The sequence below is a fragment of the Tetrao urogallus genome (assembly GCF_951394365.1).
Source record: "Tetrao urogallus genome assembly, chromosome: 4".
Taxonomy (NCBI): Eukaryota; Metazoa; Chordata; class Aves; order Galliformes; family Phasianidae; genus Tetrao; species Tetrao urogallus.
Window position 1 is genome coordinate 60,640,815 of NC_136817.1, and position 288,358 is coordinate 60,929,172.

At 38.4% G+C, this 288,358-nt stretch overlaps 3 protein-coding genes across 3 annotated transcripts; 2 read left to right on the plus strand and 1 right to left on the minus strand.

Annotated features, from left to right (window-relative positions):
• Window positions 1-52,144: 52,144 nt before the first annotated feature.
• On the minus strand, window positions 52,145-190,320 carry ABLIM2 (actin binding LIM protein family member 2; the record flags this gene model as incomplete). Its single annotated transcript, XM_079534967.1, has 22 exons — window positions 52,145-52,258; window positions 68,092-68,172; window positions 68,352-68,416; window positions 69,713-69,767; window positions 72,284-72,342; window positions 77,521-77,668; window positions 78,224-78,276; window positions 82,574-82,627; window positions 83,853-83,954; window positions 89,598-89,696; window positions 91,408-91,528; window positions 94,165-94,197; window positions 96,925-97,071; window positions 100,953-101,030; window positions 105,828-105,886; window positions 109,225-109,312; window positions 122,710-122,803; window positions 124,144-124,270; window positions 128,415-128,530; window positions 138,391-138,574; window positions 152,906-153,049; window positions 190,278-190,320. The coding sequence occupies 22 exons, from the start codon at window positions 190,318-190,320 to the stop codon at window positions 52,145-52,147; spliced, it is 2,064 nt and encodes a 687-aa protein (XP_079391093.1).
• A 16,154-nt stretch (window positions 190,321-206,474) lies between these two features.
• SH3TC1 (SH3 domain and tetratricopeptide repeats 1) lies at window positions 206,475-228,339 on the plus strand (the record flags this gene model as incomplete). Its single annotated transcript, XM_079534732.1, has 17 exons — window positions 206,475-206,700; window positions 207,589-207,663; window positions 209,035-209,162; window positions 211,847-211,952; window positions 212,920-213,063; window positions 213,760-213,937; window positions 214,450-214,523; window positions 215,415-215,610; window positions 216,013-216,137; window positions 218,177-218,218; window positions 219,656-221,347; window positions 222,013-222,193; window positions 224,005-224,155; window positions 226,246-226,368; window positions 226,646-226,796; window positions 227,695-227,891; window positions 228,109-228,339. The coding sequence occupies 17 exons, from the start codon at window positions 206,475-206,477 to the stop codon at window positions 228,337-228,339; spliced, it is 4,020 nt and encodes a 1,339-aa protein (XP_079390858.1).
• A 32,253-nt stretch (window positions 228,340-260,592) lies between these two features.
• HTRA3 (HtrA serine peptidase 3) lies at window positions 260,593-281,950 on the plus strand (the record flags this gene model as incomplete). The annotated part of the gene is made up of 9 exons (XM_079534343.1): window positions 260,593-261,010; window positions 269,473-269,572; window positions 271,043-271,265; window positions 272,222-272,416; window positions 275,083-275,115; window positions 275,766-275,880; window positions 279,561-279,609; window positions 281,234-281,329; window positions 281,785-281,950. 9 exons carry the CDS (start codon window positions 260,593-260,595, stop codon window positions 281,948-281,950), a joined length of 1,395 nt encoding a protein of 464 aa, XP_079390469.1.
• Between the last annotated feature and the right edge of the window lie 6,408 nt (window positions 281,951-288,358).

Below are 288,358 nucleotides of genomic sequence, written 5' to 3' on the forward strand. Positions count from 1 at the left end.
TGCAGGAGTAGATTGCAGTCCATAAATCTGCTCCTAGAGGCTGCCAGTTTGCAGCTAACTCAAAGCCAGAAATGAGATAATACTGTATTTTATAAGAACAGATCCAGAAATCCCCACTTTTGTATGTGGGTAAGATAAAAAAAACGAATACATCCTTTACTCTGACAGAGAATGGAATGGTGTGAGCTCAGATAACACTTCATGTGGGAAACCCGCCACGCTTCACCAGTGCCATAAGAAAATTCTGTCTCCTTCACTTCTGAATCTTATTCTTATTTTAGATAATTTCATTGCATGAGAGATAGATCGCTGTCAACAGAAAAAATATATGTATTAGAGCTTGAGGTAGCTTTGAAATTTAAGACTCAAAGATGAAGAATCATGGAAAAAAAAAGGAAATCTTCATTAAAAAAAAAATAATAATAACATAGAAATGGGTAGAAGATTGCTGGGTACTGCAGGTTTCCTAAGACAATGTGTTGCACTGAGATGAAAGCACTTGCATACAGAATGAGAAGTCAATTAAATGACGGGAAAAAGCACAAGTGAAAAGCTGGTATTCCAAAAATCCGTACATCTTTTCTATTTCTAGTTTTCTCACTCCTCCCAACCTCCAAGTTCAAGCTCAAGCCAAGCTCATCCAACCAGAGCTGAATTATTTCTCTCAGTTCCTTCACTCATTGCATGCCATACTTCATGCCCAGTGAGACCAGTCCAGCATTCCCTATTGTGCTGCCCAATTGTGCTGGCTGCCACAGTGAGTACTGGGAGCCTGGATTTGGTACTGGGAGCCTGGATTTGGTTTGGATGTGTTGGGTTTGAGCACAGACTGTGCTCCAAATGAGCAGATAAGCAGATCTGCAAATAAAGGCAGGTAAGTTTAGCAAGTACATGTAAAAACAAACAAATAAACAAACCTATGAGAATGTAGTTCCAAGAATCTAAATTATGATACACCTCATTAGAGAGAAGAAAATTAGAAGTTAGAAAAGTGCATTTTTAAATAATGACTAAAAAAGAGGTTCTAAAGGATGCCCCTGAGACAAGCTGCCTCAATAAGTAGCAGAAATTTTGCCATTTGACCTAAGGATTGTGCTAGAATTCGAAATGCTATTTTCTCACAAACACGTACAGCCAGATTTGAAAATGTAAAGGAACACTTTCTCTATTAAATAGTCTAAGACAATGCCTGAAGGTGATTATGATAGTTTTAAAGAAAAGCAGCTGTATGCGTGCAAGGTTCACTTCCTAGACAAAAACTGACAAACCTTGACAAACAATATTATTGTGACAGTGCCTGAGGCACTTGAGAGCATGCTGCATGGAAAGGATCACAAATGCACTGAAATAATTTTTATGAATGAGAGCCTACAGCTCTGACATGAGCACTACTGTGCCACAAGGAACCACAGGAAATAAATTAATTGTAAAGTTATATACTTTCAATAATCTGAATACTGATATATGGTGTATTTTGTCTGTAGCACTGATCAGGCAAAGCAAAAAACAAAGTTTCAGACCATAAGATTTCAAAGGACTTTTGCAAGGTCATGACATAGGATTAAAGCCACAAACTCCTTTAAAAATCCCAGAGTGGTATTTTGTTTTAATTGCTGACTGCACAGCATGGATCCCTGTAAGATGGGACAAATGACTGAAATTAGTGAAGTTATTTTTTCATGGAAGATTTTAATACCCACAATCAGATCCCTGGAACATTAAACCTTGAATACCGCACAAACCTATAAAGAGAACTCCATCTTTCCCACACTCGCATCAGTTATTCTGAAAACTTGTGATGAGCTGTGTGAGCAGATGGATGAGGTGCTAGGTCAGACACTGAAGTGGTCTACAGCACTCTTAGTTCTGTTGGTTGGGATGTTTCTCATAGTACAACAGTCTATGAGGAATCTTTGTCTGAAAAAAAATGCAGATTTTTACAAATTTGTTTAGGTTCTCTTGGTTTCATATGTGATTTGTCTGTATACAAAACTTGGACTTAAAACTGAACTTCACTCACCAAACTGAATAAACATTAATCAATATTTATAAAATTTACATCCTATGTTTGCCAAATGAAATCACTAAGTGAGCTAATTCCCTTTACAAATTAAGGAGAAAAAAAAGAAAAAAAAGAAGAATACTTGATTGAAAACTTTGGATCCTTATGTGGTGTGGTTCTCTTGGTTTCAGTGATGCTCAACTGATTCACTGCAATTGCAAACATCTAATACTTGTGTGTTCTGGAGATCTCATTTTAATTACAGATGTGCTTTGAATTTATCGTGAAAACAGTGAATGTATGTTCAACAGACATTACACAATCATTGCCAGTACCTTTCTCAGGCTGCTCTTGGCACACCTCCTGGAGAGGTGTGATCACACTCCCCATGCTCCTTGTCCCCTTTATATCGGGTTTGGTAGACGAACTTACATATAGGTCTTAGGCAAAATTTACCTCTGTGGTTTTCCCTCCCCTTGGTTGCTTCCTGCTCCTTATCCATTTCTTCTGCATCTGGTTATGTTGCCCCATATGTCTGGATCAGCTTAGCTTTCCTTCTCCCTGCCAAGCAGCCTCCTCGCTCCCATGAAATCCCTCTTTCTTTCAGCAGTACCCTGCAACAATAATCCTCACATTCTCCCTCGCCAAGCGGTTGGGCCATGTCTCGTCACGCATCTGGTTTCTTTATCTACCTTTAGGCCAGACCTTGCACACTCTTTCCCATGGTAAAAAAAAAAAAGTCCCTATTCTTCTGACTGGTTCCCACTAACTTCAACAACAGGATGAGTGCAGAGAAGAAAATCTGTGTTTTAGTTATTAACAGCTGAAAAGCAGTCATTTCACTTCTGTGCAACAGAAGCTAAGTACACAAACAGTTGGATGCGTTCACCTTGCCAAAAGCAGCAGGATGTAGGAATAAGTGCATAGAAACAGGTCCATGGTGATGCACAGCTCCAGCCCAGCCGCTGTGTACATGCCACGCACAGCTGGACCCTTCCAGCATAGAGGGGACATCAGAAAATGGATTATTCTCCTGGGGAAAAAGGCACTGCAAAGCTCTAAGGGTGTTTGTCCAAAATGCTAGCATCACCAGAGGCAAAACAGAGCTAATGAAGCCAAGGCAAGACCAGGACAAAATATCATCCTAGGACAACTGCAACTCATGTGTCAGCTCATCACTGGGCACATTTTTTAAAGTTAAAGGGACAACCTGCCATTCGTAAATTGGCTTGCCAGAGAACCAAGCAACACCAGCTGCTCACTATTACAGCGCCTAAAAACTTCATATTTAGCCACAAGAGAGAAAAAAAACGCTCTTTATACATATTCTTCAGCATATTTTTCTCATGACTGTCTTCTTCTGCTATCAGATGAGTTGATGGAAACCAAGCAGATAAAAACTGGTCATTGAACCCAGAGCAAATTCCTCTATTAAAACAATGCAGCTACTTCTGGCGAGACTTCATCAGCATCACTCAGGCAGGGGATACACATTTTGCGGGCAAGAAGCTCACGTCTCCACTTCTCAGTGCACTTCTGTCACAGCTGAGGGTACATCCTGACCAATGTGAGCTTCATCAAGAGCTGGGTGAGCCATCTAACTCTTGCCATGTATTCCTGGCTGTGCTCCAGAACAGCTCATTTACCAATATTTATGAAGGTACTTCCCTGTTCTTTCTGTATTTATAAGTAACAAAGAAGACACACTGCCAAATATCCTCCCACTGAGATCTCAAAGGCAAAAACCATCACCCTCCCCCAAGAAAAAAAAAAAACAGCGAGGATTTCAGTTTATAGCAAGTTTGCATATTTTCTTAGTTTTATGTGCATTGTTTTTCCCAAACATAAAACCTAACTATGAAACCACAGAGTGCTGCATCTGTTGGATCAGTGCTATCAAAAATGTGCTGATGCTATCTAAAAGTTCTCCCATTGCATCAGAGCACAAGCAGCACACGTCGCACTGGCCAACGGGCTGGGCAAGGAGCGGCTGGTGCAGCCGAGGCAGTGATCGAACGGCATCAGCCACCTCCATGAGGCAAAGGTAAAAAAAAAAAAAAAAAAAAAAAAGCCACTGATGGCCAACATTTGAATGCTTCCCTCATCTCACCATCTGCTTTTGCTGCTGCTCACTTGAAAATTAATACAGCTGAGGCTTGAATCAGGAGCTAATGCTGCATCTGTCTTCCTTAGCACTACAGATAATTATTAACCTATGCATACAGCTCTTTTTGCAACTCAAATCAGGAGACAATGGCATCTAATTTGACGGGTTCCTTCTTTCACAGAGACCAAAATGCTTCATCTGTATCCAGGCACACACTCTAAACAAACTGGACTGAATCTTCTGCCTCATACCCTTTGCTCCCTTTTTCCCTCTTCTTCCCCTACGTACATTGATCAGAGTTAAACAGTAAACAAATAAAATGCAAGTTTCTTTGAAATGCAGAAAGGTCCTTCACAAGCAAACATGGAAAACTTGGGGATGGTCTTGCTCTTGCAAATAACACCTCCCAGCCTGATTTCTAAATGCTATTTACCAGTCTTAGACAGTGAGGAAACAACTGAAATTGCATTTTATAATCTTGTTCTTTTATTCCTAGTAGTTTCCTATTTGCTTCTGATTTGCACTTCACGGAAGAAAAGGGAACATGTAAGAATTTAGTATATATTGTCATAAAAATCCTTGAGCTTAGCACACTCATACAAATCCCAGTTAATCTGAAGAAAGTCTCAGAGATGTATTCCATAAATGTAAATTACAACATCCTGGTTTATTGAAGAAATAATTTCAGAAGCTTCAGGAGAAAAACTCAGAAATCTGTTACCTTCTTCCCCATGTAAGAAACATTAGAAACTGCTTGTAGAAACACTAGCAAAATAAGTATTTTTAAACCCTCTCGTTAAATTGTTTTTGCATGTACAGTATGTACTTGTCATTCACAGCCTCTTCTTATGACTTAGAAATTGTATACAATAAGAAATAAAGCAGTCAAATCCACTTCCTTGGTTACTAGTGGAACTTCAGAAATGTAAATCTAAGCAAAATGACACCTCCTCCTGTTTAAAGTAGTTTGAAGATGTAGCAAAGGTTATTCTAAAAAGAAAGTTGGCAATCATTTTTTTCATAAGATATACTTTGATCACCATAGTTATAATAAATAAGATAAACTCAACAAAATGGTAAGAAACAATGAACTGATCCATTGTGTCCTAGCTCCTTCCACTTCTGTTTCTCTATTTGCTGAAGGACATGACATGCATACACATTAGCAGTAGAATAATGAAAGATGTAGAATAATGAAAGATGATCTCCATCACTCCCCTGACAGGGCAACAACAGCAGGCAACAGGCAAAAGGCAGAGAAGGCCAGTGTAAAACGGATGCTATTTAAATAATTTTGGAACTCATGAGAAAGGCAGATAGATGCTTCAAAAAGGCCAGGTTGTCCTACAGTAAGACAAGAAATAGAGAGAGGGATCATCCAGCACACCTTAACGGTATTTCTTCAAGAAAAACATTTCCTTCAAAAGAAGATTTATCTCAGCATTATGGTTTGCTTATAGGAAAGATGCAAATATGTATATGTGGTAGGTCTTCTACTCTGTCTTATACACTGATTTAATCTCTTTTCTCATTATTAGGCCATTTCTTCCCTCTCCACACCTTCCCACAGTTTTTCTCAAAATACATACAAAGACAAAATTAGCTTCTGCTTTCAGTCCAGATGGCAAACTGATGAAAGCTGACTGATAGCCAAATCAAGAAACAAATCAGCATAGATTCTAAAAAAAGCTTTTGAATTTTTTCAAGTAAGAGAAGGAGGAGAAACACTTATCGCATAACGTTTTGAAAGTACTTGATGCTTTCAAGGTAGCACAGACCCACTGAGTACCTTGTTTCTCTAGCACCCATTTGGGATGCAGAGCAGCAGTCTCTGGCTTACAGCTGGGACATGAGGCAACAGCACTTATGGACTACATCTACTAGTGCTCTGTGGAACAACATGTGGCTGCAGTCACAAATTCAGGAGTGTGTCCAGAGAAGGCCATGAAGATGATCAGAGGGCTGGAGCACCTCTTGAGGGAGGCTTGCTCAGTCTCTGGACAAGATAACGCTCTGGGGAGAAGTCACTCAGTCTTCCAGTACTTAAAAAGGAGCTTATAAGCAGGAGAGAAAACAACTTCATAGCCTGAAGTTAAAGCCTGTTAGTGATAGGACAAGGGGGAATGACTTTAAACTAGAAGAGGGGAGATTTAGAGTAGATGTTAGAGAGGAATTCTTCATTACGAGGGTGGTGGGGCACTGGCACGGGTTGCTCACAGAAGCTGTGGATGTCCCATCCCTGGAGCCATTCAAGGCCAGGTTGGATGGGGCAGCCCTAAGCAGTACGTTGCAATCCTGCCTAGAGCAGGGGGGCTGAAATTTAAGGTTCTTGCTAACCTAAGCCATTCTTTGATTCTATATCAGGCAACAGTGGAGAATCTGTGTCTGAAAGAATCAGGTGGTCGTTTTTCAGCGTACCATTTCACAGACATGAACAAGACACACAACACAGCTGGTGCCCCATTTGCGGTGCATGAAGGGGCATTCTGTGCACATCCTAAAGCAGAGGCAGCTGACATTCCCTCTAGGGAGTACCAGCAACGGAAGGCGAAAACAGAATGTTCTGCAGCTATCCAAATCAACAAACTCAGTGATAACATCATTTCTGTGCTATGGCATCCTATTAGCCTTACCATATGTATCCATGTAGAGTGTGTAATATTGGTTGGTCAAATAAAAATTTAAGAACCAGAGTTTATCTAACAGTTCCCATTAAAGGCAAAGTTCTCTCAGCATTGATGGCTGCTGAAATAATCTCCAACCATTAGCACATCCACAAATTCAAATCACACTGTGGCCCTCTCACATAATCTGACAAACTTTATCAATTTTTAACGTTGGCTAATTTTGTCTCTCTGGCTTTTGTAACTGAAATGTGGTTCTAAGTCATGCTATCAGGATGCAATGGGAAGACCTTAAGGATTTTCTTAAAAAGTGATACATTTTCACTATATAAAAACACAACAACAAAAAATAATACATACATTAGATAATAAATATTAGATATTTGTACTAGAAAAATAGATAAAAATACTTCCTAGTATGCTGTTAATACTTATGGTCCTTAATGACCTCCTTGGCAGATTCCCTATAATGCCCCCTTAGGCTGCAACCCTGTGGGTCAGGGCAGGCCTGGCCTGCAGGACCTGCCTCTGTGCACACTGCAGCATGGCTCACCCAGATGTGCAGCCACTAATAAATAACAGTAATGACGATGCTGATGGCAGAACCATGTAAGCATTCACAATTTTCTCGTTTCCAGCCTCTCCCCGCTCTCCAACGCCAAACCGCCTCACAGCACTGGCGAGAAGTCAGATGCTGACAGGCGTCTTGGCAGCACACAGCCCCCAGGCTCCTCACTGGATTAGGCTGACATGGAGCAGGAGGCTGCTGCGCCGCTGCCAGGCAGGAGGAGCGGGCTCAGAGTGATGCTCTGTTTCCTGATACTGTGCTGACTCCACGAAGCCCAGCCTGGGACAACCATCACAGCCCCCAGAACTACGTACTTGGCTTGCACTATCCTGCAGACAAATTGCTCACCTACATCCAGAGTAGTGAGGAAGTGGATAGGATTTCAAGCCAAGCCAGTCATCATTTGCAGTGTGGATTAATTAAAACTACTTAGATTTCACTTTTTACCCTCCCATGCTGAGAAAAAAATAAATGTTTCAGAATAAAAATGATCAGCCACGCCAGTACACTTCCCTACCACTGCACATGCCAGCATGCTGTCTGATCACATGTGGCTAGCATAGTTCTCTCACAAATGATGGTACTTAAATTATTTCACAGATTACAGTGAAGCTGTGTCCCACTGCAATTGGTTCAGCCTACAGGTCTGAAACCTTGGAGACCTTATTGTTCTGTACAACAACTTGAAAGGTGATTGTGGTGAGGTCGAGGTTAGCCTATTTTCCCAAGTAATAGGACAAGACATGACGGCCTCAAGTTGTGTCAGGGAAGGTTCAGGTTAGATATTAGGAAAAATTTCTTCTCAGGAAGAGTGGTGATTGGAACACTCACAGGCTGCCCAGGAAGGTGGTAGAGACACCATTCCTTTAGATGTGGAACTGAGTTTAGTGAGCATGGCAGCGATGGGTTCGTGGTTGGACTAGATGATATTAGTAGTCTTTTCCAACCTTAATTATTCTAGGATTCTGTGAAACAGGAATGTGGAGAAGTCAAACAAGAGGTGAAAATCATATACAACCAAATCACATGCACAACTTCAACATGTTCATGATGAAATTTCAAGCAACGCCCTCAGTTCTGTAGCAACAGACAGAACTGTTTTGGGAATATTGAAGGAGGAAGGGTGGAAGGGGTTCTAAATAAAAGCCAGAAGTTGTGATTATTATTTGGAAAATTCTTAAGCGCTTATTCTTCAGAGTACAGCGTATTTATTAAGCCACCCAGATGCACAAGTTTCAGATTGGAGTATTAATATCTCCACTTTCCAAAACAGTGAGGCACAGATGTGCAGCTTCAGACAGCTAAGTGGAACCTGAAGGCTGCAGTTACTCCAAGGCCTCATCACTTCTTTCACCTTTACTTTTCTTTCAGGAAAAAAAAAAAAAAGAGCTAGGTGATTGCGGTGAAAAGCAATTGCCTGAGACCACTACAAAAATAAATGGCAAAGACAGAAATGAATTCAGATCTCTGAAAACTCAGCCCAGTACTCTGGTCCTTTGGGAGCACTGCTTAAGTGTAGCAAATCGTGAGCTAATGTCACTGTGTTGAGCTCTGGTGGCAGTTTCCCAAAGTGTGCTCCACGAGGCCACGGTTCAATGATCCATGCAGCTGATCAATGGAGCAGTGCTGTCAACAGAGCTTCAAATTAAAAGTGAAGAGAACAAGGTTCACTAAGATCCTGTCATGAGTTTTAGGTACCATAACAGCGCCTTAAAAACACAAGTCTTTGGCAATTAGCACAATCATATGACATTTTTCAGAAAACATCTCAAGTTTGGAAAACAACATTTTGTCAAGAGATTATGTTGCAAGCTATATATATTCTGATTCATAGTTGAGGACAACCCAAGTGTAACTGCTTTCTTTAAGCAGAGATTAGACAGTCCACTTTTTCACACAAGCACTGGGGCAATCAGTTTAGCTTCAATAAATTCTCAAAATTCTACGTAGAGAAGAAACAGAAGGGAGAAATCAGTGAACCCATCTACTATACATACCACACGCAAAAACAGTGGGGGATGTAAATAATGGATCAGAAAAAATAATCATTTTTACAACACTACATGCTGCTCACAGAAGATTACTGAAATGCTAAAAAGCCAGGTAGAACTGATTCAGAGAAAAAAACAAAAACACAGGCTATTTCTTTTAGGAAAGGCAAAAGTGTAATGATAATAACGAAACAAAGGACAGTGGTGTGCTCTAAGGAGAAAGGAGATTAAAAAACTGAAAAACAGTAGGTAAAAGGAATGTTTGTTTAGGACTATATAAAACTGTCATGTGAGATTTATGAGTACTGAAAATCAGCAAGGATGCAGAGAATATATTTTTAGCAATATATATTTGGCAATATCTATTTTGGCAATTTTTGTGGATGTCAGTGTGCAGGCACTGGCAGACAGTTAAATGATTAAACTGGGCATAAAACAAACAAACAAACACATCTGCCATTATAGTTGCAAAAATGTAGATTTAAACATCATTTGATGTTTAGCACAATTAATGGGGTGTGATCTCTCACAGACACAAATGGTAGTGAGAAAAATTGATGTACAAATTAGATGTGTCCCTTCCTTAATTTACAGAGACATTTTTAGCCTGAGGACAGTCTTTGGTGTTGGATGGAAGGACTGGACCATGTGAAAGACTCTTGTAGCAGTTTTCAGCCATAAGGACTAAGAAGAAATGGGGATGAGCCTTTAGCTCCAAGCACTACCTCCTCCGTTGGCTGAGCAATGTTAGAGCAGCAGAGAAAGGTCTCATCTTTTTCCTGAAGCATGGCTGATGGACTGTCCATGCAGCCCCATGCCATTAATCCTACATTTGACTGGTAAAAGGGGAGCTTTGTCCTACTCCAGCTTGATCACCAGTATCTGATGGCCTCAGGAGATCCAGCTTGTACCAGGATCAGGCCAGTATTTTCCAGCAAGCAGAAGTCTAATATAAAACTGTTAGCAGGAAATATTTAATAAAAACTCAGGAATCTGTTCCATGAAGACAGCTCATAATTTTCTCTATCTTTGTTTTACCAAAACATTCTCTTAAAATAACAATGGCCAGCTGAAATGCTTCTGGCAGAGAATTTAGAGCTCTCATCTTTCTTAAGTTATCAAATGAAATTCAGGGTGGTACTATTGAATAAATATTGGAAGAATGCAGTTTTTTAAATATACATGTGTTCTGTGATTAAACCTGACTACGAAGAGATTGCATTCTTGACTTCAGTGTAAGGCATGAGCAAGCAGAACAAAAAGATAGTGGAAATTCACTGTAAAATTAAAGTCAGCAGTCTGGAAGATTGCAGCACTTGACTGGACTGCTTTCCCAGCAACTTTGCTGGATTTGTGATGGATGCACCAGAACTAATAATTGTGCAGCTGCAGGATGAGTTAGCTCTTATTTAAGGAAGATGAATCCTTTTTACTTCATTTAATTGAAGTACTCTGTAACTGCTCAGCTTAAGTCCTCACACAGGAGAAAGGTCAGAAATCCAGAACAGACAGAGGGGTCAGAGCAGCTCCACACCTTCCCAGCAGCCCACAGTTACACTGCAGGAGGACCAGCAAGCGATTGCCTTTGTAGATAAAGTGTCATAGGAAGATGATTCAGGTTAACTTTGTAGTTTGCTATAGCTTCTTCAGACCTGTTCAAAGGAACATTTTCCCCACAACTGAAAGCACGAGAATCTTTTCTAGGATCATATCTTCTATTATAATTGTCTCTCCAGTAATGGGAAGTTTTTTAAACCATATAAAATTATTACACTATGGTATTGGCACTAATACAGCATCCAAATTAATACTTTTATTTAGAAAATATTCCAAGTCAAAGGCAAAATGCCCCAAATCAGCTTACAAGAAATACAACCCAAAGAAAAAACTGTCCACTGGATGCAGCCCAGCTCTGGGAACAGAGGGAATGAGATTATCTTCCTAACTGGCACCAACCCCTACACAGCATTTGGCAGACTACTTGGGTCAGACTTCAGACACGGTGTTTATGATTAAGTGGATAAGCTCTGGTTTCCAAACACAGTAATATATAATGATATTTTAACTTCTATTAAGGGTCAATTCTCAGCTGTGCTCAGAACTTTGACCTTTTGTGGAACTTCAAAATGAAACAATGTGATTAATTTTTAAAAAAGATAAACAGTGACGTAAAGATGCAGGCTTCGGTATCAATCCATTTCCAAAATTACACAAAGATGTTTAAATACTAAAAATTAACAGACATTCGAAAAGAACGAATTGCATTGCTGTTAGCATGGCACAAAGCAACCAAAAGTAATACCAAAAATGTTTTTTTTTTTGCCCTCCGAAAGTAAAAAAAACTTCAATTCAATATAAACACTACAATTGGGAAGGTAGCGCAAGTTGCAAAAACCTGTAAGTACTTCATTTTGAAAGACAATTAATTTCTGCTTCAGAACAAAAGTTTAGAGGCAAAATAGAGTTTATCTTACGACAGATTATTTTAATTTGAACTTAATGAATCTGACTCTCGAAATACTCATTCTTCCAGTCTTACTGGAGGCTGCTTGAGCAGAAAGTTCATTCTTCCTGAAGTCACGCTTCCTTCTGGATGTGAGTAATAATGTGTGAATGTTTATTTAGTGAAAAAACACTTTTAGTTTTGAAAACTAAATAAAAGATGTCTTCAAATAAAAGAAGCTGCCAAGAAGCAGATATTTGCTAGTAACATACATGGTATGTTTCCAAAGCATCTTTTTCTAATATTTAATATTAATCATTTTGAGGTAAAGTGTTCTTGTACCTTAAGGGCACAGAGAAATAACTCTGGAGCGCCAATTACGAATGAGGAAACCTGACTGTCTCAATAGCTGAGCTTGGTGGGATTTCATGTTCTTACACTGTGGGCAGCCCCATGTGTCTGGTGTTGTACCGGTGACCTCTTGCCAATCTTTGTGACCCTGCTTTTTACGTCTAGCTTGTGGTAATCTTGGTGTGGGAGCTTTCCATGCTCTCAAGGAGAGAAGGAAAGAGCAAATGCTGAAGCATAAAAAAAAGTATACCTCAGAAAGCATCAAACCACTTACTAAAATCACAGCACATGAAAATAAAGGGCAACATGAGGAACGGTTGAAGTCCCTTGGTTTGTTCAGCCCAGAGCAGAGCAGAGGAACTGAGGGGAGGCCTCACGGCGGCTACAGCTCCTCACAGGGAGTGGAGGGGCAACGCTGAGCTCTGCTCTGTGTGACAGCAATAGGGCCAAGGGAACGGCATGGAGCTGCGTCAGGGGAGGGGCTAGGGAAAGGGTCTAAGGGTCTGCAGCAGGGGGAGGTGAGCACAGAACAGGCTGCCCAGGGCCTCAAGCTCCCAGAGTTTGAGGAGCATTGGGACACTGCTCTCACACATAGGGTTTGGATTTTGGATGGTGCTGTGTGGAGCCAGAGGTTGAACTGAAAGATCCCTGCGGTCTTTTCCAACTCAGGATATCCTATGATACAATGATTCTATGAAAGATGGGCTGGGAAGTGGAGAAGATAACTTATTCCTCCTCTTTGCAGTGAAGTCCTGCTGAGGAAATGCTCTTCTAACCCTTAACATCCCCTAGCAGAGCCGGCTATGAGACTGAAATTATTCTGAAGCCCTGAAGGACCCTTTGCTGTGAACTATGTGTTTATATACAATTGTCTTACGCTGGAGGGTCCAACAACTCCTCGACTACTCATTTAACAGGAATGTGATGTTACAAACTGGGAAACCTTGTACTGCTGGGAGCAGCTCCATGCTGCCATTCCACTTGCTGCCATGGTGAAGTTGATGGCTCTTATATGCGATTCAGTGTCCCTTTCTGCCAAAAAGGGTAGCTGAATGTGTGCACCCACACCAGGCTACTACTTAAAAGTTACTTAAAATTACCTGCTTTTATGTGCCTCAATCCTACTGTAGAGGAGACTTCTGTTTTCAGGAGCAAAGCATATTCTTTCCCAATGCCAAAATAAATAAAGGAGTAGGAAACAGGGATGAAACAGAGCTAACAAAGATTTTTCTGCTGAGTGGATGTTTAGATAGTAGACTCCACAGGGATCTGGATGGTGTCCACACTTGTTTATAAGGAGGCTAATCTCACCATCAGCACCCAACAATAAATAAGGTTTTGCAAAGAGAATAAAATTTTGCAAAGGGAGATAAGGTTGCACCCTGTCCAAAGCCAAAAGGCAGCAACAAGTCTCATTAATTGGTGCAGAATTCTTAAGGAAATGCAAAAACACAACGCTCTTGGAAAACATCGTCAGATTAGAAAACAATTTCTTAGAACTCAGTGAAAGACAAAACAATAAACAAATGAACTATGACCCAGACAAGAATTTGCAATCAGCTTTTCCGTCTTCTCTGCTGATTCACTGGCACTGACATTCTCCCAGTGGAGGAGCCCAAGAAAACGGGCTGAAATGAAGTCATGTTATAGTATTACTATACTGCTAGTTTCAAGACTGGATGTTCAGGTTGGTTCCTCCTTACCTAATTTCATTTGTCTTCCATACTTAGGGTTAGGTGTATCAGTTTGTATATCCTTTTCATTCTAAACCAAGGCTATATTCATCTCAAGGTCATATTCAGGTATGGAAACAGTAATTACAGTGAGGGTTATTGTACTGTGCCTGAAATTTATCTCAGTCCTAAAAAACTGAAGCCTTCTTTTTAAAAGCCCAGAAGGATTAGCGCAATAAGATAATGGAAAACTCCTGAGGACGCTCCACTCTCAGACCTAAAATGTGATTTGGAGAAAAAAATCTAGGTAAAAAAAACTTCTGACATTCTAGGAAGATGCATTATTGTTTTATCTATGTATTTAATGACATCCACTGGAAATTCATTTTCTACACCAGATGCAGGAAAACTGTTTTACTATAGATGCCTATTAATATCTGGATGAGACTTCCAGCTCATTTAACAATAGCTACAAACAGCCTCAGTCATGCTAATGGCTTTGAGGTTGCCCGGATTTCAAATAACCTAAAGATGAACAATGCAACGTATCCAATTACTGAGCCCCTACAAATGGGCATTAAATGGGTACTCATATTTGCAGGAACAAATTTAGCTGAGCTGGCAGAAATCATTTATCTGGCAACTGCCTGAGCTCAGTAATAGTTTTATTGATTTAAAGAATATTCTAAAAGTTCAGAAGAATTGCCATGAAGTTAAACACACATGAAATTCTTATTTTATTCCAAATTTGGACTATAATCTTTCTAATGACATGTCTGACTCAAATTTCAAGTCTTAAGAGTTCATGAAAGTTTTGAAGGTCATTCAAAAAGATATTCAGTAAGAGTAAGTTATAATGTAGAATAATAATTAGCACAGTTCCAGAGGGCAGTTGTGTGATCCAACTTCCCCTTCTCATTCCTGAGCAACTACTGAAAAAGTACACAAAACTTTGCATTCTGTTTTGAGACATGTAAATAATTTATGGGTAAACCAAAACTGTTTTAACAAAAGAACCAGTATTTGGTAAATACGATTTGCAAGAACAGAAAACCTGTAGAGGTTGTTTATGATGTGAGTGCTAGTTAAAATGACTTTAGATTATACAGCACCAAAAAGAGAGTAATCAAAACTAAAAATATAAGAAAAACAAAGAGGGAACTGTATGATGATCTATTATTATGTATTTTAAATGACAGGCTTTGAGGTAAATACAGCTTTCTTTAAACACTAAAAGGTTAGTCTAAGTCAGCTTTTTGTTCTGCTTTGTTTCTAATTTGTGAAAGTCAGTTGCTATTATTGGAGCTATTCCCTTCTTAATGCTCTAGTGATAATGTGCTTCGTATCCTGCAAATAAACATGCTCACAGAAATGATCCACTGCTGAAGAAACAGAAGAGGGTGAAAAAGTGATAAATTAATCACCTAGCATCACAACTGGAATCAAGGACTTAATGTTTTCTAGCAAAATACAAACATGCTGAACAAACATTTGTTTTCCCTAAAGAACTGTCCATTCCAAGCAGCACAAAAGAGAACTAGCTACTTATCTTTGAACAGTCACATTTATGCACATTGGCTGCTTATGAACTGCCCTTCCTAGGCAGATCTGCACACCAAAACACCACAAGTGTTTTTCAATTCTGGTAGTCAGGAAGGTATATGAAACCTAGAAGAGATGTGGCCCATGTCCTGGTGACATACTTATCAAGGAGACACCAGAAAACAAGGAGATAAAACCTGAAGGCAGCACACAGGTGATAGTTGAATTTCAAAGTCTAACAGAACCAAAAATAGATAGTTTCTGCACAACTAGCTCAGAAGAAGCCATTGGTGTCAGTACAAGAAAAAAGTTCAGGTCAGTTCCAGCTCTGCTTAAGCTGATGGAAAAGTGGAATAACACTGCTGTGCGGTTGTTTTCCAAAATTTACTCCTCTGTAAGTCAGACCAGTTTCAGTGATCATGTAGGGGTAGGCTGGATATTTAGATGGCAGCATTTTAGTCTCAGGTTCTTCACGGCCTTCCTACACTTAAATTATTTACCATCTCTGAAAACATTAAGACTTATTTTCACAAGTGTTAAAACAAGTGGCAGTCCTCCAAAGTGACAGAAGTGCTCAGACTGCCAACTTGCCAGTTGACATTTCACTTCACTTTTTCAAGCCCCAACTTACTGATAATATAAGTACTACAGATACGACATTACAGAACAGCTCCTACACAAATAGATCCTAATATACATAATCAGCTGACATCATGGAATAAATAAGCTAACACTTTTAACATACCAACTTCAAACACAGCTAATTTTCTTAACACTGATGGAATTACTCCTTGCTCTACTCCCCTCTATGAGTATCTACGGGTAGATACAGCTGTATTCCTAAAGGCCTAGGCACTACACAGTGGCAGCAAGAGATCAGTTGTCTTCTTGCATTTCTGTTTTTCCATTTTTCATGTCAGCACTTCTGGAAAAGCACACAACCAGTGACTGATTCTGCTCGTCAGGAATCATTAATACTTAAAGCCAAAAACCACACACACTTGAAGAAAGGTAGGGAGAAAATTTAATAGAAAAAACATCCTGTTATTTATACCAAGATCACGTAGGCCACATTAAATGTTTGGACGTGGCTGTTCACATCTACATTTCATATATTTAAGGAAGTGAGATATTTTTTGATGTTATGGTATTTCCATAATTTCCAAGGAGGTCAGTAAAAGCACTGTGTACCTCCCTCATCCTTATGTTAAACCTACAAACTCTATTCCCGAAAACTTTGGAATTAGAAAATCATTATACACTTACAATTATTATTATTTTTTACAAGAAGACACAAATTTTTGTGATTATTTCTAGAAAAGCTTCGCTGAATAAAGACACAAACAAAAGAGTTCAGGCGTTCTGCACAAAATCAAAACATCCGTCTCCATTCAAATACCAGAAAAAGTAAGAAATCTTCCCTCAAAAGTCAAGGAAAAAAAATGCAGAAATCTCCTAGAGTAGGAATAGCCTCTAAATATTAAAATAAAAACTGAAAAGAACTGTATTTTTTCAACACAATTTATTACTGTTACCTCATTATTACTAAGACATTAGCAGAGCTTTTACAAAGCATTCCAGTGGCCTTCCAACCTGCAAAACATGCCAAATTCTTTGACTCAGTTGCCATAAAACTTTTCCAAATTGCTGGAACCAGATCCAAATTTCGTTTTATGAAAGTATAAAAAGGATATGAGTAAAACCGTGGGTTGATTCACTGTGAATGCAACATATGTTAAAGGTTTCCGGGTCCTGTTACTCATTATGAGAGAATAGCAATCCAGATACGCAGATACATTATAGTGGCTCCACAGATTTAGATTCATCCTATTGTTTTTGGTAGTTCTCCCTTTCATCTAATCATCTGCATCTGGATTTTCCGTAAGTAAATCCATGTCTTCCAAAACCAAGTAAACTAAAGCAGCGCCATCAATAAAAGTGTGTACTTTCTCTAGTAATAACAACCACACACTTTCCTCTTCATGAACAGAGTAAATTAGATCACAGCGAAAACAATCCTCTGGAATACTCCAATATTTAACTGTATTACCAAGAAATCTGGAATATTTTTATCCTTTAAGAAAATAATAACATAACCTACAAATGAATTGATACTCAGGTTGCACAAACAGCTTGGAAAGACCCTGAAGTATTCTTTAATTCTTATTCAAAACATTTTTATGAGAGTCTCTGTAAGTTTTACAGTTTAAACAGAAGCTGTTCAGTAAATACCTTCCTTATAATCAGCCAACTAAGGCACTAGTATCACAAGACTCCTAGCTAGACATGCTACAGAGCTAGACTCTGCTACAACACGTCTTTTTCTGCAAGAAGATCTGATTTACTGCCAGATAGGCTAATTTTGTTCAGGTGTGGGATATACCTGCACACCAGGTATAAGATACTCCATGCCTTTCCAAGTGGGTTTTGGAGAAGCTTCTGGGAGTGTATCTCTAGAGGTATGCCATGTCCTTTCAGACAAATAAAGGAAAGTATGGAAATGCAGAAAAACATGCAACTACTCTTCCATAGCTTAGCCTCCAGCTTTCTCGGATATGGCAGGAAAAGCTGTGCAAATCAACACTTCACTCAGCTGTAAGCTTATCTGCTTGTACAGACTTGCTTGCCTGTACTGAAAGCAGCACTAAATTCAGCTCAGAGGTTTTAATGTGTGTTTGGGAAGCGCACAAGACAAGTTCACATCTGGGTAAGTGCCTGCAGTTGAAGCAGCAACTCAAACATGTCCATCAGTACTATTGGAGCCTGAGCAGCCCCAGAACTTCAGCTAAATGGGAGGTAACACAATACTTAATATTACCATTTGGCACAGCTACTTTCTTTTGTCTAAGCTAAAAGCTGAAATTACAAAGACAGATACAAAGCAAGTTACAGCTTGTGGTGCTCATGTAATGTGCAACGGGGTTTTCTGAATTTAAGAAAGCATTTCTTTTCATAAGTTCAAGTTTGGGCAGTGCTGAGGGAGCAATGGAGCTGTTTTGACCTCATTTGTAAAGAAAAACATTTCCATGCTTTCAGTGTCAGTTTTTAAAGAGCATAGCTGGATTTTCTTGTGAGCATGGTTTTTGTTGTTTTATTTTTCTTTCTTTTGGGTAATTTTTTAACTTTCAAACAAAGACTGAAATGACCCATTAGTTCACAGAACTGTGTGGAAGGGAAGCATTCTTAGGAAACATCCGAAGCTCCTTTTTAAAAATCAATGGGGCAGCCTCTTCTGCCCCATCACTTACACTTGTGTGGGCTTTTTTTTTTTTTGTCAGCACACTGATTTATACTTTATTTATTTTTTTGTTAGTTTTTGTTTTTCTTATTTTGGCCATACCACAGAACAAAAGTTTACTGTCAAACACCAATATAAAGCAAATGAACTCTCTGAATGGTATTGCTAACTGTATCCCTTCCACACCACTTCTAGTTTTTAATGCTCGCCACTCATCAAGCTGCTTCTAGACAGCAGCACAAGGAATGCTAGGATTTCACTCAGCATTCAGGATTCCTATCCCTAAGGAGTGGCAGTGTCACATTTCAGGGCTTGCTTTATATTTCCTGTTGTCATGTGCCCGTATGTTTAAGACACAATTTATGCAGAATCTATTTCTGTGACTTTTAGAGAAGGAAAAACACCCTTCATGCGCTTCTAGCAAAGACAAGGATGACAATAGGGAAAAATGCAAGACTTTGAGAGCAGGGTGTGACTGCTACTCCAAACCACTGTTTTTTGGCCCTAAAAGTTTGTGAGAAGTGGAATCCTAATCGTAGTCATTTTATCTGTTTTGTGTTTTTGCAGTTAAGTGATTATATTTAACGCAACTTGAAGCCTGTTCTGTTTATACAAGTGTGTGGGCCTAACATGGAGAACTGAAGTCTGCCAAAAGTAATTGAACCTTAAAAGTCGCTGAAAGTTTTGAAGTTACATCAGAGGGGAGAAAACACAGATATTGATGCTGTATTCTAATAAGATAGCTGGAAGAGCAAAAGGAAGAGAAAGCTGGACGTTCACTGACCATGCTTTCTTAGAATTGGTATTTCCAGAATAGTTCAAATAAAACCTTTTTTCTACTAAAGCTGCTTCCAAAGCAGCAGCAGTCACAGAAAGTAAAATGAGACAACAGACTCAAGAGGGAGCAAGGGCACCCCAAAGCAACAGAATGAGATGTCCCCTCAGCTGCAGCCTCTTCAACATTAATTCCTCCGAATGCTCAGTTGCGTATCTTCCTCCTAAAATGTCAGGCTTTAATAATCACAGACTTCCACCTTACACTGTCTCCTGCAACAACATCCTTCAGAGGATCTGTCTCACAGGGATGAGCATGGCAGATTGATACCAATGAGGAGATCTTATCAGGGAATGAGAAGTGCCATCCACTAACAGCCAAAAGAAGTGAACAGTAAAGCATCTCCCTAGGACACTGGCTTTGTCTTTAACCTGACACCAGCTCCAGCTTCTGCCCACTACTGTATTACCATCTTACTCCACTTAAGAAGGAGAAACAGAAGCTGTCAGGTCACTGTCAGAGGAGGGCAGCCAGGAAAATCAAGCAATCCCCATGAAAAATGTTCTTTACGGTGTTTACTTTTCAAAATATCACTAAGTGTTAGCCTGAGGAAAGCCATTACTACAAGACAGAAGAAGAATCAGGGTGGGAGAGGGTTAGAAAAATATGGGAATACACACAACATAAATAGTTCTTGCTCAAAGGATATAGCTAAATGAAACATTGAAAGAGTGATCTCGTTCATCATTCTCATCCAAGGTGAGCTCAGCTATATTCATCTCATTGCTGATGGATGCCTGTCCAACCTTTGGCCTCCATTGTAAATCTAGTCCAAACATTCATTGTTACTGTGTTTCTAACATATGATATCAATCTCCTTTGCTGTGGTTTAAACTAAATTTTTCTGGTCCTATCCATAACACAGAGGGGGAACACGTTCCCTATCCTACTGTAGCAGCCTTAATGTATTTGAAGATTTTGTCATGTCTCTCCTCATTTTTCTCTAAGCTAAACATCTGAAATCCCATTGCTGGTCTCTCACAGGTTGCATTTTCCAGGTCTCTGACTATGTCTGTTGCTAAAATCCCTCCACATTACTCCCCACATATGGCACCCTCTGTATTACATGTTGCCCTGCCTCCTCTAGGTTGTTTGGAGCAGGGGCACCATTTCACGACTCCTCCAGATGATACTCTTAGTAAAATGTTTCTGTGACTTTTTTGGCAATAGCACGACACCAGTCCCTCACATTCGGCCAGGATGTGGCTGTCACATCTTACAGAGCATACAGCTGTTTGATTTTTGCTATGGGAAACAAAACAAAATGAAAACACTGACTTAAATTGTTGAAAAATCCTTCCATTCTGCCTTTGCTCCAGGTTGACAGACTAATTCCCACAAGTCTAGATTTTGGAGATCTGCTAACTTCTCTATGTTATAAAAGTCACTTTTATGAGAGGCACAATGATGGAATGATACAGGGTTGTGCAGTAAAATAGATGATACAAACGGAATTTGGACTTTTGTTGTGGATCCTTGCTATGCTTCTACTTATGAAATGTTTGAGGAATAATGGGGTCAGTGCGGGGGGCTGGGAAGAACACGGCAATAATCTATTATCTCCTGATACTGTTTCATCGTTTTAATCAGAGGAGCAGCCTGCATCTGTGAGAAGTATTAACAGTGGCAATATATACACAGCCCATTTGACCTTATCTGCTCATAATAAATAAGGTTACGAAGAGGAAACATTTATTTACTAATAAAATAAATTAGTAGGTTGCAAATAACTGGACACAGCACGAGGTCCAATTGTGGCATGGAGATAATAAGTACAGGCTCCTTTCAGTCTGTCCTGAATTGTTCAGAGGTTCTTGCAGTTGAAAAATGAGGCAGAATATTTACGGGATGGGATACTCTACATGCCATTCAAAATCGGCTCCTTTCGAAAGAATGACATGGATCTCTCAGGGCTTGAACATACCTTGGCACAGCTGTCAAGAATACCATTCCCTCTCTTCCCCACATTTGGAAGCTGCACCAGGTCTTATTTCAGCAGATGAGCCACTGTGGCTGAAATAGTCACATTAATGCAAATGGTTACCAATTCTGGTCAGAAATTATATGCTGCAGCACTTCAGCAGTGCATCACAAGTAGTTTAGCCATGCACGGGTAGTATTAATGGTAGTTGCCATAGTTCTTTATCTAGTAGGAGTTGAAAGGTTTACCCATAAAGAATCCTGCAGAAAACGTCAAATAACAGATCTTTTCCTAAGACCCTCTTCTTCTTAGCTATCATTTTCACAGAAAATTAATGTTTCTCATTAATGCTTTATACCTGATTATGCAGAGTACTGTTTAAGTCGGAAGAAATCAATTTCTGGAGGAACCTGTCTGATGCTTGTCAAGGAGAGAGCAGTTATTTAGAACTTAAGTGTAACATTATCCAAATAATAGTCAGAAAAGTGATAAAAGGGGTAATTACGACATTACTAAGTGTTTAAATTCAAAATATATACATACTTCCAAGATACTTGCAGGTGCCTTCAGCTTAACTATTTCCTGATTGCAGTTCTTAGCTCAGGCCAGATCTTAAGCATAAAACCAGGTGCCAATGCCTCTTCTATTTCACTGAGAAAGCAGAGTAACTTTGAGATATTGAGATGTGTCTTTCAGCACAGCCTGTACATGCAAATATGTTTGTATTTCAAATAAGATGATTATTTTTGCTCTCTGTCTTCCCAGCAAGCTGTGTTTTATAACAGCTTTAAGTTAACCTATGTCTGGACTGCTGCAGAGAGGGACTGATCTCTCTGGTCCCTCATTTCCAGGACACAGACCCAGCTTGCCATGTGCCTGTGGGAAGGAGAACTGAGTTCTCTCTTTTAGCGATAGCCTACATTTAGAGTTAAAACTATTGCGAAACCACAGACTTGAGTATAGATATCACACAATGGTTAATGCTGGAAGGGACCTCTACAGATGTTTGATCCTAAATATATGTGCATATGTTTGTACATACGTGACTATCTTCATGTTACTGTGGCTAAATACACAGCTACCAGGATGTGAATGGTGGGAGAAAACATCCCCATTTCACTGGCCAGGCACTCTGGGATATGGCAGGAAGGCTGCAGTTCACCCCGAAGTCCTCAGAGAACCACTTCTCAGCACTGTTCTTATTCCTGTGGGGTATTATTTGTTTATATGTTGGACTCAGTAGCTGTGTGAAAGCATGGATAAGGATGGTTTTATTACACAGCAGAGGACTACAGAATCAAGCATACACAAATTCTTGGAGCACACAAGACTTGGAGATAGAAATTTGGGGTTGTATAGAGTCTGCAATAGCAAAACACTAGGTCAAAACTGGTTATTTATTAAAAATGCATGCAAAATATTTGTGTATGCACCCTTATATGTGAAATGCACTCAGGCACTATAAACTGCTGAAATTACTGGAGTCAATGACATCAATTGCCTGGATATTATTTTCAAATGAAAGCAATAGCAGCAAGAAGGCTCACATTTAGCTTTCCTCCTCCCTGGGGCTGTGTATACCAAACACAAGTGTTATCCTGCATCTCTGTGGAATGCATTAACTGCTCTGATAACAGCGCAGCCATGGGCTTTTAAAGGCTACAAAGCAACCATGCAAAGAGCAGTTGCATGTAAAGTTAATTCTGAACATCTCTATGAGAATTAAACAGTCTAGCATTTCTTGTTTCACATTAGATAGATTGTTTTCCTTTCTGAAACTTATCTTCAGGTCAATAGATTATACATCTTTAGAGATTTTCTTTAATATGTAAAAATAATTAAGCAGTAGGATACCTTGCATACCACCTTCCTTTTTTTCTGTTTTTATTTTGTGCTTCTCAATTACTAAACTGAAGAGACTGATATTAAATAAACAAGTGTTATAACAGGGAAATGTTTTCACATCTCTCATTTCAAGGAGACTTATGTAATTTCTGATATATTTTAATCTCGGAGTGTTGTCCTCCAGATTAAATTAAATGCAATACAGGTCCTTCTACATTCTTTTTTCCTAGAAGTAGGGTTCAACCATATTGTTCAAATCCTACAGAAATAGTAATAATAATGGCCAATAAATATGCATTCCTACACTGTAAATTGAATTTAATAAAGCTATTTATTGGAGAAAAAACTGACACACATTTTGAATTGAGTTCACATTAACAAGGAAAAGTCAGCAATTCCTAAAGTAGCCCCTGAAAAGGTTTTGGAGTCCACAAGACCATGGAAAATGAATGCAGTACATTAAAAAAAAAAAAAAAGAACCAAAGATTAACAAACAAAAAGAACCCACTGATTGTACCTGATAGGAAGCTTTGGTGCTTCCGATCAATGAGAAAATGGAAATGTTTCTGAAATGACAGGAAGACATCTCTCACCAGAATTCCACTGCAACGAGTTAGGATGGTACTGTGTTTCTAGTAGCTCATCTAAGGATGCCAGTAAAAATGCACACTGAAGTGCTAGTGCAAGAGACCACACACTTGAATTTGTATACAAAACAATATGAGATTACAATGCAATAAAAGTAACCAGCATTTCCCGTGCCACAGCTCAAGCTGCAACAAATCACGAGATGGAAGCATTTCCTTTCTCCAGCAAATCTCACATCTCCATTATGGACTCATGAAAAGTGGGAAAGCCTGTCCAAATTAAAAAGAATCTCAATGCAAAAGATGAGTGAATTAAATAGTGCAGAAAAAGAGTATTATAGTTTAAATAACATAGCTGACTAGTAGGCTAGATATGCTTCACCAAGCCAACAGTGACATCCAAGGAGAAAACTCATGTCTCCCTCATCTGGGCTCAGAGAAGCGGTACTATCATTATCTATTATGTATGAATGTATTCATACAAGCTTATATATTACCTATGCATACATTCTCTAGGATATTGATAGTAAAAGAGCAGCGCGGTGGCAAAGAGTGATGGGCACTATTTAATAACAAGCTGAGGTCAATTCTCCTCAAGAATTTCTACAGGGGACAAATGAGACAGCTTGAAGAAAGATAATTTAGATGCTTCCACCTGAGAAAAACTGAGATCTTGTGCTTTCTGTGCTACGATTGACTTAGGATTGTTGAATAACACACAGCTTTATTTCAGAACCACATTTTACCAGATTTACTATGTCAAGCTTCACTACTTTCTCAGGGAAGAAGACTAGTTGTAACTTAAAATTAAGTCAACAAAGCCTAATTGTAGCAGTATTCATTAATATCTTTATGAGTTGAAATGGTATAAACATCTATTTACTGCATGGTTGCAGTTACAAACCAGTTTCTTCCAAATCAAGGTCAACAGTAAAAGGAGGACGTCTCCACAAGATGTTCCTTGCACTTGAACTCTTAATCCCTGTCCAGCCCTTTACATTTTGCTGCATCTAGGATCTTGATTTCCAAGAAATATTAGCAGTTCTCCAAACAGCCAAGCAAGGAGCATGTGAATATATTCAACAGATTTCTGACCAACATAGGTAGCAACTTGCTACGGTTCCAAAACCGAATACAGTTTCAGGGAAAGAACAGAAATAACTACTAAGGCTTGACCCCCTCATTTAGCTCTGTCTTGTCTTTGTGCTTAATAGATCATGTTAAAAAATCTGCTCAGCCACTGCAAAAAAAAAAAAAAATGTAAATGCACACTAGTCTAAACTAAATAGCAGCTATATGGTGGTCCACACTTGAGTGAATATGATGTGTTTATGAATAGCACTTTAACAAACACTCAACTTTTCCAGCTCCTAACAATATTCAACTTATCTTTTATTTACAACAGTACAGCAATCATCAGGTTTTTAACAACAATGAACAAGATATCACGTGGGGATGCCAGCCTCAAAAGGTAACATAAGCAAGACGTAGCCAGATAGCAATTACTTAGCCTGAAATAGTGATGAACTACCCTGTTTAGAAAAATGTTTAACTATATTGAGGCTTTGAACTATTTTTAAGACTTCAGCAACAACAGAAAGTCAGACAAGGGCTAATCCTAGTAAACAAACGTCAACAGGAAAAGAAACAGAGCGCAGGGTTACGTGCACTGTCTGCCTTATGAGTGAAGGTCACCCCAGTATGAAGGAGCTCCACAGGGCACACTCCATCCTTCTGGTTTGCAGCATTATCTGACTTTTTGGCACATTATTAGACAAATTCAAGCCTCCGAATTTTACTATTAGTTAAATTAGTTAAACTATTGGTTAAACGAAACCACTCATGTAAAGGACGTTGCTGGACTAGATCTCACAGTTTATAGGTGCTCATTCCCTACCAGAGTCATTTAAGTGCTGCTGCATGTTATAGATTGGATATATATACTGGTGCTCCACGAAAAACTCCTTGCTAAATTATATGGAAATCATTACATTACTAAACTGCCTGAGAACAAATTTATATAAAAATATATATAAAATGTGAAATATGTAGTGCATTTATTACTAAAGCAAATAAAAACTTGCCTATCAAACAGCCTTTGCAGAGACAAGCTTGCAGTAATACTTCTCACGGACTTCTGTTAGACAAAGCCTTATTTATCAATTATCTATATCTATACTTATACTTTCTATCCACATATGTAGTGTGCTAATAAAAAACCCACACATTTTAGTAATAAATTCGAGTCTCTAGTTCTCCTTAGACTTCTTTGAAAAATTGAGAATCCTTGATATCATGGGATCTAGGATGCCAGTTTAAACTGATTAGTTTGTTACTGATTAAATCCATACACACGCTAGAATCCATGGCCTCTGATGTACACTTTTTCAAAGGACGCAAGCAAATTCAGCTATAGTTTCACAGAATCATAGAATGGTCTGGATTGAAAAGGCCACAATGACCACCTAGTTTCAATCCCCCTGCTATGTGCAGCGTCATCAACCACCAGACCAGGCTGCCCAAAGTCACATCCAGTCTGACCTTGAATGCCTCCAGGGATGGGGCATCCACAACCTCCTTGGGCAACCTGTTCCAGTGTGTCACCACCCTCTGTGTGAAAAACTTCCTCCTCATATAATTTCCCTATAGTTATCTTCAAGAGATTACTCCCAAGGTATTACCTACACAATGAACTTCTTTGTTTACCTTTTCTGTCTTCAGAATATTTTTCTGTGTTCTGACAGAACAATTTTTCCCTTTCTTTTTTAAATAAACTCTAAACAGTAGTAATAAAGCTCATTATTTTCGATCCATTTAATCCTGAAAACCTTGGTCACACAAGCACAATACATTTTAATTAGTGAGGCAATGAGCACAGTAGTCTAAATAAAAATCTTCAAAATGCATGAACCAGCATTTGGCATACAAACAATCTTATATGAGACCATTACGGAAGATCTCCTGTAAAACTGAGAACTAAACTTATACCGTATTTCTCAAAACTACACTGCTAAGAACTTTCTCTCATGAAAGTCATTTTCTGGGAATCTGTCACCATTTTTGCATTTCAAGCCTCTTTCCAGAGATGTTTTCATTTACTCCTATGAGCCATCGAAGCATTTAAATAGCAAGCTTTTAAGTTAACAAGCTTTTTGTTGTAAGTGCCAAACAAACCTAAATTAAGGCTATTTTTAAAAATCCACTTACCTGTGCAAATCCAAAAACCCATCATCTTGTTTTAAACCTCCTGAATACACTCTTTGACTTTAGAAGAATTACTCACTTTATATGGCTGAAAGTAGAGGGGAAGGCCCTTTGAGCTTCAGAGATGACATTCCTCTGACTCAATGCCAATGCTTACAATGCAGTCATCTGCGTCTGAGCTAGATGCCCTAGGCTCACTGCACAGTCAATGGAGAAATTCAGCCTTCCTAAAATAGACATCTAGAACAGAACAGATTGATTGCATCCTAGAGAAGCAAATCTCTATCCATTGATTGTACAGGAAGTCTACAGGGAACAAACTCAGCTATAGACATGAATATGTCTCGAGACCGGCAGAATGGATCTCACTGTTAAGTGCCCATCGACTCTCACAGGCATTTAATTTGAAAATCTGACACAATGTTTGCTAATGAGAAAGTGAAAAATAGCTCCATTGTAAAGAGAAAGATCTTTAGATATAATTAGAAAGTTGTTTAAATGCAGTCATATATGATTTTCACACACACATATTTAAGAGTGCTAATATTACTTATGTCTTAACACTACCTATTACCTGTGCTCAATCAGTTTAACAGGGAATATAAATGAGAGAAATATCTAGACTTAAGTTTTCTGAAATACAGAATGTCTGGCTCCATTGGGAGTTCATTTTGTCAAGATGAGAATCACAGTAGATCTCACTGCATGGTCTCCAATTCGATCAGCATGCATGTCAGGCTGCAGCTACGAGCACTGGGCTGAGGCAGGACTGATGAATGTATGATGACACTTAACTTCATACTTCTGTTTTTCAATACAGATGGTCTTAGTGACTGCTTTATCAGTGCCCTGCACGTACCAACAGTTGAATCCTAACTAAGAAGTTTACCCTCAGTTATAACGTAAATTTCCAAATCGTAATCTTCAAGGTTTGTAAACACATTAATTCATGAAAATACACTTTCATTTCCCTTCAAATTCCACATTATCCCCCTGTCACTGTCTCATCAAGGGTCTTTTTACCTGCCTTTCAGAAGTTAAAAACATAATAGATTTAATGCAAAAATCAAGGATTTCATCCCACTGTCCCAAGAGGAGGAAGGAAGATGGAAAGAAGCACTTGTGGTCCATTACTGCCTCCTTACTATCAGGAACAACCAATTCAACAGCCACTGCAAACTTAAGGACCTGGGCGTCATGGTGAACAACAGGTTGGCCATGAGCCAGCAGTGTGCCCTGGTGGCCAAGAAGGCCAGTGGTATCCTGGGGTGCATGAAAAAGAACATGGCCAACAGGGCGAGGGAGGTTACCTTCCCCCATATTCTGCCATGGTGAGGCCATATCTGGAGTGCTGTGTCCAGTTCTGGGCACCCCAGTTCAAGAAGGACAGGAAACTACTGGAGAGAGTCCAGCAGAAATGATGTGGGGCCTGAAGCACCTAGCTTACGAGGAACCATTGCAAGACCTGGGACAGTTCAGCTTAGAAGAAGAGAAGACTGAGGAGAGATCTTATTAATGTTTATAAAAATCTAAAGGGTAAGCAGGATCAAGCAAATGGCGTAAGGCTCTTCTCGGAGATCTCCAGAACAAGGGGCAATGGGCACAAACTGGAACACAGGAAGATCCATACAAACACGACAAAGAAATTGTTCACTATGAGGGTACCAGAGCACAGAAACAGGTTGACAGAGGTTGTGGAGCCTCCTTCTTTGAAGATAGTCAAGTCCCATATGAACATCTTCCCATGCAACCTGCTGTAGAGAACCTGCTTTAGCAGGAAGTCTGACTAAAGATCTGCAGAGGTCCCCTACAATTGTGATTCTGTCATACTTTTTGAGAAAATGTAGGTGCCGTTCATTAAGTCTCGTGGATAAGCAGACTTACACTGTACTCAGCTTCTTTGCTCTAACTTAGCACAAATTCAGCTGCATCAGTACAGCTTCATATCACACAATACAGTGAATAACAAAGTTAAACATCCCATTGCTGTTCTTCTGCATGCCACTACTACTGTTCTACATGTGATGTAAAAATGCACTGATACATTTATTTCACAAATAACCTTCTTTGGCACTATTTGAAAATTTGAAATCATTCTTTGATCAACATCCACACTGCTTCACTTTGGTTGCAGACACATGTGCTTTTGTTTGCAGCATATGTCAAGTCACATGCTGTCCTTGAAGGACAACGGTTCAATGTAATGTGAAATGAAATCCCCTACATAATTTCTGCCATTGGCCTTTTGGAAAAAAAAATAAATAAAAGAAAAATCAGACCCAAGCAAGTATCCACTGGCCAGACTGTACTGTGGGACTGAAAATCACCATGCTGTATCAACACAGTCTCATTTCTTACAATGGTGAACTTTCTCATCATTTATCTTCCAAAGCAATTTGTCAGGATCCTGACTCCATAATTTCCTCTCACAACAGATGCAGGTATTCCATCAAACAGAGAGGAAGGCAAGGCAAAAAAACCAACACAAAACAAAACAAAAAAAACCCCAACAGGATGACAGAAAATTATGTAGAGAACTAGGCAAAGAGGTGTAGAGTACCATTCATTTCCAAAATTCATCTTCGACAATGGTGTTAGATCAAGCTCAACTTACATTGTAGAGTATCCTAAGTGAGTAGATGCTGATAGATTATCATTTGAAAAGTTGAAATTTGAAAGTCAGCTATGAGTAAAAGTCAATAAATCATTTTAAATTTTCCCTTTATAAATTCCAATTTTCAATCTGAAAACTGACTGTAATCTGACCTAGCAAGTATCTTTGTAAAAATCCTACAATAATAATAATACAGCAAAAAGAATGGTGACTCCTTATTTGTTTCTTATCTTACACAATACATAGTTCTTTCCTTGAAGGAATCTGAAAATTGATGAATATTTGAGGAGAGTAGGAAATGAAAAACAACTCTAGGAAGATAAAGCAGCTCAGATAACACAAAATTAGTTCCCTTTGCAAATGCTCATATAGATTTTACAGTTGTTTATCTAACTTAATAATGCCAATTCTTATCCTTCACATTCAGAACACATGGGATGCAGCCTTCTGATCTTTAAATTAAAGAACACAAAACTTTATGCTGATGAAGCTTTTAATCATTGAGGACACACTGTTTACCAGTGCCAAAATTTTAATTTAGTGACAGAATTCTATGATGCGATCAGATTAAAAAAGGAAAATAATGGTATCCTCAAAAGCACAGACTCCAGTAATCTTTGCTATTAGTAGCAAGCAGACAGGCTGAATGATGGCAAAAGATGGTAATGGTAGCAGACAACAAAAAAAAAAAAATCATACTCAGATGGATTCTCTGCCGGAGTTCAGTGATTTTCCAGCAGTCCTATTACAGGGCCATAAGTCACTGATGCTCTGCTCATTAGTCAATGACAAAAATTCACTTTCTTGATTCAGAAGGGAGCTCATTTTAGACATGGATGCTATTCTTAAGCAAGAGAAAGAATTATCCCAGTGATTATAACACCAAATTAAAAATTGAATAAATTACCAAACGCTGTGTTAGGTTTACTACAGTAGAAATAATTGCTTAAATTTCCATAAGAAAATGCACTTTAAATGAGAAAACAGTAACCACCAATCATTTATTTATGCAGATGTCTTTTATCATTTTGCTCTTAGCAGCTTGAAATAGCATTTTCCTCTTCTGCTTTGGACAGCTTCCATTGGGGAATGCAGAGTATCCATTTCCTCATTATTTTCTAGTTTGACAAAAATCTCACTGCGAGGAAATTCTCACTTTAATAAAGAAACAATGAATTTAGGGATTTAAAGGAATGTAACATTTTCTTAGGCTGACCTGAGAAAATACCCAATATTTACAATTTTGGAAAATTATGCCAGCAAAAACGATTTCTCCAGTCCAAGGAAAAACCTTCTTGTAACACCCTTTGCCTGATTTCACATAGTTATACTCTGTCAGTCCCTGTTATCAAACACACATGGTTACCCACAATTACTTTGTACCTTTCTGAAACACACAATCTATTACTGACTCCATGGTGAGCTGCTGAGATACACCCAGAGCCACACTTTGTCCCACCACTCCTGTAGCTGGTAAGAGCCTCCATGAATTGTATGCATACTTCTCTGGCTTTGCCGTACTGGGTGCAGCAGAACTGAACAGGGGAACAATTACTTCGGCAGACTGTTACAGAGAAAGGAACAGATTTGGGATGGTACAGGGGAGCTGCAGTTGACCCTAGTGAATGCAGTCAAAGGAAAAACATGTATGTATGTGCAGAGAGGCCCAGCACATCTCACATCTGTGAGATGACTCACATGGCTCTTCATGACTGGCTTGATAGAAGAGAGCAGTCTGCAATCCTAATAGCCAATAACACAGCATTATTTGACACCGCTCACATAAGAAGTACAAGGCTGTAAAAGAGCAGGTGAGATGTTTGCTCCTCCTTGACAGAAGGGCAAGGTGAGCTAACCTCTATCAACTGCAGCTCAAAAGTGATGTGATGGTGTTGTGGGTATAACATCTAGATTAAAAAAGTACATAAATGCTTCCTTAATCCAGTTTTTAGAAGTATTCCTACACTTATTCAAAAGAGAGGTGACTACAGCAGAAGAAACGCTGTAGGATACCTACATGCTTCTTATATTCCTATGCACTCCATTGAAATGCATTTGGATCAGGGTTTAGCATCAAAATTTCAGGACTGTTGAGTCACTAGTGGGGCCGACGAGAGATGAGCAGCATACCAAAGCCCTCACAAGTATTTGTTTCTAGTCTTCAGGGAGACTAACTCCCATCTCTCCTTCCCTCTGCACCCTGACAGTTCCCGTTTCTCGTCCCATCTCATGAAGTCACCATCTACAGCATAGGAAGTTCCGCACAAACATGTGCAAGAACTTCTTTACAGTGAGGGTGACGGAGCACTGGAACAGGCTGCCCAGGGAGGTGGTGGAGTCTCCTTCTCTGGAGATGTTCAAGACCTGCCTGGATGCCTACCTGTGCGACCTGCTGTAGGGAACCTGCTTTGGCAGGGGGGTTGGACTCGATGATCTCTGGAGGTCCCTTCCAACCCCTACAATTCTGTGATTCTGTAATGTTTTATGATCTGCTAACAATAGGTACAAAGTGCTCTGTAAGTCACTAATGACAACTTACAAGAAAGGCACATAATTCTTTGGCTATATATATGGCTCAAACTGTACCTCAAGTAAGTGCCCATTCCTGCTCTGCTGTCTGTGGGCAGCTTTGGTCCTGTCCCAGCCTGGCTACCAAACCACCCAGGTGAGGTCTCCTGGTCAAGAACAACTTCACAGTCACACCTAGTGCAGCTGTGTGCCTTCATTTCATCTATCTGTACTTTCAGATGTTTACAATTAGATCTGGCTCTGGGTTGTCCAGAAATTGACTCATAGAGAGGAGTGCTTAGACCACAGGAGGAAGTGGCCCTTCCCTACAATGATGTAGGGGGAGAGGGCCAAACTTTGTCATAAATACTGCTTTCCTGAAGGGAAAGAAGAACTTAACTAGTGTGAATGCGAAGACTGAGACTACTTAAAGCACACTCAAACCACACTAAGGTCTGATCCCTATTTGGCAGGGTATTTTTCCTTTGTTTGGCTGTTTTCCCTTCAAGCTGGCAAAATGACAGCCTCAGAACAGCTGTTTTTTTGTAAGGGCTGGTATGTCAGGAAACCTATTCCAAATGACACCAAGTCTCAAAGACCAATTTTACCCTTTACTCTCATAAAATACAATAAACTTTGGGGCAATCTGAGTTTCCACTTAGATCCTGAAGCCCACAGATATGCTTACCAAGAACTAGAAAGTGCAAGTACAGCAGAGCTAGTCCCATAGTACTTAGAATGACACAAAAAAAAGAAGAGCTGAAGATCCCTCAAATCTCTAAAAATCCCTAAGCACGATACCTCTACAAGACAGCTTTTGCTTTCCTTGCAGTATAACCAATATTTAAGCTGTTTCCTTGGGGAAGATAGTGCACGGGTCTTGTAAACCTACCTGCATTCATCCTCAAGTTATAGACTGACTGTTTAGAGGGAAATCTTCAGCATAGCTAATCTTTATATTCAAATTACTTTCAAAAATTACACAGTTGGAGTATAAGCAAGAGGAAAGAAAAATGAGAGAACTGGATGAGATGAGGTCAAAGGGGTGACATCTCTCAGCAAGCCCTTCCACAAATGCAAAATCTAGCCTCAGCGCTTTGTAAACAATAATAAAGGAGAACGTCCAAAGGGACATGAAGGAAATTGCCGCACTGAGTGGCTGTGAGGCTCAGTCACAGCAGATGGACGGCAACAGTAGTTACCAAAAGACAAATGGGAACCTGAGTCTGGTTAAAATTCACTGTTCTGCCTCCTTGGCTTGTTGAATAAGGCTTGATCCAGATCAGCTCAAGGAGAGGGCCAGAGGTCAGTGGGACAGCCCACTCTGGGGAAGAAAGGTTGATGCATGTACCCACCCAGCTGGTTTTTGTTGGCTGGAGCTCCCTTTCTGCAGAGCAATGTAAACACAAACACAGCCCAACATACTCATCTCACCAACATCAAAGATAATTCACTGACTTAAAGCTAAGCATTTGCATAAATGCTTCTCCAGCAAAAGACACAGGACACCAAGAAGCTGAAAAAAGTGAACCAAAGACAGCAGAAAGTCCCAGAGAAGATGAAAAGTTCAGAAGCCACAAGAACAGACAAACTTTCCCAGAGAAGGAACAGCTCTTTCTTTCCCCAGAGGACATTTGTTTTGCTTATCTGAGGGTTCTGCTGTGTGATTTCAGTTGTTTGCATATCTGGGGGCCTGTTTTCATTAATTTCTGAAGTGGGAGACTTAGTTTTTTGTTTTGCTTAAAGGTCTCCAATTGGGATTTTTCTTTCAAATGAGACCTTTCTTGTTTAATAATTCTTCTTTTTCCAACAGAACTAACTAACCTTGGAAATACAATTGTTTTTGTAACCAGGTGGGGTCCCACCCAACTGCACTCAGCATTATTCACACTGGCCGCCATCCAGAATTTTCCCCAAGACACTTTAGGGGTGGATTTCATTCCTGTATAGCTCAAAACAAAACGTCATGGCCTGACCTAGCCTCTACCTCCTTCCAGCTCTCTTGGTTCTTCCTGAAGGACCCATCATGCACCTATCAGCCCTTGTCCATGGGGACTAGCAGCTTTTCACTGTCCTAATTGCAAGCACATGGTGCAGGTAGACAGACAGGGTGAGGAGAAGAGATCCGCTCCAGATATTCACAGAAGCTCCTCAGCCCCAATGTTTTTTTCCACAAAAGCAGCAGATCTTTTCATTTTTCAAAGGTTGTTCTTTGACAGTACATTTCAATAAGAGCTGAAAAATGGCTCATTCTAAACATTTAAAGGTGAGGTTATTTGTTTCATATTTAAAGGTATTTTTTCTTTTCCTTTTTTCTCCTACAGACAGCAACAATGTCCAGTAAGTATTTATTCGCTAGCACATATTTGGCTTATAAAAATAAATTCTACTCTCCACCAGTGTAATTTTGTTGGTCTAATCTACACTATGTGCTCTACCCAGTGGCAGAGCAACATCACAATGGCCACTCTGCAGCTCAGTCTCCCTTGGCACCTAGATCTGATTCACATCTTCTGAGAGCTTTTTTTGCACCTGCTGTTACAGATTTCTTATGGCAACTCAAGCTTCCTTGCTCAAACCTGGTAAACAGGCAGCTTCTGCTAAGAACCAGCTGGTTAAAAAGCAAAATAAATAATACATTGTATCCCACATTACAGTTTGAAGTTCAGAACCTCAACCTTTCAGCTGGTAGTGAAACAACACTAAATGTATATAGCTATTTCCCTCAGATATTTATGATAATGTCAGCTAAAATACATATCACCTGTACCCATACACACATAAATCCATCTGTATATACACAAACACAGGCCCACAAAGGAAGATAGGGCTGCACACCAGCACTGCTGCCTGTCCCATTGCTCCTGACCTCTCATTTAACTGGCAGCAAAGCATGAAGTAACAAACTACCACTGTGCTGAGAGAGCCCTCAGAGAAGAAAAAAAAAAAAAAAAAAAAAAAAGACAAGAAAGTTGCACTTCCAGATCTGGTATGAGAAGACAGCAGAGGAATTTGAAAAAGGTGCGCATTTGTTGTAGAGGTGAAGAAAATCTAAGAATATAAATTGTTTTGAACTCCAGTAGAATTCTAAAAGCAGATCAATGCTGGTAGGGAAAAAAAAAAAAAAAGAAAGAAAAAAAAAACAACAAATGAACTCAAAGCAAACATACAAAGCACTTAACACGGTGAGAATAATGCTTTGCATGCTTAAAAGTGGGATGCGATCATCAGCTGAGCTCATCGGCTGGGCTTGCTCACTGTGAACTTTCCTCCAAATGCAAGCCTAGAAAAGCCTGTGAAGGCACACGTGTTCCCACAAAACCCCAGAACTGCTCTATCTGACAAAGCTGCCTTATTTTCCTCGAATATTCAGACAAGTCTGAAAATCCTTTCCTTAATAGAATTGCTAAGGAAAAACCACTAACATCCTCAAGTCCAACCACCAAGCCATGCCTATGACCACCTAGCCCAGCCCATGTCCCTACGTGCTACATCCACCCATTCCTTGAAAACCTCCCGGACAGTGACTCCACAATGTGCATGAACAGCCTGTACCAAACACCTCAACACTCTTTCTGAGAAGAAATTTTTCCTAATATCCAACCTTTCCTAACACACGTGTGCAACAAACTACCTAAAATAATTTAACTGTATTAACTCCTTAGTAAAATTATCACCTAGGATTAACCAGAGAGCACTGACTGCCGGTGAGGATGCATTAGTTTGTGAATGGTTTGCTAGGGACGCTGAGGCAAAGGGCAACTGCTGATCCCATTTTATTAATCAGACCAATGGCTCATAGTAAAAATTGAAATCCGTCTCCAATGCTGGCATACATGGGAAAAGCTCACTCACGTTTGTTTTATTTCAAGCAAAACCAACAGTAGTTCCCTTTGTTTGTTTGTTCCCACCCCCTCCCCAAACCAGACAGCATGTGGCTTACGAGCACCCCTGACAGACGCAATAAAACCCCTGCCAGACCTGATTGATGGCTGCACTAGAGCTGCAGCGAAGGTCACACTGTGTTCTCTATTTGCAGCTGCTCCTGGGAAGAAATGCTGAAGCAAAATAAAATCTGGACCTGCTCAATGCTAATAATGGGGGAATTCCTTCCTTAGCTTCCCTTATCTTCTGCTCCATGTTTGGACAGCAGCAATGCCATAAGCATGTGCATCCAAGGAGGGAGCAGCTAAGTTTGAAAAAGATACTTAAACACTTGAAAGAAGAAAAAAAATCCACCCACAGCAACCAAATATTGAGTCTTCATACACTGGAGGGCAGTTTATAACAGTAGTTGAGCATGAAAGAAGCATATTAAAGAGCTTTTGCTATTTGCTTCTCTGCAGAACTGAGATAACAGTACATGTTCTCTGTGTAAGAGTGCTGTCCCTGACAATGTGAATCCAAGAATTAAGCCACTTTCCCAAAATCTCTTTATTTTAGATGAACTAAGCAAACATGCTCACTGAAAGTGGCTACCAGCACAGACTGAATTCAGTGAGACAGAACATCAACCAGTGATGTAGAAGGACCCAAGATCTTGTTTTCCATAAGTGTTTGGAAGTGGTTAGGAAAGTGATAAGAGACTTTGGGGATTTCACGAACATGATATGATGACAGTCCCCTAATGAATAATATATATTCTGTCCAACTCATGGCAATTATCTCGCATACACAAAGTGCTGTGCTTCATGGGGGTAAAAACCTGTTATCTTTGACACATCAGCTAGATTGCATTTGATTGAATCTGAAATCACATGAGCACATTTTTCCTTGCACTTATTAATGGAAGGCTACATACTTAGTCAGCATTTTGTCAAGATTTTGGCTCAATAGAGACACAACCAACAACTGTCCTCCAAAGAGACAGCTATTAGCACTCAGCTCAAAAATACATGAGGGCAGAGAGATGCTGGCATCAGAAAACCCCAGATACTAAAAAAGAAAACCCATCCACTACCATCATCACAAGAAGAATAACGCAGTGATTTTTTTAAAATATTTCTCTTACAGTTTAGGAAAAAGGCTATATAAGAACTATCCTATGCAGTTCTTGTTACTTTATTGACAAGCACACAACACTGACTTTTAAGATACCACTACATCTATACAAAAATAAACCTATAAAACATCCTCTTAGGAATTTCATTCCCAGATTTGTTGATAGTGTTAAAAAACAGATGTTGATTCACCCTTCGTTCATTGTACTCTCCTAGGGATGCTCTATGAGGGATATGATCACTGTTAGCTCATAATGTCAGTGTTCTGTTAGAGGTACTCAGGAGCTCCAACAGCCAAATCTCACTACTCAGTACTGCTCATTTGTATGCCATGAGCAAATGTAAAGATAGCTCAACAGTGTAACAGGAAGGGATGAATGATTTTTCAAGAGTTGATACAGAGAGCTTCAGTCTGAGTAAAGCCACAATAATACAGAGTTAACTGTATATGAGTTCAGACACTAAGTCCTTGCACGCTACCTGCATGACAGAGATCTCTTGCAAATGAATACAGAGCACATCCATTCTTCCTCCTCATCCCACCCACGCCACACAAAGAGCCCAGCCTTGAACAAAGCACTTAACCAAGCGGGCCCCCATTAACAGGGCTCATTGACAGAGGTATCAGATATGAAACTTTTGAAAATGGACGGAAATTAAATTGGCTGACTCAACTGCTGCACAAAGCAGCATGGAAACACCGGCTCTTTGTCCCGAGGCAATGTCTCGGGGAAGTCTGCAGAGAGCAGCTGGGCAAGACAAACCCTGCTTTGACCTTACCGCAGGTTGCTTTTGCACCATTGAAAGGAACACCACAATTAGTCACATGTGTGTGAAATTACGACCCCAGAGACCTTTCCAATCCTTGTATCTACAGATCCACCTGCAAGCCACGAACAGAATGCAACACTTGGAATTTTGCTGGCATATTTCCTGGGAAACACCAAGCAATTCTGCACTTCACTGAAGGCAGGGGATGTCTGCTCATTGTTCTGTGAGCAGCCTTGTCACTGTGATCACAGCGTGTTCAGACACACAAAGAAAACTGAGGATCCTCTTTTTTCCAGAATCCATATCAAATTCTTCTGAGCCCCATCTGGTGCCCTACAGCCCCAGAAAGGCAGCACTGCTCTCCCTCCAGCTCTTATGCAGAATTCGGTCTTGCTCCACCCAGTACCAAAAGGAAAAAGGAACTGTTCGAAAGTAATGGAGCAGCTCTTCCCGTAGAGACCACCAGGAGGCATGAGGGTGACTGAAGGGCCCTGAGTGCCCATAAAAGAGCGTGTTGATGGATGGGTCCATCTGGTTGCCAAGCTGCTCCTTGTACCCCCACCTCAGCCCTTCCTGGGCAATCAGAAAAGGAGCCCTCCATAAAAGTGCCATTTCCCTGCAGGAAATGGATGGTCCTGTAACACTCAGAGCAAATGGTGAGAGCACCTGTAAGGGTGACACCACACTTGGGGTAAACACCTCTGAGAACCAAACTGAGCTGTGCCATGACAGTTCAACCTCCGGGACAAAACAAAGAACTGCACAAAGAACAAAAGAACTGCAAGGCAAGGAAGCTCCGGATTGCTGTACAACATCTAATCAGATCTTGCTTGCTTTGAGACCTATTACAAACAGACCTCAGCTGAAAAGATCAATCCTTACACAAGTCTGACACATAAACAGGCACAAACACAGCAAGCATTAGGTGCATCAAAGTACTGGTATAGCATTCATAGGGGAGATCAGCTAAACACCCTTCAGTTCCTGACATTTGGCCTGCCTGGCCTTTGGGACACGGGCACTCATTCATCCGCTCCGTGATTCTGGGCACATGGATACCACGCTTTTGGAAGATGCCCCTCTGAATCCACTCAATTCCTCTGACTCCAGAGCTCCTCATATGTAAAGCAACATCTGTTCAGCTGTGTATTCAGCTCTCTATGGCCACTGATTGTTTTCCTATGGTCTCTATCTTTGCTAAGTTTCCTATATTGCCCCCGCACACATCCACACCAAGAACCGATCAAGTTAAAATCGAGTTTCCAAAAAAAACCTCTCAGTGGAAGAAATCAAAATACGTCGCTGTGAACTGAGCAGCCTTCTACCAATCACACGCTGCTTTTTAGTTTTAACCTTTCTGTTAAACAGGAAATAAAAAGGAGGGGGTCAGATGGAGAAGCCAATGGGATAGATCTGGAAGGATGGTTCTTTTTGCCTTTGCCCTTAGTGAATCCAAGACTGTAACATGATGCAATCTCTCTGTTATGATGAAACAAGTTCAAATGGCAAAGTCTGGAGAGAGACCACCTTTTCCTACCCTAAAAGGCAGAAAACGACGAAACTCTAGCTCTGCAAAGCGGCAGCTCTCCCGGCAGTCAGGCTGCTGCCTCTCCCCAGGAAGGGATGCCGCTTTCGGTACCGCAGACGCCGGGATTCCCCAGGGAATCTCCGCCGGGTTTTCGGTCTCCCGGAGCCCGGCGAGGACGGCTCAGGGCGGCGACGCGGGGCCCGGCGAGCAGCCGCCGCCGGATGCTAGGGCTCGCTCACAGCATTTTCCACGTGCACCTCCCGGCCAAGAAACGGAACGAGACTTCGTGCCGTTTGTCCGCCCCTGGGCTGGAATGCTTTCCAGCAAGCAGAACCTCGACAGAAAAATCCCTTGTCTCCCCCTAACCCTTTCCCTCCCTCACCGCCCGCCGAGCTCTGCGGTGAGATGCTAATCCGGAGCGAGAAGGGACGGAGCGGGCGGAGCCCTCCTACCTGCGGGCCGTCCTGCCGCGACCGCGGGCACAAAGCAAACCCCGCGCTGCGCACAGCCGCGCAGCTCAGCCAGCAGCGCGCAGACAGCGCCGCGCCAGGAGCAGGGGGCGGGCAGGGGCGGGGCGGCGGGGCGGGGCCGGGGCGGAGCCTGAGGGACAAAGCGGCCCCGGGCACGGGGTGGGGTGGCAGCCCGTGGGCAGGTGTGTCAGGGCAGTGCCTGTGCATCTGTTATGGATAATTGTTTTTTTTTTCCTTTCTCCCTCTCTCTATTTTTTTTTTTTTTTTTTTACAAGATCGTAATTGAAGCTTCCACACCCGGCTTTCTCTCATTTAGGTTCAGGAGATGTTGTCAGTCCAACATTCAGCTCCGCACAAATATGCAGTGTGTCACTGTTTGTCCAAAATCAAGATGTAAGTCCTCTTGTTAAAATAGTATAAAATCATGCTCATTTATGAAATGGATTGAACTGGATTCTGCCATCTAAGCCCTGGTGAGGTGGCACCTCAAGTACTGTGTTCATTTTTGGGCCCCCACTAATAGACATTGATGTCCTGGAGTGTGTCCAGAGAAGGGCAACAAAGCTGTGGAGAGTCTGGAGCCACAAGTCTTACGGGAAGAGTCTGAGGGAAATGGGATTATTTAGTCTGAATCAGAGGATGCTCGGGGAAGACCTTATCACTCCCTACGACTCCCTGAGAAGAGATTGTGGCGAGATGGGAGTTGGCCTTTTCTCCCAAGTAAGACTGATGGGAGATAATGGTCTCAAGTTGCACCAGGGAGATTCAGGTTGGATATTAGGAAAAACTTCTTGGGAAGAGTGTTTGGGCACTGGAATGGGCTGCCCAGGAAGGTGATGGGGACAGTGTCCCTGGAGCTTTTCATGAAGTGTGTAGATGTGGTACTTTGGAACATGGTTTTGTGGGCAGTATTGGTGATAGGCACATGGTTGAAGTAGATGATCTTAGAGGCCTTTTCCAACCTTAATGATTCTATCTCTACCATCCTAAGTTTAGCTTGACATAAGCCAGATGTTAATCAAAGGCATTATATTGATTAAAGTTTATATTTCAAGTTTCCTTGGGAAGCTGAAAGCAGGCGTCAGCATTTAGTAGTGTTGCAGGTGGATCCCGTGCAAAACTTGCACAAGGTGGATAATTGCATTCCAATTTTGACAAGCTCATATTTTTATCGTCTTCTCTTTCCATAAAGAAACTGGAAACCTAAGGTCACAGAGGAATGCTACTAAAGAAAAAGCTTTGATTTTTTCATCTTTAATCCCACTAGGTTTAAGAACATGTTTTACTTTGCCTCACTTTAACAGTTGGATATACAAATGTTCTCTTGTAATGAGCGTTGTGGAACATGCTACATGCAACTTCATCCTTCTGTTCATAAGCTTGTAGCTTATGTTGTTGTGCATCTCAGAGTGTACAGCTCATTAAGAGTTTTTAAATTTGGTGAATAAAAGTCTGTGTGATCCTGCCAAATTTTCTGTGGTCTTCTGTCCCATCATCCTCATTCACTACAATGGGGTGATACCCAGATTAACAGTCTAAATCAGGGAAAATTCTAGTTATTTTGTATTTGCATTGCAGTACCAGCACCAGCTCTGTAGCCTAAAACTGGAGTGCTAAATTCACAACCCAGTCTTGTCTGGACGACCAAATCTCACCTCTGTCTGTTCTCTTTCTTGCCTTTGGGTATGGACAGGGAACGACTGGATGAGCCTTTCCAGCAGCAGCATGCTGCTATCTGCCTGTTTTCATTATGCTTTTTTCATTACACTAGGAGCTGGCAGGAAGAGCTTTGGAGCACTCAGAAGCAGTGATTTTTCTGGCAATGTTAAAGGGCTTAGTCAGCCTTGAAAAATTAAACCATAACACCTCTTCTCCACAGTTCAATTGCTTTCAGCTATTGTTGAGCTACTTGATCAGTATCAGGACCTGTAAAACATGATAGTGAGTAGAAGCAGCCCAAAAGATTTCTCTGGAAAATTCAGAATAGCTCTTGGCTGCTCTGGCACACACAGTGTAATCCATGCACAGTGCCACTGATTCATATACTTGCAGCAAGCACTTCTAGGATGTGTTTTAGTGCTTACATTACATTAAGTAATATTTCCATTCATAGCCTCTGCCTAAGTCGTGTGACCCCTCTGCAGACTTAAGAGCTCCACTGCAATACAGCTGAGAAGGAATATCAAACAAGATAGGAAAAGAAGTGTGTCATGCTGATGAGATAGCCCCATGCTGATGAGATAGCAAGCTGTTGGTCCTCAGGCTGTTGGTGAAACTGGTGAGTACTTCTAGCCTTCTGGGAAGTTACTCCATAAGCACAAAAGAAGGGAATGCGTGTCATGGCAATGAGCACCAGACAGCAAAATGATTCCTTCCAGAGGAAAACTCCCCTTAAAGCTGAACCGCTCCAACTAACTTTGTCTTATTTGCATTCTTGCTTTCTACAATAAAGTATTTTGAAGTGACATTTTTTCCCCAAATCTGTCTATGTTATTCTGTGAACTCCTAAGTAGACCTTAGAAATTCACTGAATTTCTTACCTATGAGTCGTTAATGACACAAAATCTATTTTATACAATTAAAAGGAACAGTGAATAACTCACATTGAGCACAACATGATTGAAATAAATCGATTACTGAGGAGTTTCTTGCATGGAAACAGTGTCACTCCATTAATCGGAAACCTGTGGTTCACAGTAACTGTATGTCATACACTGCACCCAATAAACTTCTTAAACTAATCATCTTCTAACACAAAGTTATTCAGGGTAAACATGTGCAAATCTTGCAGTTTGAAACAGACATCCCTGATGTTTGAAAAAGTGCCTTCTTGTTTTATATTACAAAACCAACAAGTTACAGGTTATAACAGACATCCAGGTAATGCTCCAAATGCTGTCTTTGTTCTCAGTAATTCATCCTAATTTTCTGCTCTATCAAGGGTAACTTTGTTACTGTAGAAACAGACTTTATCTTGTACACGACTTGATGAAGCCTGGTCACAGGGATGTCCTAATCTTGTAATCTTAACGTGGGTTATCACAAAGAAAAGAATATAATCACAGCAAATAAAAAGAAACAATACCAGCAAGAAAGAAAGAAAGAAAGAAGGAAATAATTAGAATACTCCAGTCAGTAAAATATCTAAGTATAGCTGTTTACAAGATCAGAAGTTCAACCGTCCCCAGATTGCTGAAGGAAGAAAGTTATTGTAATGACAGACCATATTTATTATCTTTAGGAGAGTTAATTATTATGTATGTTTGAAGATTTGTTTCCCCTCGGATAATCAACATTGGATGAAATTGGAGAAGAACGGGCGCGATAAAAAAAAAATCCCCTACCATTTGTTGAGATTTATGTCTTCTAAGAAACTCCAAGCAATTTGGATTTGGCTCACTTAAATAATGTAAAAAGGCAGGAAAACAGTACTTTAAGCATTCAAAAGCGTGTGTCAGTTTTCAAAGATATACAGTTCCCCTTCAAATATGCCTTGGATTGAGTCCATATCAGACAACTTAGTGGTATAAGAGGCCCCAAAACCTCGGCAATGTCCTGGTGAAATAAACCATTCCATAAAAGCTATTGGATGATGTAAGCAATGAGTGGCACTCCCCAAAAGTCTGCTCAATACTTCTCAATAAGTTCTTTTAACAGCCTCAAAAAAAAAGCATGGTTTTGTCAGTATCTTAAAGTGAAATCGGAGCTGTAACAAACATCCTGTATGTTGGGTACCAGAAAGGCTGTCAACACAGTCAACCTGCTTCATTTCTTTTTCTTCTCCAAGTAGACATACGAAAACTACAACTACAATGGCACTTCACCCAATGGCCACACTGCCCCATGCAGCATGCTGGCAAGTTATGGCTCTTTAGAACAGAATTCATCTTCTGTCACCTTGAAAGAGTGATTTTTTCCTTATAGCTGTTTCAGAGGCTTAAAACTTCCATAAATTAGGAAGGGAAAATTCTTGATAAAGTGTGATTTTTTCTCTTCTCTTCCTCTTCGTGTTCCATGATCCTGTTACAGCAGGCTCCATCCTTGTTAATATCAAAATATACAGCATCTTTCTAAAATTTCTAGATGTATTTTTTTGAAGGAGATCTTCAAGGAGTTGGGTTTTTTGGGGTAATGCATATAAAAAAAAAAAAAACTTTTACATATATTCTCAATATTTGTTTCAGGAATCTTGCTTAGCACTGAGTATATATGTGTCCCACAAGGATTATTGTATAGGTAAAATTTCCTATTACAGAAATGCCATTTACCTTTCTGTAGACAGTAAAATTTAAAAAGTGTGTATCACAGAAACTTCAAGAAAAGAGCAAACACAGCTGTCAAACAACACAGGTACTTCTCCCTAGGCTGTACACATGTAGGTCCTCTCCGGCGTAGAGAAATTATTTGCAACTGCTCACTCTTTACAGAGATGTAAAACCAATTATTGTCTTAATTTCACTGTTAACTGATTTTGAATCAAAGCGAATAGGGAGCACCTTAAAAAGGGATGTACACTTTCTAGAATCTGAATGTGAACCTAAAAGCGGTTACTTCCCTTTAAAAACAATCCCCCCTGCTGATTCCAGCTTTTTGAAAAGCTCTGTATAACCTGACCTTTGCAGTTCTGTGCACATCAGACTTCCACTGATTTCAGTGGGCTTAGCATTTAACACCTGACATTTTTAAAATGCTATGCTAAATCCTTTTACTCTTTGCCCATTGAACTCCTAGTGTCACCGAAAAGGAGCTTCAAATCTCCACATACAAACATAGGTTATCAGCATTTTCTTTGTTTCTTTAACCCTAGTCTCATTATTTTTATATTTCACATTAGAGTTGAACACATCAGGGCAAGTTTTCTTGTAAACTTTGCCTTCTTGTTCCTGCTTTCTTTGAACTCAAGCAAAATGGTGTCAAAAATGGAACCTCAGCCCTTCCTTTTCTCTTCTCCTGCCCCCTGCACTGTTGAACAACACATTCCCCTCTTCACCTTTATCATCAAGATCAGGGAACAGTCAGTTCTTACACTTACAATCTGTCAAAATCATGCCTGGACAATTCTGTTGAAGTTCTCAACAGCTCAGCTAAACCCACTGTGCTTTACAACACCAACTCCTCACACTCTTATGTAAGCAGTGCAAAAGCTATTACTCCTGCAACGCAATCAGTCTTTTATCAGTCTTTGTTTGTTTGTTTGTTTGTTTACATGACTAGTTTTCTTATTCCTTCAATAAATCTTGGCCAGGTTTGCTTTTACTGATCCTTGCAAAAGTAGCAAAGCCATATGTTATACAGCTTTTCTGCTATAAAAACTTGCTCCATTTCTTCAATTTAAGGTAATGAATTAGAAAGTTTTTGAAAGAAAAAAGACCTTCTTTCTGGCTGCAAATATGCTATTCTAATGTTAGCCTTCTGTACAGTGCTTGAAATTCAAAATGGGATGTTGTGGAGTTGGCATCTTTGTAAGGTTTGTGTTACTCACAGGCATCTTCATTTCACAGACTCGTAGAATCATTGAAGTTGGAAAGAACACTAACATCATCTAGTTTAACCTATCATCTCTATGCCTACAAAACCATTCCAAATTTCTATTTCTTATGCATTTTCTTAGAGTAGATACTTTGCCTTTAATTTTTTAAGCAAACAAGATGGGATCTGAGAAAATTATCATAAATACTTCTAATTCCAGAGTAGGTATTGCCAGACAGATGATTATTAGAGTAGGACTACTAATTCAAATTGTCCTGTGAGCACAGGAGGCCTGAATTGTGCTAATTTATATGGAAGCCCATTTCAGAGGTTCAAACACAAAGTAAATGTGAGAGTACATAGTCATTTACCTATATTTATATAGAATATATTCAGAAGCACTTATGAGTCCTGAAGGATGGTATCTGGCTTGAAATTCAGTTCCTCACAGTCCTGCTAATGATCACAGGTTCTTCTGCAGAACCCTTTCATTCTAGATCCTACTCAGAAAAAAATACATGTTTTAGCTTCTACTGCATATTTGTATTTTCTTTTGTGCCATTGATGATGAAATAAAATATTTTCAGTAGCCTTTGATTGTTGTTATTTTTTACTGTGCTACACAAGTTACTAGTTATTACATGAAGAAATAATTGTGGAAGAATTAAATCTGAACCATTTGATGTCATTTATGTCTCATGCAGCACCTCACACAGTGCTGCAGGCACTGCCATCTATTAAAACCTAGCTGGGAGGTGAAAAATGCTTAGTATTATGCAGGCAAAACAGGGCTACCCAAATTGTCCGTGCCCTTGAGAGATTTTCTTTTAAGCCACAACTAGCAAAATTATCAACTGCCAAGAAGAGTATTAACCCAATACCCCAACCAAATTATCAGGCCAGACTGTGAAAAAACTCAGATCATTAGTTTGGTTGACTTACTATCTATCCTGTTATCTATCTAATTATCAGTTAATAAAAAAACATGAAGATAGCTGGGAAAAAATTAACTCTTGGAGTTCAGAAGCATATCCACTTAGGTAAATATGTTTGCAGTAATGTGATTAGTTCAAACAGAGTTTCAGCATAATGCAAATTTGTAGTAAAGAGCCAACGCCACTCTTATCATTCTTTTTCCCCTGTTAAAAATAAATAAATAGATATTAGAATATTTATCATACCACATTGAATGTAAAACACTGTCATCCCTTTATTCTGAGTCAGCCCACCTCCTGCATCAAGTTAGAATGAGAGGAGCTTGCAGAATAATTATCAATGACACAGGATGGTTTTCATCTCAAAAAGATTGAAGAGATTACAATTGTTAGCAGAGGGATGAGTTAGAGGATGCAATCAAGGCATTCATCAGAGCAAGTGGGGAAAACAGATCAACCACAAATCATTCTGGACAAAAATTTGACAAGATTCAGGAAAACAAATCAAGGATATCCAGATTTCTTATAACAAATGTTAAATACATCATAGATGAGACAGAAAAATCTCACTGTTAAAGCTTTGATTCACTATATATTTAGATGACACCTATGTGGGACAGGTCCTCCTGTCTATTGTTAGTTTCTCTGAGCCTTTATCAGAGACACGATGGATGTGAGGAGAAAACAATAACCAGGTGCAGTAACCTGACAAACAAACTTCAGCTTGCTGTATGTGCTTACAACTTTGCAATCAGAGAAGCAAATTATTGAAACCTACCATTTCTCACGCATGCGTTGTTCCTGAGCAGCAGCTTTTCCAACACAGCTTTCTTAGAGCAGAAAGAGTGAGAAGGGTTTGGCTGTATCTCAGAGGCATACTGAATATGAAAAAAATGCAAGCCTCCAGTATGATTTGACATGTACAAGAGGTTTGCAGTCTCTCACTATGATAACAGAAAGTCTTCCTCTTTTTTTTCTTTTTTTTGGTAGATACGCAAGATGTCTGAAAAAATGTATGTGTTTCAACCTAGATATTGAGAAGCTTAGAAGAATATGAATCTGTTTCTCACATACAAGGAGAGTGACACTCTGGAGCCCATGTGCCATGCAGTTGGCAGTGCCTGAGATCTCCTCCAGCTCATCTGCAAATAGTAGAACAGCATTTTCCTGCAGACCTGTGAAAGGCTAATAAAACTAATGGTCTGACTTAATCACACTTGGGGAAATTTGAATAGATGGTTCCTCACCAAAATGAGGAATAGAATATAAGGTACTTCTTTTGATCTGAACTGCATCCTTTAGTTTCTGTAAAACTAACCTTGTCTTAGGGGATTATTTGATTCCAGGTAGCTTCTCAAAGTGTATTTCCCTGTTTCTGCTATTCCAGCTTTCGGAGTTCTCCACTGAACCACAATGAAAAGAAATAGCAGGTCAGACAAAAATGTCCAGCTTTCTCAGACAGCTGTAATAGTAATCTGGCATGCATGGTTTCCTATCTGGAATTGTTGGTCAGATATGCCTTAGCATTAGAAAGTCAACCACAAAAATACATATGTTCCTTTGTCTCAGAGTATGATGATGAAATAAAGTGGCTTTTTCATTCCTGTGTTTCAGACATGGCTTTAAAATACATGAGGTGAGAATTAGGTCATACATCAGAATTGTCATGAACAGCTGAGGCATACAAATGAATCCAGGTATGAAAATGAAATGTTTGACAGAATTCTCTTGCTTTTTTAAATACATATCAAGACAGGTTCCATCAAGACTTACATTGATCCTTTTGAGCTGTATAGGCACATCCATACTTACCAAAGTGCTGAAAGATTTAATTTCCTTGAAAACAAAGAACAATATCTAATGATAAAGAGCATAATCTTAAAAAAATAACCAATGATTTTTTGAGACTATGAATTTGTTCTGCCAGTGCTGGACCACACTATTAGAAGGAGAATTCTGGCAAAGATTTAACTAACTATTCTGAAATGTATTTTCCATTTCATAATGCTATTTAAGATTAGCATACGGAAATCTAGAAATAAATCAGAACATTGATTATGCACATGTTAATCTGTGAGATACTCCAAGTTACTGAAAGTAGACTACATGACCAAAATTCTAATTTACAGTTTTTAAATGAGGAAGATATGATAAATTTATAAACACTAATGTTGTATGCTCTGGTTTGCCATGTTCTGGCTTATGGAGTTAAGATAATGTACAGAGGATCTAGCAGTACAGTGAATTGCTGCTCATTTAAGGCTCTATCACACTAGTATAGTTGTCCGGTGGCAAATATAACATACAGGATCATACTGTAAATGAGAATTTAGATATGCTACAAAGCACTACCGACTAGGTCTCTACACCACATGACAGCAGACACTTGAAATATAGAGTGATACACTGACATATACCACCTGAAAAAGAGAGCATTATTGAGTTATACCACCTCTGCATTGAACAGACATCTACAGACCATTTCAAACTTTGGGGGAAATGAAATAAGAAGGATACATAAAATACATAAAAGTATTCGTTCATCTAACATCAGCAAAGATTTTGAGTGTGGAAGGCAAAATTCCTTTATGGTTTGGCTGGCAGTAGGAACAAAAGTTGATAAACTGACTGTCTTCTAGAACATTTTTGTGTGTTTGGCATTGAATACATGCCTATTTGGTGAGCAGTATAAAGAATAACACAATTAAGGCCTTCTATGAAATCTGTGCAAGTCAAAGTGCCATTCTGTTGCCCTGAAAGTGATTTGGTCTAACATGGTCTATGACTGCCAGTAATTGTGAGTGATAATCTACCAACTTACTGAGATTGTTGGCTTACTACTTTCACCTGTACAAAATTATTTTCATCTAAGAGAAAATAGTTGTGATTTACACATCTGCAGATGGATTGTTGTTTTTTTTTTACATTCAGCAGACAGAAATGTGACAACTGAGATTCATATAACTGGTTTTCAACACTAGGATGTCATCAAAGTTGTATTATCCCTTGACTGACCATAAGAGAGAAAACAGAATGATGCATAGGTAGATAATGTAGTATCAATTCTAGGTATAGTTGTTTACTATCATTAGAACTGGTATTCATGAACTAAAACATCAACATGAGGGTATGCAAAATGAGAATTTTATCTGATTCAGCTCAGGTAGGATGAGGACCTTCAGAAGATAACTTTAAAGCTGTTGGCATTATAACAGATTAACTGGCTCAAAACAGCATGAATGCGTAAAACAGAGCTCACAAGCTTTGATTGTCCTCACTTGTCATCTGCCAAAGATCTGGGTAACAACATTCGTCAGTGTGGAGTTCTTGATCAAATGTTGACTGATATCTGCATTAACTGTCGCTAAGCAATTTCACATTATTTATGAAGATCCATGTTGAACCTGTATGTGATCTGCACCTATATATGGATTTCCTCTATCAACCTGCAATATTTTCATGGAAAAGATGTCTGTAATTAATCTGATGTCCAAGGAACAGATAGATGAGAATGGTAGTTTTCTCCAAGGACAACTATATTAACCACCCTTTTTCAGCTGCTTACTCTCCTGGATTTAGATATCAGGTCCAAAGTGCCCAATGAGCCTTGCTGATCACATTTCAGATTGGCTGGATTTGACTGCAATATGAAGACATAATGAGCTATTCTGAGGTTACAGAGTATTGTGGATGTTGCCTATGGGTGATTAGGAGCTCTCAATTAAGACTGGCTACTGGTTGTGCACATGGGACATCATAGAATCATTTGAGTTAGAAAGGGGCTCTTAAAGGTCATATATTCCAACTCCCCTGCAGTGAACTGGGACACCTACAGCTCTATCAGGTGCTCAGAGCTCCAACCAAACTGTCCTTGAATATCTCCAGGGATGGGGAGCCCACACCTCTCTGGGCAACCTGTTTCAGTGTCTCACCATTGTTATTGTAAAAAAACTGTGTCCTTGTATCTAATTTAAATCTCCGCTCTTCAGATTTGAAACCATTTCCCCTTATCCCATCACAACAGACACTGCTAAAGAGCCTGTCCCCTTTTTTTTTCCTTATACTGCCCTACACAGTCTGAAAGTGAATCAGATTTTGCTTGATGTGTCAGTTGCTCCATGGATTGTTTAAGTTACAAACAACTTTGCAGTAAATTTACAGTCAGAGGTACACTCCACAACAAAAGATATTGTCTCCTTGTTGAGCAAACCTAATGCAAATAACATAATAGTTACATTAATATAATTGAAAGAACCTATCCAGAACAGCAATACAATGAATAAATTATACACAATTAGCACAGTTATTCAGTTATGTCTTTGTTTTAATGATTCTTTTAAACATTTGTATCATCAGACAAAACATTTAGGTCATGAGAAAATATTTCCAACAATATGGATTTTGAAAATTAGTTGGAAGAAGGCATGTTCAATGCTATGATTTTTCCAATGCTGGGGCAGTTGAAACAGTGTGTTGTAGTGCATATATTAACCAGTTACTTATGCAAAAAGACATAGTGAAGTAGGAAGTGAATACAAACATTCAAGGCAGTAAAAATGCAGAATACTGACACGTGGCTGAAAAATGTACTTTTTTATAATGCTCTTTTAGTTTCACACAAAACTAGCAACTCACTTTTAATCATTCTTTGTCAGCAACCATACTTCTGACCATATGAAATTATTAAATTTAATACAGTCTTCCAGTTGGAAGAGATATTAAGAGCTCGTATCAAATGCTCAGATTTCGTTAGCTTTGCTTGTTATTTAAGATAGTTCCAAGGTATTGCACCAGTATCATATAGGGATTTTTTTTAATTGATTTGTATAGAAACATGCAAATAGTAATGCATGAGGGCTCCATATATTTGATTATAATTTGATATACTATTGATAGAGCACACAAAGCTTTTTTTTGTTACATTTTATGCTGAACTGTTCAATTTCCACACCTACCAATTGCCATTACCATTCTCATGGCTTGTGATATAAAGCCAGAAAGTGGAGAACGTGTAAATGTCTTTACTAAAAACACATAAATGAAAAAAAATCCTTATAGATAGACATATCTATCTACATATAATTAAGATTGTATGGCATTTATATCAGCATGAAATGTAAAAAAAAAAAAAGTTCCCCAAACACCCCAAGATAGTAGGAAAACACTATTAACTGTCACAATACACTCTTACACCAGCTGTATAAGGCTTCTGTTTTCCTGATGAATGGGAGTAAATTTTTAAGAAGGTCTCTGTATACATTTTAGTCATAATAAGTGCTTTCTGTCACAATATATTCTTAATAAAATAAAAACTCTTGTGCTGTAATTAAAGATAGCTAGTTACTGTTTAGACAAAAATGACCTTTTAGAGAATAGGCTGTGTCTAAAGTATAAGAAGAATTAAGGTGCTTCTGTATTTTTCCTTTCATTCTTAAAAAGTACCACACATAAAGAGCTGCAATCATTGCTTGTGGACATGCTTTTCTTTGGCTTTTACCACATTTTTAATCGCATGTGATCCTCCATTACATAATTTTATATTCATTACTTGATTTTGTAAAAATTTATTTTAAAACTTAATGAAACAAAATGTCAGATTTCCTTTGTCACAGCTACACTTTTTCTCTTCTTTTCAGAATTTCCATTTGCATCAAGCAATAACTGCAAGCAACAATAAATTTAAAGCTAGATTTTTGCATGTTGTAAACTGGGTAGGACCAGAGTTACTGACTGAACCAGCTGGTAATGCAAGATTAGCAAATTCCTTGTATTCCAACATGTTGCAATCTAATCTGTCCTGTTTCCTCCGACACATACTAACACAATGAAGCTGGACAATGGTTCAACAGCAAGTGCATGTGATAGTTCTGGCAAGACTATTTCTGTTTTGAATAAGCACATATTTTATCCATGAAGGACTAGAAGAGCAGGGCCTTCTTCTTCAGGTCATTCCGCTTCCAAAGTGCCAGGCGATCAAACTCCTCAATGCTCATTTTGAAGACTTCCTGGAACTCCTCAGGGGACAAATGTCTCTTCAAAATGAAAACACAAAGGTATCATTAAAATCTTCCGTGCACAGGAATATTTTTACCCTTCTTAAGTTTTAAAATTCATCACAAAGTACTGCATTTGGGATTATGCTTGAATTCTCAAATTCTGAACAAAAAAAAAAAAGCATCAAAACCACATTAGCTTACAGCAACTGGGAAATGAAATTGTTAACATTAGTGAATTTTGGAAAAAAATAAGAATAACAATCTTTCCAACAGAGTGCCAACTGAGTGGAAGTTACAATCTTTAGGAAAAGGATGTGTTTATACATGGTGCGTGATGACAGAGCACACTGAGACAAATTTAAGGTACTCCAGGATTTGAAAGAGACTGATACCAACATAAAATCAGAGTTGGATTTATCTTCCTTGATCTTTAATGAGAGTGGTGGACACTGCACTGGTCTGCTAATAGCAGTGTTATGCAAAGGAGAGAGCACACTGCTAAATTCTTAAATCCAGAATGCTATCATTCATGGGGGTAGAGTTGTATCAGAAAGCCAAGTCTGACAGAGCTTTTTTGAAATGCCAAGAAGTATGTTCTTATTTAATGTTTCATATGTTTATACATACAAAGTTAAAAAGGGAGAACAACAGCATTAGGAATTTGAAAGAGATGGAATTATGAAAGTGCATAACGTTTGCCTAACAACGAGTAGTATATGCACACATATTATTGTGTGAATTGCAAAACAATATTGTATAAAATTCTTCTGATAACTGCAGGCTAACACTTTTTCAAACATTTTAGCTTTATCAGTGAATGTTTCCATCGTATTAGGTGCACATCATCTAAAAGGGACAGATTCAACATAGTGAAAATTACAACTTTTATGTTTTTTTTTTTTAAGGATGGTTTCTCCTTTTCCATAAAGCTTTCCTTGAAGTTATTCTGTTATCAGCCAAAATTAGGGCAGGGAGCATGCTAACACATCTTGATAGTTTCACAGTGGATTAACTGACAACAGACACAACTGCACTGGCACTACTCTACAAAGCTACTTTTCGACAAATTTAAACAAAATTCTATTTTCCACTTATTATTGATGAATTTGCAATGCAAATTGCACGAGGAAAGTTAATGAAATTGTTTTCAAGATGTAACTACATTGAATTACCTTGAATGGTCTTGTGGGCCCTCCTGGTTTCTTAAAAAAGGACAGACTTTTTTCCCCTTGAGATTCCACATATTCAGAGCAACAGTGACTAAGAGTTTGGAACAGAGCCTTCATTTTTCTTTTGACCAATGAGAACAACGCAACATAAGCACTACACTTAGCATGGAACAAATGCACCATGCATATTTGGCAGAGCAGATTCTGTTTTGCATGGAAATGAGCAACATCTGACAATGTATTTTAGCAACAATTTCTGACAGAATTTAATTCTATAGGGTCTGGAAAGAAAAAAGTAACTCTTCCTTGCACTATTTCTTTTTCATATTTTTCTGGTTATCTAGTAGAAAATTCTAGCAAGCTTAATTTCTCTAAGCAAGAATAATGTCTATGGCTTGTTGAAAATGGGGTTGAAAAAAAATCTGGATAAGCAATATGGATCGTATCTTGTTTTATCTTTCTTTTAGATTATAGGTAACACTTGAAATGTCACCTCAAGAGAAATTAGTGAGAAACTGTTGTTCATATCCTAGAAGAAAGTCAGAAAGTTTATAACCTGCAGGTAAAACTGCTTTGACCATGATTCAGAAACATAGGAAAAGTAAAATTTTGAAAGAAATCTTTTCGTCTTTTTTTTTTTTCTTGAGAGACATTACAAAATTTCTTCCTGGGAGTTGCTATAATCTCATCAGATCTCCTTCAACAGTGAAGTAAATTCAAAGTAAATTCAACTCAGAGACAGCCAGCAGGTGCTATATCAGAGCACAGGTCCTTCCTGTGATATGCTGGACATTTGCTACATCTCACCTCCCCAGTCTCAGCACAAACTCTGCTCTTCTATCATTTTGCTTTGCCCTTTCAATCAATGAGCTTTCAATCCACATGATTCTATACAAGCCAATATTAATTAGATGTGCTCTTTATTCCTCAGCATATGCCCAGATGACATCAATCCTTGACTACATTAGTTTTCTAATTCTTCTTAAGTTGCTTTTATATCAGCACCTTTTTTTTTTTCCAATTTTTTTCCCCCCTCTCTCACAGTTCTCAGCTGGTGCAGCCTGATCCAAAAGCAGCTTAGAGTTTCCAATGCAAGGATACCAGCTAGCAGCAGAGATTAAGATGAGAAAAGGATGAGCTCCCTTATTTTCACCTTCCATTCCACTCAGCAGTTATTCTGCTTCTAATTCTCCTCGTCTCAAGGACTATGCTACAAGACTGCAACATTAGCAAAGTTTCTTACTCCACCAATGCATTACTCACACTCAAAATTAATTCCAGAAGGCAAAATTAATTTAAAATTGGTTTGAATTCTATCTGAGGATACTCATCTGTGCCCAGTGTAGCATAATTCCCACTGTTTTCCCTGCACCTCGGAAGCACTCACTGTCCTTTTTCTAAACATCTTGGGCCCCAGCTCGGGGACTAACCATAGAAGCAGCAATGATTACAGTTCTCTTTGCAGATTTTAGAATAACCCTTGATCCCAGAGAGATGTCATCAAACTGGCAATACTTCAGATGAAAGTAACAAAAGGAATCATGGGTTGCTGAGTTTGATTTATGAGGAAAGACTAAAAGGCCTAAGTATGTAAAAGCATAGCCAAATCACGACTAAGGGAAAATATGGTAAATGTCTACAAGTACTGAAAGGGTCTAAACACCATGGGAATAGGCCAGTGTGGGAAGGTTATGTTCATGGTTTTCTTTATGTGACGTTAAATTTTGTCCACACTGTTCTTGGACTTTCTTAAACCTTATAGCTTTCAGACAGTTCTTACCAAAAGCAGAGAATATAATAGGGCTAAGAAATTTTAGATTGTTTTTTCTTCTTAGGTATTTGAATATTAATTGATCTTAGCTGAAATATTTTCATGCAGAAGCATTGCCTTGTCTCATTACTCGAACAAAAGAAAGGAAATTGAAAATTATGTGCAGAAATTAGAGCAAGATATTAATCTTGAGGTATGAGAGAAGGCATGTACAAGGCCAAGAACTTAAGTTTTGATTTCTTTTCTCTTGTTTTCAAGTTTTGGGTCAGCTTAAAATATCCATATCCAGCTAAATTAACGCTGCATCATTGGGCCATTAAATGAATGGCTCAAGTTTTAATAAAATTAAAATTCTTTTATTATTATTATTACTAGTGCTGGCCTTGTTTCTAAGGTAGTCTGGGTGTTTTACGATATGCCAGGAACAAGTTCCTGATTCCCTTTGGGAAAATTTGACCATATTCAGACAGCTGAATTCAATCTACTTCTCTGTTCTTCATCAGTGGCAAAGTTGGGCACATTGTGAGAATCATAGAATTGCTCAGGTTGGAAAAGATGTGTAAGATCAAGTCCAATCACAACCATACTACCCTAACTCTAACAACCCATTGCTAAATCATATCCCTAAGCACAACATCCAAGTGGATTTTAAATGCAGTCAGGGATCAGGACTCAAAGACCTCCCTGGGGAGCCCATTTCAGTGCTTAACCACCTTTTCTGTAAAGAAGTTTTTCCTGATATCCAACCTAAACCTCCCCTGGCACAATTTGAGGCCATTTCCCCTTGTCCTGTCACCTGTCTCTACTGAGACCAACCACATTCTCACTGCAATCACTTTCCAGGTATTTGAAGACAGCAATAAGGTCTCTCAGTCTCCTCTTTCCCAGACTAAACAGCCCAGTTCCTTTAGTCACTCCTCGTAGGGCATACTCTCCAAGTCCTTCACAAGCCTTATTGCCCTTCTTTGGACCTGCTCCAGCATCTCAATGTCCCTGCTGTATTGAGGTGCCCCAAAACGAACACAGTACTCGAGGCAAGGCCTCACCAATGCTGAGCACAGGGGCAGGATTACTTCCCTAGTCCTGCTCACCACACTATTCCTGATACAAGCCAGGATGCCATTGGCCTTCTTGGCCACCTGGGCACACTGCTGGCTCATATTCAGCTGACCATCCGTCAGTACACCAAGGTCCCTTTCCATCAGACAGCTTTCCAGCCACTCCTCCCCGAGCCTGTAGGGTTGCCTGGTGTTGTTGTGACCAAAATGCAGGACCCAAAACTTGACCCTATTGAAACTCATATAGTTAACCTTGGCCCATCAATCCAGTCCATCCAGGTCCCTCTGTAGTGCCTTTCTCCCCTCAGGCAGATCAACACTCCCTCCCACCTTAGTGTCATCTGCAAACTTACTGAGGGTAAATTCAATCCCCTCACCAAGATCATTGATAAAGATGTTGAATATGAGTGGCTCCAGTACCAAGCCTTGCGGGACACCACTCAAGACTGGCTGCCAACTGGTTTTAACTCCACTGACCACAACTCTTTCGTCCTGGCCATCCAGCCAGTGTTTCACCCAGCAGAGCCCATCCAAACCGTGGGCAGCCAGCTTCTCCACAAGAATGCAGGTCCAAAACCATCTCAGCATGGATTATGCAGGGCCTACTCTGTTCCCAATACCTATCTTCTAGCACAAGGGGCTGTGTGCTCAGGGAGCAACTAGTCTTACTATTAAAGACTGAGGCATTAAGTACCTGAGCTTGGTCCTGATTCTTGGTCACCGTGTTCCCTCTGCGTCCAAGAAAAGATGAAAACTTTCCCTAGCCTTCTTGTTACAGTTGATGTATTTATAGAAATATTTATTGTTGTCTTTCCCCTTAGCTGGGCTTCGGTCTTTCTAATATTCTCCTTGCACAGCTTCACTATGTACTTGTAATTGCCATAAGTTTCTTGACCCCTCTTCCAAAGACAATAAACTTTCCTTTTGTTCCTGAGTTACAGCCAAAGGTTCAGCCAGACTGGTCTCCTTTCCCTGTGACTTGGGGATGGTCAGCTCCTACACCTTTCAAATAACTTCCTTAAAGTATTGCCAGCCTTTCTGGACTCCAATGCCCTCCAGAACTACCTCAACCACGGTCCAAAAGAGACCAAAGTCTGCCCTCTGGAAGTCCAAGGTAGCAGTTCTGCTGACTTCCTTCTGCGGTTCAACAAGGATAAAAAATCTATCATTTTGTGATCACTTTGACCCAGGTGGCCTCCAACCTTTACATCCCCCAGAAGTACCATGGAACCAGACCGAGGTCCCTTTCTACCCTTACACTCTGAACTGTCTGTGTTTAGATTATCTCAAATTAGAAGTTGCATAGTGGTGTTAACAAGATGCTGCCTGAAAGCCTTGCTAAAAGATTTTGTAAATAACTTAAAGACAGTTACTCACTGAAATGGCTGCTAAACTGGAGCTTGCGACATCAAACATTTTCAGTATATTTAAGAGTCAGTTTAACACAATAGAACAAACTACTGCATCATATTGTTTTAAAACAATTGTATTAATCTTGTAAAGGCTTGTAAAATCAGTAGCATTCAGTCTTGTCCTGGATAGCACTTTGTGCAAGGTTGCATGGGAAATTAGAAAAAGATGACCAGACTCAAGTTCAGTCATACATAACGCCTCACTTGCATGTTACCTAAAATACAGCACAGTGCTACACGAGAAGCACAGCCATACCTCTGTCATAATTACGTGGCTAGCTCTCCTACAGCATACATACACAATGGAAGAAACAAATTTCTTAATGGTATGATACAGAACTATGTAATCAATGGACTGAGCTAAGCATCTCAGATGTACTGCAACCCTATAATGGAAAATCCTCATGTTCATTGATTATTAAAATGAGTGGTACAGATATGTGCTCATTTTTGCATTTCCCAAAGAAAAGTAATTGACTGCACATTCAAATAGTTTCTATATAGTGCTAACTCAGACAGAAGTGATGCTTTCTGCTGAAAATTAACGAGGCTTGTGTCTGTTTTTCTGTGCCATGTTAAAAAGCCACTAATCATTCTAAATAGAGTTACAATGTTTATTTAATTCAATGAGATTTCTTTTATACAACAATAACTGTATTTTTAATGACATTCAAAGATCTTCAAAACTAATACTGGCATTAGCATGACTAAGTCACAGTAAGGGAAAACTGCAATTAACCTATGGTTACAGTGCACTAAGCTGTGACCAGGTCATGCTGCACAAGCATGTTTATTCTGTGACAGTAATTGGATGGAAGTCCACAAGAGAAAACCTGCTGATGTAGGAAATTCAGATATCAGACTTCCTCAGGAGTCACACCAAACCAATGAGCCAACACACTGGATGGCAGGAGGTGATGAGCTGAAGGAGAAAAAAAAAAAAAGAAAAATCGAAATTCTAATTCCTAGGGGTTGTTTAAAGCTTCCAGTTTGATTTTGTTTTCATTTTTGTTACCTTATATACACAGGAAGTGACTGCTGAACATAACATTGCCTTTGAATGAATCCATAGTGACTCTTTCTGAAGTACTCCATTGTACAGAGTGTAATTTTAATAGTTTCCTACTTCAATTATTTTTTGTTTTGACTCGTTGTAACACTTCAAAACCTCTAACCCACAAAATATAAAAGCAAAAGCTATAGGATCTCTTCTACAGTCTCCAAAATACAAAATACCCAAACTGTGGTGGGATTTTGGGGGAAAAAATTATTCACAGGTAAGCAGGCATTAATGTAAATAACCAGATTTTAGCTCTGTAGGGTAGTGCAGAATCTGTACAAGTGAGGTGTAATATTTATTCTTGCATTACAATTTAGGATGTTAGAAGGATCTCAACTGAATAAATGTGAAATAAAAATGGCCTACTCCTTCCTTCATTTTTCCCCCTTTGCTTCCCTAGTCCCATTTCCTTCTCCTACACCTCTAGAATTTTGATCAAATATAACTTTCAGATGCCTAAAAATAAGTTTTTGGAAAAAAATCTCATTGACCTACTGAATTTCAAATCCTTATTTTGCATCCAGAACATTTGCGCTCCTTTCTGTTGCATTGCTGGGGCTCAGCAGACTCTTCAGAGGCTTCTTCTAAGCCTACCACATTTGTAATTAGCTATGTGCCATGTTCCCAAGGGAGTACTGAAATATTATTCTAATCTACCAAGCAGTTAAACTTCATGCTCAATAAATATTTCAAACTATTACATACTAACTATATGATGGGGGGGGTGAGAGGAGTTAAGAAAAAGAGTTGCTACCTAATGAACTTTAAGAAGTATGTTAAAATAACGTGGGCTACTCCACTTACACCCAGTGATATCAATACTTTACCTATATTATCTTACTACATAGTTGAATACATTAGAACCACTCTGAGGATAACCTGTGCCATTATTCCATCATTCAACCAAATGAACCTTTTCATACTGCCCATTACATAAGTCATTGCCCTCAACTTCCTGTTGATAAAAATGTTCTGTCGTTAAAAAATGATCATTAATAAAACTAAAATTGTGAATTCATAGTGAATAAGGGAAATATATAGATGATTTTAGACATTTTAGACATATCAGTGGAGTTTTCTTTAAAAAAAAAAAGTAGAGGTTATTGTCTACTAAACTGGAGAATCCAATTACATAATTTATTGTGTATTCATGGATGCTGGTGCTAGCACTTGCTTGGATATTTGTCCCAGATGCACAGCTGGGGCTCAGAGGTTTGGTTTCAAGTGATTATGGTCTTTGGGGCTGATCCAAAAAAAGTACATTGAAGTCAACATGAAACTTTCCACATGTACTCACTTAAGGTTAAAAAATACCTTGTTCATAAAGCAGATTTTCCAGTTTCCTTTAGTTACGTGTTCTTCATATCTAATCGCTCTTCAGCTTCACACTGTTCCCACTCTGGTAGGAATTAGCTTTTTTACATATTAAGTCATTTCTAATGTGTAATTTCATTTTACAATGGCTCCCTTTCATAAGGACTTTGAAAACTGATATAGACATTCATCATCGATCCCAATACAAACATATGCTTAGAATAAAAACAAAAACACAAACACAAATGTTTTGCAAATTAAATGGTGTGAAGTTCCACTAACATCCACAAAGTGCACTTTTTCACACCAGGATACGAACTTCATTCTGAAAGAGCTCATATGGGCAGCCTGGTCTAATGGTTGGCTCAGAGGGCTGGAGCATCTCTCCTATGAAGACAAGCTGAGGGAGCTGGGTTTGTTCAGCCTAGAGAAGAGAAGGCTGTGGGGTTACCTCATTGCAGCCTTCCAGTACCTTAAGGGAGCCTGTAAACAGGAGAGGAGCCAACTCTTTGAAAGGGTAGATAACAGCAGGACAAGGGGAAATGATTTTAAGTTGAGGGAGGGAAGATTTACATTGGATATCAGAGGGAAATTCTTTACTATGAGAGTGCTGAGGTGCTGGAACAGCTGCTCAGAGAGTCTTTCCTAAAATGATTACAGCCCAAATGGGTAGAACCCAGGGCAATTATTGAAGAAAAGCTAGTGGAAAAAAGTCTCATCCTTAAAACAGATCCAGACAAGTAGCTTCAGGAGGAAAAATGTATTTGAATTAAAGTGAGCATACTGTTCAAACAAGACCACACCCATGCTTAAATCTCTGATTTCTATTTACAAGAGAACAAGGTGGCAAGAAAAGCTTTCTACTTGACATTCCAGAGTATTTTCTTCCTTAGCAATTGTTTCAGTTAAAAAATGAGCAGGCTCAAACAAAAGTGGAATAATTTACTTTCTACTGTATTTCATAGGCACGAATGAGTAATTCTTTTAACTCTCTGATGTTCAAAAAGAAATGCTAAAGAAGCTAAGATATATCTAGATAAGAAAATCAAATGAAAAATCTCAATTATGCGTTCCAAATGGAAGACTAACTATGATGGTTTTTAAAACTACCAGTCTGTGACCATGAAAGAAATCTTATCCTCTATGATAAAAGTAATTTCCAGAGAAAAATAAATAAATCAAATCTATGCAGCTGTTCATGAATGTCAAGTTGGATGTGCAGGCACTGAATTAACTCACACTTCTGTGACTCAACAACAGGCAAAGCAATATCTAAACTAAGATAAAAATAACAAGCACATTATATCAGGAATCCAAGGTATTTAAGTGCTTAAAAGTGTCGATAAGATTTTCAAAAGTGCCCACAATCCTAAGTTCTGTTGGGGAAAAAAAGGACCATGTCGAAAAACACTGGGAAAACAGCAGATAAAGAATGTACTAATTTGTACCATGGAAAGGTGATGTCACTCCCAGAACCCTTTGCATATTTAACCCTTTGCATAATAAAATGATTATTTTGATACAATATTCCAATGTTAATCAAATTACTTTGTTTTTCAAATGCTACTGCAGCAAATACAACTTCTATTTTGTAAATTCCTCACACTGAAACTGTGTCTTCACAGAATATGTCATGCTAACCAAATAAAGGAGCTATGGAAGTCCTTCAGAGCAGGGTTGACTTTAATCATAACATGGAGAGCCTTGCCTAGTTGAATTCATAGAATCATACACTCTCAGAATCATGCATGCTGAAAAGGACCCTTAAAGGTGATCCAGTCCAACTCCACTGTAATGAACAGGAACACTTGTAGCTCCATCAAGTTGTTCAGAACCCCGACCAGCCTGATCTCGAATATCTTCAGAAACAGGACACCCACCGTCTCTCTGGGCAACATGTTTTAATGTCACACCACCATTATTGTAAAAAACTTCTTCCATATATCCAGTCTAAATCTACTCTCTTTTAGTTTGAAACCTGTCACAACAGACTCTGCTAAAATGTCTGCCACCTTCTTTCTTACAGCTTCCCTACAGACACTGAAAGGCTGCTATCAGGTCTTCCTAGATCCTTCTCTTCTGCAGGCTGAACAGCCCCATCTTTTTCAGGGGAGGTGTTCCATCCATTGGATCACTGCTATGGCCTTCCTCTGGCCTTTGTGATGAGGAGCTTTCCCCTTATATTTAACTGTGATTTGTTTTCTGCAATTTTTGACTTGCATTTTGGCCATTCAGGGCCTACATCTGAGAAGGATGCCAAAGTGTGCTGCTGACTTACATTCATCTCATTTTCCAGCAAAACCTCAGGGTGACTCCTGCAGAGCTGCCCCCACATCTTCTGCTGCTGAACAGTATTATTCCATCACAAGTGCAGGCAGATTTTTTGTTCATGTGGCCACAGAATAGAATTACAGAATCACCAAGGATGGAAAAGATCCCCAAGATCATCTAGTCCAAAAGTCACAGAATCACAGAATGGCCCAGGTTGGAAGGGACCTCAAGGATCATGAATCTCCAACCCCCCTGCCACATGCAGGGCCACCAACCTCCACATTTAATACGAGACCAGGCTGCCCAGGGCCCCATCCAACCTGGCCTTGAACACCTCCAGAGACGGGGCATCCACAACCTCTCTGCGCAGCCTGTTCCAGCACCTCACCACTCTCTCTGTAAAGAATTTCCCCAACATCCAACGTAAATCTCCCCTCCCTCAACTTAAAACCATTTCCCCTTGTCCTGCAGTTATCAACCCTTTCAAAGAGTTGATTCCCCTCCTGTTTGTAGGCTCCCTAGTCCACCTACCACCAATACTTCTCCAATAAACCACGTCCCTCAGTACCACATCTACACACTTCAACACTTCCAAGGATGGTGACTCTACCATCTCCCGGGGCAGCCCATTCCAGCACCTGACCACTCTTTCAGAGAAGAAATTTTTCCTAATATCTAACCTGAACCTCCCTTGGTGCCATTTGAGGCTGTTCCCTCTAGTCCTATTGCTTGTTACACTGAGGCAGAGGCTGATCCCCACATCACCACAATCTCCTTTCATGTAGCTGTAGAGAGCTATAAGGTCTCACCGGAAAAGAATACAGGGATGCTGCCTGGACATGCAGAGATGGGATTAGAAAAGCCAAGGCACAGATGGAACCGAACTTGGTGATGGACATAAAAAAAAAACAAAACAAGAAGATATTCTGCAGGTACTTAGGTCATAAGAAACAGGGCAAAGAGAGCATATCTCCTCTGTCAAGTGGGAAAGGAGAACTGAACTGGCTACAACAGATACAGAGAAGACTGAGGTACTCAATGAGTTCTTTGCCTCAGTCTTTACTGGCAGCCAGGATTCCCACATCCCTGAACCTCATAGTGGGAACTAAAGATGGGTAGCCAGTAGGGCAAGGGAGGTGATTGTCCCCCTCTGTTCTACACTCATGAAGCCCCAGCTGGAGTACTGCATCTAAATCTGAGGCCCTCAACACAGGAAAGATGTAGAGCTTTTGGGAGGGCTACAAAGATGATCCAAGGGCTAGAGCATCTCTCCTGTGAAGACAGGCTGAAGAAAGTGGGATTGTTCAGCCTGGAAAAGAGAAGGCTGCAGGGAGACCTCCTTGAAGCCTTCCAATATTTAAAGAGAGAATATAAACATAAGGGAAATCTACCTTTTAAACATGTAGATAATGACTGAATAAGGGGGAATTGTTTTAAACTAAAGACGTCAGGGGAAAGATTTTCACTGAGTGAGATGCTGGAACAGGCTGCCCAGAGAGGTTGTAGATGTTTCACCTGTGGAGATGTTTATGGTCAGGTTGGATTGGGCCCTGAGCAATCTGATCAAGTACTTGATCTAGCAGCTGGCAGCTCCGCCTGTGGCAGGGGGGTTGGAACTTGATGATCCTTGAGGTCCCTTCCAACCCAAGCCATTTTGTAATTCTGATTCTCCCCTTAGCCACTTGTCCTTCAGACTAAACAATTCCAGCTCTCTAAGTTGCTCTTCACAAGACTTGTCCTCCAGATTCCTCACCAGCTTTGTTGCCCTTCTCTGGACATGCTCCAGGACTTCAGTATCTTTCCTATAGTGAGAGGCTCAAAACTGAACACAGTACTCAAGGTGTAGCTGAAGAGCACAGAAGGATGATCATCTTCCTGTCTCCTGCTAGCAACACTTTCTTATTCAAGCCAAGATGCCACTGGCCACCTGGGCACACTGCTAGTACATATTTAGCAGCAGCTCCCTCCAGTTTTGTTATCTACAAGAAAGATGAGGATACAATTCCTTCTCTTCCCCCATACTGTATACTTCAGTCCTATGTTGTTGCCTAAATTAAGTTGTTCTCAATCATTTCTCATTACAACTGTCTGAGGAATGCTGCTCTATTCATCTAACAACGGAATAAATAGCAGTCTGGTGAAGAGAAACTTTTCGAAAAATTCCTATGCCAAATCCTTATCTTTAATAAATTCCTTGCATTTCTAATCAGCTTATACTGAACAAAGATCCAGGATAATCATTCGAAAGTCAGAGTGCTGGTAATGTACTTAAAAATCAGCAGGTCATTTATTATAACTACACTCAGTGTTGTATGTATTAGCTCAATGTTGGCATAAACATCTCCTCAAGGAGCACAAAGAGCTGAGCTACTTCTGCCTCACTGCTGAGTTAGAACAAGCAAACAAAAACATGCCGAGTGTTTCTACGGTTAGATATATGCGGTTATGAAGAAAGAATTTTTATTATTTTAAAGTATTTATTACCAGTTGAGCCCTACTAATCTTCGTGTGCCTCTTGGGCCTAGAAAAATATGCATTCTTACAAAAAAATACTAGCTCTAAGTCACGAAATAGATTTCTTACACAATAAGTAATTTAAAAAATACTCAAAATGGGAGCAAAGTTAGGCAAACACTACCAACCATTAAAACCCCACCCTCCTTTAATCCTTGACCATTAGCTGAAGCTTTCACTGCTGCCGCCTCCCTTAATTTGACCCAAGGAGTTAATACCTTTTACGTGAATTCACTTTTCATGATAAGAACATACACTTCAGGAGACCTCTCTTGGAATAAGACATCAGAGAATAATAACAGTGCCTTCTCCATCTACGCTGGATCATTCAAAGTTCAAAAACCTGTCTCACAAAGAGGAGTTTTCTTCAAGCCAATTTGCAAGAAATGCTGAAGAAATATATCTTATACAGATTTACTTATCTCATTACTGCTAAGTAAACCGGGAAATTAGAGAATCACATAGAATCACAAGGTTGGAAAGGACCTACAAGATCATCTAGTCCAAACATCCTCTTATCACCATTACTACCTACTAAGCTACTAAACCACATCTCGTAGCTCCTCATCCAGACGTCTCTTGAACACTGCTTGGGACAGTGACTCCGCCACCTCCCTGAGCAGCCATTCCAGCATCCGACCACTCTTTGAGTGAAAACTTTTTGCCTTATATCTAACCTAAAGTTCCCAGGGTGCAATTTGTGGCCACTTCCTCAGGTCCTATTTGTTGCCTGGGAAAAGAGGCTGACCCCCCCTCGTCACAACCTCCCTTTAGGAAACTGTAGAGTGCGATGAGGTCTCCCCTGAGCCTCCTCTACTCCAGACAAAACATATAGACATCACATATAAGATTTTAAACATTTAGTACAAGTGAAATCATTCTTAGATCTGACAGTCAATTGAAACACAAATGTTCTGTATGTCCTTCCACCAACACCACTACTACCTTGTCCATATCCATCACAACCAGGATGTTGAGATTTGCAGCAGTGAGAACATAATACTTCCACAAAACTGATCATAATGAAACCATAAGAAACTAGAAGAAACTATTAGAACATTGTCTGAAAAGATTTTCCAAGATAAACCACTTAGGACAATGCAAAGGCTTAGCAGTGCAATCATCATTCCTGTAGGCAAAATACAACTCTTTTAAAAGTGAAATTGGATGTGCAGGATCCAAGCAGAAGCTGGCCACCCATTCTGCTCAAATACAGCATTTGCTTCCCAGGGATCTGTCAGCACTGAATCACACTTTGTAGCATATGTGAAATACAGCTTAAGAAAAAGTGAAATCTAACCTTAATGCCTGACTCCAGAATTTAGTGTCATCCCCAAAAGCTTAAAGATACCAAAAAATACTAAATGGGACTTCAACTAGTGGACAAGATACGTGCATGTATGTGTGTGTTTCTTTAGTACTGGTACATTCCTGGGAAAATCTTTAAAATCAGACAGTCTTAGGCTCCCAAGTCCTGGGTCTTGTCCCGAAATCTGGTGAATGCACAAGACAGCAGCTAAGTTACAATCTGTTTTTGCTATGAGACAAAATGATGTTATACTCCCTTTCTATGCAAAGTTACTTACTGTCAACAATTCTGTAATGCAAAAGAAAGGGAACAGGGAGGAGAAGATGCCAGCAGAGAATGCAACAGTTTGTTCCTGTCTTTCAACTCCACATATGGTTTGAATGCTCGGATGAGGTCGAATGCTGCCTCTGTTTTTCCAGTAGTTATAATCCTTTTAAAATGCTGCTAATTTCATTGTTAAAAAAACTACCCATCCCTAATAAATGTAAGATGGTCTACAAATCCACAAAGGAGTCCTTTCTGCAGAGCAAAATGTTTAACACAGGGCAACAATCAGCAGACCAGTCTGATCCCCTTATCGCTTTTCTGGTGCAGGTTGGAAGCAGACCTTATTTATTGTTCTTTTGCAAAGCTCTGTGAGATCTTTGAAGTGGTCAGGCTTCTTAAGTCACGAGGCCCAGAGCTGCACCTGGTGCGAAGCAGACTGAGCAACTCCAGTGTTAAACAAACAGCAGTCCCAGCTGAGGACAGTGCAATAGTTATTCATAACGGACATGCATGATCCATCCAAAGCAAACTATATGTCTTCTTAAAGCAAGCTAGAGACGCATTTGCCATATAGACCAGGCTGAAGTCTTTAAACAAAGCCTCTATTATTTAATAAACATGCAAATATGCATGTACATAAAAGAGTCCTTTGTGTGTCCAGATGAGTGCCCCACCAGCCTCCTGTTCCTTCTTCTGGATTCATTAAGCTTTTATTATGGATCTGATGCCTTACTATACCCCAGGCTTAAAACAGCACACATTTGAGGCTCTTTTCCTTACGACCAAATCCATACCACTTGCTGGGTATTCAAACAGCAAACACACTGAAGCATTTAAGGAATGTACAGCATGTCCAAAACATACTATTAAACTTCAGTAATTTTTCTTCTTTTCTTTTTAAGTGATCAAGTTAAAATACTCTAAATTTATTTAAATATAAAGTTTACCAAAAGTAACATTGTTAAGTACACGGGTTTTTTTTAACTCTCTTCTTCTTAATGGTAATTCACACAAAGGTACAAAAGTTTAATAATTCCGATGAGTCTTTACTAAGTCCTGTCATTACTTAGGAAAACAAAACAAAACAAAACAAACAAACAAACAAAACAAAAACAAAAACAGAAACCACCTCTGAATTTTGCCTGAATATCAACTTCAGGATATGGCCTTTGGAAACTAAGCATCATGATAAGTTATGTCTGCATTTCTCTGAATTTCACTACTACTCTTGGAGAGCGGTAGATGCTACTGCAAATGGATAACATATTCTCAAGCAATTGTATACCACACAGGCAAAGGGGAGACTGAATGAGAGAATGAAACAGAAATGGATCCATTTACTTGCAGGATAAATTGAGGTGGTTTTTTGTTGTTGTTGTTGTTTTGTTTTGTTTTTTAATTCTCAGGTTATTCAAGGAGATTCTTTTATAATAGGAACTTAAAAAAAACTGGTTTCCACCCATCTAGTTTGGACTTTCAACATCCCATAAAATCATCCAAAACAAATGGGTACTATTGGTAGTTTTGTGAAACCCTGCTCTATCATACATCTGCCTGGTTTTGGCTACTCTATTCCTTTTCAAATTACCTACGTACCAGTGTTTTGAAACAAAATATAATATATAGTGCTATTTCTCTATTCTTTGATTGGGTATGGGAATAGCTAAGGTAGTACACAAACAGGATAAAGAGTTGCAAAGCCATCAAGAAAATATCATTCCTACCTCCAGTCTGGTCCTGTCCACATCCTTGGGCAATTTCACACGAACACGATTTGTTACAATAAGTGTCTCATAAGGATAAATCTGTTAAAAAGACAAGAGCATATGAACTCCAGCCAAATTTGATTCTGGTATGTGGAAACAACAGCACGGGGGACTTACTAATTTCAACGGTACAAACTTGCATCCTCATTTGACAAATATTTCACTGGGTCAAAATTGACAAAATAAAGTTTTTTAAAAAAAAAAGGAACACATGTAACCTTGCTAGGAAGTGCCGAATCTGATTGTTCTTCCAGTGTTGGAAAAGCCCTTCTTACCTTGTATTCTGCAAGAGAACAAGAATAGGTTCACAGTTTAGAATTCATAGGCTTCTTTCAGAGTGACCATAATGAACATTTAGTTACATTAGCAATTTGGTATCCTGCTATATTTCTCTTATGGTTTTCAATTGTTATTGAATAACTACATGTGTTAGAAGAATTTGACTCCAATGGTCTGAATGAATATAGAATTTTTTAAGCCCCTGAAACCAAAGCAAAATCCATCTCTTGCTGCCATGCAGTGACTATGTCTGGTAAAATTGGGAATTTTGTGTATAGTTCAGTCAGACTGTCATCTGAAAATCCCGCCATATTTTTCTTTACTGAAAACAGTTACAGTATATGGATAATTATAGCCATGTCTTTTTGGGAACATACATGAAAATCATCACGTTAATACAGTATTCCAAGATGCCAACATCCTGCACTTGGACTGACTGCAGTGGAAATAATGATAGCAAAGAGAACATCGTAATTTTTTTTTTTTTTTTTCCTGAGGGAATTGCTCATGGATCTGAACTAATACAAGAGGATTCTATAGTTAGGCCAGTGTTACCAAATATGACTACCAGTATGATTTCATAGACATTTTTATGATCTGAAATGAAAATCAGAGATAAGTCTTTTCAAAATCTACACTGCCAGCTACTCAGACAAAGGTTTCTATCAATACAGAGCCATCAAATGAAGCATTGGAGTAAGATTTTAAAAAAAATTAAGTGACTTGGAAATAAAATCCTTCTCTTCTCCACCAGAAGTTGCATGCTCCTGAATTTCTCAGTTCTTTTGAAAATTCCAACCAACTTCCATATTAAGCTCACAGTCCTCTGAAACTGTTATCTAATAAATCAATAAAAAGAAATTCTGCTTTTTAAATTCTGTAGATTTCAGCACCATTGTAGGACAAACAAGAAGCACAATGAATGTTTGTGGGTTTTTTTTTTTTTTCTTTCCCAATCAGAAAAACTAATCAATCCTTGAAGACATAAGATTCTTCCTCTGTTTGATATGAGAACACCACCTGCTCAGCAAAGAGAACCACTGTGGCTGTTTACACATATTCAGGACATTGGCATAGACTCGACATTGTTACACCACCATATAATTCAGGATGTCAGTCAGATCTTTATATTCAATCAGATAAAAAGAAGACTCTCTGTAATGAATGCGTTACTGAGCTGGTTCTGTACCATCATTACACGAACCATGTGAAGATAACAGAGCAGTAGCCCTTTGGGCAAGAGGTAAACAAGCATCCTCACAGGAAAAATGCATGGAGTGGAAATGCTACTGCAATGTACCTTTCATCCCCCAGCTCGCCTCCTGGTCTGTTTCATATTGGCCCATATGTTCAGGCTGGAAGAGAGGAAAAGAAGCAATGTAACTTCAAAATACACACAGACACAGAGTATCCCTGTGCACACTGTTGAGAGAAAAAAGAGAAGACAAGTGGTACCAGAAAATCAAGATAAAGATCCTTCCATGACAGAAAGCAAACGAAGTTTCATTAGATCTTGACCTGATGTTCAAAGAAGGTATCCAGAGTGCACACAGCACCCATCAATCTAGAGGCACTGAAAGGAGCTCTGCCTGAAGCAGAGGATGGATTGTCAACAAGCGTGTGTCAAACTGGGACTCACTGCATGTGCAGTGTACAGTCTAGACAATACATTTCCATAACCAGAGAATGCTGGCATGTGATTGTCACTCGGAGAGGCAGCTACACAGTCTTATCAATCTTATCTTGTCCCACTGTCTTTTTTCTTTGCTGGCAAATGCTGTCATGATGATAAGTATTATGGGATACCTGAAAGGCACCATAACTTTTTTGTTGTTGTTGCTTCCCTTAGAGTTTTTTTCACCTGTTAGGTACACATTGTACCCACAACTAGGCTCGTAAGAAACTGCAAGGCTCCTTATTGTTAGCTTTTATTATATGATGCATTTCCAGGATGGTCGATTAAAAATAACAAGCCGCAAATACTAATATAAGCCTACAATACAGAGTGCAGCCACTCTAAGAAGAAATTTGGTCTAAAGGATTTGATCATTTTCAGCTTTATTGCAGCTCACAGATACTAGGTTGTACTTCATAGATGGGACAAATGCTGCCACCTGCTGCTTTCACATCACATTACATGGCTTAAGCTTGCAAAAAGTACACCAAGAACTGCATCTGCGTTTTCTGATGGCTTTGGCTCCTAAATGGAGAGAAGTTTACCTAGATCTTTCCAAATTCATAAATCTAATTTGGTTAAGTTGCGTTGCTACTGGTTTCTTCAGAAGGGAATTCAAGCAATCAGGTACTTGGAGCATCAATCAGTTTAGGTGCTCTCTGACAGTTACTTTCTTGTAGTTTCTTCTAATAACCTTCAGTTTAATTCATTATTGGTGGAGTTTAATCCCACCCATATGTCTGAACAGTCCCACGTGTCTCAATATTTCCTTAAAAGGGAGATGCATCAGGCCCCCCATAATCTCTGTAGCCCTCCACTGGATTCTCTCTAGAAGCTCCCTGTCTTTCTTGAACTGAGGAGCCCGGAACTGATAACAGTAGTCCAGATGTGGCCTCACCAAGGCAGAGCAGAGGCAGAAGATCACCATCCTCACCTTGCTGCCCACACTGTTTTTAATGCACACAGGATGCCATTGGCCACAAGAGCACACTGCTGGCTCATGGCCACTAGGACACCCAGGTTCTTCCCCACAGAGCTCCTTCTCAGCATATCAATCTCTAACCTATACTGAGGCATGTAGTTATTCCTCCCCAAGTGTATGACTCCGCATTTGCCCTTATTGAACCTCATCAGGTTCCTCTCTGCCCAACTCTCATGCCTGTCCAGATCTCGCTGAATGGCAGCACAGCCTTCTAGGGTCAGCAAATCCTCCCAGCTTTGTATCATCAGCAAACTTGCTGAGGGTGCATTCTATCCTTTCATCTAGGTCACTAATGAAGATGTTGAACAAGATCAGGTATTCCCTGGGGAATACCACTAGTTACAAGCCTCCAACCAAACACTGCACCACAGATCATAACCCTCTGAGCTCAGCCAGTTCGCCGGCTCTCAATTCACCTCAATGCCCACTCATCTTCCTAAGCTTCCTCACATGGATGCTGCAGGAGACAACATCAGATGCCTTGCTGAAGTCAAAGTAGACAACACTGCTGTCTCCTCATCTATCCCACCAGTCACGACATTACAGTAGGCTGCCAGGTTGCTCAACCATGATTTCCTCTTGAATCCATGTGGACTACTCCTGGTAACCTTCTTCTCTTCCACTTTCTTGGAGATGGCATCCAGAACAAGCTGCTCCATCATTTTCCCAGGGATGGAGGTGAGGCTGACTGGCCTGTAGTTTCCCACCTCCTCTTTCTTACCCTTTTTGAAGACTGGAGTGATGTTGGCTTTCTTCCAGCATTCAGGCAACTCTCATTGCTCCCCCCCTGCTTTGTATGATGTCTGTCTGTGTATATATATGTATTTCTATATATATATTTAAGAAATGCTATGGATATGAGCTGCTCCACCTTTGCTCTAAGATCATTACTTGCCTAATTTAAGGCTTAACCCTCTTTATCATTAATTCAAGATATACTGTGGTCTCTTAATAGGAACAGACCTTATATTTTGGACCTTAGTTGGTTTTGGGAGGAGAATCCAGATTGCTAATGCTCATGCCAGACACAGCTTTTTTTAAAACAAAAAGCTTCTGACTCCTGCAGACAATGTACGTATCTCACAGGTTAAAAAATTGTCAGGCAGGGTTGGTAGCCAAAACACCTGTGAAGTATTATCACTGTGTAAAGTTTTATCTAGTTTTCTATTTATGATATGCAATTACCTGGAAAATACATTTAATTTTATACCTACCTGATGCAAGCCATTCCTTCCATAGCCAGGTAGAGAAGTAGATTTAGAATATGGAAATCCTGTAAAAGACATGATAGACAGCTACATCATTTGTGATACACAGTAATATTTTTTGTGTAGTCCTTTATATTCCACGAAAACCCAGAAATCAGGAAAACAGACAGAAATAGCAATTGCAAGACAGCTATGTATATCCTAATCATGGGATGAAGTACAGCTGAGTAGTGCTCATCTTTTCTCTCTGTATCATGTACACGGGTACACATAACAACATCTGTAAATCACAGTGCATAGGATGCAATCACTGTAGTGGGCACAACAACAGAAGATTTTTGAGACTCACTTTATGGAAGCATCATGAAGCTGCATAATGCAAAACAGATACCTTGTAAAATCTCAGCTCTCCAATTCAGTGCTAAACCATAACTTGTAAAAAAGAAGTACCATTATTTTAGAGTTATTCCACTTCTCACCATGATGTTTGTGGTCTATTTTGGGGTTTGTTTTTAAGAGATAAGGGTTGGTATCTCACCAATCAGAAAAAAAGAAACCAATAAGAAATGAACTTACATATTTTGCATTTCTACTACTTCATTAAAATGTAAATGAGAGTACTACAGTGGAAATAAGTAAAAGGACAAATGCTGAAGGGGAAGTTTTAAGATAGATAAAATTCAGAAAGTGATGTTGCTATGAACAAACTGGATCTAGTACAGTGATGAAACTACAATGTCAGTGGGAAATAACTGAAACAGTCAGAAGGGAACAGCTGAATTGCCTTACTTTTACTAGCCGAGTTTAATAAGAAAGTTTGGATGATCACTTTGTCAGTAAAGGTACAAACAATGTTTCAGACCAGATTTTGGTTTATAAAAAATAACAATGTGTAGAAGTGATAATATGAATGAGTTTATATTAAACAGAAAATAAACAAAGGTTCTGTAATAAGCATTCTTGACTCCAGTACAGGAAAGTTTGATAACTTAAGGCAAGGAGTTAGAAGAAGTAAGTTAGCTCACAGAACTGCATGTGCAAGGCTACTTTCTGCCAAAAATGTTGGCAATTTGTGTCCAAAGGGGAATGCAGGAAGGGAATCCAGACATTACTGGATTAATAAGTACCCTAAGGAGATTATTAGGAATAAGTGTACAGAAAGGAAAAACAAAAGATGGATCAGCACAGAGCTCACGGTATGCTGAGATAAAGTGAGAACTGCCAGGAGTCAAGCTGAGTTAAACATTGAAAATGATATTAAAACAAATAGCAAAAGGTTCCCCAGCTATATAAACAAAAAGAGAACAAGGAAAGAAGAAATGGGATCACTGTGTCACTACACAGGAGAGGGGAAGGGGAACCTAGGTGGGGCTCCAACACTGGAAGAGTATTTCACTTCAGCTTTCAGGAACAAATGCAGAGAGACAAAGTTCACGCAGTTAGGGTAGGCAAATGAATCTCACTGTGATAGAGACATAATTCAAAGCACTCTGCACAGGAAGCTGATAACCTTAAATAAAATTGGAAGATTAATTTAAATCACTGGAGAATATCAAGTACAATTTTATGCTTAAGAACAGAAAAAGATGCTCAGCATCTATCAGTTAGTTTCCAAGAGAAAACTTTAATAAAGACCAAATAAAAACATGGAAGTAAACAGAAAATCAGTTATATTCACGTTGAGTTTGATTCATTTAATACAAGCTAAAGACACAGTGTGAGAGTCCCTTGCTAGCTCTCTTCACTAAAAGAAATGACTTCTGTGCAAAATAAATTTTACTGGAATTCATCTAATGAGATACCATTAAAATCAGATATTGCTGCAAAGGAAATTAAAGTAAAACCAGAGGACATGAAGTTTTTATCAGAGGAATTATAGGGCATGTAAGGAAAAAATGAAATATGAACAACAGGTAGTGAGAACTGAGGAGTGCTGAGAGAGAAATGTCAGCATAAACTAGTGTTGAGTTGAAATTGCCTAGTATTTTCACCAACAATCTGAACACCAAATAGTAATGGGCTAATAAACTTGACTGTCTACACAAAGTTATAAAGTATTGCTAATACAGAGGAGGACTGGGGTATCATAAGGACCTGGGACAATCTTAAAACTTAGAGAAATTGAAATGGGATGCAGTTTAATAATTCATGGGAAAAGTCATACCATTAGGGACTAATAAATATCCCACACTTCTACTATGTAAGCTGAGATCTCATTATTTGGAGACAACAGGAAAGCAGACAGGCTTAGTTATACAGCTCAGTGATGAGGTGACCAAGGGCTATTAAAGTGAGCTTAAAAATGAAGGAAGTTGGAAATGTCTGTCTTGATACATTCCAAATATGGAAATAATTGCAATATCTCCAGGCAGTGACAGGACATCATGAAAGGATGTTCTGTTCAAGTGGGTTAAATTAAATCACCAGACCTTTGGGCCTACAGGATGACTGGGACAACAAAAGTTCATCATAAGAAAAACAGCAATGGGCTCAACATTTAATCTAGCAAAATGAGGATAAAAATAAAAGATGCTTTAGAGACATAATCAACTATCATCTGAGCAGTGGTATCAACTATGAACGGAACTTCTTTTGTTGATACCACTGGGGGCTCCCATGTATAATACACAGACAAAGTGGTGAATTAGATGAATCATTTGTTTCTTCTTGTAAACTAGAAATCTATCATTGCTTATTATCTGAATGGCAGTGACTGTAGAGGACAAAGAGTGTAACTGCCATCCATACTCCGGCTTGCAAAAAGATGCCAGTGTTGAACATCAGCATGGAGTTCAATTTCTTGGCATCTTGGCAATAGAGAGGTTGAATGGGATTTGTTCCATCACCAAATAGTTTTTCAAAGTTATCATGGAAAGATGCTCTAAAGCAAAGAGCATAATTTGAAAACAAACAGTTCACTTCAGCACACAGCAGCTCAAGTGTTGCCTCCCAGTCTGCCAGGACCGAACCACATCCACAGGCACAAGTGACATCATGTGGTTGGCTGGAAAAAACCTTAGAGGTGAATTAAGCTGAAAGAGCTCAGATTAATCAAGAAAAAAACCAGTGACTCCAGTGTGAAAAGCATCTCTTTCACTTAGCATCTCTTTCTCTAGAACTTATTATTTATGTTATTATTTATGTAAACTTTTTATTTTGCTGTTTCTTTATTTTTATTATAATGGTAAAATACAGCACCAACATCCACCAATCACATACTGTAGCTCAATATCATAACAAACTACAGTTGTATATTTATAATTTTTTTTTTTTTTAGTAACTGGCCAAATCAAAGCACTCCTTTCCTCTAACTAGGTGTTATCTGAACTTCAGCAGTTCCTTGATATAGCTACTGCTTCTTCCAATATGACAGTCACTCTAGCCTGGATACTGTGAGGTTGTTTTTCAGTACTTCAGGTACTTTCAGTACTATCAACAGTGAGAGTTAGATTAGAACCTGATTAGATGTCTGCCTTCCTAACTATGTGAAACAATGACTAATGGTAAAATATAAACTAGTAAAAATGTATGCATACAGAAATAAGACACATTTATGCACATGGATATAAGGAGATGTTGCTGCTGTATCTTAGTCTTCAACCAGGCTGAACACAAGCAAGTTCTGGTCTACATACCTGCCAATCATACAAGCCCAAATATATTATTTTGTAATTAGTCTGATGCCTGCTAACTCCTCCATTCTCTATGTAATAATTTTGCACCAAACCAATATTTGAAAAATGTATTTTCTCTGATTCTAACTATGCCACAGAGATGGGGTTAAATGTCAAAGCTAGAGATCTGGGCACTCTCAACCACACATGCAATAGGTAGAGAAGCTACTGTTTACATCCTAATGACTATGCAAATGATAGGTGTTAGCTGCATAGGTGATCAGACCTAAGGCTTTCCTTGCACAGGATATGTAACAAAACATCATGCAATGTTTGACGATGACTAAGGAATCAAATCCCATCAGGTTAGACCAGTGTGACCGATTACCCAAAATGACTTCTCTTTTTTATCTTGTTACACCCTTGTGACAGACTTTGCATCATCTGTTTTTCCTCTTCCTTGCATAGCTAAGCCATAATTTCCTTAATAGAAGTTGATGGAGCCAGCTATCACATTACCAAAATGCCCACAAGTCTGACATCCTGGCCTTGCTGCCAGACATGCCTCACATTGGATACATTCTTTTGGAAAACTGCTTCCCCAACTTGTTCACCCCAGATGACCTGCTACTGCTGTATGGCACAAAATGGAGGATGCAGGGAAAGAAATATCCCAACTATCCCAACTATATCGAGGAGAGTGGTTAGGCCCTGGAACGGGCTGCCCAGGGAGGTTGTGGATGCCCCGTCCTTGGACGTGTTCAAGGCCAGGTTGGACGGGGTCCTGGGCAACCTGATCTAAATGTGTATGTTTGGTGGCCCTGCTAGGCAGGGGGGTTGGAACTACATGATCCTTGAGGTCCCTTCCAACCCGGGTGATTCTGTGATTCTGTGATTCTGTAACTATCTGTCAAAAATCACTTAAGCTATTTTTCATCATTTTTACAATGTAGAAGTATAATTCAGACCTGGTTCTCATGACCATTTTCTACATCTCATTCCCTGCTGAAATGCAGAGGAAAGAAACATGTAGAATGTTTTGTGGTTTTTTTGTTTGTTTGTTTGTTTTTTATTTTTTTGTGGTCTTCAGACCAGTTTTCAGAAAAAAAATCTTCCCATTATTCTACCTGGTTATTCAATATCTGGAAGGTTTCTGTCAGCTTACAGCTGTGACTACAAAAGATATAAAAACTCCTATTCTAAATTAGTCTGGAGCAAGTGCTCCTTATGCTTTATCGTGATATTGAAAAAATGGCTCTACTAATATACAAAATGCAAATTAATCCTTGATAGAATCTTCCTGATACTTCTGCCCTGTTTGTTGAAAAGAATTAGCATATACATAGGTGCCTTTATGTATTCATGAGGGGCAGGATTTTGCTGTAAGGAAATTTTCCTCTCCAGGAGTATATGATATCTTTATATAAGCAATGGTTCTTCTTTCATTAAGAGAACTCTACAAATATTTTCAACATTGAAATTTGAAGATGCTGATCACTTACAAGCCATAGCTAAACAAATATATTCCATTATGATAGAGAAATAAGGAACAAAGCAAACCAGGAACAGCCACCTCCCTCTGCCCCACCCCTGTTGGCCATATACAGCTGCCCAGCATGCAGTACTCACGGGAGTACATGGTGGTGGTGCCTTCCTGTGCTCTCTGGAAGTTTTCTCTGTCAGTTCCAGGAGTAAGAGACAGGGATCGGGTATCTGAATCTGGGGAATTAGTTCTGGTGTCCATATCCCCTTTCAGAATAAGCCAACTGGTCTTCAGCTGAAGAGAATAAAAACCTGTTATAGGAGCCAGATTGAACTCATGCCCTACATCACTTGCTAGCTTCTATGTTGATGCTCAGCACAGCCTGCACCAATTGTCACAGCCTCACAGTTACTGAAAACTTTTAACACAGTTACTGAAAACTTTTAACTTTCATCTGGGCTGAGGATAGTTTCTCTGTTCATTAAGTTGCCCACTCTGCCTCACTTCAGATCTGTTATGTCTTCTTCATATCATCAATCCATTATAACACTTTTCTTGTGTGCTAATGCACACCCTTACGTGTTAACACATTCACCAATATATGCACTGAGATTCAATTAAAATTCTTGAATTTATTTCTACTGCCTTCTTTACCATGAAATGCAGATTTTGAACACTCTGGAAGAGAGATTATGTTTAATAGAACTGAAATAATCTTTTGGAAAGACCTAAAATCAGTAAGATTCATTTCAGATATATTAAGTAATACCTTGAAACATAACCATGTTTTATAAAAGAATTTCCTGAAGAAAAACAAACAAACTACCTTTTGTTCTTTCTGGTTATTACCTTCTTGTTGTCCTGATCCAAACTTCCATCCTCCCCTTCTGATCTTCTTAGTGCTGAAAGATTAATTTTTTTAAAAATTAAAACTGATAGATCATTTTTGTTTTCTGTTTTGACTGTCTTCACATTCTACATATTTTCAAAAAGAGAGAAAAAGCAATAAAAAAACTTGAAGTTGGGCAGAAATTGAATCCGTAGAGCTATCATGTCACAGAATTACTTAATGTTTGGATAAGATTATGGGAATACTAATGCTATAGGCATGTAGTAAATGCAGAAAATCCACTTTTGCTGAATTTTTAGGCTATCATTTTAGGAAGAAGCTACTTTTGGGGAATGGCAGGTGGTAAAAAGTCAAGATTGTAAGTTAGGGACAGATTCAGGAGTAAATCATGGCTCCATTCTTCTTTATTACCATGATTAAGAAAGTACATGTGGTTATTTGGCTATTTGGTGGTCTGCACATCTGAGCCTTCCACTTTCTTCAGTAAGACAAGCAATGACAGTGAAAACGATAGGTACAAATTTGGCATTACCTCTTCATGACACTGCAAGAAAGGTTGTCTCAGTATACTGAGAGTGAAGGACAGCAGGTAAGGATGAGCTGCTGCTGAGTCCCACAGAGCTGCATCAAGTCTCAGATAAAGCAAAGGAGGTCTCTAAAATTCACAATTCTGTTTCTCACCTATATTCTCTCTTCAAAAGCCTCCGTAAAAGAAAATATTTACTTGCTGTTTCGTTGTGACCTTCCAACTTCCTGAGGAGAAAATCTCAACACTGAAAACCTAAAAGTTACAAGATAGCTCCCAACCACTAAATGCATTTTTCCTAAGCTTTTCTTTACCAAAGTATCACACCAGAGACTGATTTACATCTCAGAAAGAATTTTACAGAAAGTTTTTGTGACAAATTTCACACTATTTCAGATAAGTTCCCAAAATCTAAATGCCTCTTGCCTTTATATCACTCGAAGCTCTGTTGAATGCAGTAAAACAACCGGAGTAATGCAATGACGTAGCATAATTTTAAATCCATGTGAGGTTGTAACAAGGGTATTGTCTGCAATATCTGAGTTCAAAGGTAACACAAGAGCCCCGTGAACCACAACATAGCCAGAAAAATATATTTATTAATAATTAAAATAGTATGATAATATTAAAGATTAGACTGCTCAAAGACAGTGCTACAACAATCCCAGCTAGCTGGGAACAACTCTCCATTTTCCCAGCTAGCAAGTTAGCTGAGGATCTTCCCTGCATCCAAACAACGCAGGAGAAAGGCCACCACCATCAGCAATTCAATATTCTTCTCTTTCACACTATGCAGCTCACATCCAAACCCTTCACTGGTAGTGTCAAGAAGGTGATACTTTAAGAAAGGAAAATTTTCATTTTTCACTTTGTAAAAATCTATTGGCTAGAGGTGAAAAATCTTTAAATGCAGAGGTTTTTTTTGTTTTGTTTTGTTTTTTTCCACAGTGTAATGTGGCAAAACAAAGCTGAGTAATAAAATAAAGTATTATGAAAAAATTCAGAGTTTTCATCGTTAGCTGATGGCATCCTGACCAGGGCAACTTGTTTTTTGTTTTTTTTTTTTTTTTTTTTTTTTTTTTTTTTTTTTTTTATTATTTGTTTTGGGGTTTTTTTGTTTTTGTTTTTTGAGATGGCAAGTTGCTTTTTTGAGAAAGAAATAGCAGAAATTCGAACCTGTGACATTTGTGAGAAACAAAAAAGCATGAAAAATTAAAGTGTCTATATTGCAAGGTCTTAGATCTGGTATTCTGACACTCTGGGTGCACCCAGGTTATTTATGTGGATCTCAGAGACCCATGTACAGAATTGGATGCCTTTTTGCAAATTGTTTTTATAAAAGACATTGATATTTTAAAGAAAAAAAAAAACATAAATTGAGAGCAAAGTGTTTTTCAGAGATTCTGTATGTTCTATGGGTTCATGAGATCAAATGACTTCAAAACAGCAGGACACCAAGGTTTTACGTAGAGATCTAGAGGATTCCAACAAAAATCAACAAGACCTACAAGGCCTGCTCCTTTCAGCTTCCTGAATGCTTCATGCAACACTTCACGGCAAATAAATCCACATGGCCTGAATTTCATCAGTGCCAAGTTCTAGCTTCACAGGTACAAGGGACACTGGGTTCTGCTGTGAGTCCCAATGCAATCTTTCACATGATTCAGTGCTAATATTGCTGCAGAACAAACCTCTTATTGTTATTATTAACTCTGAACTCTGTTCAGGTGATTCTGAAATATCAATGCACACAGACGGGTGTCCATGCTGGCTGTGGCACACTTCACTTTCTGACTCCAGCTCTCACCTGACCTCTCCTCTGAGCCACTTTTCCATCACATTTTTTTCATTCTAGTAGAAGTCTAGTGTTTAAAATAGACACACAGAAGCTCTAGCAAATCTGTTGGGCACTGCTGTAACTGAAACTGTTCAAAGCCAAATGTCTTGGAAAAGCTCTGTGCACTTTTTGTTTTAAAGAACATTTTTGTACTTGTTTGTTCAAACTTGGTCTCTTCAACAAAGGAATGTTCCCTGGCTCCCTTTCATCATGCACTGGCTCAGTGTCCCTTTAGCTTGAGGAGCTGACTCATCAGTTGCTCATGTGTTCATGCTTTAGCAGAAAGATTTACACAACATCTGCTGGCAGTTCTTAACTGCATATCTCACTAAGAACTTACATAAAATACCTGGCTTGGAAAAAAAAAAAAAAATGCTGCTGTTTAGAAACTTCACAAACCAAACATATCAGTAAAATTAAACGATGTAGGAGATCACAGCAATATAATTAGCTTGAAAAGTTGCTGAAACTATGCTGATTTACACCACATCAAGTTCTGACACTTATTTTGTAACTTTGCCTTCACTCTTTGCAAACATCACTGTAATATTCAATGCTTTCCTTTGTCAGATTTTTTTTTTTTTTTTTGCTCAGCTTGAGAACTTACCACGAATGATTTATGTATCTAAAGAGATGGAATTAGAATTTGGGCAGACTGTTTTGTGGATAGCATGACATCAAGCATTAAAACAGATGATAGATTTTTCCTTTAGAGGTAACATTAGTATTACCAAGATCAGGATACTGTGAGCAGAAAAAAATCTATCTAAAGTGCACTGAAATATAATCAAGTCTGACTTTGCTCAAAACCATACCCAGAACAACCACAGAGGTTATCTAAATATTGATGACTTGAATGTGCAATTACTTGAGCATGAAAAGTTTTGGTTACAATAAATGTCTGCAGGCTGACTCCCCCATATCATTGGTCCATATTCTTTCTACTCCTACTCTACTGGAACCAAACTAGAACTTCAATCAAAACAGAAGTGCCATTTTCCATGAAAAGTAATATTAAAAAATTAACAATATAAAAAAAGCTTATTTTTGACTATGGCAATCAAGTACTTTAAAATCAGCCCTCTCTTAACCACAACAGGAAAATGTTTAAATATATTTTCCTTGTTCTGACGAGGCCAGTGATGTATGCGCAGTTTCCTAACCTTTCACTCACAGAAAGCTATCAACTATCTGTTAGAGTATGTGAGAACAGATATGTGAGGCTTTCTTACTCTTGCATGCAATGTGGGAAGCTTTTTTTTCCTCAGAAGGTGCTGGTGGAGATGACAGGATTGCTCCAATAGAGACTTGCTACTGTCATGAAGAATTGCACAACTTCTATCTTGCTTTCATCAACAAAGTGCCTTTTTGCTGGGTCTACCAAAGGTTTTCTAATCGTATTTTGCCACCATTATCACCTACTAGATTCATTTCTAACTGTCACAATGTGATTATATTAGATCTTAATACTATATCCTAGTAATATGAAGCTTGAAGTTAAGTAAATATTTCATTTAGAAGTTGGACTCAATGCTTCTTGTGGATCCCTTTCAATTCAGGATATTCCATGACTTTATGGTATACATCAGTTATCAATAAACACTTTTTCTCCAGTGAAAGAGAAGTCAGAATTACTTGCAAAAAACTGGACATTCCAAGGCATGGTGTGAATATAGAAGAGCAACTTCCTATATGTACATATTTTATTTCTTTCCATGTATGAGAAAACTGCTTTTAAGTAAATATCTCCTCTAAATTACAAAGACAAGTCAAAATATCTTAATTCTAGTTTTAGAGAATTCACAGAATCTTTGGATATCATGTTATACAAAATACTATGTCATTTTTATCTTACCTTTTTTCTATTTTAGATTATGAGGATTTCGAGATAATGAAATGAAAAGACTACAGCAAACAATCACAAGCAACCTGCATTTCTTTACAAATATAGGTAGAGAAACTGCGACAGAGAAAAGCAGACTGTACCATGCTGTTTGTAGATAGGAGGTTTCCTATAGATGTTATCTTTTACGCCAGTGTCTGAGGAAGAGGAAAGAGAAAGGAAAGAATAAAAGAGTAAGCAAGCAGTTCAGACTACGCTGGTCTCATCTTCTGTCAACAGCACTAAAATGCAAACACTTGAGAAAAGACAACAGAAGATTACATCACTAATTTGTCTTTCAGTGGTTATTATGCAAGAGTGAAGACTTGCCCATCATATTTATATATTTAAAATATTTAAGAAGTCTATGCCAATCTAAATTATATGAACCACTCTTATGTCCCTCAAAATGTTTTCAGATGCCTTGAATGCTGCAAAACCAATATATACTTCTTAGAAAACAAAGATAAACTGCTTATACTTGTTACTATTCAAAAGAAAATTAATGTAATTGTAGAACAAACTACTGTAACAGTCACAATTGAAAAGGAACTGTTCCTCTATTAACTATAATGGAAGTACACAGTCAAATATAGATATTTATACCACAAATGTCTAATATTCTTGCATGAATTTCATATCATGACCATATGTTGAGTTGTATAGCTGACCTGGCCTTCCAGAAACTTTTGGAAAGCCCCTAGGGCAACAGTCCAGTGTTCCTGTATCATTCCCATGTTAGAAATTCTTAGTACTACACACCTGAGCGGATACAATTCCCAATTACAGTGTGTTCATAGAAACACTAATCCCAGAAGTCAAACATAATTTAAAAAAAGCTAGGCAGTGTGGATGTAAATTTGGAATGCTTGTAACTGAATGTGAACTTGAAAACAGTATGTGTACAAATACAGTCTTCATGGGTCCAAAATGAGCCCCAGAGCTTCATGGGGCACAAAATCTTTCAGTTTTCAATGTCTATATTAATACGATTCTCTAATTCTGAAAGTGGATGAATAAAGAAAAGAATAATTTAAAACAAAACAAAACAAAACCTATGCAGCGTTGGCAGTATAAATAATTATATCTTGGAGGCTTAATAACATGTGCTATCTAATGTAATTTTATATATATATATATATATATATATATATCATGCAGCACTCTAACTCCTTTATTTCTGAGAGCAAACTTAACAGACAACAGATTTCAGTCATGAATAGTTTTCTTGTCTTGCAGATCTAAGTTCACAAATCAATGCAAAAAAAAAAACAAAAAAAAACCCCACAAACAAACAACAACCAAACAAAGAACAAATCCATTTAGAACAGAACAAACATGTGCCAGCAATTGAAGATCAAACGCTAGGCAGTGAATGCCTACCTGGAATATGGAAATGCCTAGGAGCCTGCTGATAGACAGAAGGTGAAGATTTGCTGTCTGAGTACATGGATAAGCTTGGAGTGCTCCGACCACTTTCACTGCCTCCAAGGGGAAGAGCAAAGAAAGCAGATACAAGAAAAAAAATGGAAAGCAAAGTAGAGTATTTCAAGCATAAAGGCTTGTTCAGAATGACTTGTTAATCCAACAATTTCAAATAAGTATGAAATTCATTATTTTTCAGTACAACATTCTGGCTCAATTGCCAAACATCTAAACAATGAATATCTGATAGATAATATCAGATTAAACTGCAGCCTTGCATCCTGTCTTTGATACTAAAGCTCTTCTTTCAAAAACACTGTCATGAACAAAACAAACAGATAAGCACATCTACAGTCTTGTAATATGTTCTGCACAGCTTTTGAAAACAAGTTTTTGTTTTTGAAAACTTTAATGCTATGGTTCATAGCCTGTCCTTAAAACTAAAAATAAAATAATTCAGTAGTATTTAAAATATCTCAAAGCAGGACTAGACCAAAAAAACCCAGAAGTTATGGTTACATAAAATGTTCCTGAACGTATCAGTAACAAAAATAACAGAAAGATGAAATTTGGTCCTTAATCACAAACTTTCCCCACAGGTAACATGCCACAGCATTTTATATTTATGCAAACAAAGTTGGATTATCAAGTCATGGATCTATAATGCCACAGTCATTTGACAAAATTTGAAGATATGTACAATATTGATCTGCATACATTTTTTCACTTGTTTTGTCAAATGTTCCCTAGGTGCCATTCATTTCCTCTTAGTTTATTTCCCCAAAGTACACTCTATGGCATTATAGTGCTGCTCAGCAAACAAAAAAGTAAAGCTCTACTTTTTTGGGACTTGTAAAATCCAGTTAATTTACAGCACTGTTAAGCGACTGGAAGCCAAACATGACATTTATTTTAACATGAAACAATTGTTAATTTGCTGTTATTGTTTTAGTGTAGATGGAGCACAAATTTAATGGACACTAATGGTAAAATTATAGCAAGTTTTCTTGGGGGAAAGGAAGCGCAGCAGCTCAGAGAGCTAGATTTGTAACAGAGTTCTGCCTTCAGGAAGGGGAAGTTTCACACCATAGAACTACTGGATTACCATAGCAATCTAGGTTATGCTTATGCCCATGAAGTGGGTGTTTGCTGAACCCTTGCTAGGTCTCTATTGACAAGCAGTGGATGTGTGGTCAATGATCTGTCACCAAGAACAGCCTGGACATATTCCACTGAAATCAATAGTGAAGAGCCACTGAGTTCAGTGGGAGAAGCAGGCCAGGTGAGATCATGACAGTACACTAACGGATCAGCTCTAAATTTTGTGTCAGGTGTTTTTACAGTCGGTAAGAAAATTAAAATCAAAAGCCACTCAGCCATTAGCACTGCATACACAGGAACAGCAATATGTGATTGGAAAAAAATATATCAGAGCAGCCGAGAAATTGAAATTGCAAATGTGAAAGATGATGGCCTATGGTCCTTCCAAAAAGTAAGGGAAGAATTATGGAATTACTAAAAGTCTGGTAAGCACCACCATTCTGCAGTCAGGTTGTCCTCACACAAGGAACCAGATGGTTATTCAGTTTCTTGACTCCTGATTTACTCTTGGAAGGAAAGCAGTGTTGACAGATTTTCACTCCACATTTATTAATTCCTTCTTTGCCGCTTGCTGCTCATATGCTTGGCCATCCCTACTAAGCAGAAATAGTCTCCACTTCACTCCAAGTTTGAATACAAAGAATAGTAGTTTTTATTTAAGTAAAGTTCCTGACAACTCCAATAACCTTAAAAATCTTATAATGTCATTCATCCCACAGTTATGTTACTATTTTTTTTTAATTTAAAAAGAAAAAGAAAGTTTTCAAGTGACTTTCACAGTGTATTTATTCCTCATTTACTTAAAAATTAGCATAATTTTAAAAACATATTCACATATGATCTGCATGTACAACCACCTCCTTGAGCAACAATCACAAGGTGCTAGTATTGCACTCCCATACAATTGTTCTTCAGGGATAGAATATCAGTAGCACATTCAGGGTCTCAGGAGGAAACATTAATTAGGATGAATAAACTTGCAAGAAAACAGGAAGCAAATGCAAACCAGATGACAAGTCTGCAAACTTGCAAACATCACCTGTCTGGAATAGTTTGCAGAGCTATCACTTGCTCAAAATGGAAGAATTATGGCTGAAATGAGGGAAAAGGTTGTTCTAACAATCCACTTCTACAAGCTGATGCACATTTAAATTATAGTTAGATTTTTGTCACTGACTTGGAGAAACACAGAGAGTAGCTGTGGTTCACTTTTTGCATTCAAAAGTAAGTAGAATTTGCACATGTAGAAACTCCAGATAGCCACATAATCATCTAGCCTATAGTAAGTCTCTAAAATAAGGCTCCACCAAGAATCTGTTTCTTTCAAGGGTCTCCTGGTATACACTGAAGAACCTCAAATAAGGTCTCTGATAAAATGAAACGACTGAAGAGAGCAATGTTTCAGACTGTTGGTTTTGTCTTCTGCCACAAACAGCTGCAGGATGTGATCCGATCTCCTGGTCAGTGCAGGGCAAAAACCCAGAACCACAAACTCTTCCCTGAATTTTGTTTAATTTGGAAAGAATCTGGAAAAGTTTACTTTGAACTTCAGCATCAACCACAAAGTCCTTCTTGTGTATTTTGGCTACTGACAGGATAGCCTGCTCTTTGAACCTTGTGTGTGTACAGCCAACTGACCAGAGCTTAAACCATGCTCCCTTTCCATACTTCTCAAGGGACTGGGAGGAAAAGTGTAACACTGTTTATATCTCCTTCCCTGTTGGCTTTTCTTTATCTGAAAGGATAGGAAATTTGATAAGAAATTGCAGTAAGAGCTGTCTACATTCCCTGTCTTGGATTTGAACAGTAAGGAGCACTGGCCTAATAAAGATGTCAGAGATTACTCCTGAAACTGGATCCTTCACTATCTGTTTGCAAATGGAACATTAAGTGAGACAAAGTTTTTTGAAGTCCAGTGACTAACTCTCCTGAGGACTTCAAAGCCAAATAAATGGAAGCTGTGTTTCTACACTAGAAAGGCACGACGGTTACAATGGTTTCCACCATGGCTTAAGCAAACATTTTTTCACTTAGCACAGACTTTACAGTCTCTGGTTCCAACACCTCAAGAGGAAGAATTACACCACATGCAGGTATTTTGGAGATCATATATCATGATTCTCTTGATAGAAAGCTGTTAAAGACATTCTGAAGACAAAAGACCCTAAAAGGGCACAACTAAGTATTTTATCTGCATGATAAAGAATAGCTAGTAATATCCTATTATGTTGTTTCATGGGAAACGCACGGAACTAAAAACAGAAACATAGTTATAGTTATATTACTTATGCTGAAAAATGATGAACTGTGCCCTTTCTCAGGAAGAATATGATACAAACTCAGTGAAATCAAAAGAAGGATTCCAGGATTTTTTTCGTTAGAGTAGCAAAATTTCTACCCGACGTTTAAATAAATATTTTATCATTATTGTGGAAAGCTAGTTTTACAAAGATTTGTTATAGCATTATAAACCAGTGCAGTATTTTTGGATTTAATAAGAGTTGTTTTTTGGTTTTTTTTGAGTGCGATTTCATTTTTTAAAAACAGGAGTGGCGACATTCACCTTAGTCTAAAAGCAAAGAAACGGTTCCTATGACTCTGCTCTTCTCACATCAACCGCTTTGAAAAGAAAAAAAAATTACATCAATCTTTGAAAAACTTACCAAGATAAGGAAAAAAGACTCTTTAGCTTAGTGAAAAGAATTCAGAGAACTTGAAGAGGAATTGAACTTGAAGAGAATCTTATGACACTGGTCTACTGGTTGGCAACCCTGCACATAGCAGGGCATTGAAACTACATGATCATTATGGTCCTTTTCAACTCAGGCCATTCTATGATTCTATGATATGATTCTATGACACTTTTTGGGATGAGACATTAACTCAGTGTAAAGCAGTGGTTAATGCATACATCTGCAGGGCTCTGAATTACCAATTACCTATAAATAAGGATTATAAACATATCTGCCTATGTGATAAGAGTTCTGTGAAGCATTACAGGTTACTGCTTGCAAAATATTTTAGCTCCTTGATAAAAAAAAGTGTTGCAGAATGAGAAAATATCAAAATTTTGATCACTGTTAATAAGTGCATGGGGAGAAGCAGCTGGCACTTGAGGATTTCTTCCTCCAAACAGCAACAATAAATAATTGCTGCTGCTCCGAGCAACAGCAGGTAGCACTGAAAAGAAACTCATTTTAGCAAGAATGCTGCTAAGCAACTGCAAGTGGGCTTCTGAATAACAGCTCTCAGTTCAGTGAAATCAGGCAACACAGCACACAGAAGAGGTTTTCTTACTCAGTACATCAGGTTGGATAATACTGCCCAAATTTAAGGAACACAGCAAAAAAAAAAAAAAAAAAAAAAAAAAAAAAATTGTTCAGGCTGTGACTCGGAATAACAGGGTATGTGAGTCAGCCTTCCAAAAAATGTGGGTGTGAGCGAGGGTTTGGGGGGTGCGGGAAGACATTTCACAGGTAGACTTTGAAATGTTAACAACAGGATTAATCTCATCAGCTTTTCTCTTCAGAATTTTCTCCTGGAGATCTCAGTTGGAGCAACCTAACCCTGATTCTGTTGCTATTCGCAGTGGTGAAATTCAGCTGACTTTGAACAGAACTGTTTCTGGATACATTCGAGCCTAATCATTTTCTCCAAAGGCAATGAGCATCTGCAATTCATTTGAGTTTATATTTTAGATCTGGTTCCTGAAGAGGGTCACTTCCTTTTCTATAATGATTACCACGACAAAAAGAATAGTTTTGTTCTATTAAATCAAATGGTACAAAGGAATCAGGCATTTTCAGGCACTGAAAATGTCTGCCATTCATGTCTCCTCCCCAGTTGTATTGTTCCTGGAGAGATGATACTTAATGACTTTTATTTCCTCTACTTACATAGCTAACTAAAAAAAATTAAAAAAATTAAAAAAATTAGTAGCCTTTGCCTGAAAGCTTCTTGGTAATCCTCAGAACTGCCTCTTGTTTGCAACATGGAAGCCATTAACAGTTAATCTGTCTACTATCTACTGGGAAAAAAAAAAAAAAAGACTAGGAGACTAGGCTCAGTTACTCTGCTTCACAGTATGTGGCACAGACTATTTGCTCATCAGTGCAGCTATATTGATTTAACAAACTTTATATGGCAAGATTTCTGGTAATGCTGAAAATGATAAAGATAATCCCTAAATGAAAATTATAAGGTTAGATAACTGATGATCCAACACTGGATCCAATTTATTTGGCGTCTCTAAAATCAGGTAAAGGTAAACACTATAGAGTAAACAAGATTTAAAATAAACTTTTTAGAGTAAACAAGATTTAAAATTATTTCCCTCCCTCATTTTCATTACAAAATCTAATTCCTTCCCTCTACCCCTTCAAAATACACTTAACACTCACTGAAAACAAAGCCAAAAAAACCCGTAATAATAAATTCAGACTCACTCAATTCTTGAAACTTACACAGTACATCAAAAAGCACTTGCACAAAATTAAGACAAATTTTATCCAAGTGGAAGCCATGCTTGCACAGACAGAAAAGTGAAACACATCTGAATAAGTCTACAGTATCACAGCACGGTTTTGCATTCCTGGACCTTACCTTTGAAGAAAGGGATGTAATGATGTCTGAATGTAGATGTAGGGCTTGGGTGTTGGGGCAGGGAGATGCAGCTACTGGTACCAAGACTCTGAGTACCAGCTGGGGGCAACAGAGAGTAAGTGAAAATAAACTATTTAGTTCACTTACTGAAAGCCACAAATTACAATGCCATTCTTCTTTTTCAGGAACATTTTCTTCCTGATGCTTAGAAAACGTTTAGTTTTTGTTTAATATACAATGTTTTTCTTGTTGTGTCAAAAGACATCACAGTGGCCATACTGTGTGTTGGCCAATGGACACAGGATTTCAGCAGTTATTGCACAAAATGCTAATATAAGGTAATGCATCAGAAAATATTCCAGAAAAGGCACCACAAAGAGCATTGCTGTTCTGAGGCAAATTCTGCATATTTCAAAGCTGCAAGAGGGAATGATATATGCTCATAATGGATCTAATGAAATGAAATGGGGAGAGCCTTTTCCTTAGATGAGAACCCTTTTACAAGTGAGTCCAGTTCTCAATGCCATTGGTGTACACTGGTAGGATTTAGTCCACAATGTACCAGAACACTCAAGCACATGGCTAATTTAAGCACTTGAAGAAACATCCTGAAGTTATCTCCGCTCTGAAAGTTAGACATGTGGTTAAGTACTTTGACAAACATTCTCAGAAGTCAATTTTCTGTGTTCGCTTTGTTGTAATAATGTTCTGATAACATTTGGAGGTATAATGGCAACTATTAAAAATAGCAGTTACTGTGAATTTCCTCTAAATCGTATCATTTCAGCTAAATGATATGGCTTTACACTTTATTTGGAATTTCTTTCATCTTTGCTCCTTCCTATAATAGTTTGCAGCTAAGCTTAGGCATGACACAGCTGCCAGTCCTTCAGCAGAGGCTAATCATCCCTGTCTCTAATAAATCATTGATACTCTTATTTCTATTTACCGAAGACAGCACAGTGCAACACAGTGCAACCAATTTCTGTAAAAACTGCTTCTGATACCCATACAAATTTACATTTCTACTGGAAAGTTAATGATTCAAAATTTTCCAAACTAGTTTATAATTATAATATAGCCCCAACAAAATTGAAGGAGAAAATAACAGAAAATTTCTGAATATTCTGTGTCAGCCCAGACGATGGAGTGGTAAAAAAATTAGACTGAATTTTGAGCAAATCAGTTGATTATCCTAAGGAGAAAATTCCTCAAAATGCCCAGATAGGAATGGACTCTGTACAGGGGACTCATGCAAAGATCAAAAGGGTTGTTATCCTTCCTCTCTGTGCAACAAAAACATCCAAGCTACACTAAACACTGCTATAAGCTTCACAACTGAAGCAACCTGGAAGTGAAAAAACAGTCATTAGAGCCCCTGCTTAGCTCTTCAGCTCCTCACTGAGGTGAGGAGAGCCATGATGGACCATAATCCTGGAGTACAAGAGGGGGCACAAAATTCCCTGAGTGCTCTCCTGGCTTTGTGTGCTTTTGCTGCTATCACACTGCACCATGAAAGAGCTGTGGATTGCATATGTTCTTCCAGGCACAAGGATTAAATCTCTTCCATCTTCTGTTTACAAATACATAAAAATCAAGCTTTCCAGGTGCTTATTTTCTTTTTCTAGATGCTAATACGTGAATAATTTTTTCCTTCCTACCCATCAGACTATCTGCTCACAATAAACAGTACATTGTAACGAACTTCTGCTCTACCTAAACCTCTGCTTCTGGAGTTTCTGTCCTACCTAAAAAGTAAGACAAAGTAGAAGAAAAATCTATAGAATAAATAATGCTGGTTCTCAGTTACCTGGCCTACTATAATGCTGAGGAGAATGGGATGTTGGAGTGTAGCGACCATAACCCAGTGAGCCAGCAGAGCTAGGGCTTGATGTCCTGTACTGTTTGAAGGATCTGTCATCTTGGTCACCCTGAGAGGAAGAGAAGAAATACGTCATTAGGGGAAAGAAAACACTTTCAAATCAGCTAGAACTTCAGATATTTCTGTGCAGTAAAGATGGAACTTGATGCTGTTGTGATGCTCCATGCAATCCCAATGAAGCAAAGCGGCTTTGCACCTCAACTGCAGTATGACTGAAGGAGTTCTGGAACTGCCAGGTTTCACAGAATGGCTACGCTCGCAGGAAAGTCAATGCATACATGAACTGAAAATGACAGCATTATTTGTAAAGAATACTGTAGAATTACTGTTTCAGGACAGTATAATTTGCCACTCAATTTGATCTTCTATAATGATTAACATCCTTGTTAGGTGAAAGACGAGATCAGGTTAGTATGACAGTATTATGGTTACTTTGTCCTTATACAAACAGCTGCATAGTACAGTGTAAGGGTTATAGACATCACAAAAATCAGTATTCACTAGCTTGACTACATAACAAAAGCTAACCTGACTGCTGTATAAATTGCCCAGCAGACAATACTGAGAGCAAAACATTGTAATTATTAGCTAGTTAACCTCTCATAACGACTCATATAAATTGCATTAAGAATTAATTCAGCAGCACTGTGCAATGCAAGTCATACAACTTATTTTCCATTAAAGCCTTGACTTCGAAAAATGTACGTCCATTCTAAACCTCTCACTCCTTATAGTTAGATTAAAACTGCAATTTGCACATAGTGTCATCTTAACAGTAAAAACATTACTGAATAAATTAGATAAGGAAATAATTTTCTGTAAACTAGCTACAAAAGCAAATTCAATTTTCTTTCCAATTACAGGCAAGAAATGGCTGGAGTGAAGTGAAATCAATGTAACATATAGATGCTCCCTTATGGAAAGTCTTGTTCTGAAAAATATTACCCCCTCCTGTTCCAGTAGGATTAAGCGAAGAACATGCTATCCCATAGCAGGTGGCTTGGGAAATCTTCAGGCATCTTTAACTCCCACTGGATCATTCATCATTTAAACACACAGCAGGTCCTAGCTCGCCCCATCATTATCTCCCAGATTCCTATCAGGGCAACTTAATTATATCTATCCATTCATTGTTAGATTCTTCCTGCCTGTAGCTTCCAATTTGACTGCTTTGGGATTATTTTTTACTCCAAAGATGTATAACGTTCCCCCATCTCACTCATCACATTTTCTGCTCTAGCTGAAGTGCACTTTTTCCCTTCCACATCACTCCAGACTGACTGCATTTTCAAAAATGGAAAATCAGTTTTGCATACTGGTAAATAGCATTACTGCTTAAATATCCATATCAGAAAACAAATTAAAAAAACAAAAACAAAAACAAAAACAAAGCAAGTGGTGCATTCCCAAGCATGCAGAATTCTATAGGCATTGTGACACCAACTCCTCCATGCTGAGTTTAAGATGTTCCTCTCTATATAAAGCAACTTCATTTAATATCCATTCTAATCTCTCAAAAAAGAACTGGCAGCACACTCTCTTAAAGTCTTGGAATTACATATAAATACCGTGAGTGTTATGTAATGGCCTATGAAGTGCTCAGTTGAATGATATAGTGAATTTTTGCCAATAAACCCTTTCAACAAACTAGTGACAAGTTTGTAGATGATGATGCCTGAGGACCCTTTCACAGAGTGTTCAGAGAAGACAGAAAACATGGCAAAGCTGGATAACATGGGATGGTCAATATGACATGAATAATGGCAGCACCAGTCTCCATACCAGTGCCACTTCTGGATTCTAAATGCCTTATAGTGAGCTAACTGATAGCTAATTTAAACAAATTATTGTAATCTTGCTAAACACAAAGATTTCACATTATTTCAGACCTTACCTTTTATGTACTTTTGGTCTCTGTAAAGAATACTCAGTCAAGCTCATGAAATCCAATATTAAATAAAGCATGTATTTATTTGCAAATTTTCAAATAAACTACATTTGACTAGTTAAATTCTCTTTTTAACCAGTGTTCATAGAGACAGCTTGTGATTTATAATCTTCAATAGCAACTCTTCACTACCACCAAAATTTTGCAATAAATAAAATTGGAGTTATGGAGATATGCACCAGTCCTGTGATGTTTAATTGACCTGACACACAGGGAGTTACGTGAAATGCTTTCACAGCTTCTAAAAAGGTGATACTTCCTGAAACAATTACTGGCATTCATCATTAACATACACCAAAATATTCCTCGAAGTTCAGGTACGTGCGTACAAATAGCATAAATACTTTAACTAGTTGTGGAATAGTAACAAAAAATAAATAAAAAAGGAAGAGTAAGCATACCAAGCATTAATTCAAGTCAACTCATGCTGGCAGCTTTAAATGTAAAAATAAATCATGTTTCTTAATGTAATTTATTCAGTAGAGCTTGAAGAAGTGACCAAAACACAACCTTTATTTTGGAAAGATGAAACATGGGTGACAGTGGAGATAGATGCATACAGATGACAATGCAGAAGCAGAGAACATATTCAACACAAGCAACACTGGCAAAAACAAATTCTAAAATCCCATGCACTGCAGATGACACACATTTCAGACGCTGCTGGTTATCAGTGTGACCAGGTTTATGCATCACAAAATGGGTCAGAACAGGCGAAGAAACGCATTGGGGATTACCTCAGTAGGTGTTGGAGAGAGCAACTGAGGTGACTGCAAACAGCAACACACAACAAATTAGTGATACAAATTCATGCATGATGTTACTTGTGAGAAGAACTACTCCTGAAATATCAATATCCATGTATAACACATGATATAGATAGGAAAAAACACCTGTCAAATAAGTTAGGGTAATTTTCTTTCCTTTTAAACAAGGTAAGAAAGAACAATACATAAATTCTTTTCATCATTACTACAAAATCCTGTGGCCTGTACCTGTACCACTGAGTGCTGATGGTAAAAATCTCACATTTAAATAAGGCACAAGCCCTACTTAAATCTACACTGAAGCACCTCCAAAATCTGGATTAGTATGTTGTTGCTCAGAGCTAATGGTTTCAAGGGAAACAAAAATACCTGTATATTTAATTTACAATTAAACATCTTGCAATTTGATAATTTTCCTTTCAAAATTAAACACTAAGCTTGATTACTTGAGCATAAATCTCCAAAACTACCATAGCTGCAGGTATAGCCAGGATAATGAAAGTTGAAAAACAGTAGATATATGTATTTTTTACCATGCCAATATCAAGGATGTAAAATATTTGGAGTATCAGGAAAGTGTGCACACTGGCACTGGATGCAAAGCAGGGCAGCCCCAAACATCCTTTACTAGATGATGCATTTAAAAGGAGGCGACTATTTTTTTTTTTTTTTTTAAGATATCTGAGGTCTTCATGACATAAATACCTCCATCAGACAAATATACATAAGCATACTTTGTCCCAGTGCTGCAAACACTGAGGGAAGAGCAAATACGTCATGAAATACAGTTTATGCTTTAAATCATGTCCATACTTTGATCATGAATAGTTAGTCCAGGTTAAGTCTCGTATCCTAATCATAACTGGTAAATAATAAGCGAACTTAAAGCAAGGTATGAGTCTATCTATATGCCAGCAACCAGTGCTGAAGAGAACATACAGTCCTAAGCCTCATTTGGGTCTCAGGGTGGCAGCAAGCAGATGATTTGTGGGCAGTCTTTTGTGGGTGATCATTCCCAACTGAACCAAGCTATTTCTCTCCTGTCCTGAGAGAAAAAAAAACAATTTTATAGCCTGTTAAGAAATTCATATTCTGAAGAGGGCAATGAGCTCAACTGTCCCAATGAACTCTTTGTGTAGCAGGCTAATTACTAACACTATAAGCAGGCAACATCAGCAATGCTCTCTTTCTGCATTTCTTTTTTTTTTTTTTTTTTTTTTTTTTAAAAAGAAATATTGGTTGTTTTTTTTAAGAACTGTAGCTGAAACTACCTTCTATCTCACTCCTAAAATTCTGATGCTGAGGTTCCCAAGTTTCCTAGCCACAGGATTCCAACAAGAGGCTCTAATTGATGGCATGGGGTCAGATCACACCAGGGCTCCAGACTAAACCTCAGCCCCAACTCAGCCACATGGGCACTTATTCTGGAAAAGGAGAGGAATGGTAGCAAGTGGCCAAGGAGATGCTGGAGGCAGATGGGGGAAACTCTCTCCAGCAGGAGCACAGATTTTTGGTGGGTGAGATGGTTTTATAACAATTGCCTTACAGCATGTATAATGACTGAGCTTTGAGAGGAGCTGGGCAGAAGGTTGCTGTGCACAAGCACCTCTGTCAAGTCTAGATGCAACTCTGCCAAGGTCAGATGCAGACATAGAAAGGAAGTGTTTACATTACATAGATTCAGAGAGAGACAACAGCTTTCACTTTACTGAACTCAGTAACCATTTAATAGTATTTAAATCTGTTACTAGATATAGCCTTAATTCTTTTCATACTCATTATATTGGAGCTATTGTGGTTCAGCACTGTACAAGGAAGATTTGGAAGCAAGTCTGCAAGATCTGACATGCTGCACTTTACCTGAGAATAGTGTGGGAGACTTCAGCGGTAAACATAAAAGGCATTGGTGATAGCAGGACTGGAGCAACTACAAATATGTAGCATGGCTATTATTTCTAGTATTCATTTCTAGAAATCCATTTACATACACAGAAAAAAGCTTCCATACTAGATAGTATATATCCTACAAATATATGCAGTGTTTCTGAAAGGTTAAATTTGTAGTAAAGTATCTCAAATTATAGAAGAAATTAGAAATTAAAAAAAAAAGTAGATATAATGAGAGAAGAAAGGCTAACTTGTATGACAGGAGTTATATACGAATGTTTCACACACACACACACACACACACACACACACAAAAACCCAACCAGAATTAGGATTAATAAGATTACCGTAAATTAGATTTCATTAACACAAATTGCTTAACATTAGCTCTGCATATGAATAGATCAAAATACATGCATGACATGAGGACATGTGAGTTGAACATTGTTTTGTTACCAAAACAGCAACAGTACACTTCAAAAAAAATAAATAAATCATGAGAGTTGTTTGGCTTTGCTGCTGATTCCTGCATTTTGATTAGCAATGGATCTTGTTTCCTACCATGTGATGTAGAACTACTCCCTTCAAAGAAAAGCATATTTTAATTACACATCATCTGTTTAAAAAATGATCACAGAATGTAATTCTTTAATTTCCATGAACTAAAAAGTGAGATGAAAATTTTCTGGAAGGCTGAAATACTTTGTAAATGAATGGATGACATGAGTCAATTAATTAAAACCATAAAACATTTTTAATTCTGCACATTTTAGTGTTCAACAATGTTTAATGGTGCACATTAAATCTCAAATTCATATTAAAAAAATACCCATGTTTCAGTACCTCCCCGTAACTATGCCTGTCATCTGAAGAGTAACTGATATATGGAGAATAGGAGATCATATCTGGGCGGTCAATGTTATAGATGGCTTTATTTTTAGGAAGAGCAGCCAAATCCCTGTAGTCAAGAATTTCATCTCCAAGCTTTGCCTATGAAAAGGAGGAAAGAAAGCAGTAAGAATAAGAATGAATATGATCAGGAGGCAATCAGAAAAGGACAGATATATGTAGGTAGAAGAGTTGTCATCATAGTAATAAACTACTTTCCTACTTGGACAAATTTAGGTATATTTAGTACACAATGCTAACTTTTACTGTTGCTTTCTTCTTAATGTATCAGTGCTTTTTTTTTTTTTTTTTTTATTTGTCACTTACATTAATACTACTATTAGGAGGAGCATGGCATGGTCTCAGTTCCCTTGGTTATATTCTGACTGTTAGCTGCACAAAGAGACGTAGGCTTTCTACAAGTCATTGGAGAAAACATTCTACAAGACACTGCAGATTTCCACAGGCAAAACCACCTTCATTTTAAAGTTGTTTTGGTGTGCAGGGCTCCCCTATCATAAGCAGAAGTGAATAATCAAACGTGTATTTCCAACATATACTCTCCAGATGCTGACAAACATCAGTCACATCTTTAATTTCTTTCCAGTCAGTTACGTCCCCCAACTTCACCTCCTTTCCTGACTATTTCTAAGCAGTCCTTAATTATGGGTCAAAAGCCAGTAGAGGGCTCTCTGCCAGACATTTTACTCCCCATTCTCTTTGTAGTATCATTATTCCAAAAGTAAGATTATCAAATGCCATATTTTCACAGATTATCTCTAGGATAACAGTTACTTGCATCAAAGCTGTATCCAGCATGCACTCAATTTGTAGATAGAACAACAAATCAGCCACATGGAGGGGAAAAATGGGAGTGTAATTCTCTAGTTCCTACCTCAGGCTTTGCAAATGATCAATTCTTTGGTTTTTTTTAGCATTACAATGATGACTGAATGTCACAGTTCTCTGAGCATCTCAGTATGATCAGCTGTCAAACTGTAATCACGCTTTCCAAGTGCAAAAAATATGAAAGTGTCAAGGATTGGTGTGGAGTATATATTTTTTTTGTATGAGATAAGAAGTTGAATAGATTTTCTAGGGAAATTTTCCATTAGGTTAATCATGCAGAAGAAAAGTAGCATGTCAACTTTCATTTCTCTCTTTTCCTGAAACAGTGCATGAATTTGTGCAAACACAAGCAACACAGAAAGGAGGAAGATTCTTCTCAACTAAGGAAGCCACTATAACCACCATATATTTTTAAAACTTTGACAAAATTTGTTTTAATCAAATATCTTGAAGATGACACAGTGATCTCATTTTTCTTCCAGCTACTTCAGTCACTAAAGAGCAACAAAGCAGCCCCTTAATGAAAATAAGCCAGTGGAAACCTTTTCTGCAGGGACATGTCATTCAAAGACCAGGAGTGTGCCTGTCTGGTCTGTCCCAGGAAAACTTTGGGAAGTGTTGTAGCCTATAAAGAAAACCAAGGAGGCTGTGTAAGTTTATTTTTAAAAGGTATCCAAGGTTGTGGAGATTATTCCAGTGAATTCAGAGAAGTTCAGAATTGGAAACGTGAATTACGATAGTTTTATCCCGCCTCTCCATGTAGCAAAGTGCAACGTGAGATCCTGCCATAAGGCTTAGAATTATCAGGAATAAAACTTGTAAAATTTCTTCCCCTCTAAACATCCTAATATAGCCAAATCTAAATGAAAAAACACCTTAGAGATAGTTGCTTTCTAAACACTCCAGCGCGCATTTTTTATTTTACTTGTTTTACCTACTTTCAAACTCTTGGGCGGAATTTAAATACTCTAGAGAAGACTCAAATTACAGCTAAGAGGCTTTAATAATCTGATATTCTGGATTCTGTTAAAAACACGCTCTAAATTTAGAGTATCTTTTTCATTTGGAATATTTACTTTTACAGTCTTATAATAGCAAATATGATTGTGTATAAAAATGTAACAATTTCTGTGCCTAATAGAAGCATGTACAGCACAGCTTTGCAACCTAAACTAAATCTTCCAGTTAGGTACATCACTGAAGGAACTTCCTAATTTTCCTTAGAATTTAGATGAGTATAAATAAGGGCTTTTATTTAGGCCCTATTTAATGACTCAAGCTAGACATTAACTGGAAAAAAAAAATTAAGTGGTATGCAGTGAATCAGGGAATGTCTGCAGTAGAGGAAATTTCAGTCTGGATATAATCTAGCCATCACTATAGCTAATTAAAAGATTCCCATTAACTTCAAAGGGCATTAGCCAATGCCCTCTCAGAACAAAAAGCCAACACAGACTGGTATCAACAGAAGAAAAAAAAAAAAAAAGATACACAGTTCTAGTAGATGGCCTGCATGAGCCATACTCAGGTTAAAACAAAACCTACTTTCTAAATCATTGCATAGCAGGACAGTATGCCATGACCTAAAAACATGTCACCCACAAAATGCTGTATTTAGAACCATCACACTTGATGCCTTTGAAAGAATCGTACCACAAATTCATGGTTTAACTGAGCTTTAACCGTTCTCTTTAAATGTTCTTTTATTGAACATAATATTTCTAAGAGCTCACCAGCTGCTGAGGTACAGCTGTCATTTGCTGTCATGACAGAAATCCATGTACAAAAGTTACTGTCTTGTGTGTGCTTTCCAACCTGCTCTGCCTGCCTTGATCTTTGTTAGCAATAGAAACTTTAGACAGTTGAGTCTTTTTCCTGAGTTATTCTCTAACAATTAAAACAAAAAAACATTTTATAGATTATTTTCTATCTGAAGATAGTCTCAAATCTGACTGAACATATATCTGTGTACCCATTAGCACCAAAGAGGAGAAAGAAAAACGTGGCTGGAGAAGGGCAGGATCAAGTGTGAGAGAGGCCTTTCTTTCAGTGGCAGCATAAATTCATATTTGGTTAAAGCAATCATGAAAGCGCTCAAAGCAATTGTATGCAAGTATATTTAAAGCTGTAATCACAAACACTAAGACAAACACTACCACCTATTACTAAAAGTACATAAACCTTAGAAGAATGCTATTGCTTCTAAAAACAGTGATGTGGCACATGTCTGGAGAGAGAGACCAAAAGAAAATGCTGAAAGAAAACATTTACATAACACTAGTCCCCAGCACAATGAACTGCTTTCACAGAAGTTGTGGCAATGACTGTTTTTTTGTTTTGTTTTGTTTTTTTTTTTAAACTGGGAATAATCCCCAGCATGCATCTACACAGAGCTCAACTGGAAGGAAAAGTTAGAAGTACTGATGGCCATTTAGATAAGGTGCAATTCCTACACTTCCAGCAAAGTCTCACTCATATAAATGGTTATTTTATTCAAAATAATATCTATTGAAAGAATGAGGAAAAGCTTGGCTCCAAGGCCAAGTTTTGCTCATCTCAGTGTAATAAATACAAACTCTTAATCTTAGTATAATAAAGCCAATCACATCTCCAGCAATTCCCTTAGGTACCATTCAGTGAGAATGACCTACCTACCCCAGGGATACTGGGACAAAGAATAGTCCTGGGAATGCTACATGTTTCTATATACTAGTTATCAAACCATAGTGCTCATGCATGTCATCTACTGTAGCAATTACTACAACTGGGATACATTCAGCATAAGCTTTTACTGTATTTGTTCAGTTTTTAAACCCCCTCTGAACTTTCCAGAGTTGGTATTTATTAGACCATTTGGTGTTTATACACACCAAAGATCCCCTCAGTTTAAGAAATGGAATTTGTTGAGGCCTGAGTCCTGCAATCACACACACACACATGTTCTCACATGCAATCAGATGCAGGCTCAGGGGCTTGACTTGGGCAAGTAGTATTCAAATTTAAACCTGTAATCTACCTGTGGGCTGTAGCATTTACTCAGAATATATTTTTGGAAAGTACTGTGGTAGTTTAGTTCCTGTGGTATGAACCATACTCTACTGGTAGTGTAAATGCTGTAAAGACAAAATACTCACATAGATCACACGGCTTGGGGAACCCGATGTACTTGAAGCAGGTACAGAAATTATACTCTCAGAGGAAGTCCTTGTTTCCTATGGCAGGAGAAGAGATATGAAACAGAAGAAAAAGAGAGAAAAGAAGGAGCCATTTCTTTGTGTATAACCTTCACCAGTCAAAATAGTGAGTTATAGTGAGCTCAAAATGGACAGGTACGTCCAAAACTTGAAAAAACATCTCTACTTACAGACAGTTTGAAAACACAAAATGATTTCATATACAACTTGCTCCTCCCCCTACCCTTCAGAAGGGGATGGGCTTCCACAGAGACCTTAGGATGCTATTGGAGATAAAATTTAAGTTGCAGCAGCTTTTTGGATCATGAGATGATTTGTTTGTAACATTTTCACTCCACCATTGTAACCTCAAACTGATGTAGCTGCTTCTGGAACACATCACTGTACTGCGTCACTCACAGCAGTCTGACATCCAGCAGAACATACTGAGTCAGACACCCAATAGCTTTGCTTTCCTTCCCCTAACAGTAAGAGATTAACTTTAAAGCAGGTAGTTTTGCTCTGTTTTCAATCATTACAGCATCCAGTGACAGCAAATACTGCTTTTAGTTGATTCTTTCGTGATGAAAAATATAATTACTTGAAAATAAAAAAAGAGCTTTGAGGCACAACGGTATCAACAATGACTCAACAGACTTGATGCTCATAATTGAAGTTCAAACAAATCTTAGTAAGAAGACCATGTTTTCATGCCCTCGTTTTATCTGTAGATGCTCATTCATCATAAAATACTTCTCACCTCTGAAGAAACCTATTCCTGATTGCAAAAAGTATGTATTTTGCCATTTGCTCACAATAATTTTTATTTAGTGCTCCACCAAATGCTTCTTACATAAAGTCATAACTGCTCAAACCCTTAAAAGGGATTTAGCATTATTAAGCTTCCAGGTCAAGGTAGCATCCTACTACTTCACCTTCTCTTGGAATATTCGCTAACTTTTAGAAGACATGTGTGAAGGTGTCTTATCTCAGAAGTATATGACAGGCATTAACATAGGATATATCATGAAGTTTGATGACATAGAACTTTAAAACAAGTATCTAGTACTAGAACTCCTTACCAAGCAGAGAGTGAATGGCTGCTTCATACAGTCATAGCTACAGAGAAAGGTGAACTGTTCATTGTAAAGTTAAAATTGTTTAATTGCAATCGCTAAATGTTTTCACAGGAAACATGAATTTTTAAGTATGATATAGCAAGAAGGAATGACTAAAAGAAAAAAATATTCATGAATCATACAAAAGAAGTAATTTTCATTGCTACAGTGTACTGTATTAGCAGAATGAACAAACTCAGCAATCGTAACTACCCTTCCACAGACCTTTAGCATAAATTAGTCTGAGACTATATGTGTGGACATACTCAGCCATATTATAAATATTTCTATTTTATTGAAATGCGTGACTGGGATTTTGGCATTTTCTTCCTCTTATTTTCAGAAGGTTCTGGACAAGCTCAGGAATTCCAGAAGCCAGAATCAGGCATAGATATCAGTACAATATAGCTATATAGTTATTACACCAAAGCAGAAAAGATAGGATGCTTGTCTGTATCCTAGGCTCACTTACAAAACTCCAGCAGAGTGGATCTCCAGAAGAGATCCTTCTCTGCTGATAGTCAGCTCTTAAATGGGTCTAGGAGAGGTAGAGCCAGGCTCCATCCCTTACGGCACCTCAGGTGAATTGCCTTCACCTGTGCTCCCAGGGCTGACCCATTGCTCGCCCCAGGTGATCAGAGGTTCAGGCTGTGATTCAGCAGTTCCCATACAAATGCACTGATGTCACATGCAACCTATAATTCTTTTTCATGATATCATTACAGGAGGTCCATTGTTGTAGAGAAAAAAGCTGAAGAAAATTCCTATTGCAAAATACCATCCCGAAGTTTTAAAGCCAAAGGACAAGTAACAGTCTTTGTTTAAACTCAGGCCTTCCTTGACAAAGCCTCAGGGCTTCCTTCTGTCTTGCATATCACCAGAATGTGTTTTAATATGTAGCAGGTAACAATAGTTAGGTAGAAGTGACAGCATACATGTCTGAATATACTGAATAATGCATAATAAATTCCCAGAGCAATTTCAGGCTTTCCTCATCTTAGAGGTGCCATTTTCTTTTCAAGAAAAACTGTAATTCATTATAGCTTCTACTTTTGCAATCAAAGTGCAGAGTCTCATCTTTCAGAGGTATTCTTATTCTATTCAGCTACTCCCATAAAGTGTCCCATTTTTATTCCTGGTGATTTAAACCTGCTCATTCTACATCTCACACATTCTGTATTCTCTTCATGATCCATTACCCCTTTTACCACCATTAATCCATACCCACTGCACATAACATTCCATCTTTTGCCACAAAAACTTGCATCTCACTGGACTCTTTTGCTTCTGCTCACTTTTTTTCTCTATATTACTTATTTCTTCTCTTTCTATTCTGATTTCTTCTGTTGTTTCCAGCTTTGTCTCTTCTGCTTGCAATCTCATTCCCTTAATGTTTTTCTTCTCACTGTCACTTTCACAACTTCCTTCTCCCTTCCACTCCATCTCCAAAGTTTAGGGGTGTGATGCCACTTACTCCTTCTCTCTTTGTCACCTATTTCAGTTGCATGCTGTGTGAATGTCTATGTAAAAACATACAGAGAATACTTTTAAAAACAACACTCTGCAAAGATCGACCAGTGTCATGGTTTTGTGATTTTTGGCTTTCGGTATTCCACATCATAACATCATGTGGGGCACTGGGACTTTAACTGTTAATGCTCAAGTCCCGGGTACCTGCCCTGACGAGAAGAAGAACTACATTCCCCAGGGGACCTTGCGGTCAGGGAGAAGAGGTTTAACTCCTGGCAAGGTCGCCTGATTGCTCTTTCTCGCCTGCCCTTCGTCGTGGGCACTGCTCCCATCTCCCTGCTGCTCAACTGGACTGCGCATCTCACCTCAGAATTGTGGTGAGGCCTATCCATCTTTCGGACATTCTCTCTCTCATTATATTTGATTTATTAGCTTCAATTCTGATTACATTGTATTATAGTGTGTTATCTTGCATTCCGATAATATACTTAGTAAATTAGTTTGTTTCTCCTCAGATCGGTGCCGCTGTTTTAATTATTTTGGGGTCCCCTGTTTCCTTTTTTTCCGGAGGCGCGGATCTGCAGATCCCTCCGCCCCGCTCGTCACGGAACTGGGCCGAACCAGCCCGTAAACCGTTGACAACCAGAAAACTGATCAACTGGTGTATCCCATTCCCAACTTCACCACTTAAGTATGCTGGAAATTCTATCACTATCCTCTTTGAAACAGCATCCTTTCTTGTTTTTTGTTTGTTTTGGGTTTTTTTGGCTGTTTCATTAATGAGTCTAAGTATCAGAAAAAGAAATAAGAGAAGGAAACACCAAAGTAAAGGAAAAAAGGGGAAAAAAATCGTGTTCAGAAAATTCTTTGAGCTTTTTTTTTTTTTTTTTTTTTTTTTGTACTCAGGCTAAAGTCCCTCTGACTTTCAGGTACAGACAACTTCCCCTGCTGAGGAAAGGGCATACTCCCAGTGCTCAGCAAAGATGTGTTACACATGAGAACTCAGGACAACAGAGTCCACTGTCTATCATTAAAGGAGGAAAAAAAATCCTACTACATTTCCCATAAAGTACATGGGGTTTTTTAGTCCTGCAATTTCAGGTACTCAGCCAGAATAAAATCCTCAGGGAGCCTGAAATACTGCATAGTAATATTAGACTAAATCAGCAGTACTTATTACAATGAAGTCCTTTTACAATAAAGTTTTTTTTATTATTATTCTGAAATGCCACTTATTTGATATTCAAAGATTGCCAAGGAATACCCAAGCAATCATTTCCCAGCACATGGCTACAAAAACTACAGCCACGATCTTTCAGGGTAAAGCCCAAAACAATATTTTTTCAAAAATGTAATTTAGAGCAAGTGGCACTTGCTAACACACTAGATTTGTAAACCCTCTTTTTATAGCTGCTGCCTGCTGCTCTGACTTGTCCCATGTGACTTGTGTTCAAGACTCGAATCAAAGCAAAGGTTTTTTGAGCAGGATACCAAGGATACCACTTAGAGCATCAGAGAAAAGCAGAGCTGGAAAGCCCCGTAGTTGGCCCCTGCATTAAATGAGATAGCTGCATCTCAGTGCCACCACTTCAGAGAGATCATTTCCCCAGCTACAGATTAATTCATTTCCTACAGGCAGCTTATTCATCTGCTAGCCCTGTAATTAACGTTAAAGTTGCCAGAACACTCCCCCTTTCCCCCTGAATAAAGACAGATGCACAAATCATCCAACTTAAGGAGGTATCCAAAGCCAGAGATTAAATTAAGTTGGGGCTGGCTTGCCAATTTTTTACATGCAAATAATAAAAATGAAATTCCAAAGAGAGGGTGGGTTTTTTATTTTTGTTTTTGGCATTCATTTTTTTTTTTCTTGTAAAAACAAATGAAGTGAAAGTCCTCTGATCTTTTAAGTGCAGAGCCACATAAAAAAAAGGTCATGCACTGATCATGTCATAATCAGAAATTAATTTTTTTTTCCTTTATTCATATTTCCACATTTTTCCTTGTTCACCTTCTATGTACTACTCTTAGCTCATGGCTCTCCTTAAGCTGTAGCTTTAATCATAAGTAAAACCAGAATATAAAGTGCTTCTCTAATCTGCTACATTTTTGTCATTAAAGTTTTAAATTCCAGTATTGCAAAAGTTTGAAACCCTTCCTTTGCTCCTGCTGAAAAAAGTTAAAAAAGAAGAGATTGAAACTAATATGACAACAAAGTAGTACCGAGTAAAAAAATAAGGTAACTTACCTTGTTTTTTTCTTCAGTCTTGGCAGCCTGTCTACAAGCTGGATGCCAGATGGATGTACCTGGAGAGTAAGTTTAAAGTTGTGCTTAATTTGGTTCCCTAATAAGTGTTTTTTATAGGATACAACATGCTGACTGATTCCACTCCAGTCACAATTCCGTGCATACTTCCAAAGTTAAAACTGACAACTTCTCCATGCTGGTAAGCCTGGACATAAAAAATTTTAAAACTAGATGTGCTTCAGAAAGATACATGTTTTTCAGTATGCAAAATAAGAATCATTATATGGGACCACTGTAGCTCTTCTGGCCCAATCTGCTGCTTGCAGAGGGCCACATTCCAGCTGCAGCTTAGAGCTGTGCTAAGTTGGGTTCTGAGTACCTCCAAGGATGGAGACCCACAGCACTTCTGTGCAAACAGTTCCACCTTTCATGGTAATTTTATATTTCCTTATATGAAGTTGGAACTTCCAGTTCTCTTGTTATGCATATTCACACCCAGGAATAGCACTGTGGCATTTAAATAGCTGAAAATTCAGTCCTTTTTTTTCCAAAATTCCGCGTTGTACTGACATGCAATACATGCTTGTGTCATATAAATTAAATACTAAAGAACTGCTTAATTCATGGGAATACCCATCCTAGACAAAAAAGAAAATACATGAACCAATTCTATACTTCGTGTATCTATTGATGAGAAGGGTATGAACTCCAGAGATATCTGTCTACATAAGTGTGAAAAAGAAACTGAGTAACTTAGGAGTTTTGAATCTGTCAGAAAGAAGTAAAAAAAAGTCAACAGCTGAACTATTCAATACGTTCAACACTAAAACGTGTCACATTGGAACAGGTTGCCCAAGGAGGTTGTGGATGCCCCATCCCTGGAGGCATTCAAGGCCAGGCTGGATGTGGCTCTGGGCAGCCTGGGCTGGTGGTTGATGACCCTGCACATAGCAGGGGGACTCAAACATTGTGGTCTTTTTCAACCCAGGCCATTCTATGATTATGAACCTATGATACTCATTGTGTTCAGTGTTCAGTGGAAGTGCAACGTGCGTTCCTATATAAAATAAGGATTTATCTGTACATTTTAATAGTAAAAAATAACTTTTATGTTTATGCTGGTCTGAAATATAGGACATGACACAAAATAAAGCATTTCTCCACACACTTAAATAACATCAGTACACAGTAAGTTCTTTTGAAGTAAATGGGAAGTTGAGAACTTCTCTGTCATAAATATTAAATATTTTTACTGGGTGGAGAACACCAATAGGAAATGTTTTGTTTTCAGAGCAGCTTGATAGTTTTCTTCACCAGTGGATTTTGGACAGAAGATAGAAACAGAAAGTCTATTTCCCAGAACGCAGGTGGAGAGCACCAGAATTTGTTTCAGAAAAATAATCCAGATGAACTCAGACTAAAGAGGTACAAGACTGTAAATTCAAACTGAATACAATGAGTTTACTAAGTTTTTGAAGTTTTCTGAGGATGTAACTACCAAAAAATGGCTTAATAGCACCTTCAAATTCATGCTAGCTTATGCTCCAGTTATGAATGCTGCCCACTGAAGGATCTTGTCCCAGAAGTCACATAAGCACAATTTTCCCAGTGGTTTTAAATAGAAATTAGATAACTTTTTTGAATGATTTACTCCCATCTGTAGTCACACAAAACTGCCTGGGTCATTTCACCCAAAATCATCTGCTGGCTGACTACTGGAGACTTTAAGGTCTGCAACACCTTAAGTAACTTCAGATTAGTTTAGTAAAGGAGAGAAGAAAGTTTTCATAAAACCCTGTGTTTTAGCTAACACAGTCAGGACATCTGGTCAGGCAGCCCAAATATCTAATCATAGATCTTTCACAGAATTAACACCAGTTTCTAATGGAAGTTGTTCTTCATCTGAAGGCAAAAAGTGTATTCAAAAAGTTGGTAGGAATGTTTCACGCACCAGAAAATAAAGTGATTAAGACAGTTTCTAATTAACAGGACTTGAGCACGGTTTGTAATGATTTGCACTCAAAATTAGCACAAAAACTAACAGCCATCCTTAAAATAAACTGAACTTAAAAGTTTAATTACAGTCAGGTTTCTGAGGGTTTGAAATCTAGAAACAAATCCGTAGTTTGATATCTTTTTTTTAAAGCATTGATTTCCCAGGGGATTTCAGTACTGCTAAGCTACTTTGCAATTGGAAGAACCACAGCATTCTCTGGCTCTTGAGAAAGAACACATGAGCATAGACAAGGATCATTATGTCCTTTAATGAGCTAGTTCTTGTAGTAAACCAAAGCAACAATATAATTGCCATTTTGAATAACCTACTAAATTATAATCAGATCTTACTGTTGTGTTTTAAGGTCTAACTTCTCCAGCTTAAAGAATGACTTCAAAGAAACACTTCAAGAAAACTGTGGGCAATTGCATAAGTTGTAATACAGATCTGGGCAAGCATGTAATTTTGAGATAACATACGACTTTGCAGTTCCCACATCTTACTGAGTTTCTCTTTTCTATCTTGTTTTCAGTACATTAGGCCATTTAAAGACGTAGGCAAAAGCCTTCACTTCCCCTGGAGATTGACCCTATATTTAACTATGCATACCTTTTTTTCTTTGATACAGTTAAATTTTCTTTGGTACAGTTAAATTTTACTACATCTGAAATGCAGATTTAGTTTGTATCTATGTTATTTTTTAAAAAAATATTATTTTTAATGAATTAAGTTACAGAGCTATTCTTCTATTATTACAGAGCTATTCTTACTATTGCCAGTCAAATTTTCTGACAAGGAAAAGTGAATTTCTCCTGTCCAAGCTTATGGTTGCCTCTGGTATTAATCTATTGTCTGGTAAGGTCTTCAGATCCATGGCATCCTCATCTCCACTTTTCAGGGGTATTTAGGTCCAACTGAAAGAAATTTAAGGATCAAGAGATTTTCTCCTTGTATGCAAGCAGGTAATGGGCAAAGAACTGTTTGAAGATTTGCAGTGGCAGCTTTAGGGAACCTACTGTACTGTGTGTGTATTAACTTTAATCTAGACCACTTGTAACTGCTGAAAAACCACATTTTCTAGTAAAAGGAAAATTTTATAAACTTCACTGCCAAGTAGTTTCACCTGCTGGAAATAACTACTACTACTTCTTTCAATGATTAATACTTGCTATTGATTTAAATTAGGAGAGAAGTAATAGTGAATAAGAAGCAATGGGAGGGGAGGGGAAGGAATGGATCTGTTTTTGCTTTGGTTTTGCTTTTACCTAACCTGTATGTATCGATCTTCACTTCTTTTGGTAGTTATGAAGTGAGAATACACATAATACAACTCAGCCATGAAAGCAGGTATGGGCAAGAGGGCCATGATGCCACGATGACTGTTTTGTTTGTTTGTTTTACCTTGAAGATACATTTCTTCTCCTTCTGCAAACATCTGACTGCACCTGACACATCGTGCACAAGTAGGATGATAATGTTTTTCTCCTGCCTGTTAAGGAAAAGAAAAAAAGTAGAGTAAGCATTCTAGTGAATTGTGAGACTTCATTATGAGAAGGACTCTTTTTCCATGAACTAGAACATGATTAGAGTAAGTCAGTTCATTTCAATTAGTTCAACAATCTCCTATACATCAACAATACCTATTTATGATTATACACATTTAACTTTATAAAATCAAACTGTGGCCTTCTCTACTCTAAGAAAATTACCACGCAATAGTTAAGCTTGTGAATTTACGAAACAGAAAACATTCTTACAAAATGAACACATTTTCCATGTAAACAATCATACTGTGCAACAAGTGCAAGGAAGCTTAGGAATTACCTATACAAGGCAGGTGGGAGGCCATATCCTTGAGCACAGACTTTATACTCACTGATACTCCTCACAACACCACTATACATATATTCTTAAAGCACATCAAGAAATATCTTGTGCAAGGAATGTTTGTATTTGCTTCGAAAGCAAAGTGTCTTGCAGATAATGGATACAGAAGTGCATCCATGAGAGACATGCAGCTGGGTAATAGCTCTGTTAGTTCAGAACTTACACTTTCATGTTCTGTACCCTAAATTCCTCACACAGATAAACCATAAGACAGTAATCTCTGTAACAATACCATTGTGTTCAATTGGAATGTGTTTGGAAAAGGTTAGTAAGTCATCAATTTCCAATTACATTACATAACCCCATTAATTTCAACTTTTTCACCTCTCACTTCAGACTGTTTTTCAAGAGGAGAAGACTACCTGGTATAAAAGAGCAAGGGATCTCCAAGAAGGAGACTCTGCAACCTCTCTGGGCAACCTCTTCCACTGCTCAGCCACCCATCCAGTAAAAAAGTGTTTTCTGATGTTCAGACAACTTCCTATGCTTCAGTTTCTGCCTACTGCCTCTTGTCCTGGCACCAGACTCCACTAAAAAGAGCTTGGTTTCATCCTCACTCCACTCTTCTTTCAGATACACACCCCTTTATCCAGAGTTCCAACCTATAACTCATGTGGTCTCTATATAGAACAGATCCTTGTTAGGTTCAAGAGCCCCAAAAAAGGTCGTGGATAGGCTCCTAGTAATCCTTATTCTTCAGAAACACCTATGGAACCACAAGCCAGACTGTGGCAACTCCTCTATGTTCTCCTTGACCCCACATTCTGCAGTGCTAGACAGAATGGCCCACAATTTTAGGCTCATGGTCAACACCACTTCTATTAAGAACAAAAACCAAGAGACCAAGTTACTCTAAATTGAAGTTTGAACAAGAAATTGAGTTAACAATAGGGCAAAATGTTCTTATGTTGAATGTTTCATAAACTGTTAATCTGGAGAAGGTTGAAATAGCCATTAGAACTTTGTGTACCTTCAACAAGTTACTCTCAATTATTGTCCCACTATCTTTGACAACCATTGCACCCTCCATTAAACTTCTATTTCTTCTAAATAGAAATTTAACACTATTAATGAAAGAATGACTTCTCAGTGCTTTTCATTGAGTGAATGAAGTATTTATGATACTTATATTGGTATTTATATTGAATGGTATTTATATTGAAGAACATATTCTGACTCTGGAGGCTATTCTGCCATTCACAATGTCAAATATAGAAGCATAATAAATTTATGTTAAAGAACATCTGTTTATTACTTCACAGCATGGTGTGAGTTGGAAGGAAAGATCACCCAGTTCCAGACCTGCTGCTATGAGCAGGGACACATTCCTTAAGGTGAAACCTATCACATCAAAATTACTATTTAAAAAAAAGAAAACAACACACCAAAACTGCTTCTTTTTACTATTCTTTTTATAGTAATGTTTGTGCACACTGCTGAGTGTTTTCTGCAGCTTTAGAACTGGAAGATGATTGCTACTTATTATGTCAATGTAACACTTTAAGTTATCATACCATTAGGTATGTGTAAAGGGTTTAAACCTCACGGGTTTTAAATTGTTTCCCTGAATACAGGTGTTTAAGGACAGAAGACTATTGAACTATTACCAATTTCATAATATGTTGAAAAGAAGTATTATTTTTCTTAGAAGATTCATATTTCACAAACATTCCTAGTGCAATTCATAGTTGAACTGCATTAATTCAATAATGCAGCAGATAAAGTTCCCAGGTAAACAATATCTAAGGGAGTTCAGTTACTCCTATGCCAAAATAAACTGTCAGAATACATTCTCTTATAACCTGTACTGTAAGATGCAAACTTTTGTTACACTTCTCTTGTAACCAAAGCACAGAATACAAGACACATATATACACATATGTATACAATGCCAGACTTTTTGTCAGTATTTAAAACGTCTTTGTAAATGATAGATGCTAGCTAAATCTGAGATTTCAGACTTGATGCAGGAATTAACTCACAGTATTCTCAAAGGTTTATATTCTTCGCCTGATTAGATACCGTGAACTATAATGAGACACTGGGAACTGGGTGTGTCAGGTCTAAAACAAAATGTAATCTCATTTGTCTTCATGCCAAAGGGGCTTTTGCTGGAGTCCCTCCCTCAGAGTATTTCACAGAGTTCATCTCATAGCTGAGCAATTGATTCCATCAGAATCCAGAGATGTTATATGCAGCAACTGTTTCATGTTTTCAGTTTAGTTGTAATGATGGGCTAGTTATTTTTTTCTTGGTTATACTGATGTAAGGGATTTTAATGCAAAAAACAAATTCCTAACCGTATGTATACTTTGCACAGTTTGAAAGCTTAGTTTGACAGACTGTTGTCTCATTGTTGCTTGTTTAATAAAATATCAACACACTGAGAGGCAACATTAATCTCTGAGAGATCTCATACTGTTCATGCAGTAGATTATCATAGAATCACAGAATATACTGAGTAGGAAGGGACCCACAAGGACCATTGAGTACAACTCCTGGCTCCACACAGGACCACCCAAAAATCAAGCTGTATATCTAAGAGCATTATCCAACCAGTTTTCCATAAGCACTGAGCCAAAGTCTTAGTGTTTAATTTAAAGATGGGCTCACAGCAGTCCTAAAACTCAGAAAAAAGCATTATGAATCACTTCATTCTTCCTAAGTAAGAGGGACCACTTCCTATGGCAGTTCTCTTCTGTGCAGTTAGTGGAGTTTTTTTGGACAGTCAACATGAGAAACATATTCATAGATATTCTATCACATAGATAGACATATACATATTCGTAGATGACTGACAACTCCCCACACTCCTCACTGAAAGCACGAGGGCCACCACAGTGTTACTGACTGTCCCACAGCACATCAACAAGCAAACCCAAGCTGCACTGAAAGCAGGACAAGTCTTTGCAGAAATGCATTTACAACCATGTTTTCTCATTAAACATACTTTAAGGCTTGAATACACAAAAGGGAGAAAGAAAAAAAAAAAAAAGAACCTGATGTGATAAGAGTGAATCACATAATTTAAAGCATAATTTCCAGACAATTAGGGGAGTAGTCCTAGAGTCTGTAGGGAACTGAGAGCAGTAAGAACATCATGCCTGAAAAACATGCAGCATAATTTTTACCAGAAAGAATAACCACTAAAAGTTGGGTTCTAAATTAGCTGTCATCACTCAGGGAAAAGATATTATTGTATTTTATTATTATATTTATTTATTATATTTACATTATTGTAGACAGCTCAGTGAAAACCTCTGCTCATTCTCTAGCAATGGCTGTGATAACTGATGAAGTCATAAAATATATAAAAGAATGTATATATCGCAATTTAAACTCTATCATAATAACACTGCTATTCTGGTGTCTCTTGCCATTGTTGGAAGTGTAATAGATGTAGTTTTTTACTGCAGGTGATGAGCAGTAACTGCTTAAGGATTGACACTTGAGGGATTGAAGGATTGGAACCAGTGTGGCCCAGAGCTCAAATTGTAAACTAAGACCTAGGAAGTAGACTCAAGATTTCTAATGACTCTCCCATGAGTGAAGCATAAGTACACCATTTCTCACTGTGTTGCTGACTTAGTAAAGTTATATGTAAAGAGAAGATAGAAAGTAGACAAAAACATTTAATGTGTTAAATAGTTAAACTTATAACTACTTGATTGCTGTCCTGACAGTGAAAGGAAATCTGTCTCATTATCAAAATGCATGGTAGTAACTGATGTCTTTTAACACAGGGAATCAAAAACTTGTTTAAGTGGAAAAAGACGTTAGACTGGTGTGATGAAACCATCATATTGAAACTCATCTTCTATGTTAAGGAGGTACAATGTAGATTGCTGTAATACTTCATTATTAATTAAGTCTCATTTGTTGAGATGTCTAAATCCTATCATCCTCATATTCTAAAATCTCTAAATGAAGTCCTAACTGCAGACTACTTTGAACAAAGATAATGCAGGTCAACCTCCAAGGTTATGTGAAGGCATGGAGCAAACTGCAGGACCCAGAAACAAATTCAATAGAAGACTTGTGTCAAGGATTCTTAGTTAGAATCTTTTCACATAGAACAAATCCACTGGAGAGTTAGGTCATCACTAAAAAGCCACCTGTTCAAGCAGAGGAAAACAGAATGAAGCACAAAACATCCAACAGTCTGTACCTTTGCATCAGGCAGCTTCTCACACTGAAAAGAACCAAAGATTTTATTAAACACACAACTCAACACCTGCTCCCTGTTTAAGTGGGAGTTACTATCTGTTAGAGAGGAGAGAGGAAAAGAATTATGTAGTAGTGATGGACAGAAGTTTAAAACTTCAATTAGACTATAAATTGTTCTCTTTTCTATACTTTGTCTACAGTTTCCTTAATTTCCAATAACATGGATTACATTAAAAGTCACTGAGATTTCTGCAAGCGCACTTAATAATTCAGCTAGTAGTAGCAACACCATTCAGTTTAAAGTCACAAAGAGATGTGCTGTTCATCAGCTACTCACTAACAATTCTGCCATTGCATGCATGAAGTGGCACAGTATGTGAACCATACTGTCTCCATAAACTGGAATCCATTTGCTATTTTCAAATAAGTGTGATAATATTCAGAAACTAGATAAAAATTGCTGCTAAAAGTAGATGACTGTGCTCAGTTGTCATATAAAATATCTGTTCATATTTATAGCAAAGCCAGATTTTTGCTTATGCTACAGAAGAACTTGAAGAACTGCTCAGTAGTAGTTGTATACAATAATGATTAACTTAGTAAACAGCTGCCATGTCATCTACAGATAACGAAGGGACAGGCAACATTAACCAGGCAGAGATATTTAGCAAAATACCTATTGTTCATGTTATACAACAACACCGAGAAAAGTGTGAGAGTCACAAGACAAAAGGAAAATTATGTGGAGAAAAACTGTTACTAATTCTCTTAGTCACGGTGGACCTGACTCACCACTGAGTCACTGCAGCAGCGTGCCAAGGCAAGAGAACTCTCTTAAATGGGGTTTACACCAGTGTAAATGTTGTGTAATGTTTTGAATCAATCCTTCTCCTCATCTTCTTATTGGATTAATTTCTGAACCCATCCAATGCCAAGAAACAGTCATTTGAATTGTTCAACCTATGCACCTACTGCATTACTTACAGCTTCGTATGTCTCACAAGTACAGTTGTTTCACATTGTGTCTTGGTGCTGGCTCATCCCTCTGTACTTCGCAGAGCCTTGAGACTTCCCACCCACATCTGAGTCATTTTTACTCCTTCCCACACACGTTTTATTCTTCTAGGTATAAAGTGCAGAATCAAATGTACCAAGAGGGACATTTACCTCAGAATCAGAGTAACTTATTATACATACTGGACACTCAAAACAATAAGTTTCTAATGCTTTAGGGAGAAATAAAGAATGAATAAAAGTTTTAAAGGGAATAATTAAGAAAAAGCAAGAATAGAAAAGGCTCAGCACTATTATAACAGCAATCTCATTCTGTGACATCTGCAAACAAGTTTTACTAAGGAGCAATGTCAGCACTGCCACAGTCAGGCAAAAGCTGGAAAAGTTCAACAGAGCAATTTTTCTACAGAACTTTTTATACTATCTGTAAATCAAAAAGGTTGAACATGCCTACAATCACTAATTTTGCACTCAGTTGCTTTTGTTATGCAATGACTGATCTGCCCCTTTTGTCTTTTTCTGCTCAGCTTTGCAGCTTTGCCTTGCCACCCACTGAGACTGGAAAAGGCTTCTGTTTTCCATTTGCTCGATTACCTCCTTCATTTCTTTTCAACTTCCCTCACCCACTCCTTTGAACTCACTTGTGGCCCAAGAAATCTGCGGTTGGCTCTCACTTCTACCATCCCTCGATAGGGGAGAGAGAGAAAGAAAGGAGAAAGATGACTTGCAGACATAGTCCTCTTCCTTTTCAAGCTTGCAGCTGTGGATTTAGCCCACCCATTTCAGACAGGAAGAATGAATCTAAAACCAGCAGTGAACAGCCCTGGTGAGGAAGGATGATGTATCAAATGAAGGCAGCGCAGATCTTCTCACGCGGGGTGTGGTGGTCTGGGTTGCAGACACCTGAGGGCAGAAGCTGTCTTTCAATGTGTGCCTGAGCTAGGGCTGACATTTTGGATCTTCAGATTTCGCTGGGACCAAAAATGCTACTGTTATGTGCAGAATGGACAGTCATAGTACTTCCTGAGAATAGGAAAGTACTGCTTTCATATTCATCAGTACATTCCTGAATACAAAAATCCTGAAAGTTGGGAGAAAAAAAAAATCCCTTCGAAATACAAGAAACGAGCTGTATAGGCTGGTTTCCTGCATTGTCAGATGGGCCAAAGCATACTCAAGATGCTTTATAAGCAAAGGCACTTGTCACTAAGTGCACTTATTGCTACACTGCTGTCACAATGACAGGAGAGAGCTGGAGGGATGCTGGTGTGATGCTAGTTGCATCGTGGCTGTACTACAGGGCACTGAAGAGAAGCAGCACACCTAAGCCATGAATCAGAAGGAACACAAAGAGAGAAATCATGTGAAGGATGAGAAACTGAAGACATTCAAAATGCAATGCTTCCCATTGTCAAAATATTCAAAAATGTTGGCAAAGATTGCAAGATAATAATGCATCACCACAGCAACACAATGCTCAGAAGGGCACTATAAGTGGCATACTATCTGCTGTTTGTATCTGATGCTCAGAGCATACAGGCTGAATACTGAAGTCAGTGCTTTGATACAAAACTGTCGTAAGAGATTAAGACAGACAAAACTAATTAATAAGCTAAATTAATTTTTATTATGATCACTTACGATAGTTAGATGATTCTACATTTTTGCATTAAAACAAAGCAGTGCTAAGCGTTCACCTGCCTTTGAAAGGTCTATCCCAGAGCCTGGAATATAACTATGCACTAAAACTCCATCACATACAAACCCACACAGGTACAAGTGCATAGCATCTCTGTCAGAGATCTTTTCCATCTATATGAGAGAAATTCTCACAAGAAAGTACATAACTGAAAAAAAATTAAAAAGCAGTAGTAATTTTTACCTCTGTATGAATCAGCTTCCCACAGATTTTGAACTTCTCTTTTACATTATTCAAAAATAATCTTCAGAATCCCTTACTTTGGTAAAAATCTGACAAAGCTTCAGCTATCACTAAAAGCACCTCACTGTGCTTACTCGAGAACCCTGAAAATTGACTTACAGGGTTAAAATTCTGCAAACAGTTCTTTTCAGTATACAATAGTTCTTCCTGACTTCTGAGGAAGTGAGGTTTTAGAGGTTCAGACAATAGTAATGGATAAGCATAGCTCTGAATTTCCTTCTGGAGAGAACAGACTGTTGCAAGAGGGAAAGGGAAAAGAATGAGGGTGGGACACAAATAAGGTGAATGAACCCAACATATTGCAATTGGTCTACAGAAAAGGTTAAAAACTAAGATTGACAGTATTTATACGCTTATTGATTATATTTCTAATCATATCTGTTTTAAAGGAAAACATTCAGTTGACAGTTAGCACTCGCCCACCCAAGTTCAGATACAGTGCTGATGATTAACCTGCACTTGCAAACCAGCAGCCCCAGACAAACACACGTAGCAGACCAAAACAGAGACAGCTCTCAAAGTGCAAAATGTCTTGCATCTCAGCAAGCACCAGTCATCGAAAGCTCTAGTTAACGTTTCCTACCTTCAATGGATTCCTTGGACAAGAGCTAATGCTGATTTATTTAGCTGTATCTTTTCCAACAGTTTTCCTTCTTTTCTTGTGATGGAGAGAACTGTCGTGCAGAGCAGTATCTAAGTGAGGATTAGTACAGACACTCAGATCCTTCTGCTGCTCTGACAGCCTTCTCCAGGCTGATCATGCTACAGGAAATACTTCATGCACATAGACAGAATCACTTCTACTGCATGCTTCAGCATTAATGCCTGCATTGTAAGCTGCTGGAGCACCTTTCACACATCACTAGGTTTTGTTGTAAGTGAAACAGCAGGGTAACGGGCATTTCAGAACGAACCATTATTCCACACTGCGGGCAGAAATTCATGCACCCCGCTGTAAAGAATTAGTCTCGTCTATCTACTGTGCTGAGATTTTTGAATAGGGAAAGGGAATTGATTTACAAAGTGGTTGTGGCTGCAAACAGCTCAACCCTAAGGCAAAGCAAAAAGCAAACTACAAAAAAAAAAAAAAAGAATAAAAGATTCATGCTTTAATTAATAAGTCGCTGAGGTGTAACTGCCATTTAATTGACATATACATAATTGACATTTCTAGCCTAATTCCTTTATAGTGCCTTCTGCATTTGTTCCTTCATTTTAAAGCAGCATATGCTTATGATGAATAGATTTTTAAAAATATTGATTATATTTTATAGACATTTACACATACATGGTAAAACAGCAAAATGTTAACTCTTCCTTCCCCCATATGCTGAGTACCATGCTGCCATTTCAGAGGGAACATTTGGATCCATCTTCACGTTTGGCAAGTGATATGGGCATTTTCACCAGCTCAAGTAGGATACATTTATACCACAGCCACAGCTGTAAACCACAGCAAGGTGGTAGACAGAAGTCTTGTCAAGATTTGAAAATATCCCTCTGTCTGCAGCCCAGATCACCAATTTCAGCAGTAATTGGTTTGCATGGAAATAAGCTTCCAGAGGCCTTTCCAGAAATACATAATCCTCCAATATTTTACATTATCAGCTTTTGTGCACATTAAATTCAAAGCAACAGTTTATAGCAGTGGAGAATCATCTTGAGCATGGAGGCCTGCAACTCAGACTGGGCAGAACTGCTGCAGTTGCCTATCTAAGCAATCACATCTGATTTCCTCACAGCCCACAATGTGTTTGCAATCAAAACATCTCCAGAGGCTGTCTTTGGCTGTGAAGGTTTCCTCTAAGGACCTAAGAAATCATTAGTTGAAACAGTAGATGAAGAGAAATACTCCCCAAGTCACTTCTTACAAGGGGCTATCAATGGTAATGAAGCCTTCAGAGCGATCTGTCTCAGGGAAGCAATTTTCTTTAGAAACAGAGAAAAGAGTTACTAGCACTGCCCAAGGTAGTGGTGGGACATCATCCAGAGCACAGCGTCCATCCATGCTGAGATGCACGGATTCTCAGGGGGCAGTGGGTGCGCAGGAGAACTACGAGCATCACAATAAGAGTCTAGAGCTGATTTTCATAGGATAAGAGGAAATGGTGTCAATTTAAAACAGGAGAGATTTGGATTGGATATAAGGAAGAAATTTTTTACAACAAGGTTCATGAGATACTTGCACAGATTGCCCAGAGAGATGGTGGGTGCCCCATCCCTGTAGACATTCAAGGTCAGGCTGGATGGGGCTCTGAGTAAGCTGGTCAAGCTGTAGGTGTCCCTGTTCATCACAGGGGATTTGGACTAGATGGCTGAAGGATATTAAAGGGTCCCTTCAAACTCAAACAATTCTATGATTCTATGATTTTTTAGGAGTAGAGAAGAATTCAGCTTGTTTATTTGTCACGGACATAGATTGATCTGGTCAACTCCGTTGAGCAAAAACAAAACAAAAACAAAAACAAAAACATAGAACCATGACATTATTTTAGCAAAACTGAGGTTGACAGGGACTAATACTGGAAAGTTTTTTTTAGAGATCTTCAATTAAAAGGAAGAACATCAAAAGAGCTAAAAATCAGTCTTTATGAGGAGAACTAGCAACTATGGACTGACCACACACAAACACAGAGATGCTGGAATTAAGATTATTTTTCTAATCATCAGTTACAGAAATCCTGGCAGGATTCCCAGAAGGGAACCAGAATGTGTCACTGTCTGCCAACCAACCCCTCCACACAAAACATCAGCCTCCCCAGCACCTGCACAGGCTGTTCTGAGGGAAAGACAGGAGACAGGGAACCTGCCTCTGACCCCTCCAACCAGAACACAACTAGAGATTGACTGAAGATCATTAAACAAACGCTAAATGTTCTCTGGAATGAAAGGTGTTTGTTCCTCCAGGATCTGAGTTACCATATGAAATACAGAGTATTTTTCTATCAAGGCAATTACACATATTTTATCTATTTTTAAGATATGTTTATTAGCACAAGTTGATAATAAATAACTGCGTATGACATTAAAAAAAGAGAAAATATATATTTTTAGTGCCAAATAGATTGGAACACAACAAAATGGGGAAAAAAGGTTATAAAATCAACAGCTTATTATTTTAATTATTTGCATGAGGTTTGCTATTGCTGGATGGGGAACAGAACTGCAGCAGAAGCTCATGCTCTGTGCTATAGTTATAGCACAAAAAGATAAACCCTAAAGGCTTTCAGTTGCATTGCAGTTTAAGTCAAACTACAAAGTAAACTCCAGCCATATCTTGCCACTGATTTTGGATGGTAGGTTTATCAATATAAGTGATCAGACAAAATCATATAAATTTCTAGGACAGGGGGACAGGGTGGATGTTGCATGAAGCAGTGCTCTTTAGGTTTTCAAACCCAATCTTGTCCAAACAAGCACTGGTGAGAAGATTTTTTGTAAAAATAACTGCAAAAATGTTGCCGTTTAAAGCAATACAATAATTTATGGTCTCTACAAGTCAGCAGTTTAACCTCATTTGTAGCTTTTTCAGTACAAGTTCCTGGGAGACTGAGGAAAAGACAACTTGGACTGAAGAGGAAGACACAAGAAAGAAGTTAGAAACACAGCTATCCTGTGTTTGAGTTTCTTTACTACGTGAAATGGAGCTGGCCCTAAGAAAATGCACAGAATGAAGAACTTAAGTTAACTTAACTTTAGTTAATTAACTAAATCATCACAGTATTTGGCGGGCAGCCTACAATTAATTACCATTAATTCACAATAGTTGACTCTCCCTTCCTCCTCTGCTGAATAAACACTTTAAATGAACTAGTGTTGGAAACGGAGACAGCATTTTAAAATCTGGGCACAGAACAATTGTGGAAGCAGCTGTCCTCCTGACATTATCACAGAAATCAGAGATGGAAAAAATCCTATTAGGTCATATAGTCCCGCCCTTTGTCATTGCAGGATTGTTCCCTAACGTAGATTTTCCAGTGTCTTGTCCAATCTAGTTTTAACATGATCTAAGTGATAGCTTCCAGCAGCTCCCTTGGGGAACTGTTCCTCTGGCTAAGAAGTATCACTGGCAAATCTTTTTCCCCTTTTTATCAGCAATTCACCTTATTATTTCTATGTATTATTTCTATGTCTCTCCAGATTATATTTAAGGCCACAGAAATAAATGCTGAAGTACTGAAAAATACTTCAGGATTCCAAACAATTCTAACAGAAAATGTATACAATGACAAGCAGCCACAGCTACTTTTTGTTTTTGTCCTCCTGACCAGGACATGTACAAGTGTCTCAGCAACCTGACCAGAGACAAACACAGAATGTGATACTGTACAGACAGAAGAGATCAGCCCCAACTTTAAACACTGGAATAAGTCTGCTGTAGGCAAGCAACAAATGACTTAACTGCATTAGCAATGGACATGGTCTCTGTGTTCTTTCAAACTGGTTTGCTTAAGGCGTGAGTTTTAGTCTCTCTTCCTCATGATACAATGTGTGCACTACCTCCTTACTCAGCTACTCTTCACTTCTGACACTACAACTCAGTGACCATTTTAAGTGATCCCTGAGAGAGATTCAGACACTGAATACTAATGTACCCGTTGTAATCCATTGCCTGCTTCAAGCTAACTTCATATTAGCTTTCCTGTACGGAAGTGACACTATCTGATACTGCTGTGATTTTACAGGTTGCAAAAGTCCTCTCTTCTACTTATCTCCTCTCTGTTTTAAAAAAGCTTACAGAATCTGCATCAGTACATTTGGCCACATTTAAATAGCACAGGTTTCAATCAACATTGCTCCCAGCCTTCGTGAGTACCAAAATAATAAGAGTATCAATGCTGACATTTTTTTCAACAGAGGAACGCTGCAAATGAGTGGGGATAGGGGAGAGAATATAAGAAGCCAAATATCCTCCAACCAAAACCTTACCTAGAACTACAATGACCTACATAATCAGGGATGGTCAAATTCCTACAAAATCTTTAAAGAATGAACTTGTCTCAAGTTTATTTTGCTAAGACTGTAACAAAAATAAGGAACCAAACTGTGGGTAAAAATTTTAGCAAGTAAAGAGAGTATTTTTTGTACATATGTTATTAGGAGTTTATTTCCTGAGATTTTATAAAACATTTCATAGAAACAATTGGAAAATGCTTTCCATGCATTAACCAAAACACCTCATGATGCCAACAAATACGGACTCATAGTTCCCTTCGGCTTACCTCTTGATCCCCTCCATAGCTACTACTGTCCACCATTTAGATAATTATTCCGTGCATGACTTCTAGCAGCTTTGGAGGATGCCTGTTGTGACCACTTTCTCTAAACTGTGAAATTGAGTGGAACAAACAGGGATCTGAGGAACCTCTTCCTAACTCCAACTCTGCTAGGGCTCAGTTGGATCACTGCAGACAGACTCAAATTCTATTTAGATCAAAGAACTGTATTTATTTCTGATGCTCAATCAGTTATGTGAAAATCTGGTTTTGAAAAAAGCACCTACGCTAAATAACATCCTTAAGTTTTAGAACAACAAACTCTGAAAAACAAATCTAAAAACCCAATAAAAGCAACAGAATAATATAGCTTATTTTTGGTACAAAAATAAACCTCAAGTTATTCATTTTACTTTTTCATGCATCTGATAATGTATTCACTTCCCACTTCTACTTGAATTTTCTCCAGTACTATATTTACCCATTTAAAAACTTAAATATAAAATTATTAAAAGAAGAAACAGAAAACAATTATAAAAGTCATCCATATGACTTCATAATTAAACTCGTGTTGACAGTCATTTGTGAGCATAGAAATACCTAGCAAAGAGAGAAATTCTCTTTGCATATGTTATGATTTGAGTGACAGATTCTCCTTACCTCAAGCACTCTTCCCGTAATATATTTTTCACAATTGTCACATCTGATACCAAACTTTGCATGATAGTCCGTTTCGCAATATGGAATGCCATCCCTACAGAACAAGGACAGACAACAGAGATTGCTTTACATTGGGTTACAGGTTTTCTGGGAGATTATACAACTAAAATACGTTAACAGTTACAATTGAAAAATATGAAGGATAAGAATCAAAGTCCTAGTGTTTCTTTTTCTAAAAAGTTAAAATCAGGAAACTTAGACAACTTAAAATGAACCAGTCTGTTAATTTAACACTTGGATCACAATTTTACACAATTTTACATTTAGATCATTATATGGGTGAATGAAATTTCTCTGGAAGAACTAGAAATTGTTCTAACATTGTAAAATGTAAATGAAGTATAGTTAAATACATTTAGTGCATTAGTTCATAATATGCTAGAAGAACCCACGATCGGATGGCAAATGCACAGTCTTTTGGGGGCTTTACTTGTGGAAAAGTAAACATTAACTTTATAGTAGACAAATTTGAATGCTAGAGACGAACCAATGAGTTATCACAAAAATCAACTGAATTGATTAAAAAATGGATGTTTCTTCTCTTCAATTTTGTTTGTTTGGGATTTAGCTTATTCAAGAGAGGAGAATGGGATTTGAGACAATGTGAAATCATACTTGGGAACACCCTTTTATTAAATACTGTTTTCTCAGTCTCCAGTGCATGCTGTGAAATTAACTTGTATTAATCCAAATCCAAGGTACTGTTCAAAGTCAGTGAGACGTTGGCTGTGAAGCCCCATCATCTCTGAATCTCTGGGCACTGGTGGTTGAGTTAGCTGTTTAGGAAAATTTTGTCATATCAACATAATTCTCTAATGCAGAAATTAATCCCAGTTGCTTTGGCCAGTGAAAACTCTGTATCTCATCAGACTGATATGAGTGCTGACACAGACTTGGTCTCCGTGTGTGCTTTGTGCTAACTCTTATTGCTGTCATCAAATTCAATCCAAATCTGATAGCACAAGTGTCAAGCAGCACAAAGCCCCAGTATATAACTCTTTAATGAACACTTTAAGATTATTTTTGCTTGTGTAAAACACATGGAAAGGATAATATCTGCTTGTTCACATTACAGCATCACAGATAGCTGTACACAACTAACACAAAGAACAAAGAACACATCTGCAGAGCTTTGAAGCATACTCCACCCAATGGCTTCCTTTAGCACAGCTGCTCTGGTAACTCAAGGTAAATTGACAAATTCTATTTTATTCGTTTGTTTTTCTTTTTTAATTCATTTTAATATGCTTGGTAGTCTTTTATACCTCTCCAAACATTTATGAAGACAAACTAAAGAATATACAACACTGAATTATCCATTTGGTATCAGAAATATGCTGAATAAAACCTTCTGAGCTTCCCCACTCAACTTACTTGCTAATGTACTCCGCGTTCAGTAGCTTGCCACATGTATTGCACTTAAAACAGCCCAAATGCCAGTGTTTGTCCAAGGCAACCAATGACTGCCCATTTTTTATTTCTGAACCACAGCCTCCACAATCTGCAAGAGAGAAAAATCCGATGAGTGCATCACATGCTTTAAACTCTCAAGTAATGATACAAGTTACTGCAGTACAAGAATCAATTTGTGTCTTAGTAACAGCTTGCATGTGCTCTAAAGCTTGCTGCTGACTGCTCAACAATGGATGACAAGCAGTGCTGCTCTAATGTCCCACATGGCATGAATAATCCAAGAAAGAAGCAAAACCTAATAACTTACATTTCTAGTGATATGAATTAAGTTATATTTTAAATTCTTTCTAAAAAATGTGAAGTTTTGCTCATTAAGTTCTAAAGTATTGCAAATCAGCCCAATCAGATTAAAGACAAGAGTAAAATCAACTATTAATACTTTTTTCTTTCCGAGTTTGCTTCCGAGTCTGGCAGTTTAACTCATAATTCAAAATTTTTCCCCAACTGGGGAAAAAAACTCAGCTGAAATTCTGATTTGAACTTCTGTTACCAGGAAAGCTACATAAAAATATGAGAGGCACTACAAGATGTGACATTGAATGCGCAACATGTAAAAATGATGGCTGGCTACATATTCATTATTTATAGAAAATCATACATAATCTGGATACTTTTGACTACACTAGTAAAATATAAAACCACTCTCAGGCACTATGCGTTCATGACCCTGTGTAGAGGAATCCACATGGACATGGAATTTGAAGCTCTATGCTTTACATGAATCCTCAAATACCCTACACAGTCCAGATCACATTCCCTCTTCACTCTCTTCAGTTTCCCATCTGTGTGCAGTTCTCTCACAAAATGTTAGAACATTCAGATTCACAATACATGGAAAACATCAGTGCTAAACTCATTTTAGAATCAATACAATCAGTAATCAATCTAATCTTCTGTTTGATACTATCTAAAACCTTTCTTTTTTTTTTCTTTTGGAGGAGTTCTTCATGTATACCAACAATTTGCTTGGAAAAAGACAAACCCAAAGACACATTAAAGCTTTGTTTAGTGATTCCAGAGAAGAAAAAAAAAACATCTTGCATGGAAGAGAAAATATGCAAAAATCATTAAATAAGATTTATCTAGTTATTACGAAAGAACTCCAAACGTAGGATCTCATTAGAGGACTTAAACAGTCCTCTTAAAAACTTTCTGATTTAAGCTTTTATTTGGTTGATGATGTGATCCTAATGAGACACTCTGTTAGTGCAATTGCAAATATTTAATTTCTGAGCACACAACTATAAAGCATAGATCTTATTTTCCTTTAGTGGATTTGGAATGGATTAAGGGAGAAATAGTATGTCTCTTTATTATCACTCTGTACAGAACCAATACGTGGAAACAGATCAGCACAAAAGCATATGCAGCACAGATCAGAACATTGGAGTTTTGCTAATAAAAGGGAACATTTGGGTATGTGCCTGCATTTAGTCCCATAAGACAATAAATGCTCCAGTATGCATTCTTTAACTGCAATCAGAAAGTTGTGATCTCCTATGCACTAGGATTTTATCTGATAATCTAATTTAATCTTAATGGTTGAATGTTTATTTTGCCAACTTAATACAACACCATGTGACCAGAAGTCATTCAGCTTCCATCTTGCTGAAGCCTGGATGGGCAAAAATGCAGCATTTTGTGGGCTACTGTTTTATTGCTAACTGTCGCTTTCTTTGTTAAATTCCAGGCAAGTAAAAACAAATATTGTGGTTTCTATGCCAACAGTCCCTGTTCGAGTGATGTCCTTGTTTTCCTGTCTTGGTTGTAGCATCCTTTGGTGACTCACCTAATTTCATCCAATAACTCTGCAGTACACATCAATTTACTGATGCACACTGATATTCTCCCCAGAGAACTCTTTCAACATTATCACTGCCACAAGGTGCTTTCACATCTAGCATTTTATAAACTAAACAAACAAGTAGGTTGTTATTTATATAACAATAAAAATTCAAGAGATCAGGCAAAAAGCAAGTATTTGACATTCTTCATTTATTCCAAATGTAATGCACGAAAGAAGTGAAAACCAGAGGAAAATAGAAGGGCTGGTCAGAGAGGGTTGTCTTGCTCAGTGGGTCCCAAGAACTCTAATGAAAGCATTCTTGAACTCAAGATTCAGAGATAAATAGGCTGATGAATAGTTTACATAGTACCTATCAGGCAGTTCTAAGACAAGTATAAAACCAGCATAACAGTGGGTCAGCATATTACTTGGTTGTCCACTTAGTTTGCTAGAGGAGATATTTTCGTGCACTACCAGTCTTCCATAGAAATAGGTAGGTTACTCCAAAAGTAACGCCACCCACTTATTTCCATGGAAACTATAACAGCTTCAAAGGGCACAGTAACACTATTTGATAGAGAAAAGGCTCAGCTACAAAACACTCATTTTCAACACAGTCACCACCATTAGCTGTGCATTTTCAACCACGATGAACAAGAGCCTGCATGCTGCTTGCAGCAAAAGCAGTGGAGATGATCCACTGTCACTGTCACCACCACTGAAACACACCACTTGCTGCCTCATCCAGTGTTTAATCTCCAAAAACATTCAGTAAGCAATGATGAGTGTCAGTGAGTGCCATTTGTTCCACATGGAGAAATTCAGTGACACATCTTTGCATCATGCACACTTCCATGTCAGACACCATCTTGTCAGACTGCCCCTCTGCTGTCAACTGTCACACAGCAACAAAACATAATGGAATACTAATGGGAAGATTCAACCTCTACTTACATCCCATCAACATCTGCCTCTGACACCATGGGCCAACATAATAAAATTGAAAGCATTCCTTGCAGAGTAACTCACTACCAAAGAGAGTTCCCTATCCTAAGGAGGGATTACACCACTTCCAAGGTTCATTCCTTTTGCTATGGATCTGCAAATAAAGAGCTGCTGTACCTGGGAAGGCATGGTGCAGGGATCTGGGAGAACGGAACTGAGGAAATACAACACAAGCAGTCTCTGTAGCATGTGAGAGTAGACAAAGTATATTAAAGGATTCTGCATTACAGATAATCAAATAAACTTGCCCTGTCAGTACTTAACTAGGGAAATAATTTCCATTAAAGTCAAAGCCAGTTTTCCCATAAGAAAAGGAGACAAACAGATAACAGGCTATTAAAGTATGGATCCACAAATGCAGCCAGGCAAGATGGATCATCCTCAGTCATGTATCTAATCCATCTCAAATAAGTGACAAGAGAAAGCACCAAAAAGAGACAACCATTGTCTCTGCTAAAGGAAATGGCGTTAGAAATAGAGGAATCAGTGTAGTGTCTTGCACTGCATTCACAAAGCAGCATTTGCTGACAAAAAGCAGAAGAGAGATGGTGAAAACTACCGTTAAAAGAAAAATCTGGAAGAAAAAAGAAAAAAAAAGTAATTACTGTCTTAAGTGAGGTAAATTCTTACAAAGAAAATAAGCAGTCTAGGTTCTTTCCTCAGTCATGCAAATTCAGCTTGAGGTGATGGCCGTTAAGAACATTTCTGCATTCATCACTTGATTAGATTACTTTTGCTGCTTAATTACTCTTTAGGCTGCGTTTGAATGTTAAAGTATGGCAGCTTCTCATGGACAAATGAACACAGGAAGAAAGTTCAGTGTTCAGTGCTGCAGTGCCACTCTATGCTCAGTTTTGCTAAAAAAAATGTGGTATGAAAATGCTTCTTCTCTGTAGCATTTGTATCTTTTGATAGTACACAGTAGTATGGAGGTCAATACAAATATCTCTGTGGCACATTGTATACACTCCGTGTTGTAGTACTCAGACATTAAATTACATCACTGATGTCTGTTTTCCATGACTGATCCAAATAATGTGATGAAATTTCAACTTGGATTTTATTTCAGCTGCAGTTGGATTAAACCCTTAAATGTATTATAATTTATATTATGCCCTGCTCCAAACATTTCAATTTCCTTCCATTATAATCAAGTGTTTTGAGAGGTTCTGTGTATTATTAATTCTATAATGGCACCGTTTGTGTTTCATTTAAGTATTAGCCTTTCTTAGAAAACTGCTGTATATTTCTTTACATCATATACTATAGTGGTTGACAGCTTCTGTGCAGCATAGCAGTTACAAGTGTCAGTGTAAAACTGGTTCTTTAAACACGTGCAAGCTAGAAAGTAACAAAAGAGCACAGCACAACTCCCACTTACTTCGCAAGTTCTGTACAGGGAAAGAGCCAGTGCTGCTGGAAGGGGGCAGGGAACATTTCTGGCAGATGCACTCTTTGCCATTAAAAGTTACCCGGTCACCTGCAGGGAAAGGCAGCCTGCAACAGAAGGAAAAAAAAAAAAAAGCATACAAGTTACATTCAAATGCCCTTATTGAAGTGAAATGCAATTCCATAATGAAACTCATTATTATACTGATTGCTTTTTCCCCCTTTGACCAGTTCTCATTTACAATATTTCAGCCATTGGAGGCTAAAGTACTGAAGAAACGTATGAAGACTATTGCAAATGCAGATGTTGCAGCTACTTACAAACAGAACCTAAAGACACACACTGAGCACTCCAGTCCAAGGTCTTGTGTATGTAAGAAATGAATCCACAGTAATGGTTGATCACTAACAGGATGAGTTACAGAACAAAAATTAAATTGGAATTACAGGGAGCTGTTATTAAGTTGTTAAAATCCTGCAAGAGGGTGATGATTTTTATACCTTAAAAAAGACAGCATTTGTCCTCCCAGCACTGATCATACCAAAGCCATTCTCTTAACCTACTTACTCAGAAAGCAAGTATCAGTGGGCTCTCAATAGAGAAAATATATCCCTCCTAAAAAACCAAGAGTATATGTCACTTATTTGTTTTATTCTAACAACAGCTCTACTTAGACTTAATTAAATCTTTTTTCCTTTTTCTTTTTGGCCTGGGTTGGAAGGGACCTCAAGCATCATGAATCCAATGCCCCTGCCACAGGCAAGGCCACCAACCTCCCCATTTAATACTAGACCAGGCTGCCCATGGCTCCCTCCAACCTGGCCTTGAACACCTCCAGGGATGGGGCATGGACAACCTCTCTGGGCAACCTGTTCCAGCATCTTACCATTCTCACAGTAAAGAAATCCTATCTTTTAATCCATGCCCTTAAAATAACAAACTCTCTGGCATGGTCTTTGTTGTTCAGGCATGGAAACTGCAAAGGTTTTTCAATTTCTAAGAGCACCAGATGGACAAATCCGTTTATAATTCAGCAAAGGATGGTGAGGATTTATAACCACATTTCACTTCACCCAAAAGCTCAACTAAATCACTAGCAAGATATCAAAGTATGGCTTCAGTGGGGCATAAACATATTACAAGCCTTCTGCCTCCTTATGAAGTATATCTGATCAGATTAATTCATTAACATTTCATTAGAACTCTGTATGACATTCCCCCACAAATGCTATCAAATTTATACTAAATGAGATAATATCTTTGCTACAAAAGCTGCACAATACTGCTTGGTAAGCATAAACGTTATTTAATTACTTATGAAGAGAACAAAAGAAATGTTATCCTTTGTTTTTTTAATATTGTTGCTAAAATCCACCTTAAACCATCTAGATAAGTTTTCAGCAACGTCATCTGTTTTGGATCATGTGTAATACTTTAAAAATTATGAGGACACATGCAGCTTAATTATCATTATATCTTTGCTTTTCATTTATTTTTTTCCCTTCACTAATGACTTATTACTTCAAACAATTTCTTCCTTCTTTCTTACCTACTAAGTAAGGATCATACAAGGAAACAGATCATAGAATGGCCTGGCTTGAAAAAGACCTCAAAGATCATCTAGTTTCAACCCTCCTGCTATGTGCAGGGTTGCCAACCACCAGACCAGGCTGCCCAGAGCCACATCCAGCCTGGATTGAATGCCTCCAGGGATGGGGCATGATTCTGGTACAAAGAGTCCTAGAGCCATGTTAGCACAGACACAGGCGTCCCAAAGTTCCACCTGTTCAACAGAAGACTTTCTATGATGAATTTTACTTTATAACCTGATTAGAAGACAGCACTGTCTCTAGTTATAATGGGTAGAATGTGATGGAACCAAACTGTTCTGGTCAGCAGTAAGTCTGTCCTATCTTGCATCAATCCAGCAACAGCAAGCTAGTATGAAATATTCTTTTTAGGTTGTAACTATTATCCACAATGGATTTTATACTATTTAAAATCATGGAGTCTTCTAATAATAAAAGGGTTTTATGAACATCACTGAGCAGTTGAGATTGGAAAGGATCTCTGGAGGTCGTGTGGTCCAAGCCAGAAGTTTATTCAAGTGTATCACTGTATGGGAACTGCTGAATCACAGCCTGAACCTCTGATTGATCACCTGAGGCAAGCAATGGGTCAACCACAGGAGCACAGGTAAAGGCAATTCACCTGTGTTGCCAGAAGGGGTGGAGCCTGGCTGCACGTCTCCTAGACCTATTTAAGAGCTGACTACCAGTGGGGAAGGATCTCTTCTGGAGATCTGCTCTGCTGGAGTTTTGTAAGTTAGCCCAGGATACAGATAAGCATCCTATCTTTTCTGCTTTGGTGTAATAACTATATAGCTAAGCTCTCTGGTACACCTCATAACTATAACATCTATATATTCATTGATTGTACAATCACAAAGTAATTTTTTTCATGTTTATACAGATGATAAAAATTAAGGACTAATTATTAAAAACTGTCTCAGTAGCAGAGTGATGTAACTCAAATTCTCTCCCAGTTTTCTCCTTCCAGTGCAAAAGACATCATTTAATCATGTATTCACTTCAATTAATTATTACAAAAATCACTTCTATAAACAAACCCTATTGAGTCACTTCAACAAGCACAAGCTAAGGAATTTCAGCTGTTCCAGAACTGAGACAAGAAATAATCAATCTCCTACATGTTTTTAGATATCTCCTTTTAGCTTACAGATACAGGTTTAATAAGACTGCTGGTAATCTACTCAAAATTAAGCCTCCACAAAAAAGATAACCTGCTCCACAGATGCAATAACACAATTACACTTTCACACAACCACCCCCCATTATCTTTCATACTTACACGTCTTTGCATTCCCTGAACAAGATGTTACCATTTGCTATGGTTTTCCATAGTCTTCAATGGCAACAAAGCTGGGAATCAATGAATGACCCACCTGGACTATTGTGTGAGATTTTAGTAAAATTGAAAGCTTTGCACCATTAATCCTAGAAGCAGTGATGCACTGGAAGCCATAAGTGATTTACAGATTTCAAGAAGCATTACTACTACTGAGCATTCTTGTAACTTATATTAGGTGTAGCAGTCAGACAGCAAGTTGATTTATTTTATACCTGATGTAATGGACAAAAATCCAGCTGAGCATCTGCACATAGAAGCCAATCTAAAACAGATGTAGCAAACATAAAATAAAGTATAAGTAGGTACTGATCACTTTGAATGGGTTCATCTATGTTAGGCAATTAGACAATCAGAAGATGCAGTTAAAACTGGAGGAGAATAGAATAACTGATGTCTTATTGCACAAAAACATAGCTGGCAGATGACGCCCACAAAACACATCAGCACTCATACACTTCAGGGGGAGAGTGTGGGAAGGTTTCACTACCCCATTAAACTGGTTTGTTTTCTGAAAGTTTAGTAACTAATCACCAGCATTTCTGTAACATCTGACTTCTCCCTTTCACAAGCTATTCTGCTCCAGGCTTTTGATGCCAGTACAAGTGAAAGCTCAACAGAAGGTGATAACAGACAATTAACGAGGTTTCAGTTTCTGAGCTCTTTAACTTGTGAGCAGGACTATATATAGAACTGTATGTTAAAAACAGTGTATCTGCCTCTTATAATGACATCTCACAGTCAGCCACTGAATATCACCAGGTATGGGATTTAATTAGATACTCATCCTCTTAAAAACATTCAGTGTGATTTTCACAGTTCACTAATCTATTTTTAAAATGAGAATTAAGAGTATCTTTAAAGCAGTTCTTGGAATGATTTGTAAGGTTTTTAGTACATCTCTTATGATTCATTTTCCAACGAATTTGCCTCCAGTATTTGTAGTTGGCAGTGACTGCAGGTGACCAACAAATTATACTGTAAAACATAAACCAACATCAGCCTAATTCAGGGCAACTGCGCTGACACTGAAAGGCCTAGCCCTTGTTTCTTCTTTCTCTGCACCGTGTCTCAGCCTTTGCAGCTGAGGGCAAGTCATTCAAGCTTTGTGGGCCAAAAACATATTCTTTTTTTTTTTTTCCAGAGCTAGCTCATGGCCTTCTGTTCTTTAAGTTGCTGACCTGACTTTGTGGCAGAACTATGAACTGAATTTGATGTAAGAAAATTAACAGAAGCATATGGTCAGGAATGTGGGGAGAGTAGGGCTATCCATTTCAGTAGCAGCCTGCAGTTATGCTGGGTCAAGTATAATGTCAGACTGCAACCTGAGGATCTACAGGATCACACTGTGCTCTGATTCACCTGGTACTTTCACATTCCTCAAGGTTGCTCTGTGTGGCAGAATTTGATCAAGGATGTTAAACCTGATGAGACAAAGTGAGCATTACTTGCTATTTACTGTCTTCATGAAGTTCAGAAAAGGCAAATGCTAAGCCTGTACCTGAGGAAAAATAATCCCATGCATCTTTACATGTTGGGGGTCAATCAGCTGGAAAGTTGCTTTGCAGAGAAAGATATAAGGGACAGTAAGTGGAACCTGAGTCAGTAAGTTGTCCTTCTAGCAAAGAAGATCAGTGACATCCTTGCTTGCTCATTGAGTGGGACGAGGGAAGTGATCTTTCCCTCAGCTCATCATTTGGGAGAGTGCATCTACAACTGTGCATTCAGTTGTGGATTCCTCAGAATAAGACAGATATTGGTGTACTGGAGGGAGGCTGGCAGGGGGGCCTAGGCACAAAGCAGAACCACAGGATGCATAAGGAGGGCTGAAGGAAAAGGACTTGTTTAACCTTAAAGCATGTCCATGTAAGAACAGGACAGTAAGAGTCCTTCAGGAAACACCTTAATATTGATAAATGCCTTTATTTCATGATCAAAATGTCAAGAATAACATTCAATTGGATTTCAAAATTTTGGCATAAATACCCAAATGAAGAACTCTGCTACAAGAGATGCTTTAAGAAGTACCCAGTGCTGCATAAGTGGGAACAAAACTCTTTCAAATTTCATGAACAATAAAAAAGTGAGCAATTAAAAAGGCTTAGCATATTTAGAATGTCTGGGATGAACTGATTTTTTTCATTTTCAGCATTATCTTAATTTCTTAGAAACTCTTCTAAACCATGCCTACGCAATAGTCCTCAAATTCTTCTTGCTAATAGCAGTGTTATGTAGGACTAAAAAAAATGTGTATATATATATATTTTCCAACAAGTTTTCTAAAATTTTATATCTAACTGCTTGGCTATGATTATTTACCTTCTTGAAGATAACAGGAATATAAATTGTTTGTGAGAAGTTTTAGATCTGGATTTGGCAAAAGCTCCTTGAAGAATAGCACAAAAATGCCTCACTCTTCTCTACACATTATTCACCTCTTGGCATGTATTCAACTTCTGCCAACAGACTGTTCCAAGAGAAAACTTTCTAAATTCAGACAAAACACAGGATTTGGATGGTCAAGTTCTGTACAGAAAGCACAAGGCTGTTTGGTTATTAGCTTGAAACATACATGTTAATTTATTATCCAGCTAAGAGTGAAACTGTTCCCTCTTCATCATGTGCTTGTCACAAAAAAAACCCAAAACATCCTGTGTATGACCAATTATAAGAATATAATAAATTAATAACACAGATAACAATTACATACATTTCTCCCACTGGGTGAATAAACAACTCCCATCCCAACTTTATTGATTATATGAACCCATAATACCAAAATGCAGACTGATATGATGTGCACATGTCAGCAAGACTGAAATCCAGTATAGCATCCATGTACAGTATAAGCATATGTCTACATGTAGCAGATATCTTAATATTTCTATATTAGGTATTAACACACTAAGGCTGCTCATGAAAATACCATTTTTAGAAGTATTTCTTTTCATCACAGGTATAAATTCCCATTGCTTTCTGAAACACTCAATTTTCTGGCCTTTTACATACGCTGTTCTGGTGAGATAAGTCTCTGAGTGCTATATAAGAATTCTGTGAACAATTTCAATAGACCTCACTTCCTTAATACAAATAGTCTTAATTATCTCTCTCTTTTTATTTCACTTTTACAAACAGGATTATTCAGAGAAAAGGTAGCCCTCTGTAGGACATAGGTCCTTCCAGTTAATGAAAATTTTTGAATCTATATTATTCTTCTATTCTTTCATGGTTTTAAGCAATACAATCACAAAAACCAACAGCTGCAAACAGTTACACTGACTACAAACAGCTCTGGGAGAAAGCCCTTAAACTATGCCAGCAGAGCAAACACGCAATTCAAACCTGAATTTGTTTAGAAGCCAACTGGTCAGTGCAAGGTAGAGACCATCACATTGCACACTAGGATACAGTGCATTTTTAATAGTCAGCTTCTCATCTATGAATTTCTGAACTGTGGCAGCGCAGGGCAAGAGCATTTGAGTCCCAGCAGATGCCTTAGGGAAGATTTGGGGTTCTGACACACAAGCTTTTTCACAACACAGTGCAGCAGCTTATCAATGCCGCACAGACTACAAGAGGGAATACAGCTCTGTATGACACTGGTTCATGTGGCACTCAAAAGTAGCACTGTCAGTGGCTCCAAAAAGTGAATGGAGCTATGTGGCTGGCATTTTCCCCATCGCTCCAGCTTGCTGCATGCCTCTAAGGTTTTCTCACTGATCTGAATCCAGATATATTTCCTGCTAGTTTCAATTCAAACCTACTCTTCTGTGAAAATAATAAAAAAGGAACCGCTAACATCACTGGTTTGCTACTTGACACAGGAATGTTTCCTTCAGCAGCTACAGAAACACTGGTTACAAAAGTGTTCATTTAAAGTACTTAACAATACTGCAGTGGGTTGAGGACCCTTTTTCATGAGTGCTAAGTACTTTCAGCAACTAAAGTTTACTTATGCTAGTGAAGTTGGTAAGAGCTGTGCTTGGTTCCCATTAGGGCAGGAAAGGTCAGCCACGTTTCAGAAGTGAGAATTCTAACAGAGAGCCTATGTTGAAGTCCAGTTCTAAGGGGTAACGTCAGATGCAGTTTGCATGATCACGTAGCTGCCTTAGATGATGTGGATTTAGTCTGTTATTTAATCTTTCTGCCAATCTGTAAGAAATAAGGACACAAATGGCACACTGGGCACATTCTTCCAAGGAAAGTGCCCAGGAAAAGTGCTTTACAGCACTGTACCCCTCACCAAATGGCTCAAGGTTTTTCATCTGTCTGGCATGTTTCCATTGTTTTTTTATTCATTTTTTAAGGCAAGAAAAACCCACCTACTTCTGTGTCAGCTTAAAACACATGTACTCTACTCACCATATTTTTGCTGACGTATCACTTAATAAAACAAATTCTGCTGTTGATTAGATAGGACATTCTTTCCTATAAAGAACATGAATTACATTTGGCTTGCAAAGACTAGGGTAATTGAAGCAATGATGATTTAAAGAAGTTGAGAAAATGGTCCAGTGTTTTTAATATGCACAGATGATGGGATTCTTCTGCTGATCTATGCCACAAGTCAGTGTTACAACCCCCTTAGGAGACACTAATTGAATCCTGCAACTCAGCTGGATGTTAGCTGGCTCTGATGAAGACAACATGAATTTGTGTATCCTTCAAAGGAAAAAAATGGAAGCAAACCTGGGTCTCTCTAATGAAGTCACACATAGCAACAATTAGAAACTTTATTAGTGGAATAGCTTTTAATCCAATTACTCAGTTACACATGAAGGTTAGAGAATATCTCTGCATTTATTTCTTTATATGAAATGCTATTTTATCAGCAACTTTGTTTCTAAAATTGTTACCTAGATTCAGCACATCTTCATTACATGGGATATTAGTAGCACGCTCCAGTAAGTACTTATATACTTACATATAGCCTTATCCAGTAAGTCTATATACTACAATTCATCTGACATGGATTGTTAGGTACTTACGTAATTCAATTACATGAAAAGTTATTCTGATTTTCCAGGGAAACAAGACAAATTTTAACACAAAACTCTAAACCATCAGCTGAAGGACTGGCTAAATACAGCAAGAAGTTATAACAGCAAATCACTGAAGCCTATGTGAAGTATTAATCTGCTCAGTATAGGCAGAGAATCATCACAGAATGGCTTTGGTAGGAAGAGGCCTTAAAGATCATCTGGTTCCAACCCCCAGCTGTGGGCAGGGTTGCCAACTACTAAATCAGACTCTAGAACAGGCTGCCCATGGCCCCATCCAACCTAGCCTTCAACACCTCTGGGGATGGGGCATCCACAGGTTGTCTGGGTAGCCTTTTCCAGCAAAGGCACATTGCTAGGCCCATGAACTAGCCCTTAATGATGTGGTGACGAATGTCATCACATTTGGCAGGAAAGTAGAATCAATGGGTTTTATTTTCCTCTTAGTCAAAGTATCACCTCACTACATGGAAGACACCAGCACTAATGAGAATTGTAGAAAAGCTGTTACATTGACAGGCTGTGCAATCCACGTTTAACTCATGAGTGTTACAATTAGACACTTAAACCATTCTACCTCCTATTAAATATACATAGATGTTCAGGTTTGTTATCTTTACTCTTCATGTTTGTTTATCCAAAAGGAAAAATCTACTTGTATTTGCAGAATCTGAAGAGACAAAATTTAATCTAACAGAAGCCTGTCAGGCTAGGAGACTTCCTCTTAATACAACTAATTAATTATTTCTGCAATTGGTAGATTCAAGCTACACAGACATCTTGCCATGACACATGGTGTTCTGGAATTTGAAGCAAGCTCTGTTTCTGTATCAGCACAGGAGGACATCTGAGCTCGTCCACCTGATGAACTGGGTAGATTTGGTTGCCATATGGCCACACAGATAGAGATCCTTTGGACTGCCCAAGTATCTGAATACAGCACCAGCAGATACAGCATCTATAACGTGATGCCTTGATGCCCTGTTACTCATAGCACTGCCACCTATACTTTCTCTTACTGTTTGGAGTTGCTTTCACGTGTTGGTACAAGCTCAAATTTGACAGAACCAATTGTTAAAGCAGTCACTTCAAACTATTGCCACAACAGTTCATTTCATGGAATCATAGAATGGCTTGGACTGGAAGGGACCTCAAAGATCATCTATTTCCAACCCTTGGCCATGGGCAGGGTTGCCGACTGCTAGACTAAGCACGAGATCAGGTTGCAGAGAACTCTATCCAATCTAGCTTTGAGCTCTTTCAGCGAGGAGGGCATTCAGAACATCTCTGGGTAGCCTGTTCCTGAAGTTTCCTGAAAATTTAGCATACATAAATTTCTTGCTGAAGTTTGTGCTATTTCTGTAGAAGAAAATTAAGATATAATTCCAATGAACATCAACTGTCTGTACTTCGGAGCCTGCAAAGATTGCCACCCTCACTGGATCACACTAGGAAATGATCTTAGTGACCTCCATCAGGCATCTCATGGAGGGGACATCTTGTGTGCAGTGTCACTTGTCACCTACACTCCTGCTGGAGACTCTTGGTGAAATCCAACACATACACCAATGTTTGTGAGACCACAGCATTTCTGTCCTATTTTAAGTGATAACTGTAATTTCTGGGAAGCAGAACTGTGATATTTTTGTTTAAGTCTACTAATACAGTATCTGCTTGGATTGCCTGGGACACAAGCACTGATATCTTAGTCCTGTGTAAGCTTCAGCCAACAAAACATGAAATAACAGACACCAGAGAAATCAGGATGAATATCTGGGGCAAAATATCTGACTGGAGAGATAAAGGCAGTTTCTCAACTACCTTGAAAACTTCACATATAAAATATCATTAAACAGAAATAAAATTAAAAAATAAAAAAGGTATTCTGAATTTGGATTTTAAAAATCTGCTCTTTAGAAAGCAACAGTTATAATAGAAAGTATAACAATTTTTCATCTATGTGCTATCAGTTTGAATGCCTAGCATTACTTTTTCAAAATCTGTTTTTTAAATGAAATACAACTTCATAGAACACATACCTGCAAACAGCACACACAAAACAGTCTGGGTGATAGGTTTTGCCCAGTGCTGAGACCACTTCTCCCTCAATGAATTCATCACAACTGAAGCACCGTGTGCCATAGAGTCTCTGGTAGTCCAAAGTACAGATGTAGTCTCCCTGTCTCACAAAAAATCCTCCTTGAGCCAGGTCACATCCACAAGCTGCAGGAAGAAAAAAGGCAGACTCAGAAGGCTGAAAAAGGAAAGAGCTCTCTCCAAGATGAAGCTGATCAGCATCAGTTCTTAGCAGAGTGTTTTAGTACTTCAGTACACAGCCTTATGATCACAGAACAATCATGTAGTTGAAAAACCCTGCTTTTACAGTGCTTTTACATCAGTCATCTATTTTGCACACTAATCGTTTAATCTTTGCAAAAATGCTAACTTCAGCGCAGATGCTAGTACAGAGTAAAGTCTTTTAGAGTCAAGTACAGTGCTGACATATACAGTACCTGGATTTAAGAGGTTAAAGGAAATGCATAGAGAGTATAAACCTTCAAAATCCAAAGCACCAATGTTGAAATGAATCATAGAATGGCTTGGGTTGGAAGGGATCTTAAAAAATCACTGAGCTCCAATGCCCTACTATGGGTTGGTTCCCCCTACCAGCTCAGGCTGCTCACAGCCCCATCCAACCTGGCCTTGAGCTCCTCCAGGGATAGGGCATCCACAGCTTTTCTGGGCAGCGTGAGCACAACGTATCATCACGTTCTAGGTAAAGCAGTGTTTCAGAGATTACTATTAAATTGCTTTATAGCCTTCCTGGGTACAAACAGTGCTGAAATACTGCTCCCACTAAGCACGGCGTCTGGTGCGCATGGTAACTGCTTGTAATGTCCATGACAGCTTACAGAATATTTTAAAATAGATCTTATGTTTACTGGGTAAGTGTCATACAGCAAATATGAATTGAAGGGATGTTCACAACTATCTGCTCCTGGTAGAAGTAGAATTTTTAACCCTATCTGTCATTTTATCATTTTAAAGCTGAATGTGTAGGAAAGAGTTAAAGTTGAATAACCAAGTGTTGGTGAGACTTTGCATGAGGCTTTCTCCCTTGCACCCTGCAGACAGGCTGACATTTTGAGATTATAAAATGGGAAAGAGACAACAATCTGGTTGAGGTCACACAGAAGTAGACAGAGTTGCAGAAGATGGCCCCCACCTATACGGATCAAAATATTTGAAAACGTACCAAAATTGACTTAGAAGCAGAACAGAAATTCAAAATGGTGATTTTGTCACTGTAATGACCACCACTTATTTGTTACATGGTTTTTAAAAGTAGTATCTCTATTCATACCAAAGCCTGTTTTCCATACCAGAATCTGCCATCTTGCATCTAAACAATGATAAACAGGTGAATCAGGCATGCTTAAGGCACAAAGTAAAGTATTCACAACAGAAAAAACATAGAAAATATAGGATCCTGTCATCTTTTATTCAAAACCAAATCCAACCACCTGTCTTTTTTTATCACCTTCCTTAATATCACAGGTGGCTCAATGCCATCTTGCCATTTAAATTATAATCTTCCTCTCTGGGAACGGCCCTAAACACTAAGTGACACAAAACAACAATCATGCTGATAATGCTTTAGTATATGACCAAAAAGCTTAGGTTAATTAACTTTTCTTCTTTGTAAACCAAAGTAATTCCAATTACATTGCATTTACCAGTGATAGAAACTATCGGTTGGATATTTTGTATTGCAGTTTGCTCATGGACCTCACTTCACAAACTTAGTATTAGTGAAACAACATTTTTCTTCCTCAACATTACTGGAAGCCCCTCTTAGTAAGGATGTGCTTTTTGTAGACTCCTCATAAATATCACATAGACCTGCTAAGTGTTACAGGTTTCCTTCAGTTGATATATATCACCTACATATGTACTGGCAAGATTTAAAAAAAAAAAAAAAAAAATTAACAAAAAAAAAAGCACAGATCAACTGTGGTTTTAAGATGATGGTGAGCAGTGTGCTGAGCAGACATTAACGATGCAGTAGAACAGTTCTAAACTATATCACACAGCACGTAAACTTGTCAAGTAGACTATGAGTGAAAATATTTAAAGGACATAAATAGACATCTGAACAAATGTGGGTGGTGACAGCCTTCTCTCTAGTGCTACATGGGCCCTGTCTCATCCTGAAAATATGAGGGCTGCTCAGAAAGTAATACCTCCTATTTTTATGTTGTCACCCCAGGACATCAGAAGTGGATGCTTGTAGTATGGCAGTGCAGGATGGCTATTGCTACCTTACTTTTTCCTTACGTTTTCTTGCAGTGTGACAGATGGCAGCAGAACAACAGACAAAATGGCTTCTAGCAAGAAAGAACAGATAAAGCACAAGTGTGCCATGGAGAAAAAATGGCACCCAATGACATTCATCAGTGCTTTCTGAATACTTATAGAGACCAAACAGTGGATGTGAGCACAATGAGAGTTGGACTGCACAAGCAACAATTTTCCCAGCAATACCACCATACCAGCTGGGAAACAGTGGATTGCCTCAGCTGGCACAGGTTTTTGTGAGCACACATGCAGGTTCTTGTCCATCGCTAAGGAAAATGAATAGTTACTGGTGGTGACTATGTTGAAAAACAGTGTTTTGTAGCTGACAATTTTCACTATGAAACAGTGTTATTGTTATTGTGCTCTTTGTAATTGTTGTTTTCTATGGAAATAAATGCAAAGCATTACTTTCAGAGTAACCTATGTATTTTATTTTCCCAAGGGCAGAGATTGCAATCACCTTGACTTCTTACATGTCACTCCATAGCATTAATGCAAAGTGGGGAATTGACAGGCTGGATACCTTGAGACACCAAGAATGAATTTATTTTGAAGACACAATGCGAAATGTCTTCCATGCAAACACTAACAATAACAAAAAATCCTGAGTAGCAGAAGAAGACTTGCAAATATTGGCAGTCACGGGACTACAAGTCATTAATTATTTGAGTAACAAAGAATGCATTGTGCCAAGTAGGTCCTGCAGAGCTAGCTAGTATCAAAAACGCTATACCTTGTGAGACCTCATCTAGCACTTGCTCAGTTATTTTCACAAAAGACTGACTCACACCAGAGCAGGTGTAACCGTGGCTATCAGGATGACATGCAGAAAGAAACTTATTTTAAGAGGTAAGCAGAACTTGGCTTGTTTAGCCTATCAAAACCCACACATTGGGAAACAACTAATACCTCAACATATATCAGGTTCAAACAGAGCAAGCTAAAGAAAAGATGAAGACCTATTTAAACCCAGCAAGAGCACTGGCACGAGAACAAGTGAGGAAACCTTGGCCATGAACAAATGGAGGCTGAAAATAGTAGAAATGTTTCTAACCACCATAGTAAGAAGTTTTTGGAATGGAATAGCATTCCAGTAAGAAAGAAAAAAAGAGGGGAAAAAAAGGCCTTAGATCTCTCTGGCTTCAGAATGATGCCTAAGCAATATTAAATGGAGATTATCAAATATGATTACAACATTCAGGTTTTATTTAAAGTACAAGAGAGATACCACAGGACCACAAAAAGTGTGAGACAAGCTCAGATACTATTAGAATCAGATGTTTATAAGTATAAATACCATCCATGAAATGCAAATATCAACATTTTAAAATATATTTATTTCATTTAATCATTCACTACTGTTTAATTACACAGATGCATCTGGCATCCTCCATGAAACCAGCACTCAGTAAATGTTATGATATAACAAATATATGAACAGTTTTAGTCAGCTATTCCCTCAAAATGCAAAAACTTTCAAGTGCTTGGATTCTATTGTTGAAATGGAAAATACACAGGAAGTAGGGAAAGAGACTCATTCATTATTTATCCCACTGAGAATACTAGCTTCTGTGTATTATCATAATAGAAATACACTGACATAAATAGATTATAATAAAAAAGTATTTGGAAACAATTAGGTCTATAATAAATTGAATTGCTACTACTGGCCAACATACTTTGTGGAGATTTGATATGCTCTTCCGCTCACCCAAGGCTGTTACTTCTGATGTACATCAATATGACTACTGATTCAATTTAGTACAAGAACTTCTTTGCAGAAGAGAATTATAAATTACCTATTTCTTTCATAAACCCAGCTGCTCTTTTGCCAGTAAAAAACCTAAACTGTAAAGATTACAGCTGAAGCAAACTTATGCATGCAATATTGAAGAAAAGTTTTTTTTTAATCATTTCTGCTTTTAAATGAAGACAGGCTTTTCATGCAAGAATGCCACGCTGTAAAATACTTCATTACAGGGAAGAGCTGGGATGAAAAGTTTTCAAACAGGCTTAGCCATGATACAACAGTTTTCTTTCTGTATCGGTAATATCACTTCCAATACAAGTTTTTCAGTGTCTCGGCATTCCAAAATCATGTTATAAAGTCTTGTTTCCCCTTAATTTAAATTCTCGTCAATAATGATTAGTTTCTCTAGAATTTCCTCTAAAATAGTTCACCATAAGCAAAAATTCTAAATGAGAAAGGCCATTAATGGTTTTGTCTGTTTTGGTTTTTTTTGCACAGAAATATGAGCAGAGTGGGCTTATGGCCTTTTGCAAGATGAGAGAAACAGACCCATTACCCTTCACTTCAGTGCAATGCCATTCCCCTATCCTGCTGCTTATGTGGGCAGGGAGCCCCTCCCATCCTGGGCTGTTCCTGCAAAATACCTGCAGAAATGAAAAATCAGGGAAAGAAAACCTGAAGGGAAACCTGGAGGATGTTTGAGGAGCACATTCAAAAGCAACTACTCTTCTTGGAGAGGAAATCGGTGTTATGTCACAGATCCACTCCCACCCAACACTTGTCATCCAAAATGAGTATCTGGAGGTAGGGTTATTTAAAACCTAGAAGCAGCTTCACACTATTATAGAAGTTCTTAGTAAAGCAAGGAAAGCATTGCAAACACAGCACTTGAAATAAAAAGAAAGAAACACTGAGAAACTAACCTGCTTTGAGTGAAATGTAACACCAAGACAGGGCAATACCCCATGCTGAGTGACTCCGTGGCCCTCATGCTGAGGGACATGATGGCAGTGATTTGATGGTTGGACTAAACAGCCTTAAAGGTCTTTTCCAACCTTAATGATTCTATGCTGAACAATCACTGGCTTCAGGAGCAATTTTTAAGTACTGAATAAATAAGCATCTGTCTCTTGTGAGGTATTTGGCAGCCATCCATCACCAGGACGTGGTGGGGGATGTGTAAGGGATGGGAGGTGCACTGCCTCTGCAGAGGGTAGCTCAGGTTGGCTTCTCTGACAGCCCAACATTTCCACTCATGAAGATGGTTTTCAGTGACCCAACTCCAAAATAACTCATGCAGACCAGGGGTTTGTCTGTTTGTTAAGAAGGTAGCTACTTTTCCCCAGGCTGGTATCTGTTACAGCATCTTGAGCACTCTCATTTATACTGTGTGATTTCATGGGCAATCTAACTCTATAATCCTTTATGAATAGCACATCACATCAGGGCTACAGTCTATAAAATTAAATAGCAGCAACAGCAATTAATTAGGGCACTTTATGCACACTGCTAGCCCCACTACTGTGTGTCATCAGTATTGCGTTTGCTCTACAAATATAGAACACATCTCTATCTTCCCCACTTTCAAATGAGCCTGGTGAAAGTAGATTAATTTTTTGGCTGTGTGCTGTGTCCCAAGAGGTCCAGAAGATGCTGTACTTGCCACGCTGTTCTATACTACAGCAACTGCAACACTAAAATTCACAGGTTGCCTTGTCATTCAGACAGCACTGTTTAACTTTCAGCCTGCCAAAAACCCAAGTACTTTGCTTATCAACTTGCAAGCGCATGTAGGAAGTTGCTGTTTTGTTGTTGTTGTGTTTGTTTTTTTTTTTTTTTAATATTTTTTACTCTTTGTCTGCTTGCTTATTAACATAAGCAAGCAGGCATCAATCCAACAGGAGAGAGAGGTAGACTCTCCAAAGACAAGTGACAGAAGAAAAAGCCAATCACAATACTACAAACTAAGCACGGGAAAAAACCTCCACTTGTCCAACAGCTGAATAAGTTGTCTTCCTCAGCACTGCAGTCTAAGTTCATTTCTAGTATTTCCCTTCTGTCTCTGAGATGGATCCTGGTGACTGACTAAATCCCAAGAACAAAACACTGAATATGCTACTGACACAACTTACTTTGGGCAGAAAAGTAGCACTGATGCAATCTAGGAGCTCATTCTCTGAAAACCCCGTTTCTGGAACACTTTGCATGGCCACTCTGCCCATGAGAAACAATAGCAATCACCTGGCAAGTTTTCACTGTTTCCACTTTGACTTCGAACTGACTTGCAAGAAGTTTGCAGCAAGTCAGCCTAATTTCCAGAGGACAACTGACTGTGATGCTGTCTTTCTGCTCTGGCACTGATGAGTCCAGGCAAGCTTTCTACAAAGGTTTTTAGGAATGACTTCCATCTTAAACTTAATGGCCACATGAAGTCGGCATGTGACCATCATCCCACTGTCTCACTCAATTCACATCTAAAATTCCTTGTCTACAGGTGAGGCAGTAGCAAGACAGAAGGAATGATGTTTAATCTATGTAATCTCTGCAATCCAGCCACTCTTCCTAGGTAAGAACAATTATATCTAAATTTTTCCATGCATATGTCCACAGCATCAAGAATACTCAAGGTTGCCAACCACCTATAGAGTTTTAGCTATGATATCTGAAATACCAACTGTAATCTCAATTCATTTTGTTACAGTCTGCGTCAAACAATGGAAGGAGCTTGTAGCATCAGAAAGCTCAGCTGAACTCTTCCCCAGCCTCCAAACAGGAATACTCAGGTATTACTCAGTATTACTCAATACTCAGCTCTGAAGAGTAGAACCAGAATTTTCTGGACCAGATAAGATTAGAGAGAACATATCTTATCAGTCATGCAACATTTCCCCATATATGCGTAGCATTACTGAAAGCATAGCTCCCAAGCTAGCCTGCCTATTATATTCATCAATTAATTTGCGGGTACACAGTTCAGCACAGGAAAACCCTGAGAGATTCTGAATGATCTTGGGAGACTAACAAAACATTAAAGATTCAGGTGCACTAATTAAATGAAAGAGAGTTTGGGGAGTTTCCTGTGCATTATGTAATTTAATATATACATATCTAAAAATTTGTGTTAGAAAGTACACATCCATTTTCCATTCCCCCCTTGGAAAATAGAATTTCACAGTAGCTTAAAGACAGTGCAACTGTCCAATAAAATCTCTTACGTGGTGTTATAGGTGAAAGAGAATACTATATACATAGATATTTGGTGCTATCAGAACAACCTCCAGGAAAATCAGAAAATTTGTCTGCTTTATATTGATTTACTATTTTAAGGAATCATTCTGATTATTTTTTATTTATAAGGAAACTAAAGAGACTGAAGGAACAGAATTATTCACTTTCAGTCATTCTCTAATTCATAGCACCTTTGGCTGCTCTGATAAAATACTGCTGTCATTTCCCAGGCCAATTAAGTCAGAATGCCGTTGCAGGCTTTTTCCTTTTTTCTCTCCAAAAAAAGCCAATAGTTTTGCTTCACACAAAACTATTAAATATTTTCTAATTTTCCACAATCATGCTTTGGGTATCAGTTACAGGTTTGCAAATTAAGTGCTTAATCTGGCTATGCACAGATACGGCAGATGGTCTGGTGTTAATGAGACATGCAAAAAGCAGGAGGTGGAATTACACTACCAGTGACAAATTTTATGCAAAAGCTCTCAGGTCTCCATGCACACTTCACCTCACCTTGGTAACTGAAATGCCCACTAAGTACTTAAGCGTGTCGTCTGTTTCCCTGCTGTACTCCCCTGTGAAAGGCTGTGCTACAGACAGGAAGTTCCCCTCTGTAGAGGAAAATCTGCACTGACAACTCTTGTGTAGGTAGAAACTCTACCCTAATTCCAGGAATTCAATAGAATTGCAAGCTCTTCATGGGGATCACAATACCTAACGTAGGTTGAAGTTACATATGCTCAAAATTGCCTCACCTGAATAATAACTTCAGTGCTTGCAAAGTTTATGTTTCCATCTACCACTCCATTTATCTCAAGCATCGTTTTTAAGTAAGTTCAGTTAAGAATTTCTGCACATGGCTGTATCTGTGGTTCAAATCATCTCCAGAAGTTTCAGCAATTACTTCTTGGGAAATCTCATCCATGTTTTTATGAGCACTGATAACTGGAAAAAAGAAAACATCGCTCCCATTTATAAGAAAGGGAGGAAGGAAGACCTGGGGAACTACAGGCTGGTAAGCCTCACTTCTGTGCCTGGGAAGATCATGGAGCAAATCCTCCTGGAAGATATATATATATATATATATATATATATATATATATATATATATATATATATATATATATATATATATATATCTTCTATATATATATATGTGCGTATGTGCGTTATGGCACATGAGGGACAAGCAGGTGATCTGAGACAGCCAGCACAGCTTCACCAAGGGAAGGTTGCACCTGACTAATCTGGTGGCCTACTACGATGGAGTGATGGCATCAATGGACAAAAGGAAGGCAACTGATGTCATCTACGTGGACTTCTGCAGGGCCTTTGGCGTGGTCACCCTCTACAGCCCTGCTGAAAAGGCTTAGGTGTTTTGGTAGATGAAAAATATAACATGAGCCAGCAGCGTGCACTTGCAGCCATAAAGGCTAACTGTATCCCGGGCAGCATCAGAAGAGGAGCCAGCAGGGCAAGGGAGGTGATTGACCATGGTCTAGTATTAAATGGAGAGGTTGGTGATTCATGATCCTTGAGGTCCCTTCCAACCCTGGCCCTTCTGTGATTCTATGATTCTGTGACCCTCTCAACTTTGCCCCTGTGAGGCCCCATCCAGAATCCTATGACCAGCTCTGGGGCCTCCAACACAGGAAAGATGTCAAGCTTTTGTAGAAGGTCCAGAGGAGGGCTACAAAGATGATCAAAAGGCTGGAGCATCTCTGCTATGAAGACAGGCTGAAGGAGCTGGGCTCATCAAGAGAAGACTGCAGGAAGAGCCCTCTTTACGGCCTTCCATTACTTAAAAGGGAGATTACAGACAGGAGGGAAATCAACTTTTTGCTCGAGTAGATAGTGATAGTGGGAATTGTTTTAAACTAACGGGGAAGATTTAGATATCAGGGGGAAGTTCTTCTCTGAGTGAGATGTTGGAACAGGCTGCCCAGTGAGGTTGTGGAGGCCCTGTCCCTGGAGTTTAAATTTAAAAATGTCAGAACCACAATACAGAAGAAGTAGCCACTGCACTTGACAACTTTTACAATAGCAGAAGTATGAAAAATGCCAAAAAAAAAAAAAAAAAAAAGATTTTTATTTCAGTAATATACAATGTAAAGATAGCATGACATTGGTAAGTCAGCTTCACACCTATCATGCTGTTAGAAATGTAGGTTTTTCCCATTACACCAAGTTAGAATGCTCTGGATTATAAGATCCTAAAGAATTTGGGAAGCATGAGCACACTGCTCAGTACCTGATGAACAAGAGCCACCACATTTCATCCCAGTGCCCAAGATATCACACATGCCACGGACTGCCACTGCTTTACCAAAAGTTGGCACTCAAATCTTACTAGTGAGTTTCCCGTAAATGAATCCCATTCTGAAACGTGAAACCCCTTTGCTATGCCCAAACAGCAGTCCCTCAGATTACACAGCACTGTTTTCAGCACACTTATTTATATCCTAGCAGATGCGTTTGATCTAACAGACAGATCACTCCTACTACCAAGTTACTTGATGTTTTTAACCTTTTCACTGAATATCCTGTTTTAGATCTTCAAATCAATACAGCTTCAGAAAAAAATGATAGGAATTCAGAATGCACTGTATGTTTTAATGAAAAAAGCATCTCTGTGAGGGCTTTATTGATGGTATAAAAATCCAGTCCAGGGCTCTTTCACAATTCCTAGGAAGCTGTTGTGTCACAAGAAACATTGACTCATCTATCCAACTCCAGCTGAAGATGTGAAACATTCAGGTTAACTAAACAAATAAATAAAAATACACAGGGAAAAAAAAAAAAGGCACTTGAACCTGACCAGCCACGCTTACCATAAAAGACTGTAAGCGCATCAAGACAGCAATCCAGGGGGTTTTGATTAGGTGTCAAGCAACATGACCTACAAAGACATTCACAGTGAAGCTGGCATAGCACAATGGCCACATCAAGCTTACTTCATCTCACTGAAGACTGAACCAGTTAAGGATAGATAACGAGCGATGGCTCATCTTACAGATGAGTTTTGCAGGATTTCCCCATTTAATGAAGGTGTATGCTGAGAATCTTTGCATGCAAAGAAATCTACAGACACACTATAGGTTTTCTGCTATTTGTTCTCCTAGAGTGACTATATAAAATACTGTAAAATACATTTTCTACTTTTATGTAAAGCTGTAACACTCATATTATCCATACCCCTTATTTGGGCTTTGATTCAGACTTCCAAGATTTCCTAAATACTGTGTTTGACATAGGTTAAAGCTACTTTGGAAGTGCTAGGATGTTATTATACCATAGAAAAAACAACAACTGAGAAACACTTCCAGAACATGTTAATTTCTATCTGCATGAAAGACCAAATAGGTTATTCAATAGACTATTCACCTCTCGTATCTACAATTTTACATTGGTGCCTCCAAGGGCTTGCTAAATGTTGTTGTAAATGAGCAACAGGTGAGAAATTGCCTAATACAACATGCTGTCTGAGAAGTGGTCCTGACAGACACCTTCACACAGAACAAGACATCTCAATTAAGTTGATAGTCTGAACTGTCAATATTTTATCACCTCTTCTTATTTTCCTTGATGCTTTCATTACAGCAGTAGGAAATAATATGGAAATTTGCAAATAAAGGAACCAAATCTTTTGAAGTCTAACAAATAAAATATTTGTGTTGTATTTGAAGCCATTTATTTCTAACTGTGCTTTTATTAAGCTGATTAAAGTGGAAAAAATTTTCAAGACTGAGCTAAACAATTTGATGTGGGACTCGATAGCACATTCCATACAGCATTTTACTAGCAGATTACTTGTGCACCTTAACAATAAATTATGTTTATGAATTAGTATGAGGATAAGTGTTATTTCTGACTAAGCAAAACTAGCAGGTCTTCACAGAATTGCCAGTAGAATTTTTCATCTGGGTGCATATCTCACATTCTGGAATAAGTACAAGAATCAATCATCACTTGATAACTTTTCTTAGATTTCTTTAGAAGCTTTATCAGAGGAGATTAAAAAGAAATTGATGGAAATAAGCGCTTTTTTACTAACCTTCCTTAGTTTTGGACAGTTACATAATTTAAATATGAAAGGTGCCTACATACATGCTATTACCATTCTGATCATTTCTGGAATTCACAATCATTTAGGGGTGTTAGAACTAGATGATCTTTGAGGTCCCTTACAACCCAGACCATTCTATGATTCTTATAGGAGTAATCAGATGACAATATGGCAATATGGAAAACTAGATTTCACACCCTAAAAAAAAAAACAAAAAAAACAATTACATATCTACATCCAGAACTCCAGCAGTATCCAATAAATGATTTCACAGTTCACACACATTCAAAACAGTACACACTTCTTTCTATGCAATATCATTTGTGACACAAAGTCATTTAAAAAGAGTTCCAGTACTTATAGACACTTCTCAAGACATGTTTAACTGTACTTCTTTCTTCATAGTCCCTTAATTAGTTTATGGCCTTTAACCTCTACACATGTGAAAAAAAAAAAACCAATTTTCTGCAGGTTTACATGTAACTTGAGCAAGGTTGTCTGACAAAGGCTACGGAGTAGTTTTATGAGAAGGCAGTCAACCTAAGAGCAAAAAGTATATAGCTCTTCCAGACACTCCTAGGATTATTCATCCTGGGACAGTCCTGCTGCTGCACTTGGACAGACAAGCCCTGTCGAGGTTGCAGATTAAGCAAGCGGGGCAAATTGCATTGCTGAATGCTTTCAAATTCATGCATCCCCAGGAGGAGTCAACTGTAACACAAATACATCCACAGGGTAGTCACCCTGCCCATGCACAAAGGCCCTGGGCAACCTGATCTAGCTGTGGATGTTCCTGTTCATTGCAGGGGAGTTGGACTAGATGGCCTTCAGAGGTGCCTTCCAAACCTAGGAATTCTATGATTCTATGACCAGAGGCATGACAGAAGAAGGGTTCAGAACAGGGATTGTGGCACAGATCTCTTCTCCAAGTCTAAAAAGATGTAAATGGCCAACTGATCAAGAGATTTGAGCACCATTTATTTATTTATTGCTAAATCCTAGCACATCAACTATTATATTCATCCACTGATTTAAGCATATTATTAAACACCCCATTTGCATTTCTCTAACCTGATTTCTTCCCACTACACTATATAGCAAAATATATGTTCAGTGCTCTGTTCTGTTTCTAATCTCATCTCACACAACAAGGTAAATCCATACCAGGAAGTAACTTGAGGTTCTCAAGTAATACATAAAACCAGAAGTAAAATAAGAACAGATACCAGAAATATGTTAGCTAATTGATGGAAGCCCTTGAAAAGTGATAAAACAAATGATGTCTTTTTATTAATGAGAGGGAAGAAATAAAATACAACTCCATATGTTCAAAATTTGTGCTTATCAAAAGGCTTAATACCAAGATGCTGTCTAACCATCTCTTATATAACATCTCTTATATTATCTCCCATGCTAGTCCGGAGTTCGGTGTGTGGCTGACAGAAACTACCCAACTTACTGCTTATTAATATAGTGGGGTGATTTTTAATTTTAATTTTATTGGAGGTCTGCCTGAAGTAAATAAAATACTACTTATTTCTGTCAGGTACGTAGGAGCAATACAGCTTCTACAATGCCTTGTTTTTATTGTATAGGGGGAAAAAAAAGTCTCAGCGCTGTCTAGATTGGTGATCAGTGAAAGTTTCAGACTCAACTCGCTGCATTTGTGGGTGATCCGGAAGCCCATGGAAGTGGATGAAAATGAAATGAAAACATGAATAACTAGCTTTGTATGGTTCCTTCCATAGGACTTGTCAGTTTATCATTTCAGATCTGTATAAAAGTGGGATTGGGTCTCATTAAGGTAATTATATGCAGCACATACCAGTATGTTACTGATACTTAATGCAGAAAACAAGACTGCCAAATAGCAGATAATCTGTTCTCTTACTGAGCTGGGTGTGCAAAACTAATTTGATAATAAAGTTAAACAAAAGGACAGGTGACTTAAAAGAGAAAAATGTACTGCTTTAAACACTATTCTGGTTCTGAATAGGCAATCCAAATATTTTTGCTAAGACAGCATGCTATGCTTACATTTATTTCTGTGTATTTTTGCAGATAATCTAATTAAGGAGCTGGACATTTAATACCACCTATCTTACCCAGAAATGACTCACTCAGATACTGAATGTGATATAATTTGTTCTATGGTATCTATAAAAATTTCCATGTAGCTGACAGGATGATTTTTTTTTTTTTCTGATTGGTTCCTCTAATATCTACCTCCAGTCATTTGATCAGATGTTCAGCAGCATTAAAGAAATACTACTTGGTAGAAACGTGCGTTGTAGGAATTACTGAACTTTGATCTAGCAGTAACTAGCTGTTATCATTAGCAAATCACTTCATGACATCTCTTGCACACTTCTCCTGTTTGCCCCTCTGGACTGCCTCTATCCTGAGGAGTTACAGTTACTTGGGAATACATGCATCAACACAGCTGTGACCAGAGTCACATTTGTATCTCTAAATGCTGTTCCAAGAATGGATAAATACCATTTTATGTACAGCTTAGTGATGAAGTAAGTAGGGTATCCAGTAAACATCAGATAATATTCTACTCATTTGTATGCTAGAAAAAGAATTAGAGCTACCAGGTAATCTTCCATGCACCTACATAATGCATGTCTATTTATTAATCCCCAACCTCTCTGCAAGACACTCACTACTTCCACCATCTACAACATGTGAAACTGGATCATTTCCAGGTGCCATTCTGGAACAATCAAAGAGCTAAGTCCCCAGAATGGAAAAGCATCCAGCCACAGTGGGTATCAGGCATCACAGTGACATAAGGCCATCTGAAAAAATGAGGCAATAGCTTACACAATGAATACAACAGAAAACTGAAGAGAGATAATCTCCAAGTTTCTCCTAGCCCAGTACTATGCTTCACTATCACTTCTACCAAACTTCTCTTATTCAGGTCCCCAGCTGCACAGTAAACTCTATAGTTTCATATCCATTCAAAACATACCTCACTTTTAGGATTTAAGATGTTTACAGTTTTACAGTAACCAACTGTACATTTTACAGTAGATTTTTCAGGCATGGATTGCATTGCAAAATATTTTTATGAAGTTTCCAGTACCATGAAGTCGTATTACAAGTGTTAATGCACAATTTATAAGCTGTTATAAACACTTACCTTTGCAAACAAAGCACTTAATATGGAAATATTTGTTCTGAACTCTCAAAACTTCTCCTTTGCATGGTTTTCCACAGGTATTGCAGAGAATTGCAGTACTTGATGGCTTCTCCAGTTGGCTGTGTACAGCCTGCGGTTGTGAAACTGCAGGAAAAACAAAAGGTAGAAGTTTTAAAGTCCATGAGATGTGTAACTGCAATAAAAACATCTTCTTTAACACATACAAATAATGGCAATTAATATTCAGAACAAATCATGTCACATGGATCAAACAGTTTTTACTGTTAGACAGCACAGGAGAAAAGACCACAAGCCAAGACTCTTCTTCCGTAACATTCAAATCTCATGCCTGCAAACATTTAAATCATAAATATGAATTACAGAAGAAAGAATCCAGATGTTCAAGACTCAAGAGATTCTGCCTAAATTTCAGGAAATGCTTTGTGATATGTTCTTTTCAGGAAGCCAGAAATTATAGGTGAAAGTTATTGTTTTCATACGAAATACTGTTAATTAGATTTAGAACTATTACGCTGTGAGTTATTGCAATTCAAAAGAACTGCCTTTTTAATCAATGTTAAGATAGAAATACATTTGTAAATGTTTTGAATTTATACCTCGAAACATTAACATGTCTATAAATACATGCATATATGGTGCTCAAATAATCTATTTTGTAAGAAAAATGATTTAAAGAGATTATGTTCATCGAGATTAATAAAACACAAAATGAATTAAAAATTTGCTGCCATCTTGTGACGTAAATTAGAAATTGCATTTCATTTGACTTAATTTAACCATATGAGTTGATATGCCAATGTATTACGCAGAACAAGTGAGATATGACCATATTCTTGCTATTCTGCTGCTGTACCTGCATGATGCTTTTTACTGCAGTGTACTAAGCAAGTATCTAGAGAGCCAACATCAAGTCTAGTAACTGTAATGAAGCTGTACTACAACTTAGAACTTTTTTTTGCAGATGAATAAAAACTAGTAACAGAATAATTTAAGACAAACATTAGGTAAATTACATGGTCAATGACATTCTTTAATGAAGCATGTTTATTCTAAGGTTGGATTGCTTATTTCAAAGTGATTTATGTATATATGGGATTTTTTTGTTGTTGTTCTTTTTACACATTTACTTGAAAGTAAACTTAACAACATTGAGCAATTTCTCATAGGCCACTACACAAAGTATGAATAGGAATCCTACACAAAGTTTGAATAGGAATCAGGTGCATTTCCCTTTCAACATTTAATTAAAGCACAATGATGCTGGACCACCCTTTTCTACCATTAACATTGAAAAATCCATTTAGAATTAGATTTTTCTATAAGAGTGCTGCCTCATGATTAATAAATTTATAAAAGACTGAGTTAAACTCAGAAAAAAAGGCTGTCGGAAAAAAAAAAAAGATGGAAAAATGACAATTTATTTTAACAAAAAGACAATTTAAAAAAACCACAGCAATGTCTGAATCTGCATCATATGTAGGGTTCACAAATAGAGGCTCTGATGGTACTGCCACTATAAGCATATATTTATTATAAGAAATGATATCAAAATCTGTAATGGAGCCCCATTCAGTTCTGTTTGGGAATGTCTGTTCTTGCTCCTCTTTCTCTATTCACACCCCTCAAGTCCGCCACTCAGACACAGAATCATAGAACGACCTGGGCTGAAAAGGACAACGCTCATCTAGTTTCACCCCCCTGCTATGTGCAGCGTCACCAACCACTCACCAGCCCAGGCTGCCCAGAGCCACATCCAGCCTGGCCTTGAATGCCTCCAGGGATGGAGCATCCACAACCTCCTTGGGCAACCTGTTCCAGTGCGACACCACTTTCTGTATGAAAAACTTCCTCCTAATATCTAACCTAAATCTCCCCTGCCTCAGTTTAAAACCATTCCCCCTTGTCCTATCACTATCAACCCATTTAAACAGCCATTCCCCCTCCATATCCATGAACATAAAGGAGTCACTATTTCAGTAGGATGTTCAGCCTCCCCATGCAGTGGCCCTTCAGTGGCAGTTTCTGGCAGTTTTGCCCAAATTGAGAAGACTCTATTTCCATAAGCAGAAGAGGTATGTGTTTTATACCAAGGAGATGTACAGAACTGAGCTGCTTATCACATTATTCACCATCCTTTAGCATTCTCCTCTGTCTGATGAAATTGCTCATTCTCTGACTGTCAAAAAGTCCTGCTCATGGCAATGTGAATTTTGGAACTGCTACTGAAGCCCTGATTGTAATTAAATACATATCCAATAAAAACAACACAGCACAGCCAGAAATTGGGAGGTTACAGAAAGGCAAATGCCCAATCTTATATAAACAGCACAAAGTTCAAGCTAATAATTATCCCCCAGGAGAGTAATGATGAAATTTTGAACTTCACAGTGTTCAAGAGGACATAAAAATTTTCTCACTGCTGCGTCCTGTCCCAAACTATCCACCCTGAAATAATAGAAGAATCATTTCTGTAAGAAATTGAAACAAAGCATTTTCTTGAGCTACATAGTACAGGAGCATCTTGCAGCTGTAAAGAAAAAGGGTTCTCCCTCCAAAACTGCAAAGCAGCATCAAATTTTTAGCATTTAATTCAAAGACTAGACTTGAAAAGAGCTCATTGCAACCAGATCATGTTGGCCTAGAAGAGGGTTACAGAGGTGCTGGATAAACTGGCAAGGAGCTATGCCACAGCCTGCAAGAGCAAACTGACTGCTCCTTACTGGAGACAATATATTGTCATCTTTTCAGAGAAAACTTCACTTTTCTTCTTCGAAGTGCTTAAACATTCCGCCTGTGCACATGCAGAACTGCCCACTTCCACCCTTCCCTATCATTTTTTTCATGTCAAACATGTTTCAGTATCTCACTACCCACATAGTGAAGAATTTCCTCCCAATAGGTTATCTAATCACACAGCTTAAAGCTTTTACCCTTTGTCCTATCACTACATTGATAAAGAGTCCCTCCCCAGTTTTCAGGTAGGCCTCATTTAGGTACCAAAAGGATGCCATCAGGTATCCCCAGAGCCTTCTCTCCTCCAGGCTCAACATGCCCAGCTCCCTCAACCTGCCTCTGTGGAAGAGCCCGAGATCACAGAGTGCCACATCATCACTACAAACCTCTGCCAAGGCGCCCCTGAGCACCCCACATTAACCCCCTGGCACTAGGTTATGTGTGATGTTGGCTGCATCCTTCTGGCACTGAGAAAGCATAATGCCACCTGCCTACTCTCTTGCTGCGTATCTGGCAGTTCAATGCTGCACATCTGTGCTTCTTAAAAACACCGTAAGAATTCTGCTTTACGAATACTTTCTTATCAAGGTATAGAATTAAAAAAAACTCAGACATAAAATAAATTATAAGAAAAAACACTTTAGATGAATAATTATTTTACTTTCCTCTCAGTTCAGACCTAAACTAACCAGTGTTTCATACAAACAACCAGGAATACAACGTCACCGGGCTCTCTGTACACCTATACTTTTGAAGACTGTTTAAGTAAATATTCTTTCTTCTAAGAAAATGACACAAAAATGATACATTTATTTATACTTGAAGACTATTTTAAAATGTATTGTGCTTTATGTCCAAACAGCAATGATTGATACAACTTTGAGAAACTGTATTAAACACCTTGAAATTTTAACTTCGAGTGCAGTTTGAGTAATTTACCATATATTCACACGGTAATTTTTACCATTCTGCTTTCATGCCTTTATATATCAAAATCAGTCTTCGAAGGAGACGTTATAATTAACATATTTAATGAGTAAAATAGTGAATTAATGATGAAAGGAAGTGATCTGAGACAACTCATCTGATCCCAACTGACTTAAAAGCTCATTAAAAATTAAAACATTACACTATACCTTGGTTTGCAGAATTGAATGAAAACAAATTTCTTTCTGAACTTGAAATGACTCTGTCTGGAAATATAAATGAATGTCTGATTTTCCAATTTTTGCCTCCTCCCACTTTCACAGCATTTAGCTCCAGCAGAGATATGGGTTTTTTTAAGTGTAAATAAGACACATTCCTCAGAAAGATTTGTTTCTATTCTGTTTGCTCTAGACAAATGCACTTGCTATATGCACCATGAGGAAAAAGATTATGGTATCACATGTTATTAAAGCTGCATTACACACCTTAGTGCAACTGTAAAATTATGTTTTCAGTGTGTTTACATCATTTTCAAGCTTTACTTGTTTATACTGACATTCTTAATGTTCTCAAGCTCAGTTCTTCAGGGAAAATTTCAGGCAAATTGCTTAAGCTTTTTGTAAGTAGAACGGGATAAAACAGATTGTTTCTCAGTATTAAAAAGGAAGAACAGCATATTGATTTCAGAAGTGCTTTGGAATAAAGGCTGAAGCCTGTCGAGATGGACATCGTGACAGATACACAACTCTAGGAAAATTTCAAGTACGAGGTCAAAAGAAACCCTGCGAACAAACCCATTTCACTCAGCACTGCTGGACTAGAATTCAGCAGCAGAGAGGACTGCAGATGAGGTACGAGGGCTGAGGGAGAGACCTGGCTAAGACAGGAGTATTCGCAAGCAGCACCAAGGAAATTGACGGCAGTAGCAGCAAAGATTCATGAGTCCCCTAGTCATGCTCTGCCCTGGAGCCCAGAACAGAGAAATCTAAATCTAATCCTTGGCAAAAAAGTCCTGCCTAGGACTGGCCCATGCAGATGACAGCAAGCCACTTTGCTACCAGATTGTCTTTTAGCCAAACAACAAATCTTCATGGAAGACTGCAAGCCCTATAGAGAAACATATGGCTCGAAACTGCACAAATTGACATAGTCCTAATGTTGTGAGTTTTTCTAGTTTCACACCTGTCATTTTGACACAGCACAGGGACCCACAGAAGCCATTACTGTACTTAGAAACCAAGCCCTGAAAAAGTTTAAAAGGGTTATGGTTAGGAATATACATTCAACCTCAATTAGACCTCAAATATAAATCTTCATTTTAAGGACTTTCACCTGCTTTAATCAGTATATGGACAAAAATAAGGCTACATCTCTCATTTATTCCATATTTCCTAATCTGTTCCAAAACAAACAGACAAAAAAAATAGTGTGTGAGATTTCCTGCTTTTGGTCATTATAGAAGCCTGAAATAACAAAGGACCTAATTACACAATTTAATAACTGGTGTGACAGATGCTTGCTGTTCTCTGACACAGACATGTTAAAAAGCATTGTGAAATAAACAGAAAGGTGTAATTTGAGTGGATAGACAACGCTGGTGGGAATAAATATTCCTAAAAACCAGATTTTACCAGTCCCAATGATTACCTCTCAATTCAGAGAAAACACTATTTCTTCAAAAAGATTCTTTGATGAATGGTGTAAAACAAGAGCCAAGCGATGCAGATAAAAGGAAAACAAGAGAAAGAAGAAGAATCTGTTGTGGTGCAGAGGTGGTTCCCCTCTCCTGTTTTTTTGGTTGTGTGTTTTTTTGTTTTTGTTTTTGTTTTTTTGGGTTCTGTGTGTGTGTGTGTGTGTGTGTGTGTGTGTGTGTGTGTGTGTGTGTGTGTGTGTGTGTCTGTTTATTTTAGCGCCTGTTCTTTAGGTTGGGTACAAAAGGGGCAAACCTTTCACCTTGGGCCCATGTAGATGCACTCTAATGCACCTACAATAACAACTCTCCATCAGAAGAAAATCTACAAGAGTTTTCCCTCAGAAACTATCAGCACAATTGGCTCCTTAAGTACATTCAGCATTCACTCCTTCACAATCCATCCATTTCATAGAAAGAAAGTTTTTGCTTGAGAAAAAGAAAAAAAAAAATCTAGAATGCTATTAATACCTTATATTACCAACATCAGTTATTTAGTTGGTAAAAAAGGCATTTTCAGCAAAGCCTAAGGCTATATTCCAACTCCAAACCAAAAAAGCACATTATCATTATTATTAATAATGAATAATAATATTATTCTGCAGAACCGGATTAAAAGAAAATCATTTCAACAGACTTAACACCAGAACTTGTCATGTCTACAGCTAGAGATTGTTCTTGAAAATCAATCAAAGAGGAGAAAAAAATACGATTTACTCACTAAACATCTGGGAAACAGGACAGTAGCACTGATTCTTGAAATCCTGTTTCTTAGAATTTGGGGAGGGCATGGTTCAGGAAAGCCCAGAGAGGAATTAAATTTACAATCTTCTCTGAGCAGGATTAGAGGAAAATCAGATGAGAATTAGAGATTGGAGCTCAAGTTGTTATTTTGTCAAACATTTTTGGTGTTGCCTCAATCAAAACACATAGGACGCAAAACCACCAGATGAAAGGCAAGGAAATAAGCACTGAAGTGCCCATAAATATCCTGTTAGGCACTACTTGTGGTTTTAGGTGCCTTAAGCTGCCCTGCTGCCTCCCTGCCTCGTGTTTGGATGCAAAATGTAGTGACTAGGAGCACCTTTAATGCTGGCATAGGCTCAGGGATAGTAAAAAAGAATAATAAGGCAGTACATGCAGTGTTTGGAGAATTACATGTGCATGAGCTAAAAATTTCCCTTAGACAAAGTTTTGTTTTGTTGATGCTTTTTTTCCCTAAGAAGTTGTGATTCATTACAGAGCACTGTGGGGGCGTGAGATCTTTATGGTTCTGCAACAGCACATTAAGTATCTGGAAGCTGCCTGCTTTAACACATTTTCCAATTCGCGGTTTGTGTTACAACCCTTTTTCAAGATAATGTGATTGCATGCTTAGCAATGGCTTCCTGTTATCACATCATCTGCTTTCGTAGATCACAACAATGTGGATAGTTCACAAGGGGAAAGACCAAGGAAGCTTTCCCTTGTATTTCCCCATCATGTAGCCCCTTCAGGGCTCCAGTAAGCTGTGCATGGCCAAGCTGTGCCTACCCAGAGCTCCAGAATGAGCTGCCCTCCCAACGGGGCTTGGCTACACTAGCTGGGCACAGGTGCTCACTGCTTCTCCCAGCCCTGCAGCAACAGGCTATTACCGCTCCCCTCTTTAGTTCACATTCCATAGGTCAGGCAATTCAGCAAATCCAATCCATCTTTATGCAGTAGGTCCCTATTCAGTTAATCTCACTAACATGGTCTAAAAAGCTAAATAGACCCATTTGAAATTCGTGTTCTTTTTTGAACCACAAACCTGCTGGTATTGTTTATAAACAACAGCTTGCACAGTGCCTTTGGCACAATGGAGAGGACAACATGCCTTTTCCAGCACATCCTAAGGATCCAAAATTAAATAAAAAAATCTACAGCTGATACAGGACAGCAGGAAGTTGGCATGAAGACTGAAGTGACCCATGATTTTTCTGCTAATTTATGGCACCAGAAATGAACGAGAAGTGTTATCTAGCAGAATGCAAAGCAATGCAAACGTGTAAGATAAGCAATATAGCACAAGCACTCAGCACACAAGAACTCCAAATCTCACCATATGCTTAATGCAGAATTCACATCACACAAACAAGCTTAGCACAAGCTAACCTCCTGCCCTTGTCATTGTAATAAAATATTTACCAAATCCAAGTGCAGCTAGAGAGAAATCTCTGCTGAATTTTAGGAACTGCTACTGCAGCAAGAGAAAGGCTATTTTTGTATGACTTCTAGTAAGACTGCAGTGAGAAATCTGCATAAAGGAATAAGGTCTTTTTTCATTATAATCTAATTCTAAGTCTAAAGCATGATGAAGTCTTCTACTATGAAGTATTTAACTAATATTTTAAAAAAATCAGAATTTTTCAGATTAAGCTGTTACCTAGCAAGCACCAATATCATCATAACTTCAAAAATCTTAATATAACTACGTGAACGTAAAGCATAATCTGAAATAAATGTTTAAACACCTTTCTTTATAGCATCTCCAGGTAAACCCCAAATAAATATTCTCACGACAACACCAGTGATTTAGTGATGGCACTTCCAGACGAAAAACAACTCATTTCAGATCTGTGCTCCCCAGAACCCACAGTTATCCCACCATACCTGTATCCTCCGGCATGCCTGCATTAACCCAGCTCTACCAGGACAATGACAAGAGCAATCCCACCATGTGCTTCAATGTCCTGGGGGCAGGCAGTGGGACGAGAGGGGTCGGTGGCAGCGCGGTCATGAGCTGCTCCGGCACAAGTGCGGCTGGGGCTCAGATGACTCCTGCAGCACCCACGCACAGGCGGGAGGCGAGCCAAAGCCTCATGTAAAAATAGCACCCAGCAGAAAGCTGAAGGTTTGCACGTCCACAGGGCATCCTTCACACAGAGATGGCGGTGGTCCACCTCTGGCAGGGACGTGGGAGGAGCACCTTTCATTAGCACTGTAGGGTGGCACCTCGGAAAAAAGGCTTAAAGAAGGAAAAACTTCAAACTGTCAGGCCAGAAATGAAAAAAGTAGTCAGCTGATAAGCTAAAAATACAGAATCTGGCAACAGAGGGGAAATGCCTCCAGCTGTCCCCCTTGGTACAGGCTGTCCCCATGCCCTATCACCACGGGCAGGAGGGCACGGCACTGATTTTGGAAGGAGATGCTGAGAGCTTGCCTCTCTCCAGAAGGCAATCACAGTGATAACTGGCTGCCAAAGAATTGTCCCCTGCTAGCTCATATGGAGTTGGGACTATGCATCACTGGAATAACAGTGATGCATTGAGCTATTTAAGGCAATACTTCTTGCTCAGTTAGCATGTGAATGCTCTGCTAGGGTTAAAAATCTGCAGCTCTTGCTTCGGATTAACTTTGTGTCAAGGCAGAAAAGTATTTTTTGCCCTGGAAAGGGACCAATGGGTTCAAGATCAGCTTGGGTAAACATGGAACAAAGTGCTGGGATACGAACAGGGCTGCATTTCCCTTGTACATGGAGATTTTATTATTTCTTGCAATCTTTGAAGCTGACAAAACACTCCCCTCCTCCTCCCTTGTTCCCTACCCTCACCAGTCACTGCCTGCTTCAGTTACAAAGCAGCCAAGGAACAGTTTCTTTCAGCAAACAGAAACTGCTCAGGGATGTAAACATGAAAATAGCATCTGCTGCTGCTGAGAGAGGGGCTGGGAAGCAGCACATTATGCAGCACTTTGCACAAGAGGCTAAGCAAGTTCACTTCATTGTGCAGATTAAAGAACATTTTGCACTGAATCTTGTTAAAAATCTATTGAATCAATAGCTGAATATAGGATTAAGGGTGGTTCTCCATTGGCTTCAATAGTCAATGGCAAATCTTTTCATAGGAAGTTCATAACTTCCAGTCTTCACAAACAAAAAAACCTAACAACATATCAAACAAGTTACTTTTTAAAGCTTGAAATGCAGCTTGCTTTTGATTGAAAAAAAAAAAAAAAAAAAAAAAAATGTGTAAAATAAAGCAAAACTTTTAGTTAGAGTGATGCTTAGTGAAAGTCATAAGAATTTCTTTAAGCTCTTATAATACACTATGGATAAACTGTTATAAGCACTATATAATGAAGAGAGTGGAGGCTTTTTTTTTTCAAAAAAAAAAAAATCAATGCTTCAGAAGTAATAACATGCAATTATGACTAAATCTGAATGTATTTTTTGAGGATGAATCAGATGGTTCTCACACAAATGCCGATCAACAAAAGCAGAAATGAGTAAGTCTACCAAATTTTCAGAATGTTGTTCTTTAGTTTTTTTCTTCACACTGGAAGTATTTACATTTCTTAAGAGATAAATAAGAAAGCATTTTTTGTTCATCCAGTGCTGACTATTGGAAAAAGCATAGGATGTCTATACTGACAGCTGAAGAGCTCTGACTAAGACATCGCTGCGATCTCCATGGTCCAGAGCTTCCCAGGGATGCTGACTGAAACATGGTCTGGAACTCAGAAAGCAGATCTAAAGATCTCTACTCCTGAACACAAATTCTGCACGCTGAAACCACTCCAGCTTCCAAACAATGCAATGAACTATTCGGATTTGGCCTCCTGTGCTTTTCCCAGAGGCTACTTCATCTTGGCAGAGATGCAGAAGGCACTCTGCTGAACAGTACTGCTCAGGAGGAAGATAAATTAACAGACAGGAAAAGCAAAAGAGCTATACTGCAGCCTTTCCCTCCATTTGCCAAACTTTCTCCTCTGCAAGGATAAATAGTACCAACCCACATTTTGGTACTATGCAATCATAACACGAGGACAATATTGGTGGTAGATGGACAGTTGGACTACGTGAACTTTGAGGTCTTTTCCAACTTTAATGATTCTATGATAACACAGTTGAAAAGCACACTAATTTGCATTTACAATTCTGCTTGTAAGCTTAGAGCCTCTCCTAAGGTCTCATAACTTGGCTATGGAGGAGGTAGGCTCCTACATCAGCAGCTGTGAGGATTTTGATGGCATCGCAGTAAAACTTCAACACTAGTATCTGGCTTCAGGGACACAACCCAGCAGACCAGTGCTTCACATTTCTGTAATCCACTGACAATGGAAGGCAAGGACAAGAAGTAAGTGATGACAACAAAAGCCAGAAAGATACTGACTGCCCGCACAGATGATCCATAAAGAATTATAGTGTTAACTTCTCACATCAACTCAAGCCAAACGCCTATTATAATGCAAACAACAATACATTGTCCTTGCTATAGGAAAGGATGAAACCCTTGACTCCTCATGCAACTTCAAGTCCAGTTCTGGTAGGCATAGCCTTGCCCCCACTGCATCCTCACCACCCTTCTGCTTCACGTTGTTTCCACAAAGATACATAGTCGAGGTCAGTGCCTTCACTGATGGCTTTCCAAACGACAGCCACACAGCTTAGCAACAAATCCAGGCCATGCTGAAATTGATTAGTTGGCTGCAAGCTCTCTATAGCCTATGGTGCCATTGGTTGTAAATTGCATTTTTTGAAGATTTCAGATCTGATCGTGATTAACTTAGATTTTTCCTGTACTTGCTTCCCTTTTCCCAAGGAAAGTGAAGTGCAGTAGAATGCAGAGAGTGTACAACCCTTCTTATTCTTCTTATTCTTCCTATTCTTATTCTCCTATGCTCAGAGTACCTTTCTTGATCCATTCTCATTCCACTGCTTTAGAAAACATTTAGTTTTCTAAATGCAATGCTCTTAGTAAATATGAAAGAACACAGTTATCCTTCACTATAAGAAAATAAATCAAGATTTAATCAAGAATTAAAAAAAAAATACATGTACTTACTTGCACTGAACAATTCTCATATTGCTTGGAGTTTGCATGTCCTTGAACTACAATTCCCTTATTAAGTTTCCAACCCACAGCGTACGTGACTTTAATAGCAAACAGAAACTAGAGATTTCTAACCGTGTATTAAAAAAAAATACTTTTCATAAACAATCTGCAATTAATAAATTTTGCTTTAAGTATTCTGGAAAAATGCAATAAAGCATCATATTTCACAGATTTTTCTCAGCGTGTTTTAAGGTATTTTCCCTCCTAAGTAATTGGCTGCAGCAATACCCAGGGCAGTGTTTGATTTTCCATTAAGAACAGAATGATCTCAAACAACAACAACAAAAGAGATAAAACTAAGCACATCTCTGTGTGTAACTGTACAGATCTTGGCAATGCTTGATCACTAGGACCAAAATAAATTAAGAAGAACATGTTTCCTTTAAATTATCATTGTCTATTAGCTGAATTGAAGTAATCCACAGTGGTTGTGCTCCAAGTTGGCACTAGTGCAGCACAATCCTTACTCTTGAGCACATAAACAGATCCAAAGAAAGAGGACAAACATATGGCAGAAGTGAAAACAAACAGTAAGAGGGTAAAGGTTTAATGAGATAAAGCAGGATAAGCAGTGCATCTACAGCTACACCCACGTCTTCCAACTTGCTGCCCATCCTTTCTTGATGCCATCAAACACTCACTGGAACCAGTCCAACCCTGAGCAGAACAGGTTTGGCAGAAGCAACCAAAATTCAAACTACTGGCTATCTAGCACTTCTGTCCTCAAGTCCACGGATGAGCAAGCATCTGCATAGCGATGAGATGTACACACCAGTATCTCTAACTGAAGAACGCATGCAGCAAGTCAGAAAACAATAATAATTTGTGGGATTTTTTACATTTTTTTTTTTTTTTTAGTACAAGGCACTGGAGTATAAGATATTAGATGTGCTGCATATTTATAAAGCAGAAAAACTTTAAATGAGAGATGAGGTTGAGATTCCACTGAGTTTTGCATAAAGGATGGCACATTGCTGGGCACGCTCCTGAGATAATTGGGTCATGAGTCCTTTTCTGCTGCCTGCTATCTGTTGGGAATAAAGAGTGTCCTTCATCCCTGAAATTGGTGCTGACAGCCCTTGTCCACTGGCCAGCCCTTCAGATGAAGGAAACCAAGCTAACTCCCATGCCAGCTGCTTTCTCACAAGAGTCCCTTTACAGAAGACCATGAACAATGTGCTGTCCCCTTTCAATGCCCCTGACTACAGCACCAGGCTGCAGAATTCTCCAGAAAAACATAGTAAGACATACAGAATGATGAGCAAAAGTAACACGGCCTGCAATGCCTTTAGCAGAGCTTTCATAATGACAAAAAGTACAACAAGAAAAAAAAAAAAACAACAATAAATTTGATGTAAGTAAATTTTTATAGGACTAAAACAAAAGAAAGAAACAAACAAATGTAAAATTCCTGTTTCTATCTCATAGATATCTCATAGATGTTGGATTAGAAAGGATCTTAAAGCCCATGCATTTTCAATTCCCTGCCATGTGCTGTTTGCCCCTCCCATGATCAGGCTGCCAGAGCAACATCTAGCCTTGCCTTGGGTACCTGCAGGAATGGGGCGTCCACAACCTCCCTGGGCCAGTCTCATAATGAAGTCATAGCACACCGATTTGTTGGGCACCAACAAATGGAGCAGACATCGCCGAAAAAATATGCTGCTTAAGTAGAGGTTACAAGGCAACACGCTATTTAGTGTGGAAAAGATGCCATGTAATAAATATGGGTAAGGCAAACAATTAACAAAGGGTGTTAATTACTAGGTCAGACACTACAGGGGACTACAAGGATTTGAGAAAGAGGGAGAGAAACTCAAACACTGCTGAATACCTGGCACTAAGTGAGGAACGCAGTCAGGAAAAGAGGATGTGCTGTGTTCAGGGCAGGCATCCTGGCAGTAATAAAAGGGTGCTGTAATAAGAACTGCCTAGATGACATTCAGAATCTGAGCCCAGATCTTTACAGAAGGGAAATTACAGGAACAGACTGAGGCAATAGAAGGCAACCAGTGTGAGCAAGTCCTCCCAAAGAGCCTTGCAGTTTGTAAAGGTAATTTATACCATAGATACAGGAGAAATTACAGTGAAATCTATTACCATAGATACAGGAGAAAACTACAGTGAATTAAACTGTGACATTCTGAGGATCAATAGTGCAAGAAAGATGATAGGCACTGCAAAGATGCCAAGATTATTTGGGGGTATTTTTTCTGGGAGCAGATGAATGCATGTAACAGATTTTTTTAAAATGGATTTTTTTTGTGTGGGCTGATGCTACACATACAAAGGGAAAAGATGATCACTAAATATTAATTTATCATTGTTTTACACAAAAAATTGCACAAAGAATTTTTTAATACATGGGAAGAATTTTTTAAAACATGGAAATTTCCAGTGCTTAAATAGAGAGTAAAATTAATTATTAACAAAGTAATTAGACTTAAAGGGTCTTTATTTCTTCATTCTCTTCTGGAAAATTACATAAGCATTTCCATAATTTTGCATTTATAAGCTGCCTATTGTACAGGATCACCAAACAACAGTGTGGGTTTAGTGCCATGTAGAAAAAAAAAAAAAAAAGGCTTAACTCACTCACACGTGTTACTGTAACATAGAAAACTAATTTCAGACAAGCCTCAGAAAAAAAAAAAAAAAAAAAAAAAAAAAAAAAAAAAAAAAAAAAGAGTACCACCAAAAAAATACCAACCCACACAACAACTCCGAAACAACTGATCTTGAGAGTCGAGAGAGCTGGGACTAAAGGGAAGGGAAGATTCCCATACTTGAAACATCACGCAGATAAGGCTGAAAATCCCTCCTTGCAGCCTTCTCACCCTTGCTCCTTGATGTGACCAGGAATAGAGCAGGCTGACCTGCAAGCTGACTCTCCACTTTGCATTTCCCAGCTATCCACAGTGGACAGCAAGGAAGCAATTCTCCACAAACAGGAGAAAGGCTTCCAATCTGAAGCACTTCAGGTTGGGTGGGCAGCAAGAGACTTTCCCCCTCTTGTGTTATCTTCTCTCCCAAATACATTAGAGGATTTTGGGGGTGTTTAGGCATAACTGGATGGACGGACACCTGGGGATGTCCCAGAGATGACCACAAACACATTGGGTTCAGGTAGGCCAAACACTTGGAAAAGGAATGCAACTGGAATAAGTGACATGAACCCTCCAAAGACTCGTACAGCCAGAGCTTAAAGCATTTTTAAGGCTTTTACTCTGTATCACCCAACAGATCTGATCATCTCCCACTTCAAGAGTTCATTTCCTTGTTCTCCAAGAAAATGTGACTACAAAAACTAACAGCCTTTTCAGGTGCTCTGCTTCTTTGGAGATTTCCTTCAAGATCATGCAGTTCAGTGCATCCCTGCTCCATGGCACTACTAGGACACATATCCATGGCTACATAGGAATTATACTGTGCAAAGAAGCAGCTAGTCTCTTGACTGTGGCAATCTGAAAAATTGATGAGTTTAACCCTGTTAGGTCTGAATGAGATCCCAAGCTGGAAGCATGACCTGATGTTGCAAGAACAGCACTGCTCAGGTTTTCAAAAACAAGCACAGATACTAAAATCAGGTTCAGGATTCAATTTGTGAATTCCAAAGCTGTTCCAGAGGACAGAGGGGACATGAGAAACATCCCACTTTCAGCCACTTTCAGCTCAGGACACAGTCTCCGCGTGTCCCATGCACTCAACTCCCAACACTTCCCAACACAGTGACCATACTAGAAAAGAATTTTCAGCCTGCTTTCCTAATCCCATCCTCTATAGAGGGATGTAGCTGCAAAGCAGCAGGGCAGACCCAAAGCCTGCTTGAATAGATTAATCTTGGTTGATGATCATTGAGGAATTTGCCAACAATATGAACTGCTGCTTTTAAAGCAAAGAAAGAAACATGTAATCAGTGGGAATCTGATACTGCTGGGCTTCACACTGCTCCCAGTAATGCTCACCATTATGGCTGCTATCAATTTGGATGGAAGAATTAATTTCTCAGCTAAGTTTTGATCTCAGCCATTTAATTATTACAGCCAGAGAGTTCAGCCTTTCCACTATTTGTGTAAGGTTTTAACATCTCATCAGCAACATCTGAAATGGAATTATGCCTTTGAGATCTCTTTTAATACCAAGAAAGAAAGCAAAAGGCTTTTTTCTTTCAATACTTTAACTCATATTCCTTATTGTTCAATTTTAGCATAAGTAGCTCTGAAATTCACAGCTTCCTTATTTTCTCAAGAAATAATTAAGAATCACTGGACTCTATTACCAGTGTATCAGCAGGAACATGGGATAACCAGAAACCTCAGAACGCTTGAGTACTACACACTGATTTATCATTAGAGGAAATTTATAGAAAGCTGTGAAACTACTAAATGTGTGTGACCTGGAGATAACAGAAAGGTCTTAGGATACAAGCGTCCTGGGAAGGCAGGTGCTGTCAGACAGATTCAAACACATGGCACAGCTGATGGGCAGTAAAACCTGGGCTAGAGCTCCCTGGCTGTCCCACAGTCATTTCTATTACATCCAGAAGTTAATGGAGCCATATTCCTGCCTGTCTCTTTATTTTTAGGACATAAAACCATAGAGAATATCAGCTAGAACAGAGTACAGAATAGAACAGAGCAGAGCATCCTTTGTTCAAGGGGCAGTCCTGGCTCCACACAGGACAACCAGTATTTGCAACTGATGTCTGACAACACCGTCCAAATCCTTCTCAAACTCTGCTGGCTTAGGGCTATGACCACCAGCCTGAGGAACCTGTTCTACACCCAATTACCCAAATAAGATGCCCTAGGGACGTTGTGGAATATCTGGAGATATTCAAGACTTGCTTGGATGCTTAACTTGGCAACCTGCTGTAGGGAGCCTGCTTTGACAGGGGAGTTGGACTCGATGATCTCTGGAAGTCCCTTCCAACCCCTACAATTCTGTGATTCTGTGACTCCCATCACCAGATCTGCAGCACCAACCAAGCTATGCCCCTGCTCAGCATCCTTCCTCCCCTTTTCATAGTGATATTTGCTTCCATTTGTGTCATAGAGCAGAGGAACAAGTACATTCCCTGGCTAGAAAATGAACAAGTGTTTGGAACCAGGAAAAAACAATTCAGAACAAATTTCCATAGCTAATTTCTCTTTCCATTCCCTGGTAGAGTAACAACAGCCATGCCTATTTGTTATAGCAATACCAAAAAGCAAAATAAAATAACAAAGTATAGTAATTTATCTTGCTAGTCAAGCCACAATGAATTACCACTAACCATTAATTACATTGTAATGCACTAACATTCCATTAACACTGTCTGAAATTGAGCTTCTATTAGCATTTAAAACAATAATTTAAGGACCTTTCCAAAGGTTTCTCTTTTTTTAATGTGTTATTTCAAGGAATATAAAAATGTCTTGAGTAATTAATGCTGCAACATAAAGATGAACTCCTCCGGTTTTATTTGCTATGCTTAATCTGGCATTAAGAGGGCATAATTACCATTTTATTGCAATGATACAGTTATTTCAAATGTATACAGGTATTAGAATTATTGAAGCTAATGTCACACCTCAGAACCTCTTCTTGTGTAGAATTAAATTAATATGAATCAAACTGTTCTTTATCCCTATCAGAAACATCAGCAGACTGCCTCCATTTTCATGTTCAGGCTACACAGTTTCTGCAGACACTTGTCTTTCAGCACTGCATTCATAGGAGAAATGTGCTACATTCATGTAAACACAACCTTAAGCCTGGAGCCATTGTGCTACTTCTTGCACAGCTCTGCAACCAACATTTCTGTTGCCTTCTGATGCATTTTTGAGCTGCAACAACAGTCCTTGAAAATGTCACTACGTTCAGTCTGACAAGGAAACAAGTGCTCGTATTATGCAGGCAGCAGATGCTGGAGCTGCACATTTCCATCTAGTCTGCGTGCCCCAGCTGCTTTTACAGGGAGGGAGACCTTGTTTTGGGGAAGTGCTTGAAACTGGTGGGAAAGGTCTGGTTTGGGGCTGGCTGAGCTCCAGCTCCTGCAATGCTCATATTATCTACATTAGCTCAGTACAAGTTGCTGGAAAGGAAAAGTAAAACACAGTCCTGTAGGATGGAAGGAAGGATTCAAAATTTGGTTTCTAGTCACCAAGGGGAAAACTGTAAAATATGGTTGGAGGGCAGCAATGAAGCGCACTTCTCTATTCAAAACAATAGAAAGCAGGGAAAACACTTCAGTACACTTCTCTTAATCTGAATTGGCTGTGACTGAAGTCCTCTCTTAAGATGAACCTAAGATTGTATTTACCAAGCCTTGGCTACAAGCTGTACAGGAAAACCTTTGTTTTTCTCTGCCTCAAGAGACCCTTCTCCTTCTGTCTATCCCCAAACAAAGAGAAGCCAAGATTTTCTGCAAGCAGAGGCTGGTGACCACCACCTAACCCACCAGCAGATGTGGGTCACACCGCAGGAAGGCATGGGCAGCTTCATCTGCCCACAGTCTGCTCCAATTGCCAATAATCCCAAGGATTCAAGTCTGTAATGACAACGTACTAAGACGACAATTATGTAGGACACAAGCAGCTATTCCGTGACCTATATTCTGCTGAAAGAAGACTCTGTTTTGCTGTCATTGACAGCCAGTCAGAACTCTGCTTAGGACACTTGATACTTAATGTTGGGCCAGCTGGTATTTTGGAAAAGTTGGAGAGATGATGTCTGGCAGCAGGAGGCCAAACCAGCCTTACTGTCTCAAAGGACTGCAGAACACAAGAGCTCTTTTTACTCTGCCCCACATCAGGACACAATCTGACTCTGCTCTACTCCCCAGCTATGACACAGAAACGCTGGTTTTAATAAGAGAGCATCCCAACCTCTGTTCAATGTGCTAAGCAAGTGATCTTTGCTACTGCAGCACATTTCTAGTGTTTATTTCACACACAAAGAAGAATATAACCAAAGATAACTTACCTCCCAAGCCAAACACCCAAAGTAAATGATGACTAAGATGGTAAATACCAATTCCATAGCATCCCAGTTCTCTCTGTCATTTAGAGTGACAGTCTTGCTCTCACAGAATTAAGAGACAATTCTGCTTTGTGATGAACAAAATCAACATTTACTCCAGAATGATTAGTGTTCAGCAGTGCAGAAAAATGATCACTTTTCAAAGCCTTTTATTTTTAATAGCATCTCTGTAAGAACAGGTCGAATTTCAAGAATTCCCTTAAAACATGGACTTGAGCACAGCTCTACGTGAACTACCTAAGAAAAACAGAGTCTAATAAGTTAATCTGATCAAGCTAGAAGAAGTGAATACCAATTTCATATTCAAAGCATGATGTGTAACTCTGTGAAGACTGACGAGGTCCTCAGGGTATGAAAAATGATAGGGTGTGATTGAATTATCTCAGCAAATACAGTTCCTTACATAAGAGCTAGAAAAAGGACACAATAAAGGCTAACATGTTAAATAAGCACAGAACTAGGAGCAATTCCTTAATCCAATCAAATCCTTACATTTCTAATAATTTAACCACAGCTGTCATTGCTACTGTGCATAATGAGACATCTTCCGAAGTGCTTCTCTCTGCTCATTAACCACCTTGCTCCCAGTCAGTGAGATGTTAGGTGCCAAAAGCATAAATCTTTAAATTAGTCATTGTGACTTGCAGAAACTCTTAATTTGAGCTGACTTCCAGAGTCAGTCATTCTAACAATGTTTTTCATACTGTCAGTCACAAATCAGTCCCATCTCTTTAAGCTGCTCTACTTGCAATACTTTCCAGTATCATTAAGCACTGGAAATCCCAACGCTATCTCAATTGCAGTGCCTCTTCTTGCACTCAGTTGAAGTAGACTTGAAGTGCCCAGCCAAAAGATTGGAACGACATGCACTTATGCCCCGAGCCACACAGCTTAATGACCCTCATCATGTAACAGCTTCTCTAGCTGACATCACACTGACAACCAAAGGCAGACATGCTTATACCATAGTACGGATCACAGATACCATAGCAACAATGGTTTAGACACCTTTGTATTTCCAAAGCACTATGAAGAAGACTAACACATCAAATTGCAATTGTAATAATTAAAAAAAAAGAGTTTTCAGCTCTTCACCCCATGAAAACATGAACTTTATACAAGCACACAGGGACGTGAAATTTTTGTCTTCCCTTGTCTGCTGGGACAAGAGCCATATCATCTAACTCCAGGCATCTTAGGGTTAGGAAAGCTGTTAAAGTGAGCTTCATTATAATACCCCATACCACCTGATCTAATGAGTGGCAATCCCACCCATGGCAGGGATGGAACTGGATGATTTTTAAGGATCCCAGCAACGCAGGCCATTCTGTGAATCTATGATTCAAGCAACAGAAGCTTCCCAGCATGCAAGCAGACCCCCAGCATCAGACACCAACTGTCAGCTGCTACAGAAGCTCCTCAGGAGGTGCCTCCTTCCCACAGAATTTTTGACCAGGTCAGGCCTGACATAACTCACAAGATAAACCCATACCAAGGCGTGTCACAGCTCACTTTGCTTTCTGTGTATGTTCAGAGTTGTTGGGACTGTGAATTCCTTTGTTACTAATGTAAAACATGTCTGAATCACCAACATCTCTTGGTCCTCCTCTTCCATGCTTTTAGCCATCCCAATTCAAGAGTCCCCATAAGTAAAAAATAAACACAACTTTTGAACTACACAAAAATTTGAGAACTGTAAACAATTAAACCAATATCACAGCTTTTGGAAGGTAGATTTTCTAAAAACTTGTGGAAGCTGACAAACTTTGTATCAAATTTTCTATCTACCACTTCATCATTGCAGTGTAACATCTTCTGACTTGTACCATTTTTCCACTTCAAGTACATCTAAATGATTATGAACTTTTAATTGTGAATAATCCCAATTACTTGATTTTCCTCTGCAGACATGAGCCCATTAACAGTCTTCCATATTTCTGGATGGCCATACCAACAGAGTGCATAGCAATATGAACACGAGAGATGAATGAAAAAATTTAGTGTAACATTTCAGTTGTACTGAAGACAACTGAAAAAATCCGATGTTTAAAAATCAAAGACCTTCATATATACCTATCCTGGTGGATTTTGCAAGTCAAAGTATCAACTCTTTGGAGAAAGGTTCATAATTACTTCACACAATCCATATGATGCCAATTTTTGTTTGCCAAAATAATACTGACAAAAGCAAAGCAAGCTTAATCAGAAAAATAGTAATTTACAAACAAAACCATTTAGTCAGACCACAGTGTACAACACCACAGGCAACTATACTTTATTCAAAACAAAGGTACTGTTTATAATAGTTTAAACTGTTTGTATAAACACTGTTTATAAATAGTTTATAATAGTTTAAGCATCCCTCCTGAGCAGAAATAAACAATATTTAGCATTATAGAATAAACAAGAAATATCTTTAATCTCTTAGCTTTACAACTAGGTGACGTAAAAAGGAACTCTCTCTCTCAAGAAATATTCCCACAATTTTACAAACTCTTATTTACAGATTCTGAAAATTCAAGATATAAATATTAAATGCATGCGTAAACCACATCTTTAATGTAGACTCTTATGAAATCTTCATAAATTAGTTGGAAAAAAAAAAAAAAAAAAAAAAAAAAAAAAAAAAAAAAAAGAGAGCGATGCTGCCAAACACAGACATCACCCAGAAGACAGAGAGGAAGAATTAGGGGAAAGGAAAACACACCGAAGTCTAATCTCCATGAGAAGAATTACAGGTTCCCAGCAACAGAGAAATGCCTGAAAGCAGTGATTCTGATTCAGGAGATCTTCTCTGGGTGTGCTATTTACAACAAAAAATGTTTTTAGATGTAATCAACAGGTATTTACCAATTGATTGGGCCAACCCAAGTTCTGAGTTCCACTCAACAAAGTGTAAAGTGGCTCAGAATAGCTTGTTTATTCTTCAGATATGCAGCCAATCTGCCCTTTATTACAACAAAATAACAAGAGTCACCCACGGATTCTCCAGCAAAATGATATTGCCATGCATTTCCCATTTCTGTATTTGATCTGTTAATAACTGTCAGAAACTAGCAAGACACTGAAATAAGCTAATTTTAATCAAGCTGAAATTGACTGAGATTGTTTTTTTCATTCATAGTGTACGCTCTGTTTTAAAGCAGTAATATGTACAAAGCTAGCAGTGTAACTACCACTTTAAAATGCATTGTTCTACCTACACAGAAAGATTTATTTTGCTTAAAACTGATGCAAACCCTTCTAAATACACTCGGGTCCACTCAATACTTTAATATGACTGTATGCTAATCCTAAATTCAGTCATGTATTAAATCCACTTATTAGTTGTATGATGAAGTATGAAAATAATTAGAAAACTTAATAAAACAAATTCTGATATTTTAAAAACTGAATTTGGTCTAATCTTTTCTATAATCTTTTACATCATTTCACAGATGGTTTTAGGTTAACAAGATTCTACCTCTCCTAGATAGATATATAGGAATTCACTATTAAACATGTTTTACGTTTATTACACAGGAAAATAATGGTCTTGAGATTCAACTTGAAATCAATACATGATCTTAAAATTAGCCTAGTTGTAGTAATAGCATATTAAATTAAAATTTAAAAGCTGGGTACTGTATTTCACAGAAAAATCTACAGAATGTTGGAAATGTATTGTCTTTTTTCTCAGGTCAATTTTGTAAGATTACATCTTTTAATTAGCTGTTGCAGAACAGGAAACGAGATTCTTGAATCCTTTCAGCTGTTCAGTTTATGACTTGCAGAATTAAGTGTGACCCCTTACAAAGCATGGACACACACATCCTGAGACAGGGCTATGGTTTTAAGACAGTCACATTAACTCTCGGCTGAGACATCATTATGCTGCAGAAGAATTACTTCCATTGAAAGCCTCTCTACAGTTTTTTGGTATTGCTGCAATAGAATTCCAGAAATGTTGCCTTGCTCTTCTTCTCCAGTTTTAAATAAAAATTTAATCATGCCAAGATCAAATTTAGCACTCACAGAGACTATATTTAGGTCCACATAATTACGTAGGCTTGGAGGCACCTCTGGATGTCATTGTGCCCAGCCTCCCCTTCCGCAGATTCCCCTAGATCAGGTTCCTTAGTTCTGACCTGACGGAAGGACAGAAGGCCACCACTTCCCCAAACAGCCTGCTCTGCTGCTTTACTGCTGGGGTTTCCCTCCCCCCTTTGATGTCAGTCTGAACTCCCAATGCTGCAACCTGTCACTCTGACTCTTATTCTTCTGTCATGGGAAGATTTTCCTGGAATTATTTTCCTGCCTCCATCTTCTCTGCAGAACACTGGGAAGGAGTGGAAGGCAGTGCTTCAGCATCCCCCCAAACAAACATTCTGTCTGGAACTACCCTCTAGCACGAACACCCCCACAAGTGCATGAGGACATTTTATAGCAGGGAGATTAAAATCAGGCTTCCAAATTCATCTACATAAAAACAGCCTGGCATTCAGTGCTCCAAGTTAAAGGTGTTTGACAGCATCTCTGCTGTCAATGATGCTCTGCTTGTCCAGTTCCATCCCTGCCATGGGTGGGATTGCCACTCATTAGATCAGGTGGTATGGGGTATTATAATGAAGCTCACTTTAACAGCTTTCCTAACCCTAAGATGCCTGGAGTTAGATGATATGGCTCTTGTCCCAGCAGACAAGGGAAGACAAAAATTTCACGTCCCTGTGTGCATCTCTGCTCATCTAGATTTTTACAAGACCATCTTCCATCATAACACTGTACCACACAACGCAAGTGATGAAGCAGAACTTTTCTCTCTGAACCTGCCATAATGTACTTGGGATGTTCAAGGCAGGGGAGAGTTAACATTTCTGGATTTGTAATTTAAAACCACTGGATTCTAATAAAGCAGAGTCTAAATTTAGGTATACTCATATAAGTGGATACTTTTTTTTTTCAGATACAAAAATCAAAACAGCTTTCTTATCTCGCAGTGCTATCAGTGTCACAGTGAAGTAAGGGAAAAATGCCATCACTTCAAGTTTATGGATATGCCAAACATACAAAGAAACTAACCTGGCTTAAAAATCACACACCTGACATTGCACTTTCTGGGGCCAGAATTTAGAGAAGTATTAATTTTGTTGTGACTGCAATTACAGACCCCACTATCATATGGGACATAATCTTAGGCAAAAAGCTTTACTATCCACACAGTACAGTAGTTCCCTTTCAACTCAAATGCTTGGCAGTGTGGTTAGTACTACTCTCCTAACTATGTGTTGAAATTTGGCTGACTCTTCCACACAGAAGCTGTGGGAGTTTGAAACGGTTTTGAAACACTTGAGGTTTTAGATTGAGTACCATCAATGGGAGATATACAATTATGCAGAAATCTTTTTTTTTTTTTTTTCTTAAATCTAGTTGTGGACGTTCTAACTGCAGAAAAAGGTTGGATTTCACTATTTTTAGATCTCCTCATCTTGTTCATGTATGAACAACACAAAATCCTAAGGGAGAAAAAAAAAAGAAAGAAGAAAAAAAGAGGCTCCGCTTGTATTTTACTTTACAGACATAAATAATGTTGTTAGCAAGTTCTCCTCCAATTTTCCTGCACACACACATGCTCTACTTGATAGCTCCATCTCAGGGGTAAGCATAAAGTAAAACAGAAAACCATTTAAAATTCCAGCGATACACTAAAACACCTTGTTCAGAGGAAGAATAACACATTAATGTTGTGCAGTTACATTTCCTTCAAAAAAAGAAAAAAGAAAACTTACAGCTCACCATATTCCTATTGCTGGTTTCTAGTGACTTAGAACTGCACACACCAGAAACACCAGCAAAATCCCCTTCATGCCACTTAGCAGCTTCAGTGTTACAAGCAGAAAGAGGAATAGGGCAGCAGTGACATGCCCAGCACTGAACATCCACAAACCCAGGTGTGATCAAGTGGCCAGAAGGGCCTCACTAGTGTGACAGGTACAGAAGGTCCCAAAAATGACCTCATCTACTTGTAATATTAAATCCTGAGCTGCTGGGTCTGCCTGCATAGATTTTGCCACAATACTTAATTTTCCAGCCCATAGGCAACAGACAGAACAGATGTTACTGAAATGACTTAATGCATTAGACTATTTAATTCTGATGTGGAAAATGAGTCACACTCCAAATAGTTTACTATGTTAAAATACCACTGTAGTGACATATTTTATTCTAGTTCTATTTGCTTATTAATTTTATTTCAAATAATAATCAAATCTCGTTCTTGCTTAATAGCGATAGTTTTTAGATGTGCTTGTAACATCCCCTGTAGCTTCCTCAAGATGAATAAACAAAACCATTATCTGAAAATGATGTTTAAACATTTAGTGTCCTGGCATATTCTATCTACTGTTTGTTTGCATTGAATGACATAAACAGCTGCATACTTCCAGAACAGGTTATTCAATTAATTGTTTGAAACAGAGTACTTCACAGACAAAGGGGTTAGGGGGCTCAGCTGTAAAGGATAACATTTTGATATCTACACCTGCAGAAGGAACTTAATCAAAGCATTATAGCAATGGTCTGTGAATAACACTGAAGTCTCCTACATCTAAAATACTTGAGTCAAATATTCTCTTTAAAAAAAAAAAAAAAAAAAAAAAAAAAAAAAAAAAAAAGTTCCTCAAATTTTAAAGTCTAACACACAGAACAGTTTTCAATGCATTTCAACAGTATGTAATACAGATTTTCTTTTTGTAGTCTCATAGTTTCTTTTACTTCAGTAGGACTATAAGAGAAAAAGAATACATCTAGCCTTTAAATTGAAAATTATTCTAAAATTGATTCCTCAAATAGATGAATAACTTTTAAAACATCACGATGAGCACTAAAAACAAGGAATTTGGTCAAGCAGTGAACAAGACTAATGCCCATTTCAAAACAAGGGCACAATAAAATGCCTACTAAATTTAACTCATTTGTGGATTGGCAGAGATTCTGAAGCCCTATTAACTTGGCGCGTGTGTTAGTAAAATTAATCCTCTTCCATAAAGCTGCACTTCTTTGATAAGTCAGCATCCCAAGCATTAGAACGTTTACTTTCTTGCGACTCTCTGGACACGCATAAGATAAATTTAACCTATCAGTGCCTTATTCCTGTTCTCCCACAGCATATTTTGGCTGCCATTCCCTATGGGGGCTGTAAGCTTCAAGGCTGCCTTTTGTTTCATCTGTGGCTTCACGAGAACAGCTCTGAAGATAAGCTCCAAGTAGTTTCTTAAAACAAACTATAAATCCTACAAGATTTGGAGTTCACCTTTCAATATACTTCCGTTTTTTTGTGCCCAGTTAATAAAGCCTGCTATGCATATGATGCCGAGGATGTCCTGTGAAGAATCACAGAATGGCCTAAATCAAAAGGGACCCAGAAGATCATCTAGCTCCAGTTTCCCTCTTGTTCAGCAGTGTTGCCATCTACTAGGTCAGGCTGCTCAGGGCCCCATCCAACCTGGGAAGATCTCACTGCAACCACCCAGTACTTGAAGGGTGTTTATAAACACAGGGGAGACCAACTTTTTACACAGTGTGACAGAGATAGGACAACGAGGAATGGCTACAAGTGAGACCTAGGTTAGATGTCAGGGAGAAAATCTTTACTCAGAGGGTGGTGAGGCCCTCGCACTGCTGCCCAAAGAAGCTGTGGGCACCCCATTCCTGGAGGTGCTCAGTGCCAGGTTGGATGGGCCCTGAGCAGCCTGAGTTGGTGGGGGACACCCAGCCCATAGCAGAGGGGTGGAACCAGATGGACTTCAAAATCCCTTCTAACCCAAGCTATTCCTGTCCCCAGGAGATACCATTTGGTGTGCCTTGTCCACTCCATGCCTTTGGACAGTTCTCCTTATTCACAAGATGTACTTTTCTTTACAAATGTTTGGTATGAGTGGTTTCACTCTTCTGGAAACACTTTTCACACTTTGTGGCATGAAGTGATCACAGCCTGATGACAAACACATGAATACAGGAACTTGACGTTGCCACACTTCTGTAGGAAACACTACAGGACAGTCAATGTGACGCACTTGGGTCAGGGTTTCCCTGAAACCCTGTGATTGTTTAACTCATTTTTAACAGAAACATTATGTGTGCCTTGGAGCAGATCCACCTTATGTAGACAGATTTTCCCAGTAAACAAGTTTGACTCAGCACAAGCCCTCAGGACTGAAATAGTCTCCACCCCAGTAACTAAGCTCTCAGCTCACTGGGAAGGTCAAAAGCTTAGAGGTATTATCAGTCTGAATCAAAAATATTTTCCAAGTTACCTATTGTATTAACGTGAGTATGACTGATGGAAGCTGAAGAAATTAGATCTTCATCTTATTTCAGTTGGACTATGAAGATCTTCAGCCATCTGACCCCTTCCTTCAGCAAAGCACTGGCATCATTTTCTTCCAATTGCTGACCTAGCCTAGTGTTTGCACCCTGGTCCCATTGCTGCACACACTAGCTTACTGCCTGGGAAATGGCAATGGGTAAGCACATCAGGAGCTTTTTCTGCAAAGGCACTGGCCTTTGCTGTGAGGAAAATATTAGCTTAACCCTGCCCCTAGAGCAAAGAGCTGCATGTTATCTCCTTGATGTTATACATAATCTCTGAACAGCTCGAAACAACAGGCAAGTGACAGTGGCAGCTGCTGGCAAGGATCTGCTGGGAAATGTGCACTGCAAGCTGCAGATTCCTTGGTGGGGCTGCACAGCTGCAGCTCTAGTGCTAGAGCAGGCAGCCCTTGCATGTAAAATAAAACAAAAAACAAACACAGGTTTTCCAGGGTTGAAATTTTTTTTCTTTTTTTTTTTTAAATAGCTTATGTGCACAGTCTTATTTGACGGCTGACCTTGGTTGTAATCCTGGTTTCTTTTAGGAATGAAGTCTCATGGATATGATCCAGATAGAAACAAAACTTAAGGGGAGTATCTAGGCTGCTTAGGGCATGGCATTAACAGTAGGCAGTCAGCCTTATTGCAGTTATACTCAGCTCTGATTTTTCCCTTTCTCTTTCCTTCCTTAAGCTACTGGAAAACCTAATGATTAGATTTTATTTTCCAAACTTGGTGGAAAGCAACAGGAGTTAATTTTACTTTCTTACTTCTGAAGAGAAACGTCAGTCACTTATGTCAATGCCAAAAAAAGCCCAAAACATATTGAGCTTATACATAGAAAGACAGAGTGACTCAATGGATGTCAGACTTTGCTATTCCTAATGCTTTTCCACTTGACCAATCCTACCAAACACGTCACAGATCCATTCTTAGCTCCCCTATATGTACACACAGGAGTTAACAAGTCATCTCTCGTGAGAGATCTGCAGCCAACTGATGAAACGTACAATTAAAAAGCTAATTACATTTATGAATATATGTAACATCAACATTACTATAATGAAATTGAATCAAAAGGAAATCCTGATATCAAAGACTGTAAACGTGAAGAGTGATCCATCCTAGCAAAAACTGAATGACTTCTAGAACAAACACAGGAGAAAATTCTGGAGTTTCCTTCCACTTTGGGAGTAAGAACAGTACTGCTGTTTGTGCAGTACATAAAACCTGACACAGAGGCCTCCTTGCAAGAACATGCAGGCAAAATAAATCACAGTCAGATGAAATATAGGGAAAATTAGTAACAACAGTAATTACAAATAATGCAATTAAGAGGATATGTAGAAAAGCTTTCCAAAGTTTTATTGCATTAACAACTTCCCTTAGGGCATAATATCTTAGAATGCTTACACAGAGGTATGTAACAAAAAGTCTGGGGAAGCTGATAAAAAGAAACTTTAAAAGCTGACAGTGAGATGTAGCAGTCATCTCAGGCACAGCAATCTTGAAGAGATCACAGCATAGAGAAAGGACAGAGAGGAGCATATAGAGCAACCAGTCTGAGTCACTCCTTCCTGGATGTGGAGCTCTCACTGTCCATCACAAGCCCCTGCTCACTGTTGCTCAAGAGCTATACATAGCTGTCAAGATGAAATGTCAAATAGCCTGTAACCAATATAGGATCTTTGGTAACTGCTAATTCTTCATAGTACAGCAGTGCCAATGCAGCAAAAATAGTTTCCATACCATATTTTTTTTTTCCATGCCATAATTATAAAATTTCCCTAGAAAATTCATAGAGGTTTCCAGCTAACCTGTAGTCATAGAATCACAGGGTTGGAAGGGACCTCAAGGATCACAAATCTCCAACCCCTCTGCCACAGGCAGGGCCACCTACCTCCACATTTAATATGAGACCAGGCTGCCCAGGGCCCCATCCAACTGGCCTTGAACACCTCCAGGGACGGGGCATCCACAACCTCTCTGGGCAGCCTGTTCCAGCACCTCACCACTTTCTCTGAAAAGAATTTCCCCCTGACATCCAACCTAAATCTCCCCTCCCTCAACTGAAAACCATTTCCCCTTGTCCTGCAGTTATCAACCCTTTCCAAGAGTTGATTCCCCTCCTGTTTGTAGGCTCCCTTTAGGCACTGAAAGGCTGCAGTGAGGTCACCCGCAGCCTTCTTTTCTCCAGGCTGAACAAGCCCAGCTCCCTCATCCTGTCTTCATAGGGGAAGTCCTTCACCTTCCAAGATGCCCCTAGAACAAGAGCCATCCTGCCTTCCAGAACCACAGCATGGAGCCATGGGGCACATCATGTTTTGCTATTTACCCACCACAAAGAAGTCACTAAGATATGCTAGACACACAGTGCCTTCACAGATCCATTTAAAGAAAAAAAAAAAGTGTTTCTGAAAATATAAAAGAGAACTGTACTTTCCAAGACAGAAGAGTAACTGGTACAAGAAAAAGGGCTCTCAGGAAAAGTGATATGTTTGTTCGCTTCTGCTGGCTTTAGGGAAGACAACTGCTCTAACACTTCAGTAGTAAGATATGCGAGTGCAAACAAGAAGTTACATAGAGAAGTAGCAGGAGATCAAGCAACTGAATTTGGTCTATAGACTCTACAGTGCCATAAAAGTAGCTTAAACAAATAACTAGGACTAAATAGAAAGATGGACCTAAGTTCCAGATCTGAAGTTGGTGAGCCTTTCAGTGTCCACAGTGCAAATAGCTATGCTGCAAGCACCTGCCCCTCTGCTGAACAGATTGCAGCAGCACTTCAGAAACACATACACGATAATAATTACCAGCGCTGAAGCCAGGAGTGCCTCCTATGCATTTCCAAAAATATTAAGTACTTTCGTCGACTGAGAAACTGCCTTGTTCTAATTTTTTGCAGAATGGGTGAATCAAGCAAATCAAGCACTTACCCCACCAACATTATAGCGGCTTTTGACAGCTCTAACTTACAGCCAGGCTTATTCCGCCAACTTCCATTTGCAGCTAAAGCTGTGCACAGCTTTCCAAAATAGCCATGACTATGGCACACTTCTAGCTCTATGTAGACTGTATGTGCTTCAGAGACAATGTGCAGAAAGCCCAGCTGAATGGCAGCATCACTCTCAGTCTCCTCATTACAGGACACTGACCACACTGTTCCCATAGAAAATGAAGACTGACATTGAGAAAAGCTCTGGCACATCACAAATTAGAATCCTATCTCTAAGGAAGAAAATCTGAATTTGAAATAAGTGCTTATTGCTTCCACAGATTTTCCTGAAAATGCAGTATATAACTTCACTCTGTTGAACTCTAAGGTTTAGAAATAATGGTGTATTAAGGGTCTTCAACATAAGCTGAGTTTCAGTATTAGGTAAATTCTAATTAATAATACAAAGTCCAATCTGCTTATCAGGTTAGCTCTATTAAGATACAAATATACACTGAAGTTTATTACCTTGCTAGCTTTCTGCAGACAATAACATATAGGCCCAGCTATTGAAAAAGAGATTATATCGAGTATTTTGTGTAAAGTATCACTTCATTCTCATCCTGGACTTTTACAATTTGATCATCTTGTAAGATGTTGCTAAATCCGTTATCCACAGTTCTCAAATCAGGGCAACAGGCACTGCTGGACACAGGGCCCCAGATGGTTAATCTAGGCTGATGCAGGCATCATTATGATCTTAACGTCAATGAATATGACATACAGTAAGACAAAATGCTCATTACTGAAGTCCTGTGTTAGTAAAGATAGAGGCAATGACTTATTAAGTCATTATCCAAGGCAGTGTTATCTTAGTTTATCATGAACCGCTATGGCTATTTAAATAAAGATATTGAAATCTTTATTTCTAATTCTGTATTTAGTCACAACATTAAATGGCTTTACTGCAGGGTAGGGAAAAAAAAAAAAAAAAAACAACCACAGTAGCACACACTGATTTCACCCACAGGTGACAAACGCTCAGCATTTCTTCAAGTCCCAGTGCTGCTGGAGAAGCCAGATGTTCACACAAAAACTGGTGTCAATTGCGGAGGGGCCCTGGAGCTATGAATATGTAGCCCAAGGAAGAGAATGTGCATCTTCCAGGCAACTGCTCCACAGTTTGTGTCTGTAATACATAAACCCTCTTCCTGATGCAGGAGAACTAGCAAATGCTCTTACATTATGCCTTCCTCAGAAGAAGCAGGTTTTCACCCTATTTCCTGAGGCCAGTAGTATCAGCAAGGTACTTGGGATGAACCTGTGTGCAGACCTCTGCAGTACCTCCACAGGAACTCTGAAGCCTTGCTGTAGGATGCATTAAGATAACCACCAAAAATTTGCAGCTGAGTAGGATGCTATTTTCTCAATTTAGACCGAAGTAAGGAAGGAACTATTGAGCACATTGGAGCTCATACCACAAAGCATAATCTCTAGCATTGGCACTCAGCTTGCTGTGTGGCCTGGTTAGCAGAACAGATAGCATATGTGCAAGTTGCAGGGCAAGGTGCTGCCGTTGCTGCCAGACATTGGCTGCAGCACAGACAGACGAGGCTCCAGCTGTTCCAGATTGCCTTGTGTTCCATTTATGTGATTTGGCTGCTAATCCTTTTCTATTCCTGCCTTCCTCTCATCAAGGGTAACACCAGCAACGCAGCCAGCTTCTGTGGTTTACTTTGGTCTCCGTGCCCAACACAATCGTATACACACAGCCTCAAAGATTAGATCCTCTGTAACTAAAATCGTAACCAAGTGATTGTTTTTACGCTGCTGGTTTGCCAAGCCAAGAGAAACACAGGAGCAAGGCAAACTCCACTAGGCTACGGAAAGTGAACTTGTCAGCTGAACTCTATTCAAGCCCCTTGCTGCTCTGTTACAAGGTAAAGAACAGAAATGACTTGCAGATCCAAATGAAGTTTACAATACTGACAACACCAACAGGAAAGGAAAAGGGTTGTAGAGAATGTGTAAACTGAGCAAAGTAAACAAGAGGAACTGAGATGAAAACAAAGATGAAACTGGAAAAATATTTTTCATGACTTCTAGAGCATTCACATCACTTTAAACTGCAATATTGCAACAATCTGGGATTTATAAACACACCTCAGTGAACTCTTGACAAGAGTAAAAATAAATGAAGCACAATCTGGCCTCAGATCAAGAACTCTCTGAATTAATGTTGCATATATACACACACACACACACACACACACACACATATATATATAGCCTATTCATTTAGCCTCATCCCCATTTAATGTCGCTTAGAGGGTAAGATCCCAGTGGTTATTTGGAAATCATATAATAGTTATATGTCTTATGTATTACCTCCGAGGCTTACTGCTACCTGTGAATCCACAAGTACTTGAGAGATGTACTTGAATTCACTTGTATTGTACTTGGTTTCACTTGTATTGTACTTGAATTCACTTGTATTGTACTTGGATTCACAAGTACTTGAGAATCCACATACTTGAGAGAGAGAAAAAGAGCTACAATGACCTATTTCCTGAACTGGCAAAAGCTCACATATGACATACTCCAGTACAGCAGGTTCTTTGACTTCTTCTGCATATGATAGATATCAAATCTTAACTCCTACTTCTTCCCTAAAGATTTCACCATATGAACTGTGTCATAGGGATGTACTTTGTTATCCTTTGAAACAGATTCAAAGAAAAACAACTGCCGCGTGCTTACTGCTCCACAATTATTCTGTATTCAATTATCTCACTCTATAAACTACTAGGAGTGAGGACCTTTATATACATATGTTTATACTTTGTCCCGCAAAACACACTTGGCAAGAGGGAAGGGGAAGATCATGGGATGTTCACATTTCTTCCTCTCCTGATGCATCGGACTGACCTGAGCTAGAATGACAGAAGGGATACTTGAAAACTTACAAGGAACAGGCTGCTGTATTTGTGTGCAATTAGTGTACAGTCATAACTGAGGTGCCACATTTGGTCCTTATATCTGTCACGAGGACCAGTTTTGTTGTGTTACTGAATAAAAGTTACAAAAATCACTTAATTCTAAAAAAATGGTTTCTAGTTAGAAAGAACACCATGTTTTGGGAACATTAGAGTCTTTTAAAAATATCTCTAGTGATATCTTACAATTCAAGAATGTTTATTTTTCATGGCTAAATGCAGTTAGATTTGTTTCCCCTTCACTATAGATCAATCAACTTGTACTACAGCTGGAGGAAAATCTCCAAAATAGAGATATTGATCAATTTCATTAACACCAGTTGAAGAATTATTTGTTTTTGCAGAGAAAGGAAAAAAAATGGCTCCTAAAGCAGACAGAACTAATCACTGAATGGAGCTTATATTCCTCCCACAATTCTTTCTAAAATGGAGAAATAAATAACTCTGGTTCTTGCAAAAGAGGACTCCATCTGAATTTCACAGCACGAGCATCAACTAACCAGCTGTGAAAAAATCCCTCCAACGTTTCAGACAGTAACAGCTCAGGGCCTTGACACACTGCTAATAGATCCTGACATGGGGATATCATCTAAATTCAGAAATATTTGCCCAAAGTATACGCTTAAGAATGCCGACAATGAGCCAGCAAATTGTCCAATAATCTCAAAGCCCTCTCCACCTCCCTGTGTGAATGAATGAGGGAGGAGGAGCAGCACTACACTGTCACTTGAATATGCTTAATTCACTACAATGACTGCTTTGCTCAAAAACCTCCCCCATCAAGACTGGGAAAGGCTGCTCTGAAGTTCCAGTTACCAAAAGTAAGGAGAGACATTTCCACAGTCTGTATTTGGGGGTCTGTGAACTGCATAAAGGAGAATGATTTGCCAAAGCAGGAAAAACAGCCATCAGAGTTCCATACCCTTCCTTGATATTGACCAGTCCATAGCACAGAATGAGGGAAAAGAGGGAGAAAGTTAGCTCAGTAGCCATGCTTTTATTGATTTTTCAACATCTTTTTTAAGCTCTTTACTTTTCTTAGCCCTCCATTTAATGAGAATAGAATATTGGGCATTAACTACGTAAGATATTAATGTCCTGAGAAATAGAACCAGAAGTACCTTGCCAGTGTGCAGAAATAGCAGCCAGCTGCAGGCAGAAGTGCAGCCACACTGGGTGCTCAGCACTGCACAGATACTACATGCAGTCAGACAAGCAGAGGTGGCTCACAGTCATACGTCCAGGCTTGCTGAAGCAGAACTAGCCACCTTTCCTGCCTGAGCAGTGCCTGGGACATCCTGCAATCAGAAGTTTCAGCTGAGGCAGATATCCCCTGATAACCTTTTCCTACCTATTTCATCTTCTTGTAGCACTGTTCAATATTCTTACCAGCTAAAAAATATGATGTTATAGAGAATTATCTTGAACCAAAAAAATACCTTAAAGAAACATAAGATACAGCTTCCTTGTATATTCCATGCAATTCAACTTCAGGCCAAAGAATTACCATCAGGAAACACGTGCCACTGCTTATTTTTTTTTAGCAGTATTGTACCAAGGCTAAAACAGCAAGGAAAGGAAGTAGTTCTAATTCTTTTTAATTACAAAACTTCAAGGACTGTGCATTTTGATCTGCACACATACATATTTCATTAGTTGGTGAACTCCAAAGCAAGGAGACCTCTTGGTTCTCCCATCCAGTAATTTAATGCTCTCTTCTACCAGTGCTCAAAGCAAAGAGCTGAAAGTAAAACTGTATCTAACTGTAAAATATACTACAGCCTAAAATAATCACGCTATTGTTCTTATTGGCATATTTGCATATGAACTTTCAAAAGGAATTAAACTTCTTCACAGCATGGCAAACCTGTGGGACCAGCCTGTGAACAAGTGCTGCCATGATTTTGCCCCATACGGGTTGTGAAACTCTCATCACCTGCTTTCTGACCCGCACAACCAAATTTTCCCTCTGATGGAGTAGTTTAGAGACTAAATAGACACGTGAATTTGTGTCATGACATCCAATTTAATCTAATCTAAGTTAATACACACCGTACGTAATTAGCTTTGTGATTCCTTTTGCACTCAGATAATCGAAACCATGATAGCCTATTTCTGGGAACTGATGGGAACCTAGTTTTCTCAATTTCAAATTTTTAACCTTCTTCTAGCTATGATTTCAAGATGGCAAAGAACTGAACTAACAGACTGATCACGTTACTATAAATTCTTGAGTTACACTTAGAATCCTGAACGTACAGTCATTCCATGCAACTCTCCTAGATAAAAAGGGTGTGAGTGAGTGGGTCTTTGTTCAAACTATTTTCAGCCAAAATCAGGGGAAAGTACATGAAATTCAGCTGAGGGGAAATCACATATAAGAAAATCTAATTATGACAAAAATATAATACATTTGAGCTGAGTTTTCCTCTGCCACATGATCATATATTTTCTAGATTTAAAACTATGCCATTAGTCTGTAGTCCATTAATACAGAATAACATTTCAAAGTACATACTATTGAGCCATTATTATCATATTCCCCAATATAAACATTTGTACACCTAAAGCCAAATGTTATATATACAGAGGACATGGACTGAGCAAAGGTTTCTGGAGCAGCAAGCATTGAACTACAAAGATCGGCTTCATCTCAGGGATGCTCTGGATTCCTTGAACACTACATGGGGCTGATTTTGCTACCAAATTTCACCCAATTTTCTTTGCAGAGACAGAAACATCCTTCTGTTACAGTACCATCACCAAGCTTTGAATTACAGCCTTTCCAGAGTAATTTTTGTGGGAAACTTTTGTAAACAGTAATTTTGCAAAAGCTAGCTGTGGCATTAAATCTGGTGTATGACACTTGCTCCATTGATGTAAACGGAAAATTTCAATCAATTTCACAGAGAATGGGCGAGATCCTCACGTTTAATTTATTGTAGAATTGACTGTAAATTGTTTACTCAGTCCACACAGACAGGCAACAGGGAAATATGGAAACATCAAAGCTGAAGCAATACTGAAAACCAATGCTCCTAAACTACCAGTTATACTTTCAAATGAGAGCTAGGAAGTCTCAGGAGCTTTTTTCCACTCTTATACTCAGGCTGTTATTTTTATCTTGGCACTGTTCATTTTTGCTATTTCTTTACATCATGTTTGGTGCAATTACAGAGACAGAACTGTGTCAAGTCTCATCTGCACTCTTACTCACTAACTCTTCTTCTGGGTTTATAACTCTGCAACCTATTGAATTTGTGTTTAAAACATTCTTGAGATGCAACTCTGGAATTTTCTGTTCCCTCTACCAACCTCAGTTCAACTGCTACAGTATTTAAATGTTTCACAGTATTGCATATTCTTCCACTGAAGATTACAGCTTGGTAAATGGATACAACTCTGTGCGCCACTTTTATCATTTCCAATGCAGATGTCACCATCCGTGTTAACCATCTAGATTCCTTTAAAGTCAGAGGAAAGGCTCAGGATTTCCATTCCTGCTCTGTTCCCACCTGTGCCCCTACACACCTGCCCCAGCCAGGGCTTTCCCCGAGGGCTGGAAACACAGACCACACAGGAGAGCAGCTGACAGGAATGCAGGACAATACCGATGCTTCCAATAGAGGAAATGGAAAGCTACATTTTGATCTGAGGTCTCTGGCAGGTGTTTGACCTCAGGTCTCTCATTGCTCCAACAGGGAGCAATGCCCCTCGTTGTTTGTGCTGCACTCCTGTTTGGCTTGCTGTGAGGATGTGGTGTGATTAAGCATGTTGACATACAGAGTCAGCACGTAATTGCAGCTATTCCACATCTCCTTGTCGTTGTGGCAGAGGGTATATTTAGCCACTATGGTTATGCTCAGAAATGAAATATACAATAAGCTCTCAAAGCCTCCCCCTTCCCTAAGCATAAGCCTGTGTTTGCCTTAAAGACTGTAATATTTGGTGATCAGCTGCGCTCTGAAGCAACCACCCCCTGTGCCACCCGATGCAGACAAACGCTGAATCGCTGGAAAACACAATTCCGAGCCAGTTCTCAAATACTGCTTGTGTCATGGCATGAATTACTTTCACATCGCCCTAGGCAACTGGATCTCCTGCGTGGAAATCCTACCCGAGGTTCCGATGAAATCTCCGTGATTTTCCCCTCCGCTGCCACCACGCTCGGCCAGGAGCAGAGGCCGAACTCTCACCCCAAATACCCCCACCCAAATAGCCCCGGTTGTGCGGGAGGGGCAGCGCAGGACGCAGCTCCACACGCCGCACACATCGCCGGAGGCAGCGGCTGCCGAGCCCACCCGGGAGACTCGCAGTGGGGCTGCGGGCGGTGCCCGGAGCGAGGGCGGCCCCAATGGAGCACCCGGCTCGGCACGATCTCTCCCGATATCCGCAGCTTCCCCTGCGCTGCGACAGCTCCCCTCAGAGATACACAGACATCCCATTTATTTTTCTTATCTTCCAAATAGACAACCCTCAGCTCGCTCTCCCCGCACCGCGACAGATCCCAGCGCCTTCCCCAGCCCCGGGCAGTGTTAGCGAGTGGCTCGCCGCCTACCTGTGCCGGTGCTCATGGCGTGCAGAGGGGCCGCACCCGCCACCCCGTTCCGTTCCGTTCCGCTCCGCCGTCACCGCGCCCCCGCGGGCGGTACCGGGCCCATCCCCGCCCGCAGCGGGGCAGGCGGCTCGGCTCCGCCCCGCTGCCAGGTGCCCGCACCCCCTGAACGGCCCCGACGCGGCGGGCACCTTGGGTAGTGTAGGCAGCCCCACGGACTACATCCCCCTCCGTGCCTTGCTGCTCCTGCGGGCAGCGCTGCTGCAGCTCTTTCCCCCTCCCCGTTCCCACCTGCTGCTCTGCGCTCCACGAGTGAGGTCGTCTTCTGCATCATCCCGCCCTGCTGGTGCGCGGCTGGTGCGTTCGCCGAAGCAAGTCGGTGCGCAGGTGCTTTAGCATGTCCCCCGACGCCTGGAGAATGGAGATGAGGGTGTTTGCGCTGTTCCTCGGCTCGGCCTGCACTCCAGGCAGCGCTGCACCACAGATGTCTGGCAGCATGTCTAGTTATTAAGGAGAAAGGCAGTGCTTTCTGGAGCAGGTGAACTCTCACCCATCCTTCGTATCGGAAATGAAAAAAAGTCACAGTGGTTTATAGAAGCCAGCCTACCCAGCTGTCTGAAAATTAAGTACTATAGTTTTAGTAGAAACTATGTTTAAAAAAAAAAATCAATTTTAAGAAACCTAGATAACTCTAGCTGTAATTACATAACATAGCCTTGCATAGCTCCTCTTATGTGGAGCTGAGAGTTCAGAGCAGCTCAGTGTTACAGTGGGAGAAAGCAGGACTGTGGGTAAAGTTGCTTTGCATTCACATGAAGCAAATCTAGGATTGAGAGCACCTGGAAATAATTAGTACCACCAGGAAGACTGTGACTCTACAATATGGATGAGACAATCTATGCTGCCTAGAGAGGTTGTGGATAGCCCATTCCAGAGGTGTTAAAGGCTAGATTGGATGGAGCCCTGGCAGCTCGATCTGGTGGGTGGCCTACAGCAGGGGATTGGAACTGGAAGGGATTGAAGTTTTTTCCAACCTAAGCTATGATTATGTGAATCCAGTGTCCTGTTTCTGATAGTTGCTAGCAGGGGCTATCAACAGAGGGGACTCCCTGAGCCAGGTGTGCATTCTTTGTGTTGAAGGACCTCGCATTTTCTTTCATTATCTTATTCAGTTGTTTGAATCCGTGCACACTTTATGGCACCTACAGCATTCTGCTTAAGGAATTTCACAGTTAACTGTATTCTGTGAAGAGCCACCTACTTTTTGCTCAACATGCTACTTGCTATCTTTGTTAGAAGGAATAGCAAACATACTGTTCCCTATGCACTTTCTCTGTGTCACTCGTGGGTCTGCTCTATCAGATTCCACTCTTTTAATGTATTAACTCCTCCCTTAAAACTCTTGTTTCATAACTTTCTTGGGCTGCCCAGCTGTGCTGAAGCAGCTGTGTTGCTCTTAGCCTTTAAAGCTCCATTAAGTTGCAGAGTATTCGTGAATATCCATGTGTTCATATATGTTATGTATCACACTAGTAGAAATATGTAGAGAATCTCAATCTTGGCTGTGCAGCATCCGTCTTGTCTTTGTTCTGCATTCATACTAATGAGATCTGGCTTCCAGCATCACTGCAATTTGTGTAATAATTTAATCATTAAATATCTTTGCATATAATAACCATCATGAGTTCAAGGCATTCTCAGAGTGATGCTGGTAAGCCTGTGGCTATGTGGAATTATTGCTTTGAAAGCTAAATGAGATATAACGTGCTGTATCAAAAACAGTGGATATTCAATCAGAATTGGATGTAACAAAAATAAACTGCTTCAGGACTGCTGAAGTTTGACTCCTCCTGCACTGCTGCTCAGTGGAAAAGATACTAAAGCCTTTGCTTCCTCGTTGCAGAGAGAACACAGGTCTATGAGAGGAATTCTGAAGTTCAGACTTATGTTAACAATCAAAATCTCAGGATAATAAGCAGTCATCTCTTGATGGCATTTTTAAAAGCAATCAGCTTGTCCAGATACTGCAAAGAAGGCTGAAAAATCAGCCTCTGAAATGTCAGCATTTTGCACCACTTCCATCATTAGTGGAAGGTGAAATGGGATGCGACAATCCTGATGATTTTCTCTGCACCAAATCCTCAATGCCATCCTGGAGGAACACAGAAAAAATATATACAAAAAAGAGTTTCCTTTCCTTGTATGCAATTTTTTTCTGGTGTTTCTTCACTAATGTTACTTAGGGGAGTTGGAGTAGATGATCTTTAAAGATTCCTTACAACCCAAACCATTCTATGATTCTAAGAAATCATAATGCATTTTACTGTCACTGTGTACGTGAACTGTATTTCTTAAATATATTCACATTTCATTCTTTTACATTAGTTCTACTGGAAAAAAATTCTCTTTCTGTTGAACCACTCCAGCTATCAGAAATGCATCTGTGGCAAATAAGGCAATATGGCTCATATTTCATTTTCCCCACTTCCAGAAAAAAGATGGATATAGTCAGGTTCTTCCTCTAAGGCATTATGTGATACTCCAGTGTGACAGAATTATGTATGGTTTCATTTAAAGGGGAAAAGCATGCGCATTTAAATATAAGATAAACCAGAACAATCAATAAAGCATACATTCATGGATAGACACAAGCATTACACTTAGCAGCGTGCATGTTCTTGTTCTCATGTGTGCTTCTGGATGTTAAGTAATAGTGCAGATTGAAGGTCTGACAAAATATGTATTCTTGCTGAAGCAGCTTGCAGTTTTGCAAGAAGCCTTTTTCAAGAATCCTAGACATTTATTTATTTTTTCCTCAAGTGAAGTTAACCACACTGCAAAGTGTTCGCCTTTCTTCATTTTCTCATTTTTATTGCTCTTAAAATTTGCAGCAGTTCAATGGTTGTAATATTCAATTACTAATAATGATATTTAAATACAGTTTTGCAGCAAGATTGTTATACAATATAATTATTCAGTGTTTTTCTTGAGAAAATCCAGATGAAGCAAGAAAAAAGGTTGTTTTTTTTCATTGTTTTTTGTTATTTTATTCTTTTTTTTTTCCCTGGCATTCCTCGTATTTGCAACAATGTGGAAACCATAGGCTTCCCAGTAAAATTATTTCTTTTATTTAATTTTTTTTATCTGCAAAGGTTTTTAGGTTATTGCCAATATAATTTGAAAGGAGCCCATTGGTGGGAACTTGCTGCTCTGCATGAGGAATGAAGCAGAATCCTTATCTCTTCAGCACAAAAAGAAAAAAAAGCTTAATTGTGAAAAACCATTACTATGGTTTAATATTTTCACACACGTTCAAGCGTCTGTTTTACCTGATGATGAAGGATGAGAAGTTGGAACTCTCCTTCACGTTCAAAGCTGATGTGGTACCAAGGGGTATTCAGGGCAGCATGGTGTGAAACCTGAAAAATAAAATAAGAACTGAGATAAGATGCCTAATTGTTAGACTTGTATTCGCTCCAAGTTGCTTTGACAACTATTGGATCTCCTAAAAGATGAAAAGCAGTCTTGCAATTTATAGTAATTTGTTTTGAAGAGCTTGTGTCTTAAGTGACAAATTATCCCTCAAATGTTTGCCATAAATTTCCAGAAATTTGTCATTTTCCCATTACTTCAAAAATAGCAATTCTTTCTATCACTGAACATGGCGTCCCACAGCCCATGAGGCCCCCCTTCTGCTTTTTGCTACCTCTCTTTTGTTTGAAGAAACCTCCCTGAATATCTGTATGTTAAAAACATTTCTGCTTTTATTTTCAGTTTTGTCTCTCAGGAATCCAGGACTGGACTGCTTTGGGTTACAACATCAGCTACTCTAATTGTACGTCTAATCCTCAGTTCAAGTTCCTATCCACAGAAAGAGGTTGGAACTAGATGATCTTTGAGGTCCCTTCCAACCCAAGCAATTCTATGATTCTAAGTTACGAATTGTTCACTATTTAGGCTAGCATATTCAGACTACTATATCAGGGAATTTTTGGCTCTAGGAGAGCTGCCAAAACCTGCAGGCTCATGTTTGCCATCTGTGGGTGCCTGTGGCAGTGCATACCTCTCCATCTTGTGCCTGGGATTGTCATGTGCTGCTGTGGGCACTGATAGTAAATAAAACATAAGTCAACCTGAAGTTTCCAAAGAGTAGCAGGCTGGGATCTTAAAATGAGATTCTGGCTATGAAAATAAATGTATGGCTATTTGCTAAGCTAGATGTACACATGTTTAGAAATAACGAATTAGTGTGAAGCTGCTGTAATGAAGTAATAACAGAGCACTACATAGAGTTGTCTGCACTGCAACGTCAAGATGTCAGAACAACTTTTATGTAGAGCTCCTCTCACTGTGGGCAGAATAAAAATACTACATCAGCACTTTTAAGTTAGAATTCAATTACCCATTGCAAACCTAAATGCGTTATGATCAGTAGGTGAAATACAACTCCAAGGCAAACTTTGCAAACAGAAAGAATGGAATAACATCAAAGGGAGCAATGGCAGAGGATGAAAGAAATCTCTGTTACAACGAGACAATCAAGGACTGTTCTCTCATGTCAGCAGTTAGCTTTTGGGAAGTTGGTCAGAACAAATAAATTGTAATATGGGAGACTGCTGTGTGTGACAGGAAGTCGAGTAGGTAATGCTGGCATCACTGTGCAATTTATACATGAGAATGACAACCACATTGGTTATAGAAATAAAATGTCAGAAATATAAAAACAAAGAATGGTTTGAGGAAGAGCCAAGATCAGGCATTAATAATTGAAATCACAACTGCCCATGCAAAAACATTGAGGAAAATTGAACTTGAGAACAGCAAATGAAATCTGCAAGTATTCCAATGCAACATTACACTGCTGATGTAGCCAGCAGAACCAGTCTTCCTGCCTGTAACCTCGTAAATAACTTTGCTTTCTGGAGCAAGCAAAGCGACAACCCTTATACTGCCCCCTTTGTGCCTGTTGCAGAGGGGTTAGCACTCATTAAGCATATTGTGATCTCTTGCAGATGTGACTTCTTGATCAAATTGCTGTTTATGTGAAGCTACAGCTTCTCATTCCACATGTATGACTGTACGTAAGCCCACAGGCCCTGGGACAATGTAATTCTGTACTCTGCAGGACTGGCTGATATATGCTGGCTTCCCACCATTAATCTCACATTGCATCTCTAACAGTTCTACTGTAAAAGAAACGCTGAGCCATGTTAGCAGAATTCAGGCTCTTACTGGGTGACGAAATTCATACATAGCACCATGTGCAAGTGAGGCTTTGCCGGAGATCCATGACAGCTTACAGAAGCTTTCACCACTCTCTGCCAGGGAATATACCTGGCCTGAAAGCATCAGCCCCCAGAAAATGCTGCTGTGACAGAACGCTTCTGTGTATTTCCCCTGCTGCAGCAGAGCTGTCGTCTGCTATCAGTATTGCTTCCCAGGTTCAGTGATACAAGCTGAAGTTCCCAGTCTTTAGGTAATGACCTACCTGAAAGACTGCTTCTTAGCTGAGGTTTGTGGATAGTGTATGCAGAGAAATCTGCAGGAAAATAAGGAAAAACAGAAGAATAATATGTATAAATTCCCAAATGTGGGAAATAAATTGAATAAACATTACTGAATATGAAGTATTATATAAATTATATAATATAAATAATATAAATAATAAATAATAAATATATTTAATATATATATTATAAATATATTAATATATTTAATATATATATATTAAATATAAATATATTTAATATATATTATATAAACAATAGATAATAATAAAATTATAATATAATAATAAAATTATATATTATATAAACAATACTGAATATGAAGTATTGACATACTTCTATGACTTCTATGACATACTATACACATACTGTATATTTTATGTAGTGAGCCCAGAATGTGTTAACGCTTATTATAAATTTTCTTTTTAGTTGAATGAGCATGAATGTAGTTAAAATCTGTTCATAGCATTCCTCCACATAGTCATACCTTAACATAACTGTGGTCTATGATTGCACTAACAGAGACAAATAATAAGCATCTCCACCCTCAAAACTGAGAGCCTTATATTTATGTAAAGTGTATTTCACTGAATCAAAAGGCCATAAAAAGAGCCGTAAGGTGATTCGAAAGCTGAAATTCAAACTGGAAGCACCTCAAGTTCTGATGATTTTCAGATCCACATCAGCAAATCATATACTGTGCCTCAGATCTTCTCTATTAAGTAGAAAATCTTTACTCATATTTCACAAGATTTTTGGTGTGCTGTGTCTTTAAAGATTTTATTCTTCTTCTAGAAAATGCCGCATGAATCATGTCAAGGTTAGACATGGAAATAGCAGAAAGTGTTGGCCTTGTTATGTTTATTACCTTTGTTCCGTAATTCTGTTGTGGTGCCCTTGGCCAAATACATAAAAGAGGAAAAATGTTCCTAGGAGAAGTTGTAACTTCAGATCTCTGGACAGAGCTGCAACGAATGGGCACTGTTTTGCACACAGGAGCCCTTCTTTCACATCTCAACTAGGTGGCAGCAGTATTTTGGAAAAATCCCAAGCTTCTCTGCTGGCTTTACACGGGTGCAGAAATTTGTGGTTATATGTTAAAGTCAGAATTATCAATGTAGGATTCTCTGTTTTGGAGATCTTTCAGGGACAGGAGACATTAATTCCAAGAAGATATTATTTTGTGCTACCCTGAACAAAGGGAAAACACTCGTGGCATACCGCTAGCATTCATTCCATTGTACACAGAGGTTAACTTATGCTAAACTGCATTGCATCTCATGAGAGGCACAAAGACCATATGATAATAAATCACAGTTTTATGACTATAACTAGAACGGTGGCTCTCCATCACTCTGGGTCCTCCAGGCATTCCCTCAGGCATATTCTTTTGCAGAACATAAGCAGAGCCCAAGCCAAAACTTTGTTTTCACTCAGTCCACATCAAAATATCTGTCCTCCATGCTGGATGCTTAAATCGTTATTTATTTCCTCAGTACCAAAATCTGCATTCTGTGTATACCCAATCTCCAATAAATAAAGTTTTCTCATAATATGTTTTCTACCACCAATCAATAATATGTTTTCTACCACCAATCAGAACCACAAACAAGGTAGCTAAAATTTTAGCACTGAAGATTTTGTCACACAGCTATTAGAAGTCTTTTTATGCACCACAGAAATGCTTTAGCACACCAGCCAGAGAAAAAAAGGAATATTTAGAGAGAACTACAAGAAAGTTTATTAAATGTTATGCTTCTATTCAAATCCTTAGAAGGGAAAAGAAACTGAAGCAGAGCAGTTATTCATTTCCACTCCTCATTCTGTTGTAATATTCATCTTTTGTTAAAATCATGTCCTTCCCTTTCACTTTAGCTTTCAGTCCTCACAACAAACACATTCAAATATATGAAATCAATGTATCATCACAGAGTTATTTCTTGGGCAACTATAGGACGGTTACTTTTATTATTTTCTTTCTGCAAGAATTTACTCTTATTTCTACTAGAAAACTTCAAGCAACTGGAAATGTTAAAGAAAAATCAATCTACCTGATTACGAAAGAAAGTGCCAGTTTTCCTTTCAGTTACCAACAATGCTATAAAAGATAGCTTTGATGTTAGTGAAGATGAAGGAAGGTTTTGTAGGCTTTATATTGAAATTTGGATAGAATGAAATTGGGACAATTGTTATTTCATCTTTGTTATTCCTCTTAATACTTGGAGTTTTTTAGAAGAGTGGTACTGTTGCCTCCTTATTAAAATATTATATATGTTCTCAGTATTCTTCAGGCTTTGTTTATCTAAATAGGGCTTGTTAATTCTCTTGGTGAAGACGACATTGGGAACTGAATTTAAAAAAAAAAAAAAAGCAAAAAAACAATGCTAGCAATGACAAATTAGGAAAAGCTTATTGCCTGTACTGGAGCCTGTGGGTACAGAATCTGATGGCTTTGGTTTGGGAGCAAAAGTAAAAGCTTCCTTTGTGATTAAAAATGTTGTGAATTACAGTATGGTGTTGTGCCTGTGGGTCAGAAAATGAATCACAGGAATCCAGAAAGTAAAGGAAGGAAAAATCATGTCTTCCAAGCGGTAAAGATGAATTACCCATTTTTATTATGAGCTGATGAAGCTATTCTAGAAGGGGCGTGCAGTTTGTTGTTGCTCTGTGATTATTTTTTTTTCTCTCTCTTATATGTGGAAGCTTAAAATCCATGTCATGTCTGAAATAGACCGGGGAGTCCTAGCATGTCTTGAACTTCTGGCCTGGAATAGGAGCCTAAATGTTTCTGCTGGTAGGAGGAGCATGTTGGTTTTTTGGTCCCTGGCCAAAAATGCCCTCAGGCCGGTAGCAGTGACTCTCAGGAGTTGTTGAACTTAGGAAGAAGCTTTGTCAGGTGTGTGACAAGCTGTGGCTTGTGGCTAGGAATAGTGAGCTTAATAGCATCTATTATTAGCATGTATAATTGTAAGTACTCTGCACTGTTGTTTGGTGAGCTGGGTAAATAGCTGAGGAACAGTGCTTAAGCAGTGCAACAGCTGGATGTTTTGACTCAGCGTTTTCCTGCCGACTACAAGGCGACAGTGTTTCCTTGAAGATGGATGAAAGTATATTTTTCTTTTCATGTTTTCTGTTTTCCCTTTCCAGCCCAGCCTGTGGAGCTGGGATGGTGTTTTTTCGAAGCCTGGGGAAAGTAAAACTATTTGGTTCCAAACAGGCAGGGGAAAAGATGACAGGATTCCGGGAGAAAACACTTTAACTCCTTACCCAACTACACAGGCAGTCACCACGGAGAGATAATGCCTTAATCAAAAGGAAACATATGGCTAAACCTATTTTTATGGAAGCTTTGTGTAACTTGTGAAACATCAACACAATAACATCCATGAATATCAATAAGCCTGTTAAGTATATATATATATATGTATATATAAATTATTTTTGTGAGTTTGTTACTGTAGGTTCACACTGCAAACTGTATACATTTCACAAGTGTGTGCTCAGCTGGTGTTTGTCTTAAGATCGTAGTTCTGGTTGCATTACACTGTTGATATATAGTTTGTACGTTTGGTTGTTTTTTTAAGTGAGTATACTTCAGCTGCTGGATGAAATAGAAATTGAGAGGCTGGTTTAGAAAAGAAAGCAGTATCTTGCATGACTCCTAGCTTGTCATGCCACCCATATGTAGTGAAGAATATTGATCTGAGCAAAGCATTGTATAGAAGAGGATCTTTTTATTATAGGATTAAGCAAGGGAAAATAACTTCTGTGACATTTAGTGGGCTTGAGATGAAAGACTATCAGGCAGCAATTTAATAAAGCGCATAGACTTTTCTGCAAGATTTGTTCTTTGCTATCAGTTAGCAGTTACTGGTTACAAATATCTTACATTTCAATGCACTGAAGTGCTAAACTTGGTCCCTTTGGTAGAGGGCCAAAATATTCCTTTATACATGTGTCTGCAGCTGTGATGGAAGAGTAGTTATAATGGAAGGTGTAGCCTGGCCTGAATATTAAAATGCGTTGTTTTTCCCAGTGCAGGCTGCTGCAATGAAAAGCTGTTGGACAAACATGTAGCTACAGAAGGGCAGACAAACAGGATGATGAACAGCAGTGCTAGAGAGAGACAATTAGAGGAAGTCTTTTTTTTTTTTTTTTTCCCCATATGCTATGTCCTCATGACAGCTTCTTTTAATAATCCTGAAAAGAATGGGGGCTACACGTGTAAACAGGCTCATTAGGTCAGCTTGTGATTTGAATAGTTTTAATGAAGATTCTGAAGCCTGCTCTTTCAGGTAAGGAAACCTGAGCAGGTGACACAATTCATGTGCAGCAAATCTCAGTGTGATTAAAATGTAACCTACTAGATGTGATCACTGGTACAGAAACTACCCTGATACCTTTGTCTTTTTCCTGTTTGCTATGGTATATTTATCTCTGCAGTTACTTTGTGGATCAGCCTTACATAACATCAGTAAGGCTATTGAGTTGCTTTTCTGTAATGCGGGTTGGTCCTGTTTCTGAGAAGGCAGAAGGACAAATATTTGATAGTGTTATCCTCAAGCTGAAAACTGTGTTTTCCTGTTTCCACTTTTCTATGTGTCAGCAGACATCTCGAGTAAAATCGCAGAGGATAGCTGAAGAAGAAAGTACTGAACAGAGAGCCAAGCAAACTGCAGCTCATTTGTTGATATTTTTACGTGTTTCCTTTAAGATGATGTGTGTCTCCTGATTTCACTTTTCTAACTGTGTGATTTTTAGAGAGACACAAAACAGCAGTATATGCGTACAGATTCTGCAGTGATGTCACTGTAGAAACAGAGAGTGGAAGGTTAGTAGTCATTATGGGGAAAATAGTTTTCAATTCCTCCCCCCCACACACAAAAAAGAAAGTCAAGGTGATGATAGGAATAACAGTGAAGAACTGAAGTTATAAAATATGACTGAAGATAATTCCATAGTATAAAAATAATACAAATGTGACAAAGATTTAGACATATGAAGAAGTAATAGAAAACTTGTTTGTAAAATGGTTACAGAAATATGATATTTCCTGCTCTAGGCATAGCTACTTTACAAATTATTTGGCTCTAGAACAGAAGCTCGTATACTGTGTCATGCAGCAATATCAAATCAGTTCCAATGGGAGAAAAGCCATGTGGGATGGCTGGTTAGGTGTGATTTGTACAATTACTTGAATACCTTCCAACTTGATAATTTCTTGAAGGATGAAATGTTCCCAAGCACACTGCAGGAGCAGATTGGCTGATCTGTGTGAAGTTGCATTTGTAATTCATGTTAATTTAGCATAATAGGATGATGTAAGGTAAGCAAGAGTATAATCTGTAATTAATCACTTTTTTTTAATAAAGTCTAAAAGCAACTTAAGTGCATGTTGCAGTTTTGCTGACTAAAGATGTCTGTGATGCCAGGTTGTGGGCAGGCACTATTTGTTCTGTCCTCCACTGAGATACTGAAGACAGCCCATATCACTGCTATTTGAGATACTCAGTGCTTACCCACAACACAGTGGTGTGTGGAACTTTCAGTACTTAAGGCAGGAAGAGAAGGTAGAAACTAAGTTACCTTCATCTCAGTCTGGAGGGCAAAAATCCAACAAATTTGGAGTATAGTGGATTCTTTTTCCTTCCCTTGCCTTTGTGGCAGGGGGATCACTGACAAAGTCTTGTGATAGAGATCACTGTCAGGCATTCTTCGCAAGGCTTTTTCAAGGTGGGATAATGACAAAAAATCAAAGTCTGTGGTCAAAAGCAAATGAGAAACAAAACCTCGTGCTGCACTTGAAGGTCTATTTGTTGCTGTCTGAACAATGCTTGCTTAGCACAATGGCTTGGATATGTCCCATGAAACCTTTTAGTAGCTAATGCAAAATGCCAAAATGACTTATTGCTTTGAAAAACAGGCATAAGTGACTGAGCCTTCCAGCACATTTGATACATTTTTGCTTTGCATGATGAACTTTAGTAGCTCAATTTCCTGCTCTTGAAAGTTTTTTGTTGTTGTCTTTCCCCCCCAAACAAGTTTTTCAATTAACCGTATCAGTTAATAGACAACTTTTTGTACTTACCACATCCCAGCTGGGCTGTGCAATCAACAGGAAAGATAAGAAGGTCAAACAGGAAGAGCTGTGCTGGAGTCAGCGCTGCGCAGAGCTGAGGAATGCACGGAGCTGCCTGCTGTTTACAGGCAAATTGGACGTGGAAAAGGTAAGAGAACTCCTGTGTTCTGTCTACACGTATGTCTTGCTGTCATATAGGTACTGTGGTCTAGTATTTGATTGTAGGTTTATCATCACTGTGTTAGAATTTCAGCCACCTATGGGGGATAATCTTGATATCTTGATCCTCTCTTTTACCAATAATGAAATGACTGAAAAACATATGTATGTGATCTCTCACGGCTATGAGAATCTGCTGGGGGCTCCTGTGCTGTTTTGGGCAGTACTTTAGGAGCTGGGCTTCTGTTCTGTGATATAAGTGTTCCTCCTGCTTGAGCTGCCACAGGCCAAACTGTCCCATCTAGCACTCAGAGTAAAGTGCTGAGATGCACAGATGTCTTCTATAGTTTTCTAAAAATAATCTTATTTTTCATTTGAATTATCCAAAAACTTGTGTATTTTTAGTCAGCAATATTAGTTCTGAGTCTATAGTATCAAAACTCAGATTTTGGATATACTGAGCATTCATATCTGAAGTGTGGGTGGAAAGTATGTTTCAGTACTACTGGAGTATGAAGAAAATGAATCGTGAGAGGGTTAAAACTCCTGAGGGAATCTATTTTCAGACTTGAAGCTTGCTGGGACTTGTTTATAGACTAAACATGAGCAGTGATACTGTTTGCAATCAATTCTTAGTAAACTGAAGTTACTTGGTGATAAAGAAGTCTGTCTTCCAGTTTTGGAGGGCACTCAGATGTCTAAGTCCATGTGACTTTATCACAGATTTGCTTTACTTTTCTGTGTAACAGTGAAGGAAGAAAGCTTGCTGTTTTAAGTGTTGCTTATGCAGCCCATAGTATGAGTTCTGTTTTTAATTCATGCCTATGACTGAATTTCAAGCAGATCAAGGCTTACTCCAAGGATGAAGTTCATAATGGTGTTAGTTGTAAGATATTTTTAGCCTAATAGAGAAGACACGAGGTAAGATTGGGTTAGGAGAAACAGAAGAAGGAATAGTAAAATAACTACTTGTGTATCAGATTGAAAAATGACTTAGACCATATTACTACTACAAGTCTGAGGCATTGTGTGAATATGCACAGAGCATACAGGAGACAAAGCAGAGCAATGAGATCAAGGATGTAAATACAGTTGAATGTGCTTCATTTGAGGATAATAAGATTTCACTAGCAGGCTCATCTGGCCTGCAGTGCCAGAGGAATGCAGCACAGTATGAGATAAGTTGGGGCTGCTGGTGCTCTGTTGCATCAGGTGTAGAAGAGGCTGGAGACTTTTAATGTAGAACAATTGCCTGTGATCAGCTGGAGCTCAGGTGAGCTGGGGAGGGGCAGGCGATAGCAGTTGCTCCTTTGCCTTAAAGATGCACAAGAGGAACAGTGATGGCAGTGCTGTACCGTCTATGAGGTTCCCAGTGTGCCTGAGTTGTCCTCTTGGGATAAACTGATTCAACTTTACATTGACTTCTGGATTCTTTAGCTATTTCTCACTTCTACAGCACTCCCATATATCAGCAAATAGTCCCTGATTCTCAACTCTGTAAAACTAAAACGATTATGATTAGTACTAGTAACCTGAAGTTAGGTGTGAGAAAATTTGTCTTGAGCCTCTGAAAGGGCAGGTGATCAATGAAAAGGAAATACTGCATTGTGTGTGGATTTTGGGAAAAACTTCCAATATCACCTAATTCATATACTCAGTACCTTTCTCTTAGACATCTTTAAAGACACAAACAGAAGATTTTCAGCAGATGTTATTAGTTTTTCTTCAACTTGCTTTAGTTAGAAGATAACTGCAGTGATAAATAGTGTTCCTGTCATCCACAATTCCTATTATAACAGCAAAAATGAAGGAAAAGCCCTCAACTTTCACAATCAGGGAAACGGAAATGGTCACGATATGCTATTTTGAAAATAGATACAGGCATTTGAAGAAAAGGAAGCAGCAACAGAGGAAGAGAGCATGATAATACAAATCTTCTATTTAACTTCCAGTAGGGAAAAGAAGAACTGTGTTTGAGAACAGCTGAAGGCAGGACTTTCCAGTTGCTGTGCTTGGTGAGAGGTGGAGGGGAAGGCAGAATGTCCTTGGGAGCCTCATAAGCCCAGCCTGTGTGTGCACCTTTTGAACAGAGGTTGATTTGAAAAAATGGAAAGTTCATTAGCTTTCTTTGGCCAGCATCCTTCATAAATATTAATTTCTCAGTTGAGCCTCAAAGAGCAGCAGATGATCATTTTTTCTAAATCGTAAATAGAATATTTTGTCAGTGCACTCAAGTATAGATAGTTGGAACTAGTTATAAAGGACAAACTAACTATTCAAGGTACCAGAAAAAAAAACTTTAATCAATTTCTTGTATCAATGGAAAGCTAGTTTCCTGTAGCAACAATGGTAGAAGTTAGCATTACACACTTATAAGAAATCTCTGTGAGTGACACAAGCTCTGAAGATCAATGTTTTCTAAATCTTAGAGTGGTTGAATATTTTCCTGTGCTTTGTTTCTGAATCTTTCAACTAGTGTTAAAAATATCTGATAATGGACAGGAACCTATCACCTCAGCCATTAATGTTATAATTTTGCTCCTTTGGGTAGTTATTGTTCACCTTTTTCTATGATGCTAAAGGACAGAGACACAATGCAAAGTTCAGTGACATTTTTCTCATTTAGGACTAGATTTGTATCCCTTAAGATAACTGTAGATGCGTAGAGATTGTCCAGCTTTAGGGAGGCTATTTACTATCTTGTTCTCAGTACTTATATGGAGGTGCACAAGTTGGGTGGCCATTGGCTAAGATGAACATTAAAGATGGGAAAAGAAACGAGCAGAGTATAGCTGTCAAATATTTTTGAGATCATAATTTTCATTCTGTGTATTTTGGAAAAGACACAAGAAAACATTGCTCAGAGCTCACCATTTGGCTTTTCTTTCTTCTATTGTTTTTTGTTTTTTGTTTTTTTGTTGGCCTAGATTCTAAGATGCTATAACTTCTTAAGCAATCATATCCATCTTGATTCATTCAAAACTTCCACTTGTTCTTACCTTTGCAGCATTGTCTTCTATAAACAGGATTCTGAATTAACCTATGTTACCCTTACCACCATAGAGTCTCTCAGGCAGAAGACAGAAGTTACTGTAGAAAGGAGTCAAAGCTGTGCAAACACATCCCTGCCTTGTCCTGCATTTCAACCTGGCTTGGCATACAGCTGGAGGCTGATTCCATTGGTCATATGCGCCAATCAATTTTTTTTAGAGACTTAAGTCATGGCAATTGTTAGGGACAGAAGTGTTGGAAGATCTTTGTTTGAAAGAGAAAGCTAGAGCAACAAGCTTTAAGATATCTCATTATATCACTGAAAGAGAAGGGAGAAATTTCCAGACTGGTTTGGGAATAGATCATAAAAGGATGTGAGATCACACAGCTTACTGGTCTGTGTTCTGGAAAAGCAGCTTTCCATTATCAACTTAACTTTTAACCAATTTCTGCTGGAAAACAAATAGCAGTGGAAATTTCACAAAGATTACAAGCTCAGTATACTTATTATGACAGTAGCTTGTTAACAAGTATAGCTAGAATAAGCACAGAGCAATTTGGGTTTGAGTTGAAGTGACAGAACTAACAGAAAATCAAAAAGGTACAGGACGGTCTACTGAGAAAATGAACCTCAATGTCAGTGGGTGACAGTCTTCAAAAGTCAAAGCTTTTGCAGATGCACTCAATGATGTCTAGTTACACTTTTCTGAAACTCAAGTAGCTAGTACCCAAGAACTGTGACCTGCAGAATGTTTCAAGTCTGCACCTTGTAAAGGGAGCATGGAAGCTTGCAACTTGTGCTCCACATTCATTTCTATTCCTTTTTCTTAGTGTTCATGCCAGTAACAGTGTTGCTGCCAGGCAGCCTTGGGCTGCAGTGGATCAGTGCTGATTTACTGCAAGGAAAAAATTCAAATGCTTGTGTACCAGACTTCCTGCACTGAATTCCTCCAGAGATTCATTATTTAACTAGCTTCAGTCTGCTTGTTTCAGTCAAGCATGCAGTGTCCATTCTTGTCACCTTTAGAAAATAATGCTTTTCCCCTGCATTACCTTTGTTAATGTGAATGATGCTCCCCTTGGAGGCTTTGCCTTAAAGCTGGCCAGGAATAAATAATTATCATAGGGCACAAGTACACTTCAGGACTTGCATTGTTGCTGTTATGCAAACCTACTTCCAAGGTGTTAGCAAGGTAAAATATCTTGCCCTGATTAAAATGAAGGTATAACAGTGATGATATAACATCTATAAACACTTCAGATTGCCTACAACTGAAACTTGGATATCTATTAAAAGCTGTTTCCTAACAGCTGGCTTTGGGAAGCACTCTTTTCTTTTTCTCATTGTATTGTATCTTCAGATTCTAGCAGCAGCAGAAGAGCTTTTCAGCCAGCTGCTGTTTCCAAGCACTTCTTTCCTTCCTTGTCATCTTGAATAGCTGATTCCAGATCAAATGTCCCTTGCAACAAAGCAAAAATGCGCTACTGCTGTCATATTAATTACATTTTCTGATTTATATTCCTTCCTTTATTCTGTTTTTTTTTCTTTTGTTACTTAATAGGATGAGTTATCAATCCTGGTGGGCTGTGAAATAACAATATATATTATAATGAAAAATAACTCCCACAGGAGATGGAAAGCTCTTGAACATGTGCATGTATAGTGAGATTGTTTTTAATGCATGTAATGATTTTTTTCCCTCCTCAGATTGCTGATAATGTTTATTGGATCACTGTAAGGAATTGCAAATAATGTCGAGTTCTGCAGCTGGAGGCAGTGTGTCTGTGCTCAGCTCTAAAGCCACCATGGAGGTGGGGATCCCTGCTCCTAGTCTAGAGGGAAAGCAAGACAGCAACCTTGAGAGGAAAGAAACAGAGCAGGGAAGGTGTGTGCCTGGCTGGATATGCGAGGCAACCAGTGCTAAAGTGAGCGCTGCCAGGGGCGGAGACAAGACAGACGCACTGCAAGAACAAATGGGTAAAACCTCCATCTTACCCTGTCTGGTTACTCTGCTCTTGACTTTTCTTTGCGTTTAAATTGATGGATTTTTATTTATTTTTTAAACATTTCTTGCTCTGAGCAAGCAGAAAGCTGTCATGTTTTTTCTGCTGAGCATCTACAGCTGTGAAATGCAACAAAACAAATTGCTGTATTTCTCCCATGCTGAACCAGGTGGTGTATTAAATGATCTACATTGAAACTCAATTTGGGCAGACAATATACAGAAACAGTTCAATAACTAGCCTTAAATTTGATTATTCTATGGCTTTTTTTCTAAAGCAAAAAAATGCTGTGCATATGTATTCTTAGTTTTTTTGTCTTTGTCCACATAACATCAACAAATGCTCTGAAAAGGAATATATTTTTGCACCCAACTATATTAGAAGCATTTTTTTTAAAGCAGAGCAGAAGAAAAATTTTTAGGATATACATACCAATTTCTTTATAAGCAATACTTTTGTCTATTCATAGCACTGAAGCTTAAGTGGTCACCACTTAGTATAGTGTAAATGAAGAGAAAAATGATGTCTGAATCTTGTTCTTTCTCAAACTGGATGTCAGTTTTTCTTTCCATCAGTTCTCTGTTATCTTGAAACTTCACATTAAAATGATAAAATCAAGATTTAATTACTTGGTATGAGAAAAATGATCGTAGTATCGTAGAATAGCTCAGGTTGGAAAATATCCTCAAGTCCAACCTCAACCTGATCTTCAGATACTTTTCATATCTTTAGGGAACTATACAGCAGGAAGTGGGGAAAAAAAAATTGTGCTAGTACTTTTCCAGTGTGTCAAATGACAGTGTGATTTGTTTTTATGTGGATTTTGAAAATGCACTAACTGTTCATTTATTTATCATAATAGATTATCCACAAAATGAAAAATGTATGAATGTCAGTTCCAGAACCCTACTTGGTCAAGCTGAGAATTTTCCAACTGGTAAGAAATCTTCCTTTATATCTTACAAGGCTTTCTCATTGCTTTTCTTGAAACAACTAAATAAACAGTGCTTGCAATTGTCTTTCTTCCAGCTTTGACATTTCATTGGCATCGATGAAGTAATGGAACTTTCATATAAAATTTGTTGGGAATTTCTCATAAAAAGAGAAAAGTAATTCAGTAACAGCTCTGCCATCCTCAAAGTAAAGATGATCTTTCCTATGTTCAGATAGAACTCCTTGTGTTCTAATTTGTCTGTTCCTTCTTGACCTGTTGCTGGACGCTACTGGAAAAAAAGCCTGGCCCCATTCTCTGGACTCATGCACTAATACATATTTATAAGCATTGATAAGATCCTCTCTCAGTCTTCTCCAGGCTTAACAGTCCCAGATCTCTTAGCCATTCCTCACATGGGAGATATTCCAGGCCCCTCATCATCTTTTTTGCCTTCCACTGAACTGTTTTTAGGAGATCCACGTCTGTCTTGAACTGGGGAACCCAGAACTAGAAGCAGTATTCTAAATGTGGCCTCACCAGGGCAGAACAGAGGGAGAGGATCTCAATCCTGAAGCTCTGGCCACATTCTTTTTATTCCTCCCCAGGATACCATTGGCCTTCTTGGTGGCAAAGGCACACTGCTGGCTCGTGGCCAACCTGTTGTCCACCAGAACACCCAGGACCTTTTCTGCAGAGCTCTTTTGCATCAAGTCAGACTCTAACCTGTACTAATTCACTTAGTTTTTCCTTTATCTTGGTTTGTACTGCTCAACAAGCTTAGCTGAGAAACAGCTTGGTTTATCTTCTGAAGTAGTAGGGGTGATCTGACACATCACATTAAATTAATGAACTTAAAATTAGCATTAAGAATTGTTGTAATATACAGTGACCTTTTTTTCCCCCTGTGATTCTAGTATGTAGTATGTTTGCCTGAAGTTAAAAAATATGCATAGGAAATTTGGAAATCTAGACGTGTTCTTGATGTCCACAGAGCTGTCTGTTTTTGATAAATTAACAATCTGCTTGACTTTTTTTTTTCCTCTTCTCTCTTCTCCATTCCCAAGTTTGACAGTTGTTTTACAAGTTTCCTACAGGCTTGCAGATCCTTTGTGTAGTTGATTCTAATACATAAGTATACTCTAATACAAAACTGAGAAAAATCTTATGCTTTGTGCTAGATCATTATTTCTACCGGATAATAAAAATGAAGAAAAAAAATGTCAGCCCATACAGCAGCCCAATTTTCTGTGTGTTTGCTTCTGAAGTTATAAAAACGTTTCTTAACATAGACTACTTGATTTTGGAGGGATTTTCTGGTTGTACAAATCTGATTCTTCATGACCAAACTTTAGCACTTTGGATATTCTTCTCCAGATATCTCCTTGAAGCTAACGATGGTGAGACGCAAGAATGGATGTCCTGATCCCAGACTGCAGAGGCAGCTCAGAGGACAGCTCCGTCTTCTGGAAAATGACAGCAGGGAAGTCACAGCAGTTTTCAGTGTAAGTGAATTGTTTTGGAATTGGCAGGTATTTTCATTCAGAGAACACAGCTCTGTGCTGCTGAACTCATCTGTTTGATGCTTGGGTTCAGTTTCCATCTCATTGATGTATGCTTGAATCTGAATGATCAGAATTTCCTTTTGCTTCCCCAAATCATCATTAGAAATATCAAATCACTGAAAGAGGTGGTAGCATTGAATTTATGCAAAATAAGCCCAGCTAAATAAGATATTTAAAGGTTTTAACCAATTTTATTTTCTTTGAGTTGCATCACAGGAAACTGTTTTTGTCTGCTTTATTGATCTGCCCTCATACTGGCTCTTCACTTCAGTTTCCAATTGCATACAGTCATTTGGTGCGTAATTTACCTGGAAAGAACACAGCTAAGCCCAAGAAGAAGTCTGAAGGAGAATAGTATAAATATTGGGCTCCAAATGCTAGAAAGCTATAGGTTGAAACTGCACTGAAGAGGGTTAGCCACTTTTTTATTACTGTCTTTGATTTCCTTTTATATAGAAGCCCTGTTGTGTAAAACCAATGAGGTTTGCTAGAAATACTGTTTAAAGTCTCCTTTTTCCTCCCAATGGAAATAGTAGGTTGATACAATTTGACCTTTGGTGTTCTTTTTCCCTGTCCTAGACTCCATCCCTAGGAAGCCCACCACTGAGATCTTAATTAGTTACGACTTTATGACTATCTCTGATGTATTTGTTTCTACATGATTTTCCATGAACCCTCTGTCACCAGCCTGCTGATTTTGTGGCTGTGAAAACAGTCTGTACTCCTGCTGCTCTGCTCCTGCTTTTGTTTAGGAGGAGATGGAGGAAAGGAGAGGGGTAGGAAGGGGAAGGAAAGAGCATACACATAGACTAGAGTTGTGGCCATATTAGAAATAGACTTGGGAAAAGGACTTTAAAGGAAGCAAGATTTATAATGATGTTTCCTTAGAATGTTGTTTTGATATTCAGCAGTGCGTGAAGCCCTTGAGGCAGAGATATTTTAGTATGTGTTGGCAATTTATTAATAGATTTCAGGCTCTTGTTAATATTTAATCTGGTGAAGTATTCACAAGATCAAAGCAGTGATGAGACATGCCTTTCAGAAGAGGCTTGAGGTGGACATTTATTTTCAAAAAGGAGTTACTATTTACATCCATTCATGTTGTGTGAATTACAAATATACAGATTAATCACAATTAATTTGGAGATCTTTAAAATATTTAACTAATAAAAAGTGGATCAAGCTTTGTGGTTTGTTTGTTGTTGTTTTTTTTTTTGTTTTGTTTTTGTTTTTTTTTGTAGATAACGAAGTGTTTGATAGAACTTTTTGTAGATTCCAAATTGGTTTCTATTTTTTTTTTTTTTAAATTCACTTTTTTTTTTTTTTTTTTTTTTTGTAGATAACGAAGTGTTTGATAGAACTTTTTGTAGATTCCAAATTGGTTTCTATTTTTTTTTTTTTTAAATTCACTTTTTTTTTTTTTTTTTTTTTTTTTTTTTTTTTTTAAGTGAATGCACTTCAATTTTGTGATGAGCCTCAATCAAAGATACAGCAGTGGAAAATGATACAGTAAAACGACACCAGTCAGCTGTGTGTCTGAATTCTGAGGTGCTGCTTCAGATACTTGAGTCAAATTTGGACAGTTCTATTTTTCTGAAAGATAACATCCAATTTCATGAGAGGCCCATTTTTAAGCAGCTAATGTGCGGTTAGTTTGTATATTAACAGTCTTTGTCTAGAACGTATGCTCACATATACAATTCTTGCACTTATTTGAATGTTGATATGTTGAGGTGAATGAGGTGAATGTTATGAGGTGAATGTTCTCACCTCATAAAATTCAACATTATAACAATCATCATCACTCATCTTAGTTAAATTCACAACTTAATGTCTCCCTCTTACAAAACTCTTACAAATGAGGAGGAAAGGATGTTAATGCATATTTTTAAAAGTAGCATTCAGATGCATTTCATTAGTCTTAACACGTGGAAAGAGTGAACTAGGGAATGACTGTCCCTTGTCTACGGTACCACAGGACCAATGCTACAAGTAGCAAGTTCAAAGACATAACAAATATAACAAAAGATGTGCGTGTTTTAATATGCATACAGAACTCTGAGGCGTTCTGCAGAAGGATGATGCAGATCTAAAATATTTAGGCTACGAAGCCTAAAAGTTAAGCTCAGATGACTTAGATGTTTTTAAATGTCAATAATAACAGCAACAACAACAAAGAATCCCTTCTGCTATTTACTGTTATTGCCCTTACTTTTGGCAAAAGCAATCCCTAAGCTGCAAATTGCTCTGGGCTAGGAGGGTATTCTTGGAAAGTAACACTGGATGCTTGCCTGGCTTTCATGCTCCATATAGAGAATATTGGCCACTGTACAGAAGCAGATCTGAACCAGAGAGGCTTTTAGTCTCAGTCAGTCCTACTTTCTCTCTAAATCAACCCCACTGGAATTGTTGGTATAACTGTTAAGAATAAATCAAATTCAAATTTGGTTGGCTGTATGTTTTATGTATGTGTGGAAGAACAGGTATCTTACATAGGCAAAATCCTGGATGACTTTTTTAAACCTTCTTAATACATTCTATGTAAATGTGTTAACTAGTGAGAAATTGTGCTCAACTCTGGTAAAACTATAATTAAAATGTTGCTTTTTGATATTTTTCTTTAGGAGCTCTCTGCTAGATTGCTCTCTATTCACAGTGATCAAGATCTAATAGTGGTAACATTTAAAACTTTTGAAGAAATATGGAAGTTTCGAACTTACTACTCATTGGGTAAAGCTATTTCCCCATACCAATGTGCTTTTTTATTCCTCTATACAGAATTTCTGTTTGACTGGGAACCTGCTGAAGAGTACTTTAAAATTCTTTGAAATATTAACTCCTAATATTGGTAAATAATGTGCTTGAACTTGGTACTGGTGCTAAGGCAGAGACATCCCCCACCTCAGAGAGACCCTGCCTTTGTCCCAGTGCCAGGTAACAAATGTCATCCTCCGAAATTCAGAATAGCACTTCAGTGACTGCTCACCCTTCCTATTCATTGTAACTTTAGACTCAAACTATTAGCTAATGTTTCAAATCCTTTAAATAATTTACCAACTACCACATGCTAATTATTACAACCATCCCATATTTTCCTGTAACTGTGATATAATTTTGAAAGCCTTGAGTCCTAATATAAGGAGATCTGGTTTCCAAGATCAAGCACTGTTGTGATTTATTTAACTCAACATCATCTCTGTCCTGAAGAAACTTCAGGAATCTGATACTGAGGCACAGTAGCTGCTTAAATTGGCACAGCTGATTTGGGCAACAGGTTTATGAGGGATTATATTTTGAAATTATTTTCGGTTACCTGTTCATACAAGATGCTAAGCACCTGTTGTTCAAAGCTTGCTAGTGATTACCTCTGTTTAACCCTAAATCTTTGAAATATGGCTGAACTGTGGGGAACTCCTGTAAGGATATGGTCTGTTACTTCAGCAATAGTAGGCACAAAGAATTTCTGTACTGTTCAGATGTAATGTGTGACAGCTAAGCACCCAAAGTAGCTGTAATGCATGAAACTCAAAGAATGAAATTATGCCATTATGTAGTAACAAGAGTTATGTATTATGGGTTAAGAAAAAGTAATGTCATATGGATGCATATCCCAGTCTCAGTCTTTCTGAAAGTTGTTTTCTTGTATAATATAGCAATATTGCAAGGACAACAAAGTCTTAAGTTTTTTTCCCCCTAGGTTTTGTAAATCACTGCATGGAAAACTTATTCCTAGATCAATCTTTCTGGCTGTATTCTCAAGAGGAGGAAGAAACAGGCATTGAAGTCTGTATAAATGAAAAATCATTAAATTTAATGTACAGAAGTCTGCTAGTACAAGAAGGTAAGGAAGACTCTTTGTGCAAAGGTTAATTTGAGAGAAGCATCTTTCTTTAAAATCCTACAAGCAAATCTTGACACTCACTTTGTTACTGAAGTTGAAATTTAAATCTTTTTAACGTATGTAATAGAAACACAGAGAGAAAGGAACAAACACAGAAGGAATTCAGTAGCATCAAAGGAGGATTAGTGAAAATCATGTACAACTGGTCCGTGAATTGGATGCCCAAAGGGTTAGATAGGGATGTGCATTTCAATTTACTTAATATTATGTTAGACCCTGTAGACATGAAAGAGATTACAGGTAGTTGCCAGGCTCATATGCTTTTCCTAAACAGCTCTGATCACAGATCTGATGCTACTGTAAGGCAGAATGCTGGGGTAGATAGGCTGTTAATCAACGTAATAGAAACAGTTCTTGTATCCTTTAGAAAATATAAATGCATAGATCCAGGTAATCTGCTGTAAAATATTGCAAAAAGAAGGTGGTAGAGGATTCTGTGCTTCATAGGATGTTATTGTACCTAAACAGAAACTAGACAGAAATGCATGAAAATCTCTCAAACAACTGGAAAGAAAATACCTGTGAAATCTCAGATTTTCAATCTTTAACTGAATGCTGTTCTTGAAGCAAGTTTTAAAGCTTGTATGAAACAAAAACATTACATAAGTGGCATCTGCTACTCTGCTTTCTTTTTAGGGGCATTTTTTGTTCTATGTCCTGACAATATGGTAAGAAAAATAATGGCTACAGACTGCAAAATAAACACTTACTTTGAGGCTGGGACTCTTACTGCTGGTGTAGCAGATGGATCTGTGGATGGTGACATGACTATGCTGTCTAATGTTTCTCTGGAGCCTTTGATCCCTTTTCATCAGTAGGTACCCGACTAAACTATTTTTTTTATATATATATATATATATATAAAACATATAGCACATATAACATACATACATATATATATATAAATGTTTCATATGTATGCCCCTACTCTGAGACAGAGGTGTCTCTAATGGCAGCTTGTTCTGGAACATCCCTTTTCCATTAACAAGGAGAACAAATGCTCTATTTTCTTCCATGCTAAGTAACTGAAATTAGTTTCAGATGCCTGTAGTGCAGCATTTAAAGAAGGTGGTTTCCATTCTATTAGGGTGGATACAGCCTTTTTTTTTTTTCCTTGCAAGTAAAAAAAACTACACCTTTGAACTACTATCACTCTAAGTTGTTATTACTCAAAATATAGCTGTATATGAAGTTTACAGTGTTGAAATTGAAAGATACTGATTGAGAGAGGTGAATCTTGTTGTTTTTAAATGGACTTAAAATATCACTGCTGCTGTTGCAACTTCTAGTTAAACATTTCATACACACTACACTTTCTACTTTCAGGTGGTTTCTTAAAGTATATTCTGATCCCATCGATGTTACATACAAAACTGAATCTAAATCCATCAGACAACTTGGTAAGATGTTCCAATAAAACATCAGCATTTCAGCATTTTAGAAAGTTAACTTACTCTATGCTTTCATTAGGCCACCCTCTCAAGTGTTCAGTATCTTTTTTCGTTGTATTAGGATGGGAAAACAGCTTTCAAATTGCATTGTAGTCAAATTAGTGAGGGCATAAATCTCTGCCTATGACAAAGGAGTTTTAAAACTATACGGCTAGACACATCTAATATGAGTTTAAACTCTGAAGGCTTCTCTCTTTTTTTTTTTTTTTTTTTTTTTGTCCTAAATATTGTGTAAAGCAGACATGCAAAGTAGAAAAGAGCGATTTGCCTCTGTAGATTTGAAAATAAACTTTAAAATTACATCAGTGAATATTCTTATTTTTGTGCCCTTTTCACATGTACTGCTTTATCTAATACTGCCAGAGAAATAAAACTCATGCAAGTGGGCTCAGGTTAGAGAGTAAATATGGGTGATTTTCTGCCATATATGTCTGTCTCAATACTGCATGGACTGGTATATAACTGCATTTTATCTAATACTGATTTTATAAGTTAGTTCAAATGCTAGTGCTTCCCTCAAGAAAAGGGACTTAAAGTAATTCCTACTGTCATTCATGATGGAATAGGTTATCATTTTGAAAAGATTTTAGACCTTGCCATCTAATGGCTGGGAAATAGCCATTGTGAGCTTTATATTGTGCTATTCACAATTTTAATTGCTCAAACAAAATTTATCATCTTCAGACACTTCAAATCTTGCTGTGCTGGATGTACAACTGAGAGATTCCAGGAAGGTCTTTTGCTAAATGCATTTCTCTGTGAAGTTGCTATTCTATTAAATGCATTGCTAAATTACTGTATCTACTGCAAATGTTATTTGTCTATCTCTTTATTACACAGCAACAGGATCCTGTCTAGCTGTGATGAATTATGATAGTGCTGTGCCTGAAGAGATTAATTTCCAGGAAGGGGACAAAATTGAGATCCTTGGCTATTTAATTGAATGCATGGAATGGTTTGTTGGAAGACATTTGTTTACTGGCCACGTAGGCTTTGTAAAGACAAGTCATGTTAAGCTGGATTTACCTGGAAATAAGTAAGTGACATAACTCAGAAAACAAAAGAGGCTTAGTGTATGATTAACAAATGTACAATTAGAAGAGTGGCATGGTTAGGATGGTTTTTACAGGTTTATAGTTGAAAAGATTATTGTGGTGGAAAGAGACAATCAAAAATGAAATGTTCACCCATGTCCTCGTTTCACAGTAGAAAACTCCAACAGGAGGAATCTCTAGAAAGAGATCCTTCCCCAGTGGCAGTCAGCCCTTAAATGGGGTCTAGGAGACCCCATCTGCATAAGTATGATTACCATTACCAATACTGAGCAGAACAGAACCTGCAAATCATGCATTAAATATCTCCAGCAAAATCAAAATTCAATGCCACAGTGAGTTACTCAAACCAAATCTGTTCTCTGATTTGCTCCTTTCTTTGTTAGAGCAGACCTGGATTTTCTTAAAGCAGAAGAGTTATCTTTCTTTCCAAAAGAAAAAAATGTTGAAGAAGTGATACATTTGTTGAAACAAACCTCTATAACAGATGTTTGTTCTGTGTATAGAATAGGTAAGTGTGAGTTTTGCTCATTTTCACTATACTAGTTATATGTGAAGTTTCTCCATCCACACTATAAGTAACTTTTTCTCTTTTAATGAAGTTCCAACCATTTAGCTACTCTGAAATATGTTGGCATTCTGTTTGATCACAGAGATGGCATTCAAATAATCTTTGCTACTTTCCTGTTGATGCATGACTTTCCTGCAGAGCATTTACAATCCTCTTTTGTCCATTTTCAAGTGAATCAAACAGCAGGGCTTCCAAATGCTGTTGAACTGATCTTCAAGCATTCAAATGTCAGAGTGGTGCATTAGACAAGACAGCACATTCAGCTAAATATTGTCTGTTTCATGTTTTTCTTAGGAAAGGTGGCATGATATTGACAGCTAATGCAAACATACACCTCTTCATGTTTTATTTAACTATCAAAGACATAGCAAAAGAAACAACATTTTTAGCTGCACCATCTCTCTAACCACTCATGCTTCACATAATGTAGTTGAGACAACTAAGACTTCCTCTTTACGGACTTAATGTAGGGCAATCTAACAGACCTGTCTCCCTGAGCTGATCACGAGCAGCACTTTCTTACTCTGCCACAGTTTGGTCTGTGGTCATGTGTACATTTGCCAAATATCTTACAGGTTTATCTTCATTAGTGCCATCTGAAGAGCCCATAGGTCCCAACATGAAAGGAGCCAGTGCTAAAGGTTTGACTCATGCACTAGCTGGATTTTGCGTGTCTGTGTGCATGCAGACAATAACCACATGCCACACCTCAGCTGCAGAGCACAATTCATGTCAGTGTGCAAAACAACTCTATTTCTTACCTTCCTCTTTCAAAAGAAAAACCTGGAAGAAAAACTTTAGATCTAGGTACTAAAACTGTCTTCTGAGCTTAATAGAGATTTGCTACATCTCGTCTCTTTCCTAATCCTTAAAACTGCCATCTTTACCACTTTTTTTCTTTTTTTTTTTTTTTCTTTTAAACTGTTCAGTTGGTCAGCATAACTTGATTTACTGAAAGCAAGAATGACCTGAGTAAATATCTCTATCAGTTAATGCGACATATTTATTTACAAGCCCTTCCTCAACTGGACATTCAGAGCATTAAGATACAATTACTATTGTAAATATCTGTGACATTTGGGCAGAAAACTCAGGAAAGCGTTTAGAGAAAAGAGATGCAGAAGTAAATAGTCAGCGAGAGGTGAGTCTGAAAATCTAGTAAAACGGCTTTCTAACAGCTTAAATAGACCTAGTTCTGTGAGCCTATGCGATTGTATAGATACCCTTCATGAACTTAGTATAACTTACATTGCATCCAGTGTATGCACGACACTGGATATAATCTCATAATGAAGTATGGAAACTGGAATATTTTGAGAAATATTTTCCACATAAAATAGTAATTCTGAAATGTTCTAGAGGTGTGCTATGCTAAACACTTAAATCTAGGTATATAGAACTATAAACAAAATTGGAAGATGCATTCCTTAAAATAACAGAATACTTAGGCACATTTAATCTAAATGTTGGAATGGTCACAAAGGCCTGTAATTGTTACCTATACAAATTACCAAAAACATGTTTTTTTCCTTCTGAGCGCTGATAAAAATATCAGCAATATTTAAGTATTTTTGTACCTGATTTTGGAGATGGAGGGATGACTGTATCTACATTGCCCCTTTGTAAATAGGCAGTATATGCATTCAGGTTTAGTGAAACAGTGATGCATCCTACATGTAGAACAATTTGACTTGAAGATTTAAATCTAATGCTGTATGCAGAAATCTCCCCAACGTGCTCTGCAATGTTAGTTGTGTGGCAATGATAAGCATACGGAAAGCAGTAAATTTTATGTAGGGGAGGGCAAGTCCTGTAGTATGTTATCCTTGGGTCAGATGTGGAAAATTCATCTTTTTTAAATTTACAGGACACATCCAATTTTTCCACCACAAGGAACTGAGAAGTCTTATTTTAGGATATTTAAGGCTGAAAAAGAACCAAGATACCATAACTTGCACAGCTTTTTTTCTTTCTTACAGACCAATTAGAAGAACAAGAATTTCAGAAAACGTGTGAATGTGGTAATAAATATGCATACCATTTCAATGTAGAATTAATGTTATTTCTAATTTTTTGCTATCTTTGCCAGCTTTTCTCTTTCTAATGTCTTTCCACATTCTTTCTTTTTCTCTCATTGCTTCTCTATCTTTTCACTAGGTTTCACTGTAAAGAAACTGTAACTTGTGTTACTGTAACTGTACTGTACTGTACTGTAAACTGTACTGTACATCTTACCACTGTAAGATGTTTTGGGCTTTTAGAAATATTAGATGCCTTTCTATCCAATTGACCTTGTCCTCCAGTTGTCAATTGTACAACTTGTTTTTACTGTTATGACCACCCTACACATTATTGTTTATGAGACACCTAGGAAGTGTATAGTTTAAATTCCAGCAGATCTTCAGTTTGCTAGAAAACACCCCATAAGTATGTTCCCCAAAGGAGATACTTTCAGAATGCAGAATTATTTCTAACTGGCATTTAGCTGCTAAGCTATTACTATCATTGCTTTATTCTAAATGCCAATTTTTGTATTTGATTCTGCTGAACAGTTCCAGAAACTGTTCTAAGGAAAGCTCTCTAAATCTGTACCTTCAATAAGTTACTGCTGGTGTTCAGCTGTTAGCTTTACACTATGATCACAACCTGATAACAATGGGGAAACTGAAAAATGTCTTTTTTTTTTTTTTTTTTTATTTGGACAATAACAGCAATAATACTACAGTAGAATTTAGATCAATTACCACATTGTAATTGCATGCAGAAAACCTGTACCAGCAAAGCAGCACCTGCTTCAGACTTCAACAGTACAATTGGCTCAATTTTTATCATCCTTGGCTAATCTGTCTTAGTTTCCTAGAAAAATTTAAGCATAATTTATTCATGTGCTCACACTTAAGGTTCCTTGAGACCTTAAATCCTTTCTACATTCATGCCCAGACCTTGAGTCATTTATACAGCCTCCAGTTCAGACCTTGGACATTTCCAGATTCTGCTGATCCTCCTGCTTATCACCTGGTCTGAATTGTAATTCTCTGACAGATTTCTCTCTCTTTCTCTCTCATAAATACACAGAGAAAACAGAAGATATGGGCCAAAAGTGTATATTTTAAGTATACGCTCAAACACAAAGTAGTTTGGATCAGTTTAATAAAATAGAAGAGATTTTAGTGATGGGGCATATTGATAAGCAGCCTGTTTACATGTGGCAGGTTCCTTTTATCCCCATTCCTCCATTTCCCATACTTGTTCCATCTTACCATACTTGTTCTGCCATACTTGTTGACACATCTTGATTTCTTTTTCTCTAGCTTTCATTTGTCTCCCTAACATACTGCTTTCCTAACAGCTAGTGTTTTCATAATGTCTTCTACTGATAGATAGTCCTGTTGGTCCAAGACCTTAGTGTGTGTATATACACATTAAATAGTGACCTGTAATTTATTTTTGAATTTCAGAAATTCTATGTCCATGTTCTAACATGGTGACCACCAGCAAGAAGAATGGCAAGATAGAAGAATTTGTGGAGAAGTTCAAGAAATTACAGGTCACACAGGCAGAAGGGCCAGCTACAGAAGGAAAGGATTCTGCCAGCTCTTCACATAAGGAAATCTTTCCTTCACCCGAAGGACCTTGCTTCTACATATATCAAGATAATGGTCAAGAATCTGATGTCTTTGAGTCATTGTTGCTCTTCTTAAATAGCAAAGAGTATGAGAGTGATTTCAAAAACCTGTATGATTTCTCTTATCCGTTCATTAATAGCATGTTTTATGGTTTTTCAGAGGAAGATGAACTACTCAGTTTTTTTAGCTTAGCAAGGGAATTAGCAAAGAAAGCAGGTATGTCATGGGCACTGGCAAGGCTCTGCTTTCTCTTAGGCAGGCTGAGTGTTAAAAAAGTGAAGTTTTCCCAAGCTCGGGTTTATTTTGAGGAAGCTCTTGGAGCAGTAGCTGGAGGATTTAGCGATTTGTACTTTATAATTGCTCTTTACACAAATCTAACAGTCATCTACTTGACACAGAAGAACAAAGAAAAATGTTCTCATGTTTTTGACAAGGCTACATCTCTTCTCATGGGAATTCCCAACCACATTTGCAGTGCTGACCTGGAGTCAGATATTCTAAAGCATGCTCTGAAGAGGACGATTTTAAGCCAGAACAAACATGCAGAGGCTAGGGCATGCTTTTTACTGGCAAAACACTACACTGCACGCAAACAACATGAAGAGGCACTTCCCTTCTTAGAAAGGCTGCAACTGTTGTCTAATGACTTGGGTTTACAGAACAACTTATCTAAAAACTGTTATTTCAAACTAGCAGAGTCCTACGATGAGAAGTGTTTGCCACACATTGTGTTAAGCTGCATAAAAGTCTCCTCTTCCCAGAACTCAAGTACTCTAATGGATTCCCTGAAAAGGATTGATTTGGTCATCAGAAATGCTCCCAAACTCTATGGCTTGAGAAAACTCAGACAAATACTTCCATCCCAAATTGCACCTTACCTCACACAAGCACTTTCCTTTGCGTTTACAAATGAGCATCAAGGACTATGCAGCACCATCTATCTTAGTTTAGCAAAACTGTACAGCCACCACAAACAGTATGAAAAAGCCATCGTTTACATGATGAAAGCCTTGGACTCCGATACTTCTGCTAAGCCAGAGGAAACTATTAACTACTTGGTTTCACTTGCTTGGTTATATGTTCTTTACAGGCAGTATGATGTGGCAGCAACCATTTTAAATGCTGTTGTGGACTCCTCGTGGAGCAATCCTCAACAGCTAGGTGTTGCTTATAACATGCTTGCTATTGCTTTGAAAAGAACAAACAACACCAAGAAAGCTGCTGAAAGCTGCTACAAAGCTCTGCGTCTTTCTGAAGAAGCCAATATGACTCATAACCAAGCTATCTCCCTGGCTAATTTTGGAGTACTCTGTCTACATGCAGCAGCCAGTAAGCTGGCAGAGCATTATTATATCAAAGCAGTGAAGCTATTTGCCAAACTTCCAAGTGTGGACTGTGGTCAAGAGTTTATTCAAACTCTCCTTCAATTGGGACGTTATTATGTTAGTAGAACTCAAAGAGAAAAAGGAAGGTTTTATTATGAATGGGCATTTTTAATTGCAATGGATATAAGTCATCTGGAAAGTAAGTGCTGGGGCTTTTGGGAGCAGTGTTTGTTATAGGGGTGTATTACATTTTTTTCCTTAAATGATGTTTTATTTTCTGTTGTTTGACAGCTATCAAAGTGATTGGAACATTTGTTCCATTCTATAATGGGGAAGACATAAATGCATGTTTATTTGCTCTTTTGCTGCTTCTTAGGTTTGTCAGAAATCATGAGATGGAGAAAATGTACGTGTTAAGAAACAACTAAATAATTTTAAAAAAGAAAAAAATAAATCCAGGCACTTCTATGTTCAGTAATACTGATAACAGCTATATCATTGGTAGTAGAAAAAGAACTACACTCAAGTTAAATATATGAAAATAAGGGTAATCTGAATTAATTTTGCATTAAATAGTTCTATTTAGAAGAACTATGCTATATTCATTTTTGCTACTGTGATTTAGGTTCCCTAAATATTAATGATGAATTATTTATTTTATTCTGGAGATAAAGTTACTTCTAGCTTTTGTTAATTTTGATGAGGTTGAGGAAGTTGCTGGTGGAATCTTTTTGTCATTGCTTCTATTTTTATTCATTGACTGTGCTAAAATTGTGAAACAATAGGAATGAATTATTTTAAAGGTAACTTGACTTTCATTTTAAAATAGAGATTCATAGTACTGTTGTGTGTCTGTTCCCCTAGGTCAACTTCAAGCAATTAAACTGCTGTGTCAGTTCTACAGTACAGTCGTTCCCAATGAGGCTCAGTGTGTCATCTACTATGAGTATCAACTATCTTTAGCTAGAAAGATGTCCAATAAAGTTCTGGAGGGGCAAATTTTGGAAACCATTAGTCAGCTCTATTTGTCTTTAGGAACAGAAAGGTAAGATATGCTGAATAACTTTGTTTTTATCCTGATTTGAACTTTTATATCACAGTAAAGGGTCTCAATCTTTGCAGTAGTAGTATATGACAAATATTTTTCACTTTGTTTTGCCAACATACTTCACTATAATGGAAGGCTCCTATGGTAGTGGAGAATTCTGGTCTGCTTTTTAATTTATTATATTTTTTAAAGTAACTATTATCTCTTAAAGGAACCAAGATATTAAGCAGAGATTATAGCACTACTTTAAAAGAGAAATTATTTTTAAAATGTAAGAAGATGACTGAAAAAGTTTATCTGCTATGCAACTTCAGATGACTGTAACATATCTAAGGTTACTGCTGGTGGATAACTCATTTGTGTTCACATGACAATTTTTCTATGGAAAACCGAATAGCATATTCCATGTCAGACATTAAGTTGTCTCTATGGGGGTCTTTCTCTTTGAGGAAAAAATTTTCAGAATTTCTGTAAACAGAAAGACTATTTACAGAACTACACAGCATCAGTCTACAGAAATTTCTACCCTGCTCTTGTTTATACGAATTTTTTCCTTATCATTACAGAAAAAAACAAGTTGCAGGGGTCTACAGTAACTAAGAGGTGCTGTAGAAATGCAGCAGTTTCTTTAAAAAAAAAAAAAAGTTTTTTTAAGATTGTGTCTTTTCTTGCTTTATCACACAAAATCATTTATCATTTTCTATTTCAAATGGAAAATTTTCAGGTATATTGAGGTATACCTAATTATGGATAAGGAAAATAATTATCACTTGTGGAGAGACAGAGTAGATGCTAATTTTAACCTTCAGTAGTTGAAGTTGAAACCTTTAATTTTTCAAATTGATATCCAAATTATTCTGCTTTATTGACCGCTGTTGAATTATATAGTTGGTCAAAAATAAATAAATAAATACTTCAGAAAGACTGAATACAAAGGAGTCAGTCAAGATTTCAAATTAGCTGAAATGTGTAGAACGTTTAAAATAGGTGGAAAAAATTACTGCTTTGTGTGCAACTAGTGCATGGAATTTACACATGCTAGGACTCTGGTTCTCAAAGACCACTGGTTCTGAGAACACTACTGAATAATAGCAGGCATTCAGTATGACATTAGATAGAGCCTGATTTGTTCCATCTGCTGTTCTGAGTTATGGATTACTATATGCTTCCATCTGCTTGAAAGCAACTTTGCTTTTTATGGTACATTTTAAAATGCTTGTCTTGTTTGTGGAGGAAAATGCATTGGGTCAAGGTAGTGGGAGTCTATCACAAGACGGATAGGGAAGGATTTAGTAAATAAATCTGGAGCTCAGCCAATCTGGCAGGTCTTTCCAACAAGAACTGTTAGCACTTCTAAGAATGCTATGACCTTACAACTAAAGAAAAGTGTACTCACCAATGGTCTTGTAATTTGGGTGCTTCACTACGCATCTCACCTCAAAATTTTGTGCAAGTGTGGATTAGTCTGAACCTTGCTCAAGCCATAGCCTAGGTGATACTTAGAAAATATGTATTTCAGACATTATTTCTTTCTGAGTCTTATAAGAAAAAGCAGAAACTATACAAGAGTTTAAGATGAGGATTCCCCTCCCCCCCCATTAACTGATAACGATCTAGAAGTAAATAGACCAAACAAAAGAAAGAAGCATTGAGGTGCTAATTGCTAACAGAACAGTTGAGAAATTGTGGTTGTGCACTGAATGGAGGAAATATTCCTTTACATGAACATAAAGCTTTTCTATTATGAAGACACACCTTCCTGATTCTGAAGAGTCACCCTGTGATGAATAGTTTTTCCCCCATTCCAGGGCTTACAGATCAGCTCTTGAATATACCAAAAGAAGCCTTGGAATATTTATAGATCTCCAGAAAAAAGAGAGAGAGGCATATGCTTGGCTACGGGCAGGAAAAATATATTATATTCTGAGGCAGAATGAGCTTGTGGATCTCTATATTCAGGTATGTTATCAACACAGTTATGCAAATGTCGTCGACATGCTGCAGGTAGCATGGTAAGACAGTGTGTAATTTTAACACTCCCAGAGATTTTACCAACTAACCTTCTGAACACAACACCATCATTTATGTACTAAGCTTAACAGCTGCTGAAAGTCTGAGTGTTATCCTGTGGTGTTCCATTTTAATCTGTTGCTTGACTCCATGAAGATTCTGAGTGGTGAACTTTACAGCCTGTTTCAATGCAAATTCTGTGTTCTGTGCAATTCTTCATTTTATTACATCCTTGTCTACCAGGTCTGCAACAGCACAGCAAGCATATCGTACATGCTTACTGTATGCTAATAGGTACAGATACTAATCACTGCCGTGTGCAGGCTAGTGGGCCACATCCCCAGGAAAACTGCTGCTACTTTTGTTGCTATTAGCAGGCTGTAAGATGGCCTGAAGTGGTGATCTGGCCCTTGTGACTGCTGATACAGAATCATCCAGTGTCTATCAGAGCCACGCTGCAGCGTACATGTGAGCCTTACAATTGTCTATATTGCTTCCAGCCAATCGTGTAGGTATTTGGTAAATTACTTCCTGCTTTTGTAAAGGAGTTAAAAATACTTGTCTGCTGTAAGGGAGAGTGCTGCCTTGTAGAACAGGGTGTGCGTAGAATTTGACCTTAATGAGATCTGAGTGTTGGCTGTTCGAGTGCTTGATGTTTGAGTGGTAACAAAAATATGATCATAAAATAAAAATAAACTGAGACCCACTGTTTAGATGTACAGCTTCCAAAAATACGGTACAACAGTTCTTAGGGTGCCTGAAGCCAAAATAATCTGAAAAGGATCACTGTCATTGAGCTGAAGTAAGGAGCTGGACTTACATTAATATAACACAATTCAAAAACCAGAAATCACAAAGCCAATGCAAGACTCATCATGCTTTGTGTGTAAGTCCCGTTTCCCATCAATATAATCAATATCAGTACTGGAGTGTCCTGGCAACACTCATTTGCTTTGGAGGAGATGCACACATGCTTCCTCTCCCAAAATCCTTCATGCTGATGAAGTATATACTTAGTTTAGAACAGCAGGATAATGGAGCTGTGTTTATTTAAAAAAATATATAAATATATATAAACTGTTCAATTAGCTATATCTAACTTGTAATGATAATTAATAATAATAATGATAATAATAATGGTAATAATGATAATGCGTCCAGTTCTGGGCTCCCCAGTACAAAAAAGACAGGGATCTCTTGGAAAGAGTCCAGCGGAGGGCCACAAAGATGGTGAAGGGCCTGGAGCATCTCTCCTATGAGGAAAGGCTGAGTGAACTGGGTCTGTTCAGCCTTGAGAAAAGACTGAGAGGGGACCTGATCCAGGTCTATAAGTATCTAAGGAGTGGGGGGCAGAATGGCAAGGCTGGACTCTTTTCAGTGGTGAGTGGAGACAGGACAAGGGGAAACGGCCGGAAACTGCAGCATAGGAAGTTCCGCACAAATGTGCGCAAGAACTTCTTTACAGTGAGGTGACGGAGCACTGGAACGGGCTGCCCAAGGAGGTGGTGGAGTCTCCTTCTGTGGAGATGTTTAAGACCTGCCTGGATGCCGACCTGTGCGACCTGCTGTAGGGAACCTGCTTTGGCAGGGGGGTTGGACTCGATGATCTCTGGAGGTCCCTTCCAACCCCTACAATTCTGTGATTCTGTGAATTTATTCCTATGAGAATCTTGATCTCAAATTTAATATTTTGCAATTATTGACAGCACTACTGGTGCTCTTGTGTAGTTTTTGTTTTGTTTGTTTTTGTGTGTATGCTGACCAAGCCAGCAGAAGACTATTGCCAGAGAAAGGGAGACCATACCCATGTACATGCCCTGGTTCCTATAGTACCTTTTCAACATCGAGCTCCTTAAAAAGAGGGTGTACCAAAAAAGACAAAACATGGTTTCAACAAGTATAGCTTTTCCTACATCTTAACAAGAAGAGAATCTTTAACTCTTTAAGATCATTTTTTTCAATTGCTCATATTTATATACACTCATTTATTTTAAACAAAGAAGTAACCAAAACTTTATTTTACCTAATTCCATTTTCAGGTTGCTCAAGATGTTGCTCTATGCACAGGAGATCCAAACTTAACAATGGAATTGTTTGAAGCTGCTGGAGACATATTTTTTAATGGTAAATGGGAAAAGGAGAAAGCAGTGCCTTTCTACAGGGTTTGTGCATTTTTTTTTTTTTTCCTCCACTGATAGTTACATGCTTTTCCCCTTTGTAACAGGTGTTCTGGAAATCCTGAACCTCTTAACAAACTTACTGAGACTTATCTTATGCCCTGGTGTTAATAGATTTCTTCAAACCCTTCTTTTGGGTTTAAGATGTAGAATATTCAAAAAGTAAAACAAAAGCAAAAGTTGCTTGACGTTCCATCAGTGGAAGTTTGTCAGTGCACATTTTGTGGTTCTGCAATACCTAAGCTGCTCTTATGCATTCCAGGACAGGGCTCTTCCCCTTGCTGTTGAGACTGGCAACAAAAACACTGAACTCAGATTATGCAATAAACTGGTGGAGTTGCTGGTGAATCTAAAGGTTTACGAGGAAAGTATGGAATATGCAAAAGCATCTCTTATGCTCAGTGTAAATTTAGGTAAGACCAATTTCAGTTACATCTGGATATTACAGTTATCTTCGATTTAAGGCAGGATTCTAAAAATGTTTTCTTCTAGAAATTCTGTCAGAGTTACTGCCAGGATTTCATAATAATGCTATCATTGATATTTTTGCCTCTTTTCAAAAATGAACAACTTATTGCTGCCCCTTCAAACTCCAATATCATACAGAAAATCTTTGGTACAGCACAGAATTAAGTCTGGGATTCCAAGTCCAAATTTAATATGCTTTCTGACAATCAAGTTGTACTACTCATGAATGGTGTGCCAAGAGGCTTTCAAGTGTTAATGTGCTCTTTTCAGATTTGTTAGTAATCTTGCTAGCAAGCATACCTAGGAAAAAGTAATTAAAAACAACATGGCTTGTTTCCAAAGCAATATTCTTTGAAGTTTTGAGAACTGTTCAACTGATTAAGAATGGTCTAATTCCTCTGTGACTGCACAGATGTGTCATTTTGATCAGTCTGATCATTGGTTTTTGTGACATAATTTCTGATAAAAAGTTTTTACTGAAAAGGACAAGGGAGTTTCTAATCCTATTATCTACTACATTTTCAAGATAATCTACATATATTTCTGTAAACATGCACAGTATGTATGTATCTATACATGAAAGGTATACATGTATATAGTTATTTTTTAAGAAAATCCCAGTGTTGGTGAAATGCAGCAGTTTGAAATACAGAAATTTTGTGGGATTTCTATTTAAAAGAAAGGATAGCTTTAGGGCATGCATCTATCGGGATCAATTAGTTATATTCAATAAAATACCATGTAGATATAAAACAAAACAAAAAAAACCTATAGACATTTCTTGGTTTGAGATAATTTGACTTCTTTGCCTCCTTGTTTTTATCCCAATTCTTGTCTCATTAGGAAATCAGCTAAATGAACGAATAGCTTACCATCGGCTGGCTGCCATCCATCATCATTTGGGTCACTGTGAACTAGCTGAACACTTTTATTTAAAGGCTTTGTCCCTCTGTTCCTCTCCTCTGGAGTTTGAGGAGGAAACTCTGTACTACGTCAAGGTGTACTTGAACTTAGGAGACATTATATTCTACGATCTTAAGGTAAGAAACACTAAAAACTGCTGTGGAAAATGGTTACACATAGTAATGTTTTTCATATCATTTTACTCAACCATTTTTATGCATTTAGAATCTAAATAATAATGTGAGAGAACTTACTGAAGTTCAGTTACTATATTTTTCTGGTGCATTAAAACTGAGCTTGGGTGTCCTCTTACACAGCTGTACTACAGGGAGTGCTATCTTTCTTTTACTTCAGGATCCCTTTGATGCTGCAGGCTATTATCAATTGGCTCTCGCTGCTGCCATGGACTTGGGCAATAAGAAAGCTCAACTGAAGATTTACACAAGACTTGCAATAATCTACCACAACTTCCTTGTGGATCGGGAAATGTCTCTCTTCTTCTATCAAAAGGCAAGAACCTTTGCAACAGAGCTGAATGTTAGAAGAATAAATCTAGCTCCTGATCAGCGTTATAAGAGTTTATAAGCATCTTTGAAAACTGTAATCTTAGTACAGAAGTAACTGCAGAAACCCTGCACTCGCTGGCGCATGCAGAATGCATTGTTTCATACAGCACATGCTGTGAGTGAGATCTTAGCATCCCAGGGGAAATTATCTGTTTTTGTGATAGTGGACTGCATTTCATTGTCTCTAAGATATACAGTCTTGTTATTTGAGATTAAACTAAAAAAAAAAGAAAAAAGAAAAAAGAAAAAAAAGTCTTTATTCTTTTTCACTGTTAGTAAAGAAAAACCTTTGTCTAGTTACATATTGGAAAATGATAAATACATATATGAATGAAAAGTATTTAATAAAGCATTGTAGAGAAACATTCAGCACTGACTTTCTTTGTATGACCTTGTTCATATATGACCTCACTATAGAATAATGTTGTGTTAATACTTCTACGTCATCAAGTAAATTAGATATTTCAAAATTGGTTTGATCAATTTCCTCAGCCTAGCCATCATCCGTCATTTGTCAACAAACTCATCTACTGAAGAATGTAATTATCCCAGAATTCTTGAAAATACTAATTACTGTCCAGAAATGAAGTCTCTAGCAATATATATATTTAAGTTGTAATTCTGTTCATTTCAGCAGATGTGTGACGGCTCTCTTTCTCTTTTCGAAGACATTTTTAATTGACCTTTTTCAGAGCTATCAGCATTGTCTGCAATTACTTAATACAGAATTTTCTACCACGCATCATTACATTATAGTCAGAAATATGTACTCCTTCAGATTCTAAATTGCATTCTAAATAACTAAATTGCAAAAATACTACACTGTTAATTTTGGAATTAGATCTGAATCTTTGTTCCTCAAAACATTTTCATATCAAAGCTATATAAGAAATGACATAGTGGATTATGTTGCATATATTGAATATGCATGTCTAAGAAAGGAAGTCTGATAAAATTATGCATTCTGAGAAACTTTGAAACCATCTCTCCTTTCTGTAGACAACTTCATACAGAAAGAGTTTACTGTGTTTTTAAGAGACTTTATGAAGCCTAGAAGTTTCTTTGGAAGATGTCAGAAATCAGCTGGGAGTTGTTAGCTACGTATTTTATGTTGTCAAACCTGGGAAAAGTGAAAGGTGCAAGAAAAAATTTATATTTAAACAACTTATATGTTCTTGTCTGTGTAGCTATATATTCTCATTACCTTGGTTCTTTGTCCAGGAATCTTTCTTTTACTAAAAAGTCATTCACAGCAGAATGAACACTTCTCATTTATGCATTCAGATATCTGACATTTGTCATCTCCCTGACAATAAGGAATTGTGAATTCCTTATTGGTTTGTTGACTTCTTACTAAATATTATTAAATATATGAAGATAGATGACACTTGGGATACTTTCTAGAGAGATGGAAAGAATATCTTCTTCCTGAGACCTACAAGCACTACTAATGCAACAGACAGTTGACACCGTCAGAATAAGTATCAAGTACCTACAAGAGAAAATTTGACTATCTAGGTATACAAGAAAAATCTGTAGATCTTTTTTTGGCTCAAGTGTCTAGAAATTGAATTACAGATTCAGCTGTAGCTGCTTAGACTTAAGCTCTGCATATCTGGTAGTTCTAGGAGGTTTCTTGCACATTAACCGTATCTCTGGTTTTCTATTCCAACACTGTAAAGAGAACTTATATGTGCCTGTGTTTTCACTTTCGCACAGAGGATTAAATGCTAAAAATTATGAAAGTGATAATCTATTGTTTGTAAATATGTGGCACTTATCAAACATTTCTCAGCACTTTGATTTTAAAAAAGAAAAAAGCATTGAGTTGGAGAGCGAATAAGACCCTTAGTGTCTCGACTGCAATTCTGCACACAGTTTTCCTGAACACACAGACTTGAACTAAGCATTAAAGTTGAAAGTTTTAATGTGCAGGTAGCTTGGAAACTTAGAATCAGACTGGTATCATGCTATCCCAAAAGGAATGGGGAAATTCATGTCCTCTTCCTTACCTGGGCCTGAAAATTCAACAGAAGCCTTGTATTTTCTCAGAAGAGCTGGGAAAACTGGATATTACTCTCTGTTAATTAACTTGCTTGGCAGTGTCTCTGGTTCTGATTACTGTTATCACAGGCAGTCTCTTCATATTCTGGGAAAGGAAGCTGTGTTTCCTAATCCACAATTTTATTCTTCTGATAATACTTGCCTTCTTCCTAGCACTGCTACTTCATATTCTTGCCTTGATCCCACAGAATTCTACAGGCAATACAGTCCTTTGTTACTAAACCCTTCAAAATCAGAGCTTGTGCAGTTTATAGCATATGATTTCATGGGCACTGCCTTCAAGCCAGGTGTATAGCATGAAAAATGTAGCCAGATTTCAAAAAGCAGCACCTGAATACTCTCTCTTTACTTTGATGACACGGGAATTATGACTTTTCCTACTTAGTGTGGTTAAAGCGAGTCATAGGCATAGAACTTCAAAGAACTTCATCTCTGCCAGATGCCTAAATGGCATTTAGATTTTCAAAAGTTGCTTCAAAACCTGTTTGATTTTCAAATATGCCTTTGTCCCCAAAAAACATTTTATGATTCTGTAGTAAGAAATGTGATACATGAACAGCAAAGTTGGAATTCACACATTCTGGGAATAACCGAATCTGGGCTAAAGTATTTTACTACTAAGTTTTGCTCCCTTTGATTAGGAGTGATAGGATTCATCTTCCCTTCAGAAGGACACTAGTCAGAAGGCCATACTGCCTCCTAGCTTCATAGAATGGTCAGCAGCTTACAATGAAGAATGCTACAGGTGGATGAGATGAATCTCACGTGGCATGTTTGTGGGTGCAAGTCTAGAGAATGTCAGACTTCTGCTCTGTTTTCTCATAACTGTTTTGTAAATTATCATTTTTGGCTAGGTGACTGGCAGAACATTCTTCAAGTTTAATGAAACAAAAAGGTGGAACAGCATGGTATCTGGATGCCTCCTTAATAAGAGTATAAAAAGCATACCTGTGCAGAGTGTTTGTTAAAAAAGACAGTGAGGAATAGGACGTTTGGATGACATATGAAAAAAGACACAGGAAGGAGATGTAGATTTGGTGGGCATATACTTAGCACTAGTTATATAGCCACTGAATAGAAAAAAAGTTTGATACTCAATTGATTAGCCAAAAAATCCCTGATGAGATGTTAAAAGCTCTGCAGGCCCTGGCACATATGGCATTTCTGCCTGAATTGAAAAAAGAGCAAGCTTCTGCTTACAGGAAGGCATGTATTGGTGAGCAGCTGCATACCTAGAACCCTGTCAGATTCCAAGTTATACACTAATGTTTTCTTATCCATGAAGGACATATGTTTCCAGGTGTCCTTCCTGCATTTTAAAATTAGGAAGGAGGAATTAGGAAGGAGGATTGGAGAGAAGGGAGTGGTAGTGTTTTTCATTTTCCTTGATACTACTGTTATTGTATGGAATACTTAAGTACTGGAAAAGGATCTCCTCGATCTCTCCATGCATTCGTCAGCCTGGAGAAGCATCCATTTCTGAAGAGGAGAATTCAGAGCATCCTTATCAGAAGGCTGAGTCCATCTCTCCTGGTCAGATAAAATGGTAGGTCAAACCATGTGTACTCTCTGGGGGTGTGTAAAGAGGAAGAACAACTCTCTTCTCTCTGGGCTAAGGGATTCACCAGGGAGTAAAAAGAAGGTTGATCTCCACCACCTGTGCTCTGAAAGACTTGTTTTAAACTCTACTGCATAAAATACAGCCTCTGGATTAGAAATTAAGGTGGGTTTCCTGGATATTGGGTGTTCAGTCATATGTTTATTTCTTTTTTACCTAAGAATTCCATTGTTTTTTTTTCTCCCTATATTTGCAACTTTAGCCTTTTCAGATAAGTTCATGCTGGCTTTAGAGAGGTCGAATCCATTCATTCTTAACACTTAAGTTTTTCCAGGACGATAACGTAAACCATTACCAGTCTAAAAACCTGCAGCCACACGGTGGCACTCTCTGGCTTTAAATAAAGGTCCTCATGTTGCATATGCTTCCTCCTCTATTCTTTTCCAAGCTGTAACAGCTACTAAAATCAAACCAAACCCTTCCAAAATGATGCCTGCAGTCGTTTTGTGGCTTCAGGTCCCTTTACTAGGAAAGAAGAAACACGGTTCAGCGTGCTCTTCAATGAGGGAAGTATGCTCCAAGAAAGCAAGGGCACTTGGAAGGAGTAAAATGAGTTGCAAATAATCGTGTTAAGCAACATTAAAATACTTAAAGCTCCTGTCTTCACCCAACATAGATAAAGTCATCATCTGGAGTGCAAATGCAGTATATTGTAATGGAGAAGAAACCTAGAAAAGAATGCCAGAGGCACGTACACACTGCAAACATTGGTGTTACGTGGAAATAGTAAACTTCTGACAGGTACCAAGACAAATGTCATAGGAACTGCTTTATAGGGACCTGGTGCTGTGGTGCTCTAGGTAGTGATATTCAAAGTAATTAACATAGGAAAGCCAGACATACCACTTTCCTTGATAATATAAAAAAAATATTAGCAGAGTTGGAAAGCGTTTTAATATATAAATATAATTTTCCCTCTTGTTGTTACTCTCAGCTGATGTTCAAAGGAGATGTGCCCCTAAATATTTCTGCATCCATTTTGTTATTTCAGATAACGAAGTGAGGAAAGATAATGTTGAATTTCCCAGGAGATTTTTCTCTATCTAGCACTTCGGCACTGAAAAGACAGGTTAAGTTTCTATTGCAGCACAATGACATAATACATGGATTGTATCTTTGCATGAAAATGCAAACTAAATGAGATTAATCTGATTTAAATTATCATAAAACTTATATGTTATTTAGAGACCTTTTTTTTGAATGGCTATGTGCTGGGAAACTCTTGAAATTTTTCAGCAGGTGTTTTTCCTGATATAGCAGATCTGCTCAAAATCTGCTCAAATAATTCTTTCTTTGCCAAGTCAACAGAAGGAATATTTCATAATTGCAAGGAAAATACTAATTTTTTTGAAAGTTGGAATCACAGAATCATAGAATCATAGAATCACCAAGGTTGGAAAAGACCTAAAAGATCATCCAGTCCAACCGTTCACCTATTCCCAATAGCTCCCACTAAACCATGTCCCTCAACACAACATCCAGCAATGAGTATGAATGAGTACAATAAGTGGAGCATTTATCTTTCTTTCAAAGTAATGTATCTTTTATTCTGAATGTTTCCTAACATTTATCTAAAGTTTATGTAACTGCTGTTTTTCAGTGTCAGTGAAGCAAATTATCCGTATTTTCTTGATATTCTGAAGTAAATTATTGTTATTTGTAGTTTCCTTTGAAAGAATATCTTCAGCCTTGCACAACCTACTGTATACAGTGGTAACTTGATTCTCAATTCATAACTGAAGAATGGAGCATCACTGTAAAATGTGGTTCTGTATTTTTTGTCCATGTTTTCAAAATTGATGTTAGTACTAAGCAGAAGGAACTAAACTATAAAAAAATCAAGATAGATAAATAAATATATCACCACTGTCTATTGAATACTAGAAACTATTACTTCTTGCATTTACAACTCAAGGCATAGTTCTGCATTTATTTTTCTGGTAGATTAAATGTGATACATGCTTCAATTTTCTTGAATCCTGAAGTTTTGTCTCATGTTGGTTAAGATTTACATGGCATAAAGGCAGTTAGAATGTGTACACTTTCATACTGATGGACCAAACTCAAGAAAAAACATGTAGAATGCCTGCTGTGTAACTTGAAAAGTGATTTCCCTTTGTGCTCTCCGGCAGGTTTGTTAATTCCACACTGTAGAAGAAATATATTTTTCTGTTTTTCTTGCATACCAGATATAACAATAGTCTCTACACAAACATACAGCTGAGTAAATGTTATTCACCATGAAGTAATGGTAAACATATTAATTAAATGTTAATAATAATAATAAAGTATCTCAGATCATAAAGTCTTTTTAAGTTTCCCACATTTTCTTATTTGTTGACAGCTATAGGTTTGTTAAGATCTTGAAAGACTTGTAACTATGAAAAGCTTCAGGAAAATTGAGGTGTGTATGAGCAAGTATCTTAGCCTAAGATTCTGTCCTTTACTGATACATTTTTGATTAATTCTTTTCTTTCCAACATATTTTTTCTTCTTTGTTAGATATGTGGAATTGTTTGAGATAATCTAACAAAGTGATTCAATGATTCTTTTGTTTTCTTGCTAGTTGATATAAGTTCATGTCTGGTATTTTCTGGGTCACTGAATCACAATTTCTTATTAAAGTAGAGAAAAGCAGTCCTTGTTATACCTTTTACCAATTATGTTTGCTCTATTGCTTTACTTTTTTTAGAAACCATTTTTACTTGTTTTTAGGTCTGCCAGACTTTTCATCACCCTTGCTGAATCCTGGTTGTCTGCCACATACCACTTAATGCTGGAAACAAATCACTTCTATTTCTAAGAATGAGTCTGGAAAAAAGTGCACTAATTGGTCAATGTTTATTTTAAACCAAGTGAAGTCTGGTTACCTGTTTTCTGCAAAGTTTTAGCAATGAGAATCGGGGATCTACCAGCAAAGTGGGGTTGCTTTAGGGATGGACTTCCTCCCATCTAAAAGTACCCCTGTTATAAGCTTGCATTAGAATTATGACTTGAATAATAAAGATGTTCTGACATGTGCTACCAAAATTTTAAAAGAAATCTTGAGCTACTTGCATCTTCAGTAATTCAGTAGGATCTGCCTGTATGTTTCAAGCCATTTCAAGAGTAAAGGGAATAAAACTGCAAGCCTTGCAATACGTAAGTGACTCACTTTTAGAGATAAGAATAATGCTTAACCTCTACCCAAAATAAGGGAGAATTTCAGTGGAAAATATTTGACAATGATGCCAAAAACTGTATCTTGGCAGTAAACAATACATAAACAACATTAAACAGCAGTAAACGTGCAAAAACTGCGCTAGTTTGGAGATCTTCTAAGTACTTAATATTGCTTCATAATTGCATTTATAGACCACGGAACTCTCATGTAAATATTTACTTATATTATTACATTTTTGTTAACTAGCATTCCCTTTATATTCCATTTGGTATTAATTTTGAAGTAGAAGATCCCAAGATTGAACAGGAAGGGAACTACATTTAAACATGGTATTTTGAAGATGCACAGTATCCAGCTTCCTACAATTACAACAATCATATGTTAGAAACTTCAGAATGTCTTGTTGTTTTTTTTTGTTTTTGTTTTTGTTTTTAAAGCCCCAAATACATCTTTTTGAATTGGCAAGAGACAAAATATAAAGCAGCACTGAAGAAACTTCTCCATGGTCTTGGTCTTTGTATCATGCAAATATCTTCCATTTTTCAAGCTCCTTATTTAGTACTTCTGAACTTTATTCTTAAATCTGTACCTGGATTACCCAAATGTATTTGTTCATGTTTTCCAAACTCCCTTCTATTTTTTAATTAATTTTGATAAACTACTGTTTGACCCTGTTTAAAAATGTACTGGATATAGTTTACAACAAGTTAAATGTAATATAAACTTAGATTGAGCATTTAGAAATATTTAGATTGCTGCCTTTGGACCTCTGCACTCACAATTTAAGGTTTTATTTTACTGGGCTGCTGAGACATGGAATTTTGATTCATACAATAGGCCACTTTCTCAGTTCACATAAATCAGCTAAGCTCCATTCAAATAAAGCTCCAGTCCTGGGTTAAGTTAACAATTTGAAATTCGGCTCAAGGGCCATATCTAACATGACATTCCCTTGCCACAAGAGATTAGAGCAAAATGCTGAGGTTGTGAATAAAGATCCAAGTTGAATGGACTCATGGAAACAGTAACTGGATGTGGACTGTGTAGATCTTCCTCCCATCTGATAGAGCAGCTCTGTTGTGTGGCTCTTTTCCTGTGTGAGTCTGGAGCAAAAGTTTGTGCGAGTATGGCCACATGGGACAGACTTCTCTACATCATGTCTGCACTGAGCCATGCACGACTCCATAGGATGTCCAGATTTTGGCATATTCCTGCAAATCCTCCTCCTTGGTTGTCCTCTCCATGACCCTTCCATCCCCTTCACTGCTGTGCAAAGTATTAGAGGCTCTACTGGAAAGAAGACTACAGCAGGACACATTTTGTAGCATGCAGTTTATAAGACCCATTAGAGAGGTATAGTTCTGGAAGAAGGCTACAAGTGCATGCTCTAAAATCATCCTCTTTTCTTCTTATTCAAGATCTTACAGAACTTTTTATTTTTATACAATGAAAAAGTTTGTAACCCTTTATTGTCTTATCTGTGTATAGAATGTACTGTAAGTTTGCTCTGTTCACATTTTTGTTAAACTGATACATGGCTGATACAACTGTATTTTGATTTTAAACAATTCTGCTTTGATGTTTCTTTTGCTACATTATGCAGAAACTTTGCTCAGTTGGTCAATAACTGATATGCCATCAATGAGAGCATAAAATTATCTTGCATTTAATTTTGAATATTTGTAAGAAGGGAATTGTAAAACTGAGCCTCAAGTTCCCCTGAATTATATTAGGAGGGAAACTGTGAATGATTTTCTTTTCTTAAAAGAGCAATTGAGGCATATTTTCATGTTTGCTTTTGTAAATTTAGCTAAAACAGCTTAATATAAAGTTTCAGATTAAGCCAGTACATATATTCTCAATGTCACAGCTGAAGTCTTAAGGGCGCAGGAGCAGGCAGTCCCCCTGAGCTGCAAAATGAGCCGGCGGGGAAGAAGACCGGCGTGGATGAATAGGGAGCTATTCCTGAGGCTCCGGGAGAAAAAGAGAATCTACCGCCTGTGGAAAGAGGGACAGGCCACTCAAAATGAATACAGGGAAGTTGTTAGGATGTGTAGAGGTGAAATCAGAAAGGCAAAAGCCCAGCTTGAATTTAACCTAGCTGCTGGTGTGAAAAGGAATAAGAAACTCTTTTATAAATACATTAACAGTAAGAGGAGGACAAAGGAGAATATCCACTCTTTGCTGGATGAGGCTGGGAATGTGACCACTGAGGATAAGGAAAAGGCGGAGGTTCTGAATGCCTTCTTTACGTCTGTCTTTAAAAGTCAGACCAGTTATCCTCAGGATACCCCTCTCTCTGACCTGGTAATCTCGGCCGGGGAGCACACTAACCCCCCTGCGATTCTGAAAGAAACAGTCAGAGACCTACTGCTCCAGCTGGACTGTCACAAGTCGATGGGGCCAGATGAGATCCACCCAAGAGTGCTGAGGGAACTGGCGGAGGTGATAGCCGAGCCGCTTTCCATCATCTGTCAGCGCTCCTTGTTGACTGGTGAGGTCCCAGATGACTGGAGGCTTGCCAATGTGACTCCCATTTATAAGAAAGGTCGTAAGGAGGATCCGGGGAACTACAGGCCTGTCAGCCTGACCTCGGTGCCAGGGAAGGTTATGGAGCAGATCGTCTTGAGGGAGATCATGCGGCATGTGCAGGGTGACCGGGGGATCAGGCCTAGCCAGCATGGGTTCATGAAGGGCAGGTCCTGTTTGACCAACCTGATCTCCTTCTATGATCTAGTGACCCATCTGGTGGATGAAGGAAAGGCTGTTGATGTGGTCTACCTAGACTTCAGCAAAGCCTTTGACACTGTCTCCCACAGCATTCTCCTGCAGAAGCTGGCAGTCAGAGGCTTGGATGGGTACACTCTTGGCTGGGTAAGGAGCTGGCTGGAGGGCCGGGCGCAGAGAGTGGTGGTGAATGGAGTCAAATCCAGCTGGCGACCGGTCGTGAGTGGTGTTCCGCAGGGGTCGGTGCTGGGGCCTGACCTCTTCAATATCTTTATAGATGACCTCGATGAGGGCATCGAGTGCACCCTCAGTAAATTCGCAGATGACACCAAATTGGCTGGAAGCGTGGATCTGCCTGGGGGTAGCGACGCCCTACAGAGGGATCTGGACAGGCTGGAGAGCTGGGCTGGAGCCAATGGGATGAGTTTCAACAAGGCCAAATGCCGGGTCCTGCACTTCGGCCACAACAACCCCAGGCGACGCTACAGGCTTGGGGCGGTGTGGCTGGAGGACTGCGTAGAGGAAATGGACCTGGGGGTATTGATTGATGCTCGGCTGAACATGAGCCGACAGTGTGCCCAGGTGGCCAAGAAGGCCAATGGCATCCTGGCTTGCATCAGAAACAGTGTTGCAAGCAGGAGCAGAGAGGTGATTGTTCCCCTATATTCAGCACTCGTCAGGCCGCACCTCGAGTACTGTGTCCAGTTTTGGGCCCCTCACTGCAAGAAAGATATTGAGGCCCTGGAGCGTGTTCAAAGAAGGGCAACGAAGCTGGTGAGGGGTCTGGAGCACAGGCCATATGAGGAGAGGCTGAAGGAGCTGGGAATGTTCAGCCTGGAGAAGAGGAGGCTCAGGGGAGACCTTATTGCTCTCTATAACTTCCTGAAGGGAGGTTGTAGTGAGCTGGGGGTCGGCCTCTTCTCTCGTGTCATTAGTGATAGGACCAGGGGGAATGGTTTCAAGCTACGCCAGGGGAAATTCAGGCTGGACATGAGGAAGTATTACTTTTCAGAAAGGGTGGTCAGGCACTGGAATGGACTGCCCAGGGAGGTGGTGGAATCACCGACCCTGGGGGTGTTCAAGGAAAGACTGGATGTTGCGTTGAGGGACATGGTTTAGTAGGAGCTATTGGGAATAGGTGAACGGTTGGACTGGGTGATCTTTTAGGTCTTTTCCAACCTTAGTGATTCTATGATTCTATGATTCTATGATTCTATGATTTGAGATAGTCTTGTAAGCATCAAATAGAATATGTGTCCAGTCTGGTATTTTATTAAAGTAACAATGTGTGTGGGATATTCAGCAGTGTTTTTCCACTGTGGTCAAAGTAATTTAGAGAACTCAAATAAAAGGAAAACAATCTCAGGACACTTGGTGATCCTCTTTCTCTCTCTCTCTCTTTTTTTTTTTTTTTTTTAATTTAACAGTGTACTACTACACTGCTTCTTTTGGATTTACTACTGCTCAACAACGAAAATCAAGCATAGATGTCTAGGTTATTCAAACAGTTCCCATCAGTGTAAAAAACGTTTAAAATTTTGAACTAGACAAGCACTGGTGGACAACCCATCTTTAATATATTCATTGCTTCTTTAAAAAAAAAAAAGAATTTCTCATGGTTTTGATTACTTAGGTCAGAGCAAGAAGAGAATAAAGTCATTCATACCACAGTCTGTAGTAAAGTTGCTCAAATTGTCAACTGGAGTATATGTAGGCCACAAAGACTCAAGTGTTTACTAGCTGTATTCACCAATGAATACTTAGTAAAAAGTATGTGTACAAAAAAAAAATAAGAAGATGGGAGAACCAAGATTTGGGACAACCTGTTTTCAAGACCTTAGATACTTATATTTGCCCATTTAAAAAATTCTACACTTTTTTTTTTTTTCTGTTTTTTATTCTTTTTTTTTTCCTCAAACATATAATACACAAACAGAATAAAGTTTTTAGCACTATTTTAATTTTGCTTAAGTGACTGCACTTAATCTTATTTTCAACAGTAGAAGGGGGAATAGATTACTGCAGGAAAAGATATATGAAAATCTAAATAACTGTTATATCTCAAAAATGAAATACCAGAGTTACATCCCTTGAGTCGCCACGGTCCACATGTTTAGTCAGCTAAGGGTGAGTTTCTCAGATGTGGAAGAAATCTTGGTCAATGTTTGTTTTTTACTAGTATTCTTAGTTGCTGTATCCCATCATCCATATCCTCAGGCATTATTTTTGAAGAAATGGTGAAGAACATGATTGATAACGTTCATGCAATTTTAGAAAACATCTGCAAATAACCTGAAGCTATTTTTCTTTCTTTCAAATTCTCAATCCTTTAAGAGGATATGGCTTTTCTTTACTGGGTGGTGTCAAATATCACATTTCTTTTAGTCTGAACTTCACATTAAAACCATGTCCATTCCCTAATTTCATCCTTCATGAATGAAAAAAAACTAATAAAATTTCCTGGAAAAACTCACTCTGCAAATAAAACATTTCACTATTACAGACACTTATATCATCACTTATAAATAAGTGAATGTACTTATTTTTAAGTTCTAAGTAATTGAACTTATTAAAATAAAATATCTTGCTACAGATTTGTTTCACACACCCTTATCCAGAGAATTTTCAAATCTGATTCAGTCTCAGAAGCCTGGTCTTAGGCAAACTATTACTGTAAGTATCTCACTGCAAAAATACGAAGTCTAAACAGTTTGGATTTGACAACTTTGCAATTTCCAGATTATTGTTGTCCTTACAGTTCATGAAATTTGTAGTAGTAATTTAGGTTCCTTCGGACCCCAAGGACTTTAGAAGAGGGATTTATTTAAATGTAATAATAATAAGAAGAAGATGCATAACATAAGCCACTGGTATGAGACTGTCACTGGTATTAATGATAACAAGATAATGGTAAATGGTCTTAGAACTCACATGTCAAACAGTTTCACAGAATTACAGAGCTGCAGGGGTTGAAATGGACCTCCAGACATCATTGAGTCCAACTCCCCTGCAAAGCAGGCACCCTACAATGGGTCACACAGGTACGCGTCCAGATAGGTCTTGGGTATCTCCATAGAAGGAGACTCCATAGAAGGAGATCTCTCTGGGAATCCTGTTCCAGTGCTCTGTCACTCTTACCATGAATAAGTTTTTCCACATGTTTGTACAGAACTTCCTATGTATAAGTTTCAGGCCATTACTCCTTGTCCAATCACTACGCACCACTGAGAAGAACCTCACACATCCATTTGCCTTCCCACTCCCTTCAGACATTTATAAACATTGATCAGATCCTCCCTCAGTCTTCTTTTCTTCAGATTACTCACTCTAACAGCTCTAATGGAACAGTGGATGAAGGCTACATTATAAATGCCAAACTAGGCATAACAGTTTCACGTCACACATTCTCCTCTACAAGTCTATAGAATGTGGTCTCAAAATTTCCATTAATTGAACAAGTGATAAAGTAAAACTTGCAAAATTAGTTATTGGGACTTCACAGTATCAAAAGAGAAAACATTTCAAATAAAAATATGAATAGAAAAAGAAAAGGCCTCCTTAAAGTATTTGAAGAAATCTAATTGTCTATAAATATCTGAAAATGGCAAACTGGACGAGATTAAATGCACTATTAAGGGTAGTAGTGCAAAAAATGCAAAATCCAATCAGTAGAAGTGTCATGGACAACAAAGAAAATTATTCTCTGTCCTCTTAGACCTTGGATAAAGAATCTTGCCCAGTTAGGCACAATACACTACAAGAAGGATGTTAACAAATCTGAGCACAAAGAGGAACAAAAACACTGATACAAACTTTAGAAAATACGAACTTTGAAAAAGGGTTGAAGGAACTATGTTTGTTTAGTCTAGAACAGAATGAGTGTAGATATAACAGTCTTCACAATGTAAAAGTGTCTTATATGACAGCTCTTCTTAATTACAAGGGGAAGAAAATAAGATGCATTTGGGGAATTTTCGTAATAATAGAGCGATGAAGCACTAGAATCTGTTGTGTAATGAGATTTTTTTTCCTTACAGCTTTTAAAAACAGATTAGATAAATATCTTCAGGTATTTCATAACCTGATTATACCTATTTCTCCCTGGGAAAGAGGTTTGTAGTGGATCCTTAAGAGATTGTGGTGATCCCATATACTTGCATGTTTCCAAGATTTCATTTGACAAAATAAAACAGTTTCAAATATGAAGGCATTAAAAAGCCTCTATCTGTAAAAGTCCTGGAGCATAGTAGATATAAACCAAAGGAGATGATGAGTCAAAGTCTTTCATGTCTGGTCCTCCAGTAGCAGTAGTAGTAGTAGGGCATTATCTCATTGGGTTGTGTTCTGCAGAGACAAAACACTCATCAAGGGGAAACCTGTTTTCTGTCAATTTACAAAGATACAGATGCTTCTTTGGCACTGTTGGTGCTCATGTGCATATGACCAGTGCTAAAACTGTAAGCATAAGTGGGATATGATCAGATTAAAGAGTCGAGATTTTGAATGTTGGTTATAGCAAAACACTGGGTAGATAGTAAGGAATCCTGTATCCTGGAGTGACTGGGTGGGTTTTGGTCTACTCAAGCTAAACAATACAAAATCATTTGGGAAGATTTAGCATATTCATTGTATTATTCTTGTGATTTTGCTGTGCTCAGACAGGATTAGTGCTTATGAATATAACCAGATATGACAGCAGAAGAGACAGGCACCATTTCTTTATCTACACAAGCACAGTGTGAACTGCAGTGGCAGTGTTAACGCTGAAGACTTTCTCAGTTTAAGTCAGAACAGTTTAGCCTTCAGACTGAAGCAAAAACAATTACTTAGAGAAGTGGATGATTCTGATAAGGGTGTCCATCCACTAGTAAATGAGATTGAAAGGAGTGTATGTTAAACAGACATCTCAGACAGGATGTAAGCCCATTTAGAGAAAAGAAATCTAACATCCATTACCTGTTACTATTCTGTTCTGAAATTCATTATCCAGTTCTTATAAGCAGAATTATTTTATTCACACGGTTTTACTTCAACAGAATATAGGACATCAAATTTTACTGAAAAACACAGATCCAGATTTTTACAGTATTTATAAAGAAGAATCAGATTAAATAGTGTATCAAACACGACACAAGCTCATCCAATAGTTTTTCTTACATATTTCTGCTTGCACACACCTCTTTTCCATCCGTCATTCTCAATGAAAATACTTCAAAGTACAAGAGAGTGTGTTAGATATATGAATAAGTAGATTAGATATTAAACACCTGACAAAAAGATGCAGTCCTCCAACTCTTGATTATGAGCTGACTAAAACAGTCTGAAGTCCATAGATACTTATGGGTTTGACCATTGCATTCCCCTGACTAGATGTTCTTCTTTTGATATATAGTTCCTACATCATGATGAACTCAAAACCTTTCTACTACCTAAGTTCCTTTGGAAGCTGTTCACAAGACATTATTTTGCTTATTTTGTTTGAGAACACAGAATCTAGAGCACAATTTAAAACTTGCTAAATAAATGAGTATTTTCAAAAAGAATAATCGAAAGAAATTGCTCTTCCTCGCCATCAGACATTGTTTATTCTGGAGAACAGCTAATAGAAAACGTGTTAAGTGTGTCATCAAAAGACCAATAAGACTGAGAAATCAAGTGCAGTAGAGTTTCTGTGGCTTATTGGTTTGTGTATGCCTTTAGAATAAAAATATGGGTATCTCTACTGAATAGCTTAGTACTTATCCCAAGATTCCAGACAAATGTATGTGGACTTAGCAGTTCCAAAAGAAGATTCTTATCAGAAGAAAACATTTAGTTTGGAAGAGGAAAGTCACCAGCAAAACAGTGAGGTAATTACTGTATACCTACCCTTGCTGTCTCTCAATTGCCAGTGTTGTAAACTTCCATTACACCTCCAATTGGCATTGTTGATTGGCCTACACTGGCATTTTGGCTTTGGGCATTGTGGTTTGATGCTGATGAAAACTCAGGCAAACGCTCTAAAGGCTAAAAGATGACTATTTTGGTCAGTGGTATTTGTACCAGTGACACCATGAAGCTTACAAACATGTGATCAACTATTCCATGCCATCAAATCAACAACAGGAGCAGTAAATCACCTGTATACCTCTGAAAATCTAGGCTAATGTCAGCATGATTGTGTTTAACTGGTAGAGTCCATTGTAATGTACTAATTCTGCCAGCTGAGAGATTTGTTGTCAGTGAGTGTGGTGTCCCATAAACCAGGTATAAAGCAAAAAATTTACCCTAGAAATATACCCATTTTTAGCCACTGAGTTTATCACTTTCATTGCCAAGGAAAATATTTTCAAAACTGAAAAACATGCAGGCTTTATTTTCAAACTTGTTAAAAAAAAATTTCCACTGCTACACAAACACACCCAGGAGCACAAATCCACAGTGAGGTAATGGCAAAGCTAAGAAGCAAGTCTTCAAGAACTGAGACTTGCTTATGTGGATAAAAAAATATTAAATTTACAGTCTGGGCTGCTGACTATCTTTCACAGGTGCTGGACTTAATTTAGCCATATATATATATATATATATTTTAATTACTGGATTCAGTTTTTATTTTTGTTTGCTGTCACAGAGCAAATTTGACCTTCAGAAGCCTTTGAACCTAATTACTATTTTCTAATTATTTCTACTAAACTCCTTTAATTTTAACGGATATTCCTATTTGTGCTCTTAATGAGGACATAGTGGCGAAGATCAAGGAACTCCTTTGTTCACCCTTCCATTTTCACTGAAAATTAATTCTTTTCCAATAAGTTCTAACCTGAAAATCTTAAAATTCCAAGCACACACACAGATAATATGGCTATTATCCTGTACAGAAAAGGAGATGCTTCCAAGAATATGTTATCCTTATTTCATACATATGGATTTGCGACAATGATTTGATCTTTCTCCGGTGGAAATTTTCTGTGGATTTATGAGGCCTTTTGAGGAAGTAAATGATACCAGTGCTGATTCTATTTGACCATGGAAAGTATTGACCTATGTCACAAAGCTTAAAGCTAAGCAAAACAAAACATGTATTCTGTAATAGAGAACTATGAAATTGGTTGTGGGAATAAGTAAACGAGTTTCTAACCTCCCACATAAACAGGTTCTGGGATCTCTACCAATTTTACCCAGATTATACCAGATTAGACACCACAAAGATGAGAGATCCCTGAAGCCTGCAAAGAGAATGAAAAATGTCAAGTTTGAAATCCTAAAAGAAATTCCTTGACGTGGATGTCTGTGCACTCCTGGATCCATCCCCCAAAAAATGCTTCTGCATGGTGAGGACCATAACCCTTCCCTAATGAGTTATAACTTAGTAGCAAACGTGACACAACTAAATAAGAATTATAAATAGCAGCTAATGATGGATGTGAGCCACAGAAGAAGTCACACCATACTGAAGCTTCTAAGAAACTCACAGAGCCACTAGTGAGCAAAATTTGTAAGGAACATATGAAAACAACAACAAAATGGAAGAAATGCTCACCAGAAGTGCCATGAGATGTACCAGAGAAATCAGTATTTCACACATACAGAAAATGGTTTTGCCCTTCTATTCAGCCATCTGGGAATGTTGACTTGAATTATTCATAAGGTAATTTTTTTTTAACGTTTTCCATGATATCTTTGGGAAGACTGACATACTGTCTTCACTGAGACTTCACACAATGATGTCCTAAAAATAGCTGATGAAAGCTGTTATCTCCTACGGTTCTTTGGAAAATTAGATGTCTTGCAGTGTAACAGACTGGGAGACAAAAAAGAGGATTGCCATGTGTACGTATCTGATTCATTTTGAGTCCATGGGAAATCAAGATATGTTACTTAAGTATGTATGCTCTAGGAGATAACATGCATCTGAGACTAGCTGAGTACAGATCTATCTGCCTCTGAGAAAATATCATTCTTTCAAATGAAGAACCTATTAGTGGTAAGTTTATGATAGCATCATCTGAAAATTATTTTTAGGATAATTTCTGCCTTCCTATGAAATCTATAATGATAGCACTGGACTAAGGGATTATAAGGCTAATATGAAGAAATAGAAAGCATATTAAAAAAACAGCTGCTTGAGCAAACATGAGATCTATTTAAAACCGTATATACAAGGAAAAAAAAACTGGCAGCAATTTGTCAGTCTATAGCATGTCAGATAATTTCTAGGTCAAAACCAAAATGAAGGACCAGAACTCCTATGACAGCAAAATTCTTCTTCATGCTCCACTGTAACATGGTAATTTTTGGAATTATTATTGCACAGAATAAATATTCTCCTATCTATCATTTTTTAAAATCCTTAGTGAAGAGGGCTGATTCAATACCAAACAGAAGTAATGGAAAAACTAGGACAACCATTAAGGAGAGTTGGAATAGTCCTTAAAGGAGGAAGTCTGTTGTGAATAAAGCTCCTTCCTTATGGTATGACTTGAATGAATGCACATGTCCACAGAAAAAAAAGAGAAAAGGGAGAGGGAGAGAGAGGGGAAGGGAGGTGAAGGGGGGGAGGGGAGGGAGGGAGGGAGAGGGAGGGGGTGGAGGGGAGAGGAGAGAAGGTCTCATAAAAAACATTAATTGCTGTGGGCCTTAATGAAACAGAAAAACTGAAGATCCTACATCACTTCCTCTTCTCGGTGGCAAAAGCGTAACTCCTACATCTCAAGCAATTTAGTCACAACTGCTTACTGAAGGGTTTTTTATAACATTCTTGAAGGAAATCATGAGAAAAGAGATGATAATTATTCAGATTTAAAATGCATAATTTGAATATCAAAAATGGGATACTGGGGAGTATCCTATTGGATTAGATGGAAAAGATGATGCAAATCTTGCTAGTGTTTTCTGCAGGAGAGATACCAGAAGAGTTCAGGGTCATTAATTTTATACACATACATTTAAATAGCTTTAGGTTCATTCTTGCTGAAATCATGCTTTCTTTGGTCCCACAGCTCCATCTGGTATTATCAGTTTCGTACTGGTACAGTAGAATGGAATTGATGACACAGTAGGAGCCTTGTATAAACCAAATGAGTCTATGTAATCATTATTTTTAGCTAGCACAGATTTTCCTGCTTCTATGGTAATCCTTGCAATTCCAGCTATGTTTCTTTCTTAAAGGAAGAGATATTTCTTACACACTCAAAAAAACCCAACCCTTTGAATGCAAATAAAACGGTTAATGCTTCCTTAAGCTCATAGTGGTTCCATACAGTAACTTAAACGAGAGGATATTAGTTCATCTGTGACTGAAAACCAAAACCAGATGGATTAGCTTGTTAGAGTTCCCTAAAAAACATAACTATGAGTTATAGTCATGGTTGAAAATACATTTCTTTTTCAGTTGCCTTCTTTTAAGCTTTTCATTCAACTGTTTCACTACACTAGGCTTTTAAAAAATTGTCCCATTTAATTTCTTCTAAAAGACTTACTGAATAAGGGGAAAGCAGCAGATGTTATTTTCAAATGTAAAAAAATGTAGCTAAAAGACAAAACAAGTTTGCTAGGTACAATTCATAAACCCTATGTATTCTACTACTCTCTTCTTTCAAAGAGAAGCCAAATCTGAAATACAGTTAGAACAAAATGAAAAAGAGACATTGGTTTGCTGTTAAAACCATATTCTTCTCTATGAATCTTACCAAGCATTTAGGACTGATGAATGAATGTGATGATGGCTGGTGCTCATTGCTCTCTGTATAAGAACATATTTAGTAAAACATATGCATCAAAGGAATTTAGAGTGAAGATATCAATGGCGCAAATCATAAGAGGCTTTATCAGGAAATGGGAAGATCCAGTTTGGCCAGGACAGCACAATCGTACACATCCTAAGCAGCACAACTTTATATACATAAAATGTTTAAATAAGAAAATAACATATATAGCATTTCTACTGATCTTTACTGTGCAGGTGGTGGAACACTGGCACAAAGAGGCTGTGGGGCTTCCTCCTTCAGAAGCCACCTGAACATGGGCCTGAGCACCCTGCTCTTTGTGGCTCTGCTGGAGCAGGGGTTGGGCCAAAGGGACCCAGAGGTCCCTGCCAACCCCTACCATTCTCAAATTCTGTGGAATACCATGAGAAATTGTGATTTTTACGATTTAAAGGTATTCAAGACACCTACACTGCATGATACAAGAAGACATGAGAGATCTATGTTGTTTTGGGGTGTCAGAGCCCTTTTGGAGACTGGGCAGAATACTTTCCAGCATCTAAAATGGCATTGATCCATACATGTGCAATTGAATTGAGACTTCATTTGTAGCAAAGCACATGTCTACTGGTATCTCAAGTGTCTAGGGCTACTCATACCATCAGTAGAGTTAACACATCAGTAAAATACAGGGAAATATTTGTTCAGTTCTTGTGTTGACAAACTGAATCAAATTAATTGTGCTTTAATCTCCATTGACTATATTCATCAAGGGGTTTTTGCTTACTATCTGATCTATACATATTCCTTATATAAACACACACACCATAGTTATTTATAACTCTGTAAATCTCATGTGAACAATGCCAGTATGATCCTGTGTGAACAACTCTTTAAGAACAAAAGAAAAAGCAAAATGTTTAGTTCATATGTAAGCTCTTTTTCAAAAGAATGTTTGAAGGAACTTTTACTTAGTTATTTCAATTATTGTTAGTATTGCCTTTTACCCACAATAGAATTAAAGCTGTAGACATCAAGTGGTCACAGAATGTGAGCAAGAGTGCAAAGAAATAACAACACAGTCATATCACAGAGAGAATGAGAAACTATAAAGCACTTTGTGGTCATTCAAAGCAGGAATCATGCACGAGACTGCAGAAAAACTTTAGTGCTGAAGGTCACAGAATGTTTTGTCTAATCCTTCAGCAGACACTCAGATTTGATCATATCAGTTGCATCTTATACCCTATTGACTATATGGATAAGAAGAACTGAAAGTTCTTTTCTTTTGTAATTCATAGTGCATAATAGTAAAAACAGCTAAAAAACCTGTGTTTCGTGGCTGACCACCAACACCGTACTGAAGTTTTTATTCCTCTGCCCAATGCCTCCAGACTGTAATGCAAGGATTTTCTCTCCTCAGAGAACTGTTGTGGCTCTCCAGTTCATATAATTTTCTATACCTCCATCAGAGTGACTGAAGTTGCGTTAGTTTAAGTACAGATTTAGTTATCTAAGAGGGAGAGGTCAGATTCAAGAGATAAAATTTGGAATAAGATACATAAGTTCCTTGTACATTTTGCAGTTTGACTAGGTAAATCAGTTTGATCTTTGCATTTGCACCTTGAAAGCTATATTTCCATGTGGAATTTGTACATAGGCTAAAATTTAGCAGGCTATCTGTATAACAAGGAATGTTAGTTATCAGTTTTCTATTTCTTAAGATTTCTTAAATTTTAAAGCACTTCAAGTCAGTCACTATGCTGGTTATGATCTTTCTAGATCTTGTAAAGCAGGCTCAGAGCAGCTAAAAACAAAGTGAAGGTTGTGATCTCAAAAAATTTCCAGATGCTCCAATAAAAGAGTGGCTGCTTTATCAAAAAGGATTGAGGATTGTGATTCCCTCTATGTTCAGCATCGAAACACTGCCTGTATGCTTCAAAGAGACCCTGTACTGCTGACAAAGATAAACCTGACTATTTCTGACTTGTGGTCAATTAAAGAACTCATGGAACCTTTCACATGTGCAAAGACATTAACCTCTGCCTCCTGGCCAAATTATACAAGATTAATAAAATCAAGTCCCAAACATTTTGGATCTAGTTGTGCATTCCTTGCTCAGAGCTGGGTGCTTGGATCTCTCCTGGTGTCTTTTGAACTCAAATGAGTTCCACTGGATTAAAGCTGCATGGAATTTGGCTCTAGAATCAGTTCCCTTTCAGATCGACTGTGAGAAGGCATTGGGAAATTTACCAGAAGCAGATCATTTTTTGTTTTGTTTTGGTTTTAATGCTGTCATTTGAGTGGGAGGTATTTGAACTCCAAAGACAGAAGTGGAAATCAAGAAGCCAGCTAAATCCCAGTTGACTGTGTCTGTAAGCAGATGTTTTAGAATAGTGCAATTAATAAGACTGTGCAAGAAAGCATCAATTACAGTAAAAAACCAGATTGCTGGCACTTAGTGTGCACTTAGTGTATTCCAAGAAAAGAGCACCATAAAAGTAGGAGTAAAACAAAAACTTTTTAGGTTTGTGCTGCTAAATCATATTTTCTTACTAAATACTAGTATCAGATGAGTTGCTATTTGCTGATTCAACATGATAAAGGCTTTCATTTCTCTCTCTCCCTTTCTCTTTCTTTTTTTTTAATTTGAACAAGCCAAGCTTCTTAATATCTTGAATACAAAATTTAGGGACAAATATGGTCACAGTTCAATTGACTGATTATGTTCTGGAGGCTGGATGCAACAGTCAGACTTGATTGATTATTTTGGCAAACTAAAACTTTGGGATACTTACACTAAGCATTTGAGATTTTGGTATGAATACGCCTAAAAGGTTCAACTTGTCCCTTAGTTGACATACCTATAGGAGTGTTTTTTCCATTAATGCATGGAGATTTTACCAGTCAAAAACTTTTCAGGTTAATATGAAACACTATAAAATGAGATCATTACACAGAATTCTGGGGAAAGACAGCTAAAGATTGAAAAAGAACAGATTTAACTTCAACAAATAATGTATTTTACTTGAGTGTTCCTCGTGAACACTCAAGTAAAAGTCAGATACTTGAGAAAAGAAACCTCTTTGAATGTGGGGAAAGAGGGAAGGGGACAGAGAGAGAGGAAGGCTCTGCAAGAAGTCAAATGAGAAGATAAAGATGAGGTTAAAGTAGCTCTTTTGATGCAACCTCTCAAGAACATACTGGAGTGTCTATTTGTGTTCAGAAGAGTGATAGGAACTAAAAGAAGGAGGTGTGGACAAGCAGTAGGAGTGTGTAATGAGAGGCCAGCAGTAGGGAAGAGTCAGGTAGCGTTCCTGAGAATAATTCAGGGAGAGCTGAGATAGTCATGCTACAAAGACAGCAAAATTCTGCACCAACAGCAAGTTCCACTGACTGGGAGGATAATCTAAAAGATCTTCTTAACACCTAATGTTCAATAGCAAATGAAATTACGCTACTATTGGTACAGTTTGATACACAATTACTTTGTGATTCATAGTCTGGGTAGCCACTCCCAAACATGGATTTTGCTGTGGACTCAATCCTTTACTAAGATTGAAAGAATGAAATTCTAATTTTTCACTCAATTTGAAACAAACAAACACAAACTTGCTAGAGCATTGTCTAGCTCCCACTTATATACACAAAGATATCAACTGGAATTTTAAAGCATATTTTTATTTTAGATAAGTTCTCATAAAAGAGGCCAGCAGTTTGAGGAAACATAAAGCTTTGAGACTTCGAGATGAGTGGAATCTTCATGGAGAGAAATGTTAGCAATTTGTGACCTGGCTGGCTCATTGTGGTTGTCCTTGAATAAGATGACACTAGCAATTATGCGAAAAAGAACCTGTCTTTCCAGCCACGGCTCATCATGCCAAACTTCTGAAAGCTTCTTGAATATGTGCATTGCTAAAAATAGAATTGTGGAATCCTTGTTTTCTCTTGCTACAATGGATATGACATTATTTAAATTTCTTTTCAGATATGGTCTTCACTGCAAATGCTGATATATTCATCCCATTTTCTTCCATATGTAGTCACTGCTCTTTTCTCAGAACTCCAAAATGCAGCTGCACCATGACAAGTAAGGGATGAGAAAACAGGCTTGCATCAGTCCTTGACTAGTAAAATTTTCCAAAGACTGGGCCAGGAGAACACAGAAGTCTGGGGGATGGCATTCGTTCCCCTGGGTTCTTTGGAGTGGAGAGAAAGAAGGCACTTCCTATTTTCCTCCCTCATATCAAAATAGATCCTTCTTTTTTTCTGCACATCTACAAATACACTTTATGATTTCACTGTAGTTGTACGATTTGGTAATTTCATAAGGTAACTTTATCTAGAGTGCTCTTCTTTTCTCCAATCATCATCAAAGTTTTAACAGATTAACAGGTGCTTTAACCAAACATAATAAAAAGAGCGTGTTGAGAAAACATTTTTTCTAATAATGAAAAACTGTGGAAGATGTCAAACACAGAGAAGATTTTGGCCTTGAATGCAGAAGGAGTGTGAAGCAGACACGAGAGACGTGGAACACCCATTTGTCTTTCATTGAGGCTCAGCGCTATGCAGAATTCCAACAGGGATCTTTGTAGAGAGAGTGGCAAGCAGAAAGCCTTGTCACGACTGCTAGTGAAGTTACACAGATAGTCATCCATAGAGACAAACCAGAGAAATGTGATTAATGAGCTGGAATAACACCATCTTGATGAGTACTGGAGTTTGTGCTACAGTGTTCCTTCCCACTGCACACATCTGTCACAAACACGCTCATGAAGTCATTTGCTGTTAGCTTTATCTGCAGAAGCATTCTTTGTGTGCTGACATCATATAAATTGTGCCAGGGTAAGCAAATAAAACCCTATGGCAAACAGATTAATCTAACAGTGACACCTGTTTTCTTAAATTGCTTTGGCCAATTATTTCACAGGGTTCAGCTGAGAAAAATGCACATAGGTCAGGTGAAATGTTCTAATGACCATCTTCCTTTGCATTATAACTCCCTTGCTCAAAGTTATAATGGCTCACAGGATTATTGGAGAATTCCAGTGTAAAGCTTAGAAGAAGTGTGAAAGAATTGTAGCAGAATGTGAGAAAACTGCTGCTATTCAAATTAGTACTGTCTAGGGTGGGCAAATGTTCGCTCAGGCCTGCCCTGTTTTTCTCTAGGGTCTGTTGTAAGTTATCATAAATGAGAAGACACCAACTCTTTAGACTGATCTACTAATACCATATTATACTCTTATCTCCTCCCCATATGAATCACTGCTTTCCATTTTATGGTTTCTTCCATCCTATCAACTTTGCTACCTCGGCTTTGAAGTTCGACTAGCTGCACTCCTTGGCCACCACTCAGCCTTCACAGTGAAAATTCAGGCACTGCTATGATTTTCCTTAGAAGCTGACTTTTTATTTAGTTCCTTACAAGTAGTTCTACTTATCTCCAAGCTCTAGTTCTCTAACTTAAACCAATTTTTCCAACTCATAGTTTTAATGCAAAACATGAAAATGCAATGTTTTTCTTAAAACATTTTCTCTTGTAGTAATCTGAGAGTCTCACGTTAAACCATTTTCCAGCTCTTGTTTGATGGAGCTCAAAAACACAACTTCTGAGCTTATAAAAAGCAATAAAATATAGAATATTAATTTTAAAATTTATAATTTGAAAAGGGTCAGGAGTTTGGAAAGTTAAAGCTGGCAGTACTCCTAAACCCAGTTTCCTTCAGCAATCTTCCTTTAAGTTGATTAAGTAGATACATTTAATGAGGAAAGCATCTAGTCAAATAGTGCCTTTTTATATACCCTAACCAGGAAATATTCTCTCGGAACAACTCATAGTCTTTTCAAAGACTGAACAATTTATCAATTCATGGATCAAATAGAATAAAGCTTTCTTCTTTAATTTAAATTGTTTACCCTGAAATCTATAATTAATTACAGAAACAAATGTACAATTACTTCTATATTTCTATTTTAGCCTTCAGATCCTCAACTCACTTGGCACCCATTTTGCAGACCCTCTCACAGAAAGATTGGCTGAAATCCAGAGACATTCACACCATCCTTCTGCAATGCCAAGACACCATAAAGAGATTCATAAAATCTGCAGGCCCCTAAATCTTGTTACGCTGCCAGGGAAGGAAAAAAGCAGTCATGGAAAATGGGATGGTACCAACAAGAAAGATTAAGGAAGAGAGGGATGACAGAAGGAGCCTGGTTTTGTGATACTTGACATAATATCTCTAGTTATAGACTAAATACCAAGTGATACCAATAATTATAGTCACACGGCGCAAGCTTGATTAAGACAAAAAATTTGCATATCTGGAGTCTTTTAGTGCTAGCTAAATAGCACTGAATTATTTAATATGATACACTTGCTATACCTCTCTTCACAGTATATCCTCCTTTTGGCAAAACCCTAATCTTGCCAATCTTTCAAGGAGATAATACATGCCATCTGGAGGAAATGTTTCTCTTTCCCCCACCCTCCATCTGTTATATATTTCTCTTTGATCTTCCCCACCCCCAGCATTTTATCCTTGATCATCTCTAGACCTCAAACTCCCTTGTGTGTGCTCATTCACATAGCTGTACAATCATTTTCACTTTCAAGCTCACTGTATTTCCACCTAGGTTTTGCCTTGTGGTTTTATCATACTACTGAAACTGCTAGCCAACAATCATCTCAACCAAATCCTTCATCATATCCAATTCTAACACAACTCTTTCTTCCTTTTATCTTGAATCTCCAAGTTAACTTCTTAATTTCTTTGCAGAACTTTTGCTGTCTAATTTTATAAATGTTATTCAGACAGATTGTATGCATCAATGTCATAAAATCAGAAGAAAGTGAGAAGGAAACTCAAGATTTCACCTACCCAAGGGAAGGCCAATTCTTACTAAATAATTTCTGAACAATAACTTTAAGATTTCTTATAAAGAAGGCCTTGAAAATCGGTGTTTTATATCTTCTCCTGAAAAGTCAGTTCCAGTTTCTATTTTCCTGCTTAAAAAGTTATTCCTAATAACAGTCCTAAAGCCCTAGCAGCATTTTCAGCTTTTTTTCTGTCCTATCAGAGTGAACATGGAGAACAACTTGTTACCCTCATATTTTCAGCAACCTTTTACATAATTGAAGACTGAAATCATGTCCTCTTTCTGCAATTTTTTTTTTTTTTTTTTAAAGACTAAACAATTTTAGCTCCCTCAATCTTAACATGTAAGGTGTATTTTTTGACTTCTAACTATTTTACAGTCTTGGGGTTTCTCTCCAGGTGAATCACACCTCTTTTGAAGTGGGACTTACAAAAGTAGGCACAGAGATCCACCTGAGATCTTACCAGGAGCAAGAAAAAGGGAAAGGCAATTTATTTTTTTCTTTTCAGTAAAACATACAAGGGATCTATGTATTTCAATGAGGGGAGAGGCTTTGTTGGTTTTGGTATGTTTTCCCCCACTCAGTGTGCAGGCTGATGATTTATCATAAGTTCAAAAACTGTTCTTCAGACCTGTATTTAATTAGACATTCCCTATTTTATTACTGGATTGTTCATTACTTGTGTCCTTATCATTATTGAGTTGCAACTTATTTACAAAGAACAACGTCCCTAGTTTGCAAAAAATAAAAATAAAGCTTCAGTTTTTCTGTTCTTTCATCTCGTGGTCAGCTTTTACTATGAACAATGCTGCGCTCAGGATATAACCTTGGGGAAACACCTGACACATCCTTCCACATAGACAGTAAAGGAAATACAGTAAAGACAGTAAAGGAATTTTTGAACAACAGAGTTGCAAAAATTAGACATCATGAATTTTCACTAGGTTTATATTTCACTGATGGCTTACAAAGATATTATCAAATGAGTATCAAAAATATTGATAGGGAGTTTCTCAGCAGCTAAGAAACAAAATTTCACTTAAGTTTGTGTTTTCCTCCAACGCACTATTGCTGTTTATTAGAAGAATAAGGAGTTTCTATGACTCATGATCATTTCCATGCAACTCTTGATTCCACAAATTCAAGTCACAAACACAAATCTATGTACTGGAGCAGACTGTGGTGGGGCTCTGGCGACACGTCTTGTCTGAAGAACCCACAAAAGCGTGGTTTGAATTTAAGGAAATTTCTTATTCTTTCACATATCCCCATGCATGCTGAACTGATAGCAGTTGGTGTCACAGTATGCCTTTTTGAAGAGAGAAGGACTAAGAAACAGTACAGCAGTATTTTTAGAGAACTACAAACATACATACAAACCTGCTAAGAAATGGCTTGTGCTTAGATCTGCCTAGACCACCCAACCCCTCTCAGCAGCTAGCTGAGCTTGCATGCTGTACCCATAGACTTGATGCAATGTCTTTTATACTCTTACAGATGGTTGAGATCTTTCTCAGCATGTTCAAATGGCCCTTTTCAAGTGACCCTTCATACCGTATCTGTGCCCAATTAAGAAAGTGGCATGGAAATCCCTATAGGAGGGTGGGTTGCAAAGCATAAAATCTGAGCAACAGTTTGATATTTGTTTTTGTTTCGCTTCTACAAAAGACCTAAAATTATTACAAATTATGTAAAAAAACCTGTATCTTCCACAGCAGATAGAATATTTACCTCCAACATAAGAACACTAAAGTCCTATATCTTGATCATAAAGATGAAAAAAATTGAGTCTGAGTCTTCTACATTTCAGAAGAAAGTCTCAAAATTTTGGTTCTTGGATATCCTTGAGGAAGGGCAAGGAGGCCTTTTCCTTCAGTCTTTCATTCTCTGTTCCCACCTCTTAAAACATACTCTTCGACCAGATCTACCCATGTTGCTTACGCATACGGTCATACATCAAACAGTTTTCCTAAGCACTATTTTTGTTCGTCTGAATACCCTTCATTTTTATGAATCATATTTTCTAGGAAAAATGACAGTTCTAGACTTGTGCTGAAAAGCACAATGTATCTTCTCATTGCAGATCCCTTAATGATTAAAGTTTAAGATGAAATCCCCTCTTCAACAGCTAGAAAACGACCTATTAAAACTGTGAAAGAATTTAAAGCATATGATTTCTAAGCCAGTTCTGCTATTAACAATCTGAATTTCTTCTCCTTAAATGCACCAACACAAACTGTTCTTTTGGTCAGAAGCAGCAAAGAATAGAGCAGGCTGTGGTATTTCCTTCAAATAATCCTGTGTTTGTGCCAAAAGCCTATCTATTTTTTCTTACATCAAATATAGTGAGTTCAGAATAGCTGTAGCTCATGTTAAAGGAGAGTAAGCTCCTGATTTTTTTTAAATTTGCTTTTGGTATACTTAGAGAAAGTATTTCTGGAATACATTTTAGGACTCATCGGCACCTCAAAAAATGATTTATTGGCATCGGTTTGAGCAGAACATAAAGAAGAAAAATGACTCCTTGCTGCTGTTAGAGACTGGGGGGAAAGGTTCTTAGAAGCATATTTCTAAGATATTGAAGATATTCTGATATTCTAAGATATCAGCCAACTTGCTTGGCTGATGAAGGCAGCTAAGGAAGTTCTCACTATGTTCAAATCGATGTGTTTGTTAAAGTCTAATTTGCCCACCCACTCCTTCTTTTCTCCTGCAATGTCCAATCTTAAAAACAAATGGACAGATGTTCTTTTGGATCAGCTTGTAAGACTTGCAACGTCAGAAGTGCAAACAGACTTTAGCTGTTTAGTTCAGGAAATGAAATACAGACAATCTGATAAACAAACAGTGTTTATTTCTCCAGCTTAAAGTGTGCTTTGGATTTCTTTTCAAAATACTCCTACAAGGAACTGACTATGAATATTAAACATGTGCTCCTAATTTAGAGATCTCAGTGTCAAGGTCAGAGTGGTCTTTAATGTACTCAATTTGTATAGTGAGGTTATAATGCAAATGAAGGTCCCTGAACTCTAACCATATTAAAGAAACAATAACAACAAATTTTATTTACATAGAAATTTACTCCAAAAAAAAGCTTATAAGACCTATGAATACACAAAGATGAATTAGAATAACAAGACTTAGGACAATGCATGATGTAAAGTATGCTGCAATTTAATCTGAGAGAAAGAGAGACAAGCAGACAGGAAGACAAACAGAGGTTTAAGTTAGCTGATACATAACTATATAGTTTGGACTGAGGCAAGCCAGAGTGGAAAATATTCTTAGGCTCCACTGATTCAGTATTTTATGTTTATTGGGTCATGTATTTAGATATCATTCAAATGGTTCTTCCTTACCAGCAGCAAAATTGAAACCTATTGCAGCATTTTGCTGAGACATTATTTCATTGTTAATTTTGTACAGGGACATGTGATGCCCTGATTTTCAGCCATAACTACGTGGACCACACAGCACAGAAGAGACCAGCATACATGTCTCCAGAATGCTTATATGGCTCTTATACCTGTCCTATATATACACACCAGGGGGAAGTGAGCTGGCACAGCAGCATGATTTATACTGTAAAAAGTCAGCAAGGATATTTTTCCTATTCTGAGATACAGAAGAAGATTCAGAGTGCAGTAGGTGAATTTTGTAGTAACTCATAGCATTCTCTGAAGAGAAGAGAGCTACATACTTTCTGTCCTTTGGGGCTTGCATAAAACCACAATTTGGCCCTTAAGAAAGAGGACAGATACCCATTGAGTCATCAGTAACATTTCCTGCATTGCTTCAGACACCTCCCTTCCAGCTATGCAGTAAGCATCATTTTCACCAGGAGGTGATTCAGAATCCATGAAACAGTCATTTTTCCAAGCAACTGAGGACTCTAACTGAATGAGTTATGGTTTAAACAGCTTTTAAGTTTAAAATGAATTCAAATTCAAGTGAAAGAAGTTCAACAAGTAGCACTGAGCCATGAAACCTCTTACTTGCTGTTCTAAAAAGGACCACTCCGTATTTGACACCTTTCACTTTTTTCCTAGCCCTGATCTCTGTGCCACTCTTTTTTAGCAGGAATAATTAAATTAAAAAGAAAATTTAGAAAGTGGTTGTAGAGACTTATGTACCCCCTATAGTTCTTATTTTGTCTCTTGTAATAAACAAGAGCCTCCTCAGAATATGACTGATTATTCACTTAAACAGTGGAAGTATTATACAATTAGCTTATCAAAGAGAAATTGTTTTACTTTGGCTATCAGCCAGCAAATCAAGAGAAAAATACCTTTCAGACTGTTTTTTTCATCCAATGAGATGCAAACCAATAAGCTGTGAAAGATTCTGTGAAGCTTCTTGTATTTATCCTGGACTTCAAGAACTTGAGATGAAGTTGTACTACTCATATCTCTCTATTTCCCTTGTACTTCCTACATGCTGTCTGAAATCTTCACGTTGTGATTACAAAAGAAGCTAACTAATAAGGATATCAATATACCTATGAAAAATTCTGTACTCTAACAGCAATAACACAGAGACTACTATTTGTACATAATTTGAAATATCTTCCCCAAGCTCTTCCTTGTAAATGTCATCATAAATAATGAAAACATTCATGTTTTATACACACAGAGCCCTTGTTTCCTTCTGTTTCAGACTGAACACTTCATTTCAGGAATCTCCTGTCTCCTTAAAGGGCAAGTTGGGATTAAAATACACTTCTTTTTTTTTTTTTTTCATATTTTATGTACTGCTTTGCAAATAAAACAGCCAATCTTACCTTTAAAGAAACGATGAGATGCAGCAAAATTTACAGCTTTCTCATCTCAAGCCACAAAATGTCTTTAGTTGTAGCCTATAACTTCCTGTAAGAGGGATTGCAGCTCTCTGCAGAATCCAGGCTTGAATTCTACCCCTGTAACACAGGAAACAAAAGAATGCATTCTGTAGCTGAGGGTTATCCCTACTGCATTTAAGGTCCTTAACTAGAAGACAGTACTAGCATTTCTCCCTTTAAATGACCGTAAGACCAGGTGCAGCTGGTCAGTAAATTAGTCATCCACTGCCTACTTACACCCAGCCTGTGGGATAGTATCAAGAGACAGCCCAAGGCACTACATTGCAGAGTTGAGTAAGTTTTATGTCTAATGTGAAGAGTGAAAAGGCAACTATGGGCAGAAGCGAAGGGTGTCGTATGCAGTAAGTAAAGGTTGCCCTGCTCGTGTGGTCTTCAGATGAGCTACGTCAGGGATCTTTCTCCTTAAGTTATTGTAAAGCTTCTGGAAGCTATACCTAAAGGGTCAGGCTCTTTAGCAAGGTCTGTTGCAAGAGGACAAGGGGAAATGGTTACAAAAGAGAGGAGATTTAGATTGTATATAAGGAAAGTGAGTGTGGTGAGGCACTAGAACAGATTAGCCAGAGAGATGGTGGATGTCCCATCCCTGGAGATACTCAAGGCCAGGCTGGATGGGGCTCTGAGCAACCTGATTGAACCGTTGGTGTTCCTCTTTGCAGGGGACTATATGATCTTTCAGAGTCTCTTCCAATCCAAGGATTCTACGTGGGGAGACAGAATAGCTTTCTTCCCCTCTTTTCCCAGAAGTCACAACTTCAGATACGCACCTTCACACGCGTGTGTGTACATGTATAAATACATAGCCGTTATCGTAGCACATCCTCTTCCCTCACACCTCCACACGGCCGCAGCGGGGCTGTCCCCGGGCCACCAGTTCACCAGGCGTCCCCGCCCAAGGGGAACGAGCCGTCCCTCCCCGCCCGGGGTGTGGCCTGGCGGTGGCGGTGCTCTCGGCCGCTGCTGGAGGCGGCGGCGGCGGCGGCCCTGGGCTCGTCCCACATATATCCCCGCCGCTCCGCTCGTCCCGGCTTGTCCTCGCTGCGTTCTGCGGCCGCTGGGCCATGGCCGGGTCCCTCAGCGCTGCCAGCTAGTCCCGGGGACCGAGCTGCCCTCCCTCCCGCGGCTTCGTATCCAGCCTCTGCCCTCCCGTGTGCCGCTCTCCGCGAGGACTTCCCACCCGCGTGAGCGCTGCTCGACTTTCCCGTCCCTCGCTGCACCGCGACCGCGCTTTTCCTCTTCCTTCCTCGCGCCCCTCCCGCCGCTCTCCCCGCAGCCGAGGATGCGGCTGTCTCTGCTCAGCCCGCTGCTCCTGCTCTGCCTCAGCCGTGGCTCCGCTGAGATCCCGGCAGCCCGAGCCAAGTGCCCGACCCGCTGCGATGTCTCCAAGTGCCCCAGCCCCAGCTGCCCCAGCGGCTACGTCCCCGACCGCTGCAACTGCTGCCTCATCTGCGCCGCGGGAGAGGGGGACTCGTGCGGCCGCAAAGAAGACCCTCCCTGCGGGGACAGCCTCGACTGCCGCTACCCCATGGGCAAGCGCTTCGCCAAGGGGGTCTGCCAGTGCAAGCTCAGCGCCCAGGTGTGCGGCAGCGACGGCCGCACCTACGACAACATCTGCCAGCTGAAGGCGGTGAGCCGCAAGGCACTGCAGCACGGTCTGCCCGCCGTCGCCCAGGTGCAGAAAGGAGCCTGCGAATCGGGTAGGAGCATGGCAGGGCCTGCGGCGGGTGGTGTGAGCAGGCGGGTGGGGAAAGGTGAGGTTTGGGGTCGTTGGGAGGGCTGGGGGCTCCCCCAGGGCAAGGCAACCTGTCCTCATGGTGGTAGTCGCAGTGGTGGGGGTCAGGGAACAAGTGAAGGGATCAGGTCCTCTCTGAACAGCACAGATCCTTCTTCTTGATCCTCTGGTAGAGGTCGGGAAGGTTGCACAGTGGTGGCATGGTTATGGATACCTCAGTGTTGTGCCCATTGCATAGCAGTGACCATAGGCACAGTTGTCAGGTCAGTATAGCACTGACACCCTCCAGGCAGCACTACAAGCTTCCCCCGATACCGTCTGCATCACCCTTGTTTTGGAATCATTAAGGTTGGAAAGAACACTAAGATCATCTAGTCCAAACACTGGCCTATGCCTGTGGCCTCTCTAGGCCATGTCCCTCAGTGTCACACCTGTTCTTTTATTGAAAACTTCTACAGATGGTGACTTTACCACCTCCCTGGGTAGCCCGTTCCAATACTTCACTCTTCCTGAGAACTTTTTCCTAACATCCGACCTGAACCTCCTGTGGTGCAACTTAAAGCTGTTACCTCTTGTCTTATTGCTGTTACCTGGGAAAAGAGGCTGACCCACACCTCTCTACAAGCTCCTTTCAGGGAGTAGTAGGGAGCAATAAGGTCTCTCCTGAGCATTCTTCTCTCCAGACTGAACCATCCCAGGGTTGGCACTCACTATTGATGCTTTTCAGTGATGTTACATGCCTGGGCTGCCCTGCAGAGCTGTTATAACACATCCTACACAGAGCGCAGCCCTGTAGGTGTGCTCTGAGACCTTCCCTGGAGATGTTAGCAGATGTCAAATTTATTCAACGGATGAGTATCTCTAGAGGATACTAGTTAAAGCTGTGTAGCTTAAACTGCGCAGAAAAAGCACCGCATAGAACATGTGAAGTATAGTCTTTCATCTGTTTTATTTTTCTCTGACAGGAGATCTATAGCCTTGTGGAATTGAAAGGGGAATGGATGCCTGCAAATTTTCCTTATGGTTTAAAATGCACAGTCAGGATATCAGACAGTCCTTTGTTTTTCATTAGCATTTGCCTTTGCTTGTCCTATGCTATTGTAATAATCTGTGATAACCTCAGGCTGGATGGTATAACTTTAAAAAGCTTAGTAACCACCTACATTGAATTTTTTTTTGTCGTTGTTACTAAAATTGGTCACTTCATGGAAGTGTTAACATTTCTAGTTTATTTTCACACATTTCCTTGTATATTATTTTAAGGTGGTGTTTCTACATCCTTTCAAATACTGTTCCTGGAAAGAAAAATCATGTGTGTAACAGGGTTTTAAATCATGTATTAGTGCATCCATAATGGCAGGTGAACCACTTAACCATTCTACTTATTTATAGATAGCAAACTTCTTAAAAACTAGGAGAGGTGAAAGGGGTATTGATGGCCTTTAAAACCTTTCTGTGACTGGAGGACTTCTCATATATTCACTCTTCAAAGAAAGCAAACTGTGACATGAGGAGGGAGGAGGTCAAACAGTATTCCCAAATTTTCTTTCTGAGTATCTTTTCAGAGCCCAGGATTGCTCGGGTGCTAGCCCAGAGCTGTAATGATGAGTCTCTCCAGTATTTTGCAGTTATAAGTTGCTGTTTGTTTCTTTGTATTCCCCATAAGCATCCATTAGCTTTAGTACTTGGTTGGAACTGGTTCGCTTGACATATTTAGAGTGTTCAACCAAAATGAGTGAGCTAGCCTGCATCCAGGGGCTTAGATACTGTCAGGGGGTTGGAATATGATTTTTTTTTTTTTTTTTTTTTTTTTTTTTTTTTTTTTTTTTTTTTTAAGAACTCCTCCTGAGCCTGCTGTTTAATAGGCTTAGGAATTCAGAGCATTGAAAAAAGCTTTTTTTTTTTTTTTTTTCAAGCAACTGTTTTAGTGTTCACTTTATTTTGGCTTTATGTTTTGTTCTGGTAAACCTCAGCTTAGTAAAAGCATCTGGTTCTCTGTGAAGTTTTAATTTTTTTTTTTACTCAATTCTACAGCTGTACAAACTGAAGCTCAAAGAAACTAAGTGTCTTGCCCAAGGTCATATTGAGCTGGTGGTTGAGCCACGAATAGAACTCAGTTATGGTACTTTTTTTTTTTTTTTTTTTTTTTTTTTTTAACAATAACATGCAATGTCTGTAATGAGAGGTTTTAGAAGAAAATCAACAGTTTGAAATTATTGTCGGGTGTCTCTATTTTCCCCACTGGTGAAAGAAATCTGGCCTCAGATGACTCAGAGTTTGGAGGCTTAATCTAGTTAAAAAGTCAGTGCAGTTTTTTACTTACCCATGCATACGTTAAAACAATTATAGGTAATAGTAGCCTTACATAGCATGACTTAGGTCTTTTCAGAATCTTCAGTGGCTCTGAGGAGCATCTCTAGAAACTTCTGCTTCTATCACAGAATCATAGAATGGCTTGAGTTGGAAGGGACCTTAAGGATCTTCAAGCTCCACCCCCCCACCACAGGCAGAGCCACCAACCTCCAGATCTGGCACTAGACCAGGTTGCCCAGAGCCCCATCCAACATGGTCTTGAAAACCTCCAGGAATGGAGCATTCGCAGCTGCTCTGTGTAGCCTGTTCCAGCACCTCACCATTCTCTCTGAAGAACTTCCCTCTGACATCCAGTCTAAACCTTCTCTCTTTGACCTTAAAACCATTCCCTGTTGTCCTATTACCCTCTACCCTTGTAAAAAGTCGATTCCCTTTTTATAATCAGCTTTTAAATACTGGAAGGCTGCAATGAAGTATTCTTATACTACTTATGCTGTTAGTTTTACACATCTGAGCAGACCCATAGTCTGGACCCATAGGAATGGTATGCAGAACTTCTGGACGTATTTAAATTATGTGTTACAAGTAATCGTGATGGTGTTTTTTTTCCCACCTGTTTAAGTTAAGATATCATACTGTATGGTAATATACTGAAGCAGTTAGCTTTTTCCTTTCATTTGTCACTTTCTGTCACAAAGTTGTATAGACGAGAGTAATGCCATAAATGTTTATATAAGACAAACTCTGTAGTCAAAGACCTGTTCCTACAGAGATTTATTTTCCACTGTAGCAAATACAAGATTGGACAGCGTTGCACATCAATCTATTAAAATGTCCTCGCTCAAAGTATTCATGAGATCACGTGTGTGATCACGTGTGTAATTTATGGCTGGTTTATCTCAGATATTTTCTTACACAGAGGGATCTTCATGAGCTCTCAATACAGCATTATCAGTACCGTTAATAATTCTTTGCAGTTTTATTTTGCTTATGGGTTCTTGAAAGATTGGTCCAATGTCAGAAGAAGATTTGGATTTTCTTTCTAAGAAAAAATGAAAGACTGATTAGAAAACCTTTGAAAAAGGAAATTCCAGGAAGCAAGTCCCATTGGTTTTAAAACTGATTGTTTGCAGGGTTCTGCCTTGTATAACTGAAGTCACTGTTGCAAAGTGGGCATGATGTAAAGCCTTACCCTTGTCTTGCAAAGATTTAACTGACAGGAGCCTAGAAGTTCAGTTCCTGAAAAAAAGCAATTGAAAATACAGTTAGCCTAAGGAGTGTAAATGCTAGTAGTTCTGCCTGGGGCATTTGGAATATGCAAGTGTGTAACCATAAAGATACAGAGGAGTAACTAACTGAGCATGTAATTGCTTGCATTTCTGAGAAATTCTCCAATTAAGAGGTACTGAGGTCTCCTACCAGCATTGCTGTCATCAGAGCTTTGCAACTGCCTCCAGCTCTATTTAGAGAAACGTGTTGCAAGGTATTGGCTGCAAGTAAACTCCAATTACATTTCTTTACTGATTGTTTTCCTTATGTATGAGATTATTTTGAGTTCCTGCAGGTGAGGATGAATCTTGTACACTGTTTGTGTATTTTGAGAGTACAGCGCTTCATGTTCTCATAAAAGATATCCATCAAGAAAGAGATGTTCTTCAAGTGAGAATCACTTGGGAAGGAGGAATAACAATCTTCTGAACTCAGTGAGGTGGTTAAGTACCTTTGATGGAAGGCATGCACTAATTTTTCTGTCTAGTCATTGTGACTGCTGTACTGCACAAGAAAGCAACTTTGGTGTTGGTTCACCAAATTGTTTTCATCTGTTCATGGTAGACATCCATTGTATAAACAAGTTGCCTGAACCATAAAGTGGCATTAAACCCATCAAGGCTTTATGGTCAGTGCACAGCTATGCAACTTGATCTTAATGCTGAATTCATCAGAAAAGCTGCCCATGAACCTACATTTCCAGCAGATGTTTCTGTTTTTTAAGTAGAGACTTTATAATCTTTTATTTGTCTTTCATTTATTTCCATGAAAGCACAATAAGGACAATATTTATCCCTGGAGATCAGATCTGCCAGGTTGTAGTCTTTCCTTAGACATAATAATTTTGCTGAACATACAGATCCTTTCTGTAGTTGGTTTTAGAAGAGGAATGGGAGAGCAGTCTCAAAAGAATAAGTTTCCCAGGCTCACAAATTCCTAACAAATTTAAAATTGTGGCTTTTAGTACAAAGTATTGTCTTTAAGAAAGCATTGAATGTGATTAAATTCTACAGTAGGTTGGCAGATATTCAAAAACTTTCAGTCTTCTGAAATTCTAAATGGTTCTAATTTTATTGTCTTCAGAGGAATAATGACAATTTATTTCTGCTGATTTTTTTTTTTTCCCAGTTCTTTTTCAACTCCACAAATTTGTCGTTGCTCCTGATTTACAGCAGTGTTAATGTGATTGGAGTGAGTTTATTGCCTCTGCAAGAAAGTAAACATAAAGCTATTAAATGAACTCATATCCTGTAGGTAATGCTGTTATCCAAGTCTTTTGCTGAAAATAAGTGACTCCTACCTGACTGTCTCTTAGCTTTAGCCATATAAATCCAATGTAGTTGGAGCCCATAGAATTGGAACTGTGAGATCAAATTTTAAAAAAACAGACTGAGTGATTTAAACTCCAGCTTATGCACTTATGCCCAAGTATGGATTTTAAGTGCTCTGTGAGGGGTGCTGGAATGAGAGTTCAGATTTGCTGAATCTAGTTGATTTGAGGGTATGGATTGGACAAATCTAGTTCATTTAATAAGAAAGATACAGAAATCTAAGGACTTGTCCAGTAATATAAATTTGTTTTTGCTTCAGGTTTGCAGCATTTTTTAATGTCTTGGTTATTTTATAGGTAGTTGGCTTACATTATTTCTTTTTGCCAAGATAAATTAGCTTTGGCTAATGTGAAATGATTTTGAACAGTAACAGCATGGAAAATAATGGATGCTATTGAAAAACCTTTAAAAAAATATGTAGCAGATCTCTGTAGGTCAATAGGTCAAAAAACATGAAACTTAAAGCTTTTACAGCCACGGTCCAGCAGAGGTCTGAGAGCTGCATGGAACTGCCAGACAGCAAGAATGTCTGGCCCGGAAGAGAATGAAAAAGTCACATTTAATTTTATGTTTCAGTAAGAGCAGTAGCTGTACTCTAGCAGGTAATGCAAAATAAAGGGTAGACTGAAGGTCTGACACATAGCTTCTCGTCACCCCCGGCTTCCAGAATGGGATTGAAGAGAGGTCAATTTCTATGCAAGCATCTCAAGATTGTAAGTCAATTTTCACAGTATTTAGCCCTCAGTAGATACTAATAAGGACAGCTCATCTCTCATCAGCCCAATGATCTTCAGCTAGACCTGTCCTACAAAATTTACATATATATTATTTTTAATCCTCATTTGTTTTAATTTTCTCCTTCCACTAGGAAAGGCCAGTTGGGATTCACCTTCAGGTCTGAAGGTCTGAGTCTTGCTATTTTCTGATCCCAGCAGCAAAGCTCAGGATTTGTGTTCAGACCAAGAAATACTCTAACAGAAATATGGAAAGAAGAGAGGCTTTGCTTCAGCTTTACAGTTTCATCTCCATTTTATTGCATTTTATTTTCTTCTACTCATTCAATGTTCATTTGCTGTCTTATTCAGATTTTCTTTCTGCTTACCCCAAATCATCCCTGGAAAGCCACTGCCAGTCATAGTGTTTGCCTCGTGATGGGTTAGGAACAGTGTGAAGCTGAGCTTTTGGCAGGCTTCCTCCTCTGCTTTTGGCCATGTACAGTGCTGTGACAATTTGGCGTGGTGGGAACAATTCAGCACTCAGCAGATACAAAGACATTTAGTTGCCCTTACTCACGCAGAGCCACACTGATATACATCAACAGGAAGCCTGCATTCATGCTACTTTTCCCAAACACACTTTTATTCTAGTTCAGTGGCTGAAGGTCTGTCCAACTGATTTTCATAGATGTGTAGACATTTGTATTAATATATACTTGATGATAATGTTGCATCCTACCAGTGAACACTTCTGTGCATGCAAGCATTTAAAGTCACGTTAGTAGACTTCAAAGGATATACTGTGTAATCAGGGCAAGCTTCTTGTGAGCTGAAGCTAAGATTAATCTTCAGTGCCCCAGAAAGCAAAATAAATGACAACATATTGTGCTTATATTTGTCTGACTTTTTAATTCTTGCTTGTATCGTCTCTTTTAAACCCAGTACTGAAAGAAGTATATCCAGTTGTTTAGAGAGCTTTTTCAGAGTGTGTGAGAACGTACATAGGAATAATAGACTGAAAGTAGTCCTGCCAAGTTCCATCTGTTTATACCGTATCATATAAATTTAGCTTGCTAAATGTAAGCACGGTTTCTTTACCCTTGAAAGTAAATTTCATGTCCAGTAATGGGGAAAACTGCTCACAGGTTTTTATGGAGAAATAACCAGTTGTGTTAGTCTGATCTCTTCAATACTTTTTTTTTTGTTCATAGTGGTTTTCTGTCTGTTCCAAAAGTTACAAAGCTACTGTCTTTTTTCAAGTCCTTAGATACAGTGGTGAAAATGACCTTTGAACTGAGAATTACACAAAGTAGTATAAGACCTACTGTGAGCTCATTCTTCAGCGTGAGTTGAACTTGGAGCAAATTATGTTGGCACAAAACATCACTTCTGTATAGTTGGCGTCCTTTAGACAATAAAAAGTAGAAGTTACAATGTAGACACTCTCCCTCTTCACCAAATAGAATTCTAACTCCTGGGCTACATAGTGTGCTGTAGCACCAGATTTGATTGTATCCAATCACAATTTGTCTACTTGTGCCCTAGATCCTATCGTTAACATTCATGTTTGAACGTAGTGATATGTCCCCTAGCATATGTTTAAGATATGTGGTGATGTGTCTCCATATATTAGGACTGTAGGTAAGCGTGGCATTCTACCACAAACACTGTTATTTGTTTCTGGTGTTGTGACATTAGAAGTCATGATGCCTTTTTCCTCTAAGGTCTCTATTCCACATAATAATATTCCGTACTTCTAATTACTGTGTGTAATGCTGTTTGTTGGTTGCACAGATCTTTATCAGATGAATGCTTATTATTATAGTAAACTATTGCTATGTTCAACTACTTGTGACAGCTTAAATGTGAGCTTGCCAAACTCTTTAGGTGCAAAGGTTATCATTTATAGCAAGTTTCTAGTGTATCTACTTCAAAAAATCCAAACTTTGGCTGTAAAAGCAGTTCCCAAATGCTGCAGCTGTATTATTCAGCACTTGTTAGACCACATCTTGAAAACTGCATCCTGTTGGACCTCTCCATACAAGAAAGACTTTGATAAATTCTAGTGAGTTTATCAGAATGCCACCAACATGGTTGTTTTGGGATGGGAGTATATGTGCTGTGAGAGCCAGCTAAGGGAACAGGGCTTGTTCAGTCTGGAGAAGAGAGAGCTTCAGGAGGGCCTAACAGCAGTCCTGGTATTCATGAGGAAGTTATTGAGAAAGTGAACCCAGGCTCTTCACAGCAGCAAGTAGTGGAAGGATGAGAGACCATGGGTATGAGTTGCAACATGAATTTCTACAGGAAATGTTCAGACTAGATGTAAGAAAAACTTCTATCTCATGGGGTCAGTGGAACAGTGGGACAAGTACCCATAGAGTCTCTGTCCTTGGGGGTTTTCAAGTTCCAACTAGACAGAGCATTTGAGCAAACTGGTCTACCTTAGTAGCTGATCCAGCTTTGAGCAGGAGGTTGAACCAGAGTCCTCCCAAGATGCTTTCCAACTTGAGTTATGTTATACTCTTATACATTTTATCATTGTCCTGTGAAGAATACTGTGGACAAAGAGACTTCTAAGAAAGTCAAAGAAATTATAATCAACTAATACTGCTGTTTAATTTTTTAAGGCTCAAACAAAACAAGGTTTTTAACAAATCTTAATGTCTTTAGTACTTTTTCCAGTGTGTAGTTGAAAGCTGTCTTGGTAGGAGAAACAGATTTCAAATTATCTTTATCTTATCTGCTTGGTGAAAAGGGTATAGTCTTACTAACATATCCAATTCTTTCTGCTAGTATAGGTCACCTACAGTCCAGCAGTCCAAGATACAAATTCAACTTCATAGCAGATGTGGTGGAAAAGATTGCACCTGCAGTTGTGCACATTGAACTTTTCCTCAGGTAACTCTTTTAATTCTTTGAGTTGTAATTGCATTGTTTTACAAAAGTCTACAAATACTTTCCTTTCTTCCCTTTCCAATTAAACAGAACAATGTACTGACTTTACTTTTGAGTTTCTAATGTTCACAAAATACTTGGAAACATCACAATAGACTTGTATATTTGGAGAAGGAAGATCTAAAGATTGTGAAATTGAGATATCGCATGAATAGTACAATTACCAATTTGTGTGTCCTGTTCCAGTTTAGTAGATAAGTTATACTGGTTTTAGAGTGCTTTACATATAAAATATGTATCTCATCTTTGGATGTGTCTTCATTCTTAATTAAAATAACTAAAATGTGTCGCATGTTCAATTTTTTTAACTACTTCAGAATTTTAAAAAAGCAAGGCTGAAAACAAGCTGAAAAAATATATCACCATGTTGGTTGTTCCATTTTCAGTGAGATCTAATGTCAGTTGATTTTATTTCATCAGGGAGAACATGAAGAGGCAGCTTATTGACTATCTGTAACCTATCAAAATCCATAAATGATTTCTGATAGGGGAAAAAATGTGCTAAATTTGCTGTCCAAGACATACAGCATAAATGAATCTGAGCAGAGTTTTAACATTGAATATTCAAACCTATCAGCTGTCAAAGCAAATTACTACAAATATTATAGATATTCCATTACCTGTATGTCCTTCTACCCAGGATGCTCTAATTTTTTGCATAAGCTTAAGCATTTCTTACAGAATTCTTATAGGTCATCTTATTAAAATTAAGATAGCTTCTGAAACCTGGACTTTGTGTACGTAATGATTGGTATTTTGTGAGAATGTTACAGATGAATATTTTTAAGGTCTTTGCATTCTATATGAAGGCTTTTTTTTTTTTTTTTTTTTCTTTATTAGTTTGTCCAGCAGCCTGCTGGGTGCTAATTGTAATACTGCCTTCTGCCTGGGATTGACTTCAGTTCTTTACTGCTGAATAGCCCAGAACTTTCAAACAATTTCCTAATAAGGATCACATCTTGAAAGAAGGAAGAACTTGTGGACCTTTTCTCATCTTCTGCAGCACTTTCTGTTCCTCTAACAAATCTAAGGTCATTACAGCAATTGTTCATACAGAAAAGTCATAGTACTCTAAACAGTTTATAAAGTCCTAACTGTCTAAATTGCAGCAAATATCATCCTCCACCAAATCTACCCATTGTTAGTGTTTTTCATTTCTTTTGTCTTTTACATTCCCAATCCTTTCAGTCTCCAGACATCTTTTTCTGCCAGTCTACCCTTGTGCTTCATGATTTCCTGAGATGTTCCCTCTTCATCTGCTCCTCTGCCTAGCTACAAGGTTCCTTCTTTGTTCTTCATCAGAATTTTTCCCAATAGAGGATCAGTCCATTTATCAGGTGTAAATGATTTTTGATGTAATCTTCTCTAAGTTATGTTACCCTTACAAGTTACAGTTACTTCTTTCTTGTTTAGGCACCCTCTGTTTGGTCGAAATGTCCCACTTTCCAGTGGATCTGGGTTTATTATGTCTGATTCTGGTTTAATTGTGACCAATGCACATGTGGTGTCAAGTACCAATGCTATATCAGGGAGACAACAGTTGAAAGTGCAGCTACAGAATGGAGATACATATGAAGCAACCATCAGAGACATTGACAAGAAATCTGACATTGCAACAATAAAGATCCACCCTAAGGTGAGTGGTATAAAGAGCTGAATTAATTAATTTGGTAATCTTATCTAAGTTTTGCTGAGTACAGACGTACTGGCTTGAATATATGCTTAAGGATTCCTTGGAAATGTATCTGGAGATAACAACGTACTGAACAAACCGTGTTTATAGCCTGGAAATTTTTTGTATCTTAGAACTGAATAACTTTGTCTTCTCTGCAGGGGATGGCTACAGGGAAGAAGAGGGCAGGCACTTTAGCAAGGCATGTTGTGATAGATAAGGGGAAATGTTTTCAAATTAAAAGGGGAGGTTTAGATGGGATATAAGCACAATGTTTGTAGCCCTGGTGCAGGTTTCCCAGAGAGGTGATGGATGCTCCATCTCTGGAGACATTCAAAGTCAGTTTGGATGGGTCTCTGAGCAACCTGATCTAGCTGTAGGTGTTCATTGCAGGGGAACTGGATTAGATGGATCTTTAAGAGTCCCTTCTAATTCAAATGATTCTATGAGCTGTTCTAAAAAAAAAGCCAGCTCAGCTAACATGTGGCCAGATTTAGCTACCTTTATCTGAAGGCACAGGCCATTCTGTTTACTCATTATAGTTTAGTGTCCAGTACATTTACTAGCAAATAATGTAGAAGAAGTGGCAGGCTTGTATGTTATTTGTAGGAGGAGCAGGGAAGAATCTGCTGGAAAATAAGGAAATCTTGTTCAGAATCTTGCTAGCATTTTTCTGGATGAAACTGGAAGATAATGCTGATGGCAGTTTGTTTCTGAAGATAGTTTAAGGCAGTAATCTGCTTCAGTATACTAATGTTATCAGGCATGATTCTGGGGTCATATTCTAGTGAGATGCATTAATATAATGGAAAATATGTGTTCCTAACTTTCAACTAGTTTTTTTTTAAATCTTTCTAGACAAATTATTTTCAATATAAACTAAGGATTGCTTTTTTTCTTTTTTTCCTGTTGTATTTAAGAAAAAATTACCCGTATTGTTACTGGGGCACTCTGCTGACCTAAGACCAGGAGAATTTGTGGTGGCAATTGGAAGCCCATTTGCCCTTCAGAACACTGTGACAACAGGTATTGTCAGCACTGCTCAGCGAGATGGCAAAGAACTTGGCTTGCGGGACTCAGATATGGATTACATTCAGACAGATGCTATTATCAATGTAAGTACTAGGTATGTGAGAAGCTGAGCTGCACAGTCCTGGGACCTTGAAATACCCACATATTCAGCAGAGAGATGAATCCACCAAATAAAAGCTGCTTTGTTTGAAATCAGTGATAGGCTCTTATTTTTGTAGAAGACTATGCAGTGCCTGTCAGTTTTGTTCAGGCATTAATGTTATGAAAGGGATGTTAAATAAAATGGACCTCTGTGAGCTTGTTGTCTGCAAAGATGTTATGTGTGACAGACCCCTCTCATTCTGTAAATCTTGCACAGTAAGATGTGGTTATATAGACCAGCAGTAAACCAATGCATTTTTCTCTGTGCTTGTTCAGCTGGTCTGGTCCAGCAAACTGTTGAATAGAGCAAAAGTTTCTTTCATCTCCATCCGTTAGAACCAGATGGAGCAGTCAAGTTCATAGCATCTGCTAGAATGCAATGTCAGGACAGCCAGGTAGGATCTTAAGGAAAGCTTTCTGTTGTTGTGTTTTTAAGGAGAGAGGGGGCTGTTGTTTTTATTTTGCCTTTGTGCATCACACACTTCATATAAGAATCTAGATTTAAAATGATACAAAATTTGAAATCCTGTATAGAGTTAAACATCCCTCTAGCATTGCACATTGTATAGAAATGCATGAAAACAATATCTTCAGAGCAGCTAGAAGAGGTTGAAAATGCTTCAGTGAAATCCTTGGATGTGTATATAACTTGTAGCAATTCTAAAAAGAGCACTGCATGCATATCTCAGGTAGAAAATGGCATGGCATTTTGCATCTTAAATCTGTTAGACTTTAAAAGATGTTTTCAGCATTTATTTGCTGAACCTCAATACCAATTGTCACATAAAAACTCATAATGCTCAGTGTTTTAAGCATGCAAAACTCTTGGCACATGCTTATCCTTACAGAGCTGTTGAGAGAAGTTTTGAGCAGAGAAAAGAGTAAACAAATTTTTGTGCTAAGATATGGAATAAAAATTTGCTTTTTCAAAAAGTTTCTATAATAATACAGAAGCTGAAGCTCCAAAGACATTGAATTGGAATTAGTTTTTTTAATATGTTAAAAAAGATAGTAAAACTTAAGATAAATGTGTTACTTGGGAGTATAGTCTGACTTGGTTGCAGAGAAGAAATTAGAACATGGGATTCTTGACTTCACGCCTGTTCGCATTCCTCAAGATCAAACTGTTTTCTTGCATATTCTTAGGCATTCACTGCCCTCAAAAGCTAGTGAGCAAGTTTAGGTTAGCAGAGTGTATTGGATGATACTTGAGCCAGTGGAATATTGATGGTAAAGGAGGTAAGGAAAATGACAACACATGAGTTGCTTTGCCATGTGAAACCACAAAATATGGACATAGTCACTGGCATAGGGATGCTGTGTGCTTAGCTAATGTACTAGTTTTCTCCTGAGAATGGGAGGAGTTTGAGTGCTGGTCTACTCAGAGCATTCCTGTGGCTCGGCCAAGACTTTCCTGTAGGAATGTGCATGCAGCTGCCTTCTGAGAAATGCTAGGACAGCAGGAACATGGAGCAGGAGAAAACACAGCCATAAGTCCTAAATGGAGCTGCATTGCTTATACCAAAGTTCCTTCTGTAAGAAGATCTTTCAAGCAGATGAAAAGTGAATGAGAGATGATAGCTGAGGAAGGCTGAAAAGTCAATTTCAATTCCTCTGTGTGTGAGACATAAAAATTGAGTGTGTGGCTTCTGATCACTGCAAAGATACAATATAAGAAACCGATCTCTATTTAAACACAAACTTCAGAGATGTTTTTAGAACTCTAATGTCTGTTTTATTCTTAAGAGAATCTGTAAGTTTTGCCCAGTGCTATCTAAATGTAAACAGTTTATATGGCTCATGTTGCTATCATGCATCACTTAGCTTTGGTTTATTTTTGAGTGGTAAGTTGCTGCTTTTGGCTGTTCAGTAGATCTACTTGAAAACTCTGGCCTCACTTGAAAACAAACTTGTTGAGCCAACATGAAGATGAACAAGGAATTTCTCAATCTCCCACTTCCTGTAGTCCTGTTCGATGTTTCTTTTGAAGGCAATTAGGTATTAGGTAATTTCGGACTGCTCAGAGCTGCAATTTGCTCTCCCTAGAGGGGGACGCATCTCTGTCTTTACTAAATCAGAGATGTACTACTCCTTATGTAGTACCTACCTCATAGCAATGCTCTGTGATTAAACTTGCAAAGCACTGTGTTCTTTTCCAGTGGAGAATAAGAGACTGACAGTGTTACAAACCAAAGTGATTAATAGAACTGTTTCAGAACTGTGCATATGTTGAATGCGCCTTAGTGAAATATAACTTCAAAACTTCTTAAAACTTTGTTCTAACATTATTTAGCAGAATTGAAACACTCATGTTAATTACTTAGTGATTCTTGTTGATTTTAAGGCAGAACTCTTCTGAGGGTTAAGCTGCTGCTTGTAATTTAAGGCCTGTTACTGAAAAGAAAAAAGAAATCTAATCATAAGAGCTGTAAACAAGTATGGTAGGACCTACTTGTAATCTTCTGCCATCAAAATTGTGTCCTTCAGTGTTGCATAAGAAATGTCTTGCTCTCTTTCATTTGCTTACAAATAAAATGCTGCTTCAAGTGCAATTTTTATTTCATGTAGTAAAGCACCAGTTTATTGTTCCCTTATGTCATTTTTACAGTATGGCAACTCTGGAGGACCTCTAGTTAATTTGGTAAGTTGAGGTGATTTTATTTATTTATTTATTTATTTTTTTAAAGCTTGCTTGAAATAAGTGGGAGAATTTTTCTTTGAAAAAGTTCATAAATTTTATCAGTTTCTAGTCAGTCAAGCTAATGGTGGACAGATACCTGAGGTTAATAGAAACAATGCAAATTAAGTTTTAGTTCATATGTCTTTGAGAAATGTTGCATTATAGGGTACAGGAAACTTTATACAGCAATTAGAAAAATACCTTCTTGTAGAAGTTACATTCTTTCACATTCTGTAACCTGGGATGCAGGGCGAAGATGAGGTCTGGGCAATCTATGTAACTGACTTTAAAACCAGCCCTGGTTTTGCAGTTTGTAAATTCTGGCTGTAGACAGATGTGACTCCACCACCTGCTTGGCGGAGGGAACATCGTGCTGAGTGGTTGGATGGACCTTGGATGAACAAACTGTACTGTAATCTCTCTGATCAACTCAGTTAAATGAGAGAAGGATTGTGAATCAGAGCCCAGATCCTCCCTTAGAAGTAATGTTTATTTCTTGAGTGATTACAGTGCTCCAGAATTACTTATGCTAGCTTTCAAAATGAAATGTTAGGAAGTGAGCTGAACCTTGTCACTTCAAAGCATATTAATTGAGTACTGTTTTCCAACAGGATGGTGAAGTGATTGGAATTAACACCTTGAAGGTTACAGCTGGAATTTCCTTTGCTATTCCATCGGACCGCATTACTCAGTTCCTCACAGAGTCACTTGACAAACAAAATAAAGGTAAAGTCTGCAAGAAACAATGATGCTGTCATCTGCCAGTTATTATCTTAACTTGTCAATGGGGGTCTGGGGTCCTACTACTGAAAAACTCAGCATTAGTTTAGTAATGTTCTAATTACTCTAGTATAGAATGCCTTGGACATGAAAACAGAAGACAGCTTCACAGAAATAGGAGTGACACTTTATTATTCACACCCCTAAAATAGACATTATCAGTAAAAATCTGTGAGGAAGGGCCTCTGTGGACATGAGTGATCTTTGCTACATTTCCCAAATTAAGTTGTCTTCACTTGTTTATTTGGAAAAATAAGCTGATGGAAATATTTCTTAATAATGCATTTCAAGGTAGCTGACATGATTTTGTTTCAGCCAACAAGTCAAAAAATTGTTTATTTGTGTAGGTTATTAACTGTTAATTCTTGTTATCTTCTGAGAGAGGCAGCGTGTAATGGTGGTGATGATGCCCTAGAGAATCAAACTGCTCATTTCAAGACAAGGAAGAGTAATGGTTTATCTAGGGCCTGGATGTAGATAGAACCTGTCTGCAGGTAGAACCAGTGAAAGTCCACCAATGGACTTTCAGCACCAGTGGAATCAGTCAGTGGATTCTTGATAGTTGGGGCTAAAAGGTGGACATGTCACCATTGAAACAAGCCACCTTATTCCCTTAGGTACCCTCAGGCACATCTGCTTCTACAGAGTGTTGAACCTGTTAACTAATGCTACCTATGCAGCTCTTGAAAGTGAAAGATTTATGTTTATCTTGTGATTTGCATGTACTACTGTTTTTTTCAACCTTCTTATTACTGTATAATCGAAGAAGGATTCACAGTTACTCTTAGCATTAGTAACTTTCAGTGCCTGACATACTCTTTGCATAGGCAGATTTTTTTTTTAACTCATCGAAGGACCTCAGACAGAAAAGCAGTCATTTAGAGCTCTTGATGCATAGAGGAAGAGAACTTCTAGCGGACAGTTTCATAATATCTGAAATTAATTTTGCATTTTTTAGGCCTTCATTTTTGTTGTATAGGCCTTATTTCTTGTCATGAAGAATTTATGTAAACAAAATTTTTGGGATGCTTTTATCATGTTTTATTTTGCTTCAACTACATTTCAGTAATTTCAGTGGGATCCACCCTTATGGTACCATTAAGTCATAGAAGCAAGTTTAAGGGTATTAACGTTTTGCTCTAAATATCGCATTGCCTGAGGATGATAAAATTCTAAAATCTCTTTCCAGATTAACTCTATCATACAGGAAATGTTCAGGAAATTATTTAATAAATTTGACCCTTAGTGTTTTAAATCTCAGCTGATCAGATAACTGCCAATTTTGTACAGGAGGTGTGCATTCTTGAAGTCCCATACATGTAAGAACTGCAAGCGTGACCTACCTAAGTACAGGAAAGGGAGGGGGAAACATTAGGAGAGAATGGCACTTGAATTAATTATTTGCACTGATAATTATTATCTAAGCATTCTGTGTTATGTATGAGTATGAGTGATGCATAATATTTTCTAATGTATTTTTGACCAGCAGTTTTCTATATTCTGTATACTTACTGCTTGAAAGGTCTGAAATTCTTGGCTAATTTTGAATTTAAGTAATAACATCAAACTCCTTTTACAGGTAGGAATTCCTATATTGGCACATCTCCATTTATATCTTGTTTTTGTTTTCTTTTTTAACCACTGCCTTTGGCTGGTAATGGATAAGAATTTTTCAGTTTTAGTCTTACCTTTGTTATCTTTTCCTTTAGTTAGTTTAGACATGAGCAGAACAATAAAACCAGAAGGTGTTTGACATAGATCCTCTAGGATGGAAGACAGCAAGTTATTAATTTGATAAAATATTAAAGAATACATACATCCATTGTGACCTCCATAAGGCGCCCTTGTGTTAAAATAGTACAACTGGTTTATTACGCTCATTCAGTCTCAGCTGGAACTTACAATAAAGTCGTCAATTTTAATCTTTCTACTTATTGTTGCTGAAAACTTTGTATAACATATTTGACACGGGTTAAATCAAATGGAAGAAAGCTTTCTTTATTTAACCTCTCTTACCTGAAGCTTTCTGATGTCCAAAATGATACAGACTGGGGAGGGGAGAAATCAAGATTCTGCAGTCAGAATAACCCATAGCTCATAGCTAATGGTTTCACTTAATACAGTAGACTTACTCATGAAGTGTGAACCGCTATTTGAAGTGTGTCAAATTTGTTACAGAGAGTGGGCTAAAAGTGATTTTTGAATAAACAAAGGTATAATAAGATCAAACTGCCTAAAGATAAAGGTGAAATGAGACCTTTATTTATCAGTGAGTCTGTAGTTACCAGATTACTTTATCCAATGCCTTATTTTTTTGCTTACGTTATTAGCTACTGGGGAAATAATTCCCTTTTAGATCAGCATTATTAACAGAGTGTTTCTTCATTCTTGCCTAGCCTTTCCCTTGTTTTGTTTCTTCCAGATCAGTTTCTCTTGTCCTTTTTCTTATTTCCATTTTCTTTCATGTAAACACTCTGAACTCAGCCCCCAGAGTATTCATGCTTCAGTATCCCACAGGTGATGACCAGCAACAAACTGAGTAATACAGACAGTAAACTGTTTGCAGAGTGTTTATCTGTGTGGTTGACTGTCGTCTCAGGGAGACAACTTCATCATTTAACTGCCTAACATCACAGAAAGGGGGAATTATTTTTTGTGTATCAGTTACCATGTTTCACTTTTTAAAATAAAAGTGAAAATTTGTATTTAAGTGTTTGTATTTGCCATGTAGATTTGGGAAGAATTATGAGTGTTCATGGCCATGCCCGACGCTTTTGAGACTACATTTTCATGTAATTGGGCTATTGGCACTCTAATTGCAGATTTTGATTGCAGTAGTTTTACTAAAACAATAAAATACAAGAGAGCCAGCAGTTTTCAGGGAAAATCAGTGATGAGTTAGAGACATAAGACTGTCTAGAGTGTAGAAAATACCATTTTTTTGGTACTCAGCATTTTTGGTGACACTAATGGGAGTACTGGACACTCTTAAGATTTAGGGCTAATTCTTTTATCTTGGGACTGTTTTTCTTGGAAAGAACAAAAGTTAGAGGAAACTATACATCTCCTTAACAATATTTTTCCTCGTCTGAGAACATAGAGAAACTCAAAGAAATTGTGGGATAGTTATGCTGGAACAAGTAAGGGAAATATTGTTTCATACCGGATATAACTAACTACTGAAGCACTCCAGGAAGTCATCAAACTGCGTTTGTTCATTAAACAGCTGTGTGGTATCATGACTACTAAAAGCCAACTACTGAAATGTGGCTCTTCTCCTGACAGAGTGAATCTCTACCATTTAAATTTCTGTAGAGTCCTGAGTAAGGCCATGTGTTTGTTTTTGTTTTTATCTTGTTTTTCCCTCTTTGGAACAATTTTCCTGAAGGAAAATTCTTACACAGAATAAATGAGCTTCTCTCTTACTCTCATTGGCAGAGAGCAAGATTGTCATTCCATATACCAGGGTTAAGCAAAATAAATGTCCTCAGCATAGATGTGCACGATTTGTGATTAGATTTTTTTTTTAAATACTTTGTTTCAATAGACAGATATTTGGGTCAATGAAGTGGCTATTTTGTCCATGTTTGCCTGAATTTCTTAAACACCTGTTGTGTTATTTTCAGATAGCAAAAAGCGTTTCATTGGCATCCGAATGCTGACAATAACACCGGCGTAAGTATCTTAGAGAGGTGATCTGCGTGGTTGTGCATAACGTGTGAAATCTGGAGGGAATTAGGAATTGCCTGAGTACTTCCTTAAGTTCTTGTAAACATGTCTGCAGTGACAGCAGGTTTTAATGTTGTTTAAACAAGCTGCTGCATTCAGGTGACTCTGAGGGTTTTATAGCAATTTTATCAGTACCAGTAGTGCCCAAATGATGTGAGATTTTGTGTCTAACCACTAACTGGAAGGAAAGTAGTTGTGAAAGTTCAAACCTTTGTGCTTCCATATTAACAAAATTTGAATATGGACACCTTCCTCCAGTCCTATATTCTTTTTCTTAACGCTTCATGTCTTGCTGCTACCTGGATGTATGCTGGAATTACAGATGAGGGTTCTAACGCTTGTGTTCATTCCCAGCAGTAGGCATATTTCCGAAGTGGCAGTAGGCTACAAAATTAAACAAGACAATTTCCAGCTGGTGTTGTAGTAAAGCCTTCTTTATTTATTGAGTTACTCTTTCAGTCCTCCCTAAAGGGTCAGATCCTCAGCTGGAATAAATCAGTGGAATGGTATTAACATCTCTGGATCACCACCAACAAAGAGCAGTTCTGAATGGTTTTCTGTGTAACTGTTATGAACATGATGTGAGATTTCACTGGTTTTGTGGTGTCTAATGAAGCAGTGCAAGATCTGCAGGCCTTTTTTTCAGGAAAAGACTAGTTTTCTCACTGTTTGTTTGTCTTTTAAGTATTAGCTTCCTCAATAAAAACTAAAGCGAAATGAAACTGTATGCAGTCATTTCAGTTTTCTTTCCATCTGAGAGTCTCCAGCTTTTCATGATGGGCAGCAAACTGATTCAGCATTAGTTTAAATCTCTCTCAAAGTGGGCCAGAGCCCACTCTGTACACGGACCCAAAATGATGCGATCTCTTCAGAAATGAGAGGATGTTTGTAGGGTCTCTATTTTGCAGTTTGTTCCTGTCCTCTTCATAAAGGCAAGCACAACCAATTTTGTATGTGGGGAAAAATTAAGGAAGGTGTAGTTTCCTTGGAAAACTCACAGTTCTAATCTCCTATATAGAATCATAGAATCACTAAGGTTGGAAAAGACCTAAAAGATCACCCAGTCCAACCGTTCACCTATTCCCAATAGCTCCTACTAAACCATGTCCCTCAACGCAACATCCAGTCTTTCCTTGAACACCCCCAGGGTCGGTGATTCCACCACCTCCCTGGGCAGTCCATTCCAGTGCCTGACCACCCTTTCTGAAAAGTAATACTTCCTCATGTCCAGCCTGAATTTCCCCTGGCGTAGCTTGAAACCATTCCCCCTGGTCCTATCACTATGATGCTAGATGCTGTCAAAAGCAATAATGCTCTAGATAAAGAGAAATTAAGAGTATTCTCCAAGATGAAAGAAGTGAAAACATTAACAAATTTCTAAGTCACCACCCGTGTTAATTCTTTGGGACAGGAATGTCTGGTCCTTTTAGCACGTAGGTCAGAGAGTGCTACTGTCTCTGTGTTCATTTTTGATCACAAAAATTTAAGAATAAATATATTAGAGAGTAAAATTTTCTGAATGCTCCTGCTTTTTGTAGTGAAATGAAACACTTTATGTTTCTTCTTACAGCTTGGTGGAAGAATTGAAACACAATAATGCTGATTTTCCTGATGTCAGAAGTGGAATTTATGTGCATGAAGTTGTTCCAAATTCACCTTCTCATAGGTGTGTAGAACGCTTTGTCTTCTTAATAAATAAATCTCCAAATAAATACTAGTAGGTAGTACTCCTGTTCATATTCAAGAATATTTTATGCCAATCTTGATTTGTATTTAAACAACTTAAAATTGTGCTTTTGGGTTTAAAAAAAAGAAAAAAATTGCATTCTAGAATTCTATCTAGCCTGAATAAGGCATTCACATGAGACATTGCCTGAACTATTGTCTACAACAGGGCCTTAGCTTAGAGGAGGAGACCTTTCAGAAAAGTTGGAAAATAAATTAACATTTCTACATACTATGTCAGGATTTGAGAAGATGCAAAAGACTCTGTTAATAGAGTCAGAAGGGTGAAAATCCCCTTTTAAAGGAAACTAAAACACATTAAAAGTTCTCACAACTGCCAAAGAGGTGGTAAAGAAACTCGGTACTTTTCTTTATTGTCTGTTTCTTTTCTTGCAGAGGAGGTATCCAAGATGGAGATATCATTGTTAAAGTCAATGGGCGTCCTTTGATGACTTCCAGTGACCTTCAAGAGGCTGTGATGAATGAATCACCTCTACTACTTGAAGTTCGGAGAGGAAATGATGACTTACTATTTAACATTGAGCCTGAAATTGTCATGTAAATAGAACTGAGGAAACTCCCACCATAATTAAACACACTTACTCTGGAACACTAGATACCTCCTTTACAGCTCCAGTAATTATACTTTGTTTTGACTAATGACAAGGTGGACTAACTTAATTGCCTGAGCCATTTCTGTACATAGTAGCGAGAATGAATTCAGTTATGCCATGTATTACAGAATTAACTTTCAAAGCAAATTAAGACTGGTGTTCTGGGGAGGGGGAAGAAAGCAAGGTTTGGGTAGCTGAAGGAAATGGGTTCCACCTCCAGTTTAAGGAGACTTTAGAGCAGGCTTAGTTCTTCTTTTAGAAAGACCAAAATACAACTAGAATTGAGGAAATATCCTGCCAGAGGAAAATATTCATAAATTAGTCATGCAGATACATGCTATTGCAGTTGAGCTTATATATATATATATATATATATATATAACTTTTTCAATGTGAAACTAATATTGGTGAAGCTTGTGTTTGTTAGTGCTTGTATGCTACATACCAGTGCAGGCAGACTAAATCTGTAAATATCGGAATGAACAAAAATGGTATCAGGCTATAGAGTGTTACACCTAGGTCATGCAATTTTGGAATATAGTAAATGATTCTTATAGAATTAATGCCTTATTATATATAAATCAAAACAATGTGCTGAACAAAATTAAGTTTGAGAAAGTGCACAGTTGTTTGTTTGTTTTTGATACAAATTAGTTTTGCATTTTACTGGTAAGCTTTGCTGTAAAATTGTTATACTACTTTTGGCTTGTACTGTATAAGTTTCTACTGTAAGGAGATTAAAGTTTACACAAATAAAATGCTGGTGTAATCCTTTTATTTTCATTTATTTATTTTTTAAAAGTGTTTTCTACCCTCCCTAATTTGTCAAATGGGAGTAGACTCTCCCAGAAGAGAATTTTTTTGCAGAAAATTAGTCCCTGATGCTATGGGCTCCTACACAGCTCTATGGAATACTTATTCTGCCCTTATTTAGACAATGTTTAGAAATGTTTTGCACATAAGTCATTTATTTACACTGTGTTTTTTCATATGCATGAATTGTGCTTTGGTGTTGTTTAGTGACTATCTAGCTGGGATCGTGTTATGCTCTCTTCTGCCTGCGTGTGACAAGAAGCAGAAAGGAAGCGCTATTAGCCTTGTTTTACAGCTACAGCTTGTGAGGCTTGTATAATAAACCCAGCACAGAAAATGCTAAGGGCTAAATCTGGATCCCCTAAATACCCTAAAATATACAACAACCTTCTTTCTTTCTTAGTGAATATTGCTGCCATTAGCTGTGCTTACTAAACTTGATAGTTGTGTCTTCATTTAACAGATTTTTGCTTCAAAGTGAAATTCTTGGGGCAACTCGAACCTTCTCTTTAAGTTGCCATCAAATCTAGACATTGAGTCTACGCTGACTTCTTTGTGAAAAGAGCAATCTTGTAACTTGCTGGTTATCTGTGACTGTAGCTGTACAGCTGAAAGACAGATTGGTTATATTCATCCTAAAAATGAATGCTTTTCTTTTACCATGGGAAATGGCATCATTTCCCATGCCATTAATAGTGCCATGCAGTCAGTAAAACGAGAACTGTTTTCACCCCATGAGCAAAAGTGATATAGTCAAATTTGTTAAGTATTCCCTTTCCAAAAGATTTAAGCCCTTTCCATTGCATTACAGTGTTTGCATCCTAGTTTGCAAAAAACATAATTATGTTCTGGACCTTAGGGTAACTGAGATACAGAAGGATGCTGTCATGACTAACTTCAAGCCTGTGCATAAGTTGGTTCTATGTCAGGATTACCATTTTACAGCTTGTGAAGTATACTAGGCTGCCTGTATCCATTGACTAACAAGTTAAAGCATGTTAATAATTTTTCTGTGTTTTAACCAACTGTGTGAGTGAGGAAGATAACAGTGTGAGTAGTCACTTCTGTGGTGGTTGTTATTGTAGTAAAAGCTGTATGGCTTCTAGAAAACAGAGGAATGACTTCATAATGAATTGCTTAATGATTCTTATTATAGTAACGTTGAATAGTCTCTAAGTGACAGAGCATCATTTAAGTTTAAGGAATACCCTTTGTAGAGTGCCTTGGCCTTTTAGGCATGTGTATGGGAAATGTTGATCACGGCCTGAACCTCTGATTGACCACCTGAGGCAAGCAATGAGTCAGCCACGGGAGCACAGGTGAAGGCAATTCATCTGGGTTACCAGGAAGGGATGGAGCCTGGCTCCACCTCTCCTAGATGCCATTTAAGGGCTGACTGCCAGTGAGGAAGAATTTCTCTCTGGAGATCGTTCCTTGTGGAGTTTACTGTGAGCCTACAAACTGGTGAGCGTTTTCATTTATTTTGATTATCTTTCCACCGTGATAATTTTACTAAGACTAACATCTGTGTACTTATTGATCTTACATCTTACCAAGCCTACCCTCTGTATACTTACTGACTGTACACATGATACTGCAGAGAGGAGAAAGGTTGGTTCCTTACTCACCTAAAACCGTTGTGTTCCACCAGCACTTCCTTTTTTCTAAGTTATCTCTGAAAATCTTGTAGCACACATACCTAATGGTCTCTAGAGCCTTTGCACTGAAGAAGCTTTTACTCTGAGGGAACAAGGATCAAATGAGTTTCTTTTAGGAAATAAAGCAGCAATTTCCTTTGGACAAATTTTAAGTGCTCCTTGCCTCCTCACACTGGTCAGAGCAGTCTTTCAAAGAAACTAGCAGAAGCTGTACCTGCCAGTCAACAAGTCAAGTTTGCATCAACAAGTTGAAAATTTTCTGGTATATCATCTACCCAAAAACGCTTTGTTTTTATGAAAGATTTCTAAAACTACTCCATTATTTCTGCAAGGCCTAGGCAGCAAAATCATAGAATCACAGAATCATTAAGGTTGGAAAAAACCTATAAGATCATTTAGTATAACTGTCCACCTTTCACCAATATTACCCAGTAAACCATGTCCCTAACATAAGGAAGAGGAGAGATCAGTGATAATATTCTAAAGGATGTGAGCATTTTGGGAACTTTCCATGCTACAGGGAAGCTGCACAGTGCTGGAGCAGGCTCACTGCTGCCAGCGAGCTCCTTCTCACCCTTTTTACACCTGTGACTGCTGTTGGGCTGAGAAAGTGGAAGACAACTTCAGATGAGAGGAGTGAGATGGTACTATGCTTAAAACACCATTTATAAAAAGAACATGGAGAAGACATGAACGTGAACACAAGAATACTGGGAAGACAAATTATGAGCAAAATGTAAAACAAGAAGAGGAAACAGCACAGAATATCAAGAAGAAGCATTCCTCTCAGGAGACATAATTTAAATAAAAAATTTATTTCATGTAATTACACAAGCATGACACTTGACCAAGACTGCTGTATAGCTGCCTGGTTTAGGCATTTAAAGACCCCTTTCAGCAAGGATGGCAGTTTACTATCTCTGCTTGTTGTTCTGCATTTGTTCTGCACAACCACATAGCCACTAGTCTCTGTGTCTGTTTTGACTGATCCTACACCAGCTCTCTTCTGCAAAGCAATTTGCACAATTTCTTCCACAACAGCTGTTCTACACTTCTGTGTTTTGCCCTTCTCTTCAGCTACTCTGCTGTTATCCAGTGGTTTTGCACCAGCTATTCTGCACGACCGTACACATCCAGACAGCAGTCTCCCACCCCTTTAATTTTGTTTTGACTGCTTGTTTCTTACTTGGGGCTTTCTTGGTTTGGCAGAAATCCGGTAGAGAGTGAGTTTTTTCTTCCCAAGCTCTGAAGTCTGGAGTGTTTTGCTGAGCATTTCAAGTCCATAATACAAGGGCAGTGGGTTGGTGAAAAATGTTTAACATGAAGTCATTGCTGGATATAGAAGGTAATGCTGCCTCTGTTTAGGCACCACTACCCTGGAACTGGTGTTCAAAGATGCAAGATCAAGAGCTTATCCCAGAGGTTGTTGTATACGTGGATAGTGTGGGTATGATTTCTGTACCCACATCTCGGACTACAGTCGGAGGATTGCTTTGAAGTAGGAAGAAGACCTAAAAAAGGAAAAGGAATGGTGGTGTAGAACGTTTACTTATTTTATTGCCTTTATTTACCTGGTTTTCTGTCATCTTTATTTATCTGAAGGAGACTGGAGAAAATATCCAGGTCTGTGTTTGTTTCCAACCCTCTTCCTGCAGTAGATTATTTTTGAAACTTTGGTGTTCCACAAATAGAAGTCTCTTATCCAGACCTTCCCAGTGCTTGAGGCAACAGTGCAGCTTGGTGGGTTTTTATTGCAAAGAACTGTACAGGTTGTTCAATGGAGTGTTTCCCTAGGCAGAAGAAGCACAAGTAGACAGAGTTGCTTAGAAGACATTACTGGCTGGCTCAATTCTCTATCTGTTGACAAACAGGGAAACTGAGGGGAGCCCTCATGGCAGCTGTTGCTCCTCACAGGGAGGAGGGGGGCAGTGCTGAGCTCTGCTCTGTGTGACAGCAGCAGGGCCCGAAAGAACGGCGTGGAGCTGTGTCAGGGGAGGGGCAGCTGCGGGTTAGGGAAAGGGTCTGCACCAGAGGGCGGTGGGCATGGAACGGGCTGCCCAGGGCAGTGGGCACAGCCCTGAGCTGCCAGAGATCAAGGAGCGTTTGGACACCACTCTCAGCAAGAAGGTCTGATTTTTAGGTGATTCTGTGTGTAGCTGGGAGTTGGGCCTTGTGGGTCCCTTCCAACTCAGGATATTCTGTGTTCTATGATTTTAAGATTCCATGAACTGTTTCTTGGGCAGCACAGAGGATGGACAGGTGAGCAGACCTCCAGGCTATGACAGTTTTTTTTTTTTTTAAAAAAAAAAAAAGGAGAAAAGGATATTTAGTTATTTATTCTTTCTCGTTTGATTTTTATCCTCTGGAGAGTAAGGTCAGACAGAGTTGGTCTCCCCAGCCTCCTTTCCTCTTCCTCTCAGTCAAAGGGCTTCTCTGGAGACTGTGAGAATATATCAATATTAAACAGCATTCTCCCTGTAAAATTCTCTGGAGGATAACAGAAACAACTACTCACTCCTTCTTTCCTCAACAAACAGCAGCCAAGCCTTTGCAAACAGTCTACTGAGGCACAGTCAGGAAAAAACAAGTTCTTAAAGGAAGCAGTCGCCAAGGAAAATAATGGGGCAGCACGAGGGGTTTGATGACGCAGTTGCACAGCTGCTGAGTTCAATGACTTCTCAACTGCCTCCATCTGAAATTGTGTTCCACTATGAAGAGATCTTCTACCTCTATAGCTATAAATAGCTGGCTATGATGATTTGCTGCTTAGAGTCCTAGATGCAACTTGGGAAGAATAGCAAAACAAAACCCTGATGACTAACCCAATACACAACAAGAAGCAAGAAGCTTTCAACTAGTAAGATTCTAAATGGCAAAGAGAGACAGCAAAGCTGGAGAATCTAGTGGTAATGCTTTTTAAGATTACTTTCTAGCTTTTCTGTTGGCCATGAAGATATGGAGTTACAGCACCAATGCCAACATTACTGCCAGATGTTTCATCCCAGCGACCTGTCTAGATGTCCCTTAACATCAGGCTAAAGAAATCACAAGTGCAAAACAGGTCCCAAAAGTCTTATCCAAAAAGTACTTAATTATTAAGCCTCCTTTGTGTAAAGAATGCCTCAGATGACTATAACTGATGTATATGTCCACATTGTACAAATCCCAAGGAAGGATGATTAACCAAATGATCTTATAGCAGGTTTTAGAATAATTAATGTTTTGTCTTTGATTCCTGGCACAATTTCAACCCTAATTTCCCTTAAAAAGATCTGAATGTTGTCTCATGTCCATCAGAAGTAATTCATAAAGCTCTGGGGCAATAGCAAAAACAAATGCGGAGTGTGGCAATAAATAATATTTCATGGTATTGTAAGAGCATGGGATACATTTTGTAATGGAAGGTAACAAAGTAATGGCTCCTGCCTTACACAAGTGTTGAACCCATTACACTCTGATGTGCACATAACACAGCTATCTACAAAGGTTATCTCATCAGAGTTTGAAATGCAGTAATTACACGAATCTTTCTAGCCTTGTTACCTCTAAAGCTGTTTCTTTCCGATCTGTAAGTCCAGGTGCAAGGAACATAAGAAAAGCACATTTAAGCCACACACACAAAAAGCAATCAAAAAACTTTTTTATGTACATAAAAATATTTGAGCTTGAAAGTCCATCATGCTTGTATACTTTCTGGTTAGACACCAATGCTCTGTTTCACACTGCATGTTGTGGAGATCATCCCCTGCAAGCTGCATACCCCCCTGGAAAACCAGCTATGGCTTACATTAAGGGCATGAGCAGCTGTGCCTCTCCAGGAAGATTTCAACATTTGGAATATGTTATTCCTCTGGGTTAAATATTGGCATTCTGCTGTGCTAAAAT